Source organism: Balaenoptera acutorostrata, chromosome 2 (genome assembly GCF_949987535.1).
Source record: "Balaenoptera acutorostrata chromosome 2, mBalAcu1.1, whole genome shotgun sequence".
Classification (NCBI taxonomy): Eukaryota; Metazoa; Chordata; class Mammalia; order Artiodactyla; family Balaenopteridae; genus Balaenoptera; species Balaenoptera acutorostrata.
Window position 1 is genome coordinate 178,521,432 of NC_080065.1, and position 258,864 is coordinate 178,780,295.

Genomic DNA, 258,864 nt, shown 5'->3' on the forward strand with positions numbered 1-258,864 from the left:
AGTGAGAGGCCCGCGCACCGCGATGAAGAGTGGCCCCCCACTTGCCACAACTAGAGAAAGCCCTCGCACAGAAACGAAGACCCAACACGACCAAAAATAAATAAATAAATAAGCCTACACCTTTAAAAAAATTTTTTAAAAATAATAATATTAAAATGGCACACTAGGGAAAATACCCATCAAACACCAAAGAAGACTGTAATGGAGGGATTAAGAACAAAAAACATATAGGTCATATAGAAAAAAGTAGCCCAATGCATCTCACAGGAAATGTTTCTCCAGCATTGACCATGGCATTGACACTGGAGATTTAACATCGAGAAGTTTCTCTTGTCCTCAGGGATACGTTATCCTCCAGACACATCCATCTGCAACAACACGCAGAGATTATTGCCAGCCTGGAAAGTATAACCAAGTCTCAGTGTTCAGAGCTTTTACTGGGGTTTCTTAGGTAGGAATCATTGATTGAATACTTACATGATCAAATTATTGCCCACATGGCTGAATCTCCAGCCCCCGTCCCCACCTCCCCTCGCTGGAGGTCAGGCTTATATCGCATGACTCCAACCCTATCCATCTAGTTACATGGTTGGTGTTTCTGGCGTAGACCCACCACGAGTCATCGAGTTAGCATAAACGATCCAGGGGCCCACCATGAGTCACCAAGTTAGCTTAAACTGTCAAGTGTGTTCTGTCTAACACCGTATACAAAAATAAACTCAAAATGGATTAAAAACCTAAATGTAAGACCAGATACTGTGACACTCCTAAAGGAAAACATGGGCAGAACACTCTGACATAAATCACAGCAATATTTTTTTTGGATCCATCTCCTAGAGTAATGGAAATAAAAACAAAAATGAACAAATGGGACCTAATTAAACTTAAAAGCTTTTGCACAGCAAAGGAAACCATAAACAAGATGAAAAGACAACCGTCAGAATGGGAGAAAATATTTGCAAATGAAGCAACTGACAAGGGATTAATCTCCAAAATATACAGACAGCTCATACAGCTCAATATCAAAAAACAAACAACCCAGTCAAAAAATGGGCAGAAGACCTAAACAGACATTTCTCTGAAGAAGACATACAGATGGCCAAGAGGGACATGAAAAGATGCTCAACATCACTGATTATTAGAGAAATGCAAATCAAAACTGCAATGAGGTATCACCTTACACTGGTCAGAATGGCTATCATCAAAAAATCTACAAACAATAAATGCTGGAGAGGGTGTGGAGAAAAGGGAACCCTCATACGCTGTTGGTGGGAATGTAAATTGACACAGCCACTATGGAAAACAGTATGGAGGTTCCTTAAAAAATTAAAAATAGAATTACCAGATGAACCAACAATCCCACTACTGGGCATATACCCTGAGAAAACCATAATTCAAAAAAACACACACACCCCAATGTTCATAGCAGCACTATTTACAATAGCCAGGACATGGAAGCAACCTAAATATCCATCAACAGAGAAATGTATAAAGAAGATGTAGTACATGTATACAATGGAATATTACTCAGCCATAAAAAGGAATGAAATTGGGTCATTTGTAGTAATGTGGATAGACCTAGAGAGTGTCATACAGAGTGAAGTAAGTCAGAAAAAGAAAAGTAAATATCGTATAGTAATGCACATGTGGAATCTAGAAAAATGGTATAGATGATCTTATTTGCAAAGCAGAAATAGAGACACAGATGTAGAGAACAAATGTATGGATACCGGGGGGAAAGTGGTGGGGTGGAAGGAATTGGGAGACTGGGATTGATACATATACATTATTGATACTATGTATAAAATAGACAGCTAATGGGAGCATACTGTATAGCACAGGGAACTGTACCTAATGCACTGTGGTAACCTAAATGGGAGGGAAGTCCAAAAGGGAGAGTATATCTGTATGTGTAGGGCTGATTCATTTTGTTGTGCAGTGGAGGCTAACACAACATTGTAAAGCAACCATACTCCAATAAAAATTAAAAAAAAAAAAAAGCTTTTGCACAGCAAAGGAATCCATAAACAAAATGAAAAGACAACCTACAGACTGGGAGAGAATATTTGCAAATGATGCTACCGACAAGGGATTGATTTCCAAAATATACAAACAACTCATGCAGCTCTATATCAAAAAAACAAACAATCCAATCAAAAAATGGGCAGAAGATCTAAATAGACATTTCTCCAAAAAAGACATACAGATGACCAACAGGCACATGGAAAGATGCTCAGTATCACTAATTATTAGAGAAATGCAAATCAAAACTACAGTGAGGTATCACTTCACACCAGTTAGAATGGCCATCATCAAAAAGTCTACAAATGATAAATGCTGGAGACGGTGCGGAGAAAAGGGAACCCTCCTACACTGTTTGTGGGAATGTAAATTGGTGCAGCCACTATAGGGAACAGTATGGAGGTTCCTTAAAAAATTAAAAATAGAGTTACCTTGTGATCCTGCAATCCCACTCCTGGGCATATATCTGGAGCAAACTCTAATTCGAAAAGATACATGCACCCCAGTGTTCATGGCAGCACTAGTCACAATAGCCAAGACGTGGAAGCAACCTAAATGTTCATCAACAGATGAATGAATAAAGCTGTGGTATATATATATACAGTGGAACATTACTCAACCATAAAAAGAATGCAATAATGCCATTTGCAGCAACATGGATGGACCTAGATATTATATTAAGTGAAGACAGAGAAAGACAAATATCATATGATATCACTTATATGTGGAATCTTAAAAAATGATACAAAAGAACTTATTTACAAAACAGAATAGACTTACAGATATAGAAAAAAAACTTCTGATTACCAAAGGGGATAGCAGGATGGGAGGAGATAAATTAGGAGTTTGGGATTAACATAATACACACTACTATATATAAAATAGATAAACAACAAGGACCTACTGTATAGCACAGGGAACTATACTCAATATCTTGTAATAACTTATAATGGAAAAGAATCTGAAAGAGATTATATATATGTATAACTGAGTCACTTTGATGTACACTTGAAACTAACAGCAAAAAAAGTGTGTTCCAAGGGGCTTTCCAAGAATAGCCAATACATCCTATCACTTGAAGAATCCCAAGGGTTTAGAGGTTACCTCCCAGGAGCTAGGACAGAAGCCAGACCTCTCTTTGGGTAATTCTTCACTATACAGTGTTACACTTCAATTTAAAGTTTATCAAAATAATAACTCCGGACTTCTCTGGTGGTCCAGTGGTTAAGACTTCACGCTTCCACTACAGGGGGCATGGGTTCGATCCCTGGTCAGGGAAGATCCCTCATGCCGCCTGGCGTGGCCAAAACAAACAAACAAAAAACCCCAAACTCCACATGTAGTCCAATTGTAATAAAACTGTAGAATATCTAAAACAAAGAGATGACTTTCAGATCAGCCAGAATAAGAACAATTATACAGAGCGCTGACATTGCAGATGCAGCATTGGAAACCAGAAGACAAGGAATCATAACTTCAATAAGTAAACAAATTTTGGATTCTGAAAAACCAAAGTCAACTTTGCACTGAAAACAACTTTCAAGAACATAGTAAAAGGGACTTCCCTGGTGGTCCAGTGGTTAAGACTCCGCACTGCCAAAGCAGGGGGCCCGGGTTCAATCCCTAGTCATGGAACTGGAGACTGCACGCTGCAACTAAAGAGCCCATGTAGCCAAATGAATAAATATTAAAAAAAAAAAAGAACATAGTAAAAGGCAGACATTTTCATTCAAATAAAAAGAGAGAGTTTGCCACTAGCTTACCTCCATAAAGGACGTTCTGGACTTCCCTGGCGGTCCAGTGGTTTAGATTCCACACTTGCACTGCAGGGGGCGCAGGTTAGATCCCTGGTCGGGGAAACTAGGATCCCACATGCTGCGGGGCGCAGCCAAAAATAAATTTTAAAAAAATAATAATTTTAAAAAATAAAATGGTATAAAAAATTATAAGAAATTTTTTTTTAAAAAAGGACATTCTTCAAGCAGAACAAAAAGTGATCCGAGGGGGAAGGACTGAGAACCAAAAAGGAATGTTGAGCAAAAAAAAAAGTGGTAACTGTGGATAAATCTAAACACATGTTGAATTGGTAACACTAGTAATAATGCAATGTATTTTTGAAGTTGAAAATAAACAGTTTAGAACTATTTTTTTAATTAGTATGGTGGCCAGAGTTGAGCAGACATTTCTCCAGCATAGAAGACAGACCAGGTCCTTGATGTCTATGTGTCAGGTCTGGGGATGTGACATGAGAAACCTGAATGTACAAATCCCTCTACAATCTCCCTGCGGTAAGTGCTCTGAAGGCAGAGTGTATAGCAAGAAGCCAGAGCCTGAAAAGCTGTCCTTGGCTAGAAAGATGCTGCAGGTGACACCCAAAGAAGGAGCTGGCCTTAAGGCAAAGGGTGGGACCAGTGGGACCTGGGGAGAGAGAGCCGGCCTCTCAGCACAGCTGGCTTCTGCGTACATGGAGAGTTTGAGCTTCCTGGGGATCACGTGTCAGAAGTGGTTTTGCAGCTGCCATCGGCCCTCCCCAGAAGCTGAACCTGTGTGTCCAGGTGCACTGGACCCAGCCCAGGTGTGTGTATTTTCGGTTTTTGAAGAAGAAAGAAGTCACGCTACAGCACAGAAGATGGATGAGAACCAACTTGAGCATCCCTGTCATCTCTGAAAACAAGTGGCTGGCGGTTATATAAGCTTAGATACGTTTCTGTCACCTTGAAATCATTTCCAATGTAAAAATATTTCCTCAACAACACTAATCATGAGGGAAATGCAAATCTAAACCACAGTGAGATACTGCCTGACACGCATTAAGATGTGGAGAGGGCTCCCCTGGCGGCGCAGTGGATAAGAATCCACCTGCCAGTGCCGGGGACACGGGTTCGATCCCTGGTCCAGGAAGATTCCACATGCCGCAGAACAACTAAGCCCGTGCGCCACAACTACTGAGCCTGCGCTCTACAGCCTGCGAGCCACAACTACTGAGCCCGCGTGCCACAACTACTGAAGCCCACATGCCTAGAGCCCGTGCTCAGCAACAAGAGAAGCCACCGCAATGAGAAGTCCACGCACCACAACGAAGAGTGGTCCCTGCTCGTCGCAACTAGAGAAAGCCTGCGAGCAGCAACAGAGACCCAACACAGCCAAAAATAAATAAATTTTTTAAAAATACGCTCTTTAAAAAAAATAAAACGTAAAAAATTTTTTAAAATAAAAAAAAATTTGTTTCACAGCAATTTCCAGACTAGGGTACTGGTGAGATATTTTCTTTTTCTTCCTTTTTTTTTTTTTTTTGGCCACACCACGCAGCATGCGGGATCTTAGTACCCCAACCAGGGATGGAACCCGCGCCCCTTGTAGTGGCAGTGCGGGGTCTTAACCATTGGACTGCCAGGGAAATCCCAAGATATTATTATTAACTTAAGGTTTCACACCTGCAGGTTTCCTGTGTTCTCCATTTAACCACCTGGCCACTTAAAATCAAAGTGATTTTCCTCTCATTGGACATGTCAGCGCACCAGCTTGTAAGTCCCCCACAGCAATGGAAGGGTGGCCTTTATGCAGGTAGCCCTGGGGGTGAGGATTGCAGGGGGAAGCCACCAGGTTGAGGTTTTTCTTTTTTTAATATTTATTTGTTATTTATTTATTTGGTTGCACCGGGTCTTAGTTGCAGCAGGCGGGCCCCTTAGTTGCGGCTCACGGGCTCCTCAGTTGTGGCATGCGAACTCTTAGTTGCGGCATGCATGCGGGATCTAGTTCCCTCACCAGGGATCGAACCCGGGTCCCCTGCATTGGGAGTGTGGAGTCTTATCCACTGCGCCACCAGGGAAGTCCCCAGGTTGAGTATTTAATCCATCTTCACTGTGAACGAAAGACACCTCCTTCCTCCGGCTGCACTTGGAGACCCCCGCAGGTAAACCTGTTTTGGAAGTGACATGGCTGTGTGGCTGGAATGTTCTGTCCCTGCCTTCGCTCTTCTTTAATTAAGTCCCTGACCCATGCCTCCATCTACCTATGCCATGATTTAAATTAAAAAAAAAATTCTATGGTTTGTACACTTGTGCTTTCTTCATTCTGATTTTATGATAGTGAGACCTATCAGGAATCTACTCAAAACAACTAGTCTAGCAACATTACTAGGATTAGAAGCTGATCTCGTATCTCATGCCTTCTGTATGCATAGAAGTCATAGTATAATGGATAAAGGCACTTCACAGGAGACTTGGCTCTGTTTACTAGCCATGGGACCTTGGGCAAGTCATATAACCTCTACACATTATCTGCCTCATCTGTAGGGCGCTATTGGGTTAAAATACGAATACTGTACTAGGAAATCTCTTGTACATATTATAATAGTTTAGTATTTAGTATACTGATTAATATTCAAAGCCCTTTGTTACCATGAAAAATTAAACATCATAGAGTGTATTGTGGTTATTAAACTAAAGAATGTATGTAATACACTTTAAAGTTTTTTCAACAGAAATGTTAAAACAAATTTGCAATGCTTAATTATTCTATATGTGTCTAAAAATTCAATAAACTACAATTTATGAGCCATAAAAAAAAAGAAAAAAGCCTGCAAATCTGAAGGCAAAGCTGACGTGCAAATACGTAGCACAAAGGGCTTCATCCAGGTCATCTCCAAAGTCCCTTTCAAGCAAAATTCTCTGCCCAGAGGTTGCAGACCAGGGACTTCCCTGGCGGTCCAGTGGTTAAGACTCTGCACTTGCACTGCCGGGGGCACAGGTTCGATCCCTGGTCTGGGAACTAAGATCCCGAATACCACTCAGTGCTGCCAAACAAACAGGTTGCAGACACAAATATCAAAGGACAAACGGGAATGACCATGAGCTGAGAGCAAGCGTCTGCACTGCAGGAGCCCATTCTCTTAAACCTTCCTTCATCAAACAGGGAGCTGGGTTCCGGAGGGTCCTTGCTCGCGGCTTGAGCTGCCAGGCCAGGTCCCGCACAGAATCGCCAGCTCCAGGCCATACAGAAGCTCATCGTTACCTTTAGCCTTGGCTGTACTCCTTTTGGGCAGCTCTGAGATCACTCCGTTTTCAACAATTTCATATCCCTGATTTTTTAAAAAATTGTAATACATATAATATAAAATTTACCATCTTAACTATTTTTAAGTGTACAGTTCAGTCTTGTTAAGTATTTTCACAATGTTGTGCAACCAACCTCCAGAACATTTTTGTTTTGCAAAAGTGTAACTCTCTCCACATTGAACACTCACTCCCCCTCCCCCTCCCCCAGCCCCTGGCACCCACTCTCCTACTTTCTCTCTCTGTGGATCTGACTCCTCTAGGGACCTCATATAAGTGGAATGATACACTATTTGTCTTTTTGCATCTGGCTTATTTCACTGAGCATGATGTCCTCAAGGTTCATCCATGTTGTAGCAGGTGTCTGAATTTCTTTCCTTTTTGAGGCCTAATAATATTCCATTGTATGAAAATAAACTCAAAGTGGATTAAAGAATTAAATGTAAGACTGGATACTATAAAACTCCTAGATGAAAACACAGGCAGAACACTCTTTGACATAAATCACAGCAATATCTTTTTGGATCTGTCTCCTAGAGTAATGGAAATAAAAACAAAAAAAAATAAATGGGACCTAATTAAACTTAAAAGCTTCTGCACAGCAAAGGAAACCATAAACAAAACAAAAAGACAGCCTACAGAATGGGAGAAAATATTTGCATTTCCAAAATATACAAACAGCTCATACAGCTCAAAATCAAAAAACCCAATCAAAAAATGGGTAGAAGATCTAAATAGATATTTCTCCAAAGACAAACAGATGGCCAACAGGCACATGAAAAAGCACTCAACATTGCTAATTATGAGAGAAATGCAAATCAAAACTACAAAGAGGTATCACATCACTCTGGTCAGAATGACCATCATCAAATAGTCTACAGATAATAAATGCTGGAAAGGGTGTGGAGAAAAAGGAACCCTCCTACACTGTTGGTGGGAATGTAAACTGGTACAGCCACTGTGGAGAACGGTATGGAGGATCCTTAAAAAAACTAAAAATAAGCCTACCATATGATCCTGCAATCCCACTCCTGGGCATATATCTGGAGAAAACCATAATTCGAAAAGATACATGCACCCCAATGTTCACTGCAGCACTATTCACATTAGCCAAGACATGGAAGCAACCTAAATGTCCATCACAGAGGAATGGATAAATAAGATGTGGTACATATATACAATGGAATATTACTCAGCCATAAAAAGGAACAAAATAATGCCATTTGCAGCAACATCGATGGACCTAGAGATTCTCATACTGAGTGAAGTCAGACAGAGAAAGACAAATATCATATGATATTGCTTATATGTGGAATCTAAAAGAAAGGCTACAAGTGAACTTATCTACAAAACCGAAATAGAGTTACAGATGTAGAAAATAAACATGGTTACTGGGGGGAAAGGGGAGGGGAGGGATAAATCGGAAGATTGGGATTGACACATACACACTACTATATGTAATAGTAAGGACCTGTACTGTATAGCACAGGGAACTCTACTCGATACTCTGTAATGGCCTATATGGGAAAAGAATCTAAAAAAAAGTGGATATATGTATTTGTATAACAGATTTACTTGGCTGTACACCCGAAACTAACACAACATTGTGAATCAATTATACCCCAATAAAATTTTTTAAAAAAGATACATGCACCCCAATGTTCATAACAGCACTATTCACAATAGCCAAGACATGGAAGCAACCTAAATGTACATAGACAGATGAATGAATAAAGAAGCTGTGGTATATATATACAATGGAATATTACTCAGCCATAAAAAAGAATGAAATAATGCCATTTGCAGCAACATGGATGGACCTAGAGATTATCATACTAAATGAAGTAAGCCTGACAGAGAAAGACAAATATCATATGATATCACTTATATGTGGAATCTTAACAAAAGAAAGAAAAAGAAAAAGATACAAACGAACTTATTTACTAAACAGAAATAGACCCACAGACACAGAAAACAAACTAATGGTTACCAAAGGGGAAAGGGGAGGGAGGGATAAATTAGGAGTTTGGGACTGACATATACACACTACTATATATAAAATAGATAACCAACAAGGACCTACAGTATAGCACAGGAAACTATACTTAATATTTTGTAATAACCTATAAGGGAAAAGAATCTGAAAAAGAATATATATATATATATATATATATATATATATATATAACTGAATCACTGAGCTGTACACCTGAAACTAACATGACATTGTAAATAAACTATACTTCAATAAATATATATATATATATTCCACTGTACGGATGGACCACCTTTTGTTTATCCAGTCATCTGTTTGATGCACACTAGGCTTGCTTCTACCTTTTGGCCACTGTGAATGTGGGTGTACACATATCTGTTCAAGACCCTGCTTTCAATTATTTTGGTTCTATACGCAGAAGTGGAATTGCTGAATCACATAGTAATTCTATTTTTACTTTTTTGAGGATCCACCATACTATTTTCCATTGTGGCTGCACTATTTTCCATGCCCACCTACAGTCCACAAGTGTTTCAGTTGCTCCACATCCTCACCAAAGCTTGTTATTTTCTTTGTTGTTGTTTTCTTATACTAGCCATCCTGATGGGTGTGAGGTGACATCTCACCGTGGTCATCCTCCTGATATTTCAAAAGTGTTTTAACTCCATTTGTTCATTTAACTAGGTTTTATTATTTTTTAAGAACACATTAGGGTTTATAGCAAAATTGAGCGAAAGTTCCCTTATGTCCCCTGCTCTGTCCCCCCAATCACACACACACACGAGCTCAGAGCCCCCCACTCCCAACTATCCCATGAACATCCTGCACCAGAGCAGTGTGTTGGTCACAATCCATGAATCTACATGGACACATCACGATCACCCAGAGTCCAGAGTTTACCGTACAGTTAACTCCTGGTGTTGTACATTGATGGATTCTGACAAATGTATCTCACCATGAGAGTATTGTTGGAGAGGAAGAAAATTTTCTCTACCTTTCTAGGTTCTTCTGGCTGCTCTGAGAATTAAATTGACATAAGACAGATGAACAGGAGGAAATCAAACTAAGTTTAATAACACGTATGCATGGGAGAGACCCAGGAAAACTGACTCAGTCACCAAAAGTGTTTTAACTCTGTAGCAGCTTTTATAAAACCCCCAAAGAGTAAGGCTTATAGGATTATTTCAACACCCACATGGCTGTGTACAGAAGAAGTGGGGAGACTTTTCAGAGGACTGCTCCCTCATCAAGGCCACGGGTCAGAAACCCAGCTGGGAGAAATCAGAGCTGCAGATGTTACATGCACCTAAACCAAGAATAGTGGGGTCCCTGCAGGGGTGATGAAAACCTCCCAAAGGCAGTTGTCCCCAAGTGGAGTCAAACCCAACCTTCGGAGCACTCTGCCTACACTGAAATCAGTCCATGCTGGACTCAAACAGTGAAAAACTCTAAAAATTCTAGCATGAATAACATCCAGAAGAGCTGGGTTCTCAGAGCAACCCTCCTTGTTGGATTTTTTTTTTTTAATTCAAGGGACTATGAGAATTTCAAATAAATATTTTTCATTTAATTATTTGCCGTAAAGGGTTACAGCCACCTATGAAACTTGAGGACACAGTCCACCCAAGACCGCCCTCCTTTCTGATATCAATTGCAAGGTCAGGGGTCCTCGAGACCACCATCAGGTTTGGTAATTTGCTGGAAAGACTCACAGAACTGACCTGAAGCTGTTATGCTCACAGTTACGGTTTATCACAGGGAAAGGATATAGATTGAAATCAGCCAAGGGAAGGAGGTGCACGGGGCAGAGTCCAGGAGAAGCACCAGGTGCACAGCCCCTAGTGCCCTATCCCCATGGAGGCATCATTTCCTCTCCCATCATCGATGTGTGATGATGTACACAGAGTATGGCCAACCATGGATGCTCACCTGGGCCTCAGGTTCAGAGTTTTTACTGAGGTTCCATTATGTGGCCGCGATTGATTGATTGTTTGGTAGCCCACAAGGTTGATCTTAGTCTACAGGTCCGCTGATACCGTGTGACCCAAAGCCCCCACCTTAAATCACACCGTGGGTCTTTCTGGCCCCCAGCCTAAGTCATATCATAAGATTATCCATTGATTACATGAAATTTCTAAAAATCTTTAAAAAATAAATAAATAAATAAGACTATCCATTGGACCCAAGGCCCCAGGGAAACAAAGACACTCCTATCAGGCCTGACATCTTAGCGATTATCTCCAGGAGCTTAAGACAAAGGCCAGACCTCTTTTGGGGCAAAGTTAAACTCTTTACTACACAGGTTCCCAGTCCATGGTAAACTCCATGAGGGCAGGACTAAAACTATCTTTGCTGCCTTTCAGCGCCAGGGATTTTGTTGGATTCCAAGAGTGGAGACTATTTTAAAAATTAAAAAAAACAAAACAAAAAGTTCTATTTCAGTATTGAGGCATTTGGGTTATTTATCGGCAAGGGTCAGGGTGTGAATGCAAGGTGATGGCATTAGGAGGTGGGGCCTTTGGGAGTGATTAGGTCAGGAGGGTGGAGCCCCCGTGAATGGAAATTGTTCCCTTGTAAAAGAGACCACGCAGAGCTTTCTCGCCTTCTTTATGCTGTGTGTGGATTGGATGAGACATCCAATCCCGAAGAGAGCCCTCACGTTGTAAATGATGCTACTGTGAACACAGGTGTAGGGGAGACCCTGCTTTCAGTTCTTTTGGGAACATGCCCTGAAGTGGATCATATGGTAGTTCTGTTTTTAACAATTCGAGGGACTGCCATGCCGATTTCCATAGTGGTTGTCATCACATCTGTTTTTACTCTTATCTCCTATTTAGAGCAAGTGATACTAGCTGCCACATATGCTAATGACAGAAAATTTACTTTGAGAAAATTCAATACATGAAACAGTGAGCCCACTGAAATAAAACTAAAAATCTGCTCAAAAATCTAGGTGCAAAAGCATGTAGAGGGACTTCCCTGGTGGTCCAGTGGTTAAGAATCCGCCTTCCAATGCAGGGGACACAGGTTCGATCCCTGGTGGGGGAACTAAGATCCCACATGCCACGGGGCAGCTAAGCCCGCACACCCTAGAGCCCGTGCACCACAACTAGAGAGCCTGCGCACCGCAACTACTAAGCCTGCGTGCTCTGGAGCCTGTGCGCCACAACTAGAGAGAAGCCTGCTCACCGCAATGAAAAATCCCGCATGCCACAAATAAGACCCGACGCAGCCAAATAAATAAATAAATAAATATTAAAAAAAAAAAAAAGCATATAGAGGCATACACCCAGCTGGTCTTTTCTTGAGGTTGATTTGTAGACCCACTATGAACTTTCAAGGTGGGCTTTTTTGTTCTTTATCTTTCTTCTTTTGTGTTTATGCTTTAAAACAAATGGCACAAACATCTCTGCTTTATCAGGCAATTAATCTGGAACAAACCTTCAACAAAGGGTACATGGGAAGGTTTTTCTGGCATCCTCTGTGGCAATTTTGCATATTCCATCTTCACAGTGGTTCCAGGAGATATTCGTGGATCTGTTGGTAGAAACACAAACTAACACAGAATTTGTAGCAGTCACATGTCCTTGGAGCTGCTGGCAAATTAATTTCTTCACACCCTTTTTGCCAGGATAATAGCTAGAATGATTGCAGCTAATAGCACCAGGCCCAGCTGTCTCCATGGTAATATTATACCCTATCAATGTCACTTGCATAACTCCAAGAACACGGTTCATAGGATCAGTCCCAGTCATCTCCATGGTAACATTGTACCCTATCAACATCACCTTCATCCCCCCCAGGAACACAGCTGCCCAGGGACCAAGGCAGACCTGGGAGAGGAAAAGATACTGGTACATTTTAAATCTCCATTTAAACTATTTCCATCTCTGTAGGTCAAGTTTACAATGTTTTAAGAGCAGAAAGGGCTCATAATGGTCTCAAATGTTTTGCAAGGTGGCATTTCAAAGCGGAGTTACATGGAGTAATGGCCTGAAATCCTACAGGTGAAGGGATCTTCCAGTGACCACATGCTGAAGTGGAGCAGCCTCCAAGCTATGGTCTCAAGAATAGAGAAAATTAGGAATCTTGGTCTTTGAAAAAGATGTAGCATTATGATGGCAGGAAACCTAAATATAACCTATAGCCACTGGGACCTAATGCCTGGGATCCAGTAAGTACCAATAATTGCTCAGTAAGTGGGTGGGATTTTCCATTTGCTGTCATTGTGAGGTCACTGTAGAGAAAGCCTTCTCTGCAGAATGTAAGGTGCAGGATGTAAATTCATTCATTTAACTACAGATAATGACTGTCTTAGTCTGCTCAGCCTCCTAGAACAGAATACCATAGACTTAACAGTTATAAACAACAGAAATTTATTTCTCACAGTTCTGGAGGCTGAGAAGTCCAAGATCAAGGCTTCAGCAGATTTGATGGCTGGTGAGAACTCACTTCCTGATTTATAGAGGGACATCTCACTGTGTCCTCACATGGTAGAAAAAGGGGGCAAGAGAGCTCCCTGAGTTCCCCTTATAAGGTCACAAGTCCCATTCCTGAAGACTCCAGCCTCATGACTTAATCACCTCCCAAACTCCCCACTTACTGTACCATCACACTGGGGGTTAGGGTTTGCACATATGAATCGGGAGGGAACAAGCATTCAGTCCATAACATTGACCGAGAGTGTGCACTACAGGCCAGGCACCAGAGAGGAAGTAGTGAACAATGGAGACAGATCCCTGCTCCTTCAGACCTTCATCCAATGGGGGAAACGGACACAGAAAACATCACTGAATACTTGGGAGAGGGCTTCCCTGGTGGCGCAGTGGTTAAGAATCCACCTGCCAATGCAGGGGACATGGGTTCGAGCCCTGGCCCAGGAAGATCCCACATGCCGCGGAGCAACTAAGCCCGTGCGCCACAACTACTGAGGCTGTGCTCTAGAGCCCGTGAGCCACAACTACTGAGCCCGCGTGCCTAGAGCTCGTGCTCCACAACAAAGAAAAGCCACCACTATGAGAAGCCCGTGCACCGCAACGAAGAGGACTCCCGGCTCGCCGCAACTAGAGAAAGCCTGCAAGCAGCAACGAAGACCCAATGCAGCCAAAATAAATAAATAAATAAATTTATTTTTTAAAAAAATACTTGGGAGAAAGACAAGGTAGAACAAGAGTCTAGAGAGAGATCTCAGCAGGGTGGTCGGAGAAATCTTTTTAATAAGGTGATGTGGATCAAAGCCAAGATGAAGGGACGGAGCCAGGCAGGCATGTGGGGAAAAAAGCTTTAAGGCTGAATAAACAGCAAGTGCAAAGACCCTGAGGTATAACCAAGCCTGGGAAGAGCTAGGAACAGTGTGAGCAAGGAGGGGAGAAGTAGAAGATGAACCAGGAGGGGTGTACAAGACACTGTGAAGACTTTCATGGTTAACAGATAACCTATGCTGTCCTCATAGTCACTGGAAACCATTTAGCAAGTGTTGAGGGCTGAAGAAAAGGCCATCTTGTTTCCTCCTCCAATGTGTTATGTGCTGAAAATTAGTTACCTTAAATGCCTTCTGAACAAGATGGAGAGTTCTCTGTTTTTGTATTTTTTATTTGGGGGGGCGTGGTTAGGCTAAAGCACGTGGTCTCACTTAACGCATGTCATCTTACAGGGTCTCCTGTCCCCTGGCCCCTGTATCCTCTTAGGTAACTAACTAAGAAGTCCCAGGGTGATGTGCTCCACAGAGGTGAACTAATGTAGAAGTCATGGCCAGGGCAAGGAGGGGCAATGGTTAAGACCTCAGACTTCAACCAGCCTACCTGGGTCTGAATTCAGGTCCTGCCACTTGCCTATAAATTGGGAACAAGGGGACAGCAAGAGTACCTGTATGAACAAAAAGAAAATATCAGTAAAGAGATATAAAACCTAAAAAAAGCCAAAAAAGAAATTCTAGTGCAGATTTGAGTCAGTAGAAAAAGAATCAGCATAAATGAAGATAGGACAATAGTAGTTACTGAGTCTGAGTAACAGAAAGATAAAAGAGTGTGATGAAAAGTGAATGGAATCTTTTATTTTTCTAATTTTATTTTATTCTTTTTTTTAAATAAATTTATTTATTTATTTATTTTTGGCTGCGTTGGGTCTTTGTTGCTGTGCACGGGCTTTCTCTAGTTGCGGCGAGCAGGGACTACTCTTCGTTGCAGTGCACAGGCTTCTCATTGCAGTGGCTCCTCTTGTTGTGGAGCACGGGCTCTAGGCGTGCGGGCTTCAGTAGTTGTGGCTCATGGGCTCTAGAGCGCAGGCTCAATAGTTGTAGCGCATGGGCTTAGTTGCTCTGCGGCATGTGGGATCTTCCCGGACCAGGGCTCGAACCCGTGTCCCCTGCGTTGGCAGGCGGATTCTTAGCCACTGCGCCACCAGGGAAGTCCTTATTTTATTCTTTATACTTTGTTATTGTTCTCTCCTTTTGGCTTGCCCCCCCCCGTCCTTTTTTTTTCTTTTTTCTGTTGTGGTTTTATTTTACCTTGTTGCAGTTGTTTCCATTTATAGTTTTATTTTTCCTAATATATTTTTTATCTTTCTAATTTTATTTTGTTTTTTATTCTTTGATATTGTACTGCTCCTTTTTTTCTTTCTTTCTTTCCCTTTTTTTTTTTTTTTTTTAACCGCGCCACGAAGCTTGCCGGGTCTTGGTTCCCAGGCCGGATGTCGGGCCCAAGCTCCTGTGGTGGGAGCTCCAAGTCCAAACCACTGGACTAACAGAGAACCTCAGACCCCAGGGAATATTAATCAGAGTGAGGCCTCACGGAGGTCCTCATCTCAGCACCAAAACCCAGCTCTACCCAACTGCCTACAAACTCCAGTGCTGGACATCTCAGGCCAAACAAGCAGTAAGAGAGGAATACAGCACCACCCATTTAAAAAAAAACAGTTTGAGCCCTGGTCGGGGAGGATCCCACATGCCGCGGAGCGACTGGGCCCGTGCTCCACAACTGCTGAGGGTGCGCCCTAGAGCCCACGAGCCACAACTAGTGAAGCCCACGCGCCTGGAGCCCGTGCTCCGCAACGGGAGAGGCCACCTCAGTGAGAAGCCCGTGCACCGCGGCAAAGAGTGGCCCCCCTTGCTGCAACTAGAGAGGGTCTGCGTGCAGTAACGGGGGCACAACTCAGCCAAAAATAAATAAAAGAAAATAAATAAATTTATTTAAAAAAAAGAGAGAAAGAAGAACAGAAAAACCCCAAAGTTAGCAGAAGGAAAGAAATCATAAAGATCAGATCAGAAATAAATGAAAAAGAAATGAAAGAAACAATAGCAAAGATCAATAAAACTAAAAGCTGGTTCTTTGAGAAGATAAACAAAATTGATAAACCATTAGCCAGACTCATCAAGAAAAAAAGGGAGAAGACAAATCAACAGAATTAGAAATGAAAAAGGAGAAGTAACAACTGACACTGCAGAAATACACAGGATCATGAGAGATTACTACAAGCAACTATATGCCAATAAAATGGACAACCTGGAAGAAATGGATAAATTCTTAGAAAAGCACAACCTTCTGAGACTGAACCAGGAAGAAATAGAAAATATAAACAGACCAATCACAAGCACTGATATTGAAACTGTGATTAAAAATCTTCCAACAGGGGCTTCCCTGGTGGCGCAGTGGTTGAGAATCTGCCTGCTAATGCAGGTGACGCGGGTTCGAGCCCTGGTCTGGGAGGATCCCACATGCCGCGGAGCGACTGGGCCCGTGAGCCACAGCTGCTGAGCCTGCGCGTCTGGAGCCTGTGCTCCGCAACAGGAGAGGCCGCGATGGTGAGAGGCCCGCGCGCCGCGATGAGGAGTGGCCCCCGCTTGCCGCAACTAGAGAAAGCCCTCGCACAGAAGCGAAGACCCAACACAGCCAAAAAAAAAAAAAAAATCTTCCAACAAACAAAAGCCCAGGACCAGATGGCTTCAAAGGTGAATTCTATCAAACATTTAGAGAAGAGCTAACACCTATCCTTCTCAAACTCTTCCAAAATATAGCAGTGGGAGGAACACTCCCAAACTCATTCTACGAGGCCACCATCACCCTGATACCAAAACCAGACAAAGATGTGACAAACAAAGAAAACTACAGGCCAATATCTCTGATGAACATAGATGCAAAAATTCTCAATAAAATACTAGCAAACAGAATCCAGCAGCACATTAAAAGGATCATACACCATGATCAAGTGGGGTTTATCCCAAGAATGCAAGGATTCTTCAATATACGCAAATCAATCAATGTGATACACCATATTAACAAATTGAAGGATAAAAACCATATGATAATCTAAATAGATGCAGAAAAAGCTTTTGACAAAATTCAACACCCATTTATGATAAAAACTCTCCAGAAAGTAAGCATAGAGGGAATCTACCTGAACATAATAAAGGCCATATATGACAAACGCACAGCCAACATTGTTCTCAATGGTGAAAAATTGAAACCATTTCCTCTAAGATCAGGAACAAGACAAGGTTGCCCACTCTCACCACTATTATTCAACATAGTTTTGGAAGTTTTAGCCACAGCAATCAGAGAAGAAAAAGAAATAAAAGGAATCCAAGTTGCTCCGTGGCACGTGGGATCTTCCCGAACCAGGGCTCAAACCCGTGTCCCCTGCGTTGGCAGGCAGATTCTTAACCACTGCAACACCAGGGAAGCCCTATTGAAGTATAGTTGATGTACAATATTATATAAGTTACAGGTGTACTATATAGTGATTCACAATTTTTAAAGGTTATACTCCGTTTATAGTTATTATAAAATATTGGCTATATTCCTCATATTGTACAATATATCCTTGTAGCTTATTTTATACATAATAGTTTGTACCTCTTACTCCCCTACCCCTGTGTTGCCCCTCCCCCCTTCCCTCTCCCCACTGGTAACCACTAGTTTGTTCTCTATAGGTGAGATGTTGTATGAGGGTCTGAGGAACCCAGGTACCACTGGAGTAGAAAGGAACTAGATTTTGTTTAAGTCCTCTTTGGGGTCAATTTATCTTTGTGCAGGTTGCTCCGGGTTCACCAGAATGAACTGATATCATTTTCCTTAAAAAGGGATGAAGGCGAGAGACTAGGAAATAAGGAATGAAAAAAGAGTTTAAAAGTTCCAGCTTCAGGAATTCCCTGGTGGTCCAGTGGCTAGGACTCCCCGCTTCCACTGCAGGGGGCACAGGTTCCATCCCTGGTCGAGGAACTAAGATCCCTAATTCCTCGAGACACCGATAAATAAATAAATAAATAATAAAAGTTCCAGCTTCACTCAAGTTTTCATGGGAACACTTACATGGCTTTAAATGCATAATCGTCCCTCAATACGATTCAGTGTGTAATAAGTTATCATGAATTAATAATTAAAAACCTATCTGTAGGCATAAGATTCCTTATTCTGAGCCCTTAATAATACATTCTGAAAAACTCGATCAGTATTTCTGGAACAGGCACTATCTTCCCTAAAGAGCCATAACTGAGAACACAGGGTGAAGACAAGGCACGCATCACCTGCCCTGAATCCACGCAGGGAGCCCTGCACACACCCGGGAAGGCAGCTCTGTCTGCAGCCGGCAACAGCAGCTTAACGTAATCAATAGATAGAGGAAGGGGGGTGTCCCTCGGACCAAAGATTCCAAGCCATCACCCCTTCTGCTGGGCCCCTGATTTCTCATCCAACCAGCAAGCATTCTTGGGCAAGGGGTCGCTGGCATTGCAATCATGGGAAATCAGGCTCCGGGCTGCTTTTCCTCCCCCCCTCCCCCTCCCCCCAACAGCTAAGTTCATCTCTACAGATGGCAGATCCAGCTGACTCTTCAGTTAACTTCTTTGGGGGAGAGATTCTGGACAAGCCCCCATAAATGCTCAACAAAGTACCACCCCTTCCTCCCCCCCGCCCCGCGTCATGCATCTAGTCATGAAACCCCGGTTTTTAATCCGAAGAAAACAAGTTCAACTTAAGTTTCCCCACAAGTGGTTTCCAGATCAACCCTAGTTCAAGGCAAAGACCCGATCAACCCTAGCGCAGGGAACAATGGGGTTAGGACAGGGGGGAAATGGCTAGTACCGTCCTGGTGAGAGAGAAGGGGGAATCTGGCGCCCTCTTGTGGTCACCACGCGCCACAACTCGTCCTGCTGTGCCGCTCCGTGGTGTCTGCCATAACCCGCCCAGTCAGCTCTTAGGATGTCTTTCAATAGGTGAGCGGATACACACACGATGGTACATCCAGACAATGGCATATATTCAATGATAAAAATAAATGAGCCATGGTGGAGGGATGGCTTGGGAGTTTGGGATAAGCAGATGCAAACTATTATGTAAAGAATGGATAAAACAACAAGGTCCTACTGTGTAGCACAGGGAACTATATATATATATATATTTTTTTTAAATTCCTTTTCTTTTTTTTTTTTTAATTATTTTTATTTATTTATTTATTTATTTATTTTTGCCTGTGTTGGGTCTTCGTTTCTGTGCGAGGGCTTTCTCTAGTTGCGGTGAGCGGGGGCCACTCTTCATCGCGGTGCGCAAGCCTCTCACTGTCGCGGCCTTTCTTGTTGCGGAGCACAGGCTCCAGACGCGCAGGCTCAGTAGTTGTGGCTCACGGGCCCAGTTGCTCCGCGGCATGTGGGATCTTCCCAGACCAGGGCTCGAACCCGTGTCCCCTGCATTAGCAGGCAGACTCTCAACCACTGCGCCACCAGGGAAGCCCAGGGAACTATATTTAATATCCTGTGATAAACCATAACGAAAAAGAATATGAAAAAGAATGTATTAGAATATGTATTTGTAACTGAATTACTTTGCTGTACACCAGAAACTAACACAACATTGTAAATCAACTATACTTAAATAAATAAATAAATATAAATATAAAAATATATATATATATATATATATATATATATATATATATATACACACATATATATATCTGTTTGTAGGTTCATCAATTGTAACAAATGTTCCTGACTAAAGCAAAATGTTAGTAATAGGGGAAACTACTGGGTGGGGGAACAGGGGCTGGCGGGGAGTCCGTGGAGACTTTCATTACTGTATGCTTAGCTTTTCTGTAAACCTAAAACTGAAGCCTATTAATTTTATTAAAAACAGCTTTATTGAGGTATAGTTGACATACAGTAAACTGCGTATACTTAAGGTGCACAATTTGATTCATTGTGACGTGTGTATATACCCATGAAGCATCTGTGAACCACACTCCCCTCTCCCTCCAGACAACCACTGATGTGCTTTCTGTCACTAAAGACGGCTGCGTTTTCCAGACTTTTAAATAGCTGGGAATCATCCACTATGTACCATTTTCTTCTGGCTTCTTTCACTCCACCACATTATTCACAGACAGGTTGCAGCTCGGATCAGGAGTTAGTTTCTTTTCACTGCCACGTGGTATGCCACTGCGGGGACATCCTCCCCTGTGTTCATGCATTCCCTGCGAGGGGTACTCGGGTGGTGTCTGCCTGCCCTGGTCCGCTTGGACTCTCAGCTCCACCTCCTCAGCTCCCTGGGCTCTCAGGGAGAGAGCGGTGCATAGGCTCAGTAGTTGTGACGCACGGGCTTAGTTGCTCCGAAGCATGTGGTCCCCAGCACCACAGCCTGGAACATTCTCAAGCAGCACACTCGTGCGGTCATGTGGGTCTCAGGAGCCACTGTCCCTCCAAGACATGTCCAGTGTCTTGAAAACCTTCTTTCATACATCTTGCCCAATTTGGGAGTTGTGTCAGATGGGAGAGGAAATCTGGTCCCTGTCACTCCCTTGGCTGGAGCAGAACCTTCATCCCTCAGCTCTGGACCCTTCTCCCCGCCTTCCACCTTCCATCCTGTCCACTGTACCTCTGTGTCCCCAGCCCCCTCCCTTGTTACCAAAGCATCCTCTAGTCTACTGCCAGCTCTTTAAATATTTATTTAACTTAAATTATAGAATTACATATTTAATGTAAAATACTTAGGAGATATTGGTAAGCAACAAGGATATTGGTAAGCAACAAGGAAAAAAATCCTAATTCATTCTCCCACCACAGGCAAAGGACCACTGTTAGCTGACATTTTGTTCCCATCCCCCCAGATGTGCTGTCCTTTCTGTGACGGTGTCTGACTGCCCTGATACTCTGCAGGGCAAGTGTTAGATCATCCTGGTGTCCCCAGGATCTAAGATACAGTCTGGCCTGACCTGGCACAGGTGGATGGTGACTGACTCAATCCCCTGCTCTCCTTTTCACACGCTTTACTTGTTTTTAAAATAAATTTATTTATTTATTTATTTATGGCTGCGTTGGGTCTTCATTGCTGTGCGTGAGCTGTCTCTAGTTGTGTCGAGCGGGGGCTACTCTTCGTTGCGGTGTGTGGGCTTCCCATTGCGGTGGCTTCTCTTGTTGCAGAGTATGGGCTCTAGGTACGTGTGCTTCAGTAGTTGCGGTGCATAGGCTCAGTAGTTGTGACACACGGGCTTAGTTGCTCCGAAGCATGTGGGATCTTCCCAGACCAGGCCATGTCCCCTGCACTGGCAGGCGGATTCTTTTTTTTTTGGCCCCACTGCGTGGCACATGGGGATCTTAGCTCCCTGACCAGGGATCAAACCCATGCCCCGCGCAGTGGAAGCGTGGAGTCTCAACAACTGGACCGCCAGGGAAGTCCCAGAAGGCGGATTCTTAACCACTGCGCCACCAGGGAAGTCCCTCACACACTTTAAATACAAGGGAGAGGGACTTCCCTGGCGGTCCAGTGGTTAAGACCCTGGGCTTCCACTGTAGGGAGTGCAGGTGCAATCCATGGTCGGGGAACTAAGATCGCATAAGCCGCACGGGGCCAAAATACACACATACATACATACATGCAAGGGAGAATCATGTCATTGCCTCCCTTCTGTGACTTGTAGAATTCAATCAGTACAGTATCTTGGAGAATTTAGTGAGAGAGAAACCCAAGGCATCCTTAGCTGAACAGTAGAGAGGAGTGTTGGATTTTTCACTTAGGATGAGCCTGGGTCGTAGGGCAGGGGGATTAAAAGGTCAGTATGTGTTTAAATTACACCAGTGTTTGCAGCAAGATGGGTGGAACTAGAGATTATCATACTAAGTGAAGTAAGTCAGAAAGAGAAAGACAAATACCATATGATATCACTTATATGTGGAATCTAAAATATGACACAAATGAACCTATCTACGAAACAGAAACAGACTCACAGATGTAGAGAACAGACTTGTGGTTGCCAAGGGGGAGGGGGCTGAGGGAGGGATGGATTGGGAGTTTGGGATTAGCAGATGCAAACTGTTATATATAGAATGGATAAACAACAAGGTCCTACTGTATAGCACGGGGAACTATATTCAATACCCTGTGATAAACCATAATGGACATATATATAAACTGAATCATTTTGCTGTAGAGCATAAATTAACACAACATTGCAAATCAACTACACTTCAATAAAAAAATTAAAAATTAAAAAAAATTACACCAATTGGGTCATTTGTAGAGACGTGGATGGATCTAGAGACTGTCATACAGAGTGAAGTAAGTCAGAAAGAGAAAACCAAATATCGTATACTAACGCATATATGTGGAACCTAGAAAAATGGTAAAGATGAACCGGTTTGCAGGGCAGAAATAGAGACACAGATGTAGAGAACAAACGTATGGACACCAAGGGGGGAAAGCAGTGGCGGGGGGGTGGTGGTGGCGGGATGAATTGGGAGATTGGGATTGACATATATACACTAATATGTATAAAATGGATAACTAATAAGAACCTGCTATATACAAAAATAAATAAAATAAAATGCAAAAAAAAATTACACCAGTGTTTAATGCAGTGTGGAAAGATTTCCCTAAATTGCTACATGATGTTTCAGGACCTGAGGGGTAGAAAAACCCAGTACAGTTCCCCCTTGGAATCCAGGGGGATTGGTTCCAGGACAACCCCCCCGCCCACGACCTGGGGATACCAGAATCCATAGATGCTCAGGACCCTGATATAAAATGGCATAGTGTTTGCATATAACCTACACACATCCTGCCATAAACTTTATTTTTTTATTTCTATTTTTTTATAAATGTATTTATTTTTATTTTTATTTATTTTTGGCTGCATTGGATCTTTTTTGCTGAGTGCAGGCTTTCTCTAGTTGCGGTGAGTGGGGGCTACTCTTTGTTGCAGTGCGCGGGCTTCTCACTGAGGTGGCTTCTCTTGTTGCGGAGCACGGGCTCTAGGTGTGCAGGCTTCAGTAGTTGTGGCTCGCAGGCTCTAGAGTGCAGGCTCAGTAGTTGCGGCGCACGGGCTTAGGTGCTCCGCGGCATGTGGGATCTTCCCAGACAAGGGCTTGAACCCGTGTCCCCTGCATTGGCAGGCAGATTCTTAACCACTGTGCCACCTGGGAAGCCCTCTCCCATATACTTTAAATCATCTCTAGATTACTTACAACAGCTAATACAGTAGGAGTGCTATGTAAATAGTTGTAAATGCAATGTAAATGATATGTAAATAGTTGTAAATTCAAGTTTTGCTTTTTGGAACTTTCTGGAATTTTTTTTCTCCTGAGTATTTTCCATCCATGGTTGGTTGCAAGGCAGGAGATAGATGGATCTCAGGCTGGGCAGGTGGAGTTTGTCCCGTGGGTAGACACTCCAAAATAGCAGGAGGGAGGAGAAGCTAAGCCCTGCCCAGATAAGGGACCACATATTTCTCATTCTCGAGGTCAAGAATACCTTCCTGACTACACACACACAGAAACGCTCCTTGAAGGTCAAAAAGGGAGGGAGTGCCACCGATATAGTTGGTGATGTCAACCTACCCATAGGCCACTTAGCCAGAATCCATCTTGCCTAAGAGATGTGCACCCACACATGGGAGGACCCTGAGATAAACCAAATTTGGACTCAGAACCAGGCAAAGCAAGATGACTGGCCAAAGGAGACCCGGAAGAAATGCCCCATATGAGTGATACAAACTACCACTAGGGCGCGACTCTTTCTCTGAGCCCGCCCATGTGTCTATCCACACATACCCTTTTTCCTCCTAATAAACACTTTACTTGCTTCACTACTTTCTGTCTTTATGTGGAAATTCATTTCTACACAGCTGACGGGCCAGGGCCTTGCCACCGACCACTGGTCTAGTGGCTACGATTCAGCGCTCTCACTGCTGTGGCCTGACTTCAATCTCTGGCCTGGAACCGAAATCCTGCTTCAAGCCTCTGCAGGGATCAAGCCTCACCCGAGATCAGTGGGATCCCAGCATGTGGAACCCGTGGATACCCAAGGCTGACTCTAGCGCCAAGCCCCTCATCCTGCCATCCCTGTGGCTCTCTAGTTCTGGCCAGAATCTTCGCTCTCACCCCTCCTGAGTCTTAAACACCTTGTAGGTGAAGCCTTCGTGAGGGGAGAGGGCTGTTACCACTTTGCCTTCAGACAAGAAGTCCTTGAAATTTGGCAATAATGCATCAAATGTCTTAAAAGCATGCAGAGCCATAAGACATAAATCCCTCAAGTCATGTGTCATTTACAACACCATCTATCTTTTTTCCCTGTTTAAATTTGGTTTTTCTTTTTTGGCTGTGCCATGCGGCTTGTGGGACCTTAGTTCCCCAGTCAGGGATAGAACCCCGGGCCCTTGGCAGTGAGAGCACGGAGTCCGAACCACTGGGCCGCCAGGGAATTCCCTCCCTGTTTTAAATTTCTGAGCTTCTTAAGCCTACACGCTTTTACTGGCTTCATGCTAAATAAAGGAATTTCATGTTTTGGCCTTAAAATACCATCTCCAAACTGCTAGTAACAGAACTCCTAGCAAGATAAGGAGACAATTGCCTCTCTCACTATCCCTTTTTTTCACAGCTGTAGAAAAGCAGGCTGCATCGGAAATATGAATTTGCAAATATATCTTACAAAGGGAGGTCTGTAAGACACCATAAAACAAAGATTATTTCTATGTCCCATGAAAGTATCTTTAATCACTTAACAAAATAATCTAATTCAGACTATTTATCTTTTTACGTTGTTGTCCTGGTCATATTAAAACCATCGGGTAGCTTCAGAAGTGTTTAAATACTCCTGAGTTTTCTTTGCTAAACCTTAAGATGATTCTCGATGTTTCCCTTTTCCCGTTTGGAAATGAAAGCAAACAGAACTGAAGACTCTGCTAGATTTTTTTGTTTAAATCAATTTCCAAAGTCACCCCATTTAAACTAGCAATTCTAGGTGGATGGAGGGGGCGGGAATCAAAGATATATGTACAAGAATATTCATTATAACTCTCTAGAAAGAATTAGCCGATAACAGATTAAGTAAATTGTAATGTAAAACTCACTTTGTAATACAGGTATTTAATAGATCATCAAGATGGCATCTCAATTGTAAATCAACTATACTTCAATAAATTTTTTTTAAAAAAGACAGTATCAGGAACTCCCTGGAGGTCCAGTGGTTAGGACTCTGCACTTTCACTGCTGAGGGGGTGGGTTCGACCCCTGGTTGGGGAACCTGCATGCCGCACAGTGCGGCCAAAAAAAAAAAAAAAAAAAAAAAAGACAGCATCTCAGTACTGTGGAGAGGGCTTCCCTGGTGGTGCAGTGGTTAAGAATCTGCCTGCCAATGCAGGGGACATAGGTTCAAGCCCTGGTCCGGGAAGATCCCACATGCCACGGAGCAACTAAGCCCATGTGCCACAACTACTGAAGCGTGCATACCTAGAGCCCGTGCTCCGCAACAAGAGAAGCCACCGCAATGAGAAGCCCGCGCACCCCAACGAAGAGTAGCCCCCGCTGGTCACAACTGGAGAAAGCCCGCGTGCAGCAACGAAGACCCAATGCAGCCAAAAATAAATAAATAAAATTAAAAAAAAAAAAAAAAGAAAACTGTGGAGAAAGGACAGAGGGTTCAATAAATGGTGTTGGCATACGTGAAATAACAGAAAATATATTGGTCTCTGGCTCTGGATCCTTCTCCGGACTCCTGAACCTGTTGTCATTTCCTGGGTGACAGGAGAGCCTTTTGTTCTAATGAGGCGACCCTGGGTGAGGCCCTGGATAGTTTCAGGATGGGGGCTGGGCGCCAGAAGGACCAAGCCACGGTGAGAAGCTTGGAACTTCAGCCCCACCCCCATCCTCTGGAGACGGAGCTAACGACCCCTCTTGCCTACGTGATGAAGCGCCATAACACCCCGAAGGTCTGGCGTTCAGGGAGCTTCTGGGTTGGTGAACACGTCCACGTGCCAGGAGGGTGGTGCACCCCAACTTCGTGGGGACAGAAGCTCCTGCCCTCGGGACCCTTCCGGACCTCACCCTATGTATGTCTTCATCTGGCTGTTCATCTGTACCCTTTATTATATAATAAACTCGTAGGCATGAGTAAGTGTTTCCCTGAGTTCTGGGAACTGTTCTAGCAAATTATCAAACCTGAGGAGAGGTCGTGGAAACCCCTTCTTTAGCCAGGGAGTCAGAAGTACCAGGGGCAGCCTGGGACTTGCAGCTGGCATCTGAAGTGGGGGCAACCTTGTGGGACTGAGCCCTGAACCTGTGGGATCTGGGATGTGAATATTTTTTCCTAGTACGTTTTTGACTTTGGCCACAAAGAAGTTTATTTTATGGAGTCGGATTTATCAGAGCTTCATCTTCTGGCTTTAGAGCCATACTTAGGAAGGCTTTTCCTAAGAAAAGCTTAGAAAGGGATAATCCCATGGTTTCCTCAAATAACTGTATGATTTCCTTTTTTCCTCTAAGTAGCTTGTGTGTGTGTGATAAAATACACATAACATAAAATTTAACATCTTCACCATTTTTTTTTTAAAGTTCTTTTTTTTTTTTTTTTAATTTATTGATTGATTGATTGATTGCTATGTTGGGTCTTCGTTTCTGTTCCAGGGCTCTCTCCAGTTGCGGCAAGCGGGGGCCAATCTTCATCGCGGTGCGCGGGCCTCTCACTATCGCGGCCTCTCTTGTTGCGGAGCACAGGCTCCAGACGCGCAGGCTCAGTAGTTGTGGCTCACGGGCCCAGTTGCTCTGCGGCATGTGGGATCTTCCCAGACCAGGGCGCGAACCCGTGTCTCCTGCATTAGCAGGCAGACTCTCAACCACTGCGCCACCAGGGAAGCCCTCTTCACCATTTTTAAGCTGCCAGTTCAGTGGCATTAAGTATATGCACATTGTTGTGCAACCAACCCCACCATCCATCCTCAGGTCCCTTTTCACCTTGCAAAACGGCAGCTCTGTCCCCATTAAACACTAATTCCTCATCCCCCTCCCCCATCCCCTGGAAGCCTCTAATCTACATTCTGTCTCTATGACTCTGATTACGCTAGGCACCTCATATAAATGCAGTCATACCATATTTTTCCTTTTGTGGCTAGTTTCTTTCACTCAGCACATCTTCAGGTTTCATCCATGGTGTAGCAGGTGTCAGAATGTCCTTCCTTTTTAAGGCTGAATAGTATTCCACTGTATGGATGGACCACCTACATCTGAGGATGGACACGAGGGTTGTTTTTACATTTGGCTATTGTGAATGGCGCTGCGATGGACATGCTTGGATGAGTATCTGTTGGATTCCCTGCTATCAGTTCTTCTGGATACACACCTAGGAGTGGAATTGCTGGCTCATACAGTAATTCTACACTTAGCTTTTTGAGGAATCACCAAAAACAGCAGCTGCATCATTTTACATTCCCACCAACAGCGCATTTTGTTGGGTTGCATTTTCTCCACACCCTTGCCAACACTTGTTATTTTTGAGGTTTTTTTTTTTTTTTTTAAATTGTAGCCACCCTAACAAGTGTGAATGCACACATCTTTTAACCCAGCAATTCTACTTTGGGGAATTTAAACTCTTCCAAAACTTGCTTTTGTTAGTTCATGACATAACCTGGCCATCCTTCCATATCGTGCATATAATTCTCACCCTCTTGTTGTTGACTGTGCTATTTCCTAAGAAGGATGGACCTGGGGTTAACTACTGTTTCCTCATGGACATTTATACTGATTTCAACTTTTAGACATTGCCACACTGCAACAAGTATACGCTTTATGGGACTACTCCAAGAAATACAGTCCTTAAAACCTACTTCCAAAAACCCAGCTTTCACTCCTTAATTTGCTAAGCACCCCTGAAAGACTGGAGTCTGTGGGCTGTTTGCTTTCAGACCGTGGTTACATGAGAGCTCCTGCACAGTCGGTAGGTCTCTGCAAACTCTTCCCCCAAATAATAGAGTTTTGGTGCCGGGACCCAAACTTCTGCTGAACGTTTTGGCAAAGGGGATAGAGGTAGTTTCACGCTCATCTTTAATTCCAAACTGTGACTTCCCAGAGACCCTACGCCTGGGCAGTACTGAGCAGGCAGCAGGTGATCTCATCCGGTGTTAAATGAAAGACCAGCCAGCTACTCGGCTGCTGTTCCCTTGACCCACTCCCAGTTTCGTCTGATGTTCCACATTTCACTATGCAAAATTTAAGAGATACAAAACTATGAAGACTCACACAACAGACATCCACATACCCACCCCCCAAGCTTTTCCAAGACAGCTCAAGTCTCCAGCCCGCCCCTCCCCAGAGGCCAGAGACAGTGGCTGTCTGTCATGAATCACACCAGTGTTTAGCATACCCTGACTCCCTGTATATCACCACAGAGAATTGGGTTTTGCTGGCTTTTAGATTTTTTTTTTTTTTGCTCTGTTTTAAAAATTGAAGTATAGTTGATTTACAATGTTTCAGGTGTACATCAAAGTGATTTGGTTATATGTATATGTCAATATCTTATTTTCCGGGGCGTGACTGTAGCCGGTATGGTGTCTTTGGTTTCCACGCCATTGATCCTTGTCAGCAGGGAGGCGCCCGTTGACACATATATGGGTTTGCTGAGCCCTCTCTGTCCTTCTACACGTGTTTTTGTCGATACCCTGTAATTTTCTAAAGTCAACCATGTCCTGTGCAAACAGGGAGTTTTATTTCTCCTCCCTTCCAGGGAGGAGGCTTAGACGCCCAGGGGTGGGACAGGATGGACGGGGGCCGTGGCCTGTGGGGTCTCCAGGCCAGGGTGACTGCTGTGCTGGGGCCAGGGTTCAAGGGCGGGAGCAGGAGGCAGGAGAGGGCCGGCTGAGCAGGATCCGGGCTCTGGGGGTGCCGCCCCTCGTCCCTGCCCCTGGGGAGTGAGGACCTGGGCTGTCGCTGCCTGGCCCGTCCCTGTGGGTCGGAGGCTGCGCAGGGGGAGGGCCGTGGGTGCAGAACCGGCCGAGGCCACAGTCATTTCCAATTCTGTCCTGTTTCCTGTCCTATGGGGCCCCACCTGACACCCTGACTGCGGGGCAGAAGCTGACAGTGAGCGGTGAGTTCATGTCCCAGGTCCCCAGCCACCTCGACCACTGGGACTAGTCAGGGGCGCCTGGCACGGAGGGTCTACCCAGTCCCACTGGCTTGGGCTCCGGTCCTTCCTGTCATGAGGACGGAAGGCAGGGGTGAGGGATGGGAAAGTCTGCTGATTCCTGCCCTTCTGGGCAGTCCTGGAGCCCGTGCCCCCGCCCCTCAGTCTGTACCCCCAGCCACTCCTAGACGGAGTTGGGGGGCAAATCTGGGAAGCACCCATCTGCTCCAGCGCCTCTGGGTGCAGAGCAAGAGCGGGACGCCTCCCACACAGGCACGCACAGGCCTCCTCGGGAGCCAGAGCTGGAGGGCACATCTGCGCCAGGTGACGTGGTGGAACCAGGCCGACAGCACAGGGAGGCTGGTGTGGTGCCCACGCAGGGCCTTATTCACGTTGCTCTGCTCTAGTGGGGTCTTGGTTCTGAGAAGTTACAGAGACCCCCGAACGCCCTCCTTGCAGGAACTTGACCACGTGCCCAGCCTGCCGACCCCTCCCCACGGCCGGGGGGGGAGTCAGAGACCACACGGGGTGCCACGCCCTGAGGACGTGCGCGACCTGAGTCGACGACATGGAGGAGCCCCAGGAAGATGTCGTGCCAGCTGTTTCGAGACTTAGAGGAGCTGATTCGAAAGTTCACATGCAGAATAACTAAGCAAGAACAGCTGGGAAAACCCTGTAAAAGTGTGAATGAGGGACTAGGCACACCAGCTACAAGACATAGATAAAGGTTACACTAGTGCTACTGTAATTACCCAAAGCCTTTCTAAGTCAGACAGAATCCTAGATTCCACTTTAAAAAGTGGCTGATTCAACCACATGAAAATCAAGTGTCGGCATGGGGGGAAAATCCCTAATCAAACTCAAAGGAACCATGAAACTGGGGAAAAATATTTACAGTTCTAATGCCCTTAATGGGTGAGGACTTTCTACAAATCAATTTCTTACAAGGCAAAAATATGAGAAATGATAAGAAGGGATAGTTCACACAAAAAAGGAAGGAATGATAAAATATGCTTGTTCACCTCGCTCCTAAGAGATGTGCACATTGACACCAAATCAATGTCACCGTGCCCGTCTCACCTCAGCAGCGAGGTCACAGCTATGAGGGAAGGTCGAGGGATCTCAGAGGGTTCTGGTTGGGGGTCATCGGGTACCATGAACACACTGTTAAAGCTAAGAGCGCGGAGGTGACAGACAGCATCCTCTACAGGTGGGAAGAGCACGAGCTTGGAGCCCTCCGTTGGCCCTTGTGCATTTGCCACATCAGAAAAACATGAGTGCCCATCAGGAAGGAACTTTAATAAAATCATGATGGAAAGCAGCGACAAGTACAACCGTATCTAAATGTAAAACTGTCATTCTGCAAAAGACACAGTTAAGAGAATGAAAAAGCTACAGAGTGGGAGAAAAGATTTGCCAATCGTATATCTCATGAAAGAGTCGTGCAGAATAAGAACCAAAGTGCTGGCGAGGACGTGGAGCGACAGGAACTCTCGTCCAGCACCGGTGGGGATGCACATGGCGCAGCCACCGTGGGAGACAGCCTGCCGGTTCCTTACAAAACCGCACACACCCTCACCACGTGCTCAGCAATCATGCTCCTTCGGATTTACCCAAAGGACTTGAAAACATACATCCACATAAAACCTGCATGCAATCTTCTCTGCTTTGCTCATGATCGTTAACAACTGGAAGCAACCAAGATGACCTTCAAAGAGGGAATGGAAAAACCGTGGAATTCCATGAAACGGACTACGATTCAGGGACACAAAGGAACCAGCTATTGATTCACTCAAAGCATGGGTGAGTCTTAGCCTTGTTTTGCTAAGTGAAAGAATCCAGACCCATGTATGACTCCATTCACAGGATGTTCTGGAAAAGGCACAGCCCCAGGAGGATAAGGAGCAGTGGCTGCCGGGGCTGCGAGGCTGGGGGGTGACGCTGGAGCGCGGATGCGGTGGCCCTACCCTTGTGTGAAACCCACGGGCCGTGCATCCCAGAGACTGAGCTGTTATGTGTGCAAACTGAGAAAATAAAGAAAGTCAAAGCTCGTCACACTGTACACCTGGGATCTATGCATTTCCTTGCATGTACGCTGAAAAATGTTTCACACTGAGGTGCCCTGAAGACTTCACTGCTTTTCTGCCTTATTTCTTAAACACACCTGTTTTGTCATGAGGGTTTGTCAGACAATATGAAACTAAGAGCATCAGCATGAAACAAGCACCCCTGTGTCCCCTTCCCCAGGCAGCAAGCCCTGTTCCACGTGCTGGCAGCCTACTCCGTGTATGACACCGTGAGGATTCCCGCGCCCAGGCCCTGCCCCTTCCAGGGGTCTTCACGATGGTCAGGATGCAGGCGCGCAGGGTCACAGGGATGATGTAGGGGGCTCCCCAATCTTAGACTGAGACAGAAAGGCTGGGGTGCAGACTCCACTTTTCGGGACAGAAACAGCACCTAACTCCTGGGTTGATGAGACCCGCACTTGACGGGGCTGCCAGGTACTCGCCGCAGTGGAAAGGTTTTGTAACAATTAGCTAGAGCCCTAACAAGCATTGCTGTTGTCATGAAATTTGAGTTTTGATCCTGAAGATGCCATGTTATTAATTGGAATCTTAGCAGGAATGAACGTTCCCAGTAACCCAGACTCCTGTGGGGCCCCAAGGGAGGTAGCCCTCACCTCATCTGCTCTTTCCAGAACATTCCCTCGAGGAACATCAGCTCCACGTCTGGCCTGCCGGCCCGCAGCCCAGGACAGCCCTCAGGATTGGCTGTTGCCACGGCGATGGAATTCCCTCCCAAACCTCCCAGTGAACCATGAGGCCACAGGTAAGTGGCCCGCGGACATCAGCTTTCAGCCGGAATGCAGGGTCCCTTCCCCTGCGGCACTTGGCTGGGCCACCCCCAGGGCCACACGACAGGCCTGGCCCTGCAACCCCACTGAGGCCCCTGCCACCGGCTCTGCCCAGCCTGCTGAAGACGGCGCCGCCGGGCCCAGGACGCTCCTCCTGCCCTGTGGCACCTGCAGCCAGCACCCCTCCCGGGGCAATGACCAGCACGGCCACAGCGGAGCTGGGGCAGCGCCCCAAGAGCTGCCGCAAGGCCGCACACGTGCCTACAACCCCCTGACATCTGTGTCCTCAGAGAGGCTGGACACACAGGGGCCTCCAGAAGACAAGGTGACTGTGAGCACAGTGACCCCGAGGCCCCGGGAATCCAGCGACGCGCCCTGCTGCTTCATGCTGGCCTTCCCGGAGGACGGTGCCCCCCTTGCACAGCACAAGGCCCTGACCCAGAAGGGCTTGGCCTGGCCTGAATTTGGGCCCCGGGGGAGCAGGCACGCCATGAGCACCCCCCCACCCAGGATGATGACTAAAGGGGCCGCCCTGGCCAGTCCAGAATTCTGGCCCAAGGCCAGGCAAGCCCTCTCGGAGCTGCACATGGCCAGCTGGGGCCTGGACGTGCCCCACAAGGCCACTTCGGTGACCTGAAGTGGCTCTGGGAGCCACAGGCCACCTCCACTGAGGGGGTGGCAGGGGCAGGTGGGCCGACCGCACCCCCATACACATAAGGAGGCAGGGCTGGCCTGATGTCAGAGCCCCGCAGCCACCTGGGCCCCGCGAGGCAGAGCAGAGGGCACTGCTGGGCGGGCTGGACCCAACAGGCTGCACCCTTGCCTTTGCCAAAGTCAGTTACTGCCTTGCAGGGTCCCCAAAACTCAGGAAATACGACCCCAGCCGGAGTCCAAATGAGCTCCCCGCCCGCCGAGCCCTTCCCTATGAAAGCCTCCCTCTCAGGGGAAGGGACAGCCTTTGTCTCAGTTTCCCCCTTTGCTGGTTGAAGGTGAATAGTTTCACATGTTACGTGCTAGACTGGCCCATTCTTGCAGCACCCAGGGGTCTCTGCAGGACGCCCCTGGGGCCCCCAGAGGCAGAGGGGCCGCCAGCTGGACGAAGCTGAGGTTCCCGCATGCCTCCTGGGGGGCCACACGCACAACAGCCTCCCGGGCTCAGCCAAACACCAGGGTCAAGCCCATCAGATACTTTACAGTGACTCAGCACGTGCCCAGTGGGCCAGTATGGGGCTGAGGAGAGTGATAGCTGGGGGGCCAGTGGCATCAGTTCACGACAGTCTGTGCAAAGCGTCCCAGCAGACCCATGGTCCCTCTGTCACCTACCTGGGCTGGTCGGGCTCCAGTGGCGGCACTTCCTTCCTTCCCTGCATCTTCCCTGCTTGTGCCTCTTCCACGCCTGTCGCCTGTGCCTCAGTCAGGAGAGCAGGCACCTGCAGCTCAGGCAGCCCAGGCCGCCCCCGTTGGGCGGGCAGGCTCAGCTTGCTCGCCTTGTGCTGCCGGCTCTTGCACTCCAGCTTGTAGAAGGCATCCTCCACGCCCTGGGAAGAGGGGGCCGGCTCGTTGGGGGGACCACTGCCTTGGCCTCAGCTGGAACCCCAGCCCCTTCCTCACCCCACCCCGCAAACGGGGAGCTGGGCCCTGCCCATCTTGATCCCCAGGGCCACCCCGTTGGGAGGCTTGTCCTCAGCAACTCCCCCACGGCCTCCTGGGGGGTTGGGCCGATTGGGACCTACTTGCTGCTCTGGGGGTACAGGGGCCGGGGCCCCAGGGTCACCGCTCCAGCCTGGTCAGGGCAGCTCTCTCCGGGGACCTCCACATCCCCCAGGAGCTGTGTCGGCCCAGACCCGGACGCTGGCCTCCCTCGCTGTCCTGACGTGCGGGGAGACTTAACAGCGTGAGGGGCTGCTGGGCAACGGGGGTCCCGGAGGGTCCCAGAGGGTCCTGCAGCTGGAGCCAGAGCCAGAGCGGCTGCCGTGTGTCGAGGGAGGGGGGGCAGTGAGAGCTGCTCCTGGGCGGGGCGGGGAGTAGCTCCGGCTCACCTGGCACTTCTTGGCCGAAGTCTCCACGTAGGGGATGCCATAGCTGCGGGCCAGGTCCTGGGCCTGCCGACACTCCACGGTACACGTGGCCAGGTCACACTAGTTCCCCAACAGCACCCTGGGCATGTCGTCCGATTCCTTCAACCACTCAATCTGCTCCCTGAAAGGGGGAAGGCGTGAGCCGGCCGGTCGGCTGCGGGCTCGGCTGCACCCGGGGCAGGCAGATAGCGGACGGGAGGCCCCCGAGGGTTGCCGGGAAGCTCACCTGTACTGGCGGATGTCCTCAAAGGATCTGGCCCTTGAAGGACTTGGCATCGTTGACGGCAAACAGAGGAAGCCCTCCCGGGTGCGCATGTGCTGGGCCCGCACGGCGCTCTACTCCTCCCGGCCCACCGTGTCCAGGATGCCTGGCAGGCACATCTCCCCATCGATGACCACTTGCTTCCGGTGGGAGTCCTGGGGAGGACACTGCTTAGAGACAGCCGGCCCTCCAGGGGTGGGACCCTCCCTCGCTTCTCTCGTGCCCCCCAGGATCAATGACAAGGAGACCCCTCCTGCAGTGCAGGTGGGAGACAAGCCCGTGTCAGGAGCTGGGCTGCGGACAGGAGCCGGGCCAGCTCACCTCTATGGTGGGATGGTACTCATCCACAAAGTGGCTCTGGATGAGCTGGATGGTCAGGGCACTCTTCCCCGCGCCTCTGGCACCCACCACGAGCTTATACTCTGTCATCAGTCCTCAAGGGACCGCAGCACAAGGCACTGCAGTGGTCTCCTGTCCCACCAGCTAAGGAAGCCTCACTCAGCCCCGCCAGACGACACAGGGCACGCCCGCTGAGCTCCCTGGGCCAGCCTGCCCTCTGTGCCCAGACACCCAGGTAACAGGGGCCCCACCCAGAAGAGTGGCCCAGACGCTCACCTGTGACACCTCCAGCCCAGAGGTGGTAGGGGGGGTCCGACCTCCAGCTGCACTTAATGACTGTGTGAGAGAAGCAGGGAGCCGGCCCCCCAACACAGGGCGGACAGCTGAGAGCATCTCCCAAGCAAGCACCTGACTTAGAAGCTGCTGTGTAGGCAAAAGGCCTGAACTGGAGGTGCCGTGGGCTGAGGGTACCAGTGCCCCCACGAGAACAGGCCTTGCCACAGTGGAGGGCACAGCAGTGTGCCGGGACTGCCAAGTGGCAGCCAACAAGCAGCTCCAGCCACCCCCCACCTGGCATGCTGGTGCATTTCACAAGTATTCACTGAGCACCTACTGCATGCCAGGTGCTGCTCCAGGCACAGGGTGACAGGCAGACAGAAAGAACTCCTGCCCTGGCAGGATGGGGCTCTGCTCCAAGGAAAAGATCTATATAAAGGGAAAATAAAGGGAAACCCACGAGGCCTCAATGCCAGAAGTTTGGAAAACATAAAGCAGGTGAGGAGGTGGGCAGGCGGGGGCCAGAGCTCCAGGAAGCAGAAGCTGATCACAGAAAAAGACTCAAAGGAGGTGTGGGAACAAGGGAACAGGTAAGAAAGGAAAAGGGCCTGGGGCCAACGCTCCTAGCTGGGGTTTCCCCATTTTGTGATGTTTAAAGAAGTGGGTCCCTTGCAGGGTCAGTGGGCAGTGATTTTCTAAACTCCAGGTTCGCCTGGTGTGTGTGATGGCCATGCGGTGCCCGAGCTCTTTGCAGGGGTCCATGGGGCTCTGGCGGGTGGGAGACCTGCCTTGCCCCATGGTCACAGGCGGGCCTCCTCTCGGGGGCACCAAGCACACTTGTGGGGTCCCGGAAGACAGGGCCAGGGACACACAGCCAGAGGGGCTGGCCTGGGTGAGGCAGAGCGGAGCACCTCTGCCCGTGTCTCACCTGCGCCCCCGCGTGCCTGGCGAGGACAGTAGGCACCTCGCCCGGCCCAGCTCCTGCAGCCCCTGAGGACATCTAGAGGCCAACTCCTGGACTGGTCTGGAAAACTGAAGTGATTCAAGCTACTTAAGAATGAAAAGAAAAACAGAGAACTGGAAAATGTTCCTGTTATAGCCAAATATCCTTTTGTTCTGAGAGAGAAGTGAACCCAGGCTCCCGGCTCTGTGGTCCTCCGTTTACTGAGCACTTCCCGGGGCGGCCCTGCGGGGCTGCAGGTGAAGCTGGGGAGCTGTGCTCCCTTCCCAGGATCGGGCAGGAAGGGTGTGGAGTCAGAGCCGCAATCCTCCCCAGTCAGCCCCACTGCACACCGCGAGGGCCTGCTAGGTACCGAGTGCTTTCTGCTGGTCTCTGATTTTGCTAACACCCCGAGCAGACTGTGCTCCTGTTTACAGAGAAGGAATCTGAGGTGTGGAGAGGGCGCTTCACCTATCCCAGGTCAGTCTCAAAGTTCTTAGTAGAGCTTGGGAGCTACCTAACAACTGTGATACCTCAGGCTGTGAAGCCCAGTGGAAAAACGCTTATTTCGGTCTAATGCTCCTTACTAACTCTGGCAGTGCTAAACGTGACATGGCATGCCGCTCTGCTCTCCCCAACTCCTAGACCAAGGAGGCTCTGAATTAGCGTCAGCTCACGATCAACAGGTGAGAGGGAGGCCCCCGATTTTGTGAAAACGCAGGGAAAGAACAGTGCAAATAATTTATTTCCGTCACTCGGCGTTTGAGGCTCACTCACACCAACTGCACAATCCCGGGTCAACAGTCTGTCAGGGCTCAGAGCCCGATCGGGACCCAGGCTGGTCTGGGTTTCATCTCGCGACTTCCGATGGCACCAGCGGGTCGGCCTGGCTCAGGGCGAGCTGGTCCTTCTTCTCCTTCTGCAGGACCTGCTCCTCCCACAGCGCCTGGTCCACCTGATCGTCGGTGAGCACCACGGGCTTGAACTTCTCGTCGAAGAGCCGCTCGTTGGCCTCCGAGTGCAGCTGGTGGGGCCCGACGACGCGCAGACGTGCCGGCAGGTGCAAAAACTCGTCGTCGTTGATGTCGCAGTCGCGCATCCGGGCCCCCAGCACCCACCAGCGGCCCACGAAGCCCACATCCAGGATCCGGTCCGGGAAGTCGACCCAGCGGGGCTGCAGGTAGCGGCAGCGAGCCTGGTAGAGGCTGGCCTGGGCGTCGAAGGGCGCCTCGTACACCAGCGAGCAGAGGCCCAGGCTCACGTGACGCAGGCAGCCGCGACCCCGCAGCCAGAGCAGCCGTTGCACGAACGCCTCCGAGTCGCGGTTGCGCGTGGCGGGCGCCAGCAGCAGGAGGGTCCCCGACGCGTCGAGCAGCGCCTCCTCAAAGGCCGCCTCGCTCGGCGCGAGGGCGCAGCAGGCCGCCGCGCCACCCAGCAGCCCCACGTACACGGCCGCCCGCACGGGTCGGGCCCTCGCCGCCGCCGCCGCGTCCCCACAGGCCTCAGCGTAGTCCCGGAGAAGCGCGCGGGCCCAGGCGCCTGAGGGGAGATAGGCGCGATAAGGGCGGTCCGGCCGCTGCGGCCGCCCACCCCGCCGCCTCCCGCCGCTACTCACCCAACCGTGCCCACACGCCGGGCTTTGCGGCCGCAGCGTCACCAGTCTCTCCGCGGCTTCGGGGCCAAAATCTCTTCAGAACGGCCGCCGCCATTGTCTTCCGGCTTTGCGTCCGTACTCCGAAGAGAAACGCAAGGTAGGCGAAGCAGAAGGCCCGGGGAGTCTCTTTTGCGCAAGCGTCAACACTGCCGGAAGTGGCTTCCCATCGGAAGAGGGTAGAATACGGACCGACGCCGGATGTTGCTGTCAGATCGGAGTACGGTCGTCTGTGGCTGGCAGGCGGGTTGCGCAGGCGCAGAGAGCCCGGGTCCCGCCGGTTGAGGTAGCCGCAGGTGAGGGGGCCGTGGGTGCACCTGTGGGGCGGGAGCGGCGAGTTCACGCCCCGGTGGGTGCCGTTAGCCGCCAGACCGGGCTCGGGGCTGAGGCTAGCCTCCAGGAGGGGCCCCGAGAGAGGTCGGGGGCAGGCCTGATTGGCCTCTGTCCTCAGAGCGGGATGCGGTGACGGCCCTGAGCGACCATGGCAGCGGCAGACGAGCTGGCCTTCCACGGTGAGTGCATCCGCGACCGGGCCCGACTCCTGCTCCCTCCGCTGGCCGGAACCTCCCATCCAGGTTCCAACTCAGATCTAACCCGAACCCCAGTCAGCTGTGAACCCCGACCCAGGCATGAAACCCATCCCTAACTCGAATCCCGCTCCCGCCCTAAACTCAGGCCTCAAACCCGAGCCTCTACCTCATTCCAGAATCAGCCCTCAGTTGCGGGCCTATGTTAGAAGAGAGGGGACACACCTCCTTCCCAATCACCAGAGTTGAGGAAGACGTGCCCTGAGTTGGGGGTGAACACCCAGGTGGTCACGGTTAGCGTTGGCTCCCAGATGAGCAGTGGGCAAAACCAGATTGTTTCGTTTGTTTTTGATAAATTTATTTATTTATTTATTTTGGTTGCGTTGGGTCTTAGTTGCTGCGCGCAGGCTTTCTCTAGTTGCGGCGAGTGGGGGCTACTCTTCGCTGCGGTGCGCAGGCTTCTCATTGTGGTGGCTTCTCTTGTGGCAGAGCACGGGCTCTAGGCGCGTGGGCTTCAGTAGTTGTGGCGCAAGGGCTTAGTTGCTCCATGGCATGTGGGATCTTCCCGTACCAGGGATCGAACCCGTGTCCCCTGCATTGGCAGGCGGATTCTTAACCACTGCGCCACCGGGGAAGCCCCGAAACCAAGTTGTCTTGACTCCCAAATACGCCTGTGTCCCATATGCCTTCTTGACAGAGTTCGAGGAAGCTACCAATCTGCTGGCCCAGACCCCAAATGAGGCCACCACCAGAGGTGATCAGCTGGTCCCCCAGCGGCACGTGGCTGTGGCCATGGACTCAGGTGGCAGCTACGGAGCTGAGGACGAGGTGGAGGAGAGTGACAAGACCGCGGTGAGTCCCATAAGTCCCCGTGCCCTGCCTCTTGTCCCTACCACCCACCCCTGCCACCCCCCCAGCGCTGAAAGCCTGCATTCTGCAGCTCCTACAGGAGGAGAAGCAGCAGCCTGGTTTCTGGACCTTTGGCTACTATCAGAGCTTCTTTGACGTGGACACCGCACAGGTCAGGCCGGGAAAGCTGGTGGGATGGGACTTGGAGTCACGCTTGGGGTTCAGCCACTAGTCACTTCTTGTGCGCCAGGCCCTGGGCAAGTGCTGGCAATATGCACCTGGGAGAACAAGAGCTCCTACCCAGGCTGGTAGGTGTGACTATGTGCACTGCAGGGATGTGGCGTGACCGGGACTCTTGGGAACACGGGGGACACAGGTGATATGGTGGGTTAGGGAAGGGCCCACTGGAGGAGGTGAGGAATTTGCTGGGGCTTAGAGGAGAAGGTAGACCTAGCCAGGCAGAGTGGAGGGAAGCATAAGTATGTTCCAGGCACAGGGAACAGCATATGCGGAGGACCAAAGCTGAGAGAAGGCACACACTACTGCAGAGGCTACCTGTCACTCAGGCTGGAGAGTGAGGTGGGGGACTGGCGGAGAGAAGCCAGATCACCAAGGGCCTCACGAGCTATGTTAAGGAGTCTGGGTTTTATCCTAAGGGTGCTGGGGAGTCATGGAAGGGTTTAGAGCAGGAGAGGCTTGAGTAGCATGGAACATGGATCGGAGGCCCCAGGCCAAGGTGGGAGATGGTAATAAACCAGGGCTGCGGAGTAGGGAACACGTTGGGAGAGATGGGGGAAGGAGAACGCCCAGGACTAGGACTTGTTGACGACTGTTAATGGGGTGGGGGGAGAGAGCAAAAAGGGGAGTCCGGGGCAGCCAAGCTGGAGGAGGAGGAAGCAAAGAAGAAGATGGCAGGCCCTGAAGCGTCCTTCAGAGTGGTGGGACACTGGGGTATTGAGTGGGGGCTGCCCGGGGAAGGGGCGGGCTCCAGGCCATAGGAAGACAGGAGCCCCTTCTGGCAGAGTGTAGAGAGAGGAGGTGGGAGGTCAGCAGGGAAGGAGCCCCTAAGGAGCTTGACCCCTCCCCTCCTGGGTGGTGAAGGGCCCCAGGCGGGCTTCCATCCTAGGCCCCGGCCTTGTCCCCCAGGTCCTGGACCGGATCAAAGGCTCGCTGCTGCCCCGGCCCGGCCACAACTTTGTACGGCACCATCTGCGGAGTCGGCCAGACCTGTATGGTGAGTGAGGTCGTGCGTTCAGTTCATTCGATTATTCATTGAACAAATGTGGACTGACTGCCAGGCCCCAGTACACAGCTGGGAACAAAGCAGAATCACTCATGGAGAGCGTGAAACTTACACTCTGTTCAGGGAGATAGAGCCAAATGAGGCTGCAGAGGGCGTTGTGGCTAGGAAGAGAAGCACAGGGTTTAGAGGATGGGAACTGCGATTTCGCACGGGTTGGTCAGGGAAGACCCCTCTGAGGAGGGTGAGAGAATGAGCCTGGTTGGTGTCAGGGCGGGGTGTGGGGAGACGCCGGGGAAGAACATTACAGAAGTGGGATGTGGTGGAAACAGGCCTGAACTGCAGGGCAGCACTGTCATTGGACTGGAGTGAGCTGCCAGGAGGCCACAGAGGTGACGGGACAGGTCACACAGGACTCCTATGCTGTGGTGAGAAGGCATCTTAGTTAAGTGTCCTTAGGTGCTGTGGGCCCGGGGTGGGAGCGGGGTGGGGGGGAGGGCAGAAGCTGGGAGACCAGGGAGGAGGTGACTGCTGAGGTCCAGCATGGGATGATGGGCCTGGCCTGGGGTGGAGAGAGCCGGGTGTTGGATTCTGGCGTACGTCAAAGATGAAGCCAACACGTCAGATGTGGGGTGGAAGGAGAGGCGATAAGGAGGCTCCGGAGTTTTTGACTGGACTACCAGAAAGCGGGAGTTGCTATTTACTGATGCGGAAAGGCAGGCAGTGTGGTGGGGTGGAGTGGGAACGCTGAATAGGAGCCGCAGGTTCAGGGCAGAGGCCCAGACTTGAGACATTTGGGGGTTGTCGGCACAGAGGTGGCATAAGGCCCTGAGGCTGAACGAGATCACACAAGGGGTGAATGAACGCAGAGAAGAGGTTTGAAGACGGGGCCCCGGGCCGGCTCCCCGCTGTTAAAGAGCTCAGGGAGTCAAAAAGGTTGAGTTGCCAGTGAGATGAGACAAAAGCAAAAACATAAAGTCCTGGGAACCACATGGAGAGTGTTTCCAGAAGGAGGGCGTCAGCTATGTCAAAGGCCATCAAGAGGCCAAGAACGATGAGTGCTGGGTGCCAGCACTGGATTCAGCCGCCAGTTTGTCGCTGGTGTGACGCCGGGTCGATGAGTGGGGTCGATGGGGTGGAGGGGTGGAGGCAGCCCGGAGCCTGGGAAGAAGCTGGGACAAGATGGGACAAGTCACCTGTCCTGGGAGCTCCCTCCCTGGGACCCTGACCGTGCCCCGCCCGCAGGCCCCTTCTGGATCTGTGCCACACTGGCCTTCGTCTTGGCCGTCACCGGCAACCTGACCCTGGTGCTGGCCCAGAGGAGGGATCCCTCCATCCACTACAGCCCCCAGTTCCACAAAGGTAAGCGAAGTGGGCAAGGCCTGGTACCTGGCGGGGGGGGGGGGGGGGGCGGTGCCGTGGCCCGGGGGCGATTACCTGCCTTGCCCGCAGTGACCGTGGCCGGCACTGCCATCTATTGCTACGCGTGGCTCGTGCCGCTGGCGCTGTGGGGCTTCCTGCAGTGGCGCAAGGGTGTCCGGGAGCGCATGGGGCCTTACACCTTCCTGGAGACGGTGTGCGTCTACGGCTACTCCCTCTTTGTCTTCATCCCCACTGTGGTGAGTGGGGCTCAGGGACGGGTGGGCCCCGGGCGCCACGGGGACAACCTGGTAGCCAGCTGCCTGTGTCGTGCCCAGGTCCTGTGGCTCATCCCTGTCCCCTGGCTGCAGTGGCTCTCCGGGGCCCTGGCCCTGGCCCTGTCAGCCGCGGGCCTGGTGTTCACCCTGTGGCCCGTCGTCCGTGAGGACAGCCGGTTGGCGGCTGTGCTGCTGCTCTCCGTGGTGGTGCTGCTGCACGCTCTCCTGGCCACGGGCTGTAAGGTACCCGGCTGCGGCGGTCACAGGCTGGGCCTGGGGTCGGGCGTTGGCTTGCTGCCTCTGATGCTGACCCAGGGCTCTCTCGGTTCAGTTTTACTTCTTCCAGCCGCTGCCTTCGGAGCCCGCGGCACCTCCCCACCAGGCCACATCTCAGCCCCCAACCGTACTACTGTCACCGCCCCCGCCAAGGTCCGCAGCAGCCTAGGAAGGCTGGAGCCCGCAGGTGAGGAACTGTTTCGGCTGTGGCTGAGGGGGTCTCCGGCCCCCATCCCAAGGTTAGAAGTCATGGGGCCACTCCTAGGAGTTTCTCTCTTTCAGGCCCAACATAAGGGGGCGCCTCTGCCTGCCCTGCCCCCCAGACGGTGACTGAAGGCTCCCCTGAGACCTCGAGATGATTTTGCTACTTTCCAGACTTTTCTTACAAAGCAAACACTTTTATTTTCTATGCAAAGGTGATTCAGAGAATTTATATAAAGGCGGGAGAGGGGCAGAGCAGGGAGCTTCCAGGGCAGCCATTGCCCCACAGGCCACCTGCCAGGATGGGCGGGCAGCGCAGGGGGCCACCCCAGCCTCGGCTGTGCCTGCTCTTCCTGGGGGACCCAGTTAGTGGGCCTTGGGCCTAGCCTGAGCTCCACCACATCCGAGTTTGGGGTGTTAGAAACGGGGAGCAGAAGTAGAAGAAAATTGCCTGTGCTGAAACATACATTTCCTTCTTTATTGGTTTTTTTTTTTTTCTTTTCTTTTTTTCTTTTTTTGGAGAGGTCCCTGCAAGGCCCCTTCCCAGGCTGGGGAGGGACCAAAATGCCATCATAGTAGTAGGGACTGGAGCATCTACAAATACTGAAGGGGATACACAGGCCTAACGTTAGCTACAAGGAAAAAGGATGCCTTCCACGACAGACCCTTGAGGTTTCTGTGTCTGCTCAAGCGGCTGACAGTGACCTTTCCCTCCAGGCCCAGGGCCCACGGGGCCACCTGTTCTAGCTCTTGGTGTGGGTGTGGGACCTGCAGGGGCTCAGGGACAGGACAGCAGCAAGTGGCAGGGGCCGAGGACGGAGGGCCTTCCCGACAGCCGGGTGGGTTGTACATTCAAGTGTGAGGTGAACCCTTTGGTGGGAGGGGGCCGAGGGGCTCCAGAGGCCTGGCCCCACCCCATCCTGAAGACTCGGCAGGGCTGCCCCTCGCCACCGAGCCTCTGAGTTGGGGAGAGGGGCTGCTGGCTCGGCCCGGCCGGCCTGATGTCTCGGAGGGTCTGTGGATTGACACTGGTTCTTTTCGTAAAAAAATAAAATTAAAAAAAGCAGCATGTCACGCCCATTGTGACCAAGGCCTGGTAGTTGAAGGGGAGGCCCCGCCTGGCCAGGACTGCCTTCCCACTGGAGATAGGCAGGGGGCAGGCCTGAGGGGCCAGGGGATGGGGTGCGGGGGCGGGCGGCAGCTGCTCCCCTCCCTCCCTGCCAGGCCTGCAGCTGTCAGGCCCGGACACACCTGTTACGGAAGATTTCAAACCGAGGTCAGGGTGGAGAGGGCAGGAGCGGGTAACAGGGCTCCCACGACACGATCGTGTGTAAAATATGGCAGCGACACGCGCTCAGGGCCAAGATGTGGGCGGGCAGCGGGCTGGGGGCGGCGGCAACATCGTGTAAAAAAGTGTTCAAGTTCCCGTAGCAAAGAGGGCTGTGAGCGGGTGTTTGGGCTTCTCCGGTACAAGGGTGAGAGCCACCCGGGTGGAGGGGGGACTGGGCAGGGTCTTCATTTGGTTTCCTGGTGCTGTCAGTCCGTTCCACGCCAGAGGGGCCTAGCTCCCATAGTGCATGGTGTTGGTTGGGATGGACATGGGCGAGGCCATCGAGATGGCGGGGCCGCCCATGGTGAACTGGCTGTTGACCGCGTAGTGGGCACTGGAGCTGCCGCCGCTGCTGCCCTGGGCGCCGGAGGACCCTGTGGGGTGGGATGTGGGCACTGAGGGGCCAGCTCTGCCCCCTCGCCCGCCCAGACCCACGGCAGAGTCAGAGAGAGAGAGCGCAGGCGAGAGGGCAGGCGGGCGCCCGGCGGTGGGCACCCTCACACCCGCGGGACCCTGCTCCCCCCGCCCACCGTTACCTTGGACAATCCCCGTGCTCATTATGGAGCCCATCCGGGAGTGGGTGTGATTGACAATCCCCGTGTTGGCTGCGCGGCAAGAGGAAGGAAGGAAGGAAAGGAGATGGCGTCACCGCCCCCAGCCCGCCCGGCCCACGTGCCCGGCGTAGTGGGTGCTCACACTCGGGTGTGGGGAGGGTGGGCGCGGTGCTGGCAGAGCGAGACAGAGAGGAACGGCGCGGGGGACCTCAGCCCCCAGGAAGAAGAAAAGGGGGTGAGGCCGAAGGCCTGAGCTCGCCCCCAGCGCGCCCCCCCCCCCCGCCCCCGCGCTCACCTAAAGGAATCAGGTTGTTATGGCCCACGCTGGAGCCGCCGGCGATAACACTGCTCAGGTCGTAGGCGGTCGGCATCCCTGTGCCGGGGAGGGAGATGTCAGGGGCGGGGGACAGTGTCCTGGGCAGGGAATCGAGGGGCCAGAACTGCCAGCGTTTACTCAGGAAGCACTGGCAGGTGTGTCCAGGAAGTGACGCTGGCACCTGCCCCACCCACACGCGGGCCTGCTCACCAGCCACGGCCATCCCGCTGCTGAGGTTGTAGGTGCTGCCGGTGTTCCACATGTTCTCCGAGGGGGACGTGTAGTGGGAGCCAGGCGGCGGGGAGGGCGTCGTGCCTGTGTATCTGCGGCAGAGACGGACCGGTCAACACGGCTGAAGGGCTGCAGGCGAGGAGGGGCACGCCCCCTCCCACCGCGTGCAGGCCAAGGGCCCATCCTACCTGAAGAAGGGGTTTTTCAGATCCAGGAGGTTACTGGATTTGGAGCCTGTCTGGTCTACCTGGGCCACAATACTGATGTCGTAGCTCTGTCTGTAGAGAAGGCAGGAGGGGCCAGCCATGAGCCGGCTGCGTGGATGGACTGGACCCCTGCCTCCCCCAGCCCCGGCCAGCAGCTCGCACCTTTTGTTGGCAATAAGCAGACATGTCCCTGAGAGCGTGTCCCCGGCCTTGGCGAACAGTGGTGACTGGAACAGGCACCGGACCTGGTACCAGTGGGTCAGGGGCTCCGTCGGGGCCGTGGACAGCCACACGGTCATTCTGCCAAGCAGGAAGAGGCACGCGTTTGCCTGGGCTGCGGCCCCCACCTTGTGCACCCTGAGCTCTCCCCAGGCATCTGTGCCCCGCCACCCAGGGGTCCCCTGGGGCCCTGGAGCCGAGACAGCCTGGCTGTCCAGGAAGTTAACACATAGCCCCACAGCCATGGGGCACCCACTCACCCTGACATACATGCCAAGAGACACAGTCAGGTCCCGTGAAGAACAGTCACTCAGAACAGGGTAGACACCCACCCTGCCACAGCAGCCTACTGCGTGAAGGCCAGCGCCCACTGCCTTTGGAAGAAACAGTGGAACCCAGAGGAGTCGGGTCCTGCCCTCGCAGCCCCAGTTCATCATCTGAGCCAGCCAGGCCTGGGCTTCCCAACTGCAGGCAAGTCCCTGGGGCCAGGGGCAGGGGCCACCTGCTCTGCCCTGTTACACTCACATGGAGCCAATGAAAGCGACGTCAAACCAGAAAGCCAGACCGTGAACCAGCCCGGAATGCAGCATGTGGAATTTGAATGGGATTTCTATCCTGAAAGGCAAAGGGCAGTGATTGCTGGGGAAGCTGAACAGGGGCTGCCAGGAGAGAAGAGGGGTATCCGGGTGTTGCGTCTCGAGGGCCCTACCCGCCTGCCCTGGGAGGAGAATTCTGCCTGAGGAAGCCGGCTGCGGCCTTGGCCTCTGGCAGGAGCCAGGCCCAGGAGGACGGGGCATGGGTGCCGGTACCTGTGCAAATCTCCTTCTTTGGCTTCTAAGAAGTTCACCGTGTACTTGACAGACTTGGCCATCAGGATCCGGATGTCAAATGTGTCCTGGGAGAGATCAGAGATGTGACCTGACTTCAGGCACGGGGTGAAGTCCTGAGTCTGGCTGCGGCCTCTAGGCCATTCAGCTAAAACCAGTTTGCCCTTCTCAGATATGCTGGGGGAGGAGGAATTGGTACAACACAATGGAGGGCAATTAGGTGACAGCTCGCAAAATGACAACCATTCATCTGCATTAAAGACTTGGCAGTTCCACTTCTGGGATTTTAACCTACAGATCTATGTGCACATGTACAAACTTACACATGGAGTTACAGATTGCCTATAGTAGCGACACGCTGGAAACCATCTAATGAAACGAGTGATGGCCCAACAATAAAAGATTATGTACATGAAAAAGAATGAAGAGGCTGTTTATGATGGGGAAAGATCTCCAAGATAAACTGTTAAGCAAGTTCACACACACACAGAAAAAAAAACAAGTTAGAGAACTGTGCACTGACGTCCACTCCCAGCCATGACGGAGGTTTCTTATCAGACTAACACTCCTGCCAAGAACTATATGAACTGAATAAAAAACAAAGGAAAAAAACCCCAGTTGTCTGAAATCACTGGAGAGCGACCACAGCAGCCACAGCTTTGGGGCCAAGATCCGAGAGAGAGAGAGAGAGAGAGAGAGAGAGAGAGAGAGAGAGAGGCTTTTCGGCCTGTGCCTTTCCCCTTGGGATGGGGCCTTTCAGCAGCCTCCCTGGGTGGGGAAAGCAAAATGGGGGCTCGGGATTACCAAGGCAGCCAGCACTCAAGGGGCCAAGATGCTAAAGAAAACGGAAATGTGGAAATTTGAGGTGGACATTCTGCACGTGATTTCACTTCGTGGCATTTGCCAATTCCTGAGCTACATGTGGGATGGGGGTAGGGAAATCAAGCAGAAAGCTGCTTCTATGAGATTAAAAAGCTAATGTGAAAGGTTCAGCACCATGTTGATGCTGGGAGGCTGGAACAAGGGGCCCTGTGAACCACCAGGCTCACCAAGACCATGAAGACTATGCCCTAAAGCAGCGGTTCTCAAAATGTGGTCCCTTCCAGAGCACCCTCAAGGTCAAAACTATTTTCACGATATAACACTGTTTTCTGCCCTTTTCATTCATTCACTCACCTGTGATACCACAACAGATTGAATGCAGAAGCAGAATCCAACTGTCTTCTGCCAAGCCAGCCATTAAAGAGATTTGCAAATTTAAAATGTCACTAATTCTTGCTGGAAAGTTTTGCAAAATAGTTTTCTTTTTAAAAATGCTATTTATGTTAACATGTAATGGGTTATTATTGTTATCCTTAAATTAACTAATGTGTATTTTTAAATTTCTTGGGTTTAGTTTTTAATGTCAATAGATATTGAGAGTACATCATTCAATACAATGCACACAAAATTTCTTTGGGATCCTACATTTTTGAGAATGTAAAAGGGTCCTGAGACGAAAATGTTTGAGAACTGCTGCCTTACAGGGAAGCCGGGCAATATACCAGTTAAGCAGAGTCTGAAAAGCAACCTCCAAATGACTTAAATGCCTCACAGAACCAAGGTAATCTGTCATTATGGCTTCTTGCCTGAACAAAAACGAATCCTTGGAAAGAAAAACATCATCCAGAGCCTCTATAATTTTTCATTCTGGCATTCAATGACCAGGCATACCAAGAGACAGAACCAAAGTACCAAAAACCAAGAGAAGAAAAAACAGAAATACAGTTACCACTTATCCAGATACTAAAAGTGATCAGAGACTTAGAATTAACATGTTTAAGGAAAAAAGGTGAACAAATTTCACAGAGAACTGAAATAATAAAAAATAAGCAAAATGAAACTCTAGAACTGAAATTTTAGAAAACCAAGGGGGGAGGAGGAGTTGGATGGGCAGTCAAAAGGAACTACAAACTTCTAGTTATAAGATAAGTAAGTACTAGGGATGGAATGTACACCATGATAAATATAATTAACTCTGCTGTACGTTATACATGCAAGTTGTTAGGAGAGTAAATCCTAAAAGTTCTCATCACAAAAAAAATTTTTTTTTCCAAAAACAAAAAAGAAATTCAGATTAGACATAGTGATGAGAGGATTGGAACTAGGAGATGGATAAGGAGAAAACATGAAAATTATGCAATTGGGATAGAAAAGTATAAGTATAGAAAAGAGTATAAGAATCATCCGAGAAATGGTGAAAAGGTCTAATGTATACATAATCAGAGTTCCAAAAGAAGAAAGAGAATGGGGCAGAGGTAGTGTTTAGAGATGCTGGGCTTCCCTGGTGGTGCAGTGGTTAACAGTCCTCCTGCCAACGCAGGGGATGTGGGTTCAAGCCCTGGTCCGGGAAGATCCCACATGCCGCGGAGCAACTAAGCCCGTGCACCACAACTACTGAGCCCGTGAGGCACAACTACTGAAACCCTGCGCACCTAGAGCCCGTGCTCTGCAACAAGAGAAGCCACCGCGATGAGAAGCCCGCGCACCGCAACGAAGAATAGCCCCCACCCGCTGCAACTAGATAAAGCCCGCACACAGCAATGAAGACCCAACGCAGCCATAAATAAATAAATAAACTAAAAAAAAAAAAAAAAAGACTGTAAGGCAAGAAGTACTACTAGAGATAAAAAAAGACACTTGTTATAGTGACAAAAGGATCAATCCAACAGGAAGATATAAAAATAATCCTAAACCTGTATGCACCTAATAACAGTAATGTCAAAAAAAAATAAGGCAAAAACTATCAGAACTAAATGGAAAAATAAATCTACAATCAGTAATAGATAGGAAAAGCAGACCAAAAAAAACAGTACAGATAGAGAAGACTTGACCAACATGATTAACAAATGTGACCAAATTGATATTAATATAACAATGAACACAACAAGTGATTGGTATACATTTTTCTCAAGTACAGAGGGAACATAAACCAAGAGAGACCACATACTGGGCATAAAGCAGCTCTCAACAAATTTCAAAGGACCAAAATCATACAGTGTATATCCTCTGAACACAGACAAACTAAGACAGAACAATATATTGATTATGCTATACTTTGAAAGGAAAAAAGGTTAAATATATGTATATTTGTATAGGCACATTTAGATATAAGACTTCTAGAAGAATACACAACAAAGACTGTTTGCCTATAGGAAAAAGAACTGTGTGGCTGGAGATGGAAGTAGGGAGGCTTTCCACTTTTATACTTCTTTGATTTTTGAACCATGGGTCTATACATCAGTTCAAAAATCTCAATAATTAAAATTAATCATCAAATCAGTTCACCAAGGATCAATTCATCTAATGACAGTAAACACGTTACTGCATGCTTACTATGCACTAAGCACTCTACATGCATTGCTACTTAATTCCCAGCATCCCTGTGTGAGAGCTCCGTGCAGGGGCAGAAGCTCAGAGAGCAACGGTGGCCTGCCTAGTGCTGCACAGCTTGCATAAGGCCTTACAGGAAAGCCAATGCCCCTCTCCTGTCACCCCAGAGGAGGGCCATGCCCCGTGCTACTGTGGTAGTGAGTGCCCTGGGTGCCCCCACTCACCACCACAGGCTGCCGGAAATACTCGTCCACCGCAGCACCTCGGAGAGCTGACAGGTCCACTCCATGGAAGGATGGCTGGTACCTGCAGAAAGCCCCCGCCCCCCCATGGCAAGGTCACCAGCAGCAGGACACAGTTGGGGCAGCCTGCCTTCTCTCCCAGCTGGCCCTCATCCAGCCCAAGTCTTTTAGGTCCTACTGAGGATAAGGAATAAGAGAAAGGTGGGGCCATCCCTGAGAAGGCAGGACACCCAGGGGCACACTCACCAGAAGTTGGCCTTGGTGAACTGCTCCATGTAGAGCTGTTCATCCGTGAAGGGTGCGAGGTGGACATCACCAATGGTGGGGAACATGTTTCCTGGGAGTGGGGGCAGGGAGCGGTGCTGGCGTCAGGGTGGGACATCCAGCAGGACCTGGCAGAGCCTCCAAAGGGCCCCAGGACCCCAGCTCTGGGCCTTCCCAGCCTCTCACTCATCATTCACTCATTCATGCACTCATGCAATGAAGAGATACTGAGCACCTACTCTGCCAGCGGCCACTGAATACTTGACATGCACCTCCTCACTAAACCTGTACAGCTAGCCAGGGAGGCAGGAGGGCCTGGCCTCAAGTCCCATTACAAGGGCTGGGAGACAGGAAAGCACCTGCCAGAGCCTCAGGGGTAAGTAAGCAGTGCCTGGGGTGTGGCCAGGCCTCCAAGGGCCCTGCTCCGTCAGCCAGACGGTGTCTCTCGGATAGGCGTGCAGCAGGGAAAGCAAAGGAAAGTGCTGTGGACAGAGCAAGGGTGAGCCCCAGGCTATGGCATCACGGGCCCCAGCTGAATCCCCACCACAGGACCGCCCAGGCTCTGGCAGGCAGGGTGGACCACTTGCATGGCCTGAAATGGGAGGGGGACTCAAGGAACAGACAGATGAGTCAGAGCCAGTGGCAAGGAGAGCCAGGGCTCAGGAGGCCCCGCCTACTTCGAGAGTCTAGGGCCCCAAGTCACCTGGCCTCCAGATGTGGGCCTCCCTCCCTCCCTCTTATTCCAGGGGAGAGTCCCTGAGGTGCTGGGAATCTGCCTTCTCAAGCCTTCCTTCAGCTGCAGCCACTGGGGTGGGGAAGGGAGGGGCTCACTGGCCCAGAGGCCACAAGCCAGGCCCCCTGCCCAGGAGGAGCCCATCAGCCCCCCGGAGCATCATGGAAAAGTGCCCCCAGCCCTGAAGGCACCTAAAACTGTGCAGCTGCGGGGAGGGTTCCCTTAATCCCCCGAAAGAGCTTCCTGAGATGGAATGAAGCCACACTCATGCAGGCTGAAGGGGAAGAGGTTAGCCCCAGGCTCGATCCTGGACAGGCTGCTTGACCAGTGGGGTGAGTGTGCAGCTGCCCACTGGAGCCTGACTCCTGTCTGTCCTTCCGTCCCATAAGGAGGAGCCCACACCCTCCTGGGGCTGCTGCTCACCACCCACCCCGACTCCCACCGCCCCCCCGACCCCACCGCCCGGCTAGCTTGGCCCATCAACAGGGCAGAGCATGAGAGCAGGTCTAGGACAAGCCTTGGGGCAGTCTGGCTTCCCACACGCCTGGGTCGCAGGACAGAGCTGTGGGGAATGGCAGCCACCTCCCACCTCCCAGAGTGGAGCCTGAGGCAGGCCCTTCCCCACAGACCAACTCCTCCCCTGCCCTCCACGGGGCCCGCAAGTGCACGGGCCTCCCGTGCTCTGCCCTGGCGGGGGTCGTCTTGTACCACACGCGCACACACACACAGCCCCTTTCCTGTACAGAAATACTGAGAACGTGCCCAGAACTGAGCAGAAAAACGGACACGTCGGCAGATGTTCAGGGCCCTGCACAGACCAGACCACCAGTGACACAGATGGGCAGGTGTCAACAGTGACCCAATGACCCCAGAGCACAGACAGGCAGGTAGTGACACAGACAGGAGACTACAGACATCAGCTGCCCCCCAGTGCACAAGAACCCCCATCCCACTCACACACACACACACCCCACCCCATGGTGATGAGCGCAGGAGCCCGTCAGGCTGAGGGCAAGGTCTACAGCGCTAGGAATGAAGACGACAGGGCAGTTCCTCGGGGAAGGTGCCGGCCACAGAACATGTCCTGCTCCGACCACAGCCCAGCCAGACCCTGTCCCCCATGGGCCATGAGATGCCAGAGGCAGCCCAGTGGCTCTCCGCGGGCCTGAGGGGAGCCCCTCCGTACCCTGACCGAGCAGGCCGGGCAAGTGGACACGTGGCCTCGTTTGGGGCCCAGCCAGCTGAGGTCAGGTCCGGGTAGGGAGCAGGGGTGAAGGCCCAGATGCCCTCTGTACCCCAGGCCGCCAGCTCAGGCCAGTGGGGAGCTGAACCACACCCGTGCTGACTAAGCGGCAGCCAGGGGCTCTCTGAAGGGGCCCCCGGGGGCGCAGCCCTGGCCTCGGGCCCAGGGAACGCCCACCCAGGCAGTGGCCCGCGCCGGCAGGGACACTCACCCCCAGGCCTCAGGTACTTCTTGGCGTGGAGGTAGCTCTCGAGCATGCGCTCGTTGAAGAGCATGTAGCCCATGGGCTCCGAGATGATGATGTCCACCTGCTCGGGGAGCGAGACCTCCTCCACCTTCCCGGGGATGACCACGATGCGGTCCGTGAGGTTGTTACTTTTCACCAAGACCTGAGGGCGGGCGAGCCACAGGGGTCACGGGGGTCCTCGCGGGGGAGGGCCTCCGTCCACACTCGGCCACCAGATTCCCCTCTGCCTCCCTGTCGGGTCGCCCCTCCTGCAGCTCTGCAGCCTCCTGATGTCACCTTGGGGACGAGGACAAGTAGGCCTTGCCACAGCCGCCAAAGCTAAACCTGGACACACCTTCCGACCCAGCGATTCCAGTGCTAGGAATCTGCCCTACAGACGTAACCTCACATGGAGAGGGGACACATGTACAGGGGATTCGGTGCAGCGTTTGTGCTCCACACTGAGAAGCAGCCTCAGTGTCAGTTACAGCCTGTGTCTCAACACACAGTGGTCCGTCCAGGCAAAGGGATGCTCTGCAACCACTAGAAAGAGTGAGAAAGCTCTTGACATGATGATGCAGACATATCCCAGATGTATCGTAGAGAGAGCAGAGCCAGGTGCAAGACGGTGGCGTGTACATTCGTGTGGGAGCTGGCGGGTGGAGAAGCCCATGGGGGCTCATGGAGTGGCTCTGGGGAGCTTCCACATCCGTTTCTCTCCCTCCAGTTGGGGGGATCTAGGTGGTTGGGAGCCAGAGGTGGGGGAGGGAAGCATCCTCACTGTTTACCTTTGTAGCTTTTAGGTTTTAAACTTTGTGATGAGGGCTTCAGTGCCAAAAAAGCATCAACTGACAAAATGAAATCCTGTTGTCATCCACCTCTCAAGTGGGGCTCAGAGAAGTGGGCGGCTTGCCCCGGGCCGAGATCCCACCCTGGTCTGTGTGACTGCACAGTCCAGACCCTGAAGCACCAGGCCATCAAGCCCCTGAAGACCCCAAATCACCCCTGAACCCATTGGGCCACCACCCGTCATGGAAGGGAGACTACCTCAGGCCCAGCAAGCCCCTCCCCCTGAAACCACTCAGTTTCGGGGACAAGAGACCAAAGTAGAGCATGACATTCCCAGGCTCCCCTGGACCCAGGGGTCAGATCTCCTGGGGGCTCCCAGCAGGGCTGGCTTCCCCAGGTTGGAGCAGGCACAGAGCTGGGGCACGGAGACAGGTGGGGCCCCCGAGGGCCACTGACCTCAGCGTGCTGGGCCATGGTGCTGGCTTCCACCGCGTAGATCTTCCTCGCTCCAGCCTGGGCAGCGAAAAACGACAGGATCCCAGAGCCGCAGCCGACGTCAAGAACAATCTGAGGGAGGAGGGGGCAGTGAGGACAAATTAGTGGTAAAGTGACGTGATCGTAAAGATGTGTGTGTCACGGGGCGTTCCCTCCCTGCAGACCCACCCACGGAGCACGCTCTCCGCCCTGCGGCCTGGTTCCCCTCTACACGGCCAGCTGCCCACGAGGGTGCTTTCTGAGAGCCATAGGAGCCTGCAGTTTGGATCCAAAGGTGGTAGAGTGGGACTTCTGAGGACAGCTAGGATGTTAAGACCAGTACACACTCTCAGACCCGATTCAAGAAGGAATGGTATGCGCGGTCTATGCAGCACGTGGGAATGAGTGCTCACTAGGTAAGGACACCTCTGAGCCCCGCAGCAGAACCACTGAGATGCAGGGCTGACTGGCCAGGGCCACGCGGCCAGCAGGAGGAGGGCGGCCTCCCACCCCAGGCCCCACAGGGCAACCCCGCAACCTGGGAAGAGCCCCGGGGAAAGCTCCCACTTGGGTGCCCTCTCCAGGGCTGCTGGGCCCCAGAGCACAGGCTCTGGGAGGAGTCCCGGCTAGCGTGTGGTAGACCGTCCCACACTCTGGATTCGTCTGACTGCTTCCGCGCACGAGCGGAATCAGGATAAACGTTTCTGGTGCACAGGCGCTAAAGGAGACCTGCTCTGGGCACGGCGGTAGGGCACAGAGCGAGCGCCCAGCAGGGGCGCTGGTGCTGTCGGGTGGGAGGGCCTCGGGTGCCTCTCAGAGCTCTAGATGAACTAGGAAATGGATCTGCGTCCTGGGAGAGCTGGAAGAGGCTTTGCTGAAGGGACATGGGCTTCCCGGGCCCCAAGCACTGCCCCAGCGCTGCCCACGCCAGCCGTCAGGGCATAGGGATGGCCGCTGTGTCGAGGATGACTCCTTCCCAGCCTGTGGGGCTCAGGCCCTGGGACCGGGAGGCTCAGTCGCCTGAGGGGATTCTCAGCAATGCTGGGGGAGGGCATCACCAAGGCGCCAGATGAAACAGATCCACGTGGATCATGTGGAGAGTCCCCTAGATATGTCGAGAAAACCACAAGCTTTCATGTGGTTAAAAAGGAAAAACAAACTCTAGGCCATGGGAGGAAGAGAACAGAATAAAATTTCACCTCCGAATATATATACTCTGGTCTCTTTTTAATCACGAGTATATAGTTGATCCTCGAACAACGCGGGAGTCAGGGACGACGCCAACCCCACCACCCGGTAGAAAATCCGAGTATAACCATACAGTTGGCCCGCCATATCTACGGGTCTGCAGCCGTAGATTCAGCCAACTGTGGATCGTGTAGCACAGTTGCTCATATCTATCGAAAACAGTCTGCATGTAAGTGGACCAGTGCAGTTCAAACCCATGCTGTTCAAGGGTCAACTGCTCACTACTTGGTAACAGTAAAAAGATTTTAAAAGGAACTAGGGAAGTGACTAGATTACACTACATCCACGTAACTTAACAGTCCATGCCAAGACACAACATTAAGTGGGGGAAAAGTATTTTGCAGGAAGCGAATGTAGAATACAGTCCTATTTTGTATATCTGTATTTTTAAAAGATTATAACCCTAAACTATATATGCTGGTATATGCATGGGGAAAATTTTGGAAGAAGAGAGCTTTACTGTTGGCAGTGGTCATTCTGGAGGGAAATGACAGAGGCCTTTCATGCCCATCTGATACACACTGGGCTTCTACAAAAAGTAGATTTTGCTTTTGCAATCTGAAAAAATTAAAGATAAAATCAATGAACAAGGGGGGGGGGGGGGGAAAGAGGCTACTGAGCCAGTGAGGCGGGCACGGAGCCTGAGGGAGAGGGCAGAAGGCAGCAGGGTGGATGCAGCCGGCCCCGCTCACCTTGTCCTTGAAGTCCGTGTGGTTCTGCAGGATCGCGCGCTGGTAAGTGCCTGTCCGCACGTAGTCCTGCATCATGTTCTGCTGCTGGGACAGGTAGCCATAAAACTGGAACAGAGACATGCCAATGGCACAGGGCACGCAGCAGACAGATGGCCGAGGCCCTGGCCGACCCCGTGGCAGAGAAGGGTCCACTTCAGGCAGAGATCTCCCTGGGGAGGCCGCACCCCCTCTGCTGGCCTGGACTCCCCGGCTACCGGCTCCAGTAGAGGGAGCTGGAAGCTAGAGGCAGCCCCCAGGGAGGACACCACCACCGTCACCGTGGCCAAAGGACACAGTTGGTTGATACCTGGTCCTGGAAGCAACCCAGGAGAACTGAGGATATGCCACACGCAGGATTCTGGGATCAAGGGCCACCTGCCCCATCTTAGGGGCCCCAAAGAAGTGGAGGAGTGGATCAAACAGAACCCTAGAACTCAGAGCGCCAGGCAGGTGAGGTGCTGTGGGGTCTCTTTGTAAGACAACAGGCGATCGGGAGGCAGCGTGGCACCTGGGCAGGGGCACAGGCTTTGGCATCAGGCAGACCTGGCTTCCCATCTTGGCTCTGTTGCATAATAGCTGTGTGACTTGGAGCAAGTCACTTAACCTCTCTGAGCCTCAGTTTTCTCATCTGTAAAATGGGGACAACAATAGTACTTACCTCCTAGAGTTGTTGGGAGGGTTCAAGTGCTTCCGTACGTGTCAAAGCGCTGGGGCCAGTGGCTGGCATGCCCTACGTGTTCAGGACACTGTAACTATGCTATCATTACTCAAAATGCCTGTGGACCTGAGCTTCACCTGCACTCAAATCCTTCCAGCAACCCTCGTAGGCAGGCACTGGCATCTCTGTTTCACAGATGAGGAAACTGAGGCCCAGCAAGCGGAGGAAACCTGCCCAAGGTTACTCAGCGAGTAAGGGGCAGAGCCAGGACATGAACCCGGGTGGGCCTGCCCTGTGCCGCGCGGCCTCTGGGGGCCACCGGGGGCAGCAGCCTGGCCCAGGCAGTATGTACCCACCTGGAAATACTGCACAGCAGAGGACTCCTCCGTGCGCTCACTGAACACCGACCGCTCCAGGGTGTGGCCCCGGCAGGTTTTCAGGATGTTATAGAAGGAACAGAAATCTGGAAGGGGGAAGCCAGGTCATGTGTGGCCGGCTCAGGGGTGGCGGGCTCTGTCTAGGCGTGCACCCCGACTTTTCTACCTTGAGCATGAGTGATCTGAAACCCCCCACACACACATACACATACACACAAATGTTGAAGAGTAAGGAAAAGAAGAAGGGCAGCCAAGCCTGCCTCTTGGTGACTGGCACGGGAGAAGGCAGGTGTCGGGGGGAGCGTGCTCCACGCGGCTGGCGCTGCTTCGCCAAAGGGCTGCTTGGCCAAAGCCTTCAAAGGATGACCCGGCCGTCAAGTCTCTGGGACTCGCCCCAGCAAATACCCATGGGTCCACCCACAGCTCACGGCAGTGTCTGTGGGTGGCAAGTGGACACAGGGACGCCACCCCAGTGTCCGGTCAGAGGGGACTGGATGGACCCCAGTGGACACTGAGAAGCACATGACAGAACCAGTCACCAGGGGTCTGCAGGACCAGATGTTACGTGGCAAATGAACTATGTTTATGAACACAGACCACTAAGTTGCATCAAGAAAAAGAAGCAAAACAAAATCATGAAGACAGATAGGATGGTGGGGGCCAGGGGCTGGAGGGGACACGGAGGGGGAGGGGGAGTTAGTGTTTAATGGGAACAGAGTTTCAGTTTAGAAAGGTGAAAATGGATGATGGAGATGCATGGTGGAGATGGCTGCACAACAACGTGAATGTGTTTTAATACCTCTGGAACCTGGACACTTGAAAATGGTTGATGGTAAATTTTACGTTAGGCGTATTTTAACACAATTAACTAAAAGACAGGACTTCCCTGGTGGCGCAGTAGTTAAGAATCCGCCTGCCAACGCAGGCGACACAGGTTCGATCCCTGATCCGGGAAGATCCCACGTGCCGTGGAGCAACTAAGCCCATGCGCCACAACTACTGAGCCTGCGCACCACAACTACTGAGCCCTTGCGCCACAACTACTGAGCCCATGCACCTAGAGCCCGTGCTCTGCAACAAGAGAAGCCACCGCAATGAGAAGCCCGCGCACTGCAATGAAGAGCAGCCCCCGCTCACCACAACTAGAGAAAGCCCACGTGAAGCGATGAAGACCCAATGCAGCCAAAAATAAATTAAAAAAAAAAAAGACACCTAAAAGACAATATCTTAAAAATATACAGTTTGGGAAGATAAAACAGTTCTGAAGCTGGATGGTGGTGATGGTTGCACAATATGAATATACTTAATACCACTGAAATGTACACTCAGAAAGGGTTATTAACATGGTAGAATTGTTGCTATGTACACTTGACCACAATTTAAGAAACTGATAGGATTGAAAGGAAAAAAAATCAGAATATAACTATCCATGAAGCAGAAGAAGACGAGGCGGATCTAAAACATCAACTCTTAATGATAACCCTGGTGGTGTTTCTGTAACTTATCTTTTTAAACATTGAATTGGGGTTGGTTTTGTATAAAGAAGGAAACGGAATGTGGAGCTCCTGGGGGGAGGTGGTCAGGCACCTGGCTGCTTTCTCCCAGCCCGGCGTCTCTCAGCTCTGAAGCCAGGCCACCTGAGGGCGGGCAGTCCTGAGGGTCTGGGCTGGGGGAGCCTCCTCTCTCCATCGGGGGCACTGAGACAAGTAAGAGGGCTCTGGGGATGCTGGGGGCAGCCGTGGGCAGGCGGCCTCTCCAACCTGGGCTCTCCTGCCCCAGCCCCTGCGCCGACCACCAGGCCCACTGACTTCGGCTCTGCAGGGACCAAGTCCGGTTGCTGGACCCTTCGAGGGGTCTCCAGCCCAGGGAGGCTCACCACCTCCACTGCTGACCCCCACCCAGAGCCACCAGCAGCACTCGCCTGGGGCTCCGCAAGCCCTGCTCGTGTGTCCCCCAGATGGGTCTGCTTAGAACCCTCCGGAGTCTCCTCTGCGCTCGGAACAAAGCCTCTGCCAACCTCAGGACCTTGTCTCACCCCATCCACTGCTGCGGGAGGGCTGGGCCCCTGACCCCCACCTGACCGGCTCCTCCAAGAGGTCTGGGGTGGGGGCAGGTCAGGACAGGCCTCTCAGAGGAGGGGACATATAAGCAGAGCCCAGAAGGACCCAAAGGAGCTGGCGAGGTCTGGGGCAGAGTGTCCAGGCAGCGAGCACGTACTCTTACCGTGGACATATTTCCGTTTGGGAATATTTCTGATGTTGGCGGGGCATTCGCTGGGTCAGATGAACGGGCTATGATTTACCCGGGCTCCAGGCCCCCCACCCGCCACGGCTGAGAGCGTAAGCCCCCAGGCTCTGGGCGCTCCGTGTGCTGCTGGGACAGAAGGGAGACGTACCGCTGGGCGTGGCGAACTGGATGAGGACGCTGTTGCAGCCCAGGGTGATGATGAAGGACTGCTTGCCCACACGGCTGCACTCCGTCTCCCGGGACACCGAGCACTTGAACACACAGACGTCTTCATCTGCGAGAGGAGGGAGGCGGGCGTGAGCCGCCAGGTCCCGGGGCCACCTCCCCCCCCGCTCACGGCACCCCAGATTCTTCCAGGGTGCCCCAACACCCGCCCCACGAGCGCTGCCATGTGCTCTGCCTGCCCAGCCTACGCTGAGGACGAGGCGCTGGCTGATCAGCGTCCCCAGCGGGGATACAGGATGCAGTCTGTCCAGCAGGAGAGGACAGTTGTCCACAGGGCAACCGGGGCTGAGGTGGGGGGACAGGGAGTCGCCAGGCACTGGGGGGCCCAGGGGGGCACCTGTGCCAGGACGTTCCCTCACGGAGCACCTGCTGGTGCCAGACCCCACGTCGCTCCTGGGCACTGAGGTGGGAAGACACAGGGGAGAGAAGGGCAAGTCTGGCAGGCTCAGGGGGTCACGGGAACCCAGTGGGCAGCCCAGGCCCAGCTGAGGGAGTCGGGCCTTCAGCCACCAGCCCCTCCGTGTCACATGGGGGCGTCGTCGGCCTTCAGAGCTGAGCAGGGGTGGGCGGGGGTCAAGAAAGAAATGCCAGTGGCGCCTCTGCTTCCTCCCGCTGAGCCCCTTCCTTCTTGCACGCATTTTGAATGTGGCCACAGGAGCCTGACGGCCCGTGTTCATGCCCCGCCTACTCCACTTAGTGTGTCACCAGGGCAGGTCTGAGTCCTCAGTTTTCTCATCTGTCAAGCGGGACTAACGGTGGGCCAGGGGTCGGGCCCAACACACGCATACAGGAAGCACTGCACCCCCACGCCCGCCACTACTACTGTTACTAGTCATTCACTCAACAAGCATGGGGCACCCCACCTCAGCCAAACCGTGAGACACGGCATCACCAGGAGACAAACCGACCCGATGCCGTAGCCCGGATGTGGGGCAGCGGGACAGACACCCTGGTCCCATCACGAGGGGACAACAGACAGTGCCAGATCACAGGGCCGTCTGCAAGACAACTTCCCTGGTTGCCTCAAAACGGTCAAAGTCAGGAAAGGCAAAAATTGCTGGGAAGTATTCCAGCGTGAAGGAGACTAAAGAGACGTGACCGTCAAACGCCAGGTGTGGTCCTGGACTGCAGCCTAATGAACACCGTTCAACAGCTACAAAGGACACGTGGGGAAATGTGTGGACTGCAGGAACCACAACTTTAAATGATCTAGATGTGACAGGAGCATTATTCTGCAGAAGAATGTTCTTATCATTGAAAGATACATATGGAAGGAAAGTGAATTCTTGTGATGTCTGCAACTTGCTTTCAAGTGGTTCACCAAATCAACAACAAAGACAAAATATATTTATAGAGAGAAGCATGAGTACAAATGTGCAAAGTGTTCCCAATCACCCTCATAACAGCCAAAACAATCTTGAAAAAAAAAAACAAAGCTGGAAGACTCACACTCCCCGATTTCAAAACCCACTACGAAGGTATGGTAATCAAAACAGAATAGTACTGGCAAATGGAGAGACACATACATCAACAGAATTAGAGTCCAGAATAAACCCTATGTTTATAGTCAATTGATTTTTTTGTTTGTTTGTTTTTTATTTTTTGGCCATGACTCACAGCACGTGGGATCTTCGTTCCCCGACCAGGGATCGAACCCATGCCCCTTGCCTTGGAAGCACAGATTCTTAACCACTGGACCGCCAGGGAAGTCCCGCATAGTCCATTGATTTTTAACAAGGGTCCTGAGAACATTCAAGGGGCAGAAAATAGTCTCTTCAACAAATGGTGCTGGGACAACTAGGTCTCCCTGTACAAGAGAATGAAGCTGGACTCCTACCCTCACACCATATATAAAACCTGACTCAAATTAATCAATGACCTAAACATAAGAGTGAAAGCTATAAAACTCCTAGGAGAAAACAGAGGGGTAAATCTCTGAGACCTTGGATTTGGCAATGGACTCCTAGATATGACACCAAAAGCAAGAGTATCAAAAGAAAAACTACATAAACCGGACTTCATCAAAATTATAAACTTTTTGGGGAATTCCCTGGCGGTCCAGTGGTTAGGACTCGGTGCTTTCACTGCCAGGGGCCCAGGTTCGCTCCCTGGTTGGGGAACTAAGATCCCGCGAGCCATGCGGCACGGCCAAAAAAAAAAAAAAATTTTTAAATAAACTTTTTGCATCAAAGGACAGTATCAAAAAAGCGAAATGACAACTTACAGAATGGAAGAAGATATTTACAAATCATATACCTGATAAGGATCTATTGTCCAGAATACATAAAGAACTCTTAACAACAAAAATATAACCCAATTCAAAAACGGGCAAAGGACTTGAAGAGATGTTTCTCCAAAGGTATACAAATGACCAGCATGTGAAAAGGTGCACGTCATCATTAGTCATTAGGGACCTGAAACTCAAACCCACAATTAGATACCACTGCACACCCAGCAGGATGGCCGTAATTTTAAACAAAAAAGGGGGAAATAACAAGTGCTGGCGAGAAATTGAATCCCTCAGACCCCGCTGGTGGGAACTTAAAATGGTACAGCCGCACAGAATTACCATTTGACTCAGCGATCCCACTTGTAGGTATATACCCCAAAGAATTGAAAGCTGGTATTCAAATGAATACTTGATGCAAATATTCAAAGTGTTACTATTCAAAACAGCCAAAAAGTAGAAACAACTCAGATGTCCATCAACTGATGACTGGATAAACAAAATGTGGTCCATCCATACAATGGAATATTACTCAGCCATAAAAAGAAATAAAGTCCCAACCCACTGATGAGCCTCAGAAACATTACGCTGAGTGACAGAAGCCAGACCTAAAAGGTCACAGGTATATGACCCCATTTATAGGGAACATCCAGAACCAGTAAATTCGTAGAGACTGAAAACAAAATTCGTGGTTGCCACGGGCTGAGGGTGGGAGAATGGGGAATGACTGCTTAATGGAAACAAGGTTTTCTCTTTGGATGATGAAAATATTTTGGAAATAGAGGTGATGGTTACCTGATACTGTGAGTGCACTAAATGCCACTCAATTGTTTTATGCTATGTGAATTTTATCTCAATAGAAAAAGAAAAATGTTCCCAATGGGTGAATCTGGATATGAAGGGCCTACGGGTGTCCGCTGGGCCCCTCGCTCTCCCCTTTTTTAGTCTGAGCCCTAAGCCTGGGCCACAGCCTGGGTTTCTGCCAGACGACCTCCCACCTCTGGAGCCAGGTGCCACCTCCTGGAGGGAGGGGGGAGCAGGGCACAGGCAGCCTCCTGACAGCGGGCAGGAGGGAAGAGCGGATTGGGAGGCCAGCCCCAGGCTCACAGCCACGCCGCACTCACAGGGGACCCAAGACAAGGTGCTCCCAAGTCCAGCTATAAATGGGTCTCAGGAAGGGACCCGAAACCTTGACGTGGTCCCCATGCCCACTCCTGGGGCAGAAAATAAAGCCGACCTGTCAGCTACTCCTGTGTGGCAGCGAGCAGACCAGGGGGGGCCTGTTTACAAAGAAGCCCGGCAACCCGACCAGCCGCCCTAGGCAGCGCCTGCAACCTGGCTAAGGGAAGCTTGGCCGCATCCAGAGCGAGCGCTCGGGCCAGGGCAGCCAGGGCTAAGGGCAACCTGAGCTGCCCCATCCCAGGTGGGACCGCCAAAGCCCATGGTGCCAGCACTTTGTACAAGTCACACCAGTCCCTGGCACACAGGGGATGCTAGGTAAATATCTGACACACCAAAAAAAATTTTTCAAAAAGCCGGACCAGGCTCCTACCTCTTTTAAAGCCGCAGGAGAAGTCCAAGCTCTCGGACTGGCAGTCAAGGACCTCCGCTCCCCAGCCCCTTCCCCTGGCCACACTCAGCGCCCCAGCCCCCAGTGGGCAGGGCTCCGCACCTTTGGGCGATCGCCGTTCCCCTCTCCCCCTGCACTGGGAGGGGCCCCCAGGACAGTGGGCAGAGGTGGTGGCGCTGGGCCTATCCCAGCCAGGTGGTGCAGCCTGCCTCCTGGGCCCCAGGGGAGGGGTTCCTGGGAGAGGGCTTCTCTCCCCTGGTCACACCAGGCGGCACATTCGGGGGCTGTTGCGTGCACACGGCCCGGAGAGGTGGGGACAGGAAGCGGGAGAGGGGCTGGCAGACTGCCGCGTCGCTCTAACTGGGGGCGACCACAAAGGGGGCTGCAGGCCCGGAGGCTGTGCTGGGTTCCCCCCGCAGCCAGGTCGGGCAGAGCCGGTGTCCGTCTTCCCTGCAGTGATGGGACGGGAGGGCTGAGTGGTGAACAGGCTCCGCAGAGGCTCACCCAAGACGGGCTCTGAACGGGAAACGAACTCGGCCCAAGGAGTATTAGTCATGCCGCAGCCATCACAAACGTGTCCACCCTGCTCCTGGACCCGGCCTGCCGCCCCGGGCTGGCCTCCCAGCCACCACACTGCAAAAGTCTGTCCCGCCCAGGCTCTGGGGCCAGGGGACGAGGGGCTGGAATCGCCAGGGACAAATCCACAGGCAATGCAGAGCTCGGGGTGCGGCAGGGGGAGCTAGGAAAACCACCCCATCTGTCTTGCTCCCTGGGGAGCAAGGCCCCTGAACATCCAAGTCACAAACACCGAGCTTCCACAGGCAGCGTGGCCCAGCACCCACCCACTCACACCCTGCTGAGACCGGGATGGGGCTGGGAGGTCAGACTGTGAGTAACAACTTCCCAGGTGCCAGGCTCTGTTCCTGCGCTATCCACGGACCCCTCACAGCACCGCTGTGTCTACTGCTACCACCCCCACTGGCTCCGATGAGAAAAGGGGGCTCAGACAGGTTAGGTATCTCGCTCACGGTCACAGAGCGAGGGGCTGAGCCGACTGGCTCCAGGTCTGTGCTCCTAGCAAGTGTGTGCACCACCTCTCTGGGCTTCTATCTGTAAAAGACCAGAAAACAGATACTTTCAGCTTTTCAGGCCATTTAATCTCTGCTACTGTGACTCAACTCCACCACAGAAAATATGTAAAGGAACATGGCTATGTGCCAATAAAACTTTATTACAAACCCGGCAGTGGCGTGAGAGGAGACACCCTCCCCATCCCAGAGTGGGTGAGGAGAGCCGGGCGGCCAGAGTGACAAGTATCGCCAGGTGATGGGCACTGAGGCCAGGGGAACAGGGGCGCCGTGGGAGGCTAGAGATGGCACCTGACCAGCCAGGGAAAGAGACTGGGAACAAATGCTCCAGCGAGAGGAAACAGCATGTGGGAAAGCAGAGAGAAAGGGGGTGGTAATACAGTGATTTATAATACATATGTATTTGGCCCCTGTTCCTGGCACAGAGCTCCTAAAACTCTTGGAGTTTCCCAAGTGATAAGAGCGATAAAGGTGTCTTTTATGATTCATGTGAAGCCCACCCCTTCAACCACCCCAGGATATAGGACTTACAAAGCCATGTGGGGACCAACCAAGTAATTAGAGGGTTGGAACTTTCAGTCCCCCCTCCTCAGCCTCCAACAAACCCCAAAAGGACAGGGTTCAGGAGAGCTTCCGGGTTGGTGAGCACGTGGAGGTGCTGGGAGGTTGGCACCCCCGAAAAGGGCACGGAAGCCCTGCACTGCTTCCCACACACCTCGCCCTATTCAGCTCTTCCATCTGGCTGTTCCTGAGTCGCATCTTTTTATATTAACCAGTCATCTGGTAAGTAAACTGTTTTCCTGAGTTCTGCTGGAGCAAATTAATCGAACCTGAGGAAGAGGTCCTAGGAACCTCTGATTTATAGCAGGTTGATCAGAAGCACAGATGACCCAACCTGAACTTGCGACTGGCATCTGAAGTGGGGTGTGTACAGTCTTGTAGGACTGAGCCCTCAACCTGTGGGACCTGACACTACCTCCAGGTAGACAGTTTCAGAATTGAGTTGAATTGTCAGACAGCCGGCTGGTGTTGGAGAATTGCTTGGTGCGTGGGGACACCCGCCCAACACCTGGTGATCACAAGTGTTCAGTGTGAGTACTGAGAGCAGGGGACACACACAGGAGCAGTGTTTTTCCTTGCAGGGGCCCAGCAGGGAGAATGCGGGCAACTGGGACTTCCTGGCTGCAGCCCAGAGAGGTTGCAGAGGCTCCAAGGCAAGACGGGCGATTTGTAGAAAGGCTGTGGAGGAGGTGAGAGAGGCCCCGGTGGACCTGTGGCTCAGAAGTCTGGCTCCCCCAGAGCCACGGGCAGTACCCAGAGGGACCCCGTGCTGAGAGAGGGCCAGGGCTGGAGGGCAGCTGCCGTCCCGGCAGGAGACGACGGAGGCTGGGAAGCAGGCGGCTCTCGGGGACAGGCTGCCTGCCCCCACCCAGCACAGCGCCACCCGATGTCCCTCCCTGTCAGTTCCCTGGACAGCACCATGGGACCCAGGGCAGCAGAATCTGGCAGACACTGAGGCACAGGGGCTCCCCGGTCCCAGGCCTGAAGGCAACACCCTGCTCCCCACCCTCACTCCTGGGCCCAAACCAGGGCCCGGCACCCAGGAGGACCTCAAAAGAGTTGGCGGCCTCAGGGAGGGGCAGGCATCCTCTCTCAGGGACACTGACCAGACGACCCGGGGGACGCGCTGGGCCTCCAGTCATGTCCCAGTCACAGCATCCGACGCGGCTGATTTGCTGTGGTCTCTCCCCTGCTTGCACCCCTCAGTGGTTCCCCAGAGCCTTCTGGAACAAGTCCAAACTCCTTATGGGGCTCGCGGGCCCCTGCTAACATGGACGACCTCGACACAGCCCCTCCATCGCCCCGTCAAGCCACGCTGACCTCACCGCCCTCCAGACCATGGGCAGAAGGCCTTCTCTCCAGCCTCCGTGGCTCCACGGACCCCCCCGGGCACCCTGCCTCTCTCCCCTGCATCCCTGCCACCTCCTCCAGGCGGAGGAAGACCAGGAAGGTTCTCCAGCACTTCCTGGACGAGCCCTGATCGTAGGCTGACTCCTTATTGAACCCAGGGCTCCGCACGTGGCTGGCCCAGTGCCCAGCCCGGCCCCTGGGGATGCTGACCTGCACGCCCCACCCCAGCCCCAAGGGCCTGGGGTCAGGGAGACTGGGCCCCTTCCCTACATGCAGGAGGCAGCCAGAATGGGGGTCCACTTGCCCAGGCCGAGGGCGTGTGTGGCCTGGGGAAGGTCACTTAACTACTGGAAGATGCTGGGCACTGGGCAGCCCCATGGTAACCTCTGCCCTCCTTCCCCTTCCCCTTTGCTCTGGAACGAGCAGGGGGTCCTTGAGCCCTTCAGGCTGGACAGACCTGTGTCAGAGGGACCCAGTGGAATGGAGATAACTGCCTGGAGTCAAGCTCTCTCCTCCCGTAGAACCTTCCATCCTCGCGGGAGATGCGAGAAGCTCTTTGCCTCTTGGAGAACAGAGAGGTGGCGGGCCAGACGGGAGAGTAGCCACCAGCTCAGGGGGAAAAGAAAAGCGACCGACACAGAAAAGGGCCACATGTCAAGTCCTTGCCTTTCTAGCAGAAAAACTGTCACAGCCACAAGCAAGGAATAATTAAAGCTATTTACCTTGGCAGACTTGGGGGTGGGGGGACGCCTGTCCATATGTGAGGTCTTTTATTAAATCACCTCCTACTGCCAAATAAAACGCAGGCTGTTCACCCTCCAGAGGAAAATATTCCACAGGAGAGAGGAGAGTTGGGTGACGAGGAGGACGAGGCATGGAGAAATGGGGTTGCTCTCCTCGGCCCACCCTCTGCTCGGGGCCATCGGCTCGCTGGGTGGCTCGGCCTGCAGCCCGCTCGGTGCCAAGCACGGGCATGAGGGCACCGCAGTGAACAAGGCAGCCAGGGCCTGCCTTCCCGCGCTCCCGGGCACCACAGGGAGGCAGGCGACGCCAGTGAGGAGGCCGGGTAAGAGGGGCCGGAGGGACTCGGGGGTCTGATACACACGATGCCCTGTGCAATACAGATTACAGGCTGCCTAGGTGCCGACATCCAAGCCGAGCCAGGCCCCGGGGGATGCAGGGCTCGCCTTCCTCAAAGGGCCTCCCGTCTTCCAGAGGCACCAGGCCCCACTGCCCCACTTCTGCAGCAGGGAAGGCCAAGAGGGCCGGGGTCAAAATGATGGGCATCCAGGGAGACATGGGTTCAGGGCCAACTGTGCCGCCCTCCAGATGTGACTGCGGGCCTCAGTTTCCTCATCAGTCCAAAGGTGATCGCGGCACAGCCTGCAGGTGAGAGGACACAGCCCACTTGGGAGGGCCCCACCACCTGCCTTCACCCCGAACCTCAGGAGCCCCATCTGTGCAATGGGGATAAAGTGAGGATAAAACCCTCCCTGCCGTGAGGATTCCATGAGAGAAGGGAGGCATTAGTAAGTGTCCTATGCACTTCATAATCAGGAGCAGCCATGGTTACGGTCTCGGAAGAGAATCCCACCCCGGGGAATCCTAGCCCGGCTTGGCCTCCCTCTCTGGCTGTAACCTAAGCCGGCTGCTCCAGTGCTGTCCTCGCAGACGCTCCGAGCAGCTGCTGCCACACTGCCCAGCCCTGGGGTATTTGAGGACCATGAGGTCACCCTGGGCTCCTCTGGCCTGGCCCTGTCCCGGGTCAATCCCAACCTCTCCCCCAAGCACCCAGAGCCCCCGGCGCACTGGGCCAGCCCCCACCTGGGCATCTCTGTCAAAGACTTCTGACCCAGAAGTCCCCTTGCGGGGCCTTATCCTACAGTTCTACTTCTAAATGTCTGCAAAGATACACCTAGATACAGCACTGTCCAAAGCAGCAGAAAACCTAAAGAGCCACTGAATGAGTGAAAGAAGGTACAGCCGATGGAAGGACATAGATTTCTGTCTGTAGACGCTGACATGTTAAGACAACCAGGCCGCACGGTTAGGGGCAGACGGTGTGAAATACACACACGCCGCAGGTGCAGAAATGAGCAGGGGGAGCCGGGGAGGGGGAGGGGCCAGGCGCACTGCCTGCCTGGGGCTCGTCTAGAAAGAAGCACCACGAAATGACGGCAGGGGCTGCCTCTGGAAGGGAGGCACGCCCCCGCTCCCATGGTTTAAACCTGCAGAACCTTGAGCCCAGTGGGCTCCCGGGGAGATGTGGGCACGCAAGCCCGTGTGTGCCTGAAACACGGCGCAGAAAGGGCGCACCAGAAGACGAGCGGCGGCGCGGGGGGGCAGGCCAGGATCAGGCAGGACGAAGAGACGGACTTTTCATGCTACACCCTCCCGAGCGGTTTGAATTTCTACCACGTTCCTGACAAAAGGCAATCGTGACAGCGGGGGAGGCCTGGCGCCCACTCAAGTCGCCTGGGCCCTCTCCAAAGTGAGCTGGTCAGGCCCTGCTGGTGGGGGGAGGGTAGTGGGAACGGCTCTGCTATCTCCTCTGCAGCCTCAGGTCCTGTGACCCAAGTGACCACTAGGGCTGGAGGATGGAGGACACCGGCTTCTCAGCCGGTGACCGTCTTGCCTGGCACAGGCCTGCACCCAACCCACCCCCCTTAGTGGGTGTGATGGGGGAGAAGCAGCAGGCGGGGCCAGGCTGGGGTGCCCGGGGCCACTAGAGACTTGGGTTTCCTGAAGCCCAGGGTAGTTCCTCTCCCCCTGCCAGGGAGGCCACACTGCACGTGCAGATCCCAGAACTCCAGCTTTGGAGTCCGTTAGACCCAGCTTTGAATCTGGGCTCTGCCACCTGGGGCCCCACCCACCACCTTTCAGGTCTAGAAAAACAAAACAATAATGCATCACTCAGCACCATCATGAGGACCAACACACTCTGTGCCCAGCCCAAGACGCAGAGGCACACAGCAGGGGTTCTGAGCACAAAACATCCACCTCGGGGCCCCTTATCCCCATGGCACTCTGACCAGACGCAAAGATTGGAGAGAAGGAATCCCAGAGAGAATTCTGGACACAGGGCCACACTGGGCCCAGACCAGGCATCTGGCCACTGGACCAGCCCGACTGGGCACCCAGCCAGGCTTGGTGCAGGCCACTCAGACCCAGAGCAGCCATCTGGCCGAGGCTGAGAGGCACCAGCTTCCTACCGTGATTGGAGAAGTCTTGATTCTAGATTTCAAAGGTGCCAGGTTGGCTCTTTAGGCCACGTCAAAGTGGCCTCTTGTGAAGGCTGACCCCCGGTGTTGGCTGAACAGGAGGTTACCTCCCTGGGAGGAAACAAGATAGGGGGCCCTTTGCTCTATGGGCAACGTTTTCTCTCTTAAGGTGGCAGTGACTGCTCTTGGTGTTTGCTGTATTATCCTTCATTCTTTGAAAATATTTCACAATATAATAGTCACCCACCTCTGCTGGCCCGCCCCTTGTCACCTCTCCCCCCCTTCCAGTGGGGCTGACCACAGGCTGGAGAAGAGGCCCCGCACTGGAGACACCCAGACCTCCTAAGTCAGCTCTGACTTCAGGGGGTCAGGGGCCCGGGAGGGGGTGTCGGCAGGGATTCCTCTCAAAGGGCTGGTCCCTGGGGGCTGGGGGGGCGATATCTGCCTTTAGGGCTTGGAGGCTCTGGTCCTGCAGGCCTGGTCTGGAGGGGCCAAAGATGGGTCTAACTGTGGGGTGTGTGGAAGGGCAACCCCAAGAGAAGAAGGACCAAAGAAAGGGCTTGGCTTTTCTGAAAAGAATACTAGGGGCTCCGACTTGGGCAGGAGCCATTACATGCAAATGTCTGCCCCCTCCATGCTAATCAGCCTGCAGCCCTGGGCTTTGTGAGCTACAAAAGGAACAGCAGATGTGCGCCTGTTCCTTGGCCCCTGAAAGCACGGGGGCTTAGCGGATAACTGGGGGCAGGGGGCGGGGGGCAGGGGGTGGAGGCAACAAAACCAGCAGCCCAGCCCCTCACTCCACGCGCTGGGCTGCCAGCCTCCTCTGCCGGGCCTTTCTTCTCTGGCCATGACTTTGAAGCTGTTGATATACGTGGTACCAGGCTAACACCTAACACAGTGCAGTAGCTCAGCTAATGCTCCCACCCACCTTCCTGGGCACACTTAGCTCACTTTCAAGAGGGGAAACCAAGGCACAGAGAACTGACATGCTCGGAGCGGCTCAGCCTGGGGACTCAGCAGCTCATGAAAGAGAGCCGAACCCCATCCCAGCCTCTGGGAGGAGAGTTGGCCCTGGGGGGCTGTGGGGACCACGCTCAGGGCCCTGGGAAGGACATGGGCCCTGGGCCCGGGCAGAGCCAGGCCTGGCTGGTTGACCATGGCTGGCAGGCACCATCCCCCGGAGCCCGACGGAGCCTGCCTCCTAGGGCTGGGAGGGATCACTGAGGGCAGCCACCACCTGTGCCAGCAGGAGCTGGGCTGGCAGTGCTCCGTGAGGACGGAGGCGGGCGGGCGAGCTCCGTCAAGGGCAGCAGCAGGACCCCCTCAGAGCGGCTGGTACGCGCCACACTCTGGCTCCCGCAGCTGCCGGGGACGCTGCGCCAGCACAGGCAGCTGAGCCAGTGGGTGTCTGGGGAACTCCAACGTGTCCCTCCTCTGGCCAGCTGAGGGGCCTCAACCCCCAGACCAGGGTGGCTCCAGGGAGGCCAAACCGGAAGAGGCCGGAGGACGGGGCAGAGGCAGCCTCGGCGGCGGAGTGATGGAGGAAACCAGCTCAGGGGGCTGAGGCCCACTTGCAGTCCCGGTGGAGGGCCCATCGACAAAGAAAAAGGTGAAACAGGATGTCCTGGGGCCTCACGGATGCCGGAAGGGCCTCCGCCAGGCCCCTGGGGCTCCGGGAGCCCCTCCGGCCCCGCCTCCGGCCTCAGAGAACAGGATGTTTGAGGTAGGAGGGCCCCTTCCCGCCCACCCGCGGCTGCCTCACCAGATGTTGACTCCAGATGTGGCCCAGGCGAGAGGGGACAGAGGCTGCCTGACACCATGACGGAATCGGCAACGAGGCAGGAATGAGGAAAGACTGGCTTCGGGCTCCAGAAGAATCCACTGGGGCCACTGCCCCGACACAGGACAGAGACCACAAGGGCCAGGTGCAACCTCTCCTTTACGGCATTGACTCCTCACCTGCGCCCGAGGGGTGGCAGGGCTGAGTCGAGATGTCAGGGCCAAAGCTGGGTTGGCATGCGACTGCCGCCCACCACCGAGTGCCTCAGTTTCCTCCCTTATGAAACGGGGATGAGCTGCAGCTCCGGGGGCTCCCCAAGGGGCTGTTCTGACGGCGAGGCAAGTCAATGAACGTAAAGTGCCTGGCACGGCGCCCGCCCGCCACATGTTTGGGCTCAGCCCACGTCAGCCACGGTAGGGCCTCAAAGCGGTAATAGGCAGGGCACGGGGGTGGCGTGGCGGTGGAAGGGAGTCATGTGGCCCGTCAGCATCCCCCACCCAGGGCTCATCCATCACTAGGGACGCCAAACTCTGGTCACACAGAGGGCTCAGACCAGAGCCAGGCTCTGCGGAGGGGGCCTCTGGGACACACAACAGAAGTCTGGGAGCCCCAGCCTGCCTTTGCTTTCCCCTCCAGCTCAGGGAAGAATGTGGCAAGCTCCTGGAATGTCCCTCTTGGGTCTGCAGGACGCCCCCCAGTCTGCCTTTGATTGTATTTACTCACGTGCCCCCTGTGGGGGGATTAAAAGAGCATCCCTTGTTCATTAGAGCACTGATCTGCCAGGGTCCCTGCGGCCGACCCCGCCAGAATCTCACCAGTTCCTGTGTCGTCAGGCAGGTTTCTACACACAAAACCGTTAAACGAGTAACACATCCAGCCAAAAGGAACCCCAGCCACGGGAACACAATTCGCAGGGGAACAAATCAGCCAAACAATCTTAAAAGAAAACAGCTCAGACCCGCTTACCGAAGCTGTGGGTGATGAATCAATTAAAAGAGACAGACAAAAAGAGGGAAGCAAAGGGGTTTTCCTCTCACTACGCAAGGAATGGGGGTTGGTAGGAGACGGAGCACACCCCCCGGCCCCCCCACCCCGCCCCACCAGTCTGGACCTGTTTTCAAGTACGCGCTGCCTGCCGTCAGGGGACAGACCCACCTGACCAAACAAAACCCACCCAGAGGCTGGGGGACAAGTTCTAGGTCTGGCTTTGGGTGGCGGTTACATGCATGCACACACTGTCAAGTGCACCTAAGGCCCAGGCGTCTGTGTGTGTAGATTAAACAACAATTAAAGTAAGTGATCTAAAGAATAACCACCAGAGGAGACGCATGAGGGCCACAGAGCCTCCATATCCAACTCCTGCAGGCCTGGGTGAAGCCTGGTCTCAACTTCCTTCACAGAACTGGTTTTCAGGGAACAAAAGGGGTGGGTGTGGGAGAAGTCAGGAACTCGGGGTTCTTAAACCAAAAGTCGGAGCTGTGTAGCGTAACGAGCGTCAGGGCAAGTGCCATGGTTTCTCCGGGCAGATGTGAAGGGTGCCAACAGCTCCGCCCCGCACTGTTCCTGGGACCCCGAATCCTGAAGCTTCCCAAGCAAGTCCCGGAAGTGAGAAAACAGGAGGGTGAACGCACAAAGTGAGTCATTCGGGACCTGGAGGGGCTTGGGCAGGATCTCCGAGGCCACCTCCTTGTGCCCTTCCCAGCTCCTCCTGTACCTGTCTGGGGGTTTCACGATCACCTCTTCCAGACCGCACAGCAGGTTTAGGAGACCAATGATATCTTACACCATGTCATTCACCTGCTGTGTGTGCAGGGCTAATACCAGCCCCCAAGACCACTCTCCATGCCCCAGGAAGAAACAAGCGAGAACTAGGGTCACTTGGCCAGGGTCACAAGGTCAAGTCAGATAAGGCTCCACGGCCTATGCTAACCATGACCTCCAGCTGCTTCTGACTCTGGAGAGGACTGCTGCAGACCAGGAGGGAGAAGGGCGGGCATTCCAACCCAGGAATGCAAAGCAGGCCTGTCCCTTGGCCTAGCCGAGAGACAGGGACCCAGGGGAGCAGGACTGACCCAGAGATACAGCAGACCCCAGCTAAGCCACTGCCCCCTGCCCCCGGGACTTGCCTCCTTCCCACCTCAACTCTCTCCGGCTGGTGGCCTCCTGACTCATTCTCTTCAGACTGGCTCCTGGGCCACTTCCCCCCCGCAACAGCGAGAGGGGTTCTTCCTCCGCCTTTTCTCTGCTCCCCGAAACTAGGAGTGTGCCTACAGTCCGGGCACAGGTGATCACCTGCCACCAGCCAAGCCCCTCAGTGGAACCTCCCCACCGACAAGGAAGCTGAGATCTGGGAGGCTGAGTCATTCGCCCAGGATCACCCTGCCAGGAAAGGACAGGGGACAGAACTGTGCTTGAGCCCAGACACAACCACAGGTGTCGCTTCCCTCCCCAACACTCTGGGAAAAAACGCCAAGCCCCTTGCTGGGGCCCAGCCCTCCCCCTACTCGCCCTGCTCCAGCTACACTGGCCCCTGGCTGTCCTTGGCCATGCGGGCCCACAAGCTCACTCCCCAGCAGCTCTTCCCGCCTGCTGAGTAGCAGACACTATTTTAAGCACTTTACTTCTATTAGCTCACAACTCATAACAACCCTCCAAGGTAGATGCTACCAAGACTCCCGTTTTACAGCCGAGGAAACTGAGGCACAGAGCAGTCACGCCGATGGTGAGGCGCTGCCTCACCTGCGCTTCTCCTGGTGGCGTTAATGCCCCATTCTGAGCAGGGGCCATCTGTGACCAACCCCTTCCTCCCCCTCACTTTGAGCAGCCCCTCCCCCAGCACTCTCAAGCCTCAGTACGTTTTACCTCCTCCAAGGCGCTGACCACTAGCGGGTGACTGCTGACTTAATGCCTATCACACACACACCCCCCAAGACCCACAAGTGTGGGCCCACGTGCTTAACCCCAGCTCCTAAAACAGTATCTGGCACACAGTGGATGCTCAGTAAAGATTTGCTGTTTAAAGTTAGACAAATGGTAACGACCACAACGCGACAGCAAGTCCACTCTGAATACGTTTCTGGTTGAAAGGATGAAGGTTCAGGTCTCCCCATTTTCAGAGAACTGCTGGTGGGCCCTGCTGTCCTGGGTCGCTCTCCCACTCTCCACCCAGCCTTCAGCCTTCCCCAGACCTGCCATCCGCCTGGGTTCCCTCCCCCACCCCAGCCCTCGGATGGGGCTGCCCCTCCTGAAATCCCGTGACCTGCCCTTGGCATTCCTGCCTTTCAAAGTCACTGCCCCTGTCTGAGGACGGGACACACACACACACACACACACACACACACACACACACACACTCCCCCCCCTCCCCCACCCCGCTTCTCCCACTGACCATCCCTTACAAGCCAGGGGCATCCACTTCACTCCCCAATCTGCTGCTGTCCTCAGGGGCCGTCAGCCTTTCTCGGGTCACAGATCCCTCTGAGGAGGATCAAAAGCAAGGGAGCCTCTCCCCCGAAAAATGCACAGAGAACCAACCGCAGCGTCACAGCCACAGTTTACCAGGAGCACACAGACCTAATAGGCACTTTAGAAGTGCTGCCTCCGGAGAGGCTCCTCTGAGGTCCCAGCCATGGACTCTTGTTCCTCTACCCTTATGCAAGTGGCATATAATTTCAAGGGATCATGGGACACCCCCCTCCCAGGGGCCATCCAAGGACTTCGGGTTCAGAGTCTCAGCTCTGAGCTGCCTGAAGCCCCTCCCAGCCTCCACTCTCCATGGGAGCAGCCAAGTCTGGCCCAGGTCTGGCCCTCCAACCCCCCCCCCCTCCCCATCTGGGATGGGTATTTCTCCCGACGTCCTGGCAAACTCACCACCTCCTCAGGTGCCTCCTCAGGCTCCCCAGGAAAGGAGCCTCGCCTGCTGCCAAGAGTTCTCTTGCCTCCCCAATTCTGCTAGATATGACCTGGTCCCAGAAGGCACCACAGAATCACCTGAGTTCACACCATACTCCTCCTTCTGCCAAAAGGCCCTGCACGCCCACCTCATGCAGGCCCCCACACCTAATGCCTGCGCTTGCTGCCAGGTGCTGCTCACGGCGCCGGCCACTTTCCACCTGTGATCTCACGTATGGGCCCAAACAACCCCAACAGGGGTACCACGCCAGGCCCTTAGTCCCTGCCTGAAACACGTGCGGCCCAGTGTGTTTCAGATTACAAACTCTTCAGATCTGAAAAAAGCTAACAAGGTTCAGATAACGTGGATTATCCCCAGCAAACTATAGGAAATGTCCAGAACCGAGCACAGTCTTGCAGCCAAAAGCGGGAGCAGTCATTCTAAACTGGATACCCAGAGATTACAGAAAGCCCCACGTGGCAGCTCAGGGGGGAATTGTGCCCCAGTTTGGGTCAGGTTAGAGCTTGCTGTCAAATGAGTAAGAAGTTAGGTTTTCATACCTTTTAGATTTCCAAATTGCCAGTGAGGGCCTGTGGGCTACACAGGTGCAGGGAGAGGTGAGGAAGGGGAGGGGCTTGGGAGGTGGGCAGTGGGCAGGGCTCGGGACTGGAAGCCAGGTCAACTTGGACTGGGGTAACAGCCCCCAGCTCCACGGGGCTCAAACTCAGCGGCCTAGAGAAAGGGATGGGGGACGAAGAACGGTGTGGGCTAAGGGTAAGAAACATTTTCCCACCCCCGATGGAAACCTGGGTTCAGAGAAATGCCTCTCTACTTTAAGAAACAAACCACTGCACAGATCCCACATCCCGCAGAGCAACTAAACCCGTGCACCGCAACTACTGAGCCTGAGCTCTAGAGCCCATGAGCCACAACTACTGAGCCCACGTGCCACAACTACTGAGCCTGCATGCCTTGAGCCCATGCTCCACAACAAGAGAAGCCACTGCAGTGAGAAGTCCGCACAGTGCAACGAAGAGTAGCCCCCGCTCACTGCAACTAGAGAAAGCCTGCGCACAGCAACAAAGACCCAATGCAGCCAAAAATAAAATTAAAAAAAAAGAAAAGAAAGAAAAGAAACAAACCGCTGCAAGTGAGAGGGCAAATGGCTCCTGGTGCGAGGCCTGTGCTGGGCGGCGGCGAGCAGGGAAGGGACTCTAGCCATGTGGGGTACCTAACCCCTTCTGAAGGCAGCGCTGCCATCCAACTCAGCCTCGGGGTGTGAAGGCCCAGGGTTGCCAGCCTTTCTGCTTTTTCAGAAGTACAAAGCCAGATTTTGATGTGAAATCCCCCGATTTTTAAAATACTGGGAGTCTCCTTTTAACCACATAGTGGAGCTAGCCCTGCAGGCAGGTCACTCACGACCCCTGGCCATGGGTCATGGCCTCTGCCATCTGCCCTTTGCCTTTGCCCTGGGCAGAATTCACCTTTTGTTCCATAACACGATTCCTGGCCTCTGACACGCTTCAGGGGCAGACTAAGGTGAAACTATTCGGTTACATTTCTGTTGCATTCTCTCGCCTGGAAGCTTCTGCAGGCTTCTCTCTCCTTGCTCCCGTCTACAGCGTAACCTGCTGCCAGAGTAATCTTCAGAAATACCATTCTTATCATGTTAGGCCCCCGTGAAAAATGGCAGGCCACTCCTGACCACATAAAGGAAAAGGCCCTGTCACTCGGGAAAGTGACCTGGGCCCAACCTTGTTACCCATCCTTTAGTTCCTCCAAGGGACCCTTTTGCTCCACACCAGGCTGCTGTCCCCACCCCCCACTTGAGCAGGTTTCCATAATCCAGGACTATCCTTCCCAACACTGGTGGCTACATCCACATCCTACCTACTGTGGCCAAGGTGACTGTCTCCCAGTGTCTGTTCCCCCTTCCTCCCACTGAAAGAGAAACCCTGAAATTAGCTGAGTACAGGGCTGCTCAGACTAAAGACTACATTTCCCAGGCTCCCTTGCAGCTAGTGGTGGCCATGTGACTGCATTCTAGCCAATGGGATGCAAGCAGAAGCACTCAGGGCCAGCTTCTGGGAACCTTCCCTAACAGACACCTGGCAATGCTCTTGGCATCCTTTGTCCCTTCCTTTATCCTGCTGTCTGACAACCAGGGTGTAATAGCTGGGCTCCAGCCGCCATGTTGATCCATGATGACAAGACCCGAACCCGGGATGTGGGAGAGGGGTTAGCTGGAAGGACCTGGGTCCAAGGACTTCCTGGAGCAGAGCTTCCACACCAGCCCTGGTCTGCCAACCTCCAAGGCTTCAGGACGAGAGCACAAGAAATGAATTGCCATCTTGTTTAAGCCACTGCCACTCTGGGTCTCTGTTATGCACAGATAAACTGAATCCTGACCACCCTTTTCCACTGAACCACTCTGCAGTGAGCAGAGGGTCCAACAGCTGTGAACTCCAAAGCCAGCTCTTCTGCCTGCCAGCCATGTTATTTGGTCAAGCCCTTTCACCCCTGCTTTTCCAGCAATAAAATGGGAGTGGTGTGCCGACCTCCCAGAACTGTTCTAAGGACCAGTGGTAACACATAGCAAGGGCCACACCTATCAGGCTAACTGACCCACACGATCCAGAAAGTGTACTCTATCTGGCCTGAGCAATCAGGACACTTCACAATCAAAACAAACAGACCTACACAAAGAAGGGCTTTTCAGTTTCTCTTAAGCTGTGGAAGATCTGCCAACCCTGGCTGGGGCTGAGTCCCCAAGTCCCGCCTCCTCCTGCCTGTTTCATTCATTTATCCCAGGGGTCTGCAAGCTTTTTCTGTCAAGGGCCAGTAAGTAAACATCTTAGGTTTTGCAGGACTCTATGGTCTTGGTTGAATATTCTTCCTTGGGTTGTTCTTTTCTTTTTGTAGAGAGTGTTCAACACTTCAAAAATGTACAAACCGGGACTTCCCTGGTGGCTCAGTGGTTAAGAATCCGCCTGCCAATGCAGGGGACACAGGTTCGAGCCCTGGTCCGGGAAGATCCCACATGCCGTGGAGCAACTAAGCCCGTGCGCCACAACTACTGAGCCTGCGCTCCAGAGCCCGCAAGCCACAGCTACTGAGCCCGTGCTCCACAACTACTGAAGCCCACGTGCCTAGAGCCCATGCTCTGCAACAAGAGAAGCCACCGCAACGAGAAGCCGGCGCACCGCAACAAAGAGTAGCCCCCGCTCGCCGCAATTAGAGAAAGCCGGGCACAGCAACGAAGACCCAACACAGCCAAAAATTAATTAATTAATTAATTATTTTAAAAATGTACAAACCGCCCTTAGCTGTCACCGGTTAAAAAACTGGCCACAGGCCCGATCTGGTCCACAGACCATAGCTTGCCCACAGGTCCTGCTTTATACTATTATCCTTTCCCCAGCTGCCCCCAAAGTCAAGCATTTGAGTCTGTCAACACTGGTTTAAGCAGGGCCTGGCACACAGTAAGTGCTCAATAAATGCCAGCAGCCAGTAGCAACTAGCAGACACCACTGAAACGTGAATGCCTTTTGGTGTAACTGGCTGGGTCTTCCCCCCAGCTTGACACTGAATGTCCTCAAGGCTGGGTGGAGGACAAACTCTTCCAAACCCTCGACTACCAACCCCCTGCCACAGCTGCCAGGGGTGTGGGCTACCAGGAGGGTGACTGAAGGAAGTCACAGGGTCCTGATTCCGGGACAGCAGGCCATGCTTCACCTTGCTTTTACAGAGGGTTTTTCTCTGGGGTTTCCACCCCTGGCAGGTCCCCCCCGTCAGAGCCAGCCCTGCCGTACATCCCTTCCTAGCCGATGCGGCAGGGACAGGCCAGAGGACCAAGAGAGAAAAGCAGCACAGTCAGCTCCAGAGAGGCCGCCACGGGGCTGAGGAACTGAGAGTCTGTTCTGCTCGCCGCCCCACCGCCCCATGATGGGCTTCCCGAGGAGCTGCCTCCCTGCAAGGGGATGGCAGCCCAAGTCCAAGGACTCCAGAGGCCGTGCCAAAGCTTCCTCAAGGCCCGGGAAGCTGGCAACTCTGCCCAAGGAAAACGGCCCAGTTTTGGTAGTTGCCATTTAGCCAATCCCAGGGACACGGGCCAGGGTGACATCAAGTGGCAAGAAGGGGTGGGGAGGGAATTCCCTGGTGGTCCAGTGGTTAGGACTCTGCACTTTCACTGCCAGGGGGCCTGGGTTCGATCCGTGGTCAGGACACTAAGATCCTGCAAGCCACGAGGCCAAAAAAAAAAAAAGAAGGGGTGGGGAGGGTCACCGTTCACTGCAGGGTGACTGGGACAGGACCTTCCTCAGCTGTCCTCTTTCCCATAGGGAGAGGGCAGACGTCAAGGAAAGGGGCTGGATGTCCTGCTACCCACACCCATCTCCCAGCCCTGCCGCCTGAGACAGAGGTGGCAGCCCAGGGGCCCCCCTCCCATCTGCTGGGGGTGCAAGGCAGGTGGGCAGCCCCGCAGCATAAGGGACTCCCTCCTAGAAAAGCCAGCTCTTCACCATTCCACGCCAGTAGCATCACCACTGATAACATCTATAGACAGATCGACCCTTCACCGCCGGACACCCTGCTCCACAACCCTGTGCTGCACTTCCCCCGCATTCCGGGGCCCCCGGTGGCACTATTCCCATCGCACGTGAGGAAGCGGAGGGCGCGTGCGTACAGGTGTCGCTACAGGGCTGCTACAGGTGACATGGCTAGTTCAAGGCCGCGTAGCTGGTGACTCACCCAGTCACACTCCACGTTCAGGACCCTCAGCTCCCAGATGTGAGACACTGGGAGATTCGGGCGGATGTCTCGGTCGACCGCCCACCCGCCCCCACCCCAGCTCCACCCACAGAGGCGAATGCCCGGGATCTGGAATCACCAGCGGCTCGCAGGACCTTGCCTCACGAGGGACAGGTGAGTGGAACAGGGCTCCTGAAGCCTTCTCACCTGGCCAAAGCATTCGGCTCCCAGAAGGGTCCAGGATGGGAAATGCTGAGGCCAGGGACGGAAGTTCATCCCAAGAGAAAGCCTAAAGCTCCCAGCAGCAGCGTGGTTCATCCCTAAGTCCCCCCAGTGGCCGGACCACCTCTGCCTTTTTCCAGGGGACCGTCAGCCAGCCCTCCACACCCAGCAGGCCGGGCCTGATCTCTGATCCAGGACTTTGCACTCCCCCAGCAGACTTCAGAGCAGTTCTTCCCCGGATGCCCGCGCTCCCCAGGCCGAACTGGCTCAGGAACCAGGGCTGCCCCGCCCTGAGCAGTAACCCGACCAACTCTGAGGCCATCACCAGGCCTTCACCGGGGCAGGTGCTGCCTCCAAAGAAGAAGTGTTCGTTCATAGAGCAAACACGCTGTGCCACAGTCCCGTCATCACCTCCATTCTACCGCCGAGGAAACTGAGGCACAGAGACCCACAACTACCCTCAGGGCACCAGTCTAGCCCACGTAGTGGATGCCCCCCAAAATATGTCCAAGCCCTAACCCTCGGAACCTGTGGGTATGACTTTACTTGGAAAAAGGGTCTTTACAGACATAATTAAGGATCTAAGATAATCCTGGATTTAGGGTGGGCCCTAAATCCAGCGACAGGTGACCTTACAGGAAAAGGCACAGAGACACAGGGGAGCAGCCATGTGAAGACAGAGGCAGAGACTGGATTTCTGTGGCCTCCAGCCAACCAACGCCTGGAGTCACTGGAAGCTGGAAGAGGCAAGAAAGGATCCTCCTCTAGAGCCTGTGGAGCAAGAGTGGCCCAGCCGACACCTTGATTTTGGACTTCTGCCCGTGAACTATGAGAGAATACATTCCTGTTGGTTTAAGCCACCAAGTTTGTTACGGCAGCCCTGGAAAACTAATACAACCAGCTTTGGCCAACTCCAGAACCCATACTTTTACACTAATACCTCACACTAATGTTACCTGAGCCTAAAGAGGAAAAAATTATTTCAGACCCCTGAGACTTTATCATCAGGAGTCTGAAATAATTTCAGACTGAGGCTCTCAATTTGAGAAACATGGACTTTCTCCTCTTGACGAACGCTTCAGTTATGAATGACCTCTATAAAGGGAAGTGTTCCCTTTGTAACTAGTAACAATTCCGAGTAGATCCACAAAACAAAAACACAAAAGTAAAAACTCTCCTGGAGAAACATGTAGAGAGGAAACTACGTGTAGAGTATATGAGAACGCTCTGTATTATCTTCCTAGTAATTCTATCAATCTAAAACTGTTCTAAAATCAAAAGTTTATTTACCAAAGATAAACCACCTCTCCTGGAACTCCTCTGAGGATCAGCCCTGGAACCCTAGTTTGAGAAACACTGCCCTTCTTTGTTCTGTATCCCATTAATGCACGTTGAATGAATGGCCATGCTTGTGATCTGGGGGATCCTGCTGAGCTTAAGTGTCTGTCCTGAGCTCCGATGCCCACCGGGGATACCCTTCTTTCTCCTCATCTGATCCAAGAAGACCCAGCTCTGCCCCAGCAAAAAGAGGTGTGACGCTGGGGACAGACGCACAACTCCTTTATTTTGGGTTTTCCAAGTTGAGGTGTGGGGAGAATCCTGTGTGGGAACCAACTGCTCCACACACTTCCCTTCAGAAAGCCCCCGTTCCCGAAGTGGCAAAAAACTCACACAGGCCAAAGCCAGGAGAGGCCCCCTCAGTGACTCCACAGAGCATCAGTGCAAGAAACCCGGAGAAACCAAGCTGAGTGTAACAGAATAACAAAACGTGAAGGAGGGGGTCCTTCCCTGGTGGCGCAGTGGTTAAGAATCTGCCCGCCAATGCGAGGGACACGGGTTCGATCCCTGGTCTGGGAAGATCCCACATGCGGAGGAGCAACTAAGCCCCTGCACTACAACTACTGAGCATGCGCTCTAGAGCCGGCGAGCCACAACTGCCGAGCCCGCGTGCCACAACTACTGAAACCCGCGCGCCTAGAGCCCAGTGCTCTGCAACAAGAGAAGCCACCGCAATGAGAAGCCCGCGCACCGCAATGAAGAGTAGCCCCCGCTCGCCACAACTAGAGAAACCCCATGCGTAGCAATTAAGACCCAACACAGCCAACAATTAATTAATTTTAAAAAAATGTGAAGGAGGAATCGTGACCGGAGAGAACTGATAAGAAAGAGTAACAAGAGAAAGAAAAAGGATGAACTACAAAGACGCGAGGTCCTTGGCAAACACATTTGTGATTTTTTTTTTGTCCACCTTAATGTCAGTTTTGAAACTAGCTTCACAAAATGTAACCAGCTTCTCACATCCCCCAAAAGGAAGATCGGAGGACCGTGGCGAGGGAGGAGTCCGTGTTACCTCTTACTTCGGAGCTGGGCATCCAGATAGGGGCCCTCCCTGTCCACGTTTCCAAGAGACGCACACCCAGCAGCTCGCACCACCCTCGCAGGACCCCTCTCCCCTGATCTAGAAGTTTCCCACTCGGGAGTCCAGAACGCCAAGCTCTCCAGATGAGTGGCACAGGGTTCTCCAGGCCCCCCCAGACTGGGCACCACTTTCCAACCGTCCTTGGCAGTCCAGAGGGTCCCCTGAGATGGCCAGAGGCTGCCCACACCCCTCCCTCCTCCCCGCTAGAGCGGCCACACCCGCCCACAGACTCCCACCTCTCCCACGCCCAGGCCCCCTCCCCTCCCACCCAGCGCCCCCACCCCCGGCTTCCTCCGAATTCTTACTTTGCACTATCGGCCCCCCACTTCCTGCCCACCCCCTCCCAATCTCAGGGCCCTCACTACTCCCCCATTTCCCGCTTCCCTCTGTACTCGGGGCACCTCACCTCTGGCCACCACTCACGCCCTCTTTTCTCTTTCTGCCCCTTTGACACCGTTCCTCCACAACCCTCACTCGGGGGCCCCCCACACCCAGCTCCCTCGGCCCGGCCCCACGGAGCCCACACCAGGCCCCTAAGGATCAGGGCCCCTCACCCTCGGGACCCGGGGCCCCTCACCGCGGCCGCGGCCCGTCCGCCCCGGGCCCCCCGCCCGTCCGGCCTCGTGCGCAGCCCCCGCGCGCAGCCCGGCCCTCGGCCCGGCCCTGGGGCCCCGCACTCACGGCTGTAGAGGGCGATGCCCGCCGCGTCCGGGCCGGCGCGCACCTCGAGGCGCAGCGCCTGCTGCTCCGCGTGCCGCTGGATCTCGCCGTTCGCGTCGCCGATGGTGAGGAGGCGGGCGCCGGGGAACACGGACACGGCCCCGCAGGGCCCCGTGACACCCGGGCCGGCCGACCCCGCGCCGCCCACGCCCGGCCCCGCCGCCGCCGCCGCCGCCGTTCCTGCCATCTTAGATCCGGCTCCAGGCCCCGCCGCCGCCGCCGCCGCCGCGCCCGGGCCCAGGCCGCCGCCGCTGCCACCGCCGCCGCCGCCGCCGCCGCCGCAGCACAGGCCGAGGCCGAGGCCGAGCCGGGTAGCGCCGCCTGATGGCCACGCGCCGCCTCGCCGCCACCGCCGTTGCGGTCCAGCCCCGTGACGCAGCGCCCCCTGCCGGCGGCCTTGGGCTCTGGGAGGAAGCACGCTGGGGGGCGGGGCCGGGCCGGCCCCGCCTCGCCCCGCCCCGCCCCGCGCAAGCTGTCGCAGCTTTGTGAGGTGACTCCTTGGCCCAGGAACAGCGAGGGCGGGAGCATACGTCAGTAGTGGTGCTTGGCCGCGCGGACACGCCCCTAGGTCTGGGCCCCGCCCCCAGCCCGGCGCGGCCCGAATGGCCGCGCTTTGTAAGGCGGTGCGGCTGCCCAGCCCGGAGCGCGCGTCAAAGGGCGGTGCTCGGCTGTGCGGACACACGCCGGAGCCCCGCCCCGCGCAAGCAGCCGTGCTGTGTGAGGTGGCTCCCCAGCCAGGGGAACGGCGGCGGTTGGCCTGACGCCCGACTGGCTCCAACGCGCCCCTGAGGCTGGGCTCCGCCCCTGGTCCCGCCCGGCTTTGTACGGCGGCTCACTGAGGGGCGGGGTCCAGCTGCGAAGAGGCCCCGCCCCTATACCGGTCCTGCTCCCCACCACTGGTCTCGCTTTGTGAGGCTCTGGGTTCTTGGGGAGGGCCGGAGTGAGGGGCGGGGACAGGACGTAGGGACACGCCCCAGCCTGTGGCTCCACCCCCAGCGCGCCCGGTGGAAAAGCAGTTTGAGCATGGACTTGGCCTCTGCACACCACCTGTGCCCCCTCTCCGAGCACTCAACCTCTCCTTCTCTCTTCCCCATCATCTCCAGCCGCTTCCCCCAGTGCCCTCCTCCTCCATCCTTGGCCCTTCGCTGTCTTCGCCCCCACAAAAAAATTCTTGGACCTCTATTTTAGCCCCTTCCCCCCCACCCCAACTCACTCTCCCTTCCCGCAATGATGGCTGATCAGTGAATCCAGCAGATCAGGGCCTAGTGCCCCTTTCCATACACGGATACACACACCCATCTTCCCTCCAAGTCCCCCCTCCACTGCGCCAGGGCCCCGTTCTCCTCTTTGGTGGCTTCCAAAGGTGCTTGCGGCCGCCCACCATCTCCAGCTGCCACTCTTCCCGGGACCTGCTTTTTTTTTTTTTTTTTAAGGCCCCACCGTGCCGCATGCGGGATCTTAGTTCCTCGACCAGGGATCTAACACGTGCCCCCTGCATTGGGAAGGAGGAGTCTTAACCACTAGTCCGGCGGGGAAGTCCCTGGATCTGCTCATTTACTACTCATTCTCCTCAAGCATTCCATCATTCCACCTCCTGTACTCACCAACGCAAGGACTTTAGCAGAGACCCCACATGGCACTGCCCCCCTCCCTACACCCCCATGGGCCTCCCCATACACCACCCTGACTGCATGCAGTTGAGGGGTACTGCCCCCTCCCCACCACCCTGCAATCAGTGATTGGACCCCAGAGGGCCTGGGCTTGAAGGATTACACTCCATAGAGGCCTTGGGAACAGCTCCAAACATTATAATTAATAACTTAGGCATGCCAGCAGGGCACATAGAATATAACCCCCAGGTACCCTATGCTCCAAAAACCCAAGTCAGGTGTGGCATGGGACGAAGGAAAGCGGAGGGGTGTGTGGAGAGCTCAAACTTCATAATGGCCCAGCTGAGGGATCCTAACAGCTCCTTCCGTGGTGGTCTGAAAAGCTGACAATCCAGAGAGGCTTCCTGCTTTCTGTCCAGCCTCCAGGCTGATGCTTGCATCCCCTCTCCCACTCCTGCTCCTCTGCGAGGAAGGTCCCAAGGCCAGGGGGTCCCCTTCATTTCCTCTGTTCACTGCCCTAAGGAAGCAGCAGCCAGTAGTCCCCAAAGTAGCTGGAGGGAACTGAGACCCTACAAAGCCCAGCCAGCGCAAGGGGGAGGGCTGAACGGAGGGCACGCAGATAGAGGGAAGGGCTCCCCTAGCAGGCCCGGAATGTGCTGAATTCTGGGGGCTCGGGTGAGGATGACGTGGAGGTGGGCCTCTTCCGGGTCCCAGAGTTGCCAGGTGTCACAGCAGAGCCTGAGGGAGCATCGTGGGTGGCTGCGTCTTCTTCTGAAGTCATTTTCTTTGTCCGTGGAGGAAAAATAGAGAACCGGGTGATTTGGGGTTTCAGGATCTCGGGTTGCCCCATGTTCTGAACCCGAGACTCCCCCAGTCCATCGGGTCTCACCTCACCCCACACACACACAGCTTCAGCGCCCTGATCCTGCTGTCTGTCCTGCCTTCCTCTCTGCTGAATAGGGAACCAGACAGCCTGGGATCGAATAACAGCTCCCCCTCTTCCTAGGGGTGTGATCGCCCCCTTTGTGCCTCAATTTCCTTTGTGCACTTTTGTACAATGGGGGAGAATGCCAACACCCCCACCCCGAGGTGGCTACGACTCATAAATATGAACACTGTATGGCATAATTTCTGTGTAAAATCCAGAATAGGCAAATCCATCAAAGCGACAGAAAGTAGAATGGTGGGTGCCAGGACCTGCAGTGGGGGTGAAACAGGGAGTTGGTGTTTAATAGGGACAGAGTTTTTTTTTTTCTGGCCACACCGTGCGGCTTGTGGAATCTTAGTTCCCCAACCAGGGATTGAACCCAGGCCACTGCAGTGAAAGTTCTGAGTCTTAACCACTGGACTGCCAGGGAAGTCCCAGGACAGGATTTGTTTTGCAAGATAAAGTTCTGGGGATGATGGTGGTGATGGTTGTACAACAATATGAATACACTTAATGCCACAGAACTGTACACTGAAAAATGACTAAAATGGTAAATTTTATGTATATTTTACAATGATTTTTTTTTTAAAACTAGCAAAGATCACTAGAATTTACTGTTAAGGAAAAGAAGCATCATGCATAACAGTGTGGTTAGCATGCTGTCATTTGTGTTAAAAAGAGTGAGGATATAGACTTGCTATTTTTGCCTTTGCTTGTATGTGCAGGAAGCTCCTAATGGTGATTTACCTGTACGTCTGTGTGCAGAGGGGGAGACCAGGGGTGGAGAGGGATTAAGAAAGAGAAGAGAATTTTACTATGTATATAATTTGTACATTTGGATGTATTTCATAGTCAAAAATTTTTTTAACTAAAAAAATATATCTTTAAAGTCACCAGGACTAAGATACTGAGAAATAAGTTATTTTTCTCCTTCCTTTTCTATGTTTTCCACCGTTTCATTTTAAATGCCTTATAAAAAAAAAAAGGGCGGGGGTGCGGGGGAGGCAGTAATCACCAGGCTAGTGCCTTGAGCGGTGTGACTTCTCACAGAAGGTTTCAGAACTTGCCCCGCCTGCCAGGCTTTTCTTAACAGCTCAGGATTTGTTCCCTGAGCTGAGATCTCAGAGGGCTGGACAGGCCGGTGCCAAGCCCCTTCCTTCCCACCATCTGTATACCAGTGACTGGGGACCAGTCTCCATCTGCTCTGTGGCAGCACCGGGTGAGGTGACCTGTCTCCTGTCTCTCCAGAACTCCGCCACGCCTCCTTCTCCCTCGGCCCACTCATCCACTCCAAAATCAGTGCCGTGTTTCCCATCCCCTGAATCTACCTGACCTGCATCTGTTCGCTTCTTCCACCTCCGCTGCCAACACACTGGACCAAACTACCCGCCACGTCTGCCGCCTGAACCATTGCCGGGTCCCCCAGCTCCCGTCCGTCCACGGTCCCCACAGTCTATCCTACCCGCAGCCGCCAGAGGGCGCCCGTGAGCACATAGATCAGGTCAAGTCCCACCTCTGCTCTGAACTTTTCATGGCTCACCCTTCACTTGGGGTCAAAGTCAAAGTCAAAGTTCCGCGCGGCTCCCCTCTCTACTCCTCACTCCGCTGCACCCCTACTGGGCCGTGCCAAGAACGTGTCCTGAGCCTGGATCAGTCCTCCGCAGCTACCTCCTGCTTGTCGCTAATCTCAGAGACCTCCCGGATCTCCCATCTAAGTGAGCTTCCTGGTCACTCCTACCCCACGTGGCATTGTCTGTCTCCCCCTGTAGAATTAAGAAGCTCTGAGGGATGAAGGGCCTCATCTTGTTCTTGTCCAGATGCCCAGGAAGGCTATGTTGAACCCATCCAGTCCTCCCCCCACCCCGCTCCCCACCATGGTGCCCCAAGCAGACTGACTCCACCCCAGGCTCCCTGACTGAAGTCCCAAAGCGTCCACTTACACAAATGGAACTTCTGAGGCCGCCTCAAGGGGGACCACCTGCACCCCAGACCTGTACCCCTCTCTGCATGGAGAAGAGCTAGCTGGACATTTTCTTTTCTTTTTTCTTTTTTCTTTTTTTGGCCAGGCCATGCCGCACAGCATGTGGGATCTTAGTTTTTCCCACCAGGGATCAAACCCGGGCCCCCTGCAGTGGAAGTGTGGAGTCCCAACCACTGGACCACCAGGGAATTCCCCTAGCTGGACATTTTCTTGATCCATCTGTCCAGGGGTCAGATATCTCTAATTTAGTAAACTAATAATAATAATAAGTACCCCAAGGCCATCACAAGATGCAGCTGTGTAGAGGAGTCCCATAGACCTGGGTTCAAATCCCAGCCAGGACACTGTGTGATCTGGGGGAGCAACACCCCTTGCTAAGCAGGGGGTGGGGATTGGGGGTGGGAATGGGGGTTGAGACCCTCCCCCTTGAAAGGGAGACGCATGTCTGGGACAGCTAAGCTGAAGTTCCTGAAACTGAACACAAAAGTAGGCTTTTCTTTATACCAGGAGCGAACCACAGTGTGCACCAGATTGTCACAAGGCTCCATGACCCCAAAGAAGCCACCAGGTTACCCTGAGTCCCTTGTCACCATTCTGAGTGCAAAGGCAGTGCTGACAACCAGGGGCCTGCCCACTACCCCACGAAGGCCTGGACAACGTGCCTACCTCCAATCCCCTGGAATTTTCCAGTGCCAACTCTTGGCTCACAAACAATCCCTGCTCAGTGATTCTGGGCTTTTCCCAGACCCCAGAAGCTCAGGGACAAACAGGTCAACCCAGCCTGGTGGTAGCCCCAAACTTCCCATGGTCAGGACAGTCAGCAGAAAATCGGGACCAAGAAACAGGACGACTTACGGAGATGGTAAACAGGGAGTTATCGAAGGACATGTCTGCAACAGAAAGAGAAGAAGACCAGGATGGGGGCCGGTTCAGATTTCCTGCTCACTGCCCTCCCCAGGCCCTCCCCACAAGCCCACAGGCCCCAAGCCAACCATGAGGAAGGGCGTAAGGTCCATCACCCCTCATCCTCTTTGCCCCCTTCCAGCCCATTCTACAGGGTGAACTGCACACAGCTACAAATTGAACTGTGTCCCTCTGCTGCTCAGAACCCTCCCTCAGGGACCTCTGGCTGCCCTCCGGGAGAATGGTGCCTCGTCTCCACTCCCACTTTCCAGAACACCTCTCAGCTCCTCCCCCACCCTGGGTTGCCCGCTCTTCACCCAGCTACTCCCTGCTCCCCCCTATAGGTCTCTGATTCAACACCACTTCCTGTAGGGACGACCCTCCTAGCCCAGACAGGGTCCGGCCCGGCATGGGCTGTTTCCCCACTGGAGTATGGGCTTGTGGACAGAAACCGCCTCTGTCTTGGTTATCCTGGGAGCCCCCAGACCTCAGCACATACTCGGGGTGCTCAATAAATACGTGAGACAGCGAAAGAAGTACAGAGAATGGAGTTTTCTCTGCTTGGAGCCCCTTCCTGGGCATCGCACTTCACAGGCTGTCTCCCTCTCCCCACCCCCAGTGGAAGCCAGCAGAACAGCACATTCTGGACCGCAAGTGGGGCTCCATTTAAGGACGGTGCCAGGCACTGTGAAAGCCGGGTGCCCTGATGGTGGACAAGACAGATGCAGTTCCCCACCCCCTTGGAGCTGATGGTCCAGTGGTGGAGGCGAGCGTCACACACCCAAGCGTGCAATGATTACTTAATTGTGTTTCTACTGAGGGCTAAGAGGAACGACAGGGCGCTGGGGGCATGTAAGTAGAAAGAGTAGATCCTGCCTAGGAAGTCAGGGAAGGCTTCCTGAAGGAGGCGACCTTTAGACTGAGACCACAGGGAGGAAAAGTATTCTAGAGGGCAGAATGAGTGAAAGGCATGAGGATGGGGCAAGGAGAGGTAAGAGGTGAAAGCTGTTCACACACACACACACAAAAAAAAAAGGTGAACCTGGTCGGGAAATGGCAGGGGATGGGGGAGAAAGAGGGGAGCGTGTGTTCTCAACTCTAAGGGAAGTGAGCAGCTGTAGAAGGGGTTCAGTAGTGAGTAGTGAGACCCAATGGCATTTTGAGGCAGTGACCCTGCCCCGGTGAGGGGCAGGAACGGGGAGGCACAGACCTGTGGTGGCGAAGTCAACCTGGGCCCAGCAGGATTCTCGCTCCCTGCAGAGGGTTTCAGGAGAAAGTGATGACTTGTCTCAGGTAGGAGGCTCGTTCTGGGTAGCCCTGGTCAAACTTGGCCCTTCCTCCCCACCCCACCTCCGCATCCTCCCTGAATCCCCTCAGATGGAAATTCTCTCGCAGGAGCCCCACAGCCAGGTGAAGTCAGGATTCCATCACGGGGGCTACTGCTAGTTCTCTGCCACTAGGCAGCACGGTGTCCACCCCTCTCTCAGAGGGGAGAAACCGAGGTTGGAGCCAGTAGATTCTGATGCCCAGGAACCAGGGCCACCGTCTACAGGCTACAAGTTGGGCACTGCACAACCCCAGGGGGCACCACTCGCCTCTCTCACAATTGTGGATTTCTAGAATGATTACTTAGCAAATTTTGGCAACTGGCCGTAAAGGGATGCGAGGAAGCCTCAGCCTCCTCATCTGTAAAATGGGGCCATTCCTAGTGCCTGCTTCCAGCGCTGCCACGAGGATCACGTGAGCTCAGGGTCCAGAGTCCCGCAGCACAATGCTGGGCACACTGTAGGCGCTTCCTGAATAGCACCTGTTTCTATTAAGCCAGCCTCCCACCAGAAGACGCTGTTTGGGGTGGAGCCCTGGAAGGACCCTTCTTCCCCTAGAACCCAGCCAGCTATCAGAGTCTTTAATGGCCATCAGGAACTCCTGCCTTGGGACTCGGTTTTCTTTCCCCAAAACCACCCTCTGAGGGTCTCCAGGGATGGTCTCACCGTTTCTTCTGCAAGTTTTTTACTTTAACTGGGAGAGAAAAAAAAGTGTTTGTTAGATTTTGGTCCTGGTTGCATCCTGGTTGCAAAAAGCCGAGAAACCAAAAGACCCACATACATTTGTAGCCCAGCCTTTCCTTCTTCACTGGCAAATTTCCCACTCAACAGGGGAGCTACTGAAGACACTTCTTTCCCCCCAATTTCATGATCAATGTATATTGGTAAAAACTTCAAACAAGGTACGAGCATGTAAAATTGTTGGGTTTTTTTTTTTTTAGTCCACACCACGTGGCTTGCGGGGTCTTAGTTCCCCGAGTAGTGATCGAACCCGTGCCCCCTGCAGTGAAAGCACTGAGTCCAGACCACTGGACCACCAGGGGATTCCCGCTTTATTTTTTTTTTAAAGACTGAGTTCAGTGGTGCCAGGGGCTGTGGGAATGGGGAATGGGGAGTCGGTGTTTAAAGGGGACAGTTACAGTTTGGGAAGATGAAAGAGTTCTGGAGATGGATGGTGGTGATGGTTGTACAACAAAGTGAATATACTTAATGCTGCTGAACTGGACACTTAAAAAGGGTTAAAATGAAAAAAATTTAAAATTTAAAAATTTTTAAATAATTAAAAAAAAAAAATAAGGAATTCCCAGGCGATCCACTTTCACTGCCAAGGGCCTGGGTTTGATCCCTGGTCGGGGAACTAAGATCCCACGAGCTGCGCAGCGTGGCCAAAAAAATTAAAAAATAATAATTTTTTAAAAAGGGTTAAAAAGGTAAATTTTATGTCATGTATATTTTACAACAATTTATATATATATATATATATATATATATATATATATATACACACACACACACACATATATACGTGTGTATATACATATATAAATTGCCCCTGCCCACCACCATCATCGAAATTCTGGAGGGTTCTTCACTGCTAAACCTCTGTAGTAAGGACTCCCAACCGTGCTCCTAAAAATGGGTGTGAGCGGGAGTGCATATACAAGTTCCGGTGGGCCATGCTTTCTCTGCCTGCCGTTACCTTTCCTGATGACCAAGGCAATGGTCACCAGCCCAGCGAGGAGGAGGAAGGATCCAGCCAGGCTCAAGGAGAGTGCCAGGATCCAGGTGGGCGCTAGAGGAAGATGGGAAAACAGAGATTAGGCAGGTCATGGAACTGTGGGGTTGCAGGGAGAAGGTGGGACTCCTGTCATCCCTCCATTTGTTTTGGATGTTGCTAGACCCTGGGGATCTAGCAAACCTGTTTCTGGCCAATTAGCATATTCCCTCCTCCTGGCCAACCTGACTGGTTCAGGGAGGGGCATGTTGCCCAAGCTGAGCCAATGAAAGTAATTTCTGGACTTTGGCTAGACCACTGGGAAGAGAGGTTTACTCCTCAGGCCAGCATTACAAAGCTGGTAGGATATACACCTGGGGCTCCAAGGTACAATTTTGACACCCTGAGAGGGAGGGCCTGCCTGAGAATAAGACACAGAAGAAAGCAGAGCTGAGAAGTGGCACATGATTCCTGACATTGGTGAGCACCTGGATCCAGCCATGCCTGAAGTCAGTGCTGTTCAGTGAACCAACAAATCCCCTTTTGTCATTGAAGCCAATTTGAGTCAAGTTTTCAGTTACTTGTGGCCTGAAGAGTCCTGCTGGCTGGGTAATAGGGGGTCAGACAACATCCACTCCCAGTCACATGGTGGACTCTGAGGTCCACGTAGAGGTCAGCCACAAAAGCATGAAGCCCCAGCTCCAGTTAATGTCTCTGCAAAAGATTCGGCTGCCCCTCCCTGGAGAGAGGCGGAAGCCAGCGGGAGATGCCCTGATCCCAGTGGAGGTCAGGAACTAGCCAGGAGGGGAGGAGAGGCACACACTTGGTGTTCTCAGTGTTAGCCCTTGTTCATTCATTCACCTGGGGCAGGAGGGATGTCACCTCCCCACTCTGAGACCACAGGACCAAGGTGAGAGAAGGGGGCCTTTGATTGTGGAACTTGAGGCCGGGGAAGGACACAGAGACTGTTCTGTCATCACAGCCTGTGGGCCTCTGCTGGCAACAAAGTTCTCTTTGCAGCAGGAAAGTTCTGACTGATGGTGAAGCAGAGGCTCCACCCAGAGGCGCCTCCTTCCCTCCGGCTCCTTGATCCAGAACCCAGGCCCAGCCCCATCTCCTGGAAAGACCAGAGGAAGACATCAGCCCTCCCAGGGCTTCTGTCTCACTCAGACGAAAAGCCAGGGTCCTTGCTGCAGCCACAAGACCCTGCACAATCCTCGTTGCCTCCCCCCGCCCTCATCTCCCCCAACTTTCCCCCTTGCTCACTATGCTTCAGCCGCATGGGGCGCCTCGATGTCCCTCAAACACACCAGGCACGCTCCAGCCTCAGGGCCTTTGCACAGCCTGCTTCCTCTGCCTGGAACGCTCCTGCCCCCGACACTCACGTGGCTGGCTCTTCATCCTTCAGGTCTTTGCTCAAACGTTTCCTCCTCAGAGAGGCCTTCCTTGGCCACTCTCCTCTCTATTTAAAATGACACCCTTGGGAATTCCCTGGCAGTCCAGTGGTTAGGACTTGGCGCTTTCACTGCCAGGGCTATATTTCATCCCTTCACCAGGCTATATTTCATCCCTGCCACTTTCCTTGTCCCCTGTTGGCAGACTGAATGTTTACCAAACTCCTTATTTATCGTCTGTCCCCATCCCTCGGAATGTCAACTGTGAGACATCAGGGACTTTGTTTCATTCACTGCTGAACCTGCAGTGCCAAGGACAGTGCCTGGTACACAGCAGGTGCTCAAGGGAGGGTGCAGGAGAGCATGCAGGTTTAATGCCTGGATTTCAGGGAGGGTGAACGCATGCCAGGTTTAACGCTCTGCCACCTGCTGGCTGGGTGACCTGGGCCAGTCTCTTCATCGCTTGTGCCTCAGTTTCCTTATCTGGAAAATGGGGAGAATGGCTGTACCCATTGCATGGGGTGACTGTGAGGACTAAACAAGGAAAAGTGAGAAAGTCTGGCAAGTTGGAAGAGGTGGCTCGTCCTGTGATGACTTCCAGGTGGAGGGAACAGCACCTACAAAGGCTCCGCGGTGAGAAAATGGAGCCCAGGGCAGTGAGGAATGATGGGAGGGCCTTACCTGGGAAGGAGACGTGCATGGGCTCACTGAAGTTCGACAGTTGAGGCTGCCTGTGCTCGCCGAGCACGCCATACTGGCAGCAGAATGGTCCCCCTGGAACCTCCCTGCTGCCACCACTCAGGTTGAAGATGACCTCGAGCTGGTCCGCGGGGGCCTGCAGGAGCTGCACCACCTCCTCCCCTTGATACAGTGTGAAATTCGCCCCCGGGAAATCCCTGGGGGCCATGCATGAGATGTGGATGGGGTCCTCCTGGCTGCTGGGATGTGGGGGCACCAGCATGATGGATGGCGCTGGGATAGCCAAGGAGCCTGTGAAGCAAGATAGGGGAGGCTGGCTGGGTGGTTAGAGCAGAGGCCAGCCTGGCTGTGCAGCCTCGGGCAAGTGGCTCACCCTAACTGGGCCTTGGCTTTCATGTACAACTGGAAGCTAGTCATCCCTACCCTATGGTGATGTTGAAGGGGCAGAGTGCCCAGCACGTGGTGAGAGATCGCTGCATTTGAGTCATTTTATTATAACAGCCGTGGATGTTACACAGCAGGGCAATTATACTCGTATTACTTCGATCGACAGCATTGACTACGTGCCAGGCCCTGTTTAGGTGCTGGGGACAGAGCAGCGGACGAGATAGACAGATAGACGGACAGATAAGGTATGCCTGCCCCGGGGGGTTGACTTTCTCAGGGGGACAAGGGTGGTCGGGTAGCCACAGAGGGCTTCCATGGAGACACGGCACAGGAAGAACCGGGGGCGAGCATTCCAGGCAGAGGGACAGGCTGGGGCAAAGGCCACAGGCTGGAAGGGGTGTGGTGTGTTCAAGGAGCCTGGGTGGCAGGAGGGAGGGTGACCGAGGGGAGAAGGGGAGGGCAGAGGGGTTCTATCTTGTTTTCCAGGCTGTAGTGAAGAATATGATTTTGGGGCACGACTTCCTGCAGGAGGGACCAGTGTCCCCCCAGCCGCTCACAGGCTGCCGAGCAGAGTGCCTGGCTCAGGTGAGGTCGACACAAGCCTTCCCTTCTCTAGCTTCCCCGCCCCACCCTCTGACCCCCCAGCAGATCCTCCTGTTGCCCCAGCCCTGGAGGTAGGAGCCTGCAGAGGCCGAGCAGGGCTGAGTCATGGGGCGTGGGCACTGCTGTCTCTGGTGGGGTGGCATTTCTGATACCCTTGATGTGGATGGGGATAATGAGACCCAACAAGAGAAATCCATGCTCCTGGGGCATTTCCAAGGCTCTGGGGGAAAATCGGTCAGGGCTCAGCTTCTCCAGCACCTGGTTTCTGCACACACACCCCCTCCCTGCCACCCCCCAGCAGAGGCAAGGTTGGGGAGGTGGAGGGAGCGGAGCAGGGGTGGCACAGGGGCACCAGGCTCACCGGCTGCAAAGAGCAGGACGGTCCAGGGCATCTCTCCTCCCGCGTTTGGCCAGGAAATCTGGCTGAGACCAGCGCGGCCCACGGCTCACTGCCAGCTCCTCCTGTGAGGCCAGAGCAAGGAAAGAAGAACCAGGACTGACTTGAGCCGAGTGTTTCCTCATTGGCAGGAAGTTGCACACACACACACTTGGGCACTGAAAGGGACTCTCTCCCCTCCCCACCCCTTCCATGGACGCACATCAGACCCTGGCACCTCGCTGTTCCTTAGGGGCCAAGGTTCGGCAGATGGGAGGGGGAAAATGAATGAGATGGTCCAGCGCGTGGTTTTTTTTGTTTTTGATTTTTTTCCCCTGAGAACTCCTGGGCATGAGCAAGCACGAGGAACATGGGTTTTCTGGGAAACCCAGGCCCAAGTCACAAAATGTGGCCCAACCAGTGCTGAAGTTGAAACGTGGGGTGGAAGTTGGTAGGGCATGGTGGTTAGGGCTTGGCCTCTGTGACCTCAGGCAAGACAAGGTCCTTCTTGGAAGCCTCAGCTTGCTGCTCTGAAGAATGGGGCTAAGAGTAGTGGACACTAGCTCCAAAGAATTCATGTCATGAAGTGCAATGCCTAGTGTAGTGTGAGTGTTCCCAGTGTGAGGCCGCAGAGGAGAAAAGTCTCAGGAGCTTCACCAGCCAGGTGAAAGGAAACACTAGCTCCAGAACTGAGGAAATGACATTGTTTGCAGCATAAATTGCCTCCTGTTGATAGCCCAGAAAGGTCTGTCTTACCAGATTTGCTTTGGTCTCCAAACATTTCTGGTCAAGTCCAGCAGGTAGGTCCACCTGGAGGTTTACACCCAGGAAGGATGTAAGCATGTAGTTGCCAAATACTAAAGAGGGCCATTAGAGTGGACTTTTTTCTTTGGATACATAAAGCTCATTTCAACCTCAGGGCCTTTGCATGTGTTCCATCATCCCTGCCTGGAACACAATTCTATAGACCTGGTCAAATCCCACTTCTGCTTCAGGTCTCAGTTTAAATGCCATTTTGAGGAAATCTTTCCAGATTCCTCTGGACTTAGAAAAAATGCCTTTGCTGAATCCTGCCATAATACCTTGTAGTTTTCTTTGATTGCAACTAGCATGCTTGTATTTTCATGCTTGTCCATTTCATCTAACTTATCAAACTTATTGCTATAAGCCTGTTTATATTCCCTTGTTAGGCTTTTAATATCTGTGGGGTTTGTAGTGATGTCTCCTCTTTCATCCCTGATAATAGAAATTTGTGTTTTTTCTCTTTTTTTTCTTGATTAGCTTTGCTAGGGGTTAATCAGTTTTATTAATCTTTTCCAAGTACCAACTTTTGGCTTTGTTGTTTTTCTCTATTTTCAGTTTTCTATTTCATTATTTTGTTCTTTCTTCCTGTTACCATGTGTTTACTTGGCTCTTCTTTTTTTTTTAATTTATTATTTATTTTTTTCGCTGCGTTGGGTCTTCGTTGCTGCACATGGGCTTTCTCTAGTTGCAGTGAGCGGGGGCTACTCTTCATTGTGGTGCGCAGGCTTCCCATTGCAGTGGCTTCTCTTGTTGCGGAGCACGTGCTCTAGGCACGCAGGCTTCAGTAGTTGTGGAGCGTGGGCTCAGTAGTTGTGGCTTGTGGGCTCTAGAGTGCAGGCTCAGTAGTTGTGGCGCACAGGCTTAGTTGCTCTGCAGCATGTGGGATCTTCCTGGACCAGGGCTCAAACCCGTGTCCCCTGCATTGGCAGATGGATTCTTAACCACTGCGCCACCAGGGAAGTCCCTGTAACCTGGAATTTTGAATTCAGAAATAGCCACACATACCTGTGTTGGTGAGCTGACACACAGATTATGCCCTTAAGAGACAGGACTGAGGAGTCATGGGCAGGGTGAAGGGAAAGCAATGACAGATGGTGACTCCCTGGGGTCAGGGAACTGTTAGCAGCCAGGCCTGAAGTTGCTGGGGAGAAAACAGTTCTGGAACTTGGAGAGAGCTGGAGTTACAGGCTTTGGTGGAAAGATGCAGACCAACAGGGTAGGAGCCAGGGAATAGATGCCTAGACCTTCCTTTCCTTCAGCCCTCAGATATCCTACCAGGGCTGAACCCAACTGGAAATAGGAGGAAAAGGAAGCCAAGTTGACCCGGTGTGTAGATATCAGCTCCCTGCCTCCCACTGCGAAGTAGTACAGGGAATGGTAGAGAACAGCTCTGGTGGGGCAAACAAACACTGCCCAGCACATGGTCTTGTAATCTTTTGGTTGTAATTTCAGGGGATCCCTGACCTCCAGCAGCCAGTCTGCCAACTCCCCATGGTCATAAGAACCCCAGGCTAAGATTCTAGGCCAACATTACAAACGGAAGAGGGACTCTGTATGACGTGGCCTCTGCCGAAGGCTCCCATCTCTTCTCTGGCTACTCCTCTCACCCACCCCACCCTCATCTCCCTTCTGCCTCTTGAACTCTCTTGAGAGCCTTTGACCTCAGAGCACTGTTTTTGTCTGCTTGCCTCTTCTCCCTTCTATTTCAAACCTGAGCTTCAAGGCCACCTTCTTGGGGAAGCTCTCCGACTCCATCCAGGTGAAATGAGCCACCCCACCTACCCACCTAGCATTCACTTCTCAGCGCCTCCGACTACCTGAAATCATTTAGTGGAGCAGCACTGGGATGACAGCTCCACGAGGACGTTGTCTGTATTATTCACAGTGTCACTCAGTAAATTTTGTTGAATACTTGGGGAGGGGGAGGGTTTCGTTTAATTGAGGGAAACAAGAATCACCCATTCACCCCAGACAACAGTGAAAATGGCAGAGCTGGTAGCTCCATGGGCCTCCACCTCCACCAAAACATCGACCAATTGAGCAAAAGTGGTAAGAATCAACTTTATCCAAACTCTGGAAAACAGCTAAATGTTTATGCCAACCAAGGAAATGCTGAATCAAGAAGAGGCAACTTGATCATGGCAGGAAAGCTTTTTGTGGTGTTTTCCCTGCCCTTCCTCATCTCCTGCCCCAGCACAGTGGAGGACTTGAAGACAGCAGCCTGTGTCTTCAAGTGAAGTATAGGGCCCTGGTCCCCAGTTTCTTTTTTTTTTTTTTTTTTTAATTTTATTTATTTATTTATTTATTTACTTATGGCTGTGTTGGGTCTTCATTTCTGTGCGAGGGCTTTATCTAGTTGCGGCAAGTGGGGGCCACTCTTCATCGCGGTGCGCGGGCCTCTCACCATCGCGGTCTCTCTGGCCGCGGAGCACAGGCTCCAGACGCTCAGGCTCAGCAATTGTGGCTCACGGGCCCAGTTGCTTCGCAGCATGTGGGATCTTCCCGGACCAGGGCTCGAACCCGTGTCCCCTGCATTGGCAGGCAGATTCTCAACCACTGCGCCACCAGGGAAGCCCAGGTCCCCAGTTTCTAAGGGAGCAGAGCAGCCCTCGTTCTCACAGTATTGTGTGTGTCTGTTCTAAGATGTCTGGGGGTTACCTGAAGGACTGCCTCAAGGTGCTTGCCTGTTTAACTCAGAACACATTCTTGGAAAACACTGTAAGGCAAAGGAAGAACCCACAGTTCTCTGGGGCACAAGATTACAAGTGACATACCAAAAGCTGGGAGGAAGAGCTGGGGTGAGAGTTTCTTTGGGTAATTAAGGCATTCAAAAGCACCCATACACACTGGGGAACTTAGAAAGCAATGTGCATGCCCAGGGCAGGACAAATGGTCAGAAAAGACCTAAGAAGACCCTACTCTTTCATCTCTGGCTGATTTCTAGGCTTGGTGCAAACAGGAAGAGAAGACTAAGGCAGAGTTATAAACACCCAGGTGAAGTATTGATGTGCTCCAGCAGAGACTGGCAAAGAGTGGGAGAGGTTTTTCATTGTTTTTCTTTCTTCCTTTTTCACTCTATATGAATCAACACCACCCCAATTTTAAAATGGACAAAAGACTTGAACAAACATTTTTCCAAAGAAGATATACGAGTGGCCAATGAGCACATGAAAGGATGCTCAATATCATTAGGAAAATGCAAATCAAAACCACTATGAGCTTTCGGGAGTTCCCTGGTGGCCTAGTGGTTAGGATTCCGGGTTTTCCCTGTTGTGGCCAGGGTTCAATTCCCGGTCGGGGAACTGAGATCCCACAAGCTGTGCGGCACGGCCAAAAAACCCCAAAAAACAAAACCACTATGGGGCTTCCCTGGTGGCGCAGTGGTTGAGAATCTGCCTGCTAATGCAGGGGACACGGGTTCGAGCCCTGGTCTGGGAAGATCCCACATGCCACGGAGCAGCTGGGCCCGTGAGCCACGATTGCTGAGCCTGCGCGTCTGGAGCCTGTGCCCCGCGACGGGAGGGGCCGCGATAGAGAAAGGCCCGCGCACCGCGATGAAGAGCGGTCCCCGCACCGCGATGAAGAGTGGCCCCCGCTTGCCGCAACTGGAGAAAGCCCTCGCACGAACCGAAGACCCAACACAGCCAAAAATAAATAAATAAATAAATAAATAAATAAGAAAATCCTTTAAAAAAAAAAAAAACAAAACAAACAAAACCACTATGAGCTTTCAGCGACTGTGAAGCTGAGGAGATCCTAGGGCCGGGAGAAGGATGTCAGATATCACTCTCCTCCCAGCTCTAAGGCCCTCCCCCGATGCCCCTCAATAAAATGGCTTGACCCCCTAAAAAGAGACAAACAAACCACTATGAGATACCACTTCACATCCATTAGGAGGGATATACTAAAAATAAAATAGAAAATAACAAGTGTTGATGAGGATGTGGAAAAATTGGGACCCTCGTACATGGTTGGTGGGAATGTAAAATGGTGCAGCCACCGTGGGAAAGTTCGGCAGTTCCTCAAATAGTTAAGCATAGAATTACCATATGACCCAGCAATTTCACTCCTACGAATACACTGCAGAGAACTGAAGGCAGATACTCAAATACACATGTTCTTAGCAGCACTACTCACAACAGCCAAAAGGTGGAAACAACCCAAGTGTCCAACAGATACCCACACAATGGAATACTACTCAGCTATAAAAAGGAATTAAATACTGATATTATGATGAACATTAAAAACACACTAAGTGAAAGAAGCCAGACACAAATGGTCACACATCCCATTTCTATGAAATATCCAGAATTGCCAATTCCATAGAGGAAGATTGGTTGCCAGAAGCTGGGGTGAGGGGGGAATGAGGAATAATTGCTTAATGGGTTCAGGGTTTCCTTCTAGGCTGGTGAAATGTTTTGGAAGTGTGTAGAAGTAGTGGCTGCACAACATTGTGAATATACTAAATGTCACTCCACTGGGTTGTTCACTTAAAATTATTAATCTAATGCAATGTGAAATTCACCTCATTAAAAAAAAATCCTTAAAAAAAATAAGTTATCACTCATTCTCTACAACTACTTCAAAATGTCCAAGTAGTGAGTCTGAATGATAGAAAAACTTGGAACGAAAAGGAGTACGAAGTGTGACCATACATAAACTTTAACATTACAAAGTGTTACTTCCCCACGCTCTCCAAACGCCAGAAACAGTTGACAGTCACCAGCTGTATTAGAAGAGTAACTGCCACCACCTGCCAACCTCTCTCAGGCCTGTCTTGAAAGACTCAAAATTTCCATCTGAACATTTTTCTTATGTTTAGATGGAATCACCAGAGTCCATTTCTCCAGCGACATCTTTGCTTATCTGCTTAGGTCGCCTCCAAATCCTCTAAGCCAGACTGAGGGAGAGGTTAATTGGCGGCATGCCCAAGGAAGGGCGATAAACCTGGAATATAACGGATAACATTTACTGAGGGCCTATGATATGTCATGCACTAAACAAGCATCTCACTTAATCTTCACAACAGCCCAATGAAGTAGGACTAGTATCACCCCCCCCTTTTCTTTAAATATTTATTTGGTTGCGCCAGGTCTTAGTTGCGGCAGGCGGGCTCCTTAGTTGCAGCACGCGAACTCTTAGTTGCAGCATGCATGTGGGATCTAGTTCCCTGACCAGGGATGGAACCCGGGCCCCCTGCACTGGGAGCGCCGAGTCTTAACCACTGAGCCACCAGGGAAGCCCCCTTACCCCTTTTATGGATGAGAAAAGTGAGGCCCAGCAGAGTGATGCCTCAAGTAAAGCGTGAGGCGTGCTTTGAACTAGGCAACCTGCCTCCCAAACCCACACTCTCTTCTCCGCTCTTCTCTTCTGACGCTAAGCACCTCGGCTGTCATTCTTCTTACCCTAGGCCAATTCAATCACTGTTTACCTTCTGGCCCTCGAGTTTGAGACCATTGGGGTGCAGGGCGGGGCCAAGCCGCCGTGCTAACTATATGCAAGAAATTTCGGGCGCTCACTATAGGCCAGGTCTCATCTCAATTCTCATCACCTCTAATTCACAAACGAGGAAACTGACAAAGTGACAGTTCTGAGGCGCCAAGGAATGAGCGGTTAGGCATCCGACCTGGGACCAAACTCACAGACCTGGCACAAGTTGCCCCCCATGTTAACATAAAAGGGTCTCCATCCACCCTAGCTGAGCCTTTTCAGACGAGCCCTACGGGTCGCGTGCAGGGCCATGCCCTGCCTCTATTTCCGATCCGCTACACCCAGGCTGGATCGCACAATCGTCATTGCGCGCAGGGTACACTGGGAAAACCGCAGGAAGGACCCGGCCGCCTCCACTACAGCTGTCTTAACTTTTGCCTGAGAAGAATGTACCATCGTGTCTTATTTTTGTACTTTTGCCCCCCCCAACTAGAGTTTGAGACTAGAAGTGGAGGCTTTGCAAAGAAAACGTCTGTAGAAAGTTGAGTGTTTTCAGGCGCATCAGGCATTCATTAGGGCAGCTATGCTCTCAGGGGGTCCTTCACTCCTGGTTCCGCGGGCTTCGGACAACGGGCAGAAGCGGCTGCCAATGAGCCCCGCCGAGTAGCAGAGGGGGCAGGGCTAACTCTTTAAAGGAACCGCGACCTATTAGCAGACCAGAGCGTGACCCGGATGATGGCGGCCGGCGCGGCCTTAGCCTTGGCCCTGTGGCTACTATTGCCGCCAGTGGGGGTGGGAGGGGCAGGGCCCCCGCCGATCCAGGACGGCGAGTTCACGTTCCTACTGCCTGCGGGGCGGAAGCAATGTTTCTATCAGTCCGCGCCGGCCAACGCAAGCCTTGAGACTGAGTACCAGGTAGAGGGTCCCGGGCCGTAGAGCGAGCAGAGCCAGGGAGATAGGGCGTGGCCATACAGAGCAAGCAATGCATGCATTGAAGAGGGAAGGAGGAGGAGCCCGTGCGTAGGAGCGCGGGGGCGGAGCCAGGGAGAGCTAGACGGAGGGGGCGGGGACAGCGCGTGGGAGCGGAAGGGATGGGAATAATGGCAGAAGGCGGGGCTATTGTGGGGCAGCGGGGAGGCGGGGCCATCGGGAGAACGAGGGAGCCCTTCAGAAGGCAGGACCCTAGCGAGTGGGCGTGGCCAAAAGGGTTGGGTCGATTGCGGGAGTTGCGAGGCGAGACCAGAATGCTGTACAAGAAAGGGCGTGGCCAACCTGAGAATTTCTCGGGGGTTGGGCTAAGAGAAGGCGGCTGGGCTCCGTCTTCTCATTTGGGGTGTGGCCAAGCCGGGACGTGGTCTCTAGGGGGGGCGTGACCAGATAAAAGAGCCGGTCCTGAGGCCATCAAATCAATGGGGGCGGAGTCAAGGCAAGGGGCGCGGCCAGAGGCAGGGGAGAGGGGCGGGACTGGCTTGCAGGTGTAGGTGTCAGAGCTCAGGTAGGCCCCTGGTGGTGGTCGGTACGGGTCTGTGCGGGTCGGCCGAGCCCTGGCCTTCTCTGGCAGGTGCCCTTGGCCTATCCCTAGCCCTCCACCCGCTCTTACCTGCCCCTCAGGTGATCGGAGGTGCTGGGCTGGACGTGGATTTCACTCTGGAGAGCCCTCAGGGAGTGCTGCTGGTCAGTGAGTCCCGCAAGGCAGACGGTGTGCACACGTGAGTTAAGTCCTGATGGCTGCCCAGGTTCAGTTACAGCCCTGCCCCTCACCAGCGGCCTCGGGTTACCACCCTGCCTGCCTTGAAAAGTCTGGTTTGGCCGGCCACTCAGGGTCATGTCTGTGTGTCTGTCTGCCCAGGGTGGAGCCCACGGAGGCCGGGGATTACAAGCTGTGCTTTGACAACTCCTTCAGCACCATCTCAGAGAAGCTGGTGTTCTTTGAACTCATCTTTGACAGCCTGCAGGATGATGAGGAGGTGGAGGGTTGGGCAGAGGCTGTGGAGCCCGAGGAGATGCTGGATGTCAAGATGGAGGACATCAAGGTGCGCCCAGGCCAAGCTGGGGCCACTCCTCCCAGATCTCTGGCATTGGACCCTACCCTCTCACCTTGACTGGGGTCCGCCTTGGCCTGACCCTGCCTTTCCTACATATTGGTGCCCCCAACCTAGTAATAGTAGAACATTTCTAGGTGTAAACCTTGTTCTAAGGGCTCAAATAACTCATTAAATCTCCATAACCACCTTATATATAGGAAGTGTGCTCTAATTATCCCCCATTTTACAGTTGGGGAAACTGATGCACAAAATGGCTAAGTAACTCTTCTAAGGCCACACAGCCAGCAACTGACAGAGCCAATATTTGAACCCAAGCAGTCTGGCTTCACCTACTGCTATTTATTAATCACTAATATGTTCTTTGTACTTAATTAGGCATTCAGGAATTTCCCAGGCAGTCCAGTGGTTAGGACTCCAAGCTTCCACTGCCAGGGGCCGGGGTTCGATCCCTGGTTGGGGAACCAAGGTCCCGCAAGCCATGCGGCATGGCCAAAAAAATAATTAGGTATTCAATTCTCATGGCAACACTGAGGTTTAATTCTGAGGAGGAAACTGAGGCCCAGAGAGGTTATTTACTTGCTTATGGTCACACAGCCATTGAGTGGCAGAGGGATATAGACTCAGGCAGCCTGGCCACTGAGTCTGTGCTCTCAGCTGTCTCCCCCTCTCCCCCCAAACATGAACTCTCACCCCATTCTGCAGGACAAAACCTTGACCTGCTTCTCCCTCTGTGCCGTAGGAGTCCATCGAGACCATGAGGATCCGGCTTGAGCGTAGCATCCAAATGCTGACTCTGCTGCGGGCCTTTGAGGCACGTGACCGCAACCTGCAAGAGGGCAACCTGGAGCGGGTCAACTTCTGGTCGGCCGTGAACGTGGCCGTGTTGCTGCTCGTGGCTGTGCTGCAAGTCTGCACGCTCAAGCGCTTCTTTCAAGACAAGCGGCCTGTGCCTACGTAGCCCGCTGCCATGGAAGAACAGGCGAAAAGGAGGAGCAGCAAGGCGCATGCGTGTGAGACTTGGGGGGGGGTCCCTTCCCCAGCTTAGTTTCCTACGGGAGGGGAGGCTGTGCAGTTCGGGCCTGAGGTGTGGGCCCCCCCCTGCATCTCCTCCCTTCAGGGGCCGGGTAGGGAACACCAGCTGGCTTGCAGACATGGGCGCTCCAGGAAGGGTGGCTTAGCACCCAGAAATTGTGTATGGGGGGCACTGCAGCGTTCGAATGCAACCCTTGGGTTTTCTGGCCCTGCCTCTGTCCCCTATTGTAACGTGCCTTAGCCGGAGTCTTCCAGCCTGCACCAGTCCTACGTGGTGCAGACGGGGCCCAGGAAGCAAACTCCCCCTTCCCTTCCCCACTGGCCCTCCAAGCCAGGTCCCGGTAGGAAGGGGCTTGCTGCTGTGGGATGCCATGCCTTCCTTCTTCTCCTTGTGGCTCCACCTGAGGCCTGTGCTACTGCTGGGGGTGGCCTGCTCGTGCTAGGGGCCGGGAAGGAGACGTGGCCGCAGTGTTCTTGCGAGAACAGTCACTTTATTGACAGGAAGGGGGCAGGCTGGGTGTGAGGTCTGGTAACAGAACTCCAGGAGCGGGGCCTCCAAGACCACCCGCCCCTCCCGCTGTCCCTGCAGGGGCCCCAGACAGGGCTGAGGGGTGGCCTCAGCCAAAGCCTGCACAGGAGCCTCACGGAACAAAGGGCGGTCTGGCCTGGGCACCAGAGTCAATAAATTATGGTCAGAAAAATCACAGAGCCTGGTGATTGGGCCACAGGGACACCAGCCGGGACAGACCTGCCCCCAAGGGGGCAGCCAGGCAGGCGGGAGGGGTCTCCCACGAAGCTCAGAAGAAAGGTCGGGCAGGAGCTGATGGAGGTGGTCGCCTGGGCACAAGAGAAAAATCAGAAAGCAAAGTTTAACTGTGTCCCCGGCTGGGCTGGAAGGCCTGTAGCCCCAAGAGGGCGAAGGGGACCTCTGGGGAAAGTCCTCAGGAGACTGGGGGTGGGGAGGGGGCCTGACTGCGGCACAGTCTGGTGTGCAGGGCCAGGAGGCCCTCTCCCCTCAGTAACTGCGACGCCTGCCGCAGGCCCCCGTCCTGGCCTCTATTACCAGTGCCGTCTGGGGTGCAGGTGGGGGGACAGCCAGGCCTGTGTGTGTGTGGATGTGTTAAGGAAAGTAAAAGCTCTCCCCTCCAGAAGTGAACCCTCTCCCCAAGAGCAGTGCCGTTTGGGGTGCAGGTGGGAGGGGGAAGGGGGAAGGCCAGCAGCCCCCGTCCTCAGCCTGAAGGAAAACACAAAAGGCCCACACAGCAGCCACCAGAAGCGTCTTCCCTTTATTTTAGTTTATTAATAGGATACAGAGTGCAGGCACTTACAGTGGTCAAACCGAGCGAGCGAGAAGATCTGCTCACAGAGAGGCCACCTGGGCTCGACCCGTGGGGGAGGCCTGAGTGGGAGCCCAGAGGCCCCCGAAGCTTCCCCACCCACTCAGCCCTGAGCCCTGGGGACCCAGGAGGAGGAGATGGCCCAGGGAGGAGAGAGCGAGGTTGGCCGGGCCGAGTGTTCCGGACCTGGGAAAGGCACCTCCGGCAGCCGAGGCTGGGCCGTGTGGTTAATACGGCCAAGGAAGGAATATGTACAACTTGGGCGGGCGGGTAGCGCTGGGCCCACTGGGCCTGGCTCGCCGCTGGGAGCTCCCACTGCTGAGAAGCAGACACACTCCTTGTGCCCCAGCAAGGACTGGGGGGTATGGACACCCTCGGTGCCGTTTCTGGAAGGCCTGGCCTACTCAGGCTTTCCTGGCCAGAGAAGCCCCTGGGTGAGCACCACCACCCCAGCCTGGACGCCTCATTCAAGATGGCACTCGGGACGCAGCTGCCTCCTCTGCTACCTGAGACCCCATCCCCCAAAGTGCAACACCCCGGCTCCCCTCGTCCTGGGGCTCCAGGGCCCCTCCATTCAGTGCTGTGTCCAGCTGGGGATGGGGGCCAGGCCAGCCCCTTACTGGGGCCAGGGTTAGGGAAGAGTCAGGGGCTGCCTGCAGGGAGCCTGGTCCCGTGCGGGGACTGGAGGGCCAGGGGTGGCGGTGGATGGGCCCGGACCACCGAAGCTCCTGCACCGAGGGTCCTGCTCGAGGACCCCCGAGAACATGCCGCCCGCAGCCTAGTCGAGCAGGGATGGCTCGGCTGGGCGGATAATGGTGGGCCGGCTGGGCGCAGCAGGGGGTCTTCTGCTGCAAAGAGAATAGAGACAGACGGGGAAGGGGAGAGGGCAGTGAGGCTGGAAGCAGGGCAAGGAGGACCCAGGCCCCACCACCGCTGCCCCAGGCTGCTGCCCGAAGCCGGCTGCTCCTCTAAAGGCTGCTGGGGTGCTGGAAAGGAGTGTGCCAAGCCTGGACATCAGTACCCCCGCCATCACTCCCTTGCTCTGTGACCCTGGGCAAGTCCCCCGCCCGCCCTGGACCTCAGGTTACTCACAGGAGAAGTGGGGAGGAAAGACCCTGGCCTGCAGGGTGGGGAGAGGCAGGGCCGGCGCGGGCAGTGACTGACGTGCGTATCCTCAGAAAGGGAACAGGTCAAAACCGGAAGAAGGGGCCCCGTGGGAGGGGACCCAAGCTACGTGACGGGCCCATTTGCTCACGAAGAGGACAGGCCTGAGGGCCTGGGAGTCACCCTGACTCCACCACTCTGTGATTTGGCCTCTCTGGGTCTCAGTTTCCCCACCGGCCCAATGGGGATGCCAGTGACTCCTCCGCTCCCTGCAGGGCACAGGCCAGTGGCTCTAGGTGGCAGGCGGCGAGGGGGTCCGGCCTTACCTGGGCACTCCAGGGGGGATGCCGGGTGGAATCCGAGCTGGCCGAGATGGGATCTGAGGCGGGGCTGAGAAGGGGTCATTGTTGGCAAACACGCTGGGGTGGGGTCCGGGCCGGGATGGGATGGGGGGCGCTGAGAAGGAGGCTGCTGCCCCCACCGGCACAGGAATCAGGGGGGGCCCCGGGGTGGGGCCCCTCACTGCTGGGGGCCGGCCTGGGGGGTGCATGCTGGACACAGGCCGGCGCTGCGGAGTGGGGCTGTGGAGGAAGGAGAGGGTGTGAGCTGAAGACGGGGGGTGGCAGCACTGGCCGCATCCGTGTGGCCGCGGCAGCCCGAGGCGGGGCACGGGGTGCTGGCCACGGTGGCCTCTGTCACGGGGGCTGGCACCAGCTACCACCCAGCCAGATGCAGGTGAGTGCCCGGTCCTGGGCGCAGGGCAGCGCAGATACGCTGGGCCCCTCCGTCCAGCCCCAAGACCTGAGCCAAGGGGCAGCACCTGTCCTCAGCTGCGAAGGGCTCCTGCTTCCCTCTGGCCTCGTTCCCTTGGGCATTCCCCTCTCACTGGCCCCACTCGGGCCTCCCCCGCTCCTCCAATCCCCCCTCTGTAGCCAAAGATCCTTTCAGAGCCCAGCCCTGCCCTTCAGATCAGGTCCAAATGCCTCCAGAGGCTGCAAGGCCCACAGGCCTCTGTCCCAGCTGCCCCCCCGACCCCAGACTCCCCTCTGGGGCCAAGCACTTGACGCCCCTCAGGCTGGCTGCTGTGCCCTCTCCCCGAGGGCTCAGTAGGGCTGGCGCCTTCTGCGACGTCCCTGACCAATCCTCTCTCCTCCCACTATCTGTCCTGTCACTGGTTAGGTGTCCCTGCCCGATGCTCTGACTTGCCCATGCCAGGGCCGTATTTCCGTCTCAGCTCCAGGGTGGACAGGGCGGGGGATGCTGGTTACACCCTCCACGTGTCCCTCCAGTTCCCCCCCGCCCGCCATTCTCAGCTATGCTCTGTGCCCCAGGAGGCTCTCCCCTATGGCCGGGGTTGCCCAGGCCCCTTGCCCTCTCTGGCTTCTGTTTGGGGCTTAACCAATGGAAGGCACCAGGAGACAGGCGGGCCTTTAACCCTCCGTCTCCAGTCCCTTCAGGCCTAGGCGGGGAGGCAGTCCCACACTGTGGCTAGCCCTGGGTGCTGAGCCATCCGTGGTCGGGGGCCCCTGCACCCCGCCCACCCATGGGTTGTGCCCTGATGGACACATGGGGGCGTGGCAGGGGGTGGAGCTGGGATCCCGCAGGCAGCAGCCCCTGCAGCCTGCAGGCGACCAGGCCTCGCAGACCTGTGGCTGCTGGTGCTCTGGAGCCAGGTGTCATCAACGGGCGGGGGCACGGGCGTGGACACCGTGCTGGTGCTGATGTCCCCGATGATGCTGAGCGCCTCCTTGAGCGCGTGGTACATGCGCAGCATGTCGTCCCGCCGCTGGGCCTGGTCAGCCGACTCCTCCATGAGGCTGCTCTGGTCCGCCGATGAGTACAGGTAGGCCAGCAGCTCATGGTGGATGAAGGCCTTCGTCTGAGGGCAAGGGTTGGAGAGGTCAGGGCTTCCCACCACACCAGCCAAGAACTCAGCCAGCCTTGCGAATGGCCAGAAGAGCCTCCAGCGTGCTGGGCGGGGCTTCGTCTTTCGCCTGACTGCAGAACATGGGAGATACTTACAAGGAGGTGAGCTTTCCACTCAGTTGTCTCCCGAGTCCCTCAGGGGTGCTTGCAAGTGTTCTTCCAACCCATTTCATCAGATTCTTGGGAAACTTATTCCTAGAATCTTATCTTTTTTTTTTTCCTTCCACATGGCTTGTGGGATCTTGGTCCCCTGACCAGGTATTGAACCCGGGTCCTTGGCAGTGAAAACACGGAGTCCTAACCACTAGAATGCCAGGGAATTCCTGAATCTTATCTCTTTTATTGCTATCTTTTCTCCCATTATATCTTTTTCTTTGGCTGCACTGGGTCTTCGTCGCTGTACATGGGCTTTTCTCTAGTTGCGGCGAGCAGGGGCTACGCCTTGTTGAGGTGCGCGGGCTTCTCATTGCGATGGCTTCTCTAATGGAGCACGGGCTCTAGTAGTTGTGGCTCACGGGCTCTAGAGCGCAGGCTCAGAAGTTGTGGTGCACGGGCTTAGTTGCTCCGCGGCATGTGGGATCTTCCCGGACCAAGGCTCGAACCAACGTCCCCTGCGTTGGCAGGCGGATTCTTAACCACTGTGCCACCAGGGAAGTCCCTCAGTTACTTTTCTTGGGATTTCTAAGTATACATGTTCATGTTTACATACGAATAGTTTTTCCTATCCTTTTTGATGTTCACACCTTTAAATTATTTTTCTTGGGACTTCCCTGGTGGCGCAGTGGTTAAGAATCCGCCTGCCAATGCAGGGGACATGGGTTTGATCCCTGGTCCGGGAAGATCCCACATGCCGCAGAACAACTAGGCTCCTGCGCCACAACTACTGAGCCTGTGCTCTAGAGCCCGCGAGCCACAACTACTGAGACCGCGTGCCACAGCTACTGAAGCCCATGCGCCTAGAGCCCATGCTCTGCAACAAAGAGAAGCCACTGCAATGAGAAGCCCATGCACCGCAACCAAGACCCAACGCAGCCATAAATAAATAAATAAATAAATAAGTAAGTAAGTAAGTAAGTAAATAAATAAATTTTCTTGTCTAACTGCATTGCCTAGTCACCCTACAAGAAGATTATATGAAAGTGGAAATGGCCAACTTGTTCTTGATTTTGGAGGGGATGCTTCCAGAGCTTCCCCATTAAGGGCAAGAGTGGTTTTGAGACTGAAATACCAATTCAATGGATGTGTGAGATCTCATAAGAGAAGTCTCCTTCTACAATTGTCCTTTTAAGAATGGATGTTGGGGACTTCCCTGGTGGCGCAGTGGTTAAGAATCCGCCTGCCAATGCAGGGGACATGGGTTCAAGCCCTGGTCCAGGAAAATCCCACATGCCGCGGAGCAACTAAGCCCGTGCGCCACGACTACTGAGCCTGCAAGCCACAACTACTGAAGCCTGCGTGCCTGGAGCCCATGCTCCGCAACAAGAGAAGCCACCGCAATAAGAAGCACACGCACCGCAACGAAGAGTAGTCCCCGCTCGCCGCAACTAGAGAAAGCCCACACGCAGCAACAAAGACCCAACGCAGCCAAAAATAAATAAATTAAATAAATTAATTAAAAAAAAAAGAATGGATGTTGATCACTAATTATAAGAGAAGTGTAAATTAAGACTACATTGAAGTATACCTCACACCAGTCAGAATGGCCATCATCGGGGCTTCCCTGGTGGCGCAGTGGTTGGGAGTCTGCCTGCTAGTGCGGGGGACACGGGTTCGAGCCCTGGTCTGGGAGGATCCCACATGCCGTGGAGCAACTAGGCCTGTGAGCCACAGCTACTGAGCCTGCGCGTCTGGAGCCTGTGCTCCACAACAAGAGAGGCCGCGATAGTGAGAGGTCCGCGCACCGCGATGAAGAGTGGCCCCCGCTCGCCGCAACTAGAGAAAGCCCTTGCACGGAAACGAAGACCCAACACAGCCATAAATAAATAAATAAATAAATATAAATTTAAAAAAAAAAAAAAAGAATGGCCATCATCAAAACGTCTACAAATAATAAATGCTGGAGAGAGTGTGGAGAAAAAGAACACTCCTACACTGTGGGTGGGAATGTAAATTGGTGCAGCCACTATGGAAAACAGTATGGAAGTTCCTTAAAAAACTAAAAATGGAATTACCATATGACCCAGCAATCCCACTCCTGGGCATATGCCCAGGCAAAACTATAACTGGAAAAGATACATGCACCCCTATGTTCATAGCAGCACTATTTACAATAGACAAGACGTGGAAGCAACCTAAGTGCCCATCGAGAGACGAATGGATAAAGAAAATGTGTATATATACAATGGAATATTACTCAGCCATAAAGAAGAATGGATATGATATCACTTATATGTGGAATCTAAAATATGATACAAATGAATTCACTTATAAAACAGAAACAGACTCACAGACATAGAAAACAAACTTATGGTTACCAAAGGGGAAAGGGTGGAGGGATGGATAAATTAGGAGTTTGGGATTAGCAGATACAAACTACTATATATAAGATAAACAACAATGTTGTACTGTATACTGCAGGGAACTATATTAAATATCCTATAATAAACTATAATGGAAAAGAACATGAAAAAAATACATATATGGATGGATGAATTTTCTCGAACTTTCAACATGTACAAAGATGACAGTGCTGGATAGTTTTTCATTTGCAAACCACGTAAATGCACGCGCTAGTCAAACATTTAAATTCTGCAAAACGAGTAAAAGGGAAAATAAAATATAACCTAAAGTTACAGTGAAAACTCCTTTGTCCACTCTGGCCTCCTTAGGCCCCCTGAGTTCTCCCTCTAGGGAGCAACTGGTCACTCGGTCCTTGTACGAACTTCCAGATTTCTAGGCATATTATAGATAGATAATTTCCCTTCTGTTTTTACACAAATGGAGCCTTTCTGATCATTCTGTTATGCTCTATACCTTTTCTGTTTTAATAAAGTTATTATAGACCTGGAGATAGTTTTCATCCTTTTGTTTTTTGGTATTTTTTGCAATAGATTGGATATTTATTTAACGGATTCTAAGAAATGGATAGAGATTTCTAATCTTTGGCCACTATAAAACACGCTGAAAAGAATAACCATGTACGTGCTCAATGTGCATGTTGGCAAACGTCTCTGTGGGAGAAATCCCTGCAAGGAGAACTGCTGGGTCAAAGCATACATGAATTTAAAAGTTCATAGCTGTAGCAAATCCCATCTATATGTAGTAGGACACCCATGAAACTTAACACTGACCACCACTGAAGAAGAGACTGGGAAGAATGGAGTGAAAGGGAAGGGACATAGGAGTTTTGCTTTAGACTCTGTCGTATTTAGAGGTTTTATACTCACAACGTTAACTGAACCTGGGTTACATAGCTTTCCAAGTGCCTAGTGCTGAGCCCAAGGCCTGAGCCCTCCCAGCAGCCTGGAGCAGGAGACATCAGTACAGCTGCACTTCACCGAAGAGAAGCCTGATACCCTGAGAGGCTCAGGAGCCCCGGGGGTAGCAGGTTAACGCCCTGGGGTGAAGGCCGGCCGGGCTGCAGGCCACCAGGAGGCCACAGTTGGGGACAGACTCAGCCTGGGTTTGAATCCCACCCCTCACTCTTCTGAGTGACTTGGGTCAGGCTTCTTGACCTCTCTGGGCCTCTGTTTTCCTGTCTATAAAATGGGGATGATAGCAGGCCCTCTCCCAGGGTTACTGTAAGGCTGGAAAACTTTAGAGAAAGTGCACAAGCGTGGTGGTAGCTTCAATGACCCGATTAAACGGGAGTGTGAGCCCCGTGTGTCTGTACCTTCCCATTTCCCAAGAGAGGCTGGGGATCCTGATTGTGTTGTTTAAAAGGTGGTGAGACTCACTCTCATTTCTGATCTTATACAGACTGTGTTCAGCCCACATCTGGCTGCGGCGGCCCCCGTCCTGGGGGGGGACCCGGAGGGGCAGGCACTCACACTGTTGATCATGAGGTGCATGATGGTCTTTGGCATGAGGTCACGGATGGACTTGTTGATGATGGCCACATAGGAGTCCACCAGGTTGCGAATGGTCTCCACCTGCCGCTCCAGCTGCGGGTCCATGGAGAAGGTGTTCTCCTGGGCTCCGTCCTCGTTTTCTGCCTGCAAGTGGGGAGGGGAGGCCATGAGGGGTGACTGCAGCCTGAGTCCAGCGTGGGGAGCCCCCCTCCTCTGGGGATTGCTTGTCCTACCCGACCCGCAGCTGACCCTCTGGGGCTGGCCCCTCATGGCCGCGTTAGCACCACGTGGCCCTGCCTGCCCCTGGGCTGAGCTGCCCGGACCTGGGGGTGACCACAGTCCAAGGTGGGCTACTGCCTCTCACCTGGGGATGGGAACAACACGTTAATTTGGGGGCCATGTTCACTCCGCCTCAAGGACAGGAAAAAAGGAGAGAGAACTAAGCAGACAGGATCCCGGTCTACGTGCGTCCCTGTCCTTGACTTTAGTTGGAGAACCTTCTGGGCGCTGATGACAGAACCCTCTCCAGCCCTTTCTGCTTTGTCTGCTCAAGAGGGTATGGGCTACATGCCCTCAGAGAGTGCTGGCAAACACAGCTTGAAATGACCCATCCCGTGAGATGCCGGCCAACCTTCTTCTCCCAGGTGGGGTCAGCTCAGCCCAAGGTGTGCCGGCCGGGCAGGGTGCTCCTCACCTGGTCCTTCTCAGGGTAGACCCCGGCTCGGAGGAATGAGGCCTTCCAGCTGTCCACGTCCTCCTGGGAGTCACAGGCCAGCTCAATCTGCCGCAGGTCCTTGTAGACGTTCCTGTGGTGAGAGGGAGGGAGGGAAAGGCGCATGCTTGACCCTGCCCGTGGGCCCGGTGGGTGCAGTGAGCTGGAGCTCAGGCTCTGGGGTTGGCCTGACTGACCAGGATTCACCCCTGACCGGGGGCACTCACGACCAGAGGCCCCAGGATGGCAGCAGCCCCTGCACCCCATTGGGCTGATGGAGGCATCGTGAATTCGTGTCTGTAACACCCAAAACCGTGCCGAGAGCAGGGCGTGTGCTCAGCAAGAGTCTGCATCTAGCGGCATCTGCAGTGTTTTGTTTGTGGGCTCAGCTACTCCTCTCCTTCCCCTGGGAACTGCCCATCCCCTCCTTTATGTTCTCCTGGGGGAGCCAAAGGCTGCCAACGACCCCTCCAGAAGTGGGCAGAGACCCACGACACTCTCTGCCAGTTGGGGACCTCCCATCAAGGTGTTTCTAGAGAGGCTACAGCAGCATCATCCAAAAGAACGTTCTGGCCTGACGCAGCAGCCACGAGCCACAGGTGGCTTCTTTCTGAGCATCAGGAATGGGGCCAGCGTGGCCGAGAAAGTGAATGTAAAATTTTATTTTATTTCCATCAATTTACATTTAAGTAGTCACATGTGGAAATCCAAAAAAGAGGGGATATATGTATACGTATAGCTGATTCACTTTGCTGTACAGCAGAAACTAACACAACATTGTAAAACAACTAAACTCCAATCAAAAATTAATAAAAATAAATAAACAGTCACATGTGGCCAGTGGCTACTGCCTTGGACAGTAAAGGTCCAGCATGTGCCCCGATTCCTGGGAGGGAGTGGAGCTGGCCAGGGCAGGACTGAAACTCCCAGCAAAGGCTTGTGAACTGCTGGGCAAATGTGGGTCTGTGAGCAGAAGGTGCAGAGCCAAAAGGCTGGGGGAAAAACGGACAGACACTAACCAGTGTTTATAGGCAGTGTTCTCCATATATAGGCCAGGATCCATGCTACACGCATGCCATCCTGTCCCACAAGGCAGGTGTGACTGAGACGGCCAAGCTGTCCCAAAGTCTTCGAGTGAGATCTGGGTCTGAGGTTAGGCACGGATGGCCTCACAACAGTGCTCAGGCCAACCAGCAGTCAGTGAGTGGCTGCCCTGAGACTTCTGGAAGGAGTTGAGAGCAGGGAAAGGGAGCATGTCTTTGTTGCTCCTCCTCCTCCTTCCTGCTGCCTGGAACATCATCATGATGGCTGGAGTTTGAGCAGCCATCTTGGACAAAGAGGAGGAGAGCTGAGAAATAAGAAGGAGGGCCTGGGCCTGGATGCCTGTGGGGTTGTCCAACCTGCCCCGGATGGTGAAGTCTGGACTTGATTTATATAAAAAACCCAACTTCTATCTTGTTTCTGCTACTATCATTCTGGGTTTCCCGAACTCACCCCTAAATGATACATTAGGTAATATCTTCACCCCACCCCACTGCACAGGGGATCACAGGGCCAGGGAGGTGGGATGGCTGTCTGGCATTACACAGCCAGGAAGAGCTTCCCAGCAGGCCTGTCCCATCGCAGAACCCAGGTTCTCCCACACACCCTAGGGCTTCTTAGGCAGAGGAGGTGGGGGGTAGGGAGAGATGAGCCTAAAAGGGTTATAAAGGTTTTTGGAGCCAGCTGATGGTCAAAGTGGGTCTCAAGAGTTTTAGGCCAGCCCAGAACAAAGCAGGATAGAATGATTCTTGCACAAAACAGGTGGCTCAGCTGGATTTGGTGTGTGTGGATGGGCAGTGGGGAAGGTGGTCCTGGGGCCAGGAGGGAGGATGTCAGTGCCTGCTGGCCAGTCATGAAGAACCTCCAGGCCCTGGCTGACAGCTGACCCCTGACTTGGGGGTTCCCTGGATGAGGGTGTGAGTCTGGGCAGGGGCCCTCCTGGGTCCACGCTCAGCCCTTCCTCCTGCTCTCAGACCTCCTGCCAACTGGGTCTCTTCCTGAGCTGAGAGAAGTATCTTTGCTTTTGCTAAAGTCTCCCACCAACGCCCCTTGGCATGGGTTTACCGAGAGCCTCCTGGGCCCTTCTCTTCTCTGTTATACTGGCCCAGGGATCTTATCCCATTTAGACTTGAAACACCTCCACGCAACGACAACTCCCCAAATTCACGTTCCTGCCCGGAGCGCACTCCTGAACACCAGTCTCTCATACTTACCCAGCTGGCTCCTCCGCGCCCCACGTGGTGTCTCACAGGCCCCTCTCCCTCGGCATCACCCCAACCCAGCCTCCGACTGGCCCCGAGCCTACTCTGCCTCTGCCTTCCCCATGTCAGCCAATGGCAGCTCAGTCCCTGAGCAACACCTTTCTTGCTCTCATACCCACACCCACCAGGAGTTCAGTCGCTCTACTGGAATCCACCCCTTCCTCCTCTATGTCCTCAGCCCCACTTGGGTCCAGCCCCACCATCTCCCACCTGGGCCAATGCAGGCCTCTCCTCCCTGGTCTCCCACGCTCGCCTCCTCAGCCTGTTCCCCTCATGGCCACCAGGGGGCGCCGGTGAGCACCGGAGCCAGGTCCCATCCCTCCGCTGCTCAGAACCCTCCACGGCTCCTGCATCGTTTCATCCTCATCTCTCCCCAGAGGGGCCTCCCCACCCCGCTGACCACCCCACAGAAGCACTTTTCTGTTTCTTGACTGACACCCTTTCTGGAATGTGAGACCCCAGGGTAGGGACCGTTCACAGCAAGTGCTCGGTGGACGCTGATGAATGGTTGAACAGGGGCCATCGGTCTCCCTGGGACCTCGGCGGGTGGGGGTCGGGGTCGGGGGCACTCACCTCTGCTCCGTGTTGAAGATGGCGAAGACGTGCTTGTTGGACATGAAGCCCTTCTCCACGTCGCGGATTTTGAGGTTGTCCAGAGGCAGCATGTACTTCTTCTCTTTCTCCTGAGGGTGAAAGGGGAGGGGTCACCCTGGGCTGTTTAACTGAGGCCCTGAGGCTGCCCTGGGCTGGACTCTACCGGGAGGACCACCGCGAACACCTGACGCCTCCCATGCTGCTTTTTCCTCGGGTGAACTAGTCTGCCACCGCCCTGCCCCTCACTTACCTGCCCCAGCCACGCTGGCCTCTGTGACTCTCTGAACATCCCAAGCGGGCTCCTACCCCAGGGCCTTTGCACCTAGCATGCCCCCCCAACACCCTCGCCAACAGCGGCCTGGTGCCCTCCTTGCCTCTCTTGTACAGAGGGACCCTCCAGGCGAGGCCTGCCCTGACCCCACCCCAAACTCTCCCCCTACTTTTCCCCTTGGCGCTTCCCCTCACATAACACAACACACCACGTATCTTTCTTTTTGGCTGTGCCGCGCGGCTTACGGGATCTTAGTTCCCTGACCAGGGATCAAACCCACGCCCTCGGCAGTGAGAGCGCAGAGTCCCAACCACTGGACCAGGGAAGTCTCCCCCGCCACCCCACAGATCTTGCTTATTGACCTAGGGTCACCTAGACCGACTCATTGGGTCCTCGGGGGTGGAGACTCCTGCCTGTTTGGTTTACTGCTGACACACAGTGGATGCTCAAAACTGGCCGACTCTGACTCTACCCAGATTCCAACCACTGAGTGAATGAAACCATTAACACGACTACTTCTTCACGACGAGCCTGCAAGTGAGTTACCAATATGATCCCATTTTCGAGAGAAAGAGAGAGACAGACAGACAGACAGACAGACGGAGGCATAGAGGGGCAGGCAGTGGGGGCGGGGGAGGGAGCTGGAAAGAGAGGCCCCCTTGAGCTGATGCCTGAGTCCCAAAGCCGGGGTGGCCCTGTTCAGGAAGTGCCAACTGAGTGCTGGGCATGGCAGTCCTGCCGGCTGCTGGGGAAAGCAGCTCAGAGAGGACGCGTCTCCCGGTCAAGGGCACGGGCCTGGTGAGTCTCAGAGCTGGGAGTCACACTCCGGAGCCCAACTCCTGTTAGCTAAGCACCTACGATATGCCTGGGCCCGTGCAGATGCATTGCTATTAATCTTTACTGCGGGCGGGGGGAGGAGGTGGCAGAGCATTAACTGGGTTTTCTCCAGCAGGAAACCAAAGCACAGCATCAGGGTACCCCACCCCCACCCCCGCCGCCTCTCCCCGACTCCCACTCGACCCACAGCAGCTCTCAGGGACTGAGGGGAAGAGCTGCTTGTCTGCAGCTCATGCAGCCCTCTCACACAGCCCTGCCGGGGAAGCGTCGCGCGCAGAGAGGGAAGCGGGCCGCCCAGGGCCACGCAGCAGGTGGAGTGGGCCACGGTGGGATTCAGAAGCCAGGTTCTCCCCACTGCCCTCCTGGTCTTTGACCTCCCGAGCACCTTTGGAGAAGAGAGACCTGCCCCCCTCACACAGCAGCTCACTTCTTTTCACCCATCCTACCCCTGACCTCCGGAAGGCCTCAGAACAAAGCCCAACGTGGCGGTTCCTCCCCAAATCAAGAGCAGCCACAGTGGTGGCGGGGAAGGGGCCCAGGGGCCCCCCAGAGGGTGGAGGGCCACTTGGAGTTTCAGGACTACTCAACGGGAGGCAGGAGCGAGTGGCAGGCTCGGTACGTGGGCTCAGTCCTGACTAAGGTGTTAGGAGCTCAGCTGGGCCCGGCCCCTCCCCAGCCATGTGCCCTTGGGCAAGCCACTGCCTCTCTCTGCCTCAGCTTCCTCAGCTGTCAAAGATGGGTAGGAGTCTCGTCCTCCTGGTGCAAGGTGAGGGCGGACACCGTGAAAGCCCCGAGCACATGCCCACCCCAGAGCTGGTGCTTGCGAGGCGCCAGGGGTTTTCTTTTGTCTGTCTGTCTGTCACTCTTATGCTCCAGGGTCAGCCAGACCACCGGGCTCTGGGCAAGCAGAGGAGCCAAGGAGGTGGGAGACCCCATTCACGCTGGGAGCCGGGGCAGGGGAGCGGGGTGCACGCAGGCCAGGGAACGCGGAGCCCGGGGCCCTCCCACCTCTCAGGGAAGGATTTTGGGGGGCTTCAGAAAGGGCAAGGGCAGGAGTTCCCAGCCCGGAAGTTTGTGAAGAGCCTCTGCTGCCCCCACCCTATCATGTCATGAGGCAGGAAGCTTCCAGTTGGCCGGCTACGGCCAAGTAACTGAGTCACAGCCCTTTCGGGCCCCGAGTGAGACGCCACATCTGGAAGTGTTTATAGCGTGATTCCGCCCAGAGCACAGAGGCTGCCTTCCTGATGCTGCCCGCACGCACGCAGACACACTCACACACACACACACGCACACACGACACAAACACACACCACACAGACACGGAGGCGTGCATGTACCCCGCCCCCACCCCCAAAGAGACCTTCTCCTGCGCACAGAGGCCACGGACCCAAACCCTCCCTCCTGCGCCCCCCCCCCGCCCGCCTCCCCCTCGCTCTCCCCCACCGCCTCCTTAGGATTTCCTGAAAACCCACAACTTTCTCCAGATGCACGCTGGCCCCGGCCGTGCCACGTCAGAAGAGACGAAGCAGATCGTCGCGGGCGGACCAGTGGCTTCCTCGCCTGCTCGGAGGTGCTGGGGCGCTGTGGCCCTGCTGCTGCCCAGGGGGCCCGAGGGACGGACAGCCGGCCCCGCCAACCCAGTGTTCAGACTACCTGTTCAGGGGGCTCTGAATGTGTACAGTAGTCTGCACATTGGTTAGGCTGGGCTCGGGCGAGCGGCGCGTCGGGATGGGCCCCCCACCCAAACTCGCTGCCACCCACGCAGCGGGGCAGACCAGGAGGTGAGTGCCACTGCCCACCGCCCTCCTCCCCACGGGCCGGAGGCCTGGACAGAAGATTCTGGAATAAAGAAGAAGGGCTTGGGCGGGGGTGGTCGCCGGGGAGGAAAAGAGGCGCCGGGGAGAGGCAAAGAGAGCCCCGACACCGGCTGAGGGGTTGGGGGCTCTGGCGGAATCAGTCTCCTATTCCCACCCTCCAGTAACCACCTCCTCTTGTTTATTTTTTTAAATAAAGAAATACTGGTGTCTTGCCTCTCTCTGAGGCTTCTCTACGATGGTGGCCTGACCCCGGGGGTGGCCACCCTGTTGTGTGATTTTCAGGGCCCTTGCTGGGATCCTAATTTGGGGGGGAGGGGGGAGGGCGGGGGACGGACAGACAGACAGGCTTTCGCGCCTGCCCCTCCCCGATCTCAGCCCGCTTTGTGTCTGGGGTGTACACAGGGCCCCATTCACAGGTCTGCTGGTTCTCATTACCGCCGGCGGCGCTCGACCCTCCTCCCAACACTGCCCCTGCCTCTGCTCTGGGGCCCCGAGGGAGGGTCTGGGGCTCCTGCTTTCAAGCCCTAGATGAAGGAGAAACAAAGGGCCCCTCCTTAAGTCAAAAACTGGGCTCCCGATGGTGTCATACAGCGAATCGCCAGGCTAGGGTTTGGGCCCAGAAGCCCCCTCTCCAACTGCCCCGGGGACCCCCAAAGCCCAAAGGTGCAAACCAGCTCTCAGCATATCTGACAGCTGATGCAGCACAGAGCAGACTGGGTTTCAGACTGCGGGGGAGGAAAGAGAGGGAGAAGAAGTGCAAGCGTCATCCCCACCCACACTGCACCCCGGCCATCTTGAGGAGCGGATCTGGCCACGCAGGTTCCTTGAGGAATGTGCGGTCCCGCCCACCCTCCCTCTGCATCTCGACCCAGGAAGGCGCCAGGGTCCTGGACAACCCCAGTTTAGAAGCAGCCACCCAGGCAAGGTCCCCTGGGGGACTCGGGGCTCCCAAGCCTTCACGACACTCCAGTGTTGAGCCTCCGGCCTCGCGGGGAGTGGGATGACGACATTCTACTCTTAAACGCCCGCCACTTGTTGGAAGCGCTTCCTGCCTGGGCAGTGGGGAGTGGTCCAGGTGTGGGGCTGAGGTGCCTCGGGTCAGGGAGCCTGTGTCCTGTACCCACCGCGTGGGGACACTTCCCCACCCTGTGACATGGGGGCAAGTCACTGCTCAGAACCTCAGTTTCCTTACCTGACAAAAGGAATGTGAGTATCTACTGAGGAGGAGGAGGAGGAGGAGGAGGAGGAGGAGGAAGAGAGTGCCCTCCGTGTGGGACCATGGCAGGCTCTCCTAGCCAGTGAGCCTGGCACAGGGCAGGGGCTTCATAAACAAGAGAGGGCTACCCAGAGGCACCAACGGAGTTCTACCTGTCTTGTCTCTGAGCCTGGGTGGAAATACATATGGTTGGGCACAGGCCTGCCTGTGCTGGGATGGGGTCAGCTGCCAGTGAAGCCCCAGGTGTGGGGGTCACCCCAAAACCCCAAGGGGGGGAGAGCCAGGTAGGGCAGCTCCAGGGGCGACCAGAGAAGCCGGGCCTCTCCTCGGGGGGCACCTGGGCCGGGCTGGAGGCTGTGCCACCCCATGTGGGCAAAGCACAGAGCGGAAGCAAAGATTCAGGAGCATGTGAGCAGAGGGGTGCGTGTGCCTTCTTTGTCAGGCACCTCCTTCCCTCCTGTGGCCACGTGGTGATGGGCACGGGGCAGCCATCCTGGACCACGAGGAGGAGCTACGTGTTATGATGGCCATGGGGGAGGTGGAGCCAGGGCCCTGGCCAGCCTCACGGCACAGGGCTGCCAAGCTCGCCGGGATGCAGGCAAGAAACAGACCACCTCTGTAAGTGCCTTCATTTGGGACCTCTGTCACAGACCCAAATCGATAGCCACCTAATACCACCTTGACGACAGGGAGCGCCTGTGTTGTCTCTCACAGGGCAACCCAGGAAAATGAGAGAAACACAGTGGCCCTCGCTGGTGGCCCCTGGAAGCCTGTGTCAGAGTGGCAACAGGCAGTCACACCAGAGGAATGGCTTCACTCCCAGGCCACTAAGACACAGTACTGTCGTTCTGTTAAGAGAACTAAGCCACGCAATGGGCCACTCAGGACGGGAGGATGGGCCGCGGCGGAGGAGGGACCTGCACGGCAGCACCCGGTGGGGCTGCCCGCTGGGCCAGGGGCCAGGGGTGCACTCCCTCACAGCCCCGTCCACAGGCTCAGGGAGACCATGGCACGAGGCAACGCGCAACACCACTCCCTGTGCTTAGTACTCCTGGTGCTGTTCCCAGAGGCCTCCCTCATCCTTCTGAGGAGGACAAGCACATGTGGAATGATCTCAAGACAGACACCGTGACTGAGCACCTCGAAGGTGCAAGGGCCGTTCTACCTCACTTCACGGATGGGGAAACTGAGGCCCAGAGAGGCTAAGGGCCTGGCTGAGCCTGGGTTAGCTGTAGACAATAGAACCCCAGCAGCCTCACCGTGAACCTGAGTCCCCGACCCCAGGCCATGCTCCCTCTGAAAGCCCCCCGCCTTGCCACGATTTTGAAGGGTGGGATCAGTTTGGAGCCTCCCCCACGTCCCTTTCCTCCTCAGGGAGCCCAGCCCCCATGAGGCACGACCACACGGGGGGCCGTGAGGGGCTCGGATATGATGCACAGTGCCTTTGGACACCCTGCGGCCCTGGCTGATACCATCCTAATGGTAAGCTTTGGGGCACGGTGGCGCTCAGGGAGCCTTTCCCGAATGAACAGCAAGTTGAAGGAGCGCCACCCAGAGGAGGGAGGTGTGGAGAGCACGACCCACAACTGCCCAACCGTCCCACCCCTGCCAGCCACTCACCTCCTCGTCCTTGTACCACGACAGTGACTCGGCCGTCAGCACAAACCAGTACTCCTTGGAGCCGCCCTTCATCAGGCTGATGTTGTTGATGGTCAGCCAGCCCCTGCGGATCACCTAAAGGGGGGGGAGGGCGGGGCTCAGCGGGGGACAGCGGCCACCACCCAGCCCAGCCTGCCCCAGCGCGGTGGCCAGCGCCCTCGCCCCCAGCAAGGCCCGAAACCGGGGACCACGGCAGAGACACCTCCAGCCCAAAGCCAGGCAACCCGACTCCAGGCCACCTTGCCCCAAGCACTTCCCAACGGAGACCAACGTGGGGCCCGCGGCGGGCAGACGTGCACTCACTCACAGGCCCCAGGGTGATTGGGAACTGGGTCCCTGGGGAGCCCCTCTGCGCTTGGGGTTAGGGTGAATTAGCACAGGTGGCAAAAGGTACGCCCAGCCGGAAGGGGCCCAGAGGAGGGCATCCCAGGCTTGTGGGGGGGCGCCATGTCACGTTGGATGTGACTGAAGGAATCACACTTGTCTTGGTGAGACGCGGTACCAGCGACACCCCTGGGCCCTGCCCCTCGCGCCCTGTGGAAGGCGGCTGTGGATGCAGAGCTGGAGGAGTCGCCCAGGCAACGGGGTGGCTCCTTTCAGGGGCCAACTGGCAGAGGCTCGATTCTGCTGCCCGGCTCCCCCAGGCAGGCGCTCGGTGGGCACAGGGACCTGCTCTGACCAGGAGTCGAGGCCAGCCCCCGCCCCAGGGCTCCCCTCCCCGCAGGCTCTTTTCAGGATATGAGGATGAAGAGACTCCTCCACCCAGAGGGCTGGGGACAGAAGTCTGAGCCCCGGGGACCCGCCAAGGCTCATGCCCCACTCTGGCTTGAAGCCACGTGGCCCCACTTTTCTCTGACTGGCACGTCCGGGTTCTGGGCTGGGAGACCCCTAGATGGGGCTCGTCTGGCCACTGCTGTCCTCTGAGCAGGAGACAGAAGCCAGGCCTGCGTGGGGGACTCACCTGGCAGCTAAACGCAGGTAGCCTGGGGGAGGCCACACTCCCATGTTCCCCGGGCCATGGAGGCGCCCGTGGGCTGGAGCCTCCCACCACTCTGGACTGGGGACCCCGGGGCAGCGGGAAGCACGAGTCGGCGCAGGCAGGGACGCCCGGGGCCAAGGCAGCGACAAACTGGGCTAAGCTGCAGGAGGTGGGCTGCGAGTGGCCACAGACAGCTGGCAAGGGCTAGCGCTGTAACCCCCAGGGTGGGGTAGGGCTTCGGGGCTGCCTCTGGGGCCCACATGCCCCCCTAGTGGATGGGTCTCAAGAGGGGCTCCATCCTGTCCACTCTGCCCTGCCCCAGGCACACCCGATCTTCACAGGGCCACCGCCCGCCTGTGGCTGGAAATGAGCTCTTACGCCTCAGAGACCAGGAAGGCAGAGGCGGCCACAGAGCGGCCAGGGACCTCTGCACCACATACAAGTCCCTGCCCAGGCTGTGCCACCGTTGAAATGCCACCTGGCAGCCCGTGCTAAGGCTTCTCCCTCCCTGGGATGACGAGACAGCACCTGGGAGTCTTGTGGCCGTCAGGGAGCAGGCAGAGACTGTCAGCCCCAACGAGGTCACGGTCTCATTCCTGGCAGCAGGGTGACCGACTCACCCTGGCTTCTCCAGGAGGCCCCTAGGTTTAGCCCTCAAAGTCCTGGGAACGCCCTCAGTCCCAGGCAAAGTGGGACGGGTGGTCAGGCCGGGGGCGAGGCTGGTCTCCAGACTCAGGCCCGAGGCCGTCCTACGAAGGACCCAGGAAGGAGCCCCTGCATCTGGCAACCACACCCAGCTCCAGAACTGCGTGGGTGCCTGTCCCCGCCTGTTCCTCGCTCCCCCAGGGGCAGGGTAGGGCCTGCCTTGTCTTAGTCCAGGTCTAGAGTGGGTGCTTCTAAACTTCAGTCATTGATCGACAGCCGGGGGCGGGGGGAGGCTGTGCGTGTTGGGTGCTCCCCAGAGAAGAAGTCCTCACATGGCAAGGCCTCCACACTCCCAGGCCCAGCCTCGTTCCCAAGGGGGCAGATGTGCCCCCCACCGCCACCCCTCGGTGGCCGAGCTGGCTCGCCTGCCTCCACCCTGGGTCAGTAGAGGTCAAAGCTAGCAGATGGGGCCCTTGTCGTGCTCCAGGGCATGTGGCCATGCTGGAAATGGCACAGCTGGGCCTTGGGGCAGGAGGCTGCTAGTTAGGCCTGGAGAAGCACTGCCCCGCCTCAGGTCCCTTTGCCCTTGAGCCACCCAGAGAGCTGCCTGTGCGGGAGCCCAAGGGGATTCAGAGACAAAATCCCGCCCCGGGGAGGGGCAAGCTGCTGGTGGCAGACACAGGCGCTGAGTCTAGAGGAAAAGGAGCGGTCGGGCCTTCTCATCCAAAAGCCAGATTTGTGCCCAAGGGACTGGGCTTAGAAAAGGGGGGCGGGGGCGGCGGGAGTAGGGTCAGCTGGGGAGACAGAAGAGGCAGGCGGGGTTCCCATGCTCCAGGGGGCAGGCATGCTGGGGGCGGGAGGAAGGGCTGCCAGGAGCAGCAGCTGCCAGGAGAAGCGACGCGGCTGGGGCCCACCTCCTCCCTGGGTGAGTCGCCTGGGCAGGGATGGAAACCACGGCCGGGAGACCCAGGCGCCACAGCCACGCACACGGCGGGGCTGGGCTTCGTGGCTAGGGGTGTGGAATCTGGCAGGAAAAGAATGACTAAACTTCTCGGGGTGTGGGTGTGGGGAGAAACATGCCCCTGGGCTGTTTGGAGGGAAGAAACCATTCAAAGGGGATTGGGGGTGACACACGGGGAAAGTGGGAACCGTGGGCCCGAGGACTATCTATTTCTCCCGCAACCGCCCCCAACCATGGCAAGCTGTGGCCTCTTCTGCATCTTCCAGGTCCTGTTACGGGTTCAGCTCAGCTACTGGAAAGATCCCGGGGTCACCAGAAGATCCCTGCCAGAGGGCAGCAGCAGTAGGGCCCGCCCAGTGTGGGGGGAGAGTACCCGGGAGAAGGAGGCTTTGGTTAGGGCTGGTGGCCCAGGCCATGGTCTCCAAGGTGGAGAGCTGGGGCCGAAGCCAGCTGCCCAAAGGCAAGCACCTTGAAAAGAGCCCAACTCTCAGAAGTGAGCATTGCCTGCTCCCTGCTGGGCTGGGCTGGGCCACACACAGAGAGGAGGTGTTACCTAAAACAGGGATGGCAAATACCATTCACCAATCAATGGGTAGCACTGTGGTGAGAATTCTGGGCACTGTGGGAAAGGATGCTAGGATCAATTAGTGATGTTTGCCATTGGCAAAGGGACAGGGGCAAGTGCAACAGAACAGCCTAATCAATCATCGTATCTGCTATGGAGGCAGGAGGATAGTGGCAGCATCCAGGAGAGAGTCCCCTGATCAATGTCTGTGATGGGTACAGGAGGGGTGTCACATGCAAAGCTATCACATGGGGGAAAAAATTCCTTGACCAGTTAGTCATATCTGCCACGGAATGGGGAGTAGTGACATGCTTAGGAAACAAAAATGCCAGGATCGATTAGTGATGTCTGCCAGGGGCACAGGACAGAAGAGAGGTACAAGAAAAAGAGTGCTGGATCAATTAGTAATGTCTGCCTTGAGTGCAGGAGGGGAAAATTTCTGCATGGTGTTGTCTGGAAACAGAGCGGTGGCAGTGGCAAGAACAAGCTCTTGCAGGGCTTGAGCAAAATCTTCCCCGGTCAGGGAGGTGAAGAGAGAAAGGCCTGGGGTGTTAGCTGGGTATTTGCCATCCCTGACCTACAGGAAACTAGGAAACCATGTCAGGAATGGGCTGGAGGGGTGGGCGCCAGATGGGGGCAGTGGTCAGGTTAGTGTCTGTGTGAGTCAGCTTAGCCCAGGGCAACACAAAGCCTGGCAAGCGGCAGCCACGGCAGGGGTTTTTAAAGGTTAGCTGGATTTTTAGTTGTTCTGTTATTTTTTTGGCAGGGTGGGGGGGTGGGGGAGGGGATATTATGGGGTGGCATGGTCTCCGCCACTACCAGGTTCTCTAATGTTTGCTACCACACTAAGTGAGTACTTACCAAGATCTCCCCCTTTGAAAATGCAAAGTTAGGGTTGTGGGGAAATCAAAGAAGAGCAGGCAGAGGAAAAGAGACGTAAGGGACATGAGGGGATGGAGAAAAAGCAGGAAAGGCACAAAAATGAGGAGAGAGAAGAGCAGGGGGAGAAAACAGCAAAAGAAAAAAAAATTACATGCTATTAATTATATTCATGGTGTTAATATTTAATTCATTATCATCTCCCGAAATGAAAAAGCAACAATATATGTATTACCTATGGCAAGCGCAAAAAAAAATCATGCAGTGGTTACACCCTTCTTTTCCAGAGGGCTCTGTCATCGTGCAAGATAAACAGCAGAGCCCTCACCCCCACCCCCGCCCGATGTGGAGAAGGCAGGGGACACCGGCAGAAATTTTTGCAAAGACGATGTGTTTTCTTAAGCAGGAAAAAAAAAAAAAGGGCACCTAATACTGGCCTATATAAAGTTGTTCTTACTTCACAAGGCCTCTGGCTGGGGCATGACATCAAGGTAGAGAACTCCTCATACAGCTCTGGGTTTCTCCAGGTACGGGGATCAAAGCACCCCCAGGCTCCCCAGACCCGCCTGTCACAACCAGCCTCCCACCAGGCTCCGAGTCTCCAGGGCTGGGCCCGGGAACCCAATGCGGCTGCAGACACCAGAGGGACTGGGCTGCCCCTCTCCTTAGTGTCAAGTTCTGGCCGTGGCCTTGGATGTCAGACACGGCCTTCTGCAAATTTGCCCCCTAGGCCCTGCCAGAGCTGCCGCTCAAAGACCGGTTTCCCAAAATATCAAAACCTAAGTGGACTTGAGAGGCTGGAGGGGAGGGGTGGGTTTCTGGCGGGACATGCTATGAGCCAGGTGCCATTGCTGGGCTCGGTGGTCCCTTAGTGCCCTCCCACCCCCGAGGGTGGAGCTGTGGGCCGCGGAGGGTGCAGGGGTGGGCGGTTACCTGGTTGGGGATGGCTCTCTTCTTGTTCAGCTGGGTGCTCCTCTGCTGGGCGCTGAAACCAAAGCACAGAGAGAGCTCATGCGGCGGGAAGCCCAGAGGGACGAGGAGCAAGAAGCCCTCGTGGCCCAGGTGGGGTTCTCTCCCGAGTGGGGGCCAAGGGCAGAGGCAGAGAGAAGCCCCCCGTGTACGAAGGGCTGCCCCAGGGAAAGAGAGCGGGCTCATGGAACGAACGAGATACCGAATTAAACCCTGACTTCTCATCCCGGATTTCGGCCACTCCTGAGAGCACCAGCTACTTCTAGGAGTCACTGGGTCCTGGCGCTTCCGAGAGGGGGCATGGGAAGCTGGATTCCCAAGTGGCTGGGAGGTAGCCATGCTGGCTGCAGAGTAACCTTCAGTGTTTGGGGGGTCAAACTTGAGGCTTCTTCCCGCTTTCCCCTCCCATCCTGGCCCGGGCACCAGGCCCAGCGCGGCTCTGACCACGCTGGGAGATGAGGCTGGGAGATGAGGCTACGGGACAGCTGCTCGCCATGAAAACGCTACTCATCTTGGATGGCTCCTGACCCAAGTCAGAGGACAGTCAAAGTCAATGTGTTTCTGCAAGGTCCCTTATTTACCTACAGTCCCAGATCTCTTTTCTTCTTCATCTACGTTGTTTCCTGGCTAGTTCACACCGGACAGACGAAGTCCCCTTTATTTTGTACGTGGGCACCTACTCAGCTCCCTTGTTTGTCCTAATATATTTTCTACTTGGACCATCATTATCACCACCGGCAACCAACTGATAACTCCTGTTACTTAGGGGTCATACTGTCTTTTCTTATCATATTGCTTTAGCTGGAACTTTTAAAACAATATGGAAAGGCAAAACATCTTGTTTAATCCCTTTACTGACTGCCTCTGGGATTTTACCTTAAAGTTCAAGTTGCCTGTTGGATAAGGTAGTGTGTGCACCTGTGTGTGTGCATGTATGTGTGTGCGTGTGTGTGCGTGTGTGTATGTATGTTAAGGAAGTAGGCTTCTGTTCCTAGATCAGTAAAGGGTGGAACATTAAGAATGGAAATGAGGGACTTCCCTGGCGGTCCAGTGGTTAAGACTCCGCGCGTCCACTGCAGGGGGCATGGGTTCAATCCCTGGTCAGGGAACTAAGATTCCCACGTGCCATGCGGCGCAGAAAAAAAAGAAAAGAATGGAAGTGGAATTTATCCAATTACTTCCCTAAGAATCAATACATTTACTACAAGGGTTTTTTCTCTGGGCCTTGTTTTTAGTGTTTCGAGGGCAGTGAGAAAACACCCCAGAACTTCTAAGCGCAGGAAGGAGGTGGATCGATAGCGTCTGAAGGACACAGAGCTGAGCCACTCACAGTGATGTCTGGGTGCTGGTGAGGCCCCAGACACTCTACTTCCTAAGGGCTTCCTGGGCCTCACACGTGCCTGGCAGACCCTCTTTCCCTTGCCTCCACCCAATCAGAGACTTCCCACTGCTTCGGGGGGTGTGTGTGTGAGTGTGAGTGTGTGTGTGTGTGTGTGTTGGGGGGAAAATCCAAAGTTTTCCCCTTGGCCTGCAGGCCCTCTTGGCGATGAGGCCTTGACCTCTGCCCTCCACCTTGCCTTGGTCTCCTCACGCTCCTGCTTCTCAGCCTTCCTTCCCTGTCTCCAGCGCTCTCTGCCCCAGCTCCGTCCCCATCACCTGGCTGTCATGACTTCCTTGGGAAGGTCTCTCCAAGCCTCATCCCTCACTGCCCTCTCCCACAGCCCCTCCACCTGCCCTCCTTTCCAACTGGCATCCTCCTTATGAGAACTGGCTTAACGACAGTGTGTGGGTTCTGAAAAGGCAAGGCCCAAGTCTGGCTTGTTCACTGTCCTAGGCCAAAGGCAGTGCTCCATGGCTATTCCGGGGGCCCCTGCAACATCCCACCCAGGGCTGGGGCCTGGGCCTGGGCCAGGTGGAGCCTGGCACCCTGGGCCCCGCCCCCAGCCAGGGCGTCCCCCGTTCACACACTAGGGAAAAGGCACACAGCAGGCAATACCCACCCGGTCACCAGCTGCTCAGTATAGTAACAGCTGGGGTAAGTGGGAAGGCCCAGGAATCCAGAGGAAAGAGTGGAGTGGTCAAAGGAAAAACAGAAGAGATTGTGAGAAGGAACTGTGGATGAAGTGTGAGAAGCAGAGACATCAAGGTGAGGAAAACAGCAGCAACCCGAAAAGGGGGACCAGCGTTTTCAGGCCCCACACACCCGGCTGCTGGGGGAACAGGAGCAGGAGGGGCTGCTTCCCCAGGCTAAGAGCCCAGCCTGAGGGGCAGTCCCCGGCCAGGGCCCCTCAGCCTTCCCCACAGCAGGGACAGTCCGGCCGGGGCCCTCAGCTCATCTGGGCTGGGGCAGCAGCTTCTAATCATGCCCCCCATTCATTCGTTCACTCATTCATTCATTCCACTCACCGACCATGTGTCCAGCACAGAAGAGCTGAGTGCACTGATAAATGTCTACCCAGGGAACTACTCAGCCAGTAGAGACCCTGGACGGGAAGACCCTCTTGCCCAGCCTGCTAGCCCCTTCCTCTCTGCACCCCCAAGGCCAGGCCACAAGGCCACCCTCTGGACTCCCACGGGCGGTGGACAGCCCCACCCCGGCACTGACCACACTGTGTCTTAACTGCCTGGGTGCACCTCTGTCCCTGGCGCGGGACCTTCCTTTCAGGGTGGGGACCTGGGTCTGTGCCTGCTGACTGCTGTTATCACAGGGCCTGGTGCAATGAAAGCACACCAGCGATACTGGCTAAACAAATACAAGGAGGCTGGCTACCAACCGCCTTTTATTCTATCAGGCTCCGGAAAGAGGACCTTCGTGAGCCATCAGAACAACCTGTGTGATACTCACCGAGGTGGGGGGCTGATGGCATCAGTGGGTGACACTGGAGGCCACCAGCATTTATATTTATATCCTGCTGTAATCAGCTCCCTGTTCTTCTGGCCCCTTATCCGGGTGCCGTGGAAGGTTCTAGTTTTAAATCTAGAGCATATGGACAGAAGCCATGCAAATCCTGGCAGCACTTCCCAAAGAGCAGCCCCTGGAGCCCTGAGCCCCTGAGCTGCTCAGTGAAAGGGCCCAGTGCATGTGGGGGAGACTGGGAAAGCTGCACGTGAGTCTATGAAAGGCTCTGAGAAGTCCTGCAGGAAAGGAAGCACTGAACGCTAGTTAGCCTTGCCCTTTCTTGAAGCCTCTGACCACTGGACTGCCCTTTCCTCCTTAAACTAACCATGGGGGTGCCCCACAGGAGGTGCATTGGGGACAATGAGGCTGGGGGGGTCGCTGCTACCCAGCAAAGCTTCCAGATGCTCTCCGATGGCCCCGCGCTTCACCTGGGGACCCCTGACAGAGAGACCTTCGTGCCCCGGCCCAGCAGCGGAATCCCAACTTGACCGCCTTTCTCAAGGCGTGGCTCTGAGGGTGGACACTCATGCCACCCCACCAGCCGCTATCTTGAAAAGTACATACTTGGCAAATCCAATGAAGTCTTCGTGGTTTGTGTTGATGTAGGACTGCTCGATGTCGATCAGAAGAAGAATCTGGGGGAAAGCAGGGGTCATGGTGAGTACAGAGCCCAGCGCGGCAGGGAGGGGCCGCTGCCAGAGCACTTCCCGCACCCGCCAGCAGGGGGTGCCCCGAAACAACCACGCTGTTTCCCAGGCAGGAGAACAGCGGTCACCCACCCACCCCTTCCCATATCCTGGGGTCCGTCTGCAGGGGGAAGGGGGCATGGGTGCTTCCAGACACCAAGGCCTCACAAGTGAGAAAGACTGGGCCAACAGAGCAGAGTGAGGCAGCCCAATGTGGTAGTCACAAGTGTGGCCTCCCAGGCCTTGAGTAGGGCAATAAGGCCTCACTGCAAAGGCTTAAATAGGTCACAATATGTCATGTTGAGAGTAGCGCCGGCATGCTATAAGTGCCTCATTAAAACGGCAAAGGTGGAAACTATATTCAATATCCTGTGATAAACCATAACGGAAAAGAACATGAAAAAGAATGTATATACGTGGATAACTGAATCACTTTCCTGTACAGCAGAAATTAAACAACATTGTAAATCAACTATACTTCAGTAAAGGACTTCCCCAGTGGCGCAGTGGTTAAGAATCCACCTGCCAATGCAGGGGACACGGGTTCAATCCCTAGTCCGGGAAGATCCCACATGCCGCAGAGCAACTCAGCCCGTGTGCCACAACTACTGAGCCTGCGCTCTAGAGCCCGCGAGCCACAACTACTGAAGCCCACGTGCCTACAGCCCGTGCTCTGCAACAAGAGAAACCACCACAATAAGAAGCCTGTGCACCGCAACGAAGAGTAGCGCCTGCTCACTGCAACTAGAGAAAGCCCGCACACAGCAATGAAGACCCAACGCAGCCAAAAATAAATAAATAAAATTTTTAAAAAAACAAAAAAACTATACTTAGGTAAAATCAAAAACAAACAAAAAACTGGCAAAGGTAATTTGGCCAGGTGAGGACATTAAAATGAAACACACGGGCACAAAGGCACACACCAGCCAGCTAGGATGTCGTCTCAGATAAGACACGGGCCCTTAAACAGTCCTGTCACTTCACTGTGCCTCTGAACCCTCAAGCATAAAGCGGGCCAGGCACTCAGATCTTGGGGGGTTGTTGGAAAATGCTGGGGTGCTCCATCCATGGGAGACACTGTCTCTGGTTTAAAAGGTCTGAGTCCTGTTGCCCCAGAGCCCAGCCATGACAACAGTGGGGCAACTGGGGGCTCTTGTGTGTATGGAAGAGACAGCAGCATTCTTGCCAACAATGACAACAAAACAAATTGGAATCTCTCAAGCTTTTCACAGAACTTCCAGGTTACAGAAGCTTCGAGGGAATGGGGGACCCTGTGAAGGACAAATGAGCAAGTTTCTTCTCCGTCAATGTCAAGGGGAGAGGGACTGTTCTAAACAAGGTGATCTCACAACCAAATACAACAGGTTGGCTTGTTTCGGTTCCAGTTTGAATAAACAGCTGCCAATCTCCTGGGATAAACCATAATGGAAAATAATATATATATAAAAAAAAGAAAGTCTATATGTGTATAACCGAGTCACTTTGCTGTACTGCAGAGATTGGCACACACTGTAAATCAACTATACTTCAATTAAAAAAAAAAAAAAAAGAGAGAGACAACACAGAGGACCACCGTGGGGGAAATAACCCAAACCAGGTGTCGGGCCACATGAAGGCAGGATGACAGCCCTGGGCTGAGCAGGTGACAGGTGAGACTTGAACTGTGGCTGTGTGGGGCATCTCACTTTCTACCTTTGGGTATGCTTATGACGGTCTTCGTAAGACAATGTGAAAACACAAAAAGCACTCAAACATGTTCCGGTGGGTGAATGGATAAGCAGGCTGTGGTCCACGTGCACCATGAAACACTACTTGGCAGTCCTAAGAGACACATTTTGGCTACACCACAAACAACAGGGATGAGTCCTGAATGCATGGTGCAGAGTGAAGGGACACAGGATCAAAAGGCTACCACAGCAAGAGTCCGTTCGCATGACATTCTGGAAAAGGCAAAACTACAGGGACGGGGAGCAACCTAGTGGTTGCCAGGGCCTGAGGGCCTGGGGGCCTGGGGGTCGGGGAGGGATTAACGACAAAGGGGCACAAGGATGGGGATTTGGGGGGTGGTGGCAGAACCGTTCCGTATGTTGAGTGAGGTGGTGGTGACCTTGCTGTACGCATTTGTCAAAACTCACACTGCACAACCAAGATCTACTGCACATAAACTGTATCCGAAGAATGAAACAAAAAGCCAGTACCTGGTCCTTGGTCCTCCCCTCCCGTTCCCGGATGTAAGTGGTGACGATTCGTTCGGTCTCCTCTCGCAACCGGGGGTAGGAGCTGAGCTGGAGGGAAAGCAGAGTGGCGGCGTCGGCTGGGTCCTCGTGGCTTGGGCAGCAAAGTGAGCCAAACGGAAAACATGGGCGGAGGGGGGGGTGACATGGAGTGGGCCCACCGGTTCCCCACCCCGCTCCTGTCTCAGAGCTGCTCCAGCCGGCAGACAAGAAGGGGACGGTGCGGGGGACGGTGGGCCGGAGAGACCGAGAGGGTGCCCGCACACAAGCAGAGGTGCTTTTCGAGAATGCGTTTCGGAGGTGGAAAGTGGCAGAGAAAGCGGGTGACAGCCACCCCCCTCCCTCGAAGTGCTGGGTGAGAGCAAGGACACAGTGTAATTAAAGCCCCTGGGCCACCAGGGCGAGGGCCCGAGCGCAGCTCAGGGGTGCGCAGCAGCGCCCGTTCTAGAATGGGGGGAGGGCCAGCATCTGGGCCATCGACCTCGGAGGGACTCCCTTGCGGGGGGCGGGAAACTGCTCCCGATCATCTCACCTTTGGGATCCACTCCTCTGACACCCCCGCTGCCCCAGCCTTTGCAGCAGCAACCAAACTAACGCACAGAAGCCCACCTTCCATGGTTTGGGGAAAGACCACGAGTTGGGAAAAATTGAGCAAATGGTCAAAATCACTCGAGGAAAAATTCCATTTTTTTTTTTGCCTACACCACGCGGCTTGTGAGATCTCAGTTCCCCGACCAGGGATCGAACCCGGGCCCTCTGCAGTGGAACTGCAGAGTCCTAACCACTGGACCGCCTAGGAATTCTGAAAAATTCTTAAATGCCTTGTGATGTGAGAACACGCAGATCAGCACACTGGCGAAGTGTTTCACCACGTTGGCGGCAGTTTGGAAACCACCTTTCTCAAAGCGTTCCAGGGATGGGCATGGGCACTCATCCCTGCTGCCTGCTTAGTAAGTGCATCTGGCGACATCAAAGGCCTTTCATCCCCGTCAGAGGCCCAAAATGCAAAGGTGGAACCCAAGTGCGACTGGCCCACCCCCTTGTGTCAGCCAAGGCAAAGTTGAGATGTCTCCAAGTGACCACTGGCCCACGGAAGGGGGTTCCTGCCGAGGCAGAGTTTCCCAGATGCTTGGGTTAAGACTCACGATGGGAAAGAGAAGATGGGGGACAGAAGCATAGGTGATAATAATGAAACCTTCTGTTACCTTCTCGGCACACTTTTTAATGACCGTGGCCAGTTCTGAGACCACGAGATCAACACACTTCAAACTTGGCTCTTTGAGTTTTACAATCTGTTTTTTCACAATGGCTTCAAAGGCCATGTCGGGGGTGAAGAGCCCCGTCCTGGGTCATGCGGAGGGCGGGATGAGGTAAAAAGACACCCAGGGGCAGTGCAGGCCACACACGCGGGACGGGAGACGGAGAAAGAAGAAACGAGAGTCAGCTGGTTAGTGACATGCATGGAAGAGCCTGCGCCCGCATTTGCCCCGGAAGCTGCTTCGGATCAAGAGGCGACCTGGGTCCAAGGGGTGGGCTTAGTCTGGGGTTTAATTATAAAAGTGCCATGGGTGGGAGTCAGCGTACGAACAGCTAAAGGTTTGGGGAGGCCTTGCCTTTTCGTGTCTGTGACAATGGGCTCTAGGACGAACATCTCCAAACCATCTGGGTTTCTTTCCCTTCCCTTTTCCAATCGAAGAAGCTTAAGAAGCAAATGTGGGCTTTTCCAGACTGAGAACAGAAGGATGAAGCAGAAACTCCTGCCTTGGAAGGCCAACCCAGAGCTCCACGGCCATGGGGGACGTGCAAGCACAAACTGGCCACCAGGAAGCGCTTCAGCACCTTGGCCAACATGTGCCGCCCCGGGAACCAGGCCGGGGGTCCGAGGGCCACTGCCCTGGGACAGCACTGCTCCTGCGGGAGCTGGTGGAGGCTGTTAGGGGCGAGCCCAGGGCCCAGCAACTCCTCAGGCCGCTGGCGTTTGGGCCTTTCTCGGCGCCTTGGGGACAGAGAAGTGGCTGGCTCCGGGAAAGCCTGAGGGGGCCAGGCATTCGTCAAGAAGGCATTTGTGAGGGGCAGGGAGGTTCAGGGAGCTTGGCCTCCAGCAGGTGACGCGAGGTCCCTCTCTGCTTCCCAGGAGACAGCAAAGCGACAGCCCAGCAAGACCCCCATCAGACACATGCTAAGCTTGGTATCAGGGTCCCAGGGAGCCCTGCCCACCAGTCTGGAATCTGGAGGCCTGGCACCCCCGGGCTGCACCCAGGCCAAAACGCTTCTGCCCCAGCCTCTGGGTAGAGGCCACGTTCTTGGAAACTGAGGCAATCTGGGAAGGGGAGGGAGGGGGACCAGCGGGGCAAAGGCCAAGCAGCACCGGGAGCCTGATACCAAACTCCCACAGCCCCGTTTCCACAAGGCCAGGAGTCACCCTGCCGAGGGTCCAATACCTTACTGGTACACTGCCTAACTGTATTGATTAGCTCCTGGATAACCAGGTCGACACATTTCAGACAGGGCTCTTTCAGCTTGACGACCTGCTTTTTCACAATGGCCTCGAATGCCAAGTCCGGGGTGAAGAGCCCGGTCCTAAAACCATCCGTACCCGGGGGGCAGGGGAGATAAGTCAGAGAGAAACAAAGCACGGTCAGCGATTTCATAGGCTCGGGTTGGGTTCCCCAGAGAGCCAAGGTTGCAGCAAGTCTGGGGGTCGGACGCCCGCGTCCGCTACTTGGAACCCCCCGGGGCAACCTGAGGACCCCACGGCGACACAAGAGTGGAGGGCGGGAGCAAAACGCTGGGGACCCAGGAGGCGTCCAGGGCACCCATGACGGGGACAAATGCTGGGTTCCTGCAATCGTGCCTTGGCTCTGACTTCCTCCCTACCCCCCAGGGCAAATCTGCAGCGAGCTTTCTGAGTTGGCTGACCACGGTAACTGGGCCCTTTAACCCATGTTTAACCTAAGGGCAGCGGACAGCCCGGACAGCCGCGGGGCTTATGACAGATCCACACAGAACTAAGCATATCCACCCTCGAGAGCCTTTGGAGACCCAGAGGGAGAGACTGACAGCTACTGCAAACCATCCCAGAGCCCTCTCCAGGCCTCCCAATCGGGGCACCCCAAGGATTGTGGGGACTGACTGGCTGCAGGGTGGCACAATGGAGGTGAAGGGAACACGGCGCCTCCCCCCGTGGAACTTGCCTGACTCCGTGGATATTCTTAATGGCGTAGCTGATCTCCCGTCTTAAGTCCTTCTCATCGAACTCCATCTGAGAAGAGACAAACCAAACACATGCAAGGAGGTACCTGAGGCACCGCCACATCAGGTCTGTACCTAGGGAATGTCACCTCCTGTGTACCGTTTATATTCACAGGGCAGAATATTTAATTGGTCAAAATTTTCAAGAACATTAAAACTCAGTTTCAGCAAGGATGCTCTGAAACTGACACTCTTGCTCTCTTGGAAGGAAAATCAACTCAAACTTTCTTCTGGGCTACGTGGCAGTACAAATCAAAACATACCTCTAAAAACATACCTATACTGTCACAAGGTAGTTTTAAGAGCTCTAGGAATTTATCTTGAGGAATTAATCAAGAATTAGCTACATTCACAAAACCATCCGTAACTGCTGAAAAATGTGCAAAGAACCTAAATGCCCCCAAATGGGAGACTGGTTAAATGAACGATGGGACAGTCATAAAATAAGATAGTGTTTTGCCATTGACAATGCATGAAATGTATATACTAGTTTGGAAAGATGGCAAATCATATGAAAAAAAAAAAAGAATACAAAGATGCATAATTATTAAAAAAAAAATACATATGCACACACTGGTATGCATGAATATATGTACTGTGCTTGTGGATGCAGGGAGGCTTTCTGCCTGCATTTGCACAGAAATAATTCTCAAAGGACACACATCCAGGTGCTAAGAGGCGTTGTCTGTGGGTGTTAGGATTATGGGTGTTTTTTTTCCTTTTAGCTTTTGCTCTTCTATTGAAAAGAACATGACTGGTTTTTACAAAGATGGCATGCGCTCACTGTGAAAAAGTGTAAAACTTCAAGCAATTAAAACAAAAAGAAACCTCCAATCCCAGCACCCATAGCTGACATTTTGTGACTATCCTTGCAGATCTGTCTCTGCAAAGACACACATCTAGACATGCGTGTATGATTTCATATGAAGGATGTTATAACTATCATCTGTACGTTCTGTTGCACATGCTGGCTCCATAATCTGCTTTTTCCCTTTCAACCACATGCTGGGGACATTTTCCCGTGTGAATTTACCTATATTGTCTATGTACTTTGCAAAGAACATGTATTCAGAGGAAGAAAATGGAACTTTTCATACAGCTCTGCTAGAAATCTCTAAGCTCAGGGAAGGAGGCCCGGGCCTGGAAGTGGGAGCTCGAGACCTCGTGGCCTGGGAGGAGGCCGGGTTCAAGGCCGACTGAGCAGGAGGGTCAAGGCTGACCAGAGGGCCCGGCCCGGGCAGTGCTACCTTCACCAGCTCGAAGGGAAACCGCTCGTGGAAGATGCGATTGATCCGGGCACCCCCGGAGAGCTCCAGCGTGTCCACTTGGTCTCCAGAGCCCTCGATCCTCTTTTCGAAGTCCACCCCAAACTGCTGGACCATCCTATGAGGAAAGAGAAAACCCGAAGTTCAAAGCAGAGGTTTTAACACAGCTCCGGAATTACGTCCCTGGTCAAGCTGTGGCTTACTTTCCTCCGCAGTGAAAGCACTGTATCCTAACCACTAGGCCACCAGGGAACGCCCATCTTTTTATTTTTTAGCAGCAAAAACAGACAAAATCCAGGAGCTGCCAGAGGCAAGCACTTGCTACACACCAGGCCCGCTCTATAGGCCTGTTACGACCATTCATTCACTGAGTTGGGGGCGGGGGGGGGGGGGTCAATTATTACTCCCATTTTGCAGATGGCAAGAGGGAGGTGCGGGGTGTGTGTCGGGGGTCACAGTTTAGCAACCTCTGCCCTGAGGTTTGGCCTGATCCGGCAGGACCGTGCCATGAAAAGGGAGCCCCTCCACACAAGTCAGGTGGCTTCCACTGGTTCCCGCCACCTCCCAGTCTGTTTGGGTCAGGACTCCACCACTGATGGGCTGAGAGGCCTTGGACAGGTGGCTCTGCCCTCTGAGCCTCAGTTTCTTCACCTGCAAAGTGGGTTGGTTGTAACAGCACTTCCACACAGGGTCACTGTAATAAGGATTTAAGGAGTTTCTAGATTTCATCAACTCAAAGCAGGCATTGGTCCCCAAATGCACTAATGGCCTGGACACCCCCCCAGAAAGAAAAATGTTGCCAATTAATGGTAATTCACCTGAATCATCTGATTTGAGAAGTTAAAAAAAATTTTTTTAAGTGCACACGTAACTGATGAAATGTGGTAACACCATACGTGGCCCCTTAGAACCCAGCCCAGTCCTTAAAAAAAAAGTGTCTCAGAGTATTGCTGATTAGTGCTTGGAGGAAGTGAGCAGTAAAGAACCAAGATATTTATCAGTGTTTTGGTTTTCTTTAGCATTTCTAATTGTTTCCCCCAGTCCCTGGCACTGTCTGTCTGAATCATTTTCTCATTTCCATTCCCCCAGTTCTGGATCTCCTCAAGTACTGTGTAGAGTTTCCCCAGAAGTTTCCCGCACTGGGCTGGCAGCAGGGAGCTGGCAGTTCCCTGGCACAGAGAAGCCCGGCTCTTACGGGCAAATACAGCTGATGCCTGCAAGCTGCCAGGGCGGCCAGGCTCGGCCACCAATGGATGGGGTTCTTCCTGAACACCCAGGGGGTCACACACAGGGTGTCCCAGATCCCCAGAAGGTCTCTGCCCACATGAAGCAGACAGTGCCCACACTTGACTTCCTTCCCAGAGACACACAAAGGCCTACGTTAATGCTGCACCTGGAATGGGGACCTTGAACGGTGGCCAAATCAGGGCCAAGATGGTAAAAGGCTTAGCACTACAGCAAGGACAGAGTACAGAGCAGGGAGTGGTTTAGGGAGCAGGACGAAGCCTACGCCAGCTGCCGCCAGACTCGGAAGGGAAAAGACGTAGCATACGTGAGCACCAGCCTCCCAGGGGCCCTGGAGTCCGAGCTGCACTCAGAGAGCACCCTTGCCAACTGTCATGGGTTAAATTGTGTCCCCCCAAAATTCATGTTGATGTCCTAACCTCCAGTACCTCAGAATGTGATCTTATTTGGAAACAAGAGTCTTTGCAGATGTCATTAGTTAAGATGAGGTCATACTGGAGAAGGGTGGGCCCCTAAGCCACTGTGACTGGTGTCCTTAGAAAAAGGGGAAATTTGGACACACACACAGGGAGAATGGCATGTGAAGATAAGACAGAGATTGGGAGCCCCAAAGTTGCCAGCAAGCCACTCGAAGTCCACAGAAGAAACCAACCCTGCCGACACCTTGATTCTGGACACTCAGTGTACATAACTATGAGACGATAAATTTCTTTTTCTTTTTTTTTTTTTTTTGGTCCACACTGCAGGGCTTGTGGGATCTTACTTCTCTGACCAGGGATTGAACCCAAGCCCTCGGCAGTGAGAGCACAGAGCCCTAACCACTGGACCGCCAGGGAATTCCCAATAAACTTCTATTTTCCTTTAAGCCACCCAGTTCGTGGTACTTTGCCGCAGCCACAGCAAATAAATACACCAAGGTACAGGGCAGGGAAGAGACCTACGGATGACCAGCGGTCCCTAGAGACGAATGGTCCTGAGTTTAGAGCCACAACTGCACGTCTAGGGAACGTGCATTCCTGCTCCTAGTTCTAGAAGGAGAGAGATCCAGGTGCAAGACACAAAAGCCGAGGGACAAGAGCTGGTTTGAAAAATGTCGCCGATCACCTCTGCTTGGGGAAAAAAACCTGCCAGGGTTTCAAGTGATCTGTGTTCTATGCACAGGAAGGAGCTGAGGTGAAGGTCACTGTATAACTTGGTTCCCCGACATGGAGCAAGGACCAAGCTGTGCCTGGGAGGAAAAAGCCAGACTCGGAACAATCGATCATGGCAAGGAGGATGATTAAAGTAAAGACAGTTAGCTTTCCTATCACTGGCTCCAAGTGAGCCACATACCATATATACCTGTGTGGGACCCGAGGGGGCGCCCAGAACCAGGTCGGGAGGGCCAGCGGGCATGGGCCCGCCTGGAGGCCACGGAAGCGCTACTGATGCAAATTCAAGTTCTCCTCAAGCTAGTGACCCCTCTTTTAGGAGTCTGCCCTGCGGGAATCCTCGCTTGTGCGCTCAACAATGAATTCGAGAAGCATCTATCGAAGAAGCAAAAAAATACCCGAACGCCCCCTATGGGCATCGGGTCACGGGAAGAGCATATGGGATACTCCAGGCGGCCGTGGGAAACGGAAGGCTCTCAATGACACTTCCATCAGCTGCGAGAGAGCGTAACTGGGGGCTAGTCTGATGCCACTGTTCTCATTCTCTGGTAAGACAAGAGCCTGGAGACAGGAACCGGGGTGCAGAGGGAGGGAGGGGAAGTTTTCACCCTCTGTACATGTGAAGGCAGTCATTTTTATGATAAAGGCCGAGGAGGAGGTCATGCAACAAGCCATTCAAAGGGACGCCCGCCAGCAGGGAAGGAAGAAGCAAGGGCCTCTGCTGGCCGCTGGTCTGTGTGGCCCATAGCCTGCAGGAGGATCTGGGTCTGCAGATAAGACGCTCAAGAAGGATCACCAGCCCTCGCTGAGGGGCCACAGGTGACAGCGGTGCACCTCCGCCGTGATGTCAAAACCACCCGGGCCGGGCCGCAGGGCACTGGTGAAAAATGACACGAACCCTGGGGGATGGGTGCTGTCGTGGAGGGTGTCCCCTGGCCCGCCCCGCCAAGGGCCCCAAAAGCATCTTCACAAGATTCCCCAATGGCCACATGACGTGAGAGCCGCTACGGTTGTCATTTTAGGGGCGAGAAAAATGAGGCTCAGAGGGGTGTGGTCACCTGCCTGTGGCTGCCCCTCAGGCCCAGGTTTCGCCCCAGGCCGTGGCCTCTGCAGCACGGGCTAGACCGGATCTCCTCCTAAAGCCTGCAAGGGGCCAGCGCTGGCGCTGCAGAAAGCTTTTCGGAATGGGCTGAGGCCGTCTGATGTTAAAAGCATTCTCACCCCCGATCCCACCACTGTGCAGTGCCACATGGCAGAGAGGGCAGGGGGACGTCAGGGCTGTAACGGCCACACAGGACAGTGTCCCTCTGGGAGGGGTCTTGTACACTGCACCATCTGCCATCTGAGGTGCCAAGGAGCTTCTGGATCCCATTCTAGCCAAGCCAGCTAAGGGTCCCTGGCAGGGCAGACACCTGGAGTGCGGAGGCAGGAGGAGCCCCGGGTGAGAAGCTGAGATCATGGGGCACACCCACTCCTCCGACTCAAAGCTGGGTGGGTGCCGGGAGCACCGTCTTAGAGTCAGGGTGAGGATTCCAAGAAACCAAGAAGTAGCTGACACATGGCTCGGCTCCCTCCCCCCATGTCTGTCCTCCCTGCAGCCACCAGAGGGTGCCCGTGAACACCTGAGTCAGGCCATGTCCTGCCGATGCGCAGAACCCTCCAGGGCTCCCACCTCAGAGCAAAAACCAAAGCCCTCCCCACGGTCTACAAGGCCCTGTAGGCTCTACCCTGTCCCCTCCCCGCCCTCCCTTCCTCCCACTCTCCCCTCGCTCACTCTGCTCCAGCCACATGGGCCTTCTCCGAAATGCTGGACGAAATCCTGCCTCAGGGCCTTTGCACTGGCCGGGCCCCCATCCCCAGGACTCTGCATGGCCCCCTTCCTCACCTCTTCAGGTCTCTGCCCGACTCTCACTGTCTCAGGGGGGCCTTCACTGGCCACTTTATTTTAAATGCTACGCCCACAACTACCCTGGCACTCTCTAGCCCCCTCCCTACTTCGATACTTGGCCATTTCACAGAGTACACATGTTCTCATCTACTTATCTTGCCTCATCCTTCCCCCCTCCCCGTTCTGAGCATATGGGGTGTCTGCCCAGTACACTGGGGAGACCCCAGTGCTCAAGACAGGGCCTAGCACACAGGGGGCTCTGGCCAAGTGTTTGTTGAACGAACTGACGGACGGATGAGTGGGGGAGCCTGAGGCCAGGTGGAGGCCCCGGAGCGCCAGGTGGGGGGAGGGGCACATACTGCAGCAGGGCTTTGGTCTTGCGCGTGGGGTCGTCAGGCCGGAAGTTCTTGTACTCCTCCACCTCCTTCTCCAGGGACAGCAGCTGGCTCTGCAGCTTGCTGCGCAGGGCCGGCAGCGACTCCCGGATGTGGTTGGTCAGTTGCTGCGGGAGAGAGGCTAGAGGTCAGAGGTCAGCACGGGCAGGATGCAGAGAAGGGGTGGGCCCGCTCCACCCCCAGCCTCGACGGACCAACAGAAACATCCAGCTGGAGTCACACTGGCGTGAGGGGCAGGGAGAGGTGGCACAGCTCCGTCCACAGTGGCGAGATGCTGCAAACAGCCCGCCGGGCGTTGGGAGGACAGATCAACCAGGCTGTCCACACCAAAGAGTACACGCAACTGTTCGCAAGGACCAGGCAGCAGGACCCAAGTGCTGACCGGGAACAGCCTCCCACAAGTGCCGCTCAGTTGGGGGCGGGGGGGGGGGGTGAAAGCCTAGAAGCCACCGCAGGACCCAGGTACAGAAGGACTGTCAGACGGGCGATGGTGCATCCACACTGCAGAACGCTGGGGGAACGTACAGACGCGGGGACGGGCCCTACAAACTACAATAGGAACAGTTTGCCAAAAAAGGCACAGAACACACCTATGATGTGCTCCCCTCTGTAAAGACGGGGAGAAAGTAAGAACACATTTTCATTTGCACGAACAGAGGGAAGGATGGTTCACAAGAGAAGGGCAGAATGGAGCAGGCAGGTGGAAGGACCCTTCCCTGCAGCCCCCTTTTCCTCTGTTGTTCTGCCTTTGAACCACGGGGATTTGTTCCTTATTCACGGATCTTAAAAGGGGGCAGCAGTGCAGAAAAAGTTAGGCAATGAGCCTCAAGACGGGTCGTTCAAGAAAAAGCTAGATACAGAGCAGTGGGTAAATATCTTAATTGTTCAGGTGGTGAAAAGGAAGATGGAAAGGGAAGAGAAGGAAAAGAGAAGCAGGAGGAAGAGGAAGGCTGGCGGTACAGACACATCAGTGTCTAGCGTCTCGAGAAGGAAGCCCAGGAAGTGGTGACACCGGCCGCCTCAGGGGAAGAGAGCCATCGCGGGATGGGAGGAAATGGGACATTCACTATATTTGCACTGTCTGACTTTTTTTAATACTATGATAAAAGAGAAAGAGAGAAGGGAAGAAAAAAATAATAGCCATAAAATCAGCTAAACCCACAAAGTGAAAAGCAGTGTTTTGTGGCCATCTGTCCTACAAGCCAAAAGAAATGACAAACTATCCATCAAGCTAGAAAAAAAACATATGAAGGAGGCTCACAGTCCGTGGAATGAATCTGATGGTCACCCCAAAGCCCTATGTGAGCTGGGGCCCCTCCCTGTGGGAGCTGCAGGTCCCTAAGGGTGGCAGTCCACTCCGGGCCCCGACAGCATCCTGGGGCGTTACGGTGGCCCCATTTAGCTCGTGAGGCAAAGGAGTTGGGGGGGGGGGGAACCAGGAAGCACCAGGATGTGGAGCTAGGCCCCCAGAAGGCCAGCTGGGCTGCTCACCTGCAGCTCTCAGAGGGGGCCCCAGGCACCTGCGGGGAGTTTTACTTCCCTTCCTCTCCCTCCACCCCCTGCCCAGGCAGACCGCTGCTTCCTTTCCTGGAGGGCCCCTCCCACCGGACACTTACTTCCCTCTTTGTTCTGCTGAGCTGCCTGCTCTGCCTTCCTGCTCTGCGCCAGCTCTCTTTCCGGCCCCATCACTGCCTAACGCTCGACTGTGCCTCTACCTGGTGCCCCCAATTAGAAACATCCCTTCCCTAAGGACAGGGCCCAGCTCCCACATTGCCACTGTGTCCCACTGCAGTCATGAAGGACTCAGACTGTCGCTCTGAGGCCCTGCCCCATCCGAGATGCTACCATATAGCACTGAGGGGGAATTCCTCGTAACCCCGGGGCCACTAAGGACCACACTGCCTGCAACAGTATAGCTACATAATCCCACATTAGGGATTTTACTCTCGTAGAAATTGGCACACATGCAAAACGATGTTATTAAACAGCAGCCTTTTACTGACTAGGAACATTAGAAACCAGCCTTCCAAAAAGAGCCTGGTTAAACAGACTAAGACCCATGTGTTCAGGGACTACTACAGGGCCACGAAAAAGAGTGAGGAAGCTTTTTCTGTAGGGACAGAGCTCCAGGAGATACTGCTGAGCAAAAAAAAAAAAAAAAAAAAAAAAAAAAAAACCAAGGGGCGGGTATCCATGACTATGCAAGAAAGAGAGAAATGTGATTCTCAAAAGTCCTTTTTGCTTTTATGAACAGAAAGAAACTCAGGCGGTGTTAACGGTGGTGCCCTAGGGGTGGGAAGCAGGGGCAGATGGGGGCGCTTCACTATATACTTTTAAACACTGGTATTTTTTATGAGCCCTGTGAATATACTACCTGTGGGACAAAAGAACACTAGAAAAGCAGTGAGATACCAGAGTTGCTGGCATTTGATATGTGCTGCATTTCATGTAGCAGACGCCAGCCCTGGGGGCAGGGATGCGGATGATTCCCGCCTGATGGACGGGGAGGCTCGGAGAGGCGGGGCTGGGCTTTGGACCAAGGAAGGCCAGGCTGCGAAGTCCTCCCACTTGGCTACTGTCGAGCACTGCCAGCCACCCGGTGTTGGTCCAGGCGAGGCATTCGTAACCCAGGTCATCAGTGTCAGGAACTGTACGCAAACTTCTGGGTACGTGACTAAATAATTACGGTGGTAATTAAAATAATGGTAATAAACAAGAAGGTCCTACTGTACAGCCCAGGCAACTATAGTCAATATCCTGTGACAGACCATAATGGAAAAGAATATGAAAAAGAATATATATATGTATAACTGAATCACTTTGCTGTACAGCAGAAATTAAGCCAACATTGTAAATCAACTATACCTCAATACAATTTTTTTTTAAATAAAAATAAAATAATGGTAACAATAGTAGTGATGGTAATAATAGTACCAGTACAGACTTACTGAACACCCACTCTTCTCCAGGCCCTGAGTCAAATGTTCACTGAACCCATTTTGCTAAAACAAGTGCTGCTCTAGACCACGGCCAACGGCATTGTGGATGGCAGCTGTTGTGCAGTGCGCAGCCTGAGCAACTGCACAAAACCCTTGCTGTACCTGATTCAGAGTCTTCTGCAGGTGTGGGGTGCCCATGCGGTCCGCCATGTGCCGGTAGGCCGGGTGGGAGAGGAAAAACTTCCTCTCGGCCGCCAGCGCTGCACGGATGTCCTTCTTGCCCTCAATGTCCTTCTGGCTGCGGTTCACCACGCCAATGTAGCCTGTGGGGAGAGAGGTTCAGGTCAGGGCAGTGCCAGGCAAGCCAAGGAGCCCAGATGCCCCCTTTTTTGCATGGGACCAGGCAATGTGGGGGTGCAGATGTGGATCTTGCCCTACAAGTCACTCACAGACGAGGTGACAAGCCATACACATTACTCAGAAGCAACACGGAGAATGCAAACACTGAGTACAGTCCTGAAAAGCATAGCAAGTGTTTGGAGGAAGAAGTTATATTCAGCATGGTGTGAGGGGCTGGGTAGAGAAAAGCTCTGAAGAAGATGAAATCCACAATCCGAGCTTTAGAAACAGAAAAAAAAACTTCAAAAAGAAGGGCAATGGGGGACAGCTTATCTTGCTGGATATTAATACCTATTCTACACTGTGTCACAGTGAAAAACAGGAGCCAACCTAAGTGTCCAACAAATGGGGTCTGAGTAACGGTCCATGTACCCCCATATGAGGGATCCCACAGGATCTTTTACAGTCATCTTGAAGAGTATTTGCCTTCAAGGGAATGTTCACAGGGACACATTCTGCTATTTTGCTAAGTGAAATGGAAAAGCAGGTCACCAAGCGGCGTGGCGCTGGAGAGCTGGCGTTCCAAACCAGCTCTGCCACCTGCCAGCTTTGTGAGCTGGGGCAAGGGATTTAGCCTCTCGGTGCCTCAGTTTCTTCATCCATAAAATGGGGATGAGCACAGAGCCATTGCATTGGATTGTTACGGGGATTAAATGGGTTCTTCCACACCAAAAGTGCAGAACAGTGCCTGAAACGTAATAGGTACTTAATACACATTTGCTATTCTCATTTTATTGAAAATAAAAATACTTGGGCTACTCTTGTCAGAATATCTGAAACTAAACTAAACACGAGCCTAATCAGCCTCTGTCTAGATCAAATGACTGGTTTATGGGGAACTACAATTGGCCAGATCCCAAGTGAAGCAGTACAGATAAAGTGGCCGGAGAAGGAGCTGTTTGAACAGAATCGTAGGTATTTATGTGTCAAATGATAGGATGCCTAGGATTTGCTTCATGACCCCCAAGGGAGGAAAGAACAACAGGAGAGGATATTTGGGCATTGAAGGTTAGCTGTATGTGATTAGCAGCGAGGCTGGGCCAGTGGTTCTCCTTGCACTTTTCTCTCCACTTGAGAGAATGTTTGAAAGCAAGTATTGAACATTAAGAAAGGTTACAAATCCTCGGGAACTCTTGGGAAGGAGAAGAACCACAGAGTATTAAATAGGGGGAGAAGTTGCGCTGTGGATGATTTCAGTTTCCTTCTTCTGGACACTTGTTTCCTGTTGCCAAAATGAGTAGGCGTTCACTGTGTAACTGAAAAATGAATGCACGCAAATCAGAAGAAAAAGCTACCTGTGTTCACTCGGGCAGAGAAAAAAAAAGAAGCTTCTACAATGGAACAGAAAAGCAGTTACTTCTGGGCAGTGGGGACATGGGATGGTGAATGTATCTGTGAGCATTTGCTGGGGTTTCAGTAAAGATAACAAAAACAAATCATTTTCCGAAAGCAAAGGTGCACCAGCTCTCCTGCTGCTCAAGTCCACCCATCTTGCCTGCCCTCCCCTGCCCTGTAGCCCCCCGGCCCTCCTGGGACGCACCTCTTCTCAAGGGGAGCAGCTTGTTCTCCAGGATGTCCCTGGCATCAGTGCCTTCGTCCATCAGGTCGAGCTTGGTGATGACGCCGATGGTCCGCAGGCCTGAAAGAGCACAGAGGTCAGAGGGCGCCATGAGGAAGGAGCACAGGCTGGCAACCCCGGGCCACCTGGGGCCCAGCTGGACCCCCCCACTTCCAGGCCGTGTGACCTGGGACAAACCATAACATCACCTGCCTGGACCCTAGTTTCCCTCATGTCAAATGAAGGCAGTAACACGCCAATCTCAGGGGGTCGTCCATGAGGATAAACCTGGCACGTGGCAAATGTTCAGTCAATAAACGCTGGCCACCGTCATCACTGGTACGACCAGAGACGGCGTCTTGCTGCAGCATCAGGGGGCAACCTCATCGAACTTGAACCCCAGGTCAGAATCTCCACGCTGTGCTGAATGGCATGCAACGTAACACGCTAACCCGTGACAACTGTCTCTAGGGTTACCTCTCATCTGAATGGCCAAAATTCCACTCTGGAAACCACCCCATGGAATTCCTCTTCGTCCCAAGTTGCCCAGAATCGAAGGAACCCTCAAATGCCCCTGCTGGTGCCTGAGGGCCCCTCTGTGCTAGGGGGGGGGGGGGGGGGGGGTGGGTGGGTGTGTGTGTGTGTGTGTGTGTGTGTGTGTGTGTGTGTGAGAGAGAGAGAGAGAGAGAGAGAGAGAGAGAGAGAGAGAGAGAGAGAGAGAGAGAGAGAGAGAGAGAGAGAGAGAGAGAGACATCACAGAGGGAAGCCCAGGGAGATCTCTGGGGGGTGCTAAGGTGGGTGTCGAAGAGGTGACAGCCGTGCCTTCCCTGCGGCCCCTGCCTGCTCACATTCTGCTGAGAGTATGAGAGTATGAGCTGGCATCACCTTTTCGGAGGGCAAAGGAGCCCCCAGTGCAAGCACCCACAAAGCTTGGGGAGGGTAGAGGCAGCCCAAGGTAGAGAGATATGACTGCGGAGGGGGTCTGGGGGCATCTACTTTATTAGAAATGTCCAATCTCACTGAAGCACTGTTCCTAAAAGCTCAGAAACAACCCAAATGTTCAGAACAAAAAAAAGACAGCAATGGGCCACATGGTGGATGGCTACGGACCTATGTCCCTATGGTAATAGGCAAACACACACACACTACAGAAAAATAAGGAAAGACCATCCCATTTCTAAAAATGTGACTTTACGTGGAAGAACAAACTCTGAGAGAATATTTGCCCAGTGTGGCCACCAGTATCTGCAGGGGGAGAGGAGCTGTCACATGTTAGGCTCTACATTTTACAATGGTGACATTTTGGGGATAATTATCATGAATACTTCCAAAGTTAGAAAGCGACTTTTTTCTGGAAGAATGCCAGCATCAAGTTCACCTAACCGTTTTCCTCACTGCTTGATCTCACCTCTGCGGTCACGGTCACACGCTGTTTCCCGGGACTGGACTAGGGGTACAGGAAGGCCTGGGGGGGGCGCTGCAGGCAGGGGCGGCCCCTCCCAGGAAGGCACACCGGGATGGCCCTGGGGAAGAGCTGCCAGAGCCCCGAGCTCTGAGGAGCTCACACTCCCGGCGGGAAAGGAGCCCCCCTTTGCCAACTGTCCCCCAGGCCTACAAACTAGGGGGCGTGAGCCACAGAGCCTGTCTCCCCCAACTCCACACTGGTCCCCAACTCCTTCCAAAACACTGTGGGATCCAGGCAGTCGGCGGACAATTTGGAGAATGTATTTCGGTGTGTGTCGTACTCTGCTAACCCCCCGCCGCTCTCAAAGCACACCCAGCTCCCCACCGCAGCCCACGGGGCCTGCTCGACTGGTCCTGGCCCCTCTCGGCCCTCGCTCCCGCGCCCTCCCTTTAGCTCACTCTGCTCTGGCCACACCGACCTCCCTGCTGTGTCCTGGGCAGCCCGCTCTTTAGCACCCACTGTCCGTTTTCCTGGGTTTTGCCTTTTTCTCATTCTGATCTTGCCCAGAACCTCACGTCTTCAGAGGCCCGTGACTGCACCCCCTTCCACCCCAGCCTCTCTCAGTGGGTTCTATTTCCATCCAGTGCTTACCACTACCGGAAGTTACTCCACTTGCTTATTTCCAGTGGGGGATTCTGTCGCCCCCACTGGAATATCAGCTCGCTGGTGGCAGAGGGCCCCTCTCAATTTTGCCCCCTGCAGGGTTCCCAAGGCCGAAACAGAGCCTGGCATGTAGCTGGGGCTTAACTGACATTTGCTGAACGAAGGCCCTGGGTCACAGATGCCCCAGTCTCCACCACTCCCTCCGGCCCCAACTGGCTTCATTAACTCGTCATCCTTTCACCTTCCCTGCTGGACCCCCCCGAACAGTGATGGCGAGACCTCCGGTCCTCTTGACAGCTCTACAAGTTAGGACTGCTGTTGCCACTTCGACAGGAGGGACCAAGCCTCGGGGAGGAAGAGGAACTTCTAGAGGTGGGATTTGGACTCGCATCTGTGCCCAAGGAGGGCTGCCCTCTTCCCACCCCCCTGAACTAGCTTTCTGCACAGGCGAAGCAGGGACCAGCTTTCCAAGGAGCAATGCCAACCGCCACACACTGGCCTCCCAAGGGATGCCCCCCGGGACTGCTGGCCCTCATGGGAAATTCTGTGTCCCGGGCCTTTTCCTGGGGAGGCTGTGCGCCAAAGGGAACGCCAGTGACGTGGAATCGAGGATGTGGGGCAAGTCGTGATGCTCCAAGGCGCCGGGAAGAGGGAGCTGCTGCCGTGGGGGCTCGGGGGGTACCTTGGGGGTCGACCTCCTTGGCCAGCTTGAGGGCATCCGAGTTGGCCAGGTCCATGTTGGCGGGGGTCACGGCGAGGATGAGGCTGCTCTCCCGGCTGATGAACTGCAGGATCATGTCCTTGATCTGGTACTCGATGTCTGCGGGCTGGTCCCCCACAGGCACCTTGGTGATGCCCGGGAGGTCGATGAGGGTCAGGTTCAACACTGGGAGGGAAAGCAGAGGGAGAGGCTGTCAGAGCCAGGGTAGGGGAGGCACGCCCAGCCCTGCAGGGACCTGGCCCACTTCTCCAAGCGCTGGGGGTCAGGCCTCAGGATGTCTCCTGCGCTCCAACTGGATCCCACCTTTTGACCCGATAACTCCCTCCTAGGAATCCCATCTTATAGACACCCTCCTGTACTCTATTTCAGTGAGACAGCTTTGTTTTTTTAATGAAGTGACTATTTTTTTTTTTACTGAAGTATAGTTGAAGTACAATATCATATAAGTTACAAGCATATAATACAGTGATTCACAATTTTTTAAAGTTATACTCCATTAATAGTTATTATCAGCGATACAGTTTTAAATCTGGACATTTGCATTTGCAGACTGGAATTACTCTCGATGGCTGAATAAATTTCAGCCCATCGATTCAGCCAATACCAAGGAACTATTAAAAACAAAAAGATGATACTCTGGTAAGAAACACACTCTGAGATGCACTCATACAAAAAAGAGGCATCAATGACTTTTATACCATGCTACGATTTGAGTAAAAGTTGTGAAACACACATACACGATATATACATACATGTTCATAACTGCCTACATAGGCATTATGTATCATTTCGAGAACATGAAATATATTTCTAATTTTGGAGGGCAAGGTAGGTTTTCACTGGATATACCCTTTTATAACTTGAATATGAGCCATGTACAGGCATCATTTATTCAAAAATAAATAAACTGGGAATTGCCTGGCGGTCCAGTGGTTAGGACTCTGCACTTTCACTGCCGAGGGTGTGGGTTCAATCCCTGGTTGGGGAAGTAATATCCCGCAAGCCAAGTGGTGCGGCCAATAAATAAATAAATAAACTCATCACAAAGAACCCATACCGAGGTGTTAAGAGTCGGCTGCAATATTCACCAAATACCACTTAAGTTAGCAATCCATGCCTCTGGGTCAGAGGTTATACATGGCTACAGGCTGCCTGCTCTGTTTTAATGATGCAGTTTTAAAATCAGGACGTTATGCAGAAAAATCTGGCTTTCTGGCTCCTCTTGAAGAACCAGAAGACCTGGCTACCTTGGGCTGGCATCACTGTGTGGCCACCATTCACCTGGGAGCCGAGCCGTGGCTGCCTCTTTAAAAGGAACATAAGAGCTGCAATTCACCCCAGACTCCACCACTCCCGACAGTCTCCCTGGTGTGCTGTTTCTCTTAGAGCTGAGATCAGACGTGGGAAGATACGGATCAAGAGGGCTGTGTTGTGTGTGACGAGAAATGGGAGGGGCCGTATTCTTGAGGGTGAGGCCGACCCGACCTGTGACCCGCGGAGTCAGCCTTCCGCTGCCCCCGTATGTGAGGGGTCCCTGTTGCCTACCGTGTGGCGAGTAGACCCGCAGGTTGATGGGCACTGGGGAGATGCCTTTGTTGGTCCCCGTGACCCTGTCGGTCTCGGCTTCAATCTCCTGTCGGACTTCCTCAAAGTCTGTAAACTTTTTGGACTTGCAGTGCAAAAACTCGGCATATTCTGAAAAGGGAAGAAAGATGTTCCAAATGAGAAAGAGAAGCGGTCTCGCTGTGTGCGGGGGGAACAGATGGCCTTCTGGGACAGGTGCTTTGTCAAGCAGAGAAAGTGAAGAATCAGTTACAGGCCTCCCAGGAATTTGGGGGGCAACAGATTCATTCTCTTGACAAGTATTTGAGGGGGGCCCGCCTATAGACCATGCCCCCTTCTAGACCTCAGGGATTCCACAAGGTACAAAACGGGCAAAAATCCTGACTATGTGGAATGGACATTCTCATGAAGCATTTTGCAAAACAACACGTCATGACATATTATGAGTATAAAAAAAAATCAAAAACAAAACAAAAAACACCCCACAAAAAACAAAAGACAACAACCGACAGGTGGGTGTGACCAGCACTTATTCTTTTTTTTTGATGAACAGAATACGAAGGATGGGCATGCATCACCCAGAGCGCAGTGATGCACGTTTGATGAAGCTTCTGCTTCCGTGTTATATCACACGAGATGGTCCTGGGTCCTGATGCAGAATCTCAAGTCAGAAGGGCCGCAAGCCACTGCCCTGGTGGGATCCTGAGCCGCCAGCGCCCTCTGGCCAGGCGAGATCCCCAGTGCGTGTCCCTGGAACTCATCGTCCTCCTTCCCCAGGGCACCCGCACAGGATGGGGAACAGGCAGCACCACTGGCCTCACGAAAGCCCATCTCGCTGCCCGTCCGCCCCTCCTGGCTGTTCATGGGGCCCCCCAACCTAGATGTGGTGTGCTGTCTAGGCTGTTCATGGGGCCCCCCAACCTTCTCCCTCAGGAGAAATGCTTTCTGGCTTCTTCAGGCCTTCTGAGCCCAGGGTGTCTGAAAGCCGTTATTGACACTGAGATGAAGGGAAATAAAAGTGACTAACGGGGCTTCCCTGGTGGCGCAGTGGTTAAGAATCCGCCTGCCAATGCAGGGGACACGGGTTCAAGCCCTGGTCCGGGAAGATCCCACATGCCGCGGAGCAACTAAGCCCGTGCGCCACAGCTACTGAGCCTGTGCTCTAGAACCCGCGAGCCACAACTACTGAAGCCCACGTGCCTAGAGCCCGTGCTCCTCAACGAGAAGCCACCACAATGAGAAGCCCGCGCACAGCAACGAAGACCCAACACAGCCTAAAATAAATAAATTTTTTTTAAAAAGTGACTAACGATAGTGCTGGTCCTATCATCAAGGCAGAGAAATCCAAAGCACAATGTGGATAAAGCAGGAAGAAAAAATGTTCATCGCAGGACGTAGGTGCTGAGTCTATAGGCATTCACCGTACAATTCCTGACTTTTCCATGTGTTTGAATTTTCACAGTATATGTTGGGGAGGGGGGACCTTCTAGGCCCAGAGATCACGGCTCCTGCAAGTGATGCTGAAAAGAGGGAAGTAAGTCTCACTGGCAAACAGCCTAAAGAACTGGTCCACGGCAGAGATGCAAAGATGTACACTGTAGCGCTGTTTCTCACAGTAAAAGACTAGAAATTGCCTCAATGCCCACCAGGAGGAGACCTGGCTACATAAATCACAGCACAGTGTTACCATCAGCTGCATCAGAAGAAAGGATGGAGAAAGACCCCTGCGACAGAGAAAGCCAGGCAGGTGAAGAATCTCTACCCAGAGGTGGAACACAGCAGAAAGAAATGAATGCAAAGAGGTTCGCCATCCCATCACCATAACCGAACAAACTATGGCCAACAGTCAGGCCTTGCTTGCTCTGGCCAGGCCCTGCGTGTGGTCCCATTTGTTCCTCACAAGTGAGCACCTTCGCAGATAGGCACCTCCATAACGCCCATATCACAGACAGGAAAACTGAGGCCAGAGAGGTGACGCAACCTAGCTCAAGCTCAGTGGCGGAGCTGGGATTTGGAGTTCAGATAATCTGTCTCCAGATGGTGGCTCTCGAGTCACATGGCCTCTGTGAGGCCACAGACAGGCTCTTCACCTCTCTAACCTCTGCTGCGGGGGTCAGGGGGACTCTGCGCTCAGATCACTGAGGATCTTACCCAATGTGGGCACTGGCCACTCGGGAGCAGGGCAAGGAAGACGCTGGCTAGAGGGTACAGGATCAACCACCCCACCCCCTTCAGCTGACCCAGTTCCCAAGGACGGTCGTGCTCCAGCCCTCCACAGGACAAGAGGAAATACTCCGCTGCTCTTCCTGCAGCAGCACCACAAATGGAACAGTCCTCCAACCCCCACAGCAAACCTCAGCTCTCTTCCGGCTCAAGGCCCTGGGCTCAGCACTTGCAAGGTACCATCCCCCTTCCTAGAGTGCAGAGTGCAGGGGAATGGAGGATGGGAAAGGGGCTGCGGACCAGGACACAGGCCCTGTCCCTTGCAAACCTCTGCTCTGCCAGGCCGGCCTGCCTGTTGCCTCTTCCGGGGAGCCTTCCCTGACCCCACGCCACCTGGAACCCCATTGTGCATCTTGGACGTCCTCCCCTGGCAGAGCCAGGTCACCCCGGATTGTGTCTATGGGACCAGGACCTGCCAGCTGTAGCCTCCCAGAGCCTAGTGTGTGTGGCAGCCTTCTCTTCTGCCAAACCCTTTGTGTGAGTGAAAGATGTGCAGGAGATGGTGCTGGAGAGCCACAACTTCTTCCCCAGAGGGTCAGTGGACAGCAGAAACCGTACCCTCTGTGCCTAACGGGAAGGTCAAGGATTCAGCAAGGCCCATCCCTCACAACCTGCCTTCTTTACTGGGTTCCTCGTCACTTTGGAACCATGGGCTAGATTCCAGGCTCATACCAACTAAGAAAGGTTCTGCCAACCCTCCTTCCTCTCCGCCCACAAGCACCGACCCTCTTAAAGCCAGATCTCAGCCTCTGCTCCTTGAAACCCTCCATAGCTCCCACCTCACCCCAGTAAAAGCCAAAGTCTTGGAACTTCCCTGGCAGTCCAGGGGTGAAGACTCCGCGCTTCCAATGCAAGGGGCGCGGGTTCGATCCCCGGTCCGGGAACTAAGATCCCACATGCCGCACGGTGCGGCCCCCCGCCCCCCAAAAAAGAGCTGAAGTCTTTACCACATGTCGCAGGGCCCTACAAAATTTCCTTCCCCCCAACTTCTGACCCCAACTCACTCCCCTCCAGCTACACTGGCTTGCCTGGTTTCTCACACTCCAAGCCCTCCACTCCTGCCTCAGGGCCTTTGCACTGGCTCTTCTCGCTGCCTACAGATACCCTTACGGGTCCCTCCCTCTCCCCCTTTAGGTTTCTGCTTGAATGTCACCTCTCTTTCTCCGTGAGGCCTGCTCTGACCCCAAAGTGAGATGACAAACCTCCTCAGTCTCTTTCCCCCTTCCCTTCCTTAGGATCGTCCAAGTACCTGCCACCTTATAATACGGTTTACCTTGTCAGCCTATGTATTTTCTCTGATTCCCAGGAGAAGGTCCACCCCACGGGGCAGGGATCTGAATCTGTGTTGTTCTGTGTCCCCGGGGCACAGTACTCTGAGCACACAGTAGGTGCTCTGTAATTACGTTTACAACTAAAATGACTGCCGGAAAGGTAGTATGGTCCCTGCTCCAGCTTCCGTGAGGTGGCCCAGCACCGCCACGGCCACCAAGCTGGATATACGGGAGACCAGACAGGAACAGGGTCTGACGGGACCACCTGCTATCTCCCCCTCCCTCCCTCCTTCCCAATGCACTTCTTGACGGCACAGGTCCAGCAGAGCCAGGGTCCTGGTCTGATGAGGAAGATGGACTCGGCACAAGCATGTCACAGCAGGTGCCAGAGGCGCTCAGAAAAGAGACTCAACGTACCAGGAACTAGGAGGCGTCTCCTGGAGGGGTGGCCTGCCCGACTCAGCCCTGGCCTACCTCATGCCCGCATGATCTTTCTGAAGCGGAGACCCTTCCCCACGCCCTGAGGATGCTCTGGACACAGGGGAGTCTACGGGAGATGCAGAGAAGGTGGGGGGGATGCCCACTGGCCAGGCTCCCCCTCTGTGCCTCAGTTTCCCCGTGAGGAAAATTAAAATATGACAAATAGGCGGAGTGTTTAGCCTGGGTTTCCACAGCCCTGTAAGTGCTTGGATGGGGGAGGTGATTTTTTTAACGACGTATGGTCTCAAAGAATAATTCAGAGGCCTTGAGGCTGAGCTAATGGCCTGCAATGCCTGGAGAGCGCCCTCTCAACTCATCCCCAGCAGCCCAGGCCGAGCCACCACCAGCTCCGCCTGCCCTGGTCCCCGGGCCCTGCTGCAGCGCTGGTCTATCCCCAGAGCAGCTGCAGTGTTTTCAAACCTTCCTTTCCTTGTGCTCAGATAACAAAGCCAGTCCCTCAGGTCCCTGGGCCCTGCCACAGCATTTCGACGGCCACACGGGCCTCCCACCGGAGCCCGGCATTAGGCTTCCCTGGAAGGAGGGCCAGCCACGTGTGATCGGTCCCCGGAGGCTCCACGGGACCAGCCCAGGGCACAGCAGGAATCAAGGATAAAGCGGGCCCTCGGCGAGCAGCTGAGCTGCCAACTCGGAGGAGCCAGCCACCCTTAGCCACTGCAGGGCATCCCACCCGCGTCCCATGGGGTCAGTGAATGCGCCTGCAGTTTTCTTCTAGAAGGAGGTCCTGCCCTCCACCCAGGACTTGTTCCCTGCCTCCTTCAGGTCTTGGCTCTAAACAACTCTGCTCGGGGAGGCCCACCCAGACCAGCCGGCCCTTCGCGGCACTCCTCACACTGACTCACCACGTGCTTGTGTGTCCCCTGCTAAAGTCAGAGCTGCAAGAAGGGACTGTGAGGGACTTGGTTTTGGTCTCTGTACTCCACAGTGCCTGGTGCATAGTATTTGCTTAATAAAACTTAATTACTAGGTGGCCTGTTACAAAGCATTAGGTGCCGAAGCGTAGGAGGACTTCCCCCACCCCGTGACTCCCATGTGGGTCCCCACTGTGTTCAGTAGCCAACACCCCGCCTCAGGCATCCCCCAGGCATGCCCTTCAAGAAGGTGCCCTCAGCACTTCCCCAGTGGTCCAGTGGTTAAGACTCTGTGCTCCCAATGCAGGGGGCATGGGTTCGATCCCTGGTCGGAGAAGTAAGATCCTGAATGCCGCTCGGCACGGCCAAAAGGAAAAAAAGGTGCCCTCAGAAGGGAGGTGACAAGTACACGCCACCACCTTCTTGGCGTCAGCCCACCCACCTCCACCCCCAGGCACAAGGAAGCAGCCCCGTAACAGAGGCCACAGTTCCTCAACCTGGTTTCTCATGAGGTCTTTGGGGCCTCCCATTTTAAAGGAGCTCATGGAGGCCCACGAAGGCATGGTCAGAAGATCCCCCTCCCTACCCCAAAGGCAGACCAGGCCACGAGCCCACTGGCATTGCTTAAGAATCGTGAAGTGGGGTCCAGTGGTTAGGACTCTGCACTTCCACTGCAGGGGGCCCGGGTTCAATCCCTGGTCGGGGAACTAAGATCCCATAAGCTGAGTGGTGCAGCCCAAAAAGAAAAAAGAAAAAAGAAAAAGGATCAAGGATATAGAAAGAAGAAAAAGATAGGAGAGATGTGTGATAAGAAGAAAGCATTTACTGGATATCTTTAAGAATACGGGGGCTTCGCTGGTGGCGCAGTGGTTAAGAATCCACCTGCCAATGCAGGGGACACAGGTTTGAGCCCTGGTCCGGGAAGATCCCACATGCCGCGGAACAACTAAGCCCGTGCGCCACAACTACTGAGCCTGTGCTCTACAGCCCGCAAGCCACAACTACTGAGCCTGTGTGCCACAGCTACTGAAGCCCGCACGCCTAGAGCCCGTGCTCCAAAACAAAAGAAGCCACCGTAATGAGAAGCATATGCCCGCAATGAAGAGGAGCTCCCGCTCGCCGCAACTAGAGAAAGCCCGCGTGCAGCAACGAAGACCCAATGCAACCAAAAATAAACAAATAAAATCAATAAATTTATACAGAAAAAAAAAGAATACGGAATGCTAAAACTTGATAAAGCATTAAAAAAACGAATTTTTTAAAAAAACAGCCCCTCGGGCCTGGAGAACGCAAGTCAGGCACCACAGCATGACTTGGGGAGGTGACAGGAAGCTGAGAGGGAGGTGGGAGCGCCTCAGTTTCCCCACAGTGAAACAGGACAACACAGAGCCCATGGTTAGCGATGTGATAAAGCAATTAAATAGTGCCAGGCCCAGAGACAGCGTGCAGATAGCTCAGCTGCCAGGCTTAGGGCAACTTCCGACGCTCCCTGGGGTTTCGGTGCTTCAGGGGTGTGTGTGAGGGTTCTGTCCTGACCTCTGGGAGCACGTCCCATTCCTTCTCCATTCTCAACCCAACAAAGAGCAGAACAACCAGGCCGACACCGGGCAGCGGAGATGGGGGTCTGCCTTCCCCAACCTGTCAACAAACGTGCTGGTCTGGCCGACACAGCCCAGGAGGAACAACTGGGGGCTCAGAGACACCTGGGAGACCCTGAGCACCACATAACCGAAGGGATCCAGACTTGAGGAACTCTTCAGAGCTTTCAGCTGACCAGGAAGGGGGCAAAGCATGTGGCATCTCCGAGTCCGTGTGGTCCTCAACCCCTCCACCCCCAGATTTGAGACAAGTCGTGAACACCTCTCATTCTAGGACACACCGGCCACTGGGAAGGTATGACATTACGATTTATAATAAGAAATATGTATTTGGTCTTCCCTCCACTTCTGACACAGAGCTTCTAAAATCCTTGGAATGTTCTAGTGATAAGAGTGATATTCATAACAAGCCCCTCTCAGTCATACCTAAGTTTATGTTAATGAGGTGGCTTGGAATGCACCTAAGGATGGGGGCTGGCTATCAGGGAAACCAGCCAGCTGCGATTAGAAGGTTGGAAACTTCAGTCCCACCCCTTGACCTCCGGGGAGGAAACACAGGCTGAAGGTTGAATCAAGCACTAATGGGAATGATTTAATCAACCATTCTCTACATCCTCCGTAAAACCCCAAGAGGATGGCGTGCAGAGAGCTTCCAGGTTGGTGAGCAGATGCAGGGGCCGAGAGAGTGGCGAGCTCGGACAGGGCGCAGAAGCTCCTTGTCCCTTCCCCATACCTTGCCTTATGCATCTCTTCCATATGGCTCTTCCTGAGTTATACATATCTTTTTATAATGAACCGGGAATCTGGGGAGTAAAATGTTTCTCTGAGTTCTGTGGACCACTCTGGAAAATTGATTGAACCCAAGGAGGGGCGCATAGGAACCTCTGATCTAGAGTTGGGCGGTCAGAAGCACAGGTGACAGCCTGGACTTGGGATTGGCATCTGAAGCGGGTGCGGGGGTACAGTCTGGCGGGACTGACCCCTTAACCTGTGGGACGTGATGCTGCCTCCAGGTAGGGAGTGTCAGAACTGAGTTAAATTGGAGGACACCGGATCAGTGTCCACTGACAAGTGGAGAACTGGCTGTTGATGTGGGAAAAAACACACACTGGAGAAGGTGACAGTCCCAGGCTGCCATCCTGACCAGCTCCCACCTGACCCTCACCAGCTCCCAGCTTGGTTTCCTTATGGAGACACAAGGCCGCACCCCGACCATGGCAGGGTCTATAGGCTTTATAGAAAAGGCCCTGCCAGGGCCAGGCTGGCCAGGGAAAGGTGCTGCATACACAGTCGTGGATACCCTCCCACGGGAGAGAAGGGGCACAGCAGAAGCCCTTAAGAGCACGGCTAGGCACCTGCCCCATGATGATGGAGCACCTACTGTGTGCCAGGCCCCATGCTGGGCACAGGAGAGAGCAATGGACAAAGCAGGTCAGCGGCTCTGCTCTGGTGGCACTGATGTTGAGGCAGGGGGAGAGAGAGAGAGACCATCAAGAAAATATGAAGGGGACTTCCCTGGTGGCGCAGTGGTAAGAGTCCACCTGACAATGCAGGGGACACGGGTTCAAGCCCTGGTCCGGGAAGATCCCACATGCCGCGGAGCAACTAAACCCGTGTGGCACAACTACTGAGCCTGCGCTCTAGAGCCCACGAGCCACAACTACTGAAGCCTGCATGCCCCAGAGCCCACGTGCCGCAACTACTGAGCCCGTGCTCCGCCACAAGAGAAGCCACCGAAATGAGAAGCCTGTGCACCGCAACGAAGAGTAGCCCCCGCTCATCACAAGTAGAGAAAGCCCACACGCAGCAACAAGGACCCAACGCAGCCAAGAATAAATAAATAGATAGATAAATAGATAATTAATTAATTTTAAAAAGAAAATACAAGGGACTTCCCTGGTGGTCCAGTGGTTAAGCCTCCGCACTCCCAATGCAGGGGGCCCGGGTTCAATCCCTAGTCAGGGAACTAGATCCTGCATGCTGCAAGTGAAGATCTCGCATGCTGCAACTAAAGGAGCCCACATGCGGCAACAAAGATCCTGCATGAGGCAACAAAGATCCCGCGTGCCGCAACTAGGACCCGGCACAAATAAATAAATAACTAAATATGTATTAAGGGAATAAAAAAAGAAAATATGAGAACAGGACGGTGCCTCGTAACGCACACTGCAGAAGAACTACGGCAGCCGTGATGGGGGGGGGGGCTTGGCGGGGGGCTCACCCAGGGGAGGAGGAGGGGGATGGGGCAGGGTGTTCCAGGCAGGACGCACAGTGAGGGTGAAGGTCCAGAGGTGGGAACAATCGAGCTGGTCCTGAGGATGAAGAGGAAGATTGTAGCACCAGGAGGAGGTGAGGGCCCAGAGGCCAGCAAGGCCCCGTGGGAGCCATGAAGCCTCAAGGAGGCTGAGAGCCAAGCCCTGACACCCCCTCTCCGGCTCCTGTGAGCACCGGCCAAGGTCAAGGCTGGGAGGGGAGGCTCGCGCACGTTCCACACAAGAACAGTCCCCAGCACCCAGGGTTTACGAGGTCCGGGGGTGGTTCCCAAGGAGGAGTAGGGTTCCCCCGCGAGCCACCAAACTTCCTGGTGGCTGCGATCTGACGTAATTTTTAAACTAAGCCAATTGAAAGTAATGGCTCACTGAGACCAACCTGGACGAGGAGAAGCAGGGCGCCACTGGGCGCTGCAGACATCAGAGAATTAGGAACTTATGGTACCAGGGACTCCAGACCCTACAGGAGGCGACAGCCACACCACAGACTCGTGGGGTGCCAGGGCCACGAGGGAGACACCACTACCACCCCCCATTCTACAGATGAGGAGGCCGAGGCACAGAGAGGGAAGCTACCTGCCCGACGTCGTGGATAGGAAGGGGTGGCAGCCTGGCTCTGGAGTCCTGTCCCTGAGAAGCACCTGAACAAAACTTTAATCTCTAGGAGCAGTGCAGCCCCGCGTAGCCCCTAGAAAGCTCTAAAGCCCCAGCCATCACCAAGTCCCACACTGCGCTCAGCTTCCTCCCTCTTATCAGTGTCACCCCCAGCCCTGGTGCCTTGGTGACCGTCACCTGGACTCCCCACCTCGAGATCACTGTAGACTCTGCCCTCACCACCACAGCACCGCCCCGGGCCAGGCCCCAACACCTCTCACCTGGCGCCAGGCCCACCTCTCCCTGGCCTCCCCACCTGCACGCCTGCGCCTGTCCGTCCCTCCTCCACAAGGCAGCCGCCGGGCTAAGCCGGTCTCTCCACACCCTGAATGCCACTCGGGTTCCCAACGCCTGAACCCGTTATCACACCTGCCAGGATGTGCCGCCTGCCTCCCGGGCCCGCCCCAGCCTCACCTCACAGCTTCACAACACAGCTGTTGCCCTGCCCAGAATGTTCTCCCCGGGCCCCTGGCCCAAAGTAGATCCAATATCTGGTATACTCTCCCACAGTCCCCTGTGCTTTCCCCTCTCAGCTGGACCATAGCAACCCCGCGTGTGCGGCACCCAACAGGCTGAGCTCAGGGAGGGCCGCGACCCTCGGAGTGCTCACGCTGCCTCCCTGGCATTCGGCCAAGGCCCAGCTCACATCTGCTTGGGACATTAAGAGACTGAGAAGGGACTTCCCTGGTGGTGCAGTGGTTAAGAATACTCCTGCCCATGCAGGGGACACGGGTTCGAGCCCTGGTCCAGGAAGATCCCACATGCCGCGGAGCAACTAAGCCCGTGAGCCACAGCTACTGAGACTGTGCTCTAGAGTCTGCGTGCTGCAACTACTGAGCCCGCGTGCTGCAACTACTGAGCCCGCGTGCCACAACTACTGAAGCCTGTGCGCCTAGAGCCTGTGCTCCGCAACAAGAGAAGCCACCGCAATGAGAAGCCCGCTCACCGCAAGAAAGAGTAGCGCCCGCTCGCCGCAACTAGAGAAAGCCCGCGTGCAGCAACGAAGACCCAACGCAGGCAAAAAAAAAAAAAAAAAAAAGAGAACGAGAGAGAGACTGGGAATGCCATGGTGGGTGGGGGGAGAGTGTGCAAGCTGGGACACAGCAAGGAGCACTCCCACGTGGGACACCCTGGACCCCTCTCCCCCCACCACACCCCCCCAGCCCCAGCCCAACAAGATCCAACTATATGTCTCCATCTTCACGGCTGCCACCCCATCCCTACTTCCTGGGTCCCCCTGCCCCAGAGCTGGTCCCTGTGGTCTCTTCTCCACCAGTGGCCACAGGATCTGGTCAAACCACACCTCGGCTTAAGGCCACACTCCCCCAGAATGAGTTTAAGACTGGGCTTTCAAGATGGCCCTCCCATGTGCCCTCAGGCAAGTGGCTTGGAAGCTTCAGTTCCCTCCTCTGTAAAGTGGGGTGACAGGAATGGAGATTTCAGCATCCTCCGGGGCAGGCGCTCGGCAGATGTGCTCCCACAGGGCTGTCACTTGTCACGTGCTTCTCCTCTCTCCCCCGTCAGAAGGAATTTCAGTTCCTCCAGCAGGCCACACTGGGCATCACTGCCTCACGGTGTTCACACGTACCACTCTCTGCTAGGAGGGAGAGTTTCCCCTCCCGCAACACACCCCAAAGCACCTGTCAGCCTCGGCTCAAACATCACTTCCTCCGAGAAGCCCTGTGATGCTCCCAACCGACGGACCGAGTCACCCCACCACCGCCACACATATTCGCATCTGGTGAGGGCCACGTCTATGTGTCTCCCTCCTGCTCTCGACCCAAGTCTCCCCCTACACTGTCCCTCAGCACTAAAGGAAGTACCAAGAGGCAAGGTGACAGGTGGTGGCAGCATCCCTGGTCCTGCCCACCCCTGTGCCCCAGCCCTGCACCAGCTTGTGGCATGCAGCAAGTGCCCACTGGATTATTGCTGGGTGACAGCCACTGGGGAGGTGACGGGGGAGCCCTCCCGCCACGACAATGCCACAGACCTTCTATTGCAGGAAGCCAGCCAACCTGTTCCCCAAACAGCAAGCTGTCCCCAAACAGGCTGGCAGCAAGCACAAAACCACAGCCATTGGGATGGCAGCCCTCGGCAAGGGCCTGGAGCATGCCAGGCACTGTTCTACGGGCTGCACGTGTACTGAATAATACGGTCTTCATGGCAACCGACAAAGGCAGTACTATTATTATCTTCACTGTCCAGACAGGAAACACAAGTGAGCAGCAGTCCCTCCCCAGGGGCCAGACAGCCAGGAAGCTACAAAGCCAGGATCTGAACCTGGGCAGTATTAGCTCTCAGCCCCCACCCACCAGGGCAGAGGTTTTCCCAATGTAGTCAGGGGCCAAAAGCATCAGCATGACCTGGGAACTCATTAAAAATGCAGATTCTCACCCCTCCACCCTCCACCAACCTACTGAATGTGAAACAGAAACCCAACGGGCCAAGCCCTATGTGACTCTGATCCCGCAGACATCTGAAAACCTGCGGCCCTGCCGCTGCCCTTCCTGGCACAGCTGACTGGACACCTGAACCCAGAGGAGGCAGCCCATTGGCTCGCCCCTGGCGGGCGCTGGACCAATCAACTGCCGTCTCTCACTGTTGTCCCGCCCTCCTGCAGGCGGATTGGGTGAAGGCCCGGAGGATGAAGGTGCGATGAAGGGACTAGAACCAGCTGAGAGTGGAGTCTGAGGTCTGACCCCACCTGGGTACTCATCCCAGGTGAAAGGCAGGTAACCTGCTCAACCTCAGTTTCCCAATCTGTAAAATGGGAATATGTCAGCTGCCTTCCCAGAGCGCAGGTGTTTAACGTGGCCTGTGGTGACGCTGGCACACCGAGTGCGGAACGGACCATGGCTGACATTCCAGGTCAGTGGGGAAGCAGCACGGAGACCCCTGGGGGCTCTGGAGAGAAGAGAGGCCCCACCCCCAACGGCTCCCCTCTCCCCCTCCAGCCTCTGACCTGAGATGCTTTACAAGGAAGCCAAGTGGGTTTCAAGCTGGGAGACATGCCCATGTTATGTCAGACTTGTGTGGGAAGAACGGAGGCCGCCGAGGGGAGGACAGAAAAAAATCTACATGTGGGCCATTCTATATTCAACAGGCCGGGTCTCTCCCAAAAGTCAGTGTTGTAGTTTAAAAAGAAACGGTGGGGATGCTGCTCTAATGAAAAGAGGAGACACGACAATGAAGGGTAGTGTGGGACTGATCAGAGCAGCTGTAGAACCAGCCAGGGAAGATATCTGAGGGACAATTGGCAACATGGGTATGGACTGGGTGTAAGATAACAGGCAGAAACGATGCCTTTTCTTGGGTGTGGTTCCGTGAGTGTTAAGAGAGTGTCCTTATTGCAGAGGGAGATGCACTGAAGCATTTCGGGTTGACATGTCACAGTGTCTGCTATTGATTTTGCAAGTGTTCAGCAGAAACGTGTCATCTACGATAGAGCCAGAAATATGGCACCTGGCGGCCTGGTCACAGCTGAGGATGCTGGGGGTGGGTGGGGGTGCTCAATGAACGGTGCTTCAGCTTCCCTGCCGACACGGAAAAAGTGAATTCAAACCCAAACGGCAGCCTAGGACCCGAGACTCATCAGAAGGCCCCTGGCTCCCGCTGGGCACCGCATCCACGTTCGTTTCCTGTTTGGGCTACAAGCCACCCCGTCGTACCTGTTTTTGAGAAGATGAGCTGCAGGATGAGAGGCCGCCGAGTGACGATTCCTGAACCTCGGGGAAGGAAGTCCCTGTGGGAGGGGAAAGGGTCAGAAAATTACTCACGAGGCCGGCTTGCAGGGGGCAGGAAGTGTGGCCACACGGAGTGGAGCAATCCCCTCTTGCAATCTGGGTGATCTCAGCAAAGACACCAACCCCAGCAGGGCACCAGGGAACGCTCTGGCCTTGGAGGGTCCTGAGGCCACAGAGGAATGGGGGAGGGGCTGGATTGAAGGTTAGCGACAAACGGAACCATTTCCCTCCAGATGGCTATGCTCCGGCCCCAGCATGCCCAAAGAGCCCTTTCCCTGCCAAATATTTGGACCCCCAGACCCAAAAGAGATCAGTACATTTCTTTTTTTTTTTTTTGCCACACCGTGTGGCATGCAGGATCTTAGTTCCCTGACCAGGGATCGAACCCATGTCCCCTGCGGTGCAAGTGTGGAGTCTTAACCACTGGACTGCCCGGGGAAGTCCCCAGATCAGTACATTTCCTACCTACATTTTTTAAAGTAATAGAATGCCATACATATGATATAAAGACTAAAATAAAAGGAAAATATTTAATGACAAAACACGATGTGTTTCATGTCCCAAAAAGACAAATCGATAGAGGCGGGGAGTGGATCAGTGGTTGCCCCAGGGGTGGGAAACTGAGAGCGGAGAGCTTTCTGGAGTGATGGAAATGTCCTAAAGCTGGACTGTAGTGCTGTTTACTAATACTTACTGTACATTTACTAAAAATCACTGCATTTGAAATGGGTGAATTTCCTAGCATGTAAATGATCCCTCAATAAAGCTGTTTAATAAAAAAATATATATATGCTATGTATTTCATTATGGAAATACACAGGCACTACCTGCACTGACTTACACTAATACACCTGGATTCATGCAAAGTGGGAAAGCCGGGAGCCACCCTGGACCATTAAGAAAGGAAAGCAAGGGAATTCCCTGGCAGTCCAGTGGTTAGGACTCTGCGTTTTCACTGTTGAAGGCCCAGGTTAGATCCCTGGTGGGGGAACTAAGATCCCGCAAGCCGCATGGGCGCGGCAAAAAAAAAAAAGGAAAGCAAAAGAGCAGGGGTCCAGGCAGGCATAGAGGCAGCAACATTTTCAGAGATCACCAAAGCCAGGCAAAGGATTCTTTGTTGTTCCATGTAAAATGGAGAAAGGTTCTAGGCTCAGGGAATTTTAAACAAGTTGTGCACCCAGATAAACATTCGGATTATCTGAAATTTGTGCAGAACACTGGGCAGGTGTGTTTCATACAGGCAAGCATCCTTGGTGCCACCCCACTCCCCAGAACTGTGACAACCAGTGTCTCAGGGGCACCCTACCTGTATCGAGAGCCCCAGAGGAGGTTGCTGGTTCTCAGCATGGGCTGGGTGTCGGAACCCCTGGGAACCTGTTAGCCCAGTGGGCGGAATGCGGGAGGAAGCGCGCCCTCACCGCACGCCATGCACTATGAGGGTCGCGCCCCATTGGCCTGTGGGCGGGCGGTCCCACCACGCTTATGCAGCGCCTCCTCTGACCGGGCACAGGGACACGGCAGTGACCACGCAGCAGGTCGGCCTGTGAGATGAGGGACATCCCAGGGGCAGATCGGCTCTGGAGGTCCTATGGGGGTGCCGCTGCGAGCAGCAGAGTGGGGCGCTAGAGTGGACGAGTGAATGGCCCCAGAGAGGGGTCGGGTGACGGTGGTGCTGGAGGTCACGGGGAGAAGGCTGGTCGTCATTCTTAGAGCAAGGCCACTTGCTGTCACTGTTGAGGGACAGTCAGATCATAACCCTGTGTGCTTTTAAAGGTATGTATCTTTAAAAGACCCCTCTGGGGACTTCCCTGGTGGTGGTCCAGTGGTTAAGACTCTGCACTTCCAATGCAGGGGACACAAGTTCAATCCCTGGTCGGGGAACTAAGATCCCACATGCCACGTGGCATGGCCAAAAAATAAAAACAATAAAAAATAAATAAAATAAAAGACCCCTCTGGCAGCTTCAGGGGTGAGGGTGGGAGCCAAGAGGCAGGCAGGAGGCAACTGCACTGGTCAAGGCGAGCGATGACGGGCTGGATTGGGGGATGGCAGGGACACAGAGGGCAGTCGACAGACACTGGAGAGAGTCAAGAAGAGCTGCGGAGACAGCCAGCGATGACTGGGGAACAGGTTGGGTGGAGAAGACCCATGCAGGAAGGGAAGGGCCAAAACAGAGGGAAGAACGCCCCAAGGGCACGCACAAGCCCCCGGGGGATGAAGCCCACAGCCCCTGGCGGCATGGTCAACCCTCCACACCTCGGATGCTACCCATGAAGCCTCACTCCTGAGGATGACGAAGAACCCGTGGGCCACCCTGCCCTGCTCGGAGTACTTCACACCTGCTTCACGCAGCGTGACACCCTGAGCGTGACTCCCATTCTCCCATTTGGCAGATAAGAAGACTGAGGAGCAGCAAGGACTTGTGACCTGGCCAAGGTCACAAGCTCGTTCACTCAAGTATTACTCACACCTACTGAGCACCCTGGAGGTGCTGGGGACACCAGTGCCAACCTCCTGACGGGAACCACCTGAGACGCTGTGGGTGGGGACAAAGAAGACACATCATGGGGGTAAGAGGGCTTTGGTCAGTGACCAAACAAGACAGGAGCAGCAGGTGAATGGAATCCCCAATGTCCCACCCGTGAGGCTCCTCCACGCTGTCGTGTGTGATCAGGGCTGGTTCCTTTTCCTTGCTGACCCGTGCGCCACCGCGTGGACGGTCCACAATCTGTGCATCCACTCGCAAGCTGATGAGGCTTTTGGTGGGGAGCGAGGGGTTGTCTTTCCAGCTCAGGGGCCGTTACAAATAAAGCTGCTATGAACATTCTTATCCGTGCCTTTTGTTGACATATGCCCTTGTTTCTCTTGCTGAGTCACAGGGCAGACCTAACCTTGAACAGGCAAAACTAGTTTCTGCTGATAGAAATCAGAGCAGTTGGTCCCCTCTGGGGGAACCGACTAGAAGGGGCAGGAGGGGACTTTGTGGGGTGATGACAACACCCTCTATCTTGATCTGACCAGTGCATGCATTTATTTTAAAAATGAAGGTGTACATATAAGATTAGGACAATTTACCGTATCTAAGTTCAATCTCAAGGTCACAAGCACAGGAGGTCCAGGAACACACACTCGCGAAGACTCAGATACAAAGCACAGAGAGAACACTCCATTAAAATTTGCCCACAGAAACATTATAATCTTACTAGTTTCCCAGTAATAGCTCAGAGGTAAAGAACTTTGAAGCCCACGGGGGAGACTAATTATATTATGGCCCATTCACTGTGCAGCCACACACACGTGTGTACACACACACACACCCAAAAACAACAACAAAAAAGAGCTTTTTATCTCCTGACACGGAACTTCCTTCTGGGTGTATTAAGTGAGGAAAACAAAAGGTGTGGAAGAGTGTGTTTTGTAAGTAAATAAAAAGCCTCAAAACAGAGCCCAGGGTGGTTGGGGCCTGTTGCAGGGGGTTAGGGTGGGGGGCGGGGAAGAGTCATTGCACTGTTCTGGAACATCTCTGAATTCTGCATCATCCACATGGATGACTGACTCCAAAAAAAAAATTTTTTAAGAGTAGCTAACAGTTGTCGAGAACTCACTGTATGCCAGGCAAAAAGCTGAGAACTTTCCGTGCCACTTAACCCATTTAACCATGACAAGATCCAACAAGGTGGTCTGTGAGCACCATTTTACGGAGCTCACTAGGCCACTAGGCCCAGAGGTTGGGTGCCTGCCCACGGTCACTTGGCAACCAGGGGTGGCAGGAGTGTAGACTGAAACCCGTGGGGTCTGAGCTTCTGACCACCAAGGCCCCCGGCCTCTGGGCCTGCATGTCTGCCGTGGAAGCTACAGGCATCTCCCCGGCAAGGACCAGGCTTTCCGCCACTGGTGTTGACACGTGCTGTCCTGTGACTGCTCTGGGTATGTCCAGGGGGCCCAGGCACCGTGAGCACAAGGGTGACACCACACATAACGGACAATGCGAGCCTCAGAGGAACACGAGGGCCAGCGTGATGAGCGCTCTGGGCCCTCGCCGGGGAAGGCTGCGACTTGGGCTGGGACTTGGTGGTGAGTGGGAAGGTCAAGTGGAGGGTGAAGGAGGAAGAGCCTGAGGGGGAGAAGGCTGAAGGCTGGGCAGGTGCGTGGGACCTCGAACGCCAGGCTGGGAGTGCCAGGAGCCCTGAGATCCGTCCGATTGTGTAGCCGGAAGCCGCCGGACTGCAACACCCACCCTCAGCCTCAACAGTCCCTGAAAAGCAGCCCCCCAGAAATCTCCGAGGGGCTCAGTAAGGAGGGGCCTGCCCGGCTGTGCCGTAAGGCCCACCCACAGGGTTTCCTGGCACCCAGAAGCGGGAGCACTCTTGGGGCCCTCGTGGCCTGGGTGGTGGAAGGAAACCACCGCCCCCAAGCAGCTCTGCCTGCAACACTGACTGTCCACTTATCAGGAGGCGACTTTCAAGCCTCAGTCATCAGCTTCCTCCTCTCTGACCCCACCCACATTCCACTGGTCACCAAGTCCCTCCCTATGACTCAAAGTGCCCACCCCCTCCTCTCTCTTCCCAGCTGCTACAAGGGCCACTGTGCCCCGCGGTGGCCCTGCATACTGTGTGACCTTGGGTCAGCTTCCCAGCCTCTCTGATCTGAGTTTCCTAGTTAGTAATGGGGAAACTCCTCTCACCTCAGAGGGCAGCTAGGTAGCAGACAAACAGGCCCCCCATGACTCATGCCCCACAGCTCTGGCTCAAACGACACCTCCCTAGGGAGATTTCTCCCACCCTCATTCACAGCTCCAACCACCCCCCATCTTCCTCCTGTGTCTCATTTTTCTCCAAAGCACTAACCCCTTCTATGTCACTTATCTGCCCCTCACCACCCCCATGTCAGCTCCCCAGAACAGGATCTGGGGTTTATTCTGCTCCCTGGTACACAGTAAGTGCTCAATAAGTGTTAACTACGGTCATTTCAGCACCATCCCTGGCCTCTAATCCATTGGGCCCACCCCTGGTCCCAGGCTTCTGACCCATCCTCCTCCCAGGCTATATGTGGTTATCCCCCTAAAACAGAGACCTGGGCCTCCAAGCCTCCCTCCTGCAGAGGTCACATGACCAATCCCAGGTTTGACAGGGTCCCCCACCTGCCCATCCCACCCCCCCCCAGGGCTGCCCCCTCGTAGCCCCCCCCCTCCCACCGGCCCCAGCCTCTGGGTTCTTCCCTGCACTGCTGGCCTCCAAGCCTTTGCAAGGGCTGTTCCCTCTGCCTTCCTCTCAGGCTCTGCAGATGCAGTGGATTGCACCTCTCCCTCCCAAACGCATGCCCCTTCCCACTACCACCAACTTGGCCTCCAGTGGAGGTCTAGTCCTGTGTCAGGATGGGACTTCTTCACCTAAACTGGTCACCACTGGATCTCCAGCACCTAGAACAGAGCCTGTCATACAGCAGGTGCTCATTAAATGTTGAATGGACAGGAGGAACATGGACGCCGGAGCCAGACGGCCTGGCTTCAAAGCCCAGATCTGCTCCCACCCTGGACAGGTCTCTGTCCTCTCTGGGCACTGGCCCAGCCACCTGTGGGATGGGAGGATGCCGCCCATCCCCCGGGATACGTAACCTGGCAAAAGTCACTTCACCCTCTTGGAGCCTCAGTTTCCAGGCTCTAAAATGGGCTGCCTCTCCCTAGCAGGTGATGAGGGCTCCGGGAAAGGCAGTGGGGGGCAGGGAGGGGAAGGGCGCAACAGGAGGTGGCACCGTGGGCCACTCAGAAGCCCAGGCTGTTTATTTACTGTCTTCTGAATGGAGCACAAGGCCTCTCCAGGAGCACTTTGACTTGCAGTCCCCAGGAGGGTGGAGATGCAGGAACAAAGGAGACCAAAACCCCAGGAGAGGGAAAACAAACACAAAAGCCGGCAGAGGATGAGTCAGCCCGAAGCCAGAGCCTGTGAGGGCCCAGGCAAGGGCCCCAGGCTGGGATCCCCTCCTCCTCATCAGTTCCTCAAGGGGTCACCCAAAACCTCAGTGGGGCTGGGAGACCTCACATAATGCCAGCCACAGGAAGAGCCCCTGGGCAGGAGCACATGCCCCAGGGTCATGTCCGGCCGACTCTCTCAGGCTCTCACAAGAGCCCATACCCTGGCCGCCCACCCGGCCCAGCTCTAACCCCATCTTAGGTAACATCTCAGTAAACCCTCTAGCAACGCCAAAGGAATGCTGTCAGGGTCAATACCCCCATTTCACAGATGGGTAGACTAAGGCTCAGTTTCGAGACCTGCAAAAGCCACTCAGCAAGGAAGGAGCAGAATCAGGATGGGAACCTGGGTGGGACACCAATGAGGCAGAGCCCCCAGTCACACCCACCTGCCTGCGGGGACTCCCCTGTAGTTTTTCTAGAACAGAAGTAGAGGTCATCATCGCTCAGTCTCCGAGGCCGCAACATCCGGCCTGTGCACACCCCCTTGGTCCCTGCCCTGGCCCCTGCCTCGTCCACGTCCCCTCTCGATACCATCCAACAGTAACCATCGGTTACCTGGAGCCCAGCCTGCACTCAGTGTCCCTAGGCAGGTGCCACCGTGTCCTTGTGGTCCCCCCAAGGGCCAGGTACGGTGATTATGCCCCTGACTCAGACCACAGACCAGGGGCTCCTCCTATCTCCCATCCCCCACCCCGCCAAGCGGCAAGTCCTGCAGGTTCCACCTCCAAATGGAGCCTGAATGGGCCTACTTTTCTCCACATCCAAGGCCTTCGGCCTGGCCCACCAGCGCTTGCCTGGACCAGTGCAGTGGCTGCTTCTCAGGCTGCCCACCGCAAGTCAGGGCACGGCCCCCTCTGTTCAGAGCCCTCCCAGGGCTCCTGCCTCACTCAGGTTAAAAGCCCAAGTCCTGAGGACTTCCCTGGCGGTCCAGTGGTTAAGGCCCCGCACTTCCACTGCAGGGGGCACGGGTTTGATCCCTGACTGGGGAACTAAGACCCTGCATGCCATGAAGTTTGGCCAAGGGAAAAAAAAAAAAAAAAGCTCAAGTCCTCCCTGCGGCCCACGTGACCCTCCCTGCGTGATCTTCCCAGTCACCTCCCTGCCCTCACCTCCTCCTTTTCTCCCCTCAATCGCTTCGTTCCTACCACACTGGCCTCCTCCATGTTCTCCAAACACACCAGGCACAGTGTGCCTCAGGGCCTTTGCACGGGCTGCTCCCTAGACCTGGAACCCTCTCCCTGCAGCATTCACAAGGCCAGCTGGCAACTCCTGGCCAAACGGTCTCCTCCCTGCACCCACCCCCTCATATGGAGCAGCTCCCCGCCGTCACCCACCATCCTGCTCAATTCTCAATTCTACTCATAACCGCCACCTTCTAGTTTACTGATCTGTTCACATGGCTGTGGTTTATCCCTTCCCACCTACCCGCCCATTAGAAGAGTGGCAGCCTCACGGGGAAAGGGTCCTCTGCCTGGCACGAGGCAGGGGACCAATGCTTGTGGGACGAAGGACCAAACCTGCCATTGTACAGATGAGGAGACTGAGGCTCGGATGGCGATGGGACGATGGGATAGGTTGTGGGCGCCCCCGCCGGCTTTCATAATCTCACTTCCAGGTGTCACTCTTCACAAAATTCCCAGCAGGCTCCTCCCTGCTCAGGTATCCTGCAGGTTCGACAGCCGCTCGCCACGCACTCAGCCATAGTGTCACTTGCTCTGTGGTCTCATCTGGCAGCCAGGCCAGGAGCAAAAGCAGGAAGTGGCCCACAGCATATAGCAGCCCTGGCTCTGGGCCTTTCAGACCCCGGCTGGAATCCTTTCTGGACAACCTGTGCAGGTGGGGTGACATCTTTGTGCCTCAGTTTCCTCATCTGTTAAGTGAGGTAAGGTAGAGTGGAAGGTTTGCAAAAGTTCTTACCATGGTGCCCAAAAGAGACCATTTGCCCCATGCAGTCAAAGAAAAACCCAACACAATATGAGTCAGATCACATCCCTCATCTGCGCCAAAGTGCTCCCTGTGGCTTCCGAGGCCCTGAGCAATCACCCCATCACCTCCCTTCCCTCACCCCCACCTTCACTTTGCGCACTCCCTCTGGCCACACTGGTGGTCAAGGTACAGCAAGCAGGCCAAAGCAATTCCTGCATCAGGGCCTTTGCACATGCTCGTTCTCTGCCTGGAATGACCTTCTCCCCGGAGCCTTTCCATAATCCTGGCTTCCTCTGGTCACTCAGGACTCAACTCAGATGTCACCTCCTCTGAGAGGCCTGACTGTCCTCTTCTGACCCTTCCTGCCCCACGTCACCGGGGTTTCATTCTCCTGAGTGGGTTTGCAAGGACGGCCACTCCCTGCGGCAGTACTTTCCAGAGTGAAACCCATTAACAACCTAGCGGTCCATCAGCAGGGAACTGGCTAAATCAACCTTGGAACTGGCCCAGGGAGCAATCCAGGCCGTAGTGCTGAAAGCAAAGTGTGACATGCAGAACAGTTTGTGTCCTCCATTTTTTTTCCTGCCTGTGTAGGGACAGTAAGTTTGGAGGTGACACCCTGAGCCCTTCATGGAGGTCGTCTATGGAGTGAGAATGGAAAACTTTCTGTTTCTTATAGTCTCCAATGTGATTTGGATTTTGGTCTTTTATAACTTTTTAAATAACTTTTATAACAGGGAAATACTAATTTGTAACTTTAACTTTTTTTTTTCTTCCGGCCACACCGTGTGTCTTATGGGGGCCCTGGGCAGTGAAAGCACAGAGTCCTAACCACTGGACCACCAGGGAATTCCCACTAATTCATAACTTTCCATTTGTACTGAGGCTCCAAAGCAACTGGTCAGCCAAGCCACATTTTCAAGGGTGATGGGGAAACCACCAGTTTTGGGGGAGCCGAGCTCTCAACTCTACCCTCCCGGGCGTCCCTCTGACACCTCCTCACGGCTCTACACTGCAGCAGGTGGCCTGACTCGCGCAGTGTTGGCCGTGTGACCTTGGCAGCAAAGTCACTCATGTTCCGGGCTCGGTGTCCTCACCTGTAAGATGGGATGTGCTGGAGGAGGGAGGAGACATCGCAGGTGCTGGGGAGGTGGTGGGTGCTCGCCGCGAATCTGCAGCCCCTGGACGGTGGTCAGCCACATGTGGATTTCTAGCTCTGTGTACGTCGCCACCCAGGGGGGCCCAACCGAACGCAGGGGCAGGGTGTTGGCAAATACATGGAAAGGAAAGCCAGGCAGCGCCCCAGCCCACTGCCAGCATTCCAGAACCTTCCTCCTTGCAGGCTTCCTTCAAGCAAGAGGGTGGGCATTGGCCTCTGGGGATAAGTGCACCCCTCCGCACCCCGTCTCCTTCCCAGAGCCTCTGCCAGCGTGATGGGGTGCCACACTGTGAGGAACCCTCAAGGCAGACCAGGGGCACAGGGTCACACGAGACAGGACGGGCTTCCCACCCTTCCCTGGGTGGTCTATTTCCCACCTCCTAGGGCCCACCTCTCAGCAAATCCTGTCGGCGCTGCCTTCAACAGACCCAGATGCATCCCTTTCTCTCCTGCTCGGTCCCAACATCCTTAGGTTAAGTCCCCTGGGTCACAGCCACACTCCCCAAACCCTGTCTCCCTCCACCAGCCCCGTATGTTCTTAGCCCAGCAGCCAGGTTGAGCTTTTCAAACCGCAAGTCAGATCACGCTGCGCACGCACTTAAAACCCACCTGTAGCTTCCCGCACACCCCAGGACAAAATCAGGTCCTCCCCGCAGCCCACAAGGCCCTGCCTGCACCAGCGCCCCATTGCTCCCTACCATTCCCTCCTCTCCCAACTCAAGGCCCTGCTGGTTGAGGCCTCCACCTGGGCTGCTCTGCCACCAGACATGCCAGAGCGCCCTCCACTCTTCCTTCGGACACTGGCCCGGTGGCAACTCCTGGGAGAGGCCGCCCTCACCGCCTCCCCAGGCCGGGCTCTGCACCCTCTCCACACTTCCTTCCTGCTCACTGGTCCCCCCCGCAGACCGTCAGCCCCGTGAGGACAGGGATGCTTGTCTGCTTTGTTCACTGCCGGTGTCTGGCACACAGCAAGTGCTCAATAAATGCCTGCTGAGGAGCAAACAGCAAGCCCGGCTGGCATCTCTGGGGTATGATATGCAGGCCCTGCGCTGGCCTCTGCGCACGCAAGTCCCTGTTTTCACTCTCACGGGCACTCTCACCCACGCCGTTTCTCAGATGGGGAAACTGAGGCGAGAGAGGTCAGGTCACCCAGACCAAAGCCTCACAGCTAACAGCACACCCCCCTTCCCCAACCATTGAGGCACCCATCCAGCTGGACTCGTTCCTGTCCCTACTGCCAGGCACCATCCCAGTCACCACACCACACATCCGGAAATGAAGATGGAAAGGAGCCCTGAATGCTGAAGGCAGGACGGCCAGTCACGGCTGCCTGTGGAGACAGGTGAGCCGAGCACGGTGTTGGAGAGCACAGTCTGCAGCCAGACAGCTCAGCCACAGCCTTGCTGTGGGACCTGGGTGAAGGTCATGACTTCCCCGGGCCTCAGTTTCTCCATCTGTAAAATGGACCTAATAACAGTGCCCACCCCGTCAGGTCATTGGCAGGACTAGGACAAGTCACATGAAGCCCAATGCCCGGCACACGTAGGGCCCTGTTCCACAGGACAGTTCACAAGGGTGATGGGGATGGAGGGGGGGTGTCACCCCCTGGCACCACAGACCCTCCTTGGCACCCCCAGAAGGTCTCTGACAAGATGATCTTAAATCCGCTCCATCTCCAACACAGCAGCCCCCCTCCAGGGATCAGCCCTGAGCCTAGCAGATGTGCAAGCCGGTCGACCCCCGAGGCTCTGTCAGGAGGAGAAAACTGGAAACAACCTAAAAGCTCATTCAGAAAACAATCTTATGGTTACCAAAGAGGATAGAGGGGTCAGGGTGGGGGGGATAAATTAGGAGTTTGGGATTAACATACACACACTACTATAGAAAACAGATAAACAACAAGGACCTACAGTATAGCACAGAGAACTATATTCAATATCTTGTAATAACCTCTAATGGAAACGAATCTGAAAAAGAATATATACTATATGTATAACTGAATCACTTTGCTGTACACCTGAAACTAACACAACATTGTAAATCAACTATACTTCAACTTAAAAAACAAAAACAAACCAAAAAAACTCATGCAGGAGAGTGACTGGATTTAGTGGGACTGAGGAATACTACACAGCCCTAAAGAAAGCACAGGGCAAGGGAAATACAGCCAAGTCAACAATAACAGCTGGAGACATCAATACCCCACCTTCAGTAATGGATAGGGACGTCCCTGGCGGTCCAGTGGTTAGGACTCGACGTTTTCACTGCATGGGGCCTGGGTTCAATCCCCAGTCAGGGAACTAAGATCCCACAAGCCGCATGATGCAGACAAAAAAAAAAAAAAAAAAACAAAAAAGGGATAGAACACTGGACAAAAGATCAACAAGGAAACAGAAACGTGAACACCACCATAAGCCAACAAGACCTAAAGGCATGTATAGAGCACTCCACCCAGCAAGAGCAGAATACACATTCTTATCAAGGGCACATGGAACATTCTCTCCAGGATAGGCCATATTTGAGGTCATAAAACAAGACTGATTAATTGTGAAAGGACTGAATGAAATCATACAAAGTATGTTCTCTGACCACAATGGAATCAAGTTAGAAAACAGTAACAGAAGGAAAGTTTGAGACATTCACAAACATGTGGAAATTAAACAATACATTCCTAAACAGCGAATGAGTCAACGAAGAAATCACAAGGGAAATTAGAAAATACTTTAAGATGAATGAAAATTAAAGTAGAACATACCAAATCTTATAGGATACAACTAAAGCAGTACAGAGGGAAATTTACAGGTGTAAGCTCCTATATATTAAAGAAGGAGATTGCAGATTTTTATATATCAATTATACCTCAATAAAGCTTTATTAAATTTTTAAAATTAAAAACAATTTTAAAATTTTTCTAAAAAAGAAAGATTTCAAATCAAAAATTAATCTTCCACTTAAGAATCTGGAAAAAGAAGAGCAAACCAAACCCACAGTGAACAGACAGGGAAAACAATAAAGATCAGAGAGGAAATAAATGAAATAGAGAATAGAAAAATACAGAAAATCAGTAAGATCAAAGTTGGTCCTTTGAAAAGATCCACAAAACTAACAAACCTTTAGCTACATTAGCTAAGAAAAACAGAGAGAAGACTCAAATTACTAAAACTAAGAATAAAAAAAGTGGATATTACTAGCCCTTACAGAAATAAAAAGGATTACAAGGAAATACTATGCTAACAAATTAAATAACCTATATGAAATGGACAAACTACTAGAGAGACACACACTACTGAAACTGACTCAAAAAAAAAATGAATAGACCTATAACAAGAGATTGAATTCCTGATCAAAAATCTTCCCACAGGGCTTCCCTGGTGGCTCAGTGGTTAAGAATCCGCCTGCCAATGCAGGGAACCCGGGTTCCAGCCCTGGTCTGGTAAGATACCACGTGCCGCGGAGCAACTAAGCCCGTGTGCCACAACTACTGAGCCTGCGCTCTAGAGCCCGCGAGCCACAACTACTGAGCTGCGCTCTAGAGCCCGCGAGCCACAACTACCGAAGCCTGCGCGCCTGGAGCCCATGCTCCGCAACAAGAGAAGCCACCGTGATGAGAAGCCCGCGCACCGCAACGAAGAGTAGCCCCCGCTCACTGCAACTAAAAGAAACCCCACGCGCAGCAACAAGGATCCAACGCAGCCAAAAATATAATTAATTAATTAATTAATTTTAAAAAATCTTCCCACAAAGAAAAGCCTGGCTCAAGTGGCTTCACTGGTAAATTCTAACAAACATGGAGAGAATTAATACCAGTCTTTCACAAACTCTTCCCCTAAACCAGGACACTTTCTAACTCATTCTATGAGGTCAGCGTTACCCTGATACCAAAGCCAGACAAAAATATCACAAGAAAACCACAAATCAATCGTCTTTTATGAACAAAGACACACACACACAAATCAACAACAAAAACTATTAAACCAAATCCAGCAACATAAAAAAAAATTATGCACGGGAATTCCCTGGCGGTCCAGTGTTAGGACTCCACGTTCTCACTACTGGGGGCCCAGGTTCAATCCCTCGTCAGGGAACTAAGATCCCACAAGCCGTGCAGCGCACCCAAGTAAAAAAAAAAAAATTATGTGCAATAGTCAAGTGATATTTATTCCAGGAATGCAATGTTGGTCCAAAATTGGGAAAAATCAATCAATACAATACACCATATTAATACAGTAAGTGACAAAACTGTATGATTATCTCAGCAGATGCAGAAAAAGCATTTGATAAAATCCAACACCCTTTCGTGATAAAAACAGTCAACAAATTATGAATAGAAGGGAACTTTCTCAGCTTGATAAAGGACATCTACACAAAACCCACAGTTAACATCACACTTAATGGCGAAACACTCAAAGTTTTCCCTCTAAGATCAGGAACAACACAAGGATGCCCACCCTTATTTCTACTCAACATTGTACTGGAGGGTCCAGCCAGAGCAGTCAGGGAGAAAAAGAAATAAGGCATCCAAAGGAAGAAGGAAAACCATTCACAGATGACATGATCATGTCTATAGAAATCTCAACTGGGATTTCTCAACATTTTTAAAAATTAGAGGTAATAAATTTAGCAAGGTTGCAGGATGCAAGATCAATATACAAAAATCAGTTATATTATTACATACCAGCAGTGAACAATGCGAAAATGAAATTAAGGGGACAATTTCATTTATAATAGCATCGAAAAGAATAAAATACTTAGAAATAAGTTTAACAAAGGAAGCACAAAACGTTTACATTGAAAACTAAAAAACACTGTTGAAATAAATTAAAGCCCTAATAAATGAAAAGACAGCTTGTGTTCACAGATTGGAAGACTTTTTTTTTTTAAACTATAGTTGATTTAAAATGTTGTGTTAGTTTCAGGTGTACAGCAAAGTGAATCAGTTATACATATACATATATCCGCTCTTTTTTTTTAGATTCTTTTCCCATATAGGTCATTACAGAGCATTGGGTAGAGTTCCCTGCACTATATAGTAGGTCCTTATTAGTTATCTATTTTATATATAGTAGTATGTATATGTTAATCCCAATCTCCTAATTTATCCCTCCTCCCTGGAAGACTTAATACTGTGAAGATAGCAGTACTCCCCGAACTGATCTAGAGATTCAATGCAATCCTCCTCAAAATCTCAACGGCATTTTTTGCAATAAGTGATAAGCTGATCCTAAAATTCATATGGAAATGCAAAGAACTCAGGATAGCCAAAACAAGCTTGAAAAAGAACACAGTTGGAAGACTCACACTACCCAATTTCAAAACTTACTGCAAAGGTACAGAAATGAAGACTGTGTGGTACTGGAATGTGGGTAGACATAAACATCACTGGAATAGATTTGAGAGTCCAGAAATATACTCTTGCATTTATGGCCAACTGATTTATTTTATTTTTTTATTTTTTTGGCTGTGCTGCGGCATACGGGATCTTAGTTCCCCAAGCAGGGATCGAACCCGTGCCCCCCTGCAGTGGAAGCGTGGAGCTCTAACCGCTGGACTGCCAGGTAATTCCCCAACTGATTTTTAACCCAAGGTGCCAAAACTATTCAATGAGTAAAGAACGTTCAACAACTGGTGCTGGGATAACTGGATAGCTACAAGCAAAAGTATGACGTTGGACTTCTACCCCACACCATATATAAAAGTTAATTCAAAATGGATCAGAGACCTCAATGTAAGAGCTAAAACTACAAAATATTTAAAAGAAAATATAGGAGTAAATCTTCATGGACTGGTCAATGGCTTCTTGGATATGACACCAAAAGCATAAGTGAAAAAAGAAAACAAAGACAGGAGTTCATCAAAATTTAAAACTTTTCTGCTTCAAAGGACACAAGAAAGTGCAAAGACAAGCCACATAATGGGAGAAAAATCTGCAAATCATTTATCTCATAAAGGGCTGGTCTTGATACCAGATGTAAAGAACTTTTGCAAACCAACAAATGAAAAGACAAATAACCCAATTTAAAAATGGACAAAGGGGGACCTTCCTGGTGGCGCAGGGGTTAAGAATCTGCCTGCCAATGCAGGGGACGCGAGTTCAAGCCCTGGTCCGGGGAGATACCACATGCCGCAGAACAACTAGGCCCATGCGCCACAACTACTGAGCCTGCGCTCTGGAGCCCGCGAGACACAATTACTGAGCCCGCGTGCCACAACTACTGAAGCCTGTGTGCCTAGAGCCCGTGCTCCGCAACAAGAGAAGCCACCGCAATGAGAAGCCCACGTGCCGCAATGAAGAGTAGCCCCCGCAATGAGAAGCCCACGCGCCACAACAAAGAGTAGCCCCCGCTCACTGCAACTAGGGAAAGCCAGCGTGCAGCAACAAAGACCCAACACAGCCATAAATAAATAAATAAATAAATAAATAAATAAATTTATTTATTTTAAAAAAATGGACAAAGGATTTGAATAGACATTTCTCCGAAGAAGATATACAAATGGACAATAAGCACATGAAAAGCTCCTCGTTAGTCATAAGGAAAATAAGAAAAAAAAAAAAACCCACAATGAGCAAAACACCACTTCACACCCACTAGGAAGCTGAATTCAAAAAGACAGATAATAACAAGTGTTAACAAGGATGTGGAGAAACCAGCACTCTCCTACAATGCTGGTGAGAGCATAAAATGATGCAGTCACTATGGAAAACTGTCTGGGGGTTTCTCAAGGTTAAACACAAGGATTACCAAATGACTCAGCAATTCCACTCCTAGGTACATACCCAGAAGAAATGAATGCATATGCGCCCACAAAACTTTGTCCAAAAATGTTCACAGCAGCATTATTCCTAACAGCCAAAAAGTGGAAATACCCCAAATGTCCATCAGGTGAGAACTGGATAAACATAAGGTGGCATAACCATAGAGTGGAATATTATGCAGCCATAAAAAGGAATGAAGTTCTGATAGATGCTACAGTAAGGATGAACCTTGAACACATTAATGCAAAGTGAAAGCATCCAGACACAAACAGCTACAGAGCATATGATTTCATTCATACAAAATGTCCACAGCAGGCAAATTCACACACAGAAAGTAGATGAGCGGCTGCCAGGAGCTGGGGGTGGGGAGTGACTTGACTGCCTAATGGGCACAGAGTTTCTTTTGGGGACATGAAAATGTTCTGAAATTGGATACTGGTGATCGCTGCACAACTCTACACTAAAATCAGCCGGATAGTACACTTTAAAAGGATGACTTTTATGGTCTGTGAATTATATCTCAGTAAAGATGTTATTTTAGAACAAAAAGCACAAGAGCCACCTATGTACCAACAAGGGAAAAAGTCCATGTTAAAAAGCTTTAAGATAAAAAACTGCTGCTGAGGGACTTCCCTGGTGGTGCAGTGGTTGAGAATCTGCCTGCCAATGCAGGGGACATGGGCTTGATCCCTGGTCCGGGAAGATCCCACATGTCACAGGGCAACTAAGCCTGCGAGCCACAACTACACAACTAAGCCCGCACGCCTAGAGCCCATGCTCCGCAACAAGAGAAGCCACGACAATGAGAAGGCCACGCACTGCAACGAAGAGTAGCCCCCGCTCGCCACAACTAGAGAAAGCCCATGTGCAGCAATGAAGACCCAACGCAGCCAAAAATAAAAACAAACAAATAAATTTATTAAAAAAAAAAGAACTGCTGCTGGCCCACACAAACTGGTCTAACTCCAAGTGGTGACCAGCTCTGTCTGGCCCCAGGTGAGTAGCGGCCGAGGTCAGAGCTTGGCACCAAACAGGCTCTGCTACCTTTGCTGAGTGGGTCCCACTTAGTGATGGAGACGCAGATGGGTGAGTTTACACAGAAAGGGAAATGGATTTCGAGAGCATCTAATACACGCCAGACACAGTACAAGGGGCTGGCGCACACCTAGGAGCAAGGCCCCGCCATCAGGGCACTCACCTACTACTGGGTGGTAGGATAATAAACCAAATAAACAGGTAGAACAAGGACGCGGAGTGACAAGTGCTTCCAGGAAAAAATAAGCAGAGCAAAAGGATGGAGTAATAAGGTGGGGACATTTTAGCAGGGTGGCCAGGGAGGGCCTCTTGAGGAGGAAACAATTTGAGCAGAGGCCCAATAGAGATGATACACGAGCCACACGGCTATTGGAGGGAAGGAGCTTTCCAGGCACAGGCAACAGCATGTGCAAAGGTCCTGAGGTGGGACTGTGTCTAACACGTTTGAGGAACAGTGTGGGGCCCTGTGTGGCTGGAACAGAGCAAGAAAGAGAGGAGTAGGAGGAGGTGAGGGGAGAGAGGTGATGGGGCAGGGGGAGGAGGGTAAGGAGATCACGCAGGGCCTTCTGGGTGATAATGAGGACTTTTTTGGCCACACCGTGCAGCTTGCAGGATCTCAGTTCCCTGACCAGGGACTGAACCCAGGCCACAGCAGTGAAAGCCCGGAATCTTAACCGCTAGGCCACCAGGGAACTCCCAAGGACTTTAGCCTTTACACTGAGGGAACTAGGAGCCATGTTGGCTTCTGAGCAGAGGAGGGGCACCTTCTTCAAAGGCTCCCTCCCACCACTGTAGGGAGAACAGCCTGGGGTGGGGAGGGAGTGGAGTCAGAAGGTGCAGGACCTAGCAGGAAGTGACTGCAATGGTCCAGGTCAGCGCCCATGTTAGAGGGAATAATAATGGTTACAGAAACTAATAGCGGGACTTCCCTGGTGGCGCAGTGGTTAAGAATCTGCCTGCCAATGGAGGGGACACGGGTTCAAGCCCTGGTCCGGGAAGATCCCACATGCCGCGGAGCAACTAAGCCCGTGCACCACAACCACTGAGCCTGCACTCTAGAAGCCTGCGTGCCACAACTAGTGAGGCCCGCACACCTAGAGCCCGTGCTCCTCAACAAAAGAAGCCACCACAATGAGAAGCCCGTGCACCACAATGAAGAGTAGCCCCAGCTCGCCACAACTAGAGAAAGCCCGCGCACAGCAACGAAGATCCAACGCAGCCAAAAATAAATAAATAAAAAATAAATAAATTTATTTAAAAAAATTTTAAAAACTAATAGCAAAACTCTCCATGTACCGAGGCACAAGTATCATTTTTGCAGAAACCAACAAGCTGATTCTAAAATTTACATGTAAAGGTAAAGAAACTAGACCGGCCAAAACAATTCTGAAAAAGAAGAACAAGGAATTCCTTGGAGGTCCAGTGGTTAGGACTTGGCTCTTTCACTGCTGGGGCCAGGTTCAATCCCTGGTTGGGAACTAGGATCCCACAAGACGCGTGGCACAGCCAAATTTTAAAAAATTAATTAATTCAAAATCTCTCAAAATGCATCATAGTTATAAGGCACACAGAAACGTGCAGATAAATGTTTGTATCAGCATTGATCATAATCACCCAGAACTGGAGACAACCCAGCATCCGTCAGCATCCTTTGGTGGGCGAACACTTCAACAGCCAGTGATCCAGACACACCATGAAATACTCCTCAGCAACAAAAAGGATCAAACTATCAAGGCACACAGCCTGGACGGCTCTCAAAGGTGTTATGCAGAATGAAACACGCCAGACTCAAAAGGTTGCATGAGTCTATTTATACGACATTCTGGAAAAGGCAAAACCATAGAATGGAGAACCCATCAGCGGGGGCAGGGCGGGGGGGGGGGTGACTGCAAAAGGACACGGGGGATTTTGGAGGGTGATAAAAGTGTTCTATATACTGTTTGTGGTGGTAACTTTGTGTGTTCACTATATGTAAATTTTATACCTCTAGGGTAGGGGGAAAAAACCCACAAAAATGAGCATGCTCTCTGTTCTGATACACTAAGATCTCCAAGAAATACTGTTAAGTGACAATCTCGTTGTTCACAACAGCGTGTTAAGCTGGGCGGGAGAGGGAAGTGGATACACACACGTTCGTATTTGCTTCCACTTGCATTGAGAAACTGGGAGGACACAGGAGAGGAGCGAGGGTGGTTAGCCACGGCTGTAGGAGTAGGAGGACAGGAAGCAAGCTTCTCTCTCTCCATTCTTTCTGGTATTTTTGAACTTGGTTCCATGTTGGACATACTACCTATTCAAACAATTATATTAATAAGAACACTCGGACTTCCCTGGTGGCACAGTGGTTAAGAATCCGCCTGCCAATGCCAATAGGGGACACGGGTTCGATCCCTGGTCCGGGAAGATCCCACATGCCGCGGAGCAACTAAGCCCGTGTGCCACTACTACTGAGCCTGTGCTAGAGCCTGGAATTCATAACTACTGAGCCCGCACACCCCAACTACTGAGCCCGCGTGCTGCAACTACTGAAGCCTGCTCACCTAGAGCCCGTGCTCTGTAACAAGAGAAGCCACCGTAACGAGAAGCCCGCGCACCGCAACGAAGAGTAGCCCCCGCTTGCCGCAACTAGAGAAAGCCCGCGCGCAGCAACGAAGACCCAACACAGCCAAAAAAAAAAAAAAGAATCTTCAATGCTTCCAAAGGATAGTGTACAAAAAGGAGAAAAAAAAGTAACTTTGTGGCAAGGAAAGCTGACAGCCATGTCATCTCACCCAGAAGATCAAGGTCAACATCATCCACGGTAAGCTTTATCGATATCATGGACCACTGATAGGATGTGAAGAGAAGAGTACCTCATCTTTGTGGTCCTCTTCCCCACAACCCATAGCCCCAGTCGAACCATGAGAAAATACCAGATAAACCCAAATTGCCGGACAGTCTATAAAATACCAAGGTCATGAAAAGCAAAGGCTGTGGTGCTGTCATAGCTGGGCGGAAGCTAAGGAGACGGGATGACCCAATGCCATGTGGGATCCTGGATGGGGTCCTGGGACAGAAAAAGGACGTATTGGGGACAGCTGCGGAAACGTGAACCAAGTCTGGCTTTCGTTAATAATAATAATGTGCCGAGGTCAATTTCTTAGCTGTGAGAAATATACCACGGCAAGGTAAGAGGTTAACCTTAGGGAAAGACGGGTGAAGAGTATATGCGAGCTCTCTGTACTATCCTCATAACTCTTCTGTATGTTTACAGCTTACTTATTTTCTGTAAATCTAAAATTATGCCAAAATAAAAAGTTTCTTAAAGAAACAAAACAAAGGCAAAAACCCCTGGAGACACTAAACAGCAAAGAACTTGGCATGAGGCATGATACATTCCAGCGAGATTTTGGACTATCAAAGATAAGACCTGGGAAATCCCTGGCGGTCCAGTGGTTAGGACTCAGAGCTCTCACTACCAGGGCCGGGGTTCAATCCCTGGTCAGGAACTAAGATCCCGCAAGCTGGCAAGCTGCACGGCACGGCCAAAAAAAAAAGAACACAAAACAAAAACCAAACACAAAACAAAACAAAAAGATAGACTTAATCATGGCATTTAACGTGGGGGGAGGGGGGGACATTCACACACAAAAATAAAGAAAAAGGATCTGAGAAGAGCCACAAGCTGATGAAGGTGGTCCCGAGCAAAGGGCAAGAGGAACCTCCACCTTACTCTTCCTATAGGAGAGAACTGTATTTTACAGTGAGTGAACAGTCCAAGAACTCTTGTAATTAAAAACCAAGCTAGATGGACCTAGAGACTGTCACACAGAGTAAGTCAGAAAGAGAAAAACAAATATCGTATATTAACGCATATATGTGGAATCTAGAAATAATGGCACAGATATATGCAAAGCAGAAATAGAGACAGAGATGTAGAGAACAAATGTATGGATACCAAGGGGGAAGGGGAGGGTGGGAGGAATTGGGAGATTGGGATTGACACATATACACTACTGATACTATGTATAAAATAGACAACTAATGAGAACATACTGCATAGCACAGGGAACTCTACTTAATGCACCGTGGTGACCTAAATGGGAAGGAAATCCACAAAGAGGGGATATATGTATATGTATAGCTGATTCATTTTGCTGTACAGCAGAAACTAACACAACATTGTAAAGCAGCTACACGCCAATAAAAATAAATTAAAAAAAAAAAATCAAGCTAGGACATCCTTTTGCCAGGAGCGTATTCCAGGTGGGGGCCTCCCCACCTCAGAAAGTGGCCTGCTCTGAGCTTGCTGGCAACCTGTGCCAGGCGGTGCCACCGGGAGATGCCACCAGGGCAGAGGCCGCTGGAGCCAGGCTTCCGTCTGAACGGCTTCCGCCTAGACGAGGGGAAGTGTTGCAAGATGAGGAGACGTGTCAGCCCAAACCACAGGCAGCCTCTCTCAAGCTGAGTGGGTGGCTCACGGCCTCCGGTCACAGGCCCCTGATCTTGATTTATAGATCCCTGGGACTCCATCACCCCACCAGCCAGAAAAGAACAACTCTGAGGGCATCATCCTCAAAGCCACTGGCTCCCTGGCTGCAGGGCCTGCTGAGGGCCTTGTAGGCAAGCAGGCTGTGACCCTCCAGAAGGATCCTGGCCATGAGCACAGAAGACAGAGGTCCCGTGGCTGGGACGGTAGGGGCTGTGTCCCCAACCCACCCCGGGGCTTCCTCCAGGGCTGGCCTGGCTGTGCCAGGGCGTATCACCCGGCAAGCAGACGTAACGCCAGCTGGGACTGTTCCTGCCTGCTGTGCTCGCTTGCCGGCCTGCCAGTCCCTAGAGACTCTTATCGCTGGGAAAATGTGTCATGGGGCAGAGTCTCCAGGGCGCCTCCTCCTCCTCCTCCGTCTGCGCGTGAGGGTGTCATCGGGGCCCTGGACAGCTCGGCTGGCCACCTGTCCACACGCTATGGGTCTGTGGTCCAAGCGGGTTCAAGTTTAGGCAAAGGAGGTCTCCCAGGACAAACAGAGCATGGTTCTCCATGCGGTGGCATTTGACTGGAATCCCCCGGGAGTTTTAAGTTGGTCTGGGGAGGGGTCTGGCACTGGGCATCTCCACGTGACGGATACTAATGGGCTGCCAGGACTGAGAAGCGATGACCCCAGCAGCTTCCTTTCCTTGGTTCTTGGTCTAAGCAGGCACTTGGGTATCCACGGGCAGCGGGGTGGGGGTGGGAGGGAAGCTGCCTTCTCCCCGTTGTGAGAGTGTGCCAGCGCCCGGACAGAGTGGGGCCCATTCCTGCCAGGGCTGCCTGGCACCCAGGCAAGAAGCAAGAGTCGGAAGGGATGGCTCACTGGAAGCTGTGCAGGGCCTCAGTCACCTCAGCCCAGGGAGGGGGCCCTGCTCGGCCCCATCTCGTAGCCAGGAAGCCAGTCCAGAAAGACAGCCATGCCTGGCCGGCCCCAAGGTCTTAGCCTGTTACTGTTATTACTGTGTGCCCAAAGGGCAAATCACAGCCCTCCCCGTAAAAAGGATACACTTGCTTCTGTCCCCCCTGGAGCACCCCAAACCCCTCTTCTATTCTCAGTCCCACACATCCCAGGTGGGCTGCGAGCCCCCAAAGGCAAGTTGCAGGGCTGTCCGCTGGTCCCCTTCTCAATGGACATCTGTGCAGTGAAATTAATCCAAGTTTGGTCTTAAGGTACCTTCATGGAACAAATATGCGTGCTCCTACTTTGTGCCAGGGTGGCGAGGAACGCTCGAAGATCCCTGCCCTTGTGGACCTGCCGTCTGGGGGGTGGGGAGGAAACAACACAAAACAGTTTCAGGCCCTAAGATGAGCTCTGAAGAAAACACATCTAGGCACGCGGTCTGAGTGCCAGGGCCCTGTGTGAACCAGGGTAGGTCAGGGCCGGCCTCTCAGGGGGGTGAGGTTTGAGCAGGGACCCAAGGAGAGAGGGGCAGGGTGTGGAGAACTCTGGACAAAGAGGAGATGTGGAGGAAGGAAGAGAAAGGCCCCGAGCAGGCGTGAGCCTCGGGGGTTCAGGGGAGGCCAGGAGGCCGTGTGGCCAGCGGGATGAGTTTGGGGGACAGTGGGAGCAGGCGAGGGCGGGGGTGTTGGGGGGGCCAGTGGAGGACTTGGACTTTGAGCCCAAGTGAGGTGGGGGCCACAGAGCGTGGTGGGCAGAAGAGGGACATGCCCAGACTCAGGCGTTCACAGGTACCCTGTGGACACTGTGGGCGGTGGGGGAGGCAGGGCGGGTGCCAGGGGACCAGGGCAGAGGCGACTGCACTGGTCCAGGCCGTGGAAGGGGTCGGGACGGGTGAAGCGCGGCGAGGACACGCTGATGTGGGAGCACTGGGATGGGCTCTCTGGCCAGTCCCAAGTCCACTCATTCAACCCAGGTGAACAGCTGCCGGCCAGCATCCTGGCCTCCACACCCAGGGAGGGGAAGGCCACACACCCAGTGCTGGCCATCAATCTCCCCACGTCCTCCTCTGTGTAGACACGTGTTCTACACAGGTGTCCCATGTCCACGTGCAAATCCTGGGAGTGGGTGACTAGAAACAGCCTGAGCATCCATCAGCACCGAGAGGCTGGTGAACAAACAAAGGTGCCTTTGTACCATGGAGTACTATGCAGCCGAGACAACGACAAGAAAGCACCCTGTGTAACAGGCCATGAGCCTCGAGCCGGGGCCCACAGCCAGGCAGGATGGGCACAAAGGTCCTCGTGCAGCAGTCACCTACCTGCTTCCAGGCAGCTGCCGCCTGTCCTCGTCTAGACAGAAAGACCTACTGCCTCCTCCAAGAAGCATTCCCTGACCACCATTCCCACCCCAAGGCTCCCTATGGGGCCTCCGTCTCCCACATGCCTCCACTCCCTTCTCACTGGAAAGTGCCTCCTCAGAGAAGGACCTCTAGGGCCTCTCGGGTAGAGTGAACAAGTGGGTAAGGATGGGGCTCAGAGCCTCACCCCCACCGCCTGCGCCATCTCTGCCCCTCAACGGCCTCATCTGTAAAATGGGGCCAAGCTGAGGGGACGTACAGACGGCACTCAGTGCCTAGCACATGGTGAGTGTGTCAAGGGCATGGGAAGTCCATTCAGTGTTACAGAAGACCAGAGCCGCCCCCCAATCGCCAACAGAGGCGGCAACTCGAGCAGCTGAGCTGTGGCACCGGGCACCCCAATGGGCACTGCAAGAAGCCCCACAAGGGCTTCAATTACTCCTCAACACCCGGCTTTGTTCCAGAAACTTCTGCGGCCACTCTGAGGTACAAATGCAGTGCAAAGGGAGGGAAAACTGGACCCTGTGAAGCTGGAGCCAAGGGGAAAAGGGAGGCTGGAAAATCCAACGGAGCCAGGGGTGAGGATGCTACTTCAGGTACAGGCCAGCAGGCCTGGGGGAAGGGGGCCACCCATGAAGGCCGAGGCTCTGGGTTCAAGTCTGGCCACTTGGGCAAACCTCTGTGACTCAGTTTCCTCGTCAGTAGACGGAGATCAAGCACTGGCCTCGAAGGAGGTGAGGCACCTTGTACCCAGGTCCCCGCACGGATCCTGGCAAACAGCACGTGAGACAGCACTGTCCTCTCTCATTGGGACAGCCACAGTGACTCCTGCTGGCCCCCCACCTCCATTCTTACCCCTCTGGGAGGGTCAGGAAGCTCCAAGCAGCAGTTACAAACATTTCGACGAAGCAGGACCCCTAGGATGTGTTGCGTGGTTGGAAAACAAGTTTCTGAACGATATAAACAGGGTAGTCCCAGTTCTGGAAAGAAAATGTACCCCCAAAAGAAGCAACCCCAAATAGTGCTGTGTATTTTCTACAGATACCAGCGTGTCCACATGTACGTAAACACGAGAGGGCTCTGACAGGATATATGCCAAACTGACAATGGTGCTTCCACGTGGAGCTGGAAGGAAGGGACAGGGCGGGCAACGTATCCTTCCTCATCTGTCACGGTTTCCCTTTTTCCGAGAACTCAGTCTTCAGTGTTCTCCTTATATAATTAAAACTTAGGAAAGACAGGCATCTGACAGGCAGTTTCCTGACCCTCATGGGCCCAGTGGTCTTGCCTTCGACTCAGGCCCCTTTCCGTATCTTAAGGGGGCCCCTGTGGAGCCCTCTGCCTGGGACACCCTTCTCTGGGGTCTTCAAGGGGCTGGCCCCACTGCAGGCCCACCCTGACCACCCCGTCGGAGGCAGCCCCTGCCCAGCCACTCTCTCACTCTCCCCACCATTTTCACTGCACTTCTCCACCTTCAGAATGTCACTGCTCATTTAACCGTTCTGCTCACCTCTGCCCATCTCGGTCCCCGCTGGGTCCCCAGCACCCGGCATGCTGTCGGACACAGAGTTAACAACCTCAAGGATCCGGAAAGCCAGAAATCGCTCCATCCGTCGCCTCGGCTCCAGCCCCAGATACAAGCACCGTAGTGTCCACGACTGACCTGATAGCCAAAAGCCATGGCCACACCTTCCCAACCCCACTATCCCCGGGCAGTGGGCTCTGGAGGAGACAGGCCCGGCTCAGGGCCCGCTCCTGCCCTCCTCCCTATGTGACTTCAAGCCAGTCCACCTCTGAGGCCTCAGTTTCCCTACCTGTGAAGCAGGGATGCTAAGAGCAGTATCTGCCCCCAAGGATTGCTGGGACCACGTGGTCCGATTTTAGACATAAGTCCCTGGGGCACGGCACACAGTGACTCTCCACACAAACATCAGCTCTTACTGTGTTATAAACATCGAGCAGCAGGTGAAACCGAAAGGGCCACCCAGCACCCTGTTCAAGGTGAGGGTGACTCCAAAGGAGAAAATCCCCAGCATCTAGCAGGGACCTCATTGCCAATACTAACAGGAACCCCAATGTACCTGGAAGCAGGAGTCTTTTCTCTCTAGTGCCATTTTGCCTCGGAGGCAGGGTAATTTTTTTCTTTATTCGGATTGTGGCTAATGGCCTATAAATATCTCATTATTGGCTTGCATTTTTCCGAAGTTCTAACAATAAGGGCTTAATTACAGCATGCGGTTGGCAACCCCAGTAAATTAAGGGTTAGCCGATGTCCCCATTTCTTTCTGCAGCTGAGGGGCCTGTAATTTCGGCATTTTCATTCAAATCGGGCAAAAGCTTGGCAGATGCGGCTCTGAACCAAATGCAAACACCAGAGAGACACAGGGTTCCATGCCATGCCCAGCGCTTTCTGCCCGCACTACCTTTGAAAACTCCAAATCTGGAACTGTCCACGAGGCCATCCTCTGCCCTCACCCACAATGAACCGGACTTTTTACCAGAGGATTTCAATCCGTGTACCTAGCGAGGGCCATTATCCCCAGACAAATAACTCTGAAAAGCATTTGGGCAGCCCAGAGCTGAGCTCTGGAGAAATCTGTCTTCCTGGTTATAAACATAATCCCCAAACGAGCCAAAACGAACAAAGAATTATGTGGGGAGACAACCCACATGTAGGGTTCGAAGCTGTACATTTTTCCAGGCTTTTTACTACGAAAATACAACTGTTTGGAATAAGATGGGCTCACACGTCCACTTGGTCTGGGCCCTAACAGGTCTTGCATAGGTTTTCTGGGTCATTCAATCCTCTTCTAGATCACTCTGAGTAGTTATTTCGTAGTTGGTTGTCTGGACACACTGTCTAGTCAATTCGATACTGTTGGGCCTTTTTTGCTCCCAATTTCCCACCATCATATGCTGAATGAGCATAAAAAAACTCTCATGGCCAAATGTTTGTTCACAGTCACTATTCCCACTTAGAAACGGCAGGAACGGGCTCCCACTAGCATTTCAGAACCTGGTTCGCCAGCTGGTTCCAGCTGCATCCCCAGAGCTCAAAGTACACTGACAGGTGCTCAATGAGCACCTGTGCTAAAATGAGGCGTTACTTATATTAACAAGGTAATCATGAATTCCTTTTCTTTAAGGAAAGAGAAATTAACAACTGATCTTCAGAGTCCTGACCCAGGGCTATACAAAATGCACAGGTCTAATATTTCACAAGGATTAGCTCATTTGAATGCACAGCCCGCTCCCAGGAGAGAGGAACCATCATGATCCCCACTTTCCAGACAAAGAAACTGAGGCCCAAGAAGTGAGGTCATTCAGCTGATGGATGCCACCTTCCCACAGGTGCCTCTGGACTCTGCCTGCTCCGGCTGGCCTGGGTACTACAGATCACACAGGCAAAGGCCCTTCGGCTTTGCCTGAAAGGAAGGACCATGGAAATAGCAGCTGTCATTTCCAAGTGTCTTTGAACACCGAAGAGCTGTTAAGGGACAAACCAGCCCAAAGAGCAAGCCATGTGCCCACCCCTCAGTCTGGCAGGGACGTGAGCCAATGGTCATCTGACACGCATTCATCCAGCACCCACTGTGTGCCCCGCAGCAGCCCCACGATACAGCTACATCTCCCTGCAGGGATCCATCACCCGAGACCAAATGGAAACGCAGCTGGAGACGGTAGAGTCCATGGGCAGCTGCTTCTTGTCAAAAGAAAAATGGTACCGGGCCCTACATGTGCTCACAGGCACTACTCACTGAGAGCATCGAGGCAGAGCTGCACATCAAAGGCGAGAGCCCTCAGCTTGCCCAGGACCAGATCCAGAAGGATCACAACAGTGCCACCAGCAGCTCTCCCTCTACCCAGGGCCCTCCCTGGCCCCCAAGTCTCCACGTGGCTTGCACCCCGCCCCACCCCAGTACCTCCCTCACCTCATCTCCCCCCCACTCGCTCACTATACCGTGTTCCAGGCACACTCCCACCTCAGGGCCTTTGCCCTGGCTGTTCCCACAGCCTGGGACGCTCTTCCCACAGATCTCCACTGGTGGGTCCTCCCTCACCTCCTTAAGTCTCTGTTCAAATGTCACCTGCCCATGGAGGCCTTCCCTGACCCTCCATTTAAACCTATAACCTCCCCCTGCCCTCTCCATAATCTCCTCTTTTTTTTCCGTAAAACGGTTATCTTCTACCTTGTTTCTTCTTTATCTGCGTCCTGCTGGAAGGTCAGCTCCCCCAGGGCAGGGGCTTTGGTATCTTGCTCAGGGCTGTGTCTGCAGCCCTAGAACAGAACCGGGCACAGAGTGAACATGTTCAGAAAACACTTTTCATTGAACGAATGAAAAATGCATGACTTTTTAAGTGCTTTTTCGCACTAGACACTCTTCCGAGACTCATTTAATCCTCACTCCACCCTCAATGCCCTAAGAGGTGAAACACACCTAACCTGGTGGCCTGAATGGGGCCCATGAGTAGGTAATGTTAAGAGCTGGGGAAACTGGGGAAACTGAGGCTCGGAGGACAAAGACTGACAGGATCAAGTCCAAGACTGGGAGACTCCAAGCTGGAGGCCTCAACCTGTGCCTCCCCTTCCTGCTCTTCTCCCAAGGGAAAATTTCTAAAGCCCTTCCCTCTTGCCAGCCCCTGAGGCTAAATGACAAGGGTCACCATGGAGCCATATCCTCTGCTCTCTTTAGGGCCACAGGTCTATCTGCTGGTACAGGGCAGGACAAGCCCTGGGCCTTAAACTCAAAGGTTTCCGGGGCCAGGAGGCTCTGGGTAAATATGAAATGGGCCTGGGCAAGCACTAGGGAGTAGTGGGGACTGTGGCAGCTCAAGGGGCCACTCCTAGTCTGATGGGGCAGCCAGTGGCTGCTGCTTCTGAGACCCAGGCAGTTGGTGCCAGGCACAGGCCCAGGGAGGCCAGAACACGATGATTATAACAGCAGCAGCCCCGGGTACAGGGTCCATGCACTCAACACATGTTAACTCACCCTGTCCTGCAGAGAGGGCCTAGTAATCACCCCATTTTACGGAAAAGGAACCGGGCCACAGTCACACAGCCAAACATGCTAGAGCCAGGCCTAGGGCCCAGAGCCTGTGCGCTACACCGCTAAACCCTAAAGATCTCTGGGGTTTTTGCTAGCACGACCAAAATCTGATTTTGATGCAAAATCTCACTTTTAAATGTTGACAGCTAATTAAAAACAAAACATTTTAGGGTTCCCCTGGTGGCGCAGCGGTTAAGAATCTGCCTGCCAACTCAGGGGACACGGGTTCGAGCCCTGGTCCAGGAAGATCCCCATGCCGCGGAGCAACTAAGCCCGTGCGCCACAACTACTGAACCTGCACTCTAGAGCCCATGAGCCACAACTACTGAAGCCCGCACGCCTAGAGCCCATGCTCTGCAACAAGAGAAGCCACTGCAGTGAGAAGCCCGGGCACCACAATGAAGAATAGCCCCCGCTCGCCACAACTAGAGAAAGCCCACGCACAGCAACAAAGACCCAACGCAGCCAAAAATAATAAATTAATTAAATAAATAAATTATAAAAACCAAACCAAAACATAACATTTTAAACTCCATGCTGGTGAAAAAAAAAGACGGAGCAAGCAGGCTTCGGCCCCCGTGGCCATGGACCTGCAACCCCTGCTACAGGGCTGGGCTAATTGGGCTATTCTCACTCTCGGATCAAGTTCTTAGAAAAGCCACAAGGAGGAGGCAGGGAAACAGAGCAGCCCATGCTGCCCCCGAGGCACAGAGTTTGACGTGCTCGCTTGTTTGTTCCTTGAAACCAGCCGGGAGACCCTCTGTGTGGATCCAGGGCTCAAGGGAGGAAAAGGGTCCTTAGCTGCAGCACAGTTTAGCCAAAGTCACAAAAAGAAGCAAGCAGTGGGACTCAAAGCGAGGCCTGCCTGCCATCCGCCTATGGCAGGGCTTTGTAACTGAGAAGCCTTACCCACACTCCAGAAATAAAAAGAAGTTGGCTCCTGTTTGAGCACCCCATACCCAAAGAGAGACCTTTTTACAGCTTTGGTTCTCGAGCCCTGAATTAATGCGCTTAACGACCGATGTCACGCTGCAGGCTCTAGGAGGTGGTCGCCACAGGAGCCAGCTCAATAGCAGTTGGCAGTTGCCAGATGCCAGGGTGGGTGGGAGGGAAAGGTGAAGGGCAGCGGGCCCGAGAAGAGGTGGGGATGGGAGAGAGACCCGGGGTCTCCAACCCAGAGCCCTCAATCCCTCACTGAACAACCTCGAGCAAGAATGCTCGGCTCTCTGAGCCTCAGTTTTCTGCTCTGGAAAATGGGATCACAGCAGTGCCGGCCTCATAAGGCTTAAATGAAGTCCAGTGTGTAACTTCAGAGCACTTTAATTCTGACTAGCCTTTGTTGTCGATATGAAAGGAACCAGCCTGGGGAGTAACAGCCCCATCCAAGTACACCTACCGTGTGCCAGGCACTATGCTAAGTAAGCACTTTCAACATACCATGTCACTGCATCCTTGCAACAGTCCTGTTGAGGGTCCATCATTCCATTTTTCAGAGGGGAAACTAAGGCTCAAAGAGGTCAAACAATCTGTGCGAGGTCACAAGGCAGATGAAATGGACAGAGCTTTGCAGACGCTCACTGGAAGCCTGGGCAGACAGGAAGATGGCCAAGCAGGGGGCCCACAGCCCAGCCCGAGGCTCAGCCCAGGCCGCGCTGATCCCAAGTACACACCTTTCCGCCACAGTAGACAGAGGGCATTGCGCCAGAGACAAAGCAGCAAAGGAGGAAATTCATGCTGCTGGGAGCAAAACCCCAGGCCTCTGGGAAGGCAGGGGCGGGGCTGGGCGCCCAGCTGGGCTCCACTGAGTGCCAGCCTGGTGGCCTTGGGCAAATAGCAAGTCTTTTCTGAGCTGAACCAAGAAACAACTCAGCTTGGGGCCTGCTGGATGAACATTACCTCTTAACACTGATAACAACAATAATAATGATGACTATGACATTATTATTTGGCAGCCACAGTCACAAATGGAGTCCTTCCCAGAATGCAGAAGTGGCCACCCATCTGGGAGGCAGAAGGACAAGAGGTGGGGGAAGGGAGAGGGGAGAATCAACCGCCCTCAGTGGCCACAGGGTCCATTCTCATCCATTAGCTTCCTGAATCCTGGAAACAGCCCAGAGAGTGGAATTTGTCCACTGGACAGATGGGCAATCTGAGGCTTCTCAGGGCTGCCCAGGGAAGGCTGTATACCAGCTCTTGCCACCACAACCTGATCAAGCAAGAAGTTCCTTCCCAGGATCCAAGGAGGGCCCCCACTTTTCAGGTTTTAGCTTGGGCTTTGGACCCTATGTTCCAGGGCCTCGGAGGCACCCTGACACGGGCCAGGAAAGACTCCTGGAGAAAGTTCTGCCTGGTGTCCTACTTCCAATGGAAAGGAGTTCAGGTCTCATCCTTCAGCTCCCTTCTCCTCTGCATGCTTCCACCACCCCCTGCCACAGAGGTGACGGCTAGGGCATTGACAGACAGATTAGGAGAAGGACAGACACCAGGACAGACAGACAAAAGGGTCCACTTGTAAGAGAGGAGCCAGCGTTCACCAGGCACCAAGTTGAAGTGTCAGCCCAGGAGAACCAGACAACAGGGTCTCCTAGGTCCAGCCAGCCAGTGAGACAGCAGAGGGCAGCTGGGTAACCCAACAGAGGAAAAGCTAAGTGTTAAAGTCTGGGAGGGGCACGGATGGGCAACCAGACAGGACAGGTCATCCTGGATAGCTAGCCAGGCAGCAGAGGGCTGCCCTGCGGTACTGGACAGATGGATAGCCAAATGGTGGTGGCGGGGAAGCCTATCCAGGACAGAGAGACAGCCAACCAGACGACAGAAACTGCTCCAGATAAATGAACAGCCAGCCAGACCGCAGGGATCGGCCCAATAGATATCTAGGTGACAGGTTTCAGACAGAGAAGGGGAACCTATCCCTGACCCACAGACAACCAGATGGCATAATTCACCCACTACAACCGGGGGCCAGAGAGTCGGCGGGGGTTCACCGCACCTCCTGGCCCACGCCCCCAAGCCCCTGCAGGGAGCCCTCCGCCCAGGGCGTCCCACAGGGCCCGCCTCCCTGTCCCCGTCCCCGTCGCGGGCACGCAAGCGCCGCAGTTACGCCGGCGGCGCAGGACGCGCCATTCCCGGTCCGCCCTCCGCGCCCTAGGCCGCCGCCTGCCCGCTGTCGCCGCCCCGCTCGCTCACCGGCCCACGAAGTTCTCGAGCACCGAGCTCTTGCCGGCGCTCTGGCCGCCCACCACGGCGATCTGCGGCAGGTCCAGGTGGCAGCTCTGGCCGATGGAGCTGAAGGCATCCTGCAGCTTGTTGACCAGCGGGATCAGCTCTTCCATCCCGCGGTTGCCCATGGCGCCGGCGGCCCCGGCCCGAGAGCCCAGCGCTCCCCCCCCGCCCCTGGCCCTCGACGATGCGGCCCCGCGGCGTCCGCGGCCGTTGCTCCCCGCCCGCCCGGGCCTCGGCGCGACGCCCGCTCCCGGCTCGGCCTCACGGTCGCCGCCTCATCCGGTTCTCAGGCGACACCCGACCCAAGCGACCTCCCACCCGGGCCCTGGGGCTGCGCCCAAAGCCTTCGCGCCACTCCCGATTGGTCGGCCGCGCTGTCACTCGTGCACACAAGCCAATGAAAGCGAAGCACGGGCCTAGGCCAAATGAGTCTTCCCCCTGGGGACCGTCTCTCGGACTCATTGGACGAAAGAACTGTCGCTATTGTGCTAGAGCCAATAGCGGCGGGAAGCGAGTTATCCAGGCCCGGAGGCGGTGTTTCGGGAAAAGGCATTTTGGCCCCGCCTATTAGGGGCAGTTCCAGGATAGCAGGAACATCCGCCAATCTTATTGGCAGGGAGACCGCCAGTCAACAAAGCTGGCCAATGATACAAGGGATCGGCTCTTAACCACGGTCTGTCACTTGACGCTACCTAGTTCCCTAAAAATTTCCCATTGGTTTATATAAATATCACCCCGTTCCATCAGCCAACAAGTCAAGAGAGTGGGACCTAACCTCCGAATCTTGACTCTGATTGAAAACCATACCTGTCCATCAAAGAACCTCCTCCCGTTCTTACTTGTGATTGTCGTGTCTACTGGAGTCTTCCGGAGCAGAGGGTAGGCCCGCAGTACTCGCCAACGCGCGCCACCTCCTGGTAGGACGCAGTGGTGATCGTCACTTGTGAGTTTCTGGGCTCTAGAGAAAACTATAAGTCCCAGAATGCGTCTCGGGCCCGGTCTTGCAAATCAGCTCCCTGCGCGGGGTGCCAATGCACTTTGAAGATGAGAGTCAGGCTGTTAATGGTTCCTAGGGAGAGGCAGTCTAGCCCGGCCTCGCTGGCTCCCACTTTCATTCCTATTAAGTCGTCTCCGAGCCTTTGCAAACGCTGTGCTCTCCGCTAGGAATACCTTCCGCTCACGCCTGTCTTGATGCGGCTAACGCTCCAACGTTGTTCCCCTGCCTCTTGAACTTCAGCGCATCTTGGATCTTTTTGAGTACGCAATGAAACTCAACGGACCCTTTCCCCAGGAAAAGACAAGTTATTTTGCAGGTAACGTTGGGGGTTCTGGGAACTGGGAACTCTTGACCACTTGGAAAAGAGGCCGGGAATAGGTGGAACGATTTTAAGACAAGTGATTTGATTATGCTGGGCATAGATAGGCCAGAAACAGCCCAGTAAGGAGCTAGCAGCAAAGGAGGTGGGGAAGTAGTCTGACAGAGCGGGGCGGTAACGGGAATGGAGAAAGAAGGAGTAGGAGGGTGGCAGAGTGGCCAAAGGTATATGCTTGCTCCATGACCCAAAACTACTAGTCTCAGAGATAGGCAAAAAAGACTGACAATGTTTGGCACTGCAGCCTTGACCACGATCACAGAAACCTGGAAACACCCTAACTGCTCATCCATGGAGCTCATTAAATAAATACTATGCAGCAGCTGTAAACAAGATTGAGGAAGTTTTCGTGTACTGACGTGTAAACAATTTGAGATATATTAAGAGAAGGGAAAAAAGCAAGGTACAGAACTGCATGTAAAGGATGCTGACATTCATGAAAAAATGTACACATGGAAAATTTATGGAAGAATACACAAATTGATAAAAGTAGCTGCATTTTTATGATATTTGAATTGTAGATCCTACACGTGTTACTTTTTCAGTTTAAAAAACTGTAGCTTCTAAGAGCACCACCAGCTCTGTAATTGGCCATATCTGGATTAGATCCTAGACCTGTTTATTTGCTGGGTGATAATGACCAAGTGACTTCATTTCTCAGTTTCCTCATCTGTAAAATGGGGAACCATAACGTTGCAAGAATTAAATACACTTGACGACCATTTAGAACAGTGCCAGGCACAGTACAAGCACCTTCTAGATGACACATATTATCATCACTGTGTTTACTGACAACTAGATTAAGCCACATGTCTGAAGAGTCAAGGTCAAGAACCAGAGCTTTGGAGCCCAGCTGCTTCTTCCTTGATGGTGACCTTGGCAAGTGACTTCCCCCTCTCTGGACCTGTTTCCAGAACCCCAGGATGGCTGGTGGGCCTGAGCCACAGGAAAGGAATGCAGCTCCCACTCTGGGCACTTCCTACATGCTCAGTTTCCAGATACCAACTGCTGCTATGGTTACTTGTTATTATTATCAATTGGGGGTGGTGGGGACATGGGCCCCAGTGACACTCAGACCAGGAAGGGGACCTAGACAGGCCACCTCCCCAAGAAGACACAGACACACTCTATGTTATAATAAAAATAAAATTAAAAAATCCTTCAATATCTCCCATCCCCTCCCTCCCTCCCTCCCCCAAGCGGGGTCAACCCAGTGTGATTCCCACAGAGGCCAGGGCTTCAGTGGCCCAGGAGGGACAGAGGGTGGGGTCCCCATACATGGTGCCCATAAAGTCCCTCACGAAGTCGGGGAAGCGCTTCTCCACAATGCTGGCGCGCACAGCGCTCATCAGCCGCAGCTGCAGTGGGGAGGGGGGGTCAGCAATCAGCCACCAGCATGGGGGAGACCCCCATCCCCCTTGCCTCACCCCTCCCAGCTACAGGCCCACCTGATAGGCGATGTTGTGGACAGTGAGGTGGTGCAGGGCCGCGGTGTTGTCGCTATGGAGCAGTGTGTGCAGGAAGGCCCGGCTGTGCCTGGGGACGGAAGGAGGGGGCTTAGCAGTGCCGGGTCCTTCCCCCCTCCCTGCCCTCCCCCTGCCCCCAGGCTCCGTCCTCCCCTACTTCTGGCAGGTGGGACAGGCACACTCTGGGTCTATGGGGCGGAAGTCTTTCTCATATTGTTTCTTCTTCAGCTGCAGGTTCCCCGTGGGCACCAGGGCAGAGCCAAAGCGCTGGGGGTGGACAGGGGGAGGGGAAGGTGGGTCAACCAGGTCTTCCCCCCGCCTTGGCCCCCGCAATCCCCCTCCGGTCTTTCCCCTGCCGAGGGCCTCACCGCTGTCCGTGTGGGGAAGACGCAGTCAAACATGTCGCATCCGAGAGCCACGCAGACCACCAGATCAGTGGCATAGCTGGGGGTGGGGCCGTGGGGGAGGGGAGCAGAGAACCTCGAGCCCTGGTCACATACCCAGGGCCCCCCTCCCCAAGACTGGCACCCTCAGAACCACCCCCAGCAGAGGGCCATGTCCTCCTCAGTTCCCTCCCAAGCAGGGCTGTGTCCTTCCCCCTCCCCGACCCCCAGAGGCAGGGTTTCCCAGGCATCCCCTCCCCGCAGGCGGGGCTGTCTCCCCTCTCCTCCACATACCCGACCCCCATCAGGTATCGGGGCTTGTCCTTAGGCAGCCTTGAGGTGCTCAGCGCCACCATCCTCCAGAACTGGCCCTTGCTCTCACCCCCGCTCAGGCCCCCGATGGCGAAGCCTGGCACGTCTCTCTTGGTCATCTCTGGGGGTGCAGGGGCAAGGTCAGGGGTGATCAGAAAAAAGGAAATAGGCCTCAGTCTCCTCCTCTTCTTCCTCCTCACCCTCAGGGCAGACCCTGCCCAGACCTCCACAGGCCATCAGGAAAAGAGAATGTGACAGAGAGAGAGAGAGTACGTGTGCGGTGTGTGTGTGTCTGGGGGCTGCTGGTGATCTCAGCTACCGTTTATAGAATGCCTGCTGCATGTCAGGGCCTCTTCTTCAGTCCTCAGGAGAGAGGCCCAGGGCCCACACTCCCTTAGCTGAAATCTAAGATGAAGCCAGATATGTTTCAGAATTTTCCAGATTTTAGAACAGTGAACATCCTACATGCTGAAGAACAACAGCCTGTCATCAAACGCTGTTAACATTTTGACAGCAAAATGTGTAAAGACTCCTAACAAACTGGGGTCAGTAAGTCTGGTCTTGCCACCAAATGAATTGCAAATTCTTGCGTGTTTTGGATATTAGAAGTGGGCAGGGGAATTCCCTGGAGGTCCAGTGGTTAGGGATCTGCACTTCCACTGCAGGGGGTGCAGGTTCGATTCCTGGTCAGGGAGCTAAGATCCCACATGCCTCGCAGTAAGACCAAAAAAAGAAAAGAAAAAGAAGTGGGCAATTAGGCTCCAGAATTGCAGGGCAGGGGCTGCAGATCTGCACTGTGGTTGAGGCATGGAGAGCTTAAACCACTGGCCCCAGGCCACATATGCCAGAGGCTGGATTCGAACCCGGGACTAGCCTCAAAACCAAGACTTATCTCTGGCCCCAGCTGCCCAGTTCAACTAGGGGGGAGGCCACAGCACTGACAAAGCAGGCCTGGTCTGGGGCTGGGTTTTGAAGCCGGAGTGAGCAGCAGAACCACCTGGGGATGAGTTGTTCGAAAGTAGCTTCCCAGGTCCGCCCTGGCCCCAGACTCCGACCCAGTCGCAGGGAGAGCCCGGGGGGTTCTGGTGCGGGCGAGCCTTAGAGCACCGGGAAGCACCACCGGCACAGTGCTTGTCAAACTGCAGGTGGCCGAGAAATGAATTTGATTTGATGGGACGAGATCAGGGCTGTTGCTGTTGTTTTTTTTTTTAAATGAGAGAGAACAGAAAATATTGTATCAAAGAGTATCTCGTGTACAATGGTAAATGCTTCGGGAAGCCTTGGTTTCCGCTCTCATATATGTGCACGCATCCGGAGCCATGACATGAAATGTACTTCCGACTGTGGGTCTCCATTAAAAAGACTTACTGGGCTTCCCTGGTGGTGCAGTGGTTGAGAGTCTGCCTGCCAATGCAGGGGACACGGGTTCGAGCCCTGGTCTGGGAGGATCCCACATGCCGCAGAGCAACTGGGCCCGTGAGCCACAATTGCTGAGCCTGCGCGTCTGGAGCCTGTGCTCCGCAACAGGAGAGGCCGCGATGGTGAGAGACCCGCGCACCGCGATGAAGAGTGGTCCCCACTTGCCGCAACTGGAGAGAGCCCTCGCACAGAAACGAAGACTCAACACAGTCATAAATAAATAAATAAAAAAGAACGTGAATTTCTAAAAAAAAAAAAAAAAAAAAAAGACTTACTGGACCAGGGGTGGGGGTGGGGACTGGGGGGTGGTGGGCAGTTTGAGGACAAAAGGAATTACAACAGGACAGTCTTCACAACAGCATGCACTGATGCCAGGTGCAGGCGGGACACCTTGAACAAATTTTCCCATTTATTCCTCACTTCAATCCCATGACATTGGGAGTATGTTCCCATTTTACAGAGGAAGAAAGTGAGGCTCAGAGAGGCCAAGCCACTAGCCCAAGGATGCATAGCCGTGAGGCAACAGATCAGGGGGTGGGATCCAGCTGCATGGACTCCAGAACCCAGAGTCTTGCCCGTGACACCTCACTGCCTTTGAGCCCCCACCTCTGCCTCCACTTTGTCTCCATGGCCATGGTCTTGGTTCAGGCCTCACTGTCACCCTCCCCCTGGGCAACTACTCCAGCTTCCTCTATGGGCCTTATGCTTCCTATCTCACTGGGATTTTTCTCCCACTCTCCCACTCAACAGCCTTCCATGGCTCCCCAGCACCTCGGTGTGCTGTCCCAGGGCCTCCACCATCAGCACAATGCCTCGGGCCCAACCCCTTGCTCCTGACTGCATGTCTCACTCCCCAGGGATGGAGCAGCTCTATGTATCTGTTAATGCTGTAGGTTCCAGAGCCCAAGGTCTGGGTTCAAATCCCAGCTCTGCAACATGCACGCTGTGTGGCTGGGCGTAAGTAACTTAACAGCTCTGTGCCTCAGTTTCCCCTCCTGTAACCTTGGGAACCTGGTAGTTCCCACCTTACAGGATCTTTATGAAACCTCAGTGGGTCAGTCCATGACCAGCGTTTGGCATAGTGCCTGGTGAACACCCGAAAATTGATAGCTATTGGAATTTTTATTCTCCAAATACACTCTGCTCCATGCTGCCTGAGGGGCTTTGCTTCAGCTGTTCCTTCCACCTAGAGTGCTCTTTTGTCCATTAATAGCCACTCTTGGACTTCCCTGGTGGCGGAGTGGTTAAGAATCTGTCTGCCAATGCAGGAGACACAGGTTTGATCCCTGGTCCAGGAAGATCCCACATGCCGCGTAGCAACTAAGCCCGTGCCGCACAACTACTGAGCCTGCACTCTAGAGCCCACAAGTCATAACTACTGAACCCACGTGCCCCAACTACTGAGCGCACATGCTGCAACTACTGAAGCCCATGTGCCTAGAGCCTGTGCTCTGAAACAAGAGAAGCCACCGCAATGAGAAGCCCATGCACTGCAACAAAAAGTAGCCCCTGCACGCCACAACTAGAGAAAAGCCTGCACGCAGCAATGAAGACCCAATGCAGCCAAAAAAAAATAAATAAAATTTTAAAAAGAGAGAAAAAATAATAAATAAAAGTAGGAGTTGCAATATTAACATCAGAAAAAAAATAAAATTCAAAGCAACCCACATCAAAAAAAACAAGGAAACTATTTTTAAAAATAAAAAACAAAAACACATAATAATCACTCTTGGGAACTCCCTGGCGGTCCAGTGGTTAGGACTCCACACTCACTGCGGAGGGCCTGGGTTCAGTCCCTGGTTGGGGAACTAAGATCCTACAAGCCACAGTGCAGCCAAAAACAAAAACAAAAACAAAAAACCCCAACTCTCTCAGCACCATCGCATGCCAGGCCCATGTGGGGCTCTCTGCAATGGAAAAGCCCTGGTCCTGTTGGCACATGGCTTTACCTTTGAGGCAGGTGGCCCGGAGATCCGCATCCAGCCCACCCTGGATGATGGCGAAGAGGTTCTGTTTGTCCGGCCGCTGATGGGCTGCAATGCACCGGTCCAGCCAGCGGATTGATCTGAAAGAGGACCCTGGTTGTAAGCCATAGGGACTTGGTGAGGGGTAGGGAGACAAGGCTGCAGGACCAGGATTCTCTCCCTCTCCCCCTCCCGACACACACACACACGCACGCACGCACGCACGCACGCACGCACACACACACATACCTGTACATGGCCTCTTCCACACGTGGCCCCGTCATAGTGCTGCTGACCACATCATCCAGCTGCATGATGATGTCTGAGCCTGGAGAGTGAGACAGGAACACAGTCACTGGGAAAGCCCCCACGTTGAGGACAAGCTGGACCCCAGAAGTCCCTCTCCAGGTCTTGCTGACTCCCATTTAACCCCCAATCTGCTTATACAGCAACCAGAGGAAGCTTTTCAAAATGCACATCTGATCTTGCCACCCCACCCCCAGCTAAAACCCTGCCCTGGCATGTAGAATAAAATCCCATCTCGGGGATTCCCTGGTGGTCCAGTGGTTAGGACTCAGCGCTTTCACTGCCGAGGGCCCAGGTTCAATCCCTGGTGGGAGAACTGAAACCTCACAACCTATGCGGTGCAGCCAAAAAAAAAAAAAAAAAAAAAAAAAAAATCCCACCTCTGCAAATTTACCCTTCAAGAACAAAATGATGTGTGTAACAAGTGATTCTTCATAGTGTGTTGGGTAATAGCAAGATGGGAGTCCAAGTGTCACAGGGGTCTAGTTAAGTAAACCATGGTCCAGGCCTTAATGGAAGGTTCTTTCCCACAATTCCAAAATCCAGAAAATTCTCAAAGTCATAGGATTTTTCTTATGCTTATGGCATCCTCATTTGGCAGCAAAACCTGAGACAGTTGTCATCTTTTTAAAAACCTCATTTACTGTGAAGGTTCATAAGTGTTAATGCAATAAAAGTGAAGTGTAGGGACTTCCCTGGCAGTCCAGTGGTTAAGACTCTGCACTTCCACTGCAGGGGGTACGGGTTTGATCCCTGGTCAGGGAACTAAGATCCGGCATGCCGCACGGTGCAGCCAAAAAAAAGAAAAAACAAATGGTTAAGATGGTAAATTTTATGTTATGTGTATTTTAACACAATTTTTTTTTTATTGAAAAAAAGAAGTGAAGTGTAATACGACAGGGTACTGCCCCAGACCCAATTGAGGTACTGTATAATAAATGGTATGTACCCTTTACTATCTTTCTAAAATGTGGGGATTCTGAATTCTGACACCTATCTGGCCCCAAGAATTTCAGATTAGAGACTGTGGACTTATAGGTTAGAAATCGCAAGGAAATATTGCCAAGATGTATCATTATAGGAAAAAAGCACAGTGTACCACACTAGCCAAAGATGGGGCGATTTGAGAAGCAATAAGGATTTTAACTGCAGTGGATTGAAACGTATCGAATACATTTAAACCCATGAGTTCATGGTGATCCTAAAAAACTAAACATTAGTTTGTCATTGCTAGAAGATGCTACGTAATCAACCCATGAAAACTAGTAAATGAGGGAAAAGAATGAATCCCACTCTTCCTGTGTGAACTAAACTGCTTGGTCTCCCAGGAGTAGGTGAGAGATGTTTCTCTTTACAGAAGTAATCTGGCTAATAAATGAAGAAAGGATGACAGAATTGGAACATCACCGGTTTGCAATTCCTAATAATGGTTCCAGGGGAGGAGCATGACAGCTCACTGGGAGAGACAGGCAGACATCAGATGCCCCCTGATGGACAGACACACTGTGAAGACTTCTTGCCAAAAGGAAGAAGGACTTGAATCTGGCTCTAACCTCTAGATCCAAGTACCAACCTACAGGAAATCTAGAGGGTGGAGGAAAACTATTACACGACACCCAGGGGATGCAACCAGCAAAATTCAGACCCAGTGAAACACTATAGGGCAAAGTAACCAGTTTCTTCAAGAAGCAAATTGCTGGGACTTCCCTGGTGGTCCAGTGGTTAAGAATCTGCCTTCCAATTCAGGGGACGTGGGTTCAATCCCTGGTCAGGGAACTAAGATCCCACATGCCACGGGGCAACTAAGCCCATGCACCACAACTACTGAGCCCACGCACCACAACTAGAGAGCCTGTGTGCTGCAACTACTAAGCCCGCACGCTCTGGAACCTTGCACCACAACTATAGAGAAGCCCATGCATCTCAATGAAAGATCCCGCGTGCCACAACTAAGACCCGACACAGCCATAAATAAATAAATAAATAAATATTGTTTAAAAAAAGAAGCAAATTGCTGGGGCATCCCCTGGCAGTCCAATCGTTATGACTCTGGGCTTCCACTGCAGGGTGCATGGGTTCCATTCCTGGTCGGGGAACTAAGATCCCACAAGCTACGTGGCTCGGCCAAAAAAAAAAAATTTTAATGAAAAAGAAAAAGCAAAGAAAAAAAGAAAAAGAAGCAAATTGCTAAAAAAAAAAAATGGAATTGGAAGGCGAAACTATATGATATGTAATATATATAATATATTAAAAGAGACTTAAGAGATCTTTCAAACAACTGCAGTATCTGCACGTTATTTGGATCCTGAAGTAAACACACTGTAAGAAAAACTGACATTTATGAAACGACTGGAACTTTGAACACTGGCCAGATATTTGATGATGTTAATGAATTATTGTTAATTGTTTTTAGGTGGGATGATAGTATTGTGATTATGTTTAAAAAAAAAAAAACTATGGGTCTTCCCTCGTGGCACAGTGGTTAAGAATCCACCTGCCAATGCAGGGGACACGGGTCCGAGCCCTGGTCCAGGAAGATCCCACATGCCGCAGAGCAGCTAAGCCCGTGCGCCACAACTACTGAGCCTGCGCTCTAGCCCACGAGCCACGACTACTAAAACCCGTGAGCCACAACTACTGAAGCCTGCGTGCCACAACTACTGAAGCCTGCGTGCCTAGAGCCCGTGTTCTGCAACAAGAGAAGCCACTGCAATGAGAAGCCCGCACACTGCAATGAAGAGTAGCCCACGCTCGCCACAACTAGAGAAAGCCTGTGCACAGCAACGAAGACCCAATGCAGCCAAAAATAATAAATAAATAAAATAAATTAATTTTTTTAAAAAACTATGTTTTGGAGATACAAATTAAAATACTTATAGGTGAAGTGGTAGGACGTCTGAGATTCGGTTTGATATAATACAGATGATCTACGGAGACTAAGAAGCTAGAAAAAGAAAACCAAAGCAAAATCAGCTAAAAATTTAAAAATAAACAAGATACATAAGATTGCAACTATCAAAAAATAAAATAAAATCAATGAAGCATATCTATTAACTAGTATGTTATTTGGCTATAAAAAGGAATAAAGTACTGATGCATGCTACAACATAGGTGAACCTGAAAAACATTATGTTAAGTAAAAGAAGCCATTCACAAAGACCACCTATTGTATGATTTCATTTACATAAAATGTCTAGAATACACAAATCTATAGAGACAGAAAGTAGATTAGATAGGGCTGGAGGAGGGAGGAATAGGGAGTGATTGATAATGGGTACAAGATTTCTTTTGGGGGTGATAAAAGTGTTCTGAAATTAGATTGTGGTGATGGTTGTACAACTCTGTGAATACACTGAAAACCACTGAACTGTACATTTTATTTTTATTTATTTATTTTTCATCTTCTTTTTAAAAAAAAATTTTTTTTTATCTTTGGCCACACTGTGCAGCATGTGGGATCTTAGTTCCCCGACTAGGGATCAAACCTGTGCCCGCTGCATTGGGAGCATGGAGTCTTAACCACTGGACTGCCAGGGAAGTCCCAACCTGTACATTTTAAATGGGTGAATTGTCTGTATATCATATCTCAATAAAGCCATTAAAAAAAAAAAAAGAAGTCAACAAAACAGAAAACCAACAAATGAAGAAAATGAATAAGCCAGAAGTTGGTTTTTGGAAAAGATCAACAAACTCAAAATCAATAAACCCCTAACAGACATCAAGAAAGAAGAGATCACAAGTTTTTAACATCAGGAATGAAAAAGGAGACATCACTACAGACACTATAACATTAAGAGGTTAATAAGAGAATATTATGATCAACTTCATACCAAGAAAGTTGAAATAAAGTTCAAGGAATGGCCAAATTCCTTGAAAAATCCAACTTATCAAATCTGACCCGAAATGAAACACAAAATCTGAATAGCCAAATCAAAATGTCAAATAAATCGAATTCATCATTAAAAACCTCACCACAACAAAACTCCAGGCCCAGGGGGATTTACTGGACAATTCTATGAAACATAACACCAATCTTAGGCAAATTCCAACAGAAAATAACATGGGAGAAGCAAAGTGGGCTGGGATACTAATGAAACATAAGGGCTGTGACCTGGTGATTGTTGAAGCTGGGTGGCAGGTCAATGGGGTTGTGTCTATTTTGGTATATACTTGAAATTTTCCAAAGTTAATAAAAATGCAAGGTGCAGAAGAATGTGCGATAAATAGCATGCTCTCATCACAGAAAAAATAAGAATAGATTTGAACTTGCTTGTATTTGCATAAACTCAGGAAGAATACATAAGAAACTAGAAACAGTGGTGACTTGTGAAAGAGATGGATAGAATATAGGCATGGGAAGAGCACTGTTTCCTGCACACATCTTTATATAGAAATACATACAAAATGTTTTCTTGTTCAATGTTTTTCTTTAAAGGACAAACCAAAACTCACAAGGTCCTGTAGGACCTGTCCCCAACACCTCCCTGTCCTCACCCTACACACACACACACACACACACACACACACACACCACACACACACACACACACACACACACACACACACACCCTCCCCCACTCGGCTCCAGCCATGCCAGTCTTGGTCCTGCTTCAGGTCCTTTGCACTGGCTGCTTCCTCTTTCCAGAACATACCTCCCCCCTTTGGACATCTAGTTTATTCCTCCTCATCCATAGGTTTTAGGCCCAGGGCAACATTCCCTGAGCCTACAGACTGAATCATGCCAAAAGTCCTATGTACTTGGCCTTCACAGTCAGGGTCCCAACCTTTTATCTATTTGTGCCTTTAAAACAATTTTTCTTTTTTTTTTGGCTGCACCATGCGGCTTGCAGGATCTTAGTTCCCTGACCAGGGATCGAACCCGTGCCCCCTGCAGTGGAAGCACAGTGTCCTAACCACTGGACTACCAGGGAATTCCCTAATAACTTATTTTAATAATAATATATAATTATTCAAAATGTTAACTGCACCCCCAATTTTAAAAAATACAACAGGATATTTGGTGAAAAGTCTCTTGCCCACCAAGGGAAGGATTACAAAGGGGCACAAGTAACCCTTTAGGGGTGATGGACATGTTCACTTGATTGTGGTGAAGGTTTCATGGGTGTATACATGTGTCAAAACGTACCAGAGGGTACACTTTAAATATGTGCAGTTTATTGCATGTCAATTATATCCCAATTTTAAAAAAAGGAAAAGAATTTAAATGCTCCCTGTCTACCAGCTCTTCAGTTCCCTTCCCTCAGAGAACCTATACTACAGTTTCTTATTTTTCTTTCCTGAGATACCGTATGCAAATAAAAGCAAATCATGTGTTTGGGGTTTTTGTTTTTGTTTTTTCAATATAAATGGAAACATACCATGCACTCTACCCGCACTGTTTTTTGGGGTTTTTTTTTTCTCTTTTTTCCGCCTTTCTAATTAAGATGTTTTCACCAATGCCTGTCTCCCTTTTGGACTGTAAGTTCCACGGATGGTATAGCACCAGCACCCAGGCCCATTGCTATAAGCAGAAGCCACAGAATCTGTATATAGAGGGGTCTAAAAGCACCAGTCTGTTTGGAAGATGGGAAGTTTTGAACCTGTTTCCATAGCACTTTATGAGATTGAGAAATGTTAATTGTCCTTATCAAGGAATAGGGGATATTGATGGAGATGGGAGGGGTCCAAAGCCTCCCCGATACCTCCCTTGTTGCCCCCATTATTTCAACATATCTTTGCCCAGCTAATTTACTATCTAAGAGAAACAGTAGCAAGAAAGATAATACTGAAAGCTACTATTACACGTCAGGCATTGTGATAAGAGATTTACTGACATTACATCATTATTTTCGTGAACTATCCCCTCAGCTGAGGCTCAGGGATGGGGAGTGACTTGCCCAAAGCCAAGCAGCAGGAAAGGAGCAGGCCCGCCTCACCTCCACCTCCGAAGGGCAGGGGAAGGGGCGGCTCCCCGGTATCCACTCACCCAGCGCGTTCTGGATCTCTACGGATCTCTCGGGGCTCAGAAGGGTCTCGTCACCGTCGTAAGGGGAGCGGAAGCGGACGCCCTCCTCCGTCACTTCGGACAGGGACACCAGGGACACCATCTGGAAGCCGCCGCTGTCCTGAGGGAAACCCCACCGCAAGGCTGTCAAGAACGGGACTGGGAATATCCACGCCCAAGGAGGGCTCTCGGATCCCGGCGCTAACCCCGCCTTACCGTCAGCAGATTGTGTGGCCAATTCATAAAGCCGTGGAGACCGCGGGCTTTCTGGATCAGCTCGGGGCCCTGGGTTGGGGGAAGAAGGGTCAGGCTAGGGGTGAGAGCAACCCTTGGGGCTCATATTGGGGGCGACAGGGTTGGCCAACTTCCATCCTCGCTGGTCCCTCACGCCCAGCACAAGGCCTGAGCCACCCGGGACTCTCCATATGCGTTTTGTCGGTAGAGTTTGGGAGGCGTGCCCGGGTCTAGGGACTCTCCTGGGCTCCCCCACGCTTCGCCGCCGCCCAGCCCGGGGCACAGCCCACCCACCGGCCTCAGACCCAAATGGTAGGTGTTGCCCAGGCAGATGCGGCAGCCCAGCGCGTCCAGTTGCTCGGCCGTGATGCCCTTCATGGTGGCCTGCGTGCCCACTGGCATGAACACTGGAGTAGCCACCGGCCCATGTGGCAGCCGCAGCTCCCCTGCCCGGGCCCTAGAGCGGCTACACTCGGCCACCACTCTCATGATGCGCGGAGCCGACTCCAGGGAAGTCGGGCTGGCGACTGCCGCCATCTTGCCTGCCGGAACCACGTGGGCCGTGGAACACCCTGGGCGGCGCCATGTTGGCTGAGGTCACGTGGCGCGTGACGCGGGCCGAAGCTTGGGGAGAGCGTCAGATGAACCATGGAAACAGACGTTTGCGCGCTTGTCTCTGCGCTGCGCCCAGTTAGTTCCCACAGGCAGCACACTGCTGCGAAGTATTAAAATTGTCTTGGTTTGCAGGCCCATTCCTGCCAATTCCTCGAAGTAAAAGCCTCTCTAAGCTATAATTTTATCTTCCATCAAATGGGCCGAATAATAGTATCTAGACATAGGGACGTTGCGAATATTGAATGACAGGATGGATGTATATAGATTTTTAAACGGTGCCTGACGTAATCTTTTGTCAATTTTTTTTTTTTTTGGCCGCCTCTCTCAGCTTGCGGGATCCTAGTTCCCCGACCAGGGATACAACCTGGGTCCTAACCCGTGGACCACCAGGGAATTCCCTCTTTTGTCTGTCTTGATCATTGCCTTGCTCCAAGGGCTTAGAACAGGACCTAGCACATAGTGCATACTCAATAAACATCAGTTTATTCAGTGGAAGAAGGAATCACAGATTTACAGAGGGAGAGACTGAGGTACAGAACCTGGTTACATTTATTCGGCCATTCATTTAGCGTATACATACATATATAATACAGCCCCACCAGTGCCAGCCTCCATGCCGCACAGGGGTGAGAGAGGATGGGTCACGGATTTATTAAGCACCGGCTGTGTCCCACTAATAATAATAATAACAGTATATATATATATTAATATTTTAATAATATGGTTGGATGGAGCTGATATCTGTCCTGGCCAGCAGAGGGCGCGTTTGCCCCAAAAGCCTTCCTTTCGGGACCACCCGCCTAATGCCCCGCTGATCTCAGCAATAGCCTGACCTAGAAGCCTTGGGCTAATGCTGTTTCTCAGTGTGGTGGAGTCCTCACTGAGTCCACGTCTGGAAAACGCCCACCAATGAAGCCTACCTGAGGGCCTTTGAACTTGCGATTGCCATTGTCAGCAACACTCATCTGATATTCCCACGACTGGCTCATATTTTCGCAGTCAGTTGCTCCTGACTCCCCCAATCTTAAGAACCCTCCACCACCGATGACTTTATATCACATATCCTGTAATTGATATGATGCTTTTAAAAACCTCTATACAGGGCTTCCCTGGTGGCGCAGTGGTTGACAATCTGCCTGCCAATGCAGGGGACACGGGTTCGAGCCCTGGTCTGGGAAGATCCCACATGCCGCGGAGCAACTGGGCCCGTGAGCCACAATTACTGAGCCTGCGCGTCTGGAGCCTGTGCTCTGCAACAAGAAAGGCCGCGATAGTGAGAGGCCCGCGCGCACCGCGATGAAGAGTGGCCCCCGCTTGCCGCAACTGGAGAAAGCCCTCGCACAGAAGCGAAGACCCAACACAGTCAAAAATTAATTAATTAATTAATTAATTTAAAAAAATACTCCAGGGGACTTCCTTGGTGGTCCAGTGGTTAAGAATCCGCCTTCCAGTGCAGGAGACAAGGGTTCGATCCCTGGTCAGGGAACTAAGAACCCACATGCTGCGGGGCAACTAAGCCTGCACGCCGCAACTACTGAGCCCACACGCTCTGGAGCCAGCGCTCCACAACTAGAGAGAAGCCCGCTCACTGCAAGGAAGAGCCCGTGAGACACAACGAGAGATCACACGTGCTGCAATTAAGACCCTATGCAGCCAATAAATAGATAAATACTTTAATATTTTAATAAATAAATAAATAAATAATAAAAGAAAATAAAATAACCTCTCCAATTACTTTCATGTTATGATAACCCTTAAATATTTTTGTATATCCCATGACTTAGAAATTTTCTTCCTCGTTTGTGTATATTTAGAAAACAACAAAAAGCTGGATTTTGTACTTTTCCACCATTCCAATGATCTTTGCCTTTTATTGACAAGTTTAGTCAATTTACATTTATAATGGTTACCAATATACATTTATAATGGATCTGATACCATCTTTTTACAGGCTTTCTACTCTTGTAGCTTCTGCGGGGTTCTTTTATTTGTTTTTTCTTTCCCATCTCTCTCTCTCTCTTTATTTATTTATTTATTTATTTATTTATTTATTTATTTAACTTATTTATTTTTGGCTGCGTTGGGTCTTCACTGTCGCGGCCTCTCTTGTTGCGGAGCACAGGCTCCAGACACGCAGGCTCAGTAGTTGTGGCTCACGGACCTAGTTGCGCCGCGGCATGTGGGATCTTCCCAGACCAGGGCTCGAACCCGTGTGCCCTGCATTAGCAGGCAGATTCTCAACCACTGCGCCACCAGGGAAGCCCTTTCCCATCTCTCTTGCCTTCTTTCTAATCAATCAAAAAAATTTTCTCAATTCATTTTCCCTCTTATTTTATGAAACTTTTGTGCACTTTATATTTTTGTGGTAGATGCTCTAGCAATTTTAAGTGGCATACTTAACAAATTATAGATTTTTACTTTTACCATGATCCCAATCAACATAAGGCTTCTAGACAATTTAACTCAGAACACAGAAGACTTGTCTGTCCAGTGTTTGATATCTTGATTGGGGTTTTTTTCCTCACAAATTTGGCATTATTGTTGTTCTTGTTGTTTTATACAATCAATGTTTATAAATATATTCACATATATAGCAATATCTTTGCTTATAGCTTCTACTCACAGACCTCAGATCAATTTCTGTTTGTCAGAAGTACCTCTTTGACACTTTTTTCAATAATAAGAACCCTGTGTTGATAAACTTTCTAAATTTCTGTTTACTTAAAAGAAATTTATTTTGCCCTGGCGCTTGAAAAATTGTTTCACCGAATATAGAATTCTAGGTTGACAATTATTTTCTCTTAGCACATTGAATTTATTCCACTTGTGGCTTCTATTATCACTTAAGAAATAGTATCAGTGTAAATGCTAGTTCTTGTGATCTGTTTTTGTCTTTCTGGTTTCCTTTAAAAATTATTCCTTTATCTTTGCCAGTTTGCAGTTTCACATGATGTATCTAATAATTTTAATTTATCCTGTTTGGGATTCCCTGGACTTCTTGGATCTGAGGATTGCGGTCTTTCCATAATTTTGGCAAATTCTCAGTTATTCTCTCTTTGGAGAGCAGCACTTGTCTGTAACTAAGCCTCAACACAGGTAGCTGTGAGTAGAATGAGAAATACTGACTTGCTGCGCCTCCTGAGAAGTTAACCCTCCGACTGGGGAGCAACCTCTTGCTACTGGTTACTCCAGTCTGGACTGGAGTTTCCATCTCGCTGAACTGGTATAAAGGAGGGAGGTAGGAGATATCAAGTACCAGCTCCCTGTTCTAACCAAATTTACTCATAGATTTTTTTCAATAGTTGTTTCCTCATTTACTGTATGCCCTTGAGACCATTTCCAGAGACTTTAAATGATTGTTTTTTAATACTTTTCACCAGTTTCACTAAGAAGTGGATCTGTGAAGCTCCTCAAGCTAGCATGCAGGAGATCGATTACCTTTTTAATATTTTTTGATGTTTTTATTTCCCATTCAAAAAATTAAATATATTCGCAGTATATACATATATCAAATCATTATGTTGTACACCTAAACTAGTACAGTGTTATATTATATGTCAATTATATCTCAATAAAAGGGGGGGAAAAGAAATCTTTTAGAAAATATGAAAAAAGTTTAAAATGGTAAAATTTATATTTTACATATTTTACCACAGTATATGGTAAATATATATATGTAAATAAAATATGTGTGCACTAAAAAAAATGTATGAAATACAAAGAAAATTTTGAAAACTCAGGAATTTAATAAATTGACATGATTCCATTTTAATTAAATAAATTTAAGTTTTTAAAATAGATAATACATGCTTTAAAAATACACATAAAATGTATACTGTGAATTATCTTTCCCATGCCTGTCCCATGTAAATAGTTCTCATCTCTTAATTTTTTTTTTACCTCTTAATATTAAGTGATGTTTAGTATTCTTTTTTTTTGGCTGTGTTGGGTCTTCGTTGCTGCGTGCTGGCTTTCTCTAGTTGTGGCGAATGGGGGGCTACTCTTCGTTGCGGTGCACAGACTTCTCATTTCGGTGGCTTCCCATTTCGGTGACACGGGCTCTACTCGTGGGGAGCTTCAGTAGTTGCGGCGCACGGGCTCAATTGCTCCATGACATGTGGGATCTTCCCCGACCAGGTCTCGAACCCCTGTCCCCTGCATTGGCAGGCGGATTCTTTTTTTTTTTTTTTTTTTTAATTTATTATTTTTGGCCGTGTTGGGTCTTCGTTTCTGTTCAAGGGCTTTCTCTAGTTGCGGCGAGTGGGGGCCACTCTTCATCGCGGTGCGCGGGCCTCTCACTGTCGCGGCCTCTCTTGTTGCGGAGCACAGGCTCCAGACGCGCAGGCTCAGTAGTTGTGGCTCACGGGTCCAGTTGCTCCGCGGCATGTGGGATCTTCCCAGACCAGGGCTCGAACCCGTGTCCCCTGCATTAGCAGGCAGACTCTCAACCACTGCGGCACCAGGGAAGTCCCTAGTATTCACTCTTGTCTATACTTACATACTTTTCAGCATATAAAAGAAAATATGTACTTTATTGTTGCAGTTGTTTTGTTTGGGGTTGATTCACCTCAATATACTAATGGTGGGGTTTTTTTTTTTAATTTTCTGGAATCTTTCATAGACTAATGGAGCTTTTGAACTGTAATTTTCCACTAGTCATGGATCACTGACTCATGGAATTGTCTAAAAATTTCAAAACCCTTACAACTTACTCCAGTATAAGTTTCATAATAGTTTTTTAAAAAACTCAATAGCAAAAAGGAGGTATGGGAGAAATTGCTGTCTGTCCCACAGCTATTCCACTAATAAAATCATATTATACCACATCTAGTCCCTGTGACTTGTTTAATGTTCCTTACAAGTATGTTTGTAAAATTCATTTGTGTTGTATGTAGTTGTGATCTTTTTTATGTATTGGTATAAATATACCGCAATGTACTTATCATTTCTCCAGTCAATGGACTTGTGAACTCTTCAGTTTTTGTTTTTAAAGATTTATTCATCATTTATTTATTTATTTATTTATTTATTTATTTATTTATTTATGGCTGCTTCCGGTCTTAGTTGCAGCATGCAGGATCTTCGTTGAGGCATGCAGGATCTTTCGTTGTAGCACGCAGGCTCTTCGTTGTGGTGCACAGGCTTCTCACTAGTTGTGGCGCACAGGCTCCAGAGCGCATGGGCTCTGTAGTTTGCGGCACTCGGGCTCTCTAGTTGAGGCATGCGAGCTCAGTAGTTGTGGCACAGTCTTAGTTGCCCACGGCATGTGGGGTCTTAGTTCCCTGACGATGGATCGAACCCGCATCCCCTGCATTGTAAGGCAGATTCTTTACCACTGCACCACCAGGGAAGTCCCCAGCTTTTGTGTGTTTGGTTTTGCTATTATAACCAGTGCTGCTCTGAGCATTTGTGTGTGTATCTCATTGTACAGTTCTGCAAGAATCCTAGGAATAGAACTGCAAGACCCTAGATCAGGTGGATATTCAACTTTAAAAGGCAGGACCAACTTACTTCAAGGTGATCACACTAATTGACATCCACAACAGCAGTGTAGATAAGCTGCCTCATGTCAGGTTTTCACCAACTATATTTATAGAACTGTTCAATTTGCCGATCGGGTGCCTGAGAAATGGCATCTCCTTTGGCCTTAATGTGCATTCCATGATTTTATGCTGCTGAGGTTGAACACTTTTTCAGATGTTTGAGCCATTTACTGACATCTTTCATTACTCAGATGATTTGGCAGCAGAATTCAACACAGCTGAGCTGAACACTCCTTTTTAAAATATACATGTACTGGGACTTCCCTCGTGGTCCAGTGGCTAAGACTCCGTGCTCCCAGTGCAGGGGGCCCGGGTTCGATCCCTGGTCAGGGAACTAGATCCCACATGCATGCCGCAACTGAGAGTTCGAATGTTGCAATTAAAGATCCCGTAACTAAGAACTAACTAAGATGTCGTAACTAAGACCTGGCACAGCCTAAATAAATAAATAAATAAATTTTAAAATAAAATAAAATATGTATGTGTGTGTGTGTGTGTGTGTGTATATATATATATATATAAAATCTTCATATGGAACAAAAATACAAAATATTGGTCTTTGGAGGTTGTAACTACAAGAGTGTTCAATGAATGGCACTTTTTTATTTTATGCACTTTTCTGTATTTGTAATATTTCACATTTCTGAATGTATAAAAAATTCAGAAAGTACAAGAGGTGAACAAACTCAGTACCACCTCATTCTCCCCACACTCACTTTCCAACTCAGCCTTTCCTAGTAACGTGTTTTATCAGATTATTGTGTCCTTCTAGTGTTTTTTCATGCAAACAGAAGCAAATATTAAGTTAAATACTGACATTTATCCCTTTATGCACAAAAGGAGGATTGCTAGTTACCGTGGGGCATGCACTTCACTTTTTGTGTACACCTTGGAGGCCATCGCATGTCAGTACATAGTCTCCTTGTTCTTTTTCTTTTTTAATTAATTAATTTATTTTAAAAAATTTTGGCCACACTGCGTGGCTTGTGGGATCTTAGTTCCCCAATCAGGGATTGAACTCAGGCCCTTGGAGTGAAAATGAGGTATCCCAACCACTGGACCACTAGGAAATTCCCATCCTTGTTCTTTTTCAAAAGTTGTCTAGTATCCCAAAGTATGGGTAGACCATCTCTCGCTTATGGGGTCTCCTGTTGATTCTCACTTGTGTTGTGAGTAATCTGTTGCTTCTACAAACAAGGCTGCAATGAATGATCTTGTATTTAAGTCATTTCACAGGGCAGCAAGTATTTCTTTAGGAAGATTTTCCAGCAGCTAGATGAGTAGGTCAAAGAGAATAATAAATCCTACCCAATGCCTTCTATAGGGTTTGTGGCGTTTGCACCTTCACCAGCAAGCAGTATATGGAAGTGCCTGTTTCTGCACAGCCTCTGCAACGTGATTTCACCTGCCCCCTTAACAGGAGAACTCTGGTAACTCCGTGTTATTATTATTATTATTTTTTAAAACATGCATTGTCTTTTTTTTCCCTTTTTTTAAAAGTAATTTAATTTAATTTATTTTTGGCTGCATTGAGTCTTCGTTGCTGTGCATGGGCTTTCTTTAGTTGTGGCGAGCGGGGGCTACTCTTCGTTGCGGTGTGCGGCTTTCTCATTGTGGTGGCTTCTCTTGTTGCAGAGTACGGGCTCTAGGCACGCGGGCTTCAGTAGTTGTGGTGCGCGGGCTCAGTAGTTGTGGTTTGTGGGCTCCAGAGCACAGGCCTAGTAGTTGTGGCGCACAGGCTTAGTTGCTCCGTGGCGTGTGAGATCTTCCTGGACCAGGGCTCGAACCCATGTCCCCTGCATTGGCAGGCGGATTCTTAACCACTGCGCCACTAGGGAAGCCCCTCCGTGTTATTTTTAATGTGCATTTCTTTTATTCCCGGTGAGGTCTTGCATCTATTCTTCACTCCCACCTTCTTGAAACATTCTTCCTATAGCTTTTCTAGCCTCATTCTCCTGATTTTCCAATATTTCTTTTTGTTCTCCCCCAAAATTATAATATGATGATTAAGAGCCAACGCTGCCAACACTAATGGAGCAGGTGCCAGTGTGTGTCAGGTGTCTGGTAAGCCATATGCTGTCATTGCCTTATTGGACTCTCACAGGACAATGAAGTGGGTACTATTATCATCTCCATTTTATGAATAAAGTAGTTGAGGCAGAGATATTTACTAACTCACTCCTGGTCACAGGAGTAGTAACCCTGGAACAGGAATTGAGATCTAGTCCTGTCTGAGCCCTGTGAAGCCGTCCTCTTATACAGCTTCTTTTCCTGAAGAAGACAGTATTAGGGATTGCAGCACAGAGCAGGGGTGAAAGGGTTACAGCCAGAGGAAGTGGAAGAGGGGATTCAGGCTCTGCCACTCAGAAGCCAGGTGACTTTAGTCAGGCGATGGCCACTCTGTGAGTCTCAGTGTCTGCATCTTTAAATTGGGGCAGAGGGTCATTATGAAGATACACAGTAAATGCCAACATACACACATGAATAAACATTATGGAGCACCCACTCTGTGTCAGGCACTGTTCTCACAGCTGGCAACATAGCAGTGAAAAAGCAGACAAAAATCCATTCCCTGGAGGGGTGAACAAGAAAAATTTGTAAAACACATCATGTCTCAGGTGGTAATGAGTGTTGGGGAATAAAGAGGACAGGAAAGGAGAGGAGTTGGGAAGTGACTATTTTAAGTAGCGTGGTCAGGACCAGACTCACTGAGAAGGTGAGATTTGAGGTAAGGCCTGAAGGAGATGAGGGAGGAGCCAAATGAGATCCGAGAGAGCATTTCAGGCAGTGGGAACAGAGAGAAGGCTCTGTGAGGTGGGAATGTATCTGGATCGTTTGCAGTGCAGCAGGGAGAGCAGTGTGGCTGGAGGGAGTGAGGGAAGGAGCGGAAGGTGCGTGTGGCAAGGTCACAGCGTGAGATCCTGAAAGGCCTCTGGTTTGCGGTGGGGACTTTGGCGTTCCTCTGAGCTAGATAGGAGCATGGAATGAAGGGAGCCTTTTCTATCACCAGAGGTGGGGTGCAGTGGCATCTGCTTTACGGTTTCGGCGCCGCTCAGCAGGGAGGGCTGTGGGGGGCCACAAGACCGCCCCTTGACGCAGCGCTAGGAGCGAGGCTTCAGCACTCTGGACAGAGCCGCGCACGTTGCCCGGAGACCAGGGAGGCGGCCGCCCTCGGGGCGGAGCCTGCGGAAGCGGCCTATTAAAAGCGGTGCGCTTTGCGCAAGGGCTCATGCCATAGGAGCGGGGCCATGGGTGAAGCTTGAGAAACTGTCCAATTAGAAGCGCTGGCTCGATGACACAGCGTAAGATGTCAAGGGGCGGAGCCTGTGAAAAGCTCCCATTCGGAGCGGGGCCTGTTGATTGGCCCTGTTGAAGCGGCCGTGCGCCAAGAGGCGGTCCTAGGCGCAAGGAGGACGTCGTTTTTGAAAGGGTGGTGTTTGCCCAAGCAGGTCCTCGGGTGGTTTCTGCTCCTCTCAAGTGGAAGCCCGCGTACCTGCGTGACCGGAGTTGGGACTCTCAGTAGATTCCCCAACCTCCCCTTCCTTGGGGTCCCCGCAACTGCGCAGGGGACCCCCCCAAAACTATAAGTAGGGGGTTGCCCTTAAGGAGTGGGTACTAAGGTCCTGGGACCCAGAAGGGCAGGAGTTTCTGGGCGTGGAGTGGAAAATCCAGAACCTCTGGATGAGAGTTGGGGGTTTGAATACCTCTGATGTTGAAATAGGGGTCCCAGAAGCCTGAATGGTCAGTGTTTTCTCTGGTTTATCCAGCTGGGGGTGGGAGCTGTCTTGTGATAGTCTCGGCCCCCACAGACCCGGTGCCAGGATGCCAGCATTTTGGGAAACACTGGGAAGGCCATAGGCCCGGGACTTGCGACCTGTGCGGAATGACCTCTGTGGCTACTCCTTGAACATTCCTGCTTGTTTTCCCACAACACAGCAGAGAGCTGGTGAGTCTGGACCCCTCTCCTTCCTGTGTCCTGGGGCAAGGTAATGCATCTCTCTTGGTCCCAGTCAGCTGTCTGGGATATTCAGTTTTATCCCCTCTTGGGTCTGGAAGTTGGTCCCTCACCAAGTCCAGTGGACTTTTGCCACACAAATCACTCTGAACCTCAGCTCAGATGTTCCAGAACTCAAGCCTCTTTCCTGGTCTCTCAGCCTCCATTTTCACCTCTCCCACACACCTGTTCTTTGCCCAATAGCCAAAGGGACTGTTCTTGAGCATCAGTCAGCCTGGGTTCTTCCCAGCTCAGAATCTTTCCATGGCTCCCCATTGTCCTCAGGATAAAGGTTAGAAGTCCTCTGCCTGCCTGTCAAGGCCCAGCACTGGGTGGCTCCAGGATTACATCAAACCACACTTTTCCCTTTTCGCAACCAAAACGCCTCACTCATCTGACTTTAGCTCCTTGAAGTCCATTCCCACCTCACAGGAGAACGGTTTGAGCCGTCTGTTCCCTTGGCATGGCATACCCTTGGCTCACCCCAGCTCCCCCCACCGCCCAAAACACCTGTCGGTCCCACTCAACAACACTGTCTCAAGACACAGAACACCTTTCCCGACACTCCCTGCCCCAGCTGGGACAGGGCCCTCTTGGTGCCTGGAAGCTCCATGAGGGCAGGGACCAGGTTCACTGCCACATTCCCAGCGTGCAGTATAGGACTGATACGTAAGCAATACCCAATAAATACATGTTGCATGAATGAAACAAATGAGCACGTGAAGTTTCCATTTATTCCGGGATGGGTTAGAATGAGCCTCTCAGCCAAAAACGTGTGCTGCACTGTTGCCCAAAATTGTGTCCAGAGGTCTTGGAACAGGCCTGCAAAGGGAAGGAAGAGCCGGCGTGGTGCTCACACCTGGACACGGACTCCTGAGGCTGGACAGCCCAGCTGCAGAGATGTCCAGGCCTGGGTCCTTAGGGGCAGGGCCAGCCCTGGTGGTTACACAAGAATGGTTGATGATCGGAGGTCCCTGCCAGGGTAGAGTAGTCGGGCAGCTGGGTGGTGACTTCAGGTCAGGCTGGACCCCAGGGACAACCAGGGCCCCAGTGACTGCTAAATCTAGAGGTGCAAATCCTGGATTTGCCTCCCCCATTCCTGCTCAGAAGCCCCCTTTCATCCTAGGTCTCTAATCCCCAATACTTCTCCCCTGGGATCAGTTCAAATTCCCGGCAAGGCCCTGCCCCTCCCTGGGACGTCATCTCACCCCACCATGAGGTGTCAGTCATGTGCTTTCTCCCTTCCTACCTTCCCTCCAAGGACACCCTCCAGGGTGGTGCCCAGTCCCAGGTCGCTGACCGCCAGGGCCTATCCACCAAGTACCCTGTCCCGTCAACTCGCTGAGGGTGTGGGCCATCCATCCTTCTGCTGATACTCCTGGTGCTCTCTGCTGGTGACTCAGGACGCATGACACCCTCCTCCAGCAACACGTGGGCCAAGACGTCTCTTCATAAGCCAGCTGTTGCCCACCATGGCCCTGGCTGAGAAGGAGGAGCTGGAGAAGCAGCTCTGCTAGGACCTCCTCCAGGCTGGCCTCCTGGACTTGGAGGGCAATAGGCCTGGGGGAAGGCCTCAGTCAACTTTGAAGGAGTGACGCACCAGCAGCAAGGCCTTCTTCGTGCTCAAGGTGTCAGCCACATCTTCCTGAACCCAGCTTCCTGGGGTGGTCCTGAGGGCTGGGATACTGTTGTTGGCCAGCTGCATCACCACCAGTGAGGTCCCTGAGCAGAGTCAGGGTGCCAAGGATCTGGGCTCACGAGCTGTCTCCTCAGGACAGACAGTTACCCATGCTGCAAAGATGCTGCTGGCTCTGTGCCGTCCAGACCTGACTATGGTAACCCTGTCTGTGTCCGACAAACTCCCAGGGCTGTGCCTGCATCAATGAAGATGAAACCTTCACCCAGCCTTGTACTGGGTCGAATATTGCCCCCCCAAACGGTATGTCCAAGTCCTAACAGCTGATATCTGTGAATGTGACCTTACTTGGAAAGGTCTTTGTAGATGTTTTTAAGGATCCGGGGATGAACTCATCCTAGACTAGGGTGGGCCCCAAATCCAATGACTGGTGCCCTTATATAAGGAAGGAGATTTAAGACAGAGAGACTCACAGGAAAAGGTCATGTGAAGACAGAGGCAGAGACTGGTGTGATGCTGTCACAAGCCAAGGGATGCCTGGAGCCACCAGAAGCTGGAAGAGGCAAGGGGAAATCCTGCTTGCTTGCTAATTAACGCCCTCTTTTTGGCAATAAACTTGTCCTGACCATGGCAAAGACTCAGACAGGCATCCATCAAAGATAAGCCACCCGGGGTCTAGCCCTTCCCCACAACAGAGGAATATGGCAGCAAGTCCCGACTCCCTGAGGACTTGTCACCATCGGTACATCTTTTTCCACTGCCTTCTCTGACCTTGAGATTCCTTCCCTTGCGGTGAGTCTGCATTCAGAAATGTGAACGGTGGCGGTGGCTGCTGCTTGGGAAACCAACGGTGAAACCTGTGTTGAGAACGCAGGTCCATAGTTGAAGGCATCTGGCAGGCGGTGCAGGAGTGTCCCTCGCCATGGACTTCTCAGTGACACAGCTTCCGTCCACACCTTTATCCTATCTTCTCAAACACAAGGTCCAAGTGATCTTGTGTGGGTCTCTTTTTTTCCATCCCCTGGACCTGTCAGGGAGAAGAGTCGAGGCTGGAAGCCAGCCATCCCTCAGGTCTGTCTCTGGTCTCCAAGTGCACATGCTTGAGGGATCCCAGAGCACTTCAGGCCAACACGAATGTTTGCACTGTGGGACCCGCTCCCTGGGCTGGACCATTTGGCATCCCGGGCCTCCTCTGCTCTGACAGTAAGCAAAATTCTTCCAATGTTTCCTCTTTTAGTGGAGAACACCTTTCTCTCACCTCCCCAAGAAGGCAAATCTTCATCCTTTGAAGGCACACTGGACTTTCTGCCTCAGCTGAGTGATTCTGAGTCAAGAATGGTTCGCACTCCTCCCAGTGGCCATGGCTAACCAAGCACGGGAGGCCAAGGGGCCACAATCTTGAACAGCACCTGGTCTGAGAGAGTGGACAGGCGGCAAGACTAGGTGGGTTCCCGTAGAGACGCAGCCCCAGGCCTCGCTGAGGGGCTCGTTCCAGACAGGCGGGTAAAGCACTCCGGGCGTGACCCCCACTCTCTCCCGGGAGCAGGGCCAAAGTTGAGAAGGGCTGCTCTGGGAAGGGCTCCTCCACCTGCGCACTGCTGACATTTAAGTGTAGAATGGTCAGCGGCAACCCTGGCCTCTACCCACTAGGTGACAAGATGTCTCCCAACCACTGCAAAATTACCCAGGATCGTGAAGCACGCCAACAGTGCACTCCGTGGAACACACTCGAGGTGGGGCGGCACCAGAGGAAAGGCCGTGGCTGCTGCAGACGCAAAGCGCCATCGTGGCATGGATGGTTCTGTGGCTGGGTTCCCCAGATCTTGGCATCTTTCAGCCAGATTCAACTGGGCTTTTTTAGGTTACACGTACCCAACCTACAAGGATGTTTTACTCCGTGGTGACTTGAAATTGCACTTAAAATTATGAGAATTCATGGAGCAGAAAACAAAGCATGCCCAACTGTGTGAGCAAACCCCCTATAGCAGCATGGGTCTCCGGAAGTCACTGTGCAGCCCACGGGGAGAGCTGGGACTACGGAGCCGCTGGGACACCAGTTCTGCAAGCTGCCAGGAAACTGGGTTGCTGGCCTTGGCCGTTCTCCGGTGACCAGGGACTGCCCTGCCCCCCACACCCTGCCTTCCTGTGCTGGGAACAGAGTGGAGGAACCTGCCCATCTTGCTGCTGGTGGCCCAGACACCCAGGCCTACGACAGGCACAGAGTTTTGTTTTTCTTTATTCGTCTACATTCAGCTCAATTCAGATGTACTGCCTGAATGATCCAGACATACAAAAAAAACCCCACTCTTTCCCACTGGTTTTTAAAATAAAATCTTCACTTATAAAACTGAAACACTAAAGCATTAAAATACAGAAAGCTCGTTTAACTCACTTCACAAAAGCATTAACAAATGACGTATCCCTTCCGTTACTATTTAAAGACAAACTGAGTTAACACTAACACCAATTGTAAATAGACAGAGGGATACTTAATTGCAAGAACTCAAAAAAACTCTACTCAGACAAAGTTGTAATGGCAACTAACAAACCACTGAAGACACGGAGTCCCAAACACAGCTAAATATGGGTCACAGGACGGGTCACGGGAGTGACCAGCTGCACCTCACAACACAGCAACGTGGACAGGGTAGGGCGGAAGGGGCCTGGAGAGGCCGGTTGACATGTTAACTGTGATGCATAAAACTGAATCTTACAACGGGGGAGTAAGTGCAGAAGGTACAAATCTTCACCCCTTGGGGGCTTTATCTGTACTGGTAGTTCATGCTGTGGTCTGCGTTTCTGCCGTAGCCCCCCTGTGACGACTGGTAGGAGCTGGGAGGGCCGCTGTAATTCTGGCTGGACCCCGGGGAGCTGTAGTTCGACTGTGACGAGTAGCCTCCTAAGGGAGAGAGGGGTGGGTTAGAGGTGAGAGGCACAGGCCTGCCCCGCGGTCAGAGAGCAGGACGTCAGCCAACACCGTTAACTGTGTCTGCCGGGGAGATCGCAGCAGGACAGCCATGGAAGCTCCACCTTGTTCTGCTAAGTGCCTTTCCAGGGTCATTGGGTCTAGTTGTTCCAAGAGCCCTGAGGTGGGACCATCAGCCCTGCGTTTATGAGGGGTGGGGAGCTGCCCAGCCACGACGCATGGGCAGTGGGAGCTGTAACCGGGGGCTGCCTGAGCACAGGCTGAGCTCACCACCCCAAACCAGAGCTCCACGTCAGGCTCTGTTTGGCCCTCACTGTTCTCCGTATTTTTTCCCGTTGGTGCCAACATTTAAGAGTAGGGCAATTTCTGAACGTCTGGCTCCGGAAGAACACGAAGCTGGAGGTGTGCCTAAGCCCGTGTTCTCACAGGGTCCTGGTGTGCCCGTGTCTCTCACTCCTTGTTCTTACCCCACATGGAAGCCAAGCGGCAGCTGCCACCGGGGCCCCCCTACCTGTGCTGCTATCTGCCCAGGCCAGGCCACGCCCCCTCCTCATGGAATCCGTGTGGCCCCTGCTGGCTCTGAGTTTAAGGCCCCCCATTCTGTGCTGCCTGCTGCCCCAAGCCCACCTTGTTTGCCTTGGTATGAGGAGCCGCCCCCAGAACCTCCGCCGTAGCCCCCGTGTGACCCTGGATTGTAGGACGACCCGCCTGAGCCGTAGCTGTTCCCGCCGCTTCGGCCTCCACTACCACTGTAGTCTGAGGGAAGAGAAGATAACACAGTTAAGGGGCTGTGGCCAAGACTGCGGCTAGGGCGATCTAGGTTCCTTGTGCGCGGCCTTGGCAGTGGCAGGCGCTCGGCTGAGGTCTGGGCCTTGCCCGATCCCTGTCTTGACTGCTGAAATTTGGCACACTCAGTCCAACCACGAAGCGCCAGGGGCCACTGGAGCCCTGTAACGTCATCATGTTCTGAAGCCCAGGTCCATCCTGCCTTCCCACCTGCTCCTCCAACCCAGGCTCCCCAGCAGCCTCCTCCCCTCTCCCACCCAGCCAGGCACCCGAGGCCCACCGCCAGGCCCACGCACAGGCAGCACAGCTTCTTTAAGGTCCCCGGCACGCAGCTGCCCGCTATCCTGCCATGCAGGAGTTCACACCCACGCTTCCCCAGGCCTGCTGGGTCTGTGCACAAGGTGGAAGGACCGGCGGACACGGAAGTAACTCAGGATGTGTTGGGGGCTGTCTCCAGAGCCCATCCCTGGAGGTAACCTCGCAACAGCTGGCCCCGACTCACAGGCTCTATCCACCCTTGGGCCCCAGCCTCAGCCCACAGTCTCCGGGACCTCGGAGAAGGCAACAGGGAGGGACCAGCAAAGACCTGGGCCAGGGGACCCTGCTTTCAGGATTTTCCTAACGCCCGCCCTACAGCCAGCACCACCCGGCTTCCTTCCGGTCCCTCCACCAGAGGTCAGGTTGGGGCAGGGCTGAGCTTCCACCACTCCTTGGGATCTGCTGCTGGCCTGGACCCCTGGCGGCTCTGGAAGCCAACTCACTGAATTTGCTCTCGTAGCTGTAGTCTGATCCGCCCCCGCCTCCGGGGGAGCTGTAGGAGTTTGAGTAGGAGGAGTAGTTGCCTTGTCCATGATTATAGCCTTTCTGCTTGCCCTGCGGGGGGCCGTAGTTGCTGTACTGGCCCTGGTTGTAGGACTGCTGCTGGCCTTGGTGGGACTGGTAGCCCGAGCCGTAGGAGGGCTTCTGCTGGCCCCCGTGCGGCTGCTTCTTCCCGGCGTGTTTCGGGGGCACTGGTGAGTTGTAGTTGTCACCTTGGTAGTAGGAACCGTAGCCAGAAGAGCCACCACCGCCCCCGCCGCCGCCACCACCACCGGCATTCCCAGAATGCCCTCCGTTGCTGTAGAACTGACCTAAACAGGAAGGCAGCGGGTCAGGTGGAGGATCGAGAGGCGGGGGAGGGGAAGGAGAGGGAAGGTCACAGCTGTGGGCCCTGAAGGCTGACCCACAAGCCCACTGGCCAGGCCGGGAGAGACGGAAAGAGGCAAGAGAGCGAGGAGCAGCGGCTCCGGTCCTTGAAGCAGCCTGGTATGGGCTGGCCCAGCCTTCAGCCCCACTCACCCATCAGCTGACGACAACAATGGCTCTCTGCCCAAGCAGCGGCACGACAGCAGGCCAGCAGCAGCTTTCGCAGCGGATGTCAACATTACAATGAGATGGGCTCCAAGCGCGGGATGACAATCACGACTAGCTCACTGCTACCCAGATGTCCCAAACGGTGAGAGGAAAAGCAAAGCCCCAAAGAAGCAGCTGGCCCCCGCCACCTCCCCCCTGCTGTGCTGGGAAGAGGCTCTGTAGTCCCAGTCCTGGGTGACCCCAGGAGATGCTCTGTAACGATGCCCCTAAACGCCAGAGTCGTTCCTGGAAGACCAGCTGGTCCACCTGGGTCTGGGAGGACCGAATGGAGACTTAGCCCAATGATCTGGGGCATCTCCCTGGTGTGACTGTCACAGCCTCGTGGGGGAATGAAACACTACAGCTGGGTTTAGAACACCCAGGTGGGGCCTCAAGCTACTGCCTTGGGTGGCCCCCCCAGAGGGCCCCTCCTTACTCCCAGCACAGCTGCCGGGCGCAGGCAGGACCCAGGGGCAGGACTGACAAGCGTGCAGCCAGACCGCCACATTCTCAGGCCCTGGAGCGGAGAATGTCACAGTGGGTCCCCCCTCTGGTCACGAGGTACAGACCCCGGAAGACAGGTTTGTTAACACAGCCCCACCACTCAGATGGACTGACGGGGCATGGGTCAGCTAAGGAGAGGCGACAGGAAGAGGAAGACAGGTCACGTGGGTGGCTCTCCGACCCAGCCGGGCAATCCCTAGCACTCACACAGGGGCTGCAGAACTCTTGGGCTCCTGGAGCAGGCGGGCCTGGGCGCACCTGTGCTGGCTGGCCGCTGCCCCTGCCACAGCCAGCCGGGGCTGGTGCCTGGTGTGGCCACTGTGCCCAGGATGGGGGGACGGGGAGAGGATGCTCCCCACACACCCTGTCCTTCCTTCCCGTATTTAGCACCAAGGATCTCCTGCCTTTTGAATGGGGGTTAATTCCTTCCACCCGCTGCAGATGTACGCCGCACACCGCTGTGTCTTGCGTGGTTTGAGAACAATAATTTGGATAGAACTGATCTGCGACATCAGTTAATTTTCTCTAGACCCTTCCACCCACCCCACCCAAAGCCAAAAACACCAAGGAGAAAGACGAGTCCCACAGTGCAGGAAAGTAAACGCGCGAAGGCTTCTCAAGGAGGCTGGAGGACGGGAGGTCCCCTGCAGACACCCTCTCGGAAGCCCACCACCTCGGCTGCCCACGACCAGCACTGAGCGCATCCTCGCCCCTCCGCCAGCGTGGGAATGAATGAAGACGCCAAGGACTGAGGGCTTGTTACTTTAACATGTATTGATTAAAAAAAAATAATAATAATAATAAAGGGGAGGGGAAATTTTCAACGTCATTTCAGGATAACTATTTCCTGGTATAAAAAGACATTATTCTCAAACAATAACTTTCTAGGAAAAAAAAAAAAATACATCATGCAATCAAAGTTTTAAAAAGTTTCACTGAATGTTTCAAACCCCTGGGAACAAATTATGTAGTAACCATTTTGACCAATTTTTTGCCTGACTGAATAAACGCAAAATTTTGCAAGTCAACGCAGAGGCAGGCCTTGCTGCAGAGAAGTCTGCTGACCAGAGCCAAAACTATACTCATTCCCAAGGACTCCCGCCAAGAGACGGGGGTCTCATTCAAGAGCCAGAAAGCCTCTGTGTGCCTCTGCGCACAAGGGAGAAGCCACACAAGCTCAAGCCTGCACCCTAAGGTAAGAGGGCAGAAGCTTTCCAGGCCTTCTGGAATCTGCCGTGGATGTGCGCCCAGCAGCACAGGCCCTGCTGAGGCTTGGCTCTTCACTGGAGAATTGTGCTATGTATTAAGCTCTTCCAGCTTGATTATTTTTAAAGCCCCATTAAAAAAAAAAGAAAAGAAAAAAAAGAAAAGAAAAAAGGAAAAAAACCTCTAGAATTCCATGCATTTGCAGGTGTGATTACGACTTGCAAAATTCCACGTTCTCTCTTCCTTAAAGCCTGTCTGTTTCTTGCACTAATAGTGGAAGCACAGTTTTGATACCTTTGAGAGTTCACCTCTAGCTAAAGCAGCCACAGAACATTGCATCCCGGAACAAGAACCCACCAGAGCATTTACAAAAGGTGGAAGAGGTTAACTTCGCACAATATACAATTTCCCAACGTTCCCAACGTTTCACATGCTTATGAAAAAACAAAAGAAAAAAGGCCGGTTGCTCTGGATTCGGATGTGGTGAAATCGTTACTGTCAAAGGCATCAACCAGATTTGGGAATTTGTTAAAAGGTTAAAAATTCATACAAAACCTGCTGTAAATTAAGACAAAGGTAGATTAAAATGCATTATTATCTGTCTCTTAAATAAAGTAATGCTTTCCATAAAAAGCAAAGGTGGGCTTTTGCCTTGATGCTGACCAACGCTGGCTCTAGAATTCTGTGCAATTCTGCACAAAAAACGCATTCTCTGAAAATTGTTTTCCACTTATTGTGAACTTCAATATGACCAAGTTCAAAGGCAAATCACGATAAAAACTGCCATTGTCTTAAATTCTGCAGGCTAAGAGTTTCAGACAAGCTGCGGTGACAAGCCACGGTTGAGAAACCCAGTGAAGCACAGGGCACAGCACGGACACTTTGGGTTTTGGAGTTCGAGAAAATTGGAGTAAAAAGTTGATTTTGTGTGCAATACTTTTAGATGCTCTAGGAAGACCCAAAATCATGATAGCCGTAGCAGTCTGTGAAAAAGTCACCTACAAAAGGGGGAGACAGAGCAGAGAAAAAAAATTAGAATTCTTTTGAAAAATGGCACAGAGCGCCACATTTGAAATTCATGTTTTAGATTTCTCTGCTCCTGTAACCCCCCAATGAAGGCTCCTTCTCAAGACAAGAGCTGTGCACTGTCAGGAAAAGTATATTCACAGGATTGGTGCTTCGCATGGCTTAAAGCAGAGAAATTTAAAATTCTGACTTTTAATGAACTTTCAAGTCACACAAGTGTGTGCATTAACATTTAAAGAGTAAATTACGCTTTTGCAGGATGGGGGGTGCTGGAGGACCGCCTGACCTAACCACCGAGAATGGGTGCCAGCTGCCCTTAAGCCTCAGGGAGGCTCCTGCTGCTGGGCCACCCTGCTCTAACTCAGGCCACGGGAGCTAAGCTGCAGCTTCTCCCCAAGCTCAGACAAAGAGAAACACACACTTACTGTAGCCAGCGGTTGCCGAGTTGCCTCCATACCCATAGCTGCCATACCCGGCACCTGAAAGGGAACAGACAGGGTCACCAGGGCAGGGGGCGGGTCTGCCAGCCCCCCTGCCTCTTCTGGCATCTCAGTTGGCCCCAGGGGTCCCACCCACTCCGGGGAGCAGGCCGGGCCCACTGGGACAGCACAGGACAATGGTCCTCACCAGCATTCATGTAGCCTCCATGGTTGGCGCCACCAAAGCCTCTCCCTCTCCCTCGACCGCGGATGTTCCCTCCTCTTCCCCGTCCTCGGAGATTGGGGGGCGGGGGCACTTCATTGTGCATGGGGCCCCCCATGCCGAACCCAGGGTTATGTGGCTGGACGGGAGAGAAGACAGACGGGTTACATTCGCCTCCCATTCGAATCACCAGAGAATACACGCCAAGGTCAGAGAGCTCCGGGGTGACCGCTCACCTTAGCAGCAAATTTCGGTCCACCTCTCACAGGCACGGGGGCTCTCTTCTTCTTGTTGGCCTCGAGGGCGAGAGGGGCATCGGGGAACAGTTTTTCTAGCGCAGCAAGGGCGGCATATGCTTTGGCCACCTTTTTGTTTGAGCCAGCGCCTTGAAACTTCTGTCCGTCCACCTCGACCTGGGAAGAACACATGCGTGTCTGGGGTGACCCAACACCCCCCTTGGGACAGGGGGGACTCTCCAAAGACTCCAGGCCCCCACAGGAACCGCCCCCAGGACCACTAACCTCCATGACGAAGCGCTTGTCATGGCTACCCCCTGTCTCTGAGATGAGCTCATACTTGAGGCCACGCCTCTTCTCGTTAAGTTCCATAACAGGGTTCTTGCCATGCTTGGTCAGGATCGGCCCCTGCTGTTTTACGTTCTCAGGGAAAACAGAAAAGAAAACCAACAAACTCAGCTAAGGGCTTTCCAGCACGTGGAGGACGGCAGCCGCCCCTACGTCATGGCTGAGGAGGCCCTCCACTCCATTTACTCTGCTGTCGCCCCCGCAACTCCTGTCTCCAGAAATCATCTGTGGCCTTCCCAGCAATGGGACCGCCTCCACCCACACCCCATCTACCGGGGAAACGGCACATCCTCGACTGCAGGCCACCCCAGTGCAGCCCCAGATGTTGGGTCAACACCAGCAAGGGCCTCTCGGCCATGGCTCAACAGCTCACACCCAACTCCCTCCACAGGCCCCTGGACTGGAAGGTACACTCTTGGGGTAAGAGAACGAGGACCAGGAACTGTCCTGGTTCACGGGACCCAGGACCGCCTGCTGCTTCCTGCCGGGCACTCCAGCACCCACCCCGTGCTCACCTCGGCAGTGGGATCTGAGGGGAAGGCAGCGCTGGGGGTCGAGACAGCTTCCACCACAGGTGGCGGGGCCACCACGGCTGGCTTCGCCTCTGTCTCCTCAGCTGAGTCTTCCCCCTTGCTGGAGTCTCTGCCTTCGGCACCCGTGGGCAAGCCCATGTCCTGTAACACCTGCAGGAGGGAGACCCAGGCCCCCAGTGAGGGAGGGCTCAACCATGCAGAACCCCTCCCACACCCGGGATCCTGAATCAGAAGCGCCTAGGGTGGCGTCCAGCCAACTGGAGGAGCTTTCCTGTAGCTCCCAAGACCACCTCGATGCCCGGCCACACTAGGGGGCCCTCTGCCCATCAGCCACAGTGATGATGGCGTTCTTGCCACGTGTGACTTGGCTACCATTCGGAAATCTAACCATTTCAGTATGCACATGCCCTCCTTTAGCCTCGTGCTTAAATGGGACGATGGCTCTGAAGGGGCGCAAGATGAGGGAAGTGGTTTGCTGTCGTACGACGCTGCTGCCGTGCTCACCTTAACAGCCACGTGCAACTTGGCAGTCTTTTTGGAGGGCCCAGAGGCCTCGAATGAGTTGCCGTCTACCTCCACAGACATGGTGAAGATGGGGGCGTGAACTGGACCGGTCTGGGAAACCAGTTTGTACTGCAGCCCCGGCTTGAGCTGGTTCAGTCTCATCAGGGCGTTCATCGCTTGGGGAGGCTCTGCTTTCTCCTCTAGAGAGAACACACCAATGTTGCTCTGGAAAATCAGTCAATTCTGAACCGGGCAGGGGAACCTCTCCTGACTGCGCCCTGATGCACGACGTGGACGACTGGGCAGGGGACTGGGCGGCCACACGTGCCGAGGCCTTGCCTGCCCCACTCCCAGGAGCACACCACACCTGTGGTCACCAGCTGAGGCACCCCACTTGTGTTCCATACCCATGTTGTATTTATTTAACCATTCTTAAAAGGACTTAAGTATCATGTCCGAGAAAGAGAAGGTAAAAGGAAGTATCCCACTCACTTTGGGGTGAACCTTAATTGAAGCCACGTGGAGGGTAAAACAAGGACTATGAATGAATGCTGGTACCTTTCTTCTGAATCTTCTTCTTCTTTTTGCTGGGAGACTTTTCCTCCCCATCTTCCTCCATTGGGCGTTTCATGGGCGTAATGGCGTAGGTGGTACTGGGGGGTATTTGAACTGAAACGAGACAAGGACGGAAGCAGCTGAGACGCCAGTCTGGGCTCTGCTGGGAGCGTGCGATGATACCGCCCGCCTGGGCATGGGCACTGCGCCATGCTTACCTGTGTAGTCCACTGGGTTTTCATTCTTTGGTTTTTTGGGCATCTTCGAAGGCAGGGGGTCCATACCCAGGACCTTATGGAGCTGGCCAAACGCAGCAAGTCGCAGAGCGTGCTGGAGAAGGGGAAGAGGAACCTGACTCAGCCGCCCTGTGTTCCCAGCCAACGTGTGTGCTCTCACTAATGCCTTCTGGAAGGGGTGGGAGCTGAGGGGTTGCTAACGGTCTCCCCTATAACAGTGAGGGGTCCCCCAACAGCCAGGGCCCAGCCTTGCTGTGGGGGAAGGCCAGCCTGTGACCACCCCCCTCGAGAGGATTACAGGAGACCCCAACCTGGGGACTGGTTGCCACACGGAGCCACGTGGTGGGCCTGCGAGGGAAGGACCCCTGGAGCAGTCCGCACAGCAAATACATCTCCCCGCTGAACTCGGTGTCTGAAAACAGCACTCGAGCAGGCCGAGGGGGCAGGCGACAACCACGCGTGGCGCCAGGGGAAAGAAGCAACCCAGATTGGGGCACCCTGTATCAGGCACGATCCCTTGACCTTCAGAATCCCCAGCCTGAGCCTATGAGTCCAGTGGCTACCCTGAGAATACCCAGTAATGGAACTGGAAGCCAGTGATTACAGACTGGGTAAGGGCTCACGTTGGCAATGGCGATGACTATACCTGCGCACTCTGTGTGATATCTTCCCGTTGCTGTCTGTCTAGATGCCCAATAGCATCAGTGGCTTCTTTTTCACAAGGGTCATAAATGCCAGAACCATCTGAAGGCAGGAAACAAGGAAGATATGCAGAGGATTATCTTTTAGCATCTCCGAAGAGTTGTGCTGGCTGAGGGAACCAAGTGCGTTACCCCCCACGCCCCATCCACACCCAGCTCTGGAAAACACACCGAGCTCGGTGACCCACTCGGCATCCAGCCTGTGAGAGAAATAATCCACATGTATCTCAGAGCGTGGAGCTCACGTGGGAGTGGGTCACCACTGCCCCGGATCCGCCCTGAGTCACAGCTGCGGAGCCGGCACAGGGCTGGATATGATGGTGCAAGAGGGTAGTCACATGCTTCATCCCTAGGGGGACACGGGGCTGCTGCTGCCCTAACCCAGTCAGGGGACCCGCCAGGAAGTGGCCTCAGGGCCTCAATCCCTGTCCTTTCCCTGCAACTTGCAAAGCACAAGGCCCCAACCTGGCATCACGATGCCTGAAGCCAGGCACTCCAGCACTCTCCGCAGGGCCTCGCCGGCACCCATTGGTCTGTTGGCTGTGCCGATGGACTTCTCACAGAGAAGCTCGAGGGGCTGAAAGGCAAGAGGGACAGTTAGCCAGTGTCCAGGAGGGAGCTGGCTGATGCTGAGGAGCTGTTGTTGTGCGTGTGTGTGTGTGTGTGTGTGTGTGTGTGTATGTGCACACGCGCGCGCGCGTCGAAGACAGGACACCTAGAGTGGGTCTTAACCAACTTTTCCTTAAAGGACCAGACGTTAAAGGGGCAGCCTGTGTAGGCCAAGAGGCAAAGTTGAAGCTGTTACATAGGTACTTACACTTAAAATGTAGCCATTTAAAAACATAAAAAGCATTCTTAACTATAGATAAACAGGCAACTAGCGGAAATTGGCCTGTGGGCCTCAGTTTGCTGACCCCTGTCCAAGAACAGCTACAAAACCGTCTTCACGGAGTATAATCCGTCATAGTAAGTGTGCCACCTGGCCGGCCCCTGACTAGGTTGAGCTGTGTACCCTCCATGGGAGTCTGGTCTCGCTCTCATCCCCACCCAGGGTGTGGCACACAGTAGTTGCTCAATGAGCAGCTATGACTGGAGTATCGGCCACACCCACCCTGACGGGCCACTCCAGCCTGTTTACCATTAACATACTCTTGGGATCTGGGAGGTCTCTGCACACATGACCCAGGGTGGCTATAGCTACAAAGGTGCCTTACCCATCCTCTGAGGGGACCCCAGGTGGGAACGCGGGTGCACAGGTCCCTCAGGACCCGGATGACAATGACACACGACTTCAGCCCGTTGGCTCTGGCCTAGAGGAACAAAGCACAGGCTCTTCATACCAAGGCACCTCCCTGAACACAGGCAAACATGAAAAACGCAAGTCTCAGGGTGCTACTTTGTCAAGGGTAAACGGTGAACGTTCACGACCATCAAGTGTGTGGTCGGCAGCGATTTCACCGAGTGGACGAGAAGGATGTTACTCTTGGCACAAAGCAGCAGCTACCCACCTACTCAGTCACAAGCCTCCTTTGGGGGTGTCAAATTTGTCTATGCGTGCTCCTTTAGCAACTGCACGCCTGCAGGTGCTAAGTTCAGCACGGTGCTCTTCAATGTTACCGAAACTTTATGGTGAAAATTAGCCAACTTAAAACTTAGGAATTCTCTACCGAAAGACAAATAGAAGAACAAAATGCAAACCTGGAACCACTTGGCGTGTCGGAGGGACGCCAAGGCAGCAAGGCATTTCTGCCTGTCCAGAACGTCCGGGGGATCGTTGACTGATAGCGTTTCTATTCATGGATGGAATAAGAAGACAAGGTACAGTTTGACCAAGGGGTTTCTGTCAGGTGGAAAGGGGATGTGGCAGCTTCCTAAAAGGGCAGCTGAGGCTCCCAGAATCTCAAGTCATCTCCACCCTTGACCAGGGAAGGAGACGCTCAAGTGCATTTAACTCTGCCCCAAGAGGAGATCGTAAAAATCAGAGGCCCCCTCCAAAAAAACAAAAAAACAAGAAACAAAAAACAATAAGAAAAACAAAAACAAAAGTGGGAAGTTACTCTAAAAGGAATAATCCCATGGGGGAGGGGGACAGATAGGTGGATCCTATCTTCTAGTAGAGACTATTACCTTGCTTCCTCCCCAGGATCTCCCAATAAATAAGCTATGCTAAAAAAATTCATTAGCAAAAAACGAAAAACAAAACCAAAAACCAAAAACCAAAAAATAAAAATAGGTGGGGGGTGGGGGGGGGGAGTAGAAATGCACTCCCTCTCTGCTTCCCACAGGCCTTCCCCTGAGGCATCTACGGCAAAGGGGACCACCTCCACCCACCAGGCGGGACTGCCCTAGTCCCAGCCCTTGACAGAGAGAGTCCTGTTGGTCAAAGGTCCAGCGTCCCTAAATTGATAAACTAGAAGGGCTCTGGTAGTGAATCAGGTATCGGAACCGAAGGTAATCAAAGAACAGCAACAAGGGCACAGCGTGAGCCTGTGCTGCAGCAAAACCAGAGCGTTTGTCGTTTCCGCCATCTGTGCATCAGGGGTTTGGATAAGGCCTGTCACCTTTACTTTGAGGTGTGAGAGTTGTGACTGAAAAACATCCACCCAGAGATATGTATGAGGGGCCCTGGGTGGACTTTGAATCGTGAAAGCATTATCACTGTCTAAGTTTCAAAGACTTGATTTGAAAATCGCTCAATTGTTTAAAACTTTATCCAAAACTCTGCATCAGCTCTTTGCATTTCAATCACTGCAACTGATAAAAGCAGCCAATGGAAGAGGACAAATGAAGAAGCCCTCGGTTCTGCTGCAACACAAGCTGTTTGCACAAGTCCAACGTGATGCTCATGCAGAAACCATCTGGTTGTCTTCCATAATTTAAAAAGCCTATAATCACCAGGGACACGCTTTTCCAAGGCCAGAGACTGGCTCAACAGAAAAAAATCACATTTAACACCGATGAGAACATCTAAGGATTAAGACAAACAAAAATGGTGCAATCCTCTAGGAAAAGTGCTACTCACTTTTAGTGCAACCGTTTTGTCAAACTCCCAGGACAGAAACCGAGTGGGAGATGTGATCTCAGAGCAAAAGGTGGTCAAAGCTACACCACTATCCTTTTATCAAAGCAGTCTAAAACTGAATAGCACGTTTGAATCGTGAGGGAACACCAAGTTGCCAGTGTCCTGCTGGCCTTTCTCAGCCTCCCTACCTCCAGCTAATACTTTCTCCATTTCTTCTCTGACAACAGGGGATGTCAGGTGGATGGTCAGGGACAATGGAGGCTCTTTTGTGTTTTTTATCACAATCGCAGCATCGTCGACAGATTGGAGTATTTCGTACTTGTCATCTGTAACAGCCTACAAAAGAAAATGCAACTTTCAAACGCACTTTCCCCCCCAGGGCTATCGACAGTTCTGTTTAGCTCCTGGTTACCACAGCAGACAGGCCAGTTTCTTGGGCTGTGACTGACAGCAGTGCCTTCGGCTAGGGCTCAGGACCTCCCTCCTGCTGGACAGGTCTCTGGCCATCTTCCAGGCACTCCAAGGAGGAGGTGACTACTTAGAGGAGTGATTTTCACGGGAAGCTTTATAATGCCAATGGTAAGAGAGTTTAGGGTCTGGGAGGAGATGAGGGTGTGAATCCTCATTTTGTTGCTTGGCAGTTGTGTAACTTTGGACAAATCACTTCATCTCATCAAGATTGTGGTTTCTAATTTGTAAAATGGACTTAGTGACACGACCGACAGCACAAGGCTGCAGAGGACTTGAACCGGACACTGCATGGAAAGCACAGCACCCAGCACAGAGTGGGCATCCAGCCACCGCTATTTCCACACCAGGCTGAGCAGCTATCACAGAACGTGGGATGATGAAAACTGTGTGCGGTAAAACAGTTTCATCATATGACGCCTATAAAAGCACGTACTTGCTGCAAATGCACGTGTCTATAAGAGGACGTTCACAATTGTGACTTCTGCTTTCTTCTTTATACCAGTTTATATGCCTTCATCAAGAAAACTCGAGCGTTTTTGATTTTTGTCAAGAAAAACAAAGTAAATACCACATTACAGGGAGGACAAAGGCACTATGGAAAACCTAAGTTGACTTTTCTCCACCTCAGCACTATGGACGCTCTGGGCCAGATCACTCTTGGTTGTAGGGCTGTCCTGTGCACTGGAGGACCTCGAGCAACATCTCCAGCCTCTACCTAGGAGATGCCAGTAGCACCCCACTCCTCCTGCTGTGACAACTAAAACTACCTCTAGACTTGCCACATGTCCCCTGAGGTGCAAAATCTGCCCCAGTCAAAAAACACTAAGCTAAATTGATAAAAATATACTTTCTTTGTATCTATCTTTAAATACTCTTTACAAAAATTGTCTTTCCTTTAGAAACATTTACGTCAACTTAATTTTCTTCACTTAATATACTTTTTATAGACAAAGATTAAAATTAACTAACCATTTCAATTCTGACCTCTGTCCTGAATCCCCAGTTGTCAGTCACACGTGACAGAACATACCTTCACACGTGAAAACGAACAGTGTGTCTAAGAAATGAAGTCTTTACTTTCTTCTTTTGCTTATCCTGTCACTAAATCCAGGGTAAATGTGTCCCGAAGAGGCACCGAGTGGCAGTGACACTCAGAGGTTCTGAAGCCCCAGACCTCACCAGCTGGGTATGTGGGGTCAGTTACTGAGCTCCCCACACCTCAGCCACGTCTTCGAAAATACTTAGATAATAAAGCCCTTACATGTATAACTGATTCACTTTGTTATAAAGCAGAAACTAACACACCATTGTAAAGCAATTATACTTCAATAAAGATGTTTAAAAAAATAAAAAATAAAAATAAAGCCCTATCTCAGTCATTATGATGAAATGATAGAGCTCTTCTGGCCTAGAGTCTGGTGTAGTCAATGCTCAAGAAATGTCAGAGGCTATTATTTACGTAATACTTTTGTAATGAGACAAATAAATCGGTTTAAAAAATTTTTTTATGTCCAGCTTTGAGTCAGGGAGGAAGAGTTAACAACTGTGCTACCTATTCATCCACTCACCCGCCCATCCATCACTGGAGTCTGGATGTGAAGGTCATGCCCAGTGCGGCCCAAAAACAGTGCAGCCTTGTGCATGGCAGGCACTGGGCCCTTCTTGGCTGCCAGAGCATCTGGGTGGCTCTGCAGCGTCCTGCCTGTTACCTACAGAAGGTGTGAGCACAGCAGGTGCAAGGCTGGCTTTGGAGCGTGCTTCTTGGCACACAGCGCGGTTGGGCACCTCTTCCCCTGACCACCCTCCAACCCCAGTGGTGGCGGTCACACTCACAGCGAGCTGGATGGCCAGGTTGTCAGCCACCTTGTCCAGGAGGGCGGTCGTGGGCTTCTCCTTACACAGCAGCACCAGCTCCAGGTCCAGGTCCCCCTTGAGCAGCAGGCCCTTTGCCACGAGGCCAACACGCATCACGCCCCTCAGGGTTCTGGTCACGTGCTCTGACTTCTGCTCCCTGAGGAACAGCCCAACACATGCTCAGTGAGATTCCGTCTGGCCAGAACCCAGGGGTCCTGGAAAGGCTGGAGTTTCTTAGAAAAGGAGGTGCTCAACCCTACCCTGGCCAGTCTCCCTAGAAAGGAGGAAGGAAAAAACAAAACAAACACACAAAAAACCACCACCCTACAAAACCAACTTACCCGGCCCCTTCTTTGGTCTCGTCCTCTGGGGGCACATCCATATGCTCGGACTCGGCGTGATCGCCGCTGCCTTTCTCCTGCTCATCGATCCAGTCGGACACAGCTTTGAGAGCCCGCTCCGTGTGGGACACCATGTTCTGGACTGCCTCCAGCTCCTCTTGTGTTGGATAAACGGAAGAATGCTTTGCCATCACATGGCGATCATCATTCACAAAAATTCTCACTGGACGCTGGAAATGTGAAAAATTAGTTAAAAACAATGCAACTTGACGCTTATCTTTTAAGATGTACAACTGAGAATTATGCATATGAAAATAAAACTATATGAACATATCTGAAAGCCTGAGAAGGACAACCAAACATAACAGCTGTGCTTTCTCTAGGTGGTGGGAGTATGGGGGCATTTACTTTACACGTTTCTGTATTACTAGAATTGTTACACTATGTACTTGAAAAAAGTCCAATGAAAAATGATTACAGATTCAAATGCTTTGGGGAGGCAAGATAGTGAAGGGGATTAAGAGGAACAAACTATTAAGTATAAAATAAGCAAGTTACAAGGACACAATGAACAGGATGGGGAAGGTAGCCAATATTTTATAAAAACTTTATACGGAATATAATCTACAATAAGTATCAAATTACTGTTGTACACCTAAAACCAATGTGATATTGTAAGTCAACTACTTCAATTTACAAAAAAGAATCAAATGCTTTGGGGAAACACTACAAACATTTTTGTACATGAATGAAGAAACAGTATCTATGATTAAGAAAAAAACTTTCTTACCATTTTTACTTCTTTTTCTGTAGTGTCTGGAAATCAAATTTTTGCTTATCTTTTCAAATTGTGACAGATTTCCTTGGTGTTATCAATACTTCAACTATCTATAAGATCAGAAAATCTTTTTAGTTTCACATATTTCATCGATGGATGAATCTTAGCAGTCAGATATTCAGCAGGATGCAAGCGGCGCTGCCTCAGGAAGGAGGTCCGTCCACACAGCAGGACACATCTTTATTTCCAAGTAACCACTAAGCCACGGTACAAACAACTAATTATAAAATTCCATAAAAATGAAAACAGCTGGTTTCTAGAAGGTGTGTCTCACTTCAGGCCCACACTCAGATGATTTTTACTTTTTAAAAAATCCCTTTTCATCATTATCTTTATATAAGTATGCCAATTTTTACAAATAAAAAATAAACCTTTTAACAAGCCTCCAGAAAATGGTACAGGTGAAAATGTTCAGCAAAATCTTGGTATTTGGAGAAAAAAAGAGAGGGAAAGAAAAAGAAAAAAGAAAAAAAGAGAGGGAAAGAGCTCTGGTCCTTGAGGGTAATGGAAGGAAAGCAGGAAACAGAGGGGCTCAAAAGGCTTCTGCAAACTGGAGAGGCATGACCCTTCTGAAACGTCAGGTGGATGCGGCCACCGCAGCACGTGGACACACCTGTGGGTTCAATTCTGGAGTGGTTGAGACAACTGAAATACACAACAGAAGTCTTCAAGACAAACGTAGCTATAATTACAATTCTGGACTCTAAATAACATGCTGACTACAACCTACTCAATTCCCACTCTATGCAAAGTCTGGTCCACACTGAAATCTTCCAAATGAGTAAACAACCAAAAAAAACCCATCAGCTTAATAGGCAACAGATGAATCCACCCATTCCCTCCAGCCACATAACAGCTAGCCCCTTCGATCCACACCAGTTACCAGCCAGGGCAGCAGGTTCATCTCGGAAACGCACCCCCTTCAAGGATAAACTCCGACATGACTAGCCAGAACAAGAATTTCCCACAATGCTTCAGGACTACCTAGCAATCTCATCGAAAACTTAAGGGTTCCAAAGTAGAACTTGAAAATCTAAGCGTGGAATGACAGGCGATGCCCCTGCAGAGCCAGGCAAAAGGACAGGTGGCGTCAAATGCTTCTTGACATGGGAGGGAGGGAAGGGAAGAGTGGAGGACCAGTCCCTGGGCTCAGCTCCTGGCTGTGCCTGGGCCCTTGGTACTCACCAAGTGGGAGCTTCTGCAAAGATGTGGGCCTGAAACTTTGCCAGCTGGGCCACTACCTGTGTGGCCTTGAAGTTTCATTGGAGTTTCCTTCTAACCTGCAACATGAATCTACTCCTCTACCTCTTCAAGGGAACTGTGAAAATTAAATGACTTGACCTATGGAAAGCATGGAGCATACATCCCACAGACCCGCAAAAACAGCACCAACATGTGCTACACAAGATGTACATCACTGGCTGTTGTAGGGGCAGAGCACATGCAAAAGCACATCCTGTATTAAGGAATAATTGTTCATTCAGTTAGGAACGAATGATATTACGGTTGTGTTTGAAAAGAACGTCTTTGGGGCTTCCCTGGTGGCACAGTGGTTGAGAATCTGCCTGCCAATGCAGGCGACACGGGTTCAAGCCCTGGTCTGGGAAGATCCCACATGTCGCGGAGCAACTAGGCCCGTGAGCCACAATTACTGAGCCTGCGCGTCTGGAGCCTGTGCTCCGCAACAAGAGAGGCCGGCGCACCGCGATGAAGAGTGGCCCCCGCTTGCCACAACTAGAGAAAAGCCCTCATACAGAAATGAAGACCCAACACAGCCACAAATAAATAAATAAATAAATAAATAAAATTAAAAAAAAAATAGGTGAGATCACGAGATATTAAAAAAAAAAAAAAAAGAATCCATCTGCCACTGCAGGGGACACAGGTTCGATCCCTGGTCCGGGAAGATCCCACATGCCGCGGAGCATCTAAACCCGTGTGCCACAACTACTGAGCCTGCACTCTAGAGCCCGCGAGCCACAACTACTGAAGCCTGCGCGCCTAGAGCCCATGCTCTGCAACAAGAGAAGCCACCGCGATGAGAAGCCCGCGCACCGCAACGAAGAGTAGCCTCTGCTTGCCGCAACTAAAGCCCGCGCGCAGCAACGAAGACCCAACGCAGCCAAAATAAATAAATAAAATACCTTATTAAAAAAAAAAAAAGACAAGAATGTCTTTATCTGTTAGGTACATATTTAAGATAAATTTATGGCTTAAACTACATGCCTGCTATTTGCTCTAAAATACTCCAGTGAGGTGGGGAGTGGAGAAGGGAAAAGGATAAACCAACACTGGAAAATGCTGATACCTGCTGAAGATAAGGATGGGTATACTGGGATCATTTGTGCATGTTTGAAAATTTCCATAATAATTTTTGTTTTTTTTAAAAAAGTGAGCAGTAAACAAGAATTCTTACAAAAGTGCCACCATGGCAGGTAATCTAAAATTTAAAGCAAAGCTCAGAAAACCAATTCTAAACTGACAAGAGGCAGGCCATCAGAAATCACAGCTGATTGGTGAGGAGTCCATGTTAAACAGCCACCAGTCCTGGCCATATCTATACTGAAACTTCATCGATCTGATAATGAAGGATGATGTTTAAAACTGTATTTACTTATTCAAAAGTATTCAGCATGCACCTCCCCTGTGCCAGGCCCTGAGTCAGATGCTGGGACAGTGATGAACACAGCACGCAAGTCCCCCATTCCTGTGGACCTGGCCAGCGAGTGTACCTTAAAGGAGAAACGCCTTCCCTCCAAATCCAACATGGTGCCCGGAGCCAATGCATCACTGTACACTTACCATCTCTTCATCTTACATTCTTCCTCCACCACAGATATCAAATATAGAGACTTGAAAATAACAGAGCTTAAACTGAGATCCCAGGTGACTAAGACCTTTTTATTCAGGGTTTTGTAAGACTGATATTGTCTAAAATCTTCTAAAGGGAGCTCCTGGAAGAAATGGTTGATTCGGCACCTCATGCACAACTATGGTGGGTGAGCCTGGGTCACACTGCAGTGTCAGAAAGCAAGGAAACATGCACAGATTACTGCAGGCTTGTCCAAAGGACAAATGAGCTGACCTGTAGGACTTCCACTGGCTGCATTTGGGGCAACTATCAAAAAAGAAAAAGGAAAAAAAAAGCTTCCACCCAGATGAAGTTCTCGAACTCAGCAAAACAGCCAAAACTCATCAGCGGTTGCCTCTGGGGGATGGTGGCAGGAAACACCTGGGAAGGGGTCCTGGAAACCTTCTGGGGTGATGGTCATAGTCTACATCTTGGTAGTATTGGTGGGGACATGCACTGGTCAAAATCCATTGAATTGGATATTCAAGATCTGTACATTTACTTCAAAAGAAAAAAAATGTAAATAAATACTGGACTCTAGTTAATATTTAGAGGAAAGACTACAACCTTCTGCTACTTTGAAAAGCATCGTAAAGATACATTGTTAATTATATTTCAATAAAATGAAGTGGACTGAAAGAGGAAAAGAACAGAGAGATGAAGAGAGATGTGAAACACAACTGAAGTCAGATGTCAATGGCAGATGGGACTTCCCTGGTGGCACAGTGGTTAAGAATCCGTCTGCCAATGCAGGGGGACACAGGTTCGAGCCCTGGTCCAGGAAGATCCCACATGCCGCGGAGCAACTAAGCCCGTGCGCCACAGCTACTGAGCCTGCGCTCTAGAGCCCTCGAGCCACAACTACTGAGCCCGCATGCCACAACTACTGAAGCCCGTACAACTAGAGCCCATGCTCCGCAACGAGAAGCCCGCGCACCACAACGAAGAGTAGCCCCCGCTCGCCACTAGAGAAAGCCCGCGCGCAGCCACGAAGACCCAATGCAGCCAAAAATAAATAAATAAAATTAAATGAAACATTAAAAAAAAAAGATATTCACTGTGTAAAACATCAGCCCATCACAAGCCCTCAAGGACATTTGTGCGCCCCCAAATGCTCCTGTCTTCAGCAAACGTCCCGCAGCGAGGTTTCCATCTGCTGTCTTCACTGCTAAAACTCGGAGCGTGGCTGTGGCCTCTGCTCCAGCAGGCTGCCTCACTTGAGAGGCAGGCCCAAGAAGGGAGCCCTTAAGGCTCACTGGGCTGTGGCTAACTCTGATCACCACCCTTGGCCCATCTGCGATCCTTTCATCCCCTGGCCCTCCTCCCTCAGGCCAAGCCTTAGTGGCGATGGCTTTTGATTCAGGGGGACAAAGTGAGTAAGAGTACTTATTCTGTGAACTAAAGCAAACACGTAAAAACTGAAGTCGGGAATTCCCGGGCGGTCCAGTGGTTAGGATTCTGTACTCTCAATGCCGAGGGTAAGAGCTCAGTCCCTGGTTGGGGAACTGAGATCCCACAATCTGCGCGGCAAAGCCAAAAATAAATAAATAATAAAAACTGGAGTCAATACTTCTTTGCAGGGCAACAAAACCAGCCTTACTTGCCTCTGTGTAAGCCTAGATCTGTCACCCAAATCAGCCTCTTGGAAGCCAGCTGCTCCAGTCTTGAATACCAGAGAGTCCACCTCATTTAACCTCCTTCTCAAGATTTTGAGGAATACCGCTGGCAAGAAACCCACAATACCCACCTATACATGCAACACTCCACTGCCCCCTGCCAATATAACTTTAAACCCAAGCCTTGAAAGGCTCACAGAGCTGCTCCTGCAACCTCATTCAGGATTCAAACCAGGCCCAACTGAAGCCTGATATTTACCAGCCCAGCCTCTCTGAAAAGAAGTCCAAGAAAAGAACGAGTGAAGAGCGAAGAATCAGGATCTTAAACAACCTCTGTGTGGTTTTGGGATGTTCTAACATGCAGGGATCAGGTTCCTTTCTTTTGTTCTCAAAACCAGCCCACCCAGAGCATGCAGAGTTATAGAAGTTTAAACCACAGCATGCAGTGAGATGACCATCTCTCTGACCTCTCACTAACTGGACTATGCCGTTCATGACCACTTGCTGTTGGGAAAAAAACGTTCCCAAGTCAGCATGTGTGGATCAACACATGTCTGTAGAATGAATGAACAGGTGTAGTGACAATACCCCAACAGGTATGGCCCCACCTATCTTCCAGAGTAAATTCCCCCATCCAGGGTACTTCACAAAACCTTAGAGGCCCAGTCACTCCTGGAATGGTCCCAAACTGGATGCTCCTCTTAAAGAGACCTAAATAGGCTTTAAAAGGTACAGGACCCAATGCTGGTTCCCTGACCTCTGGAGATATAATCCTATCCTGGACCGCGAAGTGAAATAATACACACATACAAATTGTAAGTGACTCCTTAAACTTTTACAGATTCACATCATCGAGGATACATGGAAAATAATTTTAACAAAGCAACCCAGCCAGAAGACGCCAATCTAAAATCTGATTATGGATGCCACTCTGAGAAATTTTTCAATTCAAGACATATCTTAAGTCCAGTGCAATGGTTCCCAGTTCTGTCCCCAACAGTGTTTTTACTGGTCCATAGGGAGGTATAAAGTTAGGAATAAAGATGTTCACAAATATTTTCAATTTAAAGGACTGTCCTTGGGACTTCCCTGGTGGCGCAGTGGTTAAGAATCCGCCTGCCAGCGCAGGGGATATGGGTTCTAGCCCTGGTCCAGAAAGATCCCACATGCCGCGGAGCACCTAAGCCCGTGCGCCACAACTACTGAGCCCATGTGCCACAACTACTGAAGCCCGCGCGCCTAGAGCCTGTGCTCCACAAGAGAAGCCACTGCAATGAGAAGCCTGCGCACCGCAATGAAGAGCAGCCCCCCGCTCGCCACAACTAGAGAAAGTCCGCGTGCAGCAAACAAGACCCAACAAAGCCAAATATAAAATTAATTGAAGAAAGGACTGTCCTTTACTCTAAACTTATTTTCTTCCTATATGTTCAGTATTAAAACATCCTTTTTTCTTATGAAAAGGTGGAGATGAAGTATGTTAACTAATTAAAAAGATATTGTAACTGGCAAATGCAGGATGTTTCCTAAATTGCTTCTGGAACTATAACTGGTCTGTGAGACCCAGGCCTCCAGGCCCAATGACACCGTGAAACAGCCACAGGTCTCAGAAACAGAAGCCCCAGGTTTGTGCCCACCTGGGCTTTCCAACCTGGCCACTATGGAACCTCCAACAAATCACTTTATCTTTTCAGAGCTGGGTCAAAAATGAGATTAAAACACTTACCTACACCTCAGAGCCGCAAACAGTAAGGATTAAAGGTGACAAGGTGGGAAAATGCTCTATCAGCTGTAGAACTACAAATGCAATGTACTGAAGGAGTAATTTCAGCTACTCTTGGATGAACCAACAGAAATACTTTAACATCTGCCTGTGAAAAAACAATATTACAGCAAAAAGGTTTAACGCGACTCCAAGTGAGAATTATTAAACTCTTTTAGCAACATGCCCTTCAGGCAGCAAGGGGGGGGAGGGAAGCCAGCTTAGAAATCCTTGAGGGGGGAGGGGCAGGCAGAGGCAACTGTCCCCTGTGTTCCCATGGGAAAGCCTCAGATTTTTTTTTTTTTTAATTTATTTTATTTTATTTTTGGCTGTGTTGGGTCTTCGTTGCTGCACAAGGGCTTTCTCTAGTTGCAGAGAGCAGGGGTTCTTCGTTTCGGTGCACGGGCTTCTCACTGCGGTGAATTCTCTTTGTTGTGGAGCACAGGCTCTAGGCCCACGGGCTTCACTAGCTTGTGGCACGTGGGCTCAGTAATTGTGATGCACGGGCTTCACTGCTCCACAGCATGTGGGATCTTCCCGGACCAGGGATTGAACCCGAGTGCCCTGCATTGGCAAGCAGATTCTTAACCACTGAGCCACCAGAAAAATCCCCAGGTTTTTAAAAAACTAGTTTCTAGTTAAGAAAAAAAAAAAAAAAAAAAAGACTGTCTCTCAAAGGATGTTAAATATTAACATACAAACTAAATTATTTTAGTGGGTAAGAGTTTCTTTTTCAAATGAAACTTTTTAATTTTGAGATATTGTAGCTTCTCATGCAGCTGTAAGAAATAACAGAGAGATCCCCCCTGTACTCTACCCAGTTTCCCCCAATGGCAACATCTTGCAAACTCTAAAACAATATCACAACCGCAATCAGATACAGACTGCTGCGGTCACAAGGATCCCTCCTGTTGCCCTTTATAGTCACATTCACCTTCCAACTGTCCCCCCTCCCCAATGCCTAACCCCTAGCAACCACTAATCCTTTTAAGGTTTCTGTAATTTTAGCATTCAAAGAATGTTACATTAATGGAATTGTAAACCATACAACTTTTCAGGATTGGCTTGTCTCTTTCAGCATAACTGCCTCAAGATTCATCCAAGTTGTGTGTGTATTGACAGTCTGTTCTTTATTATTGCTAACTAGTATTCCATGATAAGGATGTACCATAGTTTAACCATTCACCCATTAAAGGACATCTGGGTGGGTTCTAGTTCTTGACTGTTATAAATAAATATTAAGAGCCACTATGAGCCATGGGGCCAGGCTTATCATTTCCATATTAGGGAAATTTAGACTGTTTTTTTTTGAATTATGAATATACAGTAAGAATTATTAACCTGCAAAAGCTCTGAATGTACCACTGAAAAGAAAAGCAAGCCTAACTTGCCACATTCATCCTTTACACACACACACCACACACTCAGATAAAAGAAAGAAATCAGTTCAAAGGCAAGCAGCACAAAAGCAAGTGGCCTAGCAGATTATCCCAGTAAGACCTTATCCTTGAGCTTGAACCACAATCCTAATGGAAATCATATGAATGGCTGTTTCAAGGAAAATTACCACGAACCTCAAATTGCCAATAGCACCTCTTCTCATTAATCACCTAAGATTAAAAAAATAATCTGGAACAAATTTACAGACTCTAAAAAGGACACACATTCAACTTTGTAAATGATCCTTTGTGATCTTATATGGACAAGAAAATATCCCTTGGACAGTAAACTCATTTTATTGTTAAAACTAGAGCCACATTTTCAACTTCTTCATTATGTGGACATTCAATGAGAAGAGAAAAAAATTAAATTTCAACTGGACATCATTTCACAAAACATCTGAAAACAGCTGATGTTAAAAGTCTGAATGATGGACTTCCCTGGTGGTCCAGTGGCTAAGACTTTGCACTCCCAACGCAGGGGGGCCCAGGTTCGATCCCTGGTCGGGGAACTAGATCCCAAATGCTGCAACTAAGACCCAATACAACCAAATAAATAAATATTAAAAAAAAAAGTCTGACTGAATTTCCAATTGCTATTTATAATAGTATCACCTAGAAAGTGATGTCTAGGAAAAATCCCACAGAGATTTAATAGAACATAACAATGGCAAAGAACAATTTCTTTTAGAAAGTCAGCACACTGACAAGCCTCCCCAACAAATATATGCCTACCCTGCTTTCATTATTATTTCTGTAACACTGTTAACACCACAGAGGCAGCACCGACTTACCCTAAATAACAAAGTAGGAGGGAAACTAGTGGCTTCAGACAAAATTGTCAAATGCTGCAGCAGAAGACTAAAGTCCGCCTCATCTCTTCAGGGCCGCAACCCCATTTCACTAACCAACAGTGTGTAGGCTCCCGTCAAACCACTATTTGACTCTAATTCCGAACCCTGCCACTGGAAAAAGAAATCAAATCTTTCTGGCCCAGGACTTTGCTAAAATCAAATATAATGTATAATAATATACAGAGGGACTTCCCTGGTGGTGCAGTGGTTAAGAATCCGCTTGCCAATGCAAGGGACACAGGTTCGAACCCTGGTCCGGGAAGATCCCACATGCTGCAGAGCAACTAAGCCCGTGCGCCACAACTACTGAGCCTGCGCTCTAGACCCCACGAGCCACAACTACTGAAGCCCACGCACGTAGAGCCTGTGCTCCGCCAACAAGAAAAGCCACTGAAATGAGAAGCCCGTGCACCGCAACGAAGAGTAGCCCCCGCCTGCTGCAACTAGAGAAAGCCCGCACGCAGCAACGAAGACCCAACACAGCCATAAATTAATTAATTAAAATAATAACAACAATACCCAGAGCCTAAAAATCCTAACTCCTGAGAATATTCGATCGAAGCAACATGCAAATCAAATATCACCATTTTGTGGGCCATACCTGCTAATACTAGATGGTGACACCTTACACATCCTTCAAGACTGCACAAGGTTAAGCAACTTAATGACAAAACGTAGCAGGAGAGCAAGTCCAAGTTTCCAGGGGAAAGGAATCATTCCTCTGAGACGTAAAAGGTGAAATCAGGAGGAACTGGGGAGAAAGATGAGAAAGGTAAATAAGAGGGAGCCGCCTCAGCCCAAAGAAAACTTCTAAAGCCTTTTTCAAAAGTGAGCACACAGGGCTTCCCTCGTGGCGCAGTAGTTAAAAATCCGCCTGCCCATGCAGGGGACACGAGTTCGAGCCCTGGTCGGGGAAGATCCCACATGCCTAGGAGCAACTAAGCCCGTGCACCACAACTACTGAGCCTGCGCTCTAGAGCCCATGCGCCACAACTACCGAAACTCGCACGCCTAGAGCCCGTGCTCCGCAACAAGAGAAGCCACTGCAATGAGAAGCCCGCACACTGCAACGAGTAGTCCCTGCTCGCCGCAACTAAAAGAAAGCCCACATGCAGCAAGGACCCAATGCAGACAAAAATAAATAATTTTTAAAAAGTGAGCACATTTCCAACTCCCACATCCTGCTGAAGCCTACAAGTGCTGCCTATGTTTAACCAAAGAGAAGAGGCTTATAGACTTGTAAAAGGCTCTTTCCTCATCAGCAACTCCACCTGTCCCTACCTGGCAAACTTGAGGAGAACATGAACACCATATCTGTGACATCAGAATATTAACAGCCAGTGGACTTCCCTGATGGCGCAGTGGTTAAGAATCCACCTGCTAATTCAGGGGACACGGGTTCGAGCCCTGGTCTGGGAAGATCCCACATGCCACAGAGCAACTAAGCCCTGTGCCACAGCTACTGAACCTGCGCTCTAGAGCCCGTGAGCCACAACTACTGAAGCCCATGCGCCTAGAGCGTGTGCTCAAGAAAAGCCACCACAATGAGAAGCCCGCGCACCACAATGAAGAGTAGCCGCCGATCACCGCAACTAGAGGAAGCCCGCGCACTGCAATGAAGACCCAACGCAGACAAAAAAAATAAATAAAATTAAAAATACATAATATATATGTATATTAGCAGCCACTCCTGCCAATATTTTTGTTTTGACAAGAAAAAAATTTAAGAAAAATAAGAGACAACCTTAGATTCCTCACTCCCAGGAATATGGGCATCTCCTCGAGTACAATGGAAGGAGTTAAAGGAATTTTTACCTACAGGCACTGGACAAGTTCAATGAGGTAAAAATAAAGAAAAACTGCAAATGATTAGGCACCACTCCACTGCAGAAACAGGGAGATTCCCAGGCTGGCCCAAGCTTCAGCAGGGTAGGGAGACCCTGATAAATCAGTGCCCAGTGCTAGCAAGGCCAAGCCTGGCACTAACTGCCTGCCTCCAATCAATTCAGACAATGCTAGGGTCTGCACAGATTCTATTCACAAATCCCAGGGACCAGGAGCTGTCCACAAGGCCAAGAGACAGCTCAGGGGTAAAGACCCCAGGACTAGTGACAGGGATAGTAGCATCTGCCAGTGCTCTGGGGCCTTTTCCCCCCCATTCCAGCTGTGAATGAGCCTCTGGTTCCCACATTTCATGCACAGTCTGAGCAGCTGCTGTAGCTACATCCCATGAGACCACACACAAAGCACAGTGGCAGCACTGTGAGCAATCCGTGGAGATTCCAGACCACAAATACCTGAGAAAAAGAGCCTAAAGTCGTAAATTTCAGTCCTAACTTCGGGTGACACGTTGTGTTTTCCCATGGACTCCAAATATGCCAACCAGACCACTCATTTTAAAGACATCACAGTCCTCAGCAATCATAAAAAGATTCAGAATCACTGAAATGTCTGAGTCTGGAAAAGGTTAACCAATGCTTCCTTGCTGATCGATCAGGTCCCCTAGGCAGAATCCCAAGCAACTTTCAAACAGTTTTGGAAATGTTGAGAAGAGATGGCTTACTCTCCCTAGGTTTAGACAGTGAACTGGGGGAGAGCACGCTGATCACTGTACACCCCAAATAATTCTCCCAGGCGGAGTATTACCCGGGACAGAACCTCAAGAGCAACCCCAAGAATCTGTCACTCAACTACTTGAGAAAATAAGGTAGAAAAGGGAAAGGGTTTCAAGCTCTCATCCTTGGGTCCCAATCTTGCAGGACACTCAAATATCGCACCAGATCACAGTTTTGGGGGAGAATGAATGCCAAGTCCTAAGCAATCTAGAGAAAAATTCAACATCAATGAAACACCTGAATTAAAAAGAAAAAAAGCTTAAACCCTCCACCAAATCTGGCTCCTGATCTGGGGGAGGCCTAGGTAGCCAGAGATTTGGGAACCCCATGAAGCCTCCTTTGCAGTCCAAATAATGACGGGGTTCCAGGGAGGGGGTCTGCCTCTCTGCCCCACGTAAGGACAAAGGAAGCGACGTTTCCCGCCTCGGGAACCTGCGACCCTCCTGGAACTCGGGGCGGGACTGGGACAAAGAGGAGGACAGATGGGAAGGGGGGTCGCCCCCGCAGCGCGGGTCAGGATGCTCCCGGCCGGAGGGGGGTGTGTGCTGCCGGCACGTGCGCGCGTGCGCGCGTAGCGCCACAACAGACAAAGCCCGGCTCGGGGGAGGCGGCGGCCGGGGGCCCGGTGCGCGCGCACCCCCCGCGAGAGGCGCCGCCGCCGGCCGAGGGGCCGCGAGGGGGGGCGGATGCGCGCGCACCGGGCCCTCGCCGCCGCCATTTTGTTTCCTCGGCACAATGGGGGAGAGTAACGGCCGAGCGCGGGAGCAAGGCTGGCAAAGAAGGAATGAGCCAGGCGCCAGGGGGAGAGGACCGGGCGGAAACGGGGAGCGCGGGGCGCCTCAGGCCTTGTCACCGCCACTCTTCAGCCGAGCCCGCGCTGAGTGGGAGGACGGGCGGGGGGAGGGGGAGAGGCGGGAGCGGGCCCGGCCGCCGCCACATTGACTCTTACCTTGTCCGCGTCCCCTTCTCCGACCGCAGCCGCCGCCCTCCTGCCAGAGCCCGCCGGGGTCTCGCCCCAAAAGCCACGCGGTGCGCACCGGGCTGCTGAGTCCAACTGCAATGGCGAGAAGAGGAGGAGGAGCCGGAGCCGGGGCCGGGGGCGAGCAGGCGGACGCGCGCCGGGGAGGTGCGGGGCCACGTGACCGGTCGGAGCCCCGCCCCTTCGCCGCCGCGTTGCCGCTCGACGCAGGCCCAGCCGGAGAGGAAGGGAGGGACAAAGAGAGAGAAGGAGGCGGGCCCTAGTCACGTGACAGAACCGTAGGCGTTACGTGGCGTCGGAACGTTTCCCTCCCCTTTCCACGCCTCTACTTGATCATGTGACAGTGGCAAATTCAGCGTTCTCCTTGGTCACGTGACAAGGACCTTGGCGCCTTCCCGTTGTCGTATTGGTAGGCCTGCGTCATGTGACAACATCGCGGCTCTTTTTTTCAATGGCGGTTTTTGAGAGGCCATTACCACGTGAGGCAGGGCGAGCGGCTGAGTCTCTCTCTGCGGCTACTAGTTCACGCGCCTGCGCGGACGCCATCTTACACTCGTTGAAGTACGTTGGCGGAAACGGGTCTTAGAAGCTTGCGCGTGAGCGTACTCATAGTGGCTTGTTCTCTGTAGAGGAGGTTCGGCCTCCAATCGAGGGATTCCCGCGGAACTTCCTCCCCACTGTGCGCATCTCCTGCGAGAGGCAGAGCAGACTCGAGGTGCGTGTGCGAGGAACGGGCAGGCCGAGCTCTTCGCTGCTGCCCTGGGACTGGTGCCAGCGCGCGCCCGGGGTCTTTGGTGTTAAAACTTTATCCGGTGTAGCGCCCAGCTGGATTGCCGAGCTTCTGAAGGGCAGAACCGAGTTGGTCGGGATCTTCCAGTCGTCCATTCACAGATGGAGAAACTGACGCCCGATCCAGAAAAAGACCCAACTGGAGACTTAACGGTCTTTGGTGGGAGAGGTGGGGCTGCGACAGAGATGCTCGGCCAACCACTTCTCAGCGTTCATAAGTAAAGCTACCGGGGACCGAGCGCCTTTTGTTTACAAGCCTGGTGTCGTTGAATCCTCCCGAGCGCTTCGTGAGATCCCCGATGTACGACCTATGCACAAACTAAACCCCACTCACCTACAGTGTCAGGATCAAGTTGGCGCTCGACAGGCGTCGTTGTTAGGCAGGTTGTCGTGTGCGAGTCTGTGATTCAGACACTGCCGAGATTTGGAGCAAGGAGTAGTTCAGAAGGTTTCCTTCCTAAAGAAGGCGAGAAGTCGTTCAAAACTTAAGGCCTAATAACGGATTTTCTTTGCAAAAACGTAGGGATGGTGCAGCTAATTTGTTAAGAATGCAAGATCCAGGGTCGCCCTAGGTTTGAGTCTCCCGGTGTGACCAAGAATAGTGCGCCTCCCTGAGCCTCCGTTTTGTTATCTACAAAATGGTGATGATTTCTTAAAAGCACCTGGCACAATTCTTTGCGCAGAACAAATGCCCCAAAATGATAGTTGTTATTAACAAGATAAGGTGTAAAAATGTGATTACAGAATGAGTGCATGCTGTACCTATCACTTTTCATTTTTGTTTACACTTAGATCTTGAACCAATAATCTATTCATATGATATAAATAAAATGTCAAATGTGCAAAACGATGTGAGAAAACAAAGTCAGTTTGTCTCCTCCAGACACCCTCCTTTTTGGCAACCATTGTAAAGTTTTTTTTGTGTATCTCTCCAGAGATGTTTTAGTTCCAGAGATGCTTAATTATGTTTTTATTAGAGTTTTTCTCGTAAATAATAGACGCTCTGCATCTTGCTTTTTTTTCCCCGACTTGGAGATCTTTCTTTAAATAAAGCTTGAGATTGAAAAAAGTTTTGGTTAAATTAATGGGGCAGTATTCAGACAAAATTAGCTAAAATAAATTTAGATTGTTCAAGGTCACCATGACAATAAAGGTGATAACTTGGCTTTAACACTGAGTTAGAGATCAGCTATTCCTCTGCGTGACACTTGAGGGAAGAGGCTCAGAGGTGGGGCAAGTTGACTAAGCTAATAGCGCTACCAAGTGGCAGAACAAGGAAGGTTTCTAGTTTTCTGATTGGCAAGCCCATAGACCTTTCTTGGGAGGGACCCAAGGTTACGTTTTTTTTTTTTTTCTGGCTGCGCCACGCAGCTTGCAGTATCTTAGTTCCCTGACCAGGGAGCGAAACTGGGCCCACATCAGTGAAAGCGCTGAGTCCTAACCACTGGACTGCCAGGGAATTCCCAAGGTTACATTTCTGAAGAACTGGCTTTTGAGGATCTCATTCCTCTAAGGTAGCTCTTACCAAATTCCTTTGATATATGGGCAGATAAGATCATGATTACAGGCTAAGGCTCCATGGAGGAGCCCAGGATGGACTTGAAGAGTTTTTGAAACTCAAAGGGTTGCTGGAGTGGCTGGCATGGAGTGAATGGTAAAGAAACAGTTGTGGTTGTGATTGTTACCTATTGGACTGGTGCCCCGTCCAACCAGATTCTTTCTGGTTCTGGACGTGGTCCATTAAAGTGCAGGTGAGGGGATGAGAAAACCAGAACTCCCTTACGAGTGTATTCCCGTGGACCCACCTGTACGCCATCCACCAGGAGCTGTTGGGTAAGAGGTTTTCAGCCCGACCTTCCTTGTCCATGTTCTCTCCATACAAGATGGAGACCCAAGATGTCATCTGCCCTCTCGTCCCTACACCTCCACCCTGACCCAGTCTCCCACCCTTGCCTTTCCATTACTCCATGGTTAGCAAGCCCCTGTATGCATAACAATTCTCTCACCTCCTTGCCTTAGCTGACCCCTGCCCACTGTCATCTGGCTTTACCTTCTCCTGTCTCCATTACACCCACTCCCTCATTAGCTTAAGAGTGAGGTCTGTCCGTCTCCTCTTGCAGGCCCTTGATCTAAACAGGTTCTGCCATCCTCTGGGACTTTAGTGTCTTCATGAACATCCTCTCCATTCCTTGCCTTCCTCAACTTCAGAGATTTCTCCTACTTCAGCCCCCCAACCCCAAAGTCCCCTGATCACACCCAAGAACTCCGCTTGAAAGTTGTTTGAACCACACCTGCTGCTTTCCCACCCTCTCAGTAGAGTGAACATAGGTTGACCGCCGTGCTTTGGGGAACCACCCCGCTCCTTTGCTCAGTCTGTAGTTCAGTTGTTGGGTCCCCACTGCTGGACTCTGAAACTAGCCCCATGGCCTGGCTACAATGATTGGCTTAGCAGTAACTGACCAAAGTCGGGCTAGTCAGAGCCAGTGAGCACCAGCCTTGGGATTTGGGGGTAAAAGAAGCCTTTATTTCTCTGATCTTGAAGCCAAGGAAGTACAAGGTGTGGTTGGGGGACAGGGAGTGTTTGACAGAGAATGAAACTGACCTGGAAGAAAGCCGAGCCAAAAGATGGGGCAAGAAAACATTATGGTGTTTCCTCCAAAACTTAAACATAGAATTAACATGTCATCCAGCAGTTCCACTTTTTATCTTTTTTTTTTTTTGGCCGTGCCACAAGGTATGTGAGATCTTAGTTCCCCGACCGGGGATCAAACTTGCACCCCTGGCATTGGAAGCATGGAGTCTTAACCACTGGACTGCCAGGGAAGTCCTGGCAATTCCACTTCTGAGTATATACCCAAAAGAAATGAAAGCAGAGACTTGACATACTTGTACACCCATGTTTGTAGCAGCATTAATAGGCAAAAGGTAGAAGCAACTCAAATGTCCATGGATGGATGAATGGATGGATAAACAAAATGTAGTCCATCCATACAGTGGAATATTATTCAGCCTTAAAAGGAAAGGAAATTCTGACACATGCTACAACAGGGATGAACCTTGAGGACATTTTGTTAAGTGAAGTAAACCAGTCACGGACAAATTCTGCATGAGTCCACTCATTTGAGTCCCTAGAGGAGTCAAGTCCATAGACACAGAGTAGGATGGCGGGTGCCAGGGCGGGGGGAGGGGAATGGGGAGTTAGTGTCTGATGAGGACAGAGTTTCAGTTTGAGAAGACGAAAAAGTTCTGGAGATGCCTGGTGGTTGCCCAACAATGTGAATGTGCCTAATGCCACTGAACTGCACACTTTAAAATGGTTATGGTGGTAAATTTAACGTGTATTTTACGACAGTGTTTTGTTTTTTGGCTGTGTTGGGTCTTCGTTGCTGCGTGTCGGCTTTCTCTAGTTGTAGTGAGCAGAGGCTACTCTTCATTGCGGTCCGTGGGCTTCTCATTGCGGCGGTTTCTCTTGTTGCAGAGCACAGGCTCTAGGTGCGCGGGCTCAGTAGTTGTGGCGCACGGGCTTAGTTGCTCCGTGGCGTGTGGGATCTTCCCGGACCACGGATCGATCCCATGTCCCCTGCGTTGGCAGGCGGATTCTTAACCACTGCACCACCAGGGAAGTTCCAACACAGTTCTTCTTCAGTCCCTTATATCTACTACATGAAGTGCATGGCTGAGTGCACTCAAAATGGCTAGTACATGGGTCACCCACCGCTGTGCCCAAATCAGGCCAACCTCACAGATAAGTAATATAATATTTACCCAATCCTAAGTGTAGAGCTTGGTAAATTTTTACATAGCATACATCTGTGTAACTACCACCCCAGTCAAGACAAGGAACATTGTCACCACCCCAGGAGGTTACCTCCTGCCCTTCCCAGCCAATTGCCAGGCCTTTTCTTACATCACCAGGGTGAACATTACCTGTTCTAGAATGTTACAGAATTGGAAGACATCTTTGTGTCTGTCCCTTGCCTGGGCCACTTTTGAGTTTTCTGCCAGCTTGTAACTGGCCCGCACATCTGTACCTCCTTTCTAAAAGGGCAGCGGTCCTCTCCCCCTGGCCTGGCCTCATCCTGGCTCATTCTAGATCCATACCTCTCCGAGAGGTAAACTGCAGCAGTGAATGCCAGCCACCAGAGCTAGTAACTTACAGACTGTCTCTGGAGGCAGAGGAGCTGGCCTTAGAGGCCGTGCAGCTGGGAGCAGCTGCTGGGACCCAGTGAGAAAACCATCCCACGGGCCTGTCCTCATGGAGCTGACCTAGAAAGGGAGGAAGGCAATAAACAATGAGCGAAGTATGTAAGATGTCCATAGTGGCAAGTGCAGTGGCGAAAGTAAAGCTGGGGGGTGCAGGGCCAGGGTGGGTGCGATTTTAAGTCAGATGGTGTGCAGAAAAGCCCTTACAGGGAGCCAGAGGACCTAGGCCAAGCGGATTGCTGGGTAGAGAGTCTTCCAGGCAGAGGGAACAGCCAGTGCAAAGTCCCAGAGGTTGTCTGTGCTTGTGGAAGGAGCAGCGAGGAGGAGGCCCGAGGGGCTGGAACGGGGCCAGAGAGGGAGGAGGGGAAGAGGCGCCATCCAGGAAAGGACAAAGAGGTCCTATAGGGCCCCCTGGACCCACGTGGAGACAGTGGCTTTCACTCTGGGTGCCTTGAACTCCGTAGGAGGGTTTTGTTTTTGTTTGGTTTGGTTTTTTTAATTGGAGTATAGTTGATTTACAATGTTGTGTCAGTTTCAGGTGTACAGCAAAGTGAATCACACATATACATATATCCACTCTTTCTTCTTTTTTTTTTTTTTTTTTAGATTCTTTTCCCATATAGGCCATTACAGAGTACTGAGTAGAGTTCCCTGTGCTATACAGCAGGTTCTTATTAGCTACGTAGGAGGGTCTTGAGCAGCGGAGAGATAGGATCCATCCTGCATCTCTCCCTTGCCCATACCCTCAAGTCCCTGCTCCTCTCCATTAGCCCCAACTAAATCTAGCTTTCCACCTGCACCTCGTACCCCGGTGAGTTTGGGGGGAAAAAAGAAACTCCCACAACCCTCATAACATTCCTTGTTCACATGGTGCTCTCCCGCACACAAAGATAATTTCTCACACCTTCACTCTTCTCACAGCTTCTGCCATCTCTCCACGCTCCGCTCTCAGCTGATGACCTTCCTGCTTATTTCAAGAGCAAACAGTTGCTCCCATGCATATTCTTCCACCACTAAAGCCATGAGCACTTGTGCCCACATCCCTGCCTTCCCCCAGCTCCGGATGTCCCTCTCTGGCTCTCCTCAAGTCCACTTTTTCTCCTCCTCTCCCCAGGGCTCAGACTGGCCTCTGTCTAGGGCAGGTAGTCTCAGCCAGCCCTGGGGACTTGAAAGACCATCCAAAACACTGAGCACTCGTGATGGCATGCCTCCAGCCTGAAATTCTCCTCTGTGGTCCAGATCCACCCATGCAAACATCTATGTGACAGCTTCCCTTGGAGGTGTTGTGTTCAGTGGGTCCAAAATCAACCTACCTGGGACTTCCCTGGCGGTCCAGTGGTTAAGACTCCACGCTTCCAATGCAGGGGGTGTGGGTTCGATCCCTGGTTGAGGAACTAAGATCTCACATGCTGCATGGTGCAGCTAAAAAAAAAACAAAAACAAAACAAAAAACCCAACCTACCTACCCAGATCCCTTCGGGTCCACTTTATCATTTCTCTGCACCCTTGCCAGGGCTTTGTGTGGTTTTGCACCACCGCCTGTACCTGCAACTCTCCTTCAGAGAACTACCCCTGGGCTCTGGACCACGTTGCCAATGCACCTTTGCTAGCACACTCAGAGAATCAGAAGTGCCTGGGAGCTTACCTTCCCCTGGGGCCACCTTTAATCAATGACTTACCAGTGCAGGCTGTAACTCAACCTCCAGAGCTCCCTGGCAATCAGGCGACATGTGCCCTCTGCAGGACTCTGCCTGGGCTTGCCTCCACTCAGTGCTGTGCTTCCTCCTGCTTCTTTGGCTCTTTTCTTTTTTTCTTAAATATTTATTTATTTATCTGGCTGCGCCAGGTCTTAGTTGAGGCACGCGGGATATTTGTTGCTGCGTGCCAGATCTTTTAGTTGCGGCATGCAGGCTCTATCTAGTTCCCTAACCAGGGGATCGAACCCAGGCCCGCTGCATTGGGAGCGCGGAGTCTTAACCACTGGACCACCAAGGAAGTCCCAGCTCCTTTCTTTCACATTCCACGTGTAATCAATCAGGTCATCTCCTCTTCAGATTATATCCAAAATCTGCACACTTTTTATCACCAAGACACATCAGAACATGTGCTGGGACTAGAGCAGTAGCCTCCTCTTTGGTCTCCCTGCTTCTACTTTTGCTAACACTGGGCACTTTGCAGGTCAGGCACTGTGCTAAACCCTTTACATTCATTCAGCTGTTTCATGCCTCTATACTGAGT

General features: G+C 52.4%; 8 protein-coding genes and 1 pseudogene across 33 annotated transcripts; 2 read left to right on the plus strand and 7 right to left on the minus strand.

Annotated features, from left to right (window-relative positions):
• Window positions 1-12,374: 12,374 nt before the first annotated feature.
• Window positions 12,375-36,798, minus strand: LOC103010614 (GTPase HRas-like; annotated as a pseudogene).
• Window positions 36,799-36,917: 119 nt separating this feature from the next.
• TIMM29 (translocase of inner mitochondrial membrane 29) lies at window positions 36,918-37,949 on the minus strand. The gene is made up of 2 exons (XM_057540207.1): window positions 37,806-37,949; window positions 36,918-37,729 (listed from the first exon to the last, which is right to left on the minus strand). Exons 1-2 carry the CDS (start codon window positions 37,897-37,899, stop codon window positions 37,041-37,043), a joined length of 783 nt encoding a protein of 260 aa, XP_057396190.1. The 5' UTR covers window positions 37,900-37,949; the 3' UTR covers window positions 36,918-37,040.
• Window positions 37,950-37,998: 49 nt separating this feature from the next.
• Window positions 37,999-43,637, plus strand: YIPF2 (Yip1 domain family member 2). Of its 4 annotated transcripts, none has more exons than XM_057540205.1 (10): window positions 37,999-38,137; window positions 38,293-38,353; window positions 39,066-39,220; window positions 39,309-39,389; window positions 40,364-40,451; window positions 41,703-41,819; window positions 41,910-42,076; window positions 42,155-42,337; window positions 42,426-42,557; window positions 42,636-43,637. In XM_057540205.1, the coding sequence occupies exons 2-9, from the start codon at window positions 38,323-38,325 to the stop codon at window positions 42,537-42,539; spliced, it is 936 nt and encodes a 311-aa protein (XP_057396188.1). In that variant the 5' UTR covers window positions 37,999-38,137; window positions 38,293-38,322; the 3' UTR covers window positions 42,540-42,557; window positions 42,636-43,637. The 4 variants fall into 4 exon arrangements, with proteins under 4 accessions (XP_057396188.1, XP_007169017.2, XP_007169019.2 ...); XM_007168955.3 differs by having other exon boundaries at window positions 42,653-43,637; XM_007168957.3 differs by having other exon boundaries at window positions 37,999-38,127; window positions 42,653-43,637.
• Window positions 43,045-83,425, minus strand: CARM1 (coactivator associated arginine methyltransferase 1). 5 transcript variants are annotated; one of them, XM_057540203.1, is made up of 16 exons: window positions 82,844-83,183; window positions 59,007-59,132; window positions 56,591-56,697; window positions 55,538-55,642; window positions 53,580-53,690; window positions 52,320-52,497; window positions 50,115-50,205; window positions 49,851-49,932; window positions 46,237-46,322; window positions 45,953-46,042; window positions 45,371-45,508; window positions 45,191-45,280; window positions 44,982-45,094; window positions 44,751-44,828; window positions 44,438-44,506; window positions 43,045-44,275 (listed from the first exon to the last, which is right to left on the minus strand). In XM_057540203.1, exons 1-16 carry the CDS (start codon window positions 83,067-83,069, stop codon window positions 44,133-44,135), a joined length of 1,833 nt encoding a protein of 610 aa, XP_057396186.1. In that variant the 5' UTR covers window positions 83,070-83,183; the 3' UTR covers window positions 43,045-44,132. The 5 variants fall into 5 exon arrangements, with proteins under 5 accessions (XP_057396186.1, XP_057396183.1, XP_057396187.1 ...); XM_057540200.1 differs by lacking the exon at window positions 56,591-56,697 and having other exon boundaries at window positions 82,844-83,425; XM_057540204.1 differs by lacking the exon at window positions 44,438-44,506.
• A 1,282-nt stretch (window positions 83,426-84,707) lies between these two features.
• C2H19orf38 (chromosome 2 C19orf38 homolog) lies at window positions 84,708-101,364 on the minus strand. 3 transcript variants are annotated; one of them, XM_057539435.1, is made up of 8 exons: window positions 101,253-101,364; window positions 94,788-94,888; window positions 93,419-93,727; window positions 91,329-91,421; window positions 90,296-90,323; window positions 89,515-89,558; window positions 88,257-88,291; window positions 84,708-85,276 (listed from the first exon to the last, which is right to left on the minus strand). In XM_057539435.1, the coding sequence occupies exons 2-8, from the start codon at window positions 94,816-94,818 to the stop codon at window positions 85,130-85,132; spliced, it is 687 nt and encodes a 228-aa protein (XP_057395418.1). In that variant the 5' UTR covers window positions 94,819-94,888; window positions 101,253-101,364; the 3' UTR covers window positions 84,708-85,129. The 3 variants fall into 3 exon arrangements, with proteins under 3 accessions (XP_057395418.1, XP_007169022.1, XP_057395422.1); XM_007168960.2 differs by lacking the exon at window positions 101,253-101,364 and adding an exon at window positions 97,917-97,956; XM_057539439.1 differs by lacking the exon at window positions 101,253-101,364 and adding an exon at window positions 95,559-95,743.
• A 282-nt stretch (window positions 101,365-101,646) lies between these two features.
• TMED1 (transmembrane p24 trafficking protein 1) lies at window positions 101,647-104,814 on the plus strand. Its single transcript, XM_007168964.2, has 4 exons — window positions 101,647-101,951; window positions 102,648-102,745; window positions 102,886-103,069; window positions 103,821-104,814. Exons 1-4 carry the CDS (start codon window positions 101,769-101,771, stop codon window positions 104,037-104,039), a joined length of 684 nt encoding a protein of 227 aa, XP_007169026.1. The 5' UTR covers window positions 101,647-101,768; the 3' UTR covers window positions 104,040-104,814.
• Window positions 104,815-104,822: 8 nt separating this feature from the next.
• On the minus strand, window positions 104,823-196,431 carry DNM2 (dynamin 2). 11 transcript variants are annotated; one of them, XM_057539683.1, is made up of 22 exons: window positions 196,116-196,431; window positions 164,194-164,267; window positions 151,143-151,292; window positions 149,559-149,762; window positions 146,791-146,889; window positions 145,014-145,174; window positions 141,877-142,019; window positions 137,216-137,351; window positions 135,911-135,978; window positions 135,158-135,296; window positions 132,681-132,767; window positions 130,361-130,431; window positions 128,898-128,927; window positions 126,862-126,913; window positions 125,911-125,922; window positions 121,861-121,974; window positions 116,079-116,188; window positions 113,185-113,296; window positions 112,470-112,634; window positions 108,201-108,433; window positions 106,881-107,135; window positions 104,823-104,950 (listed from the first exon to the last, which is right to left on the minus strand). In XM_057539683.1, exons 1-22 carry the CDS (start codon window positions 196,274-196,276, stop codon window positions 104,911-104,913), a joined length of 2,616 nt encoding a protein of 871 aa, XP_057395666.1. In that variant the 5' UTR covers window positions 196,277-196,431; the 3' UTR covers window positions 104,823-104,910. The 11 variants fall into 11 exon arrangements, with proteins under 11 accessions (XP_057395666.1, XP_057395672.1, XP_057395663.1 ...); XM_057539680.1 differs by lacking the exon at window positions 104,823-104,950 and adding an exon at window positions 105,381-106,295; XM_057539679.1 differs by lacking the exon at window positions 104,823-104,950 and adding an exon at window positions 105,381-106,298.
• A 2,287-nt stretch (window positions 196,432-198,718) lies between these two features.
• QTRT1 (queuine tRNA-ribosyltransferase catalytic subunit 1) lies at window positions 198,719-210,190 on the minus strand. Of its 2 annotated transcripts, XM_007168965.3 has the most exons (10): window positions 209,907-210,190; window positions 209,595-209,663; window positions 209,361-209,499; window positions 203,318-203,396; window positions 203,054-203,169; window positions 199,668-199,806; window positions 199,359-199,434; window positions 199,148-199,257; window positions 198,973-199,060; window positions 198,719-198,882 (listed from the first exon to the last, which is right to left on the minus strand). In XM_007168965.3, exons 1-10 carry the CDS (start codon window positions 210,147-210,149, stop codon window positions 198,730-198,732), a joined length of 1,212 nt encoding a protein of 403 aa, XP_007169027.2. In that variant the 5' UTR covers window positions 210,150-210,190; the 3' UTR covers window positions 198,719-198,729. The 2 variants fall into 2 exon arrangements, 1 of the variants encoding a protein (XP_007169027.2); XR_009007318.1 differs by lacking the exons at window positions 198,719-198,882; window positions 198,973-199,060; window positions 199,148-199,257 and adding an exon at window positions 201,054-201,348.
• A 13,428-nt stretch (window positions 210,191-223,618) lies between these two features.
• ILF3 (interleukin enhancer binding factor 3) lies at window positions 223,619-251,797 on the minus strand. Of its 6 annotated transcripts, XM_057539943.1 has the most exons (22): window positions 251,605-251,797; window positions 248,642-248,791; window positions 245,712-245,856; window positions 239,474-239,571; window positions 238,684-238,913; window positions 238,322-238,499; window positions 236,206-236,353; window positions 234,694-234,785; window positions 234,210-234,305; window positions 233,461-233,572; window positions 232,941-233,038; window positions 232,277-232,388; window positions 232,062-232,172; window positions 231,504-231,703; window positions 230,982-231,149; window positions 230,404-230,541; window positions 230,119-230,295; window positions 229,868-230,021; window positions 229,666-229,719; window positions 225,874-226,242; window positions 224,954-225,082; window positions 223,619-224,299 (listed from the first exon to the last, which is right to left on the minus strand). In XM_057539943.1, exons 4-22 carry the CDS (start codon window positions 239,474-239,476, stop codon window positions 224,163-224,165), a joined length of 2,706 nt encoding a protein of 901 aa, XP_057395926.1. In that variant the 5' UTR covers window positions 239,477-239,571; window positions 245,712-245,856; window positions 248,642-248,791; window positions 251,605-251,797; the 3' UTR covers window positions 223,619-224,162. The 6 variants fall into 6 exon arrangements, with proteins under 6 accessions (XP_057395926.1, XP_028019050.2, XP_007169030.2 ...); XM_028163249.2 differs by lacking the exon at window positions 245,712-245,856; XM_007168968.3 differs by lacking the exons at window positions 245,712-245,856; window positions 248,642-248,791 and having other exon boundaries at window positions 230,404-230,529; window positions 251,605-251,796.
• Between the last annotated feature and the right edge of the window lie 7,067 nt (window positions 251,798-258,864).

Bases quoted from the DNA above. Each gene is read 5' to 3' on its own strand.
- TIMM29 (XM_057540207.1), bottom strand. From the start codon at position 37,899: ATGGCGGCGGCCGTTCTGAAGAGATTTTGGCCCCGAAGCCGCGGAGAG. The intron at 37,730-37,805 runs GTGAGTAGCGGC...ATCTCCCCTCAG, and splicing joins CGGCGTGTGGGCACGGTTGG to GCGCCTGGGCCCGCGCGCTT.
- YIPF2 (XM_057540205.1), top strand. From the start codon at position 38,323: ATGGCAGCGGCAGACGAGCTGGCCTTCCACG. The intron at 40,452-41,702 runs GTGAGTGAGGTC...CCCCGCCCGCAG, and splicing joins GAGTCGGCCAGACCTGTATG to GCCCCTTCTGGATCTGTGCC. The intron at 42,077-42,154 runs GTGAGTGGGGCT...TGTCGTGCCCAG, and splicing joins TTGTCTTCATCCCCACTGTG to GTCCTGTGGCTCATCCCTGT.
- CARM1 (XM_057540200.1), bottom strand. From the start codon at position 83,410: ATGCTCCCGCCCTCGCTGTTCCTGGGCCAAGGAGTCACCTCACAAAGC. The intron at 46,043-46,236 runs GTACCGGCACCC...TTTGCCTTTCAG, and splicing joins AAAGAAGGAGATTTGCACAG to GATAGAAATCCCATTCAAAT. The intron at 45,281-45,370 runs GTGCGAGCTGCT...CCTTCTCTACAG, and splicing joins CTGCTTATTGCCAACAAAAG to ACAGAGCTACGACATCAGTA.
- C2H19orf38 (XM_057539435.1), bottom strand. From the start codon at position 94,818: ATGCCCTGGACCGTCCTGCTCTTTGCAGCCG. The intron at 93,728-94,787 runs GTGAGCCTGGTG...CTTGCTTCACAG, and splicing joins CGTCCTGCTCTTTGCAGCCG to GCTCCTTGGCTATCCCAGCG. The intron at 91,422-93,418 runs GTAAGGCCCTCC...ATCTTCCTCTAG, and splicing joins CATGCACGTCTCCTTCCCAG to CGCCCACCTGGATCCTGGCA.
- TMED1 (XM_007168964.2), top strand. From the start codon at position 101,769: ATGATGGCGGCCGGCGCGGCCTTAGCCTTGGCCCTGTGGCTACTATTG. The intron at 101,952-102,647 runs GTAGAGGGTCCC...CCTGCCCCTCAG, and splicing joins GCCTTGAGACTGAGTACCAG to GTGATCGGAGGTGCTGGGCT. The intron at 103,070-103,820 runs GTGCGCCCAGGC...TCTGTGCCGTAG, and splicing joins TCAAGATGGAGGACATCAAG to GAGTCCATCGAGACCATGAG.
- DNM2 (XM_057539679.1), bottom strand. From the start codon at position 196,276: ATGGGCAACCGCGGGATGGAAGAGCTGATCCCGCTGGTCAACAAGCTG. The intron at 145,175-146,790 runs GTGCGTCCCAGG...CTCTCCCCACAG, and splicing joins GCTGCTCCCCTTGAGAAGAG to GCTACATTGGCGTGGTGAAC. The intron at 108,434-112,469 runs GTGAGTGCCTGC...CCTTGCCCTCAG, and splicing joins TGCACCTCATGATCAACAGT to ACGAAGGCCTTCATCCACCA.
- QTRT1 (XM_007168965.3), bottom strand. From the start codon at position 210,149: ATGGCGGCAGTCGCCAGCCCGACTTCCCTGGAGTCGGCTCCGCGCATC. The intron at 209,664-209,906 runs GTGGGTGGGCTG...CCCCCAACCCAG, and splicing joins ACCATTTGGGTCTGAGGCCG to GGCCCCGAGCTGATCCAGAA. The intron at 198,883-198,972 runs GTGGGCCTGTAG...TCCCCACTGCAG, and splicing joins TCCACAACATCGCCTATCAG to CTGCGGCTGATGAGCGCTGT.
- ILF3 (XM_028163249.2), bottom strand. The intron at 232,389-232,940 runs GTATAGTCATCG...CCCCTTCTCCAG, and splicing joins ATATCACACAGAGTGCGCAG to CACGCTCTGCGACTTGCTGC. The intron at 232,173-232,276 runs GTAAGCATGGCG...GTCTCGTTTCAG, and splicing joins AAACCCAGTGGACTACACAG to TTCAAATACCCCCCAGTACC.